This window comes from Panthera onca, chromosome B2 (genome assembly GCF_046562875.1).
Source record: "Panthera onca isolate mPanOnc1 chromosome B2, mPanOnc1 haplotype 2, whole genome shotgun sequence".
NCBI classification, from domain to species: Eukaryota; Metazoa; Chordata; class Mammalia; order Carnivora; family Felidae; genus Panthera; species Panthera onca.
The window spans coordinates 45331134-45598592 of record NC_138343.1 but is presented as its reverse complement, the minus strand read 5'-3'; the positions used below and the strand labels follow the sequence as shown (position 1 = coordinate 45598592).

The window sequence follows — 267459 nt, the reverse complement described above, 5'->3', positions numbered from 1 at the left end:
TATTTTCAGATGCCAGCTCTGTGTCTAATTAGTGCCATAATTTTGGGAAATTTATTTTACTTTTCTGAGCTTCAATTTGGTATTGAATAAAACTAAGGTATTGGATGTCTGACATTCCCTCCAGTTCTAAAAAAGGGGGAAAAAATCTATTATTCTAAGCCACAAAGGGTTTTTTGGAGTTTATACACAGAAACATTTTTATTTCTATGTTTCCTTTTCTAGCAAAAGAAGGATACTTTTTTTATCTCTCATCTTCCTACTCCCTTGAAGTTAATTAAACTCAGCAAAGCATTTATTATGTTTAGCCAAATGTTTTCAGTGTCTGGAGTACTGCTTTGACAATTACATGATAAAATACATTGTTACCGTAATTTTAAAAGGAGGGCCCCTTCTTTCTACCAGGTTTATCAGAGTAAGTGTGCAGTGGGTATTTCAAAAGCAAGATTTCCAAAAACAGAGAGGAATTCGGATTAAGCGATGAATCACGGGAATCTACCCTCAAAACCAATAGCATACCGTATACGCTATGTTAGCCAACTTGACAACATATTCTATTAAAAATAAAAAGAAACAGAGTTTCTACTTAAATATTCCACTGACTAGCTAGTCTGTATGAGCTTGTGCAATGACCTCAATTATCACCTCTCATTATCCCCATCCATGAGTTATGACTCAATTTCCTCTCTTCCCAGCAGCCTTCCTTTAAAGATCAAATGAAATATTTATTTAGTTAATCTTAAGTAGTGTTTATTTTTAAACAGTATGGAATCGTGTTTAAAATAGTGTTATTTATGGAGCGCCTGGGTGGCGCAGTCGGTTAAGCGTCCGACTTCAGCCAGGTCACGATCTCGCGGTCCGTGAGTTCGCGCCCCGCGTCAGACTCTGGGCTGATGGCTCGGAGCCTGGAGCCTGTTTCCGATTCTGTGTCTCCCTCTCTCTCTGCCCCTCCCCCGTTCATGCTCTGTCTCTCTCTGTCCCAAAAATAAATAAAAAACGTTGAAAAAAAAAATAATGTTATTTATAAAGCAAATAGTGTGCCACCCAAACCTGTAAATGGTATTCACTTTGTGAGCGCACTATTTGAGATGTTTTATAAACGTCGACTCCTTTAATTTTCAAAACAACCTGGTGCATTGGGCTATTATGAGCCACAATTTATAAATGAAAAAACTGAAACCCAGAAAGGTTCAGTAACTTACCCAGACTTTACCAGCTTATGAGTGGGTGAACCAGGATTGTAACACGATCGATCTAGGTCTGGACTCTGTCCTGGTAATACCTGTGTTACGCTGTTTCTCGTTTCGAAAACTCTGAAAGTTTACAAGGTATGTCAGGGGTATGCATAAGCCCTAGGCTTTTTGTTTTGTTTTGTTTTTTAGAATATTTGAGAAACAAAAATCAAGTAATTAAACTGATAAATTCTGTAAAGCCTTCCTTGGATGTTAAAATACTCACAAGTATCGGAGCACCTGGGTGGCTCAGCAGGCCAAGGGTCTGACTCTTGATTTGGGCTCAGATCATGATCTCATGGTTCATGAGTTTGAGCCCCGCTTTGGGCTCCATGCTGACAGTGCAGAGCCTGCTTGGGATTTTCTCTCTCTGCCTCTCCCCGACTCACTCTCTCTCTCTTTCTAAATAAATAAATAAATAAATAAACACACAAACAAACCTTAAAAAAATAATCACAAATATTTTTAGAGAATAAGACAAAATTCACCAAATTTTTATGTGAAAGCACAAAATTTCAAAGAATTTTCAACTGTAAAGCAGACAGCTATATCCTCACTAGGGGCACACATTGATGGATAAAGAGGACAACTCCATGGACAACACATGGTCAGCACCCCACTAAAGAGTCAAACAGTAAGAACTGATCATCATAATGCATTCCTGGGTTGTATCTGGGACTTCTTATGTGCTAACTGCAAGGCAGTGTCATGATTCTCATATATTTTTCCATTTCCTATTACTTTATTTCCTCCCTGATCTTGAATTGCTATAGTGGATGCCTGGGCATCGTATCAAGATCACCAGGACCAACATACCATGTCACAGCCTGATGGATCACAGTTGTGTCCTCAGTGGGAACTACCCTCAGCTGGCTGCAGGGAACTGCCTCACCCAAGTTCATGCTCCATCTCGGACGTATGACTGGCTGATGTGGGAATACAAAAGCTAAACCTTCGTGCTCCAATTTGGATCAACACTGAAAGGCCATCCCAGCTGGAGAGCTAATAGGGGCTAAGGTTTCAGTTATATCCCTTTAGTGGACTAGCTCCTGCCTCTTCTCTGTTCTGTCTTCTCCACTTCCTTAAAAACATCTCCAGAGGGTATTCCCCAAAAATCTTCTGTATGCAACTTCATGTCTCAGAGACTGTTTCCATAGTATTTAGATTAGATTAGATTAGATTAGATTAGATTATTCTGCTCTTGTGGTTTGGACTTGAAGGGTTAGTTGACCAACGTTAAAAAAATTCCAGAGCATTGAAGGTGGAGTTAAATGTTAATGAAATCATCAAGTTTTTAAGTATCAAGGTGGATGATGAAAAGTACTGGGAAATAGATACCAAAGTCAAAGTTATCATCGGACATCAAGATTAGGAACTAAGGACAAATGAGGTAGTCACATCTGGCTATTCCAAAAGGCAAGGATGGTACAATTTACTTCAAGTGGACAATCTCACTGGTACAGGGATTATTTTCAAAGAGTAGGGACAGTCTTATGTTAAACGTATGACTCAGATACTGACAGTTCTGAAGTTAGTAATCAATAATCAATATATACAAATGGACTCAACAACAAAATAACAAAATGACAGTTCAAAGAAGTAAAGGAAAAATTCCTTAGTCAATTATTGAACTTCACTTGACATTGAAGTTTTTACCTTGTTCATTTTTATCTTGTTATTGATCATTTGTTGCCTAAAAATGCCTGATTAGCATGCTTGGCTCCTACAGATTTATCTTTACCCAATTAAAAGAAAAAAAAAACTAAATTAAAAATTTCTGAAAGTTCTTCTTATGTAATAGCAAAATATAAAAGTTATCTCCATGAAAAGTATACAGTACTAAGGAATTACCAGGCTGCAGTGTAAGTGAAATGAAATCATAGAGAGATAAATGAGTAGGGAAGTTGCTTTTGCCTTGAGGGTATTTGTAAATATTGTCACACTTGAATTTTTATTTTGATGGCCAACCAGAGAAAAAGGAACAAAAATCAAAACCGAGGATCCACAGTGATGGAGATTCTAGTAGAACAACTTTTCAAAATAATCTGAAACATAAAAGGGATACATCCTCAAAGTAAAAGTGAGTCTGAACTGAATTGACCTTCACACTGCTGTGTAGGTTATAAGTTCCCCAGCACAGGAGTAGTTTAACCTACCTCAGGCTTTGAACTTGGTGTCAGGTAGCTTTGGACAGACAGAACCTCCAGGCACTTGGGAGGAGTTAACACAGATCTCTGGAGAAAGATACCTTCATGCTGGGCTTCAAGCCCCATGGACCACACACATTCCCAGAGAAGCAAAGGAAGAAATATGAGAACCAGAGAAAACAATCGTCTAAGGAACAGAACTGCAGTCTTCAGGCTTGAGAATCATTTGACAAAGACGAGAAAGCAATGGTGTTTACTGACAAAACTCTGCTTGACAAAACTTCAGTCAGGCTTCTCTGAGCCTTGTTTCTGACTAAGCTTCAGCCTTAGGCCTAATCTTGTCTGTGGCCTGATGAGCCCAGTTTTAGCAAGAATCCTGCTCAGTGTAATGAGAGTCCCACACTTTTGGTATCTGACCCAGTTCCTCATCTCCCACCTTTAGTGGAGAAAGTCTTGAACTGCCTTTAGCAGGAATCTTGTTAGGTCAGCTTAGCAAGAATGTCCCCGCCCTTCATATCTCCTTGGAGTACTCTTCCGTCCATGGACCCCTTCGCTCTGCTTGTTGGCTATAAATCCCCAGCTGTCTTTGCTACATCCAGAGTTAAGACTGATGTCCCTCCCCTGTTGTGGTAGTCTTGAGCAAAGTCTTCCTTACATTTTAACAATTGCAGAGGTGTTTTTTTTTTTTTTCTTTAACATTGTTGTACTTAACAAACTAACAGAAATAGTTTAAGATATCTGCAGTAAATAGGAAAGTATAAGAACTGTCACAATAAATTTGAAAAGATGCTAAAGAGATCCTTGAGAATGACAAATACAAATACAATAACAAAAATCAAAGTCACCATAGTTATTTGATTTACATCCTCTGTTTACCTGAATCTGTGTATAAGGATCAGCAAAACAAATGAAAAATGAGTATAGAAATGAATTTCTATAGAGTGTGTAGAAACGATCACGTTACTTGAACCAAGTGAACTTCAAGAGCTGTCCTGGTTCCTTTTCAAATTCTTATTAGCCATTAGCAGCAGTAATCAGAGAAAACTGAGAGCAGTTTTCTGAGCAACTACAGATTTTCTGAGCAAATCAGAGCAACAACTACAGAATATATCGTTTTTCCACTTAGACATGGCTCGCTTCAAGGGTCTTCAATCCAAAAGGATTTCTCAAAGTGCATGTTTACTCACAATTTACATAAAATTTTCCATTGTGATTGTTTTCTTTTAATCAAGTAAAGATTATGAAAGGAAACTCTTGGTCATCAATACACTTGAAGGAAAAGCACAGGGCACAGGAAGTCAGTGAAAGGAAAGTGACGTCTATTGAGAAAACATTATGAGTCAGAAAAATGTGCTGTATGCACTGTAATTATTTGCCTTTTTATATGGGTAACAATACAATGCACTCATAAAACATATTGTCTCTTTTGTAGCCCTTGCAGCATTTATAGAAATTTAGTTAAGTCTGCACAAGAATAATAAGTACCGTTTATAAGGTGTTTCTGTGTGACTGGCACTACATTGGACTTCTTGGAATACATGGTTTCTTTCATCCCAATAAGGTAGATATCATTAGCTCTGCTAGAAGATAAAAATAACTTAGGCCCAAGACCACACTGCTAGTCAGTGAAAGAGTGAGGATTAAAATTCTGGCCTGTGTGAGTTCAAAGTGCATCCTCATAATCATTATGTTCTATTTCCTTTCATGTTTGGAGAAACCATAGGTACCACACCAGGAAAGGATTAAAAAATGTATTTCGATAATAGTTGTCAGTCATATTTATTAAGTAGTACACTATTTCTATACATGGTCTCAATTTTTTAAAAAGAAAAATTTGTAATTAATTAATAGTTGACCAACTGATTTCATTTTATCAAATTGCATTCACCAGTTTAGATAAGTTTATGGATGCCTGATTCTTTAATAAACATTGTTGCCTCACAAATATTCCATATTAGAAAGATAATACTGCCCTCATCAGTCTAAGGGTACTTATTTTTACAAAAATTTAATATTTTTACAAAAATTATTTACAAAAATTTTACAAAAATAATTTTACAAAAAATATTTTACAAAAATATTTTTACAAAAATTTAGTAAGTTGAACTTGCACCTATTAATTTGGAAATCTGAAGAGAGACTACAATTGCCATCTTTGTTTTCGTACTTCATCACCTACCATTATCCCATTTCAGACTGAGGCCCAAACAGAGAGATATCTAAAAAAGTGCACTTGGGACAGGTCCTGAGAAATTAGGAAGATGGTGATCTCTTTTCCCCTTTGCCTCTTATTTACAGAATGAAATGAAGTGAGAAAATTTTAATTTTAAATTTAAGTTTTAAATGTAAAAAATTGTGACTGCTCTAGAAAAACACTTATGAACAGTCCTCATCTGAAAACACGTTAATAAAATTAATTTAGAAGTCAAGGATTTGAGGGGCATCTGGGTGGCTTAGTCTGGTAAGCATCGGTCTTTTGATTTTGGCTCAGGTCATGATCTCACAGTTCATGAGATCGAGCCCCACGTTGGGCTCTGTGCTGACAGCATTGAGCCTGCTTGGGATTCTCTCTCTCCCTCTCTGTGTCCTTCCTCCTCCTCTTCCTCCTCCCTCTCTCTCTCTCTTTCACAAAAAAAATTAATAAACATTTAAAAAAAAAAAAAAAGGAGTCAGGGATTTGGATCTCTGAGCATACTTCTCCATATAAGTGAAATGGTTAATTTATGTTGAACTTTCTAGAATGGCAGCCTTCAATGTATGTGTATCTAACTCAGTGCTGTGGAATTTTGAGGCATGAAGTCTCCATTACCATGCTGGAGTGGAAATGGTATTGCCCGTTTTAGGCATAAATCAGCTCCCTGGCATGGTTGGTATCGTAAAGACTCTTAGTTGTTGACAAATGAGGGATCAGCACTGGGAAGGACCAAGCAGACTAATGGAAGGAGTGTTTGAAGAGGTTTGAAGGGTTGTCAAGAATGTTCAGAACTGAGACTAGCCAATTCCCAAGTTCAAAATCATCCAACTACCATGTCTATGGAAAGATACCCTAACCCTGGTGTATAGTCAGAACTCAAAAAGATGCTAAATGCCACAAAGAATAGGCAACATTTCAGAGATTATTCTGAAGGGCAGTTGCTTCGGAAGTAGTGGGAGGCTACTTTCTGGGAGGAAGGAGTCCTCCACTTTGGTTCAGCCTCTTCTGCTCATAAAAGCCAGGACCTCACTGAACTAGCCTTATCTCCCTTCTTGATGTGAGTTCCTGAGGGGAGACTGTGCTGATGGGACTGGGGTTGGCATTATCCTGTTGACAGAAGAAAAGAATCTGTGAGCTGGATGAAGGGCCTCATAACAGCTGTCCCTGTACCTCTCATGACTTGCTTCTCACTGTCTATGTCAAATGGCTATAACAGAAGCCACCGTAGCTTTTTGTTTACTAACTTCTCTCTCCCTTCAGCAACAATGTTCACACGTGAGCTTACAGTCTGAATTAGAAAGATGAGACGAGAAAGGCATTGCTTCACAATATGTACCTTTCATTCATTCATTCAGTCAGTCATTCTCCCTCAACACAAACTTGATCTCCTTGATAATTAAAGATGCCACGAGATATAAACACATCAAACTCGCATTCCATCATTTAAGTTTACATAATCATATGAATGACAGGATATACACCAAAATAATTAAATTTCAGTTAAAGGTGATAAGTAGCTCTTATGGGCTAAATTTATCCCTCTAAACTCCGTATGTTGAAGCCCTAACCCCCATTCCCTTCTGAAGTGACTACGTTTGAAGACAGGGTCATTAAAGAGGTAAAATGAGGTATTGGGTCAGGGGAGCTAATTAATTATGACTGGTATCCTTATAAGAAAAGGTGATTAGGACACAGACATGCCCAGAAAGAAGTCCATGTAAAGACAGAAGAAAATGGCCACCTACAAGGCAAGAGGGAAGCCTTAAGAAAAAAACAATTCTACTGCCACCTTGGTCTTGAACTAATAGCTTCCAGAAATGCCAGGAAATAAACTTCTGTTAAGCTATTCATTCTGTTGTGATTTCATTATGACAGCCCCAGTAAACTAACACAGTGTCTCTGCACAAATTAGATATTGATAGAATTAAAGAAAATAAAATATCACTACACACACACACACACACACACACACACACAAAGGAATTGCATTTAAGTGAATCTTCATAATATGTCTCTTATTTTGAAACATTGGAACATGGTTCACCTCCTTAAACCTTTCTTCTTCAGAGCGTTCTTATCACATTTATAAATCCTTTTATTACACTAGAATATAATCTTTTCGGGTCTGAAAACTGAATATCATTTAACGGGCTGATGTTCACTTTATATCTTCTCTCATGTATTGAGTTTCAGTTCCCCCAACACCATTTCTTTGTATCTTTGTGTTAAAGAAAACAAAAGAAATAATAGTTGAGTGAGTGTGTCGTTTCTGTCAGGTTAGTAAAAGTGTGCACCTTCCCTAAACAGTTCCTTCTCTTGTTCAGCTTGTTCCTGTCTGTTCTTAGCAAAAACATATTTATTTTGTATTGTCTTGAGGGTTTTGTTCCGCATAGATCTCAAGCCAGTCTGGGCTTTGGGCTATCCTGACCACATTGCTGCAGACCTACCTACTCTGTTTTAGGACTTCCATCCCCACTCCCAGGTTAGTGATCCTGGTGACCTCTCTGGGCCAGCTCCTCCTGGTTTTTACATGTTTATTAATTTTTGTTAATGTTTATTTATCTTTGAGAGACAGAGAAAGAGCACAAGCTGGGGAGGAGCAGAGAGAGAGAGAGAGAGAGAGAGAGGGAGACACAGAATGCGAACCAGGCTTCAGGCTCTGAGCTATCAGCACAGAGCCAGATGCAGGGCTTGAACTCACGAACCTGGGAGATCGTGACCTGAGCCAAAGTCAGCACTTAACCCACTGAGCCACCCAGGCACCCTTATGTCTTCTTTTAAATGCTTATATCAGACAGCTCTGTGTGTAGTCAAACTGTTCTCTTTTCTGTTTCTCTTCCATACAACTATCAAAATTTTATCAAAATTTCATTCTAGAAGATCCCATCATTCTTTTGTATCAAATGTTATTTAAATATGCTTCCATAATTAGAAAACTAACGTAGGCTCGCTGTAAAACGATTTTTCAATAATACAGTGGTTTAGAGGGAAAAAAAAAAAAAGATAAATTTCCCCTGTGCCCATACCAGTTCCCATTACATACCCAGAGGTAGCTGTCATTCCTACTTTGATGTTTCAATATCATTTTCTAGATATTAATTGGGAAAGCCATGGAGACGACATGACTGCTTATTACCTGCAAGCTGACCAGGGGAACTGGAGACTCCTCAAGCCCCAGTCCTTGGAACACACATTCCACCCACCATCCTCACAGTGGGAGCTGTTGCAAGAACACAGCCTTGAGAGTAAGGTGTTCTTGAGGCCACCTAGATTGAACCCAGGTAAGGCCTTTGTATAACCTGTTGAGATTCAGGCTGGCGACTGTAGAGATCCAATCACCTTGCAGCTACTCAAGAAAAGCGTTGGACATAAGTTCCCTTGCTTATTGAATCTGTCGTCTTCCAATCTAGAGTCGCCTGTCTGCCTTTTTCTTCAGCCTCTCTTCGCCCTTCAGGTTTAGGGACCAGTCTTGAATATAGGAGGGGGAAACTCCTGAGGTTTTGAGCTGACAGCATTTAAGTATGGATGTTTAAGCACCAAAAAGGTGTTAGGATGTTATGGTCTGTTCTTTGATCATTCCTTTATAAACCGAAGTGCCATAACAATTCAAAAACTTACAGTACGTGATGCTATTGCGCTATATCATGCATTATGCTTGGTGATAGTGTCACAAATGACCGGTAGGTGTTGCCAGGGAATCCTTGCTCTCTGTGACACAGACACGGGGTATGGAACATAAGGAAGGGGTAGCATTATCGTCCCAGCATTATTGCTGGAATGGCATATGTTGTCTGGGATTCATAGTCATGTATATATTTAGACAGTTAAAGCTCTTTTTAAACCACTGAGTTGTCCAAGTGTGTATTATATATTCAAATCTTTCTTCTATTATAGTGCACTATGGATTTGAAATATCTAAATGTTGAAAATAGCATTAAACCAAAACATGGCAAATCTTGACTGTGGATAAATGATACCTATATGGGTATCTTTGTTTGGCCTTTTTAAATCTAACATTTTCACTGTGGAATTGTTTTCACGTCAGTACATTTAGTTCTCCCTCACACTATTTAATAGCTGCATGATATTGCTTAGCTTGTATATCAGTTGTGGTCTGAACAGGAAATAGGCAGAGGCCAGCAAGGGAACCAGTAAGGGACAGTAATGCACCCAGCTGTTAGCAACAGAAGAAAGTAGTTACTACCTTGAGGCTGAAGAAACAGGAAGAGAATTTTCCTTGTTACTGGAACCTAGTGAGAGCTGTAACTATGGGTGGGAGGTGGGTAGAATGGAGTGGGGTTTCTTTTTCCAGACTTAACCACTGGGAGGTCTGGCCATAGTTAGAGGGATGAAATCACTACTAACCACAGTATGGCAGAGAAGAAATACCCTTTCACTCTCCCCAGTGCTGTTGTGCCTCCGTGGGCTGCTGCAAACTAAAAGCCACAGGGTAAGGGAACCCCGAGTCAGCTTCCTAGGAATCAGAGCAGGGCAGAAAATGGATATAGAGGGGCAATCACAGCAAAAGAGCATTGTATGTATGTGAGTCATTTTTTTTTAAAGTTTATTTATTTTGAGTGAGAGAACACAAGTGGGGAGGAGCAGAGAGGGAGAGAGAGAATTCCAAGCAGGATCCACCTGTCAGTACAGAGCCTGATCCAGGGCTCTCCATCTCAAGAACCGTGAGATCACGCATGAACTGAGCAGAAATCAAAACTAGGAGGCTCAACCCACTGAGCCACCCAGGTGCCCCAAGAGTCATTTTAAATATATTGACTGAGGATCTGCTACGTGTCATATACTGTTCTAGGCCCAGGGAAACACAGTAATGAGTGAAACAGACAAACATGCTGCTTTCAAAGAGCTTATAATTCTAGGGTGGGAGGACAATGTAACTAACACATATCTGGTGCTTCTCAGGTGCCAGACATTGTTCCAAGTGCTTTATGTATATCGCCTCATTAAATAAATCAATAGCATAAACTTGTTCACCGCTCTTTAATGATGGAACATTATAGGTTGTGTCCAATTTTTCCTTCCTTTTTTTTCTTTTTTGCCATTCCCAACAATACCAAAACAAATTTTTTTGAGCATGCATCTTCGTGCACGTAGATAAGAAATTCTGTGGAAGAGATACCTAGACATAAAACTGCTGAGTCAAAGGAGAGGCGTTTTTTTGTTTTTGTTTTTGTTTTTTTTTTTAACTTAATAGATTCAGTCAAATAATTCTCCAGAAAATGGCACCAATTCACATGCTCACCAACAAGAGTGCCAGGTTCCCCCTTGGAAAATCTCACTATTACCTCATTCCTTTTCCCCAATCATCCAAGCTGGAAATGGCACACCATTGTTATTTTAATATGTGGTCCCCTGATTACCTGTGACACTGAGCATGTCTTTCTAGATTTACTAGCAATTACTATGAATTGTCATGAATTATTTGCCATAATTGGATTGATTGCTTTTTTCTTTTTAATTGTTAACATTTTAAAAATATACTAAGGCTGGGACTCCCTGGGTGGGGCAGTCAGTTAAGCGTTAGACTCCAGCTCAGGTCATGATCTCACAGGTTGTAGGTTCGAGTCCCATGATGGGCTCTGTGCTGACAGCTCAGAGCCTGGAGCCTGCGTTGGATTCTGTGTCTCCCTCTCCCTCTCCCCCACTCGCACTCGGTCTCTCACTCTCTCAAACATAAATAAACAGTAAAAAAAAATTTTTTAAATATACGAAGGCTAATAATCTTTTATATAAGTTTTTTTTTTCTTTTATAAATGCTTTCTTCCAGGGTCGTGCTTGTCTTTTTGCACTTTATTTAAGGTATCTTGCATTCTACAGTACATGTTCATGTTTACTGAGTTACATTTCTCAATCTTTTCTTTCATGGGCTTTGAGCTTATAGCATATTGGGAGGCCCTTTGCTGTCTGAGGGAAATAAAGACATTTTTTTTTTCCTGTGAATTTCTAAATATAGATATTTGACTTCTATGGAGTTTCTTTGAGTATATGATGAGTGATAGAATTATAACATTAATCTTTCTCATATGGGTATCCAATTGTTATACATTATTTACTAAGCAGCAAGTGTTTCCCCAATTATTTGAAATACCATTTCTATTATAAACATAATTCCTTAATGGCAAATCATATTTGCAGTTCTGAAATAAACAGACTTGATTAGGTTATATTAGTTTTTTAATACAATAAATGACTTAATTTGCTGCTTTAAAAAATTGTAGTTATGTTCATATGTGAGTCTGAACTATTTTTAGGCTTGTGTGATAGTCTTGCATTACTAGATTAATGCTATAGTAGCCTGGTGATAAGTAAGACAGCTTTAATCTTTCTCTCTACTTTGAAAACAGCTTAAATAACAGGAATTATAGACAATTCTTAAGTATCTGATAGGATGATTTGATTGAATGCACAAGGTAGACAGATGTCATTTAAAGCAGTGCTATTTTAGATAGTTTTTCTTTTTTCTGTTTTTTTGTTTTTTTTTTTTTTTTGGTTGGTATCTTGAGGTATTTTGTTAGTTCTTCAGTCATTTTTTTGTCACTCATAGTTTCCTAGAAAATGATTAATTCAATTAGACTTTCCAATATGTTGCTATAAATGTGCACATAGTGTTTTATTTTTCACTTCCTCGACATCTGTGCTTCTATCCTGTTTCTTTTCCCTAACATTGATTTTTAGTAAATTCTTTTTCCTGTTAAACTGACTTGCTAGACTTTGTAATATTTTGTTAACCTTTTTAGAATTTACTTTGGAATCACATATCCTTTTAAAAAAATTATCTGTATTAGGAAGCCTGGCTTTATCATTGTTTATTCCATCTCACTATGCTTTTCTTCAAATTGTTTTCTAACATCTCATACTAAAGGCTTAATAAACTTTTTATTTCATTTTTCTAATAAATGCACTTAAGGCTGTAACTGTTCCTCTGAGAGCCAATTGAGAAGGAGAGAGAGTCAGGGAATAAGTTGTTATTCAAATACTTTTCATCTCGTCTTACTTCAGAAGTTATTAAAATGGAAGTTGGGGCTGACACTTGTGAATACTAGAACCTGCTAGAAACTGCATCTCAAGGTTAGGCGGCAGACCCACAGTACAGAATTTTCAAGGGAAGTATACATGAAACTTTGGACAGCTCTCCAGTTCCACCCACACATCTAGGATATAACGTGTCAAGATTTGAATTTAGAGAAAACTGTTGAGGAACATTCCTCTAGACTGGACCCCCCTCTGAGTCACAGCCCCTCTTCTCCCACAGGAAACAATAGTGGGGAGTATGCTACTCCCCAGCCTCCACCACTGGAAGGGGGATTGGAGGTGGCTACTCAGAGTGTAACCTGTGGACCCTGAAGTCTGAGGGCAAAAGCGGTACATTGGGGTCTGAGTCAAGTTGGAGAAGCTTGAATACAACATACTGGCTAAAGTGACCTCTGTGGGAGCAAAACAGTGATTTGAAGTTTGGTAGGAAACTGCTCTTCCAAAGTCTTGGGGAAAAGGCTTGCAGTTCCATGAACCAGACAACATGGCCTACCTGAGGTTTGTCATCCACCCATCCCAGTTAATTAGAGGCATCAGTTAGCCAGGAAGAGAGAAGGAGTAGAAGAAACAGGGGAGGAAAAAAGCCAACCAGCTTCCTTTGCTTAGATGTTTGCCCGCAGTAGCTCCCGGCATGAAGAGCGGGATATGCCTTACATCAAGATTAGAGTTTTTAATGATGGGCTGGGACTGAGCACTTTAATGGCTGAATTGAGACTGTGTTTGACAAAATAAACAGGAACTATTTTTTTTTTTTTTTTAGGGTAAATGATGTAGCTACCCAGTTAACCAGAGCCAGGAAAAAGGAAAAAATAGGCTCACTGAAGAAACGCAAAAGGACGTGAGATGCAAAATAGAGTCCCTTTATGACAGCATCCCATGAGTCATGTTTGTTCACATTGTGGTTGCACTGCCTGATCTGATGATTTTTGAGAGGAAGTGTTAACATCTCCTATTTTGGTTACTTTTTTATGTACTAGTCCTTACATGTTCCCTCCGGTTTACTTTGCATATCTTAAACTTATATGACTAGAAAACCAAAGATCCCTGATGGTTGTAAGTTCTTAAAATACACCTTGTATCATAATAAAATATTCCTCTTTATCCAAAATAAATCTTCACATTAAGTTCTGGTTTTTTTCTTGTATTAATATCGTCACAGCAGTTTTTAAAATAAGTCTTTCCTTGGTATTTTTTTTTTCATTCTGCATTTTAAAAGTTGGTGTCATTTTGTTTGGGGTGTGTTTCTTGAAAACAATATTTAAGCAATGTTGTTTGCCCGGTCTATTTGCTTTTATTCTGGGCTTCTTTGGTTTTTTTTTGTTTTTTTTTTTACCCAACCCAATGATCTCTGTCTCATGGGAAAATATAAGCCTTCATATCTACTTTGATTCCTTTTGATGTATTTTTATTTATTCATTTCAGTATAATGAAATTTAAACAGGGTTGTTAATTTACCATGTGAACTTATGACGTCAGTTGTTCTTTTCCTGAGCTTCTGGTCAGGATTCTCTATTCCAAGTGATATATACATGCTTCAAACTAATATAAGAAGGTACATGTGTGTTTATGTATAGGTTGAAACCAGCAAAACAGAACAGCAAAAGGGAAGATGACCTCAGTGTTAACAGAATATCAAGGCTTCATCAGCATCAGGTAATCGCTCCACATTCTTATTAGCAAGCTCACGTCCTCTCTTTGTTGGCATCTTTCAGCCTTTTCTTCCATTTTGCTCCTACTTGAACAGTGATAACTTTGTCTCATAGTCTTGTAACTCAGTCTGGAGAGGGGAAAAAAAGAATCCTTTCCATCTTGTCCTCAAGATGCAGGAAGGGATTCAGATTGACATAGTTTTGATCATGTGCCTGCAGTCAGACCAATGATGTTTCTTGAGATTTGGGTCAAGGTGACTGGAGATTCTGAGATTCCATTAATAGAAGGAAGGGGAAAGAATTGCTATGCAAAGACAGACATCCTATTGCCATCAGGCTCCGCTCTTTTGGGGTCAGTCTAATTTTCTCTAGGAGTTTAGACATTTTACAATCTATATTCATTATCTTAGTGACTTACATTATTATTTAATACATATTTTAATTAATGTTTATATTTATATCTATTTCTTTTTCCAGTATCTCTATCCAAGTTTTAAATGCAACAGAATGTTAAACATGATTTCACATTCCCTCTTCCACCTGTCATGTTGATATCATGGGAGGATTAAAAGTCCCAGATTGTTTCCAACTTTAAAAAGCCATGTTACAGTAATTATTTAGCTTAACTATGCTCTTCCTGGCCCATTTATCCTTAATAATAGTAATTTTGTCTGCATTTACCTTGATGTTGAAAATTCCAAACCCAGCAGGTGGTGTTGAACTCCACTAATATGGCCACTAAAAGAAATTGATCATGGGACATCTCCAATGAGGTTATTAGTAGAAAATCCACTTCTGCAGACACTTGTTTGCATACTAACATGCACTTAACACTCTGGAGTACATTAAATCTGCATATAAGCAAATTATATTCTAAGTTCTGGAGCAGAATGCCCACTTCAGAAAGCTCTACTCACAGCATAGCCAAAGAGCAAATGTTCAAGCTAGCTGCTGCCCTAAAAGAATTATAACATAGATTCCAAAGAGTCAGAAAATCACATTATATACTTAAAACAATTTTGTTTTTATTGTGGTGATATATACATGACATAAATTTACCATTTCCACCTTTTTTAAGTATACAATTCAGTGGCATTAGTTATATTCACAATGTTATGCAACCATCATGCCATTTATTTCCAAAACTTTTCCTCACCCCAAACAGAGACTCTAACCATTAAGCAATAATTTCCCATTCCCTTCTCCCACAATCCCTGGTATCTTCTATTCTGCTCTATGAATTTAATTTGCCTCTTCTAGATATTTTATATATGTGCAATCACACAATATTTGTCATTTTGTATCTGGCTTTTTTTATATATTCCCATGTAATATATTGTTTCCAAGATTCATCCAAGTTGTAGTATGTTTAAGAACATGTTTCCTTTTTATGGCTGAATAATATTACATTATACACATATATCATATTTTGTTGACCATTCATCTGTCGATGGGGAGTTGAATTTTCCCACCTTTTGGCTATTGTGAGTAACTCTCCTATGAACATGAATGTACAGGTATATTTGAGTCCCTGTGTTTAATTTTTTAGGGTATATACCTAAAAGGGGAATTGATGGGTCATACGAGTAAATCAATATTTAGTTTTTTGAGGAATAAACTTTTAATAAAACCAAATGATGTTTACAGTTACAGAACCTTATAGAATTCTTTTTCAAAAAAAAAAATTTTTAATGTTTATTTATTTTTGAGAGACGGAGCACAAGCAGGAGAGGGGCAGAGAGAGAGGGAGGCGGAATCCAAAGCGAGCTCCAGGCTCTGAGCTGTCAGCAGAGAGCCCAAGGCAGGACTCAAACCCAAGACCCATGAGATCATGACCTGAGCCAAAGTCGGACCCTTAATTGATTGAACCACCCAGGCGCCTCAAGAATTCTTAAACATATTCAGAATATAGGGGGCATCCTGCTGGCTCAGTCATAAGAACATGTGACTCTTGATCTTGAGGTTGTAAGCTTGAGCCCCATGTTGAGTAGTGGAGATTACTTAGATAAATGAACTTAAAAAATTTCAGAATATGGAATATATATGACCAATTAAAAGGATGTGGGAGGAGAGATTCAAATAAATATTAGAAGAGGATTTATCCAGATTGATTCTTAAAATATTTAATAGCCCAGGGGCGCCTGGGTGGCTCAGTCGGATAAGCGTCTGACTTTGGCTCAGGTCATGATCTCATGGTTTGTGGGTTCAAGCTCCGTGTCAGGCTCTGCGCTGACAGCTCAGAGCCTGGATCCTGTTTCAGATTCTGTGTCTCCCTCTCTCTGCCCCTTCCCCACTCACACTCTATCTGTCTCTCTCAAAAATAAACATTAAAAAAATTTTAAAAAAATTTTTAATAGCCTAAAGAGCTATGATAACATACTATCATGTTTCACAATGTATTCATTTTCTTTATCAATAAAATACATCAAGTATAAGAAAAAACATGATAGTGCCTTAATCAGAAGAGTGTAACAAGCAGGAACAATTTGCAGAGATGCATTACATAACATCAGAGTATAATAGAGGTGCGCTGTGCCTAGAGTAATAAATCCCCAAACAAAGCGAAGAAACTAAACTAAAAGGATGCACTTGAAAACCTCATATAATACAGTAATATTGACTAATAAAATAATACTAACACAATAGTGTTTAGTGGAATAAAAGGTTTTTTTTTTTAATTTTTTTTAAATGTTTATTTATTTTGAGGAGGGAGGGGGCAGAGTGAGAGGGGAACAGAGGATCCGAAGCAGGCTCCCCTCTGACAGCCGAGAGCCCTATGAACTGTGAGGTCATGACCTGAGCTAAAGTCGGATATTCAACCAACTGAGTTACCTAGGCACCCCAAGAAAAGTTTTAAAGGAAACAACTAGACTTCTTTTTTTTTTTTTAATTTGTTTTTATTTTTGAGAGAGAGAGAGAGACAGAGCATGAGAAGGGGGGAGGCAGAAAGAGGGAGACACAGAATCTAAAGCAGGGTCCAGGTTCTGAGCTGTCAACACAGAGCTTGAGGTCGGACTTGAACCCACAACCAGTGAGATCATGACCTGAGCTGAAGTCAGACGCTTAACTGACTGAGTCACCCAGGCGCCCCAGAAACAAATAGACTTCTATCAAGACAAAAATGGGTTAGAAACACATCTAGAAGAAGATGTAATGACATATTGAATTTAAGTGGTGGGCTATAATGTATCAGCCTTAATAAGACAAAGTGTGTAAAAATGCAAATATAAGACAAGCCTTACCCAGTGAAAGAGATGGGAACTCAACTTCAGACCCAATTCTAGAGGCAATCATCTCATTGAAGCCTTCATCCTATGCCATCAAAGCTCAGCACATCTTGTAAACTGTAAGGTATACTTGAGACACTTTGTACATCTAAGATCCTATGACGCTACGCTATTAACTTTAACTACAAAATTGTTTCATTTAGCAAGACGATGCATTAAGATTAAGGAAAAAGCATGATAGTGCCATTCACCAACCACTAAGTCAGCTTTACCTTAGGAATTTAGAATCTAGGCCTTTTGGGCAGTTTCAGACAATTTCCCAAATGAACCCCTAACCGTAAGTCATCACTGGAGAATATCTGCTCAGAATATGTGTTATTTCATCACTGAAAAACAAACAAAAATACAAAAAAACAAAAACAAAAATAAACAAAAAAAACAACAACAAAACCCCCCAAAACCACCACCACCACCACCACCAAACCTCATTGGAGTTAACACAGATCACCGATCAAAAATGTCATTTAAGGGGCGCCTGGGTGGCTCAGTCAGTTGAGCATCTGATTTCAGCTCAGGTCATGATCTCACCATTCATGAGTTCGAGTCCCCCCTTGGGTTCTATGCTGGCAGCTCGGAGCCTGGAGCCTGCTTCAGATTGTGTCTCCCTCTCTCTCTGCCCCTCCCCTGCTCACACTCTGCCTCTCTCTGTCTCTCAAAAATAAACATTAAAACAAATGTCATTTAAATATAACATCAGTGAACAGTAAAACCCCAGTATAGAGAAATTAGCTTGTGTTGTAGGTATTATTATATCTACCTATATATTGGTATTCACTACATATGAAATGTTTTGTTGTTTTTTTTTTTTTCTGAAGAGTGAACTCTTTTTTTAAATGTTTATTTATTTCGAGAGAGAGATAGACCATGAGCGGGAGAGGGACAGAGGATCTGAAGTGGGCTCTGCTCTGATAGCAGAGCTCCTGATACAATGCGTGGCTGGAATTCACGAACCAGTGAGATCATGACCTTAGTCAAAGTCGGACGCTTAACCAACTGAGCCACCCAGGCGCCCAGGAGTAAATCCTTTTGTATTCATCATTTCTGTGATTGTTGAAACATCTCTCATGATAGATATCAGTAAAACCATACTATCCTAGGACTTTAGAAGATGAAAGAATCTTGAAGTTCCTTTGTCTGCATTTTACCATCAAGGAGAATAAAGCTCAGAGACACCAAGGGATTTACCTCAGACATCCAGTGAGGTAGTGATAGAAGTGGCTCAGAGATTCTGGAACTCAGGGATTCTGTCCCAAACCTCATGTCATAATTGTTTTTCCTTTTTTTGTGAATCCACAAATGCATCAGTTGAATTATAGCGAAGAAAACATGGCTGAAAGTAAGGGGTTCGCTCTTGGGTCCTGGGATAACTGGTAGAGACTGTTCTTGCTATTTGTTTTCTACATTTCCACTGCCATAGTTTTCCTTTTTAGCTGAACTTATTCTCATATGTGTCTCATGTTTGTGTAGCTGTGTAGTTGGTGTCCCGTACCCAAGACATGGAGCAGAAGAGGAGAAAACAAGGTGGGGTTACCTCCATGACACAGGAAGTACAAACAGTCCTGATGCCAAGTTCCAGAAGAGTAGAGATTCCAGGTGTGTCCGGAAGGCCTGCTTCTGTTGGAGGCCCCTTACCACATGCCCAGCCTGATGCACAAGGCTCCCCCTGATGCAGGAAGCAGGTGCCCCCTTAAGGAATGGAACAGTGCCAACTGGCGACCATGGTCAGGACTCCTACAGTTTGAGAAGCCCTCTCCAAGTGTGCATTAGAAATCTGGATCAGGTCTGCATCAACCATGCCAACCTTCTTACTGCCAGGAAGGAAGCAGCTTCTCAAATGAAAAGAAGATAAAGAAGCTACTTTATCATACCAATTTCAGACAAAAAATAGCTGAAATGCTACTTAATGTGAAGCAAATTGCTGTAGAGGTACAGAGCTTGGTCTCATTTTAAGGAATCTTAAGTACTCTAGGTACTTAAGTCTTCAAAAAGAACATGAGATCCAAATATGCTTTTCATGGAGCATCTGAAATGATTTCATTTTTCTGGTGTAATGCTAACTTCACTTTCAACCTTTGGTTATATTTTAGAGTAATTCTTATTTCCATCATTTGAATGTTCTTACTCTCAAAGCCACTCAGATAGAATAAGGACAGGTCTAGAGTTTCTCCAAACTGAGAAAGGATTTGTGTCGAAAAGGGTTGTGTCACCGTCTTTGTGCAAGCACCAGGTGGCAATAGATAGCATCGGACATAAGTGTAATTTGGCCAAGGGAAGCATCAATTTCATCATCATGAAACTCCAGTTACTTCACCTTACTATTTACGCTGCACCTTTTTTTTCCTTTGAAGCAAAGCAACTCTTTTGTTTGCTATTTTGTACCTTGCATCAAAATTTCATTCCTTCTTGCTGCGATAGTTTTACAGTGTGAAACCGTGACTTTCTTTTTTTTAAGTTTATTTATTTATTTTGAGAGAGAGCAGGGGAGGGGTGGAGAGAGGGAGAAAGAGAATCCCAAGCAGGCTCTGAGCTGTCAGTGCAGAGCCATACGCGGAGCTCTATCCCACACACCATGAGCTCATGACCTGAGCTGAAACCAAGAGTCGGACATTTACCTGACTGAGCCACCCAGGTGCCCTGAGGCCGTGGGATACTTGATACTTGAAGATGTCCTCAGTGTGTGTTTGCTCCTGGTCTTTTCCCCATGTCTGTGAACTCCAGTTTGGGTGAGGGTAGCTGGCAGCCTTAAAAAAGAAATACAGGTCATGGTCACAGAGGCCCTAAGACCTGGCTGGTCTGGTGTACAGATCACAGGCAGGTTACTGACCAATGACTTAAATTGTTAACATAGCTCCTTCTCTGCTCGCCACTACCTTCTCCTTCTGAAATTTATATTGAGTTAGCTACCTGCCCCTTCTCCTCCTGTTTCAGAACTGGGCCAGACTCACCCTATTCACATATACCTAGAAAGATGAACTGTTACTATTTGCAAATGAACTATACTTACCTTCTGTGTTTATGATCTTTGATCTTTCCTTTTCCCAGCGAACCTAAACTGGATCATATACTTGTGTTTACTCTTATATTAGCTTCCTATTAAGGGCCTATCTTCCCGTCTTTATAGTAAGGGCTAATTTATAAGCCTTTAGAGGGCAGGAGCTCTGAACTACTTATCTTCCTATGCTCTAAGGTGCTAGACACAGAGTAAGTGCTCAGAGAAAACTTGCTCAATTAACAATTCAGAGACCCAAGGTGGACTTCTTAAAAGTGGGTTGAATGATACCTTGGGCTATTTATTACTGTATTATTGGCTTTTTCATTAGGGATTTACTAATTGCAAAGGAATGATCATAATATTTAGAGTTTCCTATATTTAAGTTTAAATTCCAAATTGATCATTTATGGTATGATTTAAACTTCCTGGGTATTGGTTTCCTTGTCTTATCTTTCAAATGAGATAACGATGCCTCTTTTACAAGATTTTTATAGGGATTAAATTTACATAAAACTGTTAATCATCATATTTGGCACATATATTAATTTCTCTATCCTAACAAGAAAATGTAATTATTTCCATCTTTAGCATGGAAACCTTTTGGATTTTGTCAGTGATTCAGATCTTACAAGTAGTCAAACACATTTGCAAAACTATATAGCTAATGGAACATCTGAAATTACAAAATATGGTGGTTTGCAAACTTTCATAGCTGTGGGATGCTTTGTTCAAGCAAAACCCATCCAGGTGATCCAAAACTAAACACTAGTTAGCTCAGATATTGAAGCAAAGCTGGATAGTTGGGTCCCATCTGTTCTCCTCTCCCTTTTCTCCATTTCAGTGTGCGTCAACAAAGGAAATCCCTGAATCTCTAGATTATTCAAATGCATTTTTAAAATCTAATAAAGGGTCCAGCTCCCTCATCTTGTACATGAAAAGAATCAGTGACATCCTATTACGCTTTCAAAGTCACACAGCTCACTAAGGTCGGAGCTGTGGCAAGAGCTAGATTTCCCGATTTTCAGTGTGGTGCTTTATTCCACTCACCATAGGGCTATACACGTATTCAGTATAAACAGGAAAATTGGTCCCATATTGATCTGCCAGTCCCAACAAGTCCAGATAACAAGAACAACAAAAACATCTAATTTTTACTGAGGGTTTCCTATAAGTCACACTATGCTAAGTATTTTAGAATCCCTGTTTCACCTGACCATTGTAACAACCCTGTAACTTGAATATTATTATTCTCATTTGACAATGGAGAAATTGTGCATTAGAGAAGTCCAATAATTTGCTTAAAGTTACCCAGCAAGAATTGCTCACGATGTGGGCTAAATTCAGTCCTTCCGACCACCAAAGTCCACACTGAAACAGCAACACTGTCATTAGGAAACTGAGAAAATAGATATAAATATTGTTTCCATAAGTAATGTTGGAAACTTTCAAGGCCAAGCAAAGAACTGACTTCAGTAAGAGTACCATTCATCCAGTTTTCTACTGCATACAATTGAAAAAGATCTATTAATTATTTTGCTTTGCTTTAATAAGCCATTTTCTCGGTTACAATGTCATTAATACCATTCCTTTTTTAACTGTGCTTGCATTTCTTCAGCACACTTACATTTTACAAGTCCTTATTTCCCAAGAGAAAACTAAATTTAGTCAATATTTTCCTAAGAAAACAGTCTTTGATTTATGGGAAGTCACTACTATCAAACCTTTAAATTAAAAAACAAAGAAATATAATAATCACTTAACTAGTTGTTAAGAATGAATCTAGATTTATACTGCAAAAGCATCTTAATAGGAAATAAAATTGTGGACAGTTTTGTTACACTCATGTGTCAATTTTTATTTATATAACTCCAAAAGTATCCATAGAAAAAGTCAAATATTTAATCAATAAATTGTTTTTTCACTGATTTTTTAGCATTTTCACTTACTTATTTTTTACCTGTCTAATGCATAATATATTTATGCTACTTTTATATTGGTTACATATTCTCATGCCTAGAAACTCAACTGGTTCCCTTTGGTCTAAATTCTCTACATTTTCCAAGGTAGCACAGAAAGCCCATCTCAATATTGCTCTCCACTGTCCTCAGATTCACCATTCAACAGCCTTTCACACTTGCCCTGTCCTCCAAGAAAATTGAATTTCAAAGACATCTTCTGAGTCCTACGTCCCCTTATGTCTGTATGCTTTTGCACATGCTTCTTCATTGAATCTTTATTCGCTAAACTATTTCTTCAAGACCAACTGAGATGTTACTTGCTCGACCCTCAGATATTTAGATCCTTCCTCCTCGGTACCTCTCCTGTATTTGGTTCACAACATAATTATAAAATTCAGAGTGTCTTACACTTGATTTGCATCTCTATCTATCATCTATCGGGAGGAGAAAATACAGGCATCTAGAGAAAAAGAAACCTATCCTATTTATCTTTGTATCCCTATAGGCTTGCACAGTACCAACAAAAATATTCTAAATATTTCTAAACAATTTCATCTTTTTTATGTCTGTGAAGTATGGCATAGATATTTTAATTTCCATTTTGCACGTCATAAAATGAGATTAAGTTCCAAAATCCAGAGTAAGTCAGAGCCATAGCTGGCATCAGAGAACAGGCATCTTGAAAACAGGTCCTGGGCCTTCCTGCTCTACAAATGAATTGCAAAAATACTCTATTTTTATAGAGATATAAAAGGCATATTTCCTTTTTAAAAAAATCACTAGTAATTTCCCCCGTTCCACAGGAAGAAGAGATATTGTCAGATAGGCATATGGTCTTAGGTGCTATCCAAGGAAAGTTTTGCCAAATTACTATATATTCTGGGTGCAAATAGATCTCCTGTCATTCCTATTATCTCTTTTTTTTAACTACTTTATTGAGGCATAAGTGGCATACAAGAGACTGCACATGTATAAAGTGTACAATTTGATAAGCTTTGACACACACACATTCCTGTTAAACTATACACCAAGACACTGAACATACACATCCATAACAACCAAAAGTTTCATTATGTGCCTTTATAATGTAGCCTACCCTGCCCTCATCCCCAAGAAATCCCAAGCATATCCATTTTCTGTTCTTAGAGTTTGCTCTTTCTAGAGTTCTACAAAAATTAAATCATAAAGTCTGTACTCTTTCATGGTGGGGGAGGGGCGGTTTGGCTTCTTTCACTCAATATAGTTATTTTGAGACTCATCTATGCTGTTATGCATATCAGTAAAAATCCCTAAAGTCACTCTTTGCTCTAACTTGCTATGATTTCAAGGTGGGGAATACCACATTTATCTTAAAATATTACATCATGTACTCAGATTTATCATATTACCTTAATTCTCATTTTCTTAGACCATCAATCAGATCTCTTCAATTGTATTATCCTTTGAGATACACATTTCTAGATTCAATCATATCTCCTGGAAAAGACAGCTTTAAAAAAGTAGTCCTAAGAATTTAGACAGGTAAAATCATTTTATGGTTTGGGCAAATCCATATGTCTTCTAATGTTCTGTCAATGCTGTTCTTAGTTGATTGTATTACACAACATTAAGTGGGACCTTTGCAACCTTCCTGTCTTCTACTTAATCTCAGTATTTGTCCATTTTCTCTGTAACATAACCCTATTTCCTTCTTCATTTTATCCATCCATCCAGCAGTAAAATTTCCCCCAATGCTCCAAATAAGTTCACTCAAGTGGAACTTTCTCATTGTCACTAGTCATGATTTGTATCTTCATTTGCTTGCATTATTTTCCACAAATGAGTCCTTTGGCTCTACCATCATACTGCCATTCATCCCTGGGACTCTCTTCTACTTGTTTTTGTCTTTCAGGAAAGAAGAAAAATGATGCTTCTAGTAAAATAGATTCCTTTTTATCTGGAATGCCCTTTCCTACCAATCTCATTTTTACCTACCATTTTTTTCTCTAGTTTCACTTTGAATTCTTTCCCCAGTCTTCCCAAAGCCATCCATCTCAAATCCATATATTTTCCCTGTGCTTCCATAGCACTTCATTTGCACCACTATCATGCGTTTAGTGTCATTAACTTTGGGGTAGGCATGAGTATACATAAGATATATTCCTGCTGTCTGTGAACTCTCTATCACAGCCCTCTATCAAAGCTCTCTATGACAGCTTTGAATCCTTGAAAATGCCCTGCACCCATGGGATAAATATTATCTCAATAGCTTTTGTGTCATTTTCCCTTCTCTGAAAAGGTGCAAAGCGTTCTGCAGTTATCTTGTTGATCAGTAGGTCTGTTTCTGGATCAATTTCTTTATTCTCCATCCTAACCCCTTCATCCTTTAAAGTGGCAGATGATTAATATGTGGAGGGGGGAGAGGGGTGACAAAGGAGTAAGAAGTGTTTGGCTCTCTCTAGGATTAAAGACAGGAGAAGAGGTTGTCAGATTTGATAGAGAGTCATTTTTAGCAGTTTTTCCTATTCTGTACCATCAAATTAAATGAGTAACGATAACATTGTTTCTTCTGCTCACTAATATACTACTTTAAATCATCACTCGTTAATGGGGCGCCTGGGTGGTTCAGTCAGTTAAGCATCCAACTCTTGACTTCGGCTCAGGTCATGATCCCACTGGTTCATGGAATCGAGCCCCATGTCAGGCTCTGTACTGAGCATGGAGCCTGCTTGGGATTCTCTCTCTTCCTCTGTCCCTCTCCCCCCACTTGTTCCCTCTCTTTCTCAAAATAAATATATAAACATTAAAAACAAATAAAAATAAATAAGCATCATTCATTACTGACACATCATTTTATTAACCCATCTCTATCCACTTGTCCAACCCTTAGGGCTACCTTTCAAAAGATCGAGTGAATTTCCTCCCAAGGCTAGTAAATAAAAATTTGAAGTTTACTGTATACAATAATTAAAAATGCATTCTATGGCTTGGGGTTTATCCACCTAACTGTCTTGTATCCACATTTTTAAAAAAAGAGAACCGCTTGGGTAAGTCACTTCACCTTTTGGGATTTCAATTTTTTCACCTGAAAAATGAAGTGATTTGAAGTGAATGATCTCTGAAGTTCTTTATCTCCAAGTCTGCATCAATCTGTGACTCTATAACGTGTGCCTTGCAGGAATTCTATAAGAATAAATGTTTGTGAAATAATTTAAGACTCAAGGATGAAAGGTTTTATGATAGTGCCAGGACTATTTTTATTAAATGAAGCAAGCCAGAGAAGTCTGTTGCACCTGGGGATAGCTGCTTTCAGTGTCCCCAGCACTGCCTGGGCCCAACACATCTCAGAAAGGGGAAAAGAGAGCATGAATCCCACTAACAGAGCCAGAAATCATGGTGAGTGGATAGTACGTATAGTCCCAAAATTCAAACAAGGAAGCGGAAACCAGGCACACAAACACCAGTACTTACAGAAAAGAGTCCATGAAAGGATCTCACCTTGGTGGCCCCATTAAAGCCCATTCACATGCCAGGAAAGAAGATTGGTGCCGTCTCTTGGCACCTGCCTGCACAGTGTATCTGCACTGACTTCCCCTTCACACTGAACCTTTCCTTGCCTGACTCCTTATCAAAGCAAACCTATTTGATGACCTCATTTTAGTCATCCAAGTAACTGAAGTGATTACTGAACCATTGAGTTAGAATTCAAGACAACTTTAAATTATTCATTTTTTTCCATATTTCTCAGACCAATAAAGTAAGCCTCAGAGCAGCCAGTGGACTCTCAAAAATCACAAATTATGTGTAGTTATACCAGGGCTGAGTAGTAGACCTATGACTCATAACCAATGATGCTTTCATCACAGCTTATTATCTTATAAATTAATTCTAGTCTCCATGCTAACTGATGGAGAAGTAATGAATTCCCTGGCTGCACGTTGACAAAGGCTTCAATGCTTTACTCCAAAAGATTAAAAGAAGTGGATAATCTAGCACTTGGCAAGGTCAATGGCACAGATATTGTACACCAATATGGAAGAGCTGGTATGAGCTCCACACCATCTACAGAAGAGAGAAGAACCGTTGTCACTAGACTTAGCCCATCAGTGGATTACTACTTTAATTCCCCTCTAGGTCATTCTCCATATATGCGGAATGGCAAGATTAGAATTAAAATCATCAAACTTAGAGAGAGTCAATTTTGTTCACCGTAGATAGAACATCAGGAATTTTAGGACAGGAGACATGTATGGGATATATTGGAGTTAGCTGTCTGGTGAGATATTATTTAGGTCTTTATTTAGTGTGTGAACTGGTAACACAGTGATGTTAAAATATAATTTCTGGGGTGCCTGGATGGCTCAGTCAGTTGGGCGTCTGACTTTGGCTCAGGTCATGATCTCACTGCTTGTGAGTTCTGGCCGCACATCAGGCTCTGTGCTGACAGCTCAGAGCCTGCAACCTGCTTCAGATTCTGTGTCTCCCTCTCTCTGCCTCCCACCCCCACTCCCTCCCTCTCTCTCAAAAATAAATAAACATTAAAACAAGTTTTTTAAAGAAAATATAATTTCTGCTTCGGTAGGCTGCAGTGTGGGCCTCAGGTAACGCTGATGCTGCGAGTCTAAGGATCTCATGTAATGGTGTTCCACAATACCCCTCATGCATCAGAATCACCTGCAGAGCTTGGTTAAACACAGATTCCAGGGCCCTGCCCCAGAATCGCTGCAGAGATTCGGATTCAGTCCATCTGGGGTGGAGCCTGAGAATTTGCACATCTAACAATCTCCCAGGTAATGCTTAGCTGACTGATTGAGGTCCATACTTTGAGCACCACTGCTCTATACTCTGAAATATGTCTTGCAGAGTTTCATTTTTATTATGGACATCACCAGATGTTGAATAATGCAAAAAATAATAATGCTTTTGTTTTAGGTGAAGGAGAGTAAAAAAGCTCCCAAAATTCTAAAAGATTAAATCAAGTAATTAAAATGTACTAAAATATAAAGATTCTGTTTATCCACATTTTCTCTCATCTCAGTTGTCCTAAATGATGATAATTTTGCCCAGATTTATCTTGCTGTTGGATACAGTCAACCCAAAAGGATATGGCCAACTTTCCTAATACAGGCACTATCAGAAATTGCTTACTGCACAATTCTCAAGAAAATTTTAATAGAAAAAGTGGTTATGCTGGACACTTGTTTATATAATGAGTGTGCAACTGAATATTTGGTGTGAATTAAAGCTGTGGAAAATTGACTATATTTAAATACTCTGGGAGAATGCTCTTTTAAAGGATGGCTGAACACACTATTATGACCACTTCTGTCAAGAATAAGGCAATCAAAGCCAAGGCTGAAGCGGGACAGTTGAAGAATATTACACAGGAGTTCTTTTAACAGTTCAAACATTTACAGATTCCAGTTAGGTACCAATGCCCATTCTGTGTTATGATTTATTGTCTGCATTATTGAGTGGCCAGCCCCATGTGCAGACAGATGATGAGAGATAGGGATTCTGCAGCCCCTGGCAACCTGATTTTCTCATGAAATAGTTATTTTTTCCCTTTCTGAGATTTTTTTCTTTTTTTGCATCCTAGTGCAGAAAAATCATAGGCTTTCACATCAGGCAAATCTCAGGTCAAATCCTCACATAGTTAATTCTTACAGGATGACCTCTCTGAGCCTGCTGCAAAATGGCACTAAAAATACTTGCTTGCCAGGATTGCTATGATGATTAAAGACAATGTAAGGTAAGTAGCCTTTGAAGACAGCAGCTATTTTCTATGAAGGAACAATATTTTCATAAGCTTCCCTGGGAATGACTTTCCCTCCAATCAAATATTCGATGATCATGCAAAGATGACTCTTGTTAATTTATAAATATCGATACAAAAGATAGCAATGGGTATTAACTATAAGATTTATGTATATTTCTGAATGCATACTTACCTAATATCATTCATAAGTAAGTTTGCAATTTCTAACTTTTTACCTATTTTAACTTTAAACAGACAATAATTAAAAAAAACATAATTATTTTTTATAATAACAGTAAAGGTTCTGGATATTTACTAAGTCAAAGTTTAATATGCTACAAGGTATTAAATAGACTAAAATTTGTGAAATAACTCGGAGAAACTATAGAAAAATAGTGATGAAACATTAAAGGATATACAAAATTGACTCTTCAACCTAAACAACTTCTGTATCAAAGAAGGCAGATGGACGATATTAAAAAAAGAGAGAGAACAGATAAAAATGAAAAGAGAAGTAAAGTAATCTTGTGGTAGTGCAGGATGTGAACAAGTAATAAGCTATAATCAACACGGGAAGCATAAGATGGAATACATATGAGACAAAAATTGTAATTTATACATTGGGAATAAGAATTACTAATGCAATTGATAAATGCATTGAATGCTGTCAGGATGAAAAGATTTTTCTCAACCTGCTAACTTAGAGATATCTACTCTATTTGCAGATGAAGGAAATTCAAATTTGAGAACAAAAAAATTACAAAATTTCACACAAAAGCACAATTCAACAAGGGGGTTATGACAATGAGTGCCAAAATTAAACCAATAATCTGTATGTTCATTCTCACTGAATTCCAATCATATCTTACATAAATACGATTATTAGTTGTCTTTACAACGATTAAATACATTAAAATGTGTTGACATTTTGTTACAAATCATTACAATCTGTTAAAACAATAAGTTCTACTTGGGTATAGATAGTAGCGATTCTTCTTTGTTTTTTGGAGACCAACTGATCCACCACTTAATTAGTAAAAATAACTTTCCAGAGTTTCAGAGTCTAATATTATGGACAGCATTAAACAAACAATATTTAGAGCATCCTTAAAAACCATGTCTGTCCCAGAATAAGTACATTGTGAATTGTTCTGCTTTCATTATCATTTAGTTAATATTAGTCTTCTGGAAATTTCCACCTTATCTGGCCTTGCTACTATTGATCTCATCCCATTACAGCATCAGTACAGCTCTGTCTTCAACATGGGTAAACTTGCATCGGAGTGATAGCTGCCCATGTTTTCTTAAAGACAGATATTTGGGTAAAGCCTATGTATTTGGAGTAAAGACAGGTACTTTTGACTTTGTGAAACACATACATTTCCACTACACTAATACCATAGAGTGTTTTAGTCTCTCAAACACTTAATGATATTCTTACAGGATATGTTGGACTCCACTGGATTTTTGATTACAGCTTTGAAATAATAAGTCATCTTCAACAACTCATATTCACATTCATACAATCATCCAGACTTATGAGTATTCATTACATGCATCAATTCTGTTTGATCCATTGCATGGTCATCTTTAACACAATTGAATGATACTCATTAAACAGAGGCCAAAAAGTCAATTGCTTTTATGAAGAAAGGAAGCATTGTAAACTATAAATCACTTACCCATTATAGAACTTGGGGTTTTCATAAAATAGATTTTCTTAAATCAAATCGACATATTTGTTGAGCAGCTAAACTATGATAAATGAGGCAAATCAATCAATATTGACTGGAGAGACCCAACCTTCCAACTGGGGGACATGGAAATGCTATCGATGGAGACCTTCGAAAAATATAAAAAATATTGTTTCATGTTTTATCAGATCAACCAAACACTGAATTCTTCCCTGTGAAATTTCTTATGAGATGACAAGGCATTCAGGATCCTGAGTTTTCTCTTGATAGTCTTGTAACCTAATATGCCCTATTCTGATTTTGAAACACACATAATTATTGTACTCTCAATTTATTGCAGCCCACTGGGTTACGTATTGTAAAATAGCATTTATATTTTAACCAAGGCGTTGCATCCTTATGTTCTGTATATTATATACTTTATCTGAGATTTAACTTCATAAAAGGCTACCATATAACAGTTCCATTGACAGTAGAAATACATACACATTATAACTGACAGTTGTCTTAGATGCTTAACTCATTAATAATTGAGCTGAAGGAAATGATAGGTCACACAACAGCAGGCTAATTCTTTTTAGATAGTTGTGACTTTTTCATTTCCCTTATCCCCTTTCTCTTTAGAATCATTATATGGGATTTGAAGCAAGGTAGATCTGGATTTGAATCCAGGCTCTGCCATCTAGTGGCTATGAGACCTTAAGTAAGTAATGTATCTTCTTGGAGCCTCAGTTTACTCTAGAAATGTATAACAATGAAAACTGCCCACCTAGGACTTCTGTGAGGGTTAAGTAAAACAGTATATTCAAAGGTCCTGGCTCTTAGTAGGGGTCCTGGTAAATGTTACTTATTATGATTAACATCATTCATAAGCACAGTGTTACATCACTACATGAGGGCAGGTGTAGAGGGGAACAGGGAGGGCCGTAGAAGCAGGTGAGTAAGTGACGGAAGTAGAATTGACAGCAATTGCCATGTGTCCCATTCCAATGATTTAAATACTAGGCTGTTCATTTGTAAGGAGACTTGCCCTGAGAAAAAAGTGAACATGGCTTTTCCTTTCTCCTCTAAAGTCCCCATTCTTCCCTGCTATTTCCTACTGACGTAAACCATGAAAAGAAAGAGATGGTGAATATTTAGTGGTTTCAGTTTATCTGAAAATTTTGATCTTTTTATTAAAAGATATCCTTCTAGTACAGGAGTCTGCAAACTCCAGCCCAAAGGTCCAATCCAGACTTCTATCTGTTGTTATACAGATTATGAGCTAAGAATGAGTTATTCCTTTTTCGACTGTGGAAGTAAAATCAAAAGAAAAGCAGTCATTTATGGTGTGTGAAAATTCTATGAAACTTAAATGTTAGTGACCCTAATTACAGTTATTAGAACATGGGCACACAGTCATTTACACATTGCCTGTGGCTGTCATGTGCCAACAGGAGAGTTGAGTAGCTGTGATACAGACCATATGCTGCCTGCTCACTGCTTTGCACAGCTGCTTGGTTCACTATAAATCACAATTATTATTCTACAACATTTCTGGTGTTATGCACATTGCTGTACTATAACATTTGTTTTATTATGATTATATACGATATAAAAAAATAAGAGAAGAAAAAACTAGACTTTGAATAATTCAGTCTTTTTTTTTAGGGGGGGAGGGGCAGAGAGCAAGAGAGAGAGAGAGAGAGAGAAAGAGAATCTGAAGCAGGATCCACACTCAGCACAGAACTGGATGCAGGACTTGATCTCATAACCTTGAGATCATGACCTAAGCCGAAATCAAGAGTCAGACACTTAACTGACTGAGCCACCAGGCGCCCCTGAATAATTAACTCAGTCTTAAGGTACAGTAAAGGGATTAATTTGGTATCAAATTAGATGGCAAAATATTTTTGTATTAAGCAGTAACACTATAACAATACTAATAAATGTTGATATTTCTAGATCATGCACTTATCACATCTCCCATGATGGGAAAGCAATAATCAGAAAAAAGAAAAGTTTAAAATATCTCATTACAACAGAAGTTCTTCACAAAAATTAAAAAAAAAAAAACAAAAAGGCTGCAATTAAATATTTGAGCAGCTCATTTATTAGCCAATCAAGAGAACACACTTACCAATGTTGACTTATCATATGAAGAAATGTAGCCAGAGAAAGTAGTTAACATTGTCAACTATTTGCCAAGAACAGCTGCTCAAAGAATTGAAAACACGGGAAGCAAATAGTCAATTAAAAACAAGGTACATTATCTCAAGTGGTTTTCCTTGGCTCTTGATTAGTCCAAAGATACTGACAATACTAGTTGGTTATTGCTTATTAGTGAAGTCAGTGATGAGTCTGAAGTGACTGAAAAATTACCCATGTAAATAATCTGTGTAGAGCAAATGCAGATGAGAATATTTTCAAACACAGTGAGTAAACACTCATTTGCAACAACCTGAAGTGGAATCTGCTAAGATGTGTTATAACTGATGGTGGCAAAAATATGCACGGGGCAGAAAAAGGGTCTCCCCCCCGCTCAACCCTGCAAATTCACAAAGCTTGTAAAGATGTAAGGTGTTTCAAGCCTATGGTTATTTATTATATTATTCATCTACTGGTCCTTTGCAGAAAGTATTTGACTCTGTTACTGAACAAGGAGTGTCAACAGTGAACTTTTTTCACTCTTGTGGATTTAACCATTGTTGCCTAGATGGTTTTGAACTTAGGACTAGTAATTTAATTTTTTTTTTTTTTTCTGAGTGAGAAGAACTACTCTCAACCACTATTATCAAATATTGAGCAGCTTTGACATTAGCTTTTGTTGTGGACTTGATAATGTTCCTTAATGAACAGGCAGAGTGCTTACATTTGAAATGTGTACTTCAGCGGAGTTATTTCCACAACACTGATGTTGTTTGAATCACAAGTAATATCAAAGTGCTTTAGAAGACCTGTGCTGTCATAAGTTAAAACAATAAGCTAGATCTTTTTATACAAATTGGTGGTGGGCTAAACCACAGTTCTGAGCTAAAAGTAAGCTTACAACAGCATTTTTCTTACCTTCATGAATGTGCAAAGGAAATGCATGTATTTTATAATCCAATGAATGGTGCAAATGAGGAGCTTCTATAGAACCTTCAATTGGACATGATTTCTCTGCAATGTAATGATGTAAAGCAAATATCAAGACGAGAATCTAATAGAATCAATCAATTCCTTCTAAGAGATTAACTATATGCGCTAAAATAACGTGGTTGTGGATGGTCATCAGTATCAGTTCCTCTCTTTGGGAAAAGGCATTTCATAGAGGAAATATACACAAAATCTCATTACAGATCAACATTAACAGGTGGACATGTGCAATCAGTTTTGATGATTGAGAACACTAAATCTGAAACCCCAAATGTCCACAACTTAGTGACTTAAAATAATACTCACTTATTGTCTCACAGCTTTATAAGCTACAGCTTTATAAGTCAGATTTGCAGCTGCAAATCTCACAGGCCAAAATCAAGGTGTCAACAAAGCTATGTTCCTTTCTGGAAACTCTGGGAGTGATTCCACTTCTAAGCTCATTTAGATTGTTGGTCAATCGCAGTTCCTATTCTGACTTTAGCCTAAAGCATTCTCTCTGCTTTTAAGAGCTCATTTAAGGGGTGTCTGGGTGGCTCAGTCAGTTGAGAATTGGACTCTTAGCATTGGACTCTTGACTTAGCTCAGGTCATGATCTCAGGATCTCATGGTTCATGAGTTTGAGCCCTGTGCTGGGCTCCACACTGACCATATGGAACCTTCTTGGGATTCTCTGTCTCTGCTTTCTGCCTCTCTCTCTCTCTCTCCTTTCTCAAAAATAAGTAAATAAACTTAAAAAACAAAAGAGCTCATTTAATTAGAATAGGCCCACCTGGATAAGCTAAGCCATTATCCCTATATTAACACCCATAAGCTCAATTATATCTGCAACTTCCCTTTTGCTATACAGCATAGTTAAAGGACACAAGGGTTAGGGTGTGGACATATTTGTAGGGTCATTCTTTATTTTGCCTACCATATCCAATTGAGCAAAATGTTATTACCCAAAAAAAAAATTCATTCTTTTCATTAGTAGCTTCATGTTATATAAATTGTATATTATTCTTATCATTAATTTTGAATTCTGTTAATTAAAAATGTATGGAAATGTATATTCCTCTCTTGTTATACAAAAACCTGACTAATATTCTCAATTTTGCCTTTTGGCCCATAAGCCTAAAATGTTTACTTTCTGGCCCATTACAGAAAAATTTGCTGATTTATGTTATGGAAGAAAAATAGGTTGGTGCAGACTTTCTGGACAGAAGTTTAACAAAATGTTTCAGAAACTAAAATGAAAAAGAACAAACAAAACAAATTAAAATAAAAACCGTGCCAGGAATTATATTACCAGAAACTTTTTCGAGGAAACAGTGTATGTGTGCACTCAAATTTAGCAATAGTTTTTGCTTATTCAGCATCATTTACAAAGGCTTTTTTGTAGTCAGGCCAAGTATGTACCAATGGGGGATGGTTAAATGAATTGAGTAAATCCATTTAGCACTAAAATTATATTATAATTAATGTAAATGGTAGCTATTTTTATTGCCATTGATTATATACATTTTAATATTTTTAATAACATATATTTATTTTAAAGATCTCTTTAAACTATAATTAAAAGTTGTTTTATGAAACAAATTGACTTAATTTTGTGGGACCATTAAAGAAGCAATAAAAAGAGACTTTGGTCTAATGTGGGTAATCCTGAAATAGAGCTCTATAAATATCATTTAGAGATACGGAGAAATATTCAAGAAGAAATGATGGGGGTCGTCCCTCAGGAGTGAGCCTGGGAGCAGGAAGAGGTAGGGCAGGGATTTTTGCTTTTCATCATAAGGTCTATGCACCATTTGATTTCGCTTTGATAAAAGTGAAAAAATATGGAATTTGCATGTGTATGTGTGTGTGTGGTTTATTTTTTAAAAGAAATATATGCTGGAGGCTGTCTTGTCATCAGGGAAGCACTATACCCCACAAAACAAGAAATGGCTGAGAAATTGAGAGTAGAGCTGGTTGCTAAGTTTGATCCCTCTGACCAAACAGGCCAGAGTTTAAATGAATGAAATGTAAATTGAATGAAATCTCAAAAGACCTGAAAACAGTATTTTGTAGGCCATGTTTTTCCTTTTTTTTTTTTTTAACGTAATTTAATTTTTTAAGTTACTTTAGAGAGAGAGACAGAGAGGTGGGAGTAGAGGGGCAGAGGGAGAGACAAAGAAGAGAGGAGAGAGAGAATCTCAAGCAAGCTCCACGCTCAGTGTGGAGCCTGACACAGGCCTCGATCCCAACCCCCTGGGATCATGACCTGAGCCAAAATCAAGAGTCAGACACTCAACCAACTGAGCCACCCAGCCCCCCCATGTTTTTCCTTTTGCGTCTCATGTTCTAATGTCTTCCTTCTACATTCATTTCCTGAAGAGAAGGCCTTTGAATTTTGCTGGTTATAGAAAGACCTCCCTTCCCACCAAGAGAAGGGAAATCATTAAGCAAAGGCCTTTTTTCTCCGGGGGCAAAGCTGACATAGGCAGTGGAATATTTTCCCTGGATACACGAATAGGCAAAGTAAGAAAAGTCAATACATAATGTTTCATAACAAGGAAATATCCAAGATACGCTAAGAACACAGAAAGACAGAGCAGTCCAAATAGCAGAATCAAGAGAGGCTTTCAAGTAGGTAGGACTGCTTTCAAATTCCAGTAATTCCTAATCCTCTGAATCTCAGTTCTAATATCAGTAATACTGAGTAAAGGATATCTATGTCATAGGATTCCTTAGTAATTAAATGAAATAATGAATATAAAATAACAAGCATAATATTTAGCTTATGATAAACATTCAACAAAGCTAAGTTTCTCTGCCTAGTGTTGTAAATTTCTCCCCCCAAACTGTATCCTTTTTAGTGTCTAGAATCATATGAATAATATCTAAGCATATCTGTATATACTTAGGTACAGCTTTTAAATATATGCAAATTAACTTAAGTTAATTATCTCTGTTTTACTTTCAAGTAATTATGTACCTCCTTTCACTTTAGCTATTTTGAAAGCAGGAAGCACATCTAATAAATCTTGTGTAACACTCCATACAATATGCATCCTGCTTCTATTAATGTATTCCACTTAATCCCCACAATAGCCTGCAAGGTGTGAGCTTTTCTTATCCCATCTTATCCCTATACAGATGAGAAGGCTAAAGTGTACAGTGCTTAAATAAGTTGGCCAAGCTAATGCCATTCACAGGTGACAGAGTAGGGATCTGAGGGACTTGAATGGATGTATCTGTGTCCAGAGTCCAGATAATCTGTTATGCTATATCGCCATCACCCAGAAATATTATTGTCATTGCTCTCATGCTTATCTTTGTAAATGCACTCAGGAGGTACACTCTGTTTTTAGCCTACATATCCACGTTGACTCTATCACCGCATCATTTCTATTTTCACTTACGGGTAACTCACGAATATTTTCATTTTCTACCATCCCCGTCCATAGTACCCTGGTCCAGGCTGCTCTTGTCATGGCTCAAACAACTGTTTCAGCCTCCTGAAGGATCACTCAGTCTTCACTCTTACACCTTCCAGCTCATTCTCTACACTGCAGTATGGCTATATTCTAAAACCCAATCTGTTCTTATAGCACTTTGGTTAACTCCCCATTGCTCTGAGGAAAGTGCTCCAACTCTCTAACTCCCCCTACAGTATAAGCTCCATGAAAGTAGCAGCCCTGTACAGCTTGCCTAGGAGGGCTTTGCACATTTTGGTGATTCAAGAAGTCTTTGATTAGTTAGCGTGTTGAAGGAAACTGGTTTCCAGGCTTCCTTATATTCATGCACCTGTTCATTCTATCAGCTCATCTTTTGCCATTCCTGCCCTTGAATATACACTCCAGCTCTAATAAACTTTTTGTTTAGGTCCTGAAAATCATCAAAAAGACAATCAGTGATCAGAAACACACAGCACTGAGAATGAGCAAGACCTACTCCAAGGTGCAGACAATCTGATAATCCCAGGAGAGCTGAGGCTGACAACAGGGCAGCCAGAAGGGCCAAAGAGATGCTTCGGAACAACCACCACAAAGGGCAATGGATATAAGGCAAAAGGGAGCATAGACCCATGTCACCAACCACAAGGACTAAACCTAAGGCTCAAAAGTAATTTGTTATATCTTATCCTTAGTGACAGTTATATTTCTCCTTTCTTCCTTAGTTTTTTTTTGTTGTTGTTTTGTTTTTGTTTTTTTATACTTCTATCACACTAGGAGAGCCATTCGAGGATGAATTAAGTGCCTATTATGCTATTGTATGTTTATTATACGTTAGTTATCCTGCTAGAAACTGAAGGTACAAGACCTGAGGGTAATAGGCATCGTCCTCACGAAGACTGCAGGCTATGTAGGAGGAAGATAGAGATTAGTTCAATACAACAGGATAAAGATTTCCCTAAGTTTCACAGCTGCTCAGCAAAGGGGGGGCACTGTGCCAAAGACAAAGGCCCACAGAAAGGGTTCATCACAATTTCTGTAAATGCCTATTGATTTCGCCTATGTCAACAAGATAACAAAATCTCCAGATGGTTAGTCTACACGTTTTCTGGAGATGTGTTGTTTACATACAAATGTGAATGGTCATAGGAAGCTTTCTTATTTTTTCCATTTAATATTAACTCATTTTGTTTACACTGATGTTCCTGGCTAAAAGGCTGAAAATTTCCCAAAGGTCACAGTGAAATTCCTCACCTCGTTTTACAGACTGAAGACCAAATTTTTGAATGTCAAGCACCCTTATAAATAGTCTGAGTTTGTCTGTTGTCTAATAGCATTTCACTTACATTTTTTCTGAAGAAATCTGTTTTCCTCAGCAAGAAAACTCTATTGGGAATTAAGTAATAGGCAGGTGCTACATCAGGGGTCAGGCCCTCCCTTTTTTCTCCCCTCAATGGTGACACCATTTTGGGTGGGGTGAGAGGGAGTCCTTATACAGGGCAGGGGTTATAATCACAGGAGCGAAGCAACTCGGTCTTTCATATTGTGATTCCATATTGGCTGCAAACCCACCCAAATCTTTTCAGCCATACGCAGCTTTGGATATGCAGAATGTGAAGTTACTCAGAAATCACAGTTGCAACTATTGGGAGCAGTGGTGTACCGGGTGTGGGGAGAAGGCAGGGTGGTGGGAGCACTCCACCTAATGTGTAGGCAGTAATGTCATTGGCCGTAGAAACCTTAAAGAAATGATAAAACTGAATAAAATCTGGTCTCTTCTTTTACTATCCCCATGCATTGTCATTTTAACAATGCCAGTCCTATAATCCTCCTCCAAGCTGGGTTAGACCATTCTTTATGTGACCCTTCTGCCTCCCCACAAAGTCCTCTTCTCCATACTTACATCTCTCTTTCTCCCTGACCCTAAGGGGGCAAGGGCTACCGTTACCAGAGCTGAGGAGTGTTGTTCTCTTCTTTTGCTGTTTGTAATGGTATCAGTGTTGGTGTCTGATGACGTAGCAACGAATGTGGAGTTCTAACACGGGGCGACATCCCTAATGCTTTCCCGTTCGAGTATCTCTTCTACGGTGAATCTGACGCTCACTTCCACTCAACGATTGGCTTCATAAAATTCTTTTTTTTTTTCTTTTCCAGCATCCAATGGGAGAACTGTCTTGTCAGGAAACAGGATGTGCAATTTCATGGTCAGGCCTGAACTTAATGAGCAACTCATCCTTTAGGCGCAGATTCTCCGCGGTTGCAGGAACACCACTAAAATCCCGGATCGGTAACCAAACACTGAATTTGATGATGAGGACGTGCGTTTTGGAAAACGTGCAACTTCAAAATAAACAATTTGAGAGAATTATACTACTGAGTTCATCCAGAAGAGAGAGATGTTTTTCAGAGTAATTTCAAGAAGGCCTTGCTAGGGACATTTTGGGAAAAAAAAAAATACTACTGGGAGGAAGGGAAGAAGGGAAGACCTACAGGAAGGAAGGAGAGAAGGCAAAAAAATGGAGGAAATCCTTTGGTTTATTGTAGGGCCAACTGATAGACCTGTATTACACTCGGATTTCAGAAAAAAATTAAAAGATGATTTCAAGGGGCACCTGGGTGGCTCAGTCGGTTAAGCATCTGACTTCAGCTCAGGCCATGATCTCCCAGTTCATGAGTTCCAGCCCTGCGTCGGGCTCTGTTCTGACAGCCCGGAGCCCAGAGCCCGCTTCGGATTGTTTCCCTCTCTTTCTGCCCCTTCCCCACTCATGCTGTGTCTCTCTTAAAAATAAATACACATTAAACAAAAAATTTTAAGATGATTTTAAGAAAAAAGTGTGATTTACTTCTTCCCAAATTAGAAAATCTTTATTTTAATCGTTGAAAGCAGAATGTATACAAAGCAGCATGTCGTCTTAGTGCATCGTCCGATAAACGTCAGCACTTAACTGCATTTTGGCAGGCAGTCTTTCGTTTTCCGTCCAGCTATTCCCCTGTGACCACAATATTCTGAGTATTTTTCCAGCCTCTCTATCTTTCTCCAGACCAACACCAAAGCTCGCGTTCTCCTGTGTGCTGGACCAGTCCCCACCCTCAGTGACTCTCTGTTTGATATTGTGCAAAGAGTAAACAGGAAAGAAAGCAAGGCTGACACTTGAACAGGGAATGACGTGTTAAAAGGTGGCAGACCTCACAAAGGAACCCCGTGGAAGCAACTTCCGGAAGATGACGGAATCCCAGCAGAAGGGCAAGGCGGCGATCACCTACTTCAATTTTATTACTTTGTATCAGTTTACCCATGTAAATCTAAGGCCTACGGACACTGAAATGATTTCACCAAAGTGATACAGTGGTGAAGCAAGAGGAGAACCTGACTAAAGATTAAGACAAAAGCGATTGCTTCAAATCTTCTCCAAAACTTACTCTTAAATTCCACCATAGGAAAATACCAATTCTGGCAATAATTCAGTACTGATGATTTATTTATAAATGGTATACTGGTGGATGTCTACACTGCTTTGTTCCTCTTTTGAGTACATAGTGTGGCTATTTTACAATGGGAATGAAAATGGTGTTTATTTTCGGTGGTAAGCATGCAGGGTGCAATGAGAGGACAGTGGCACTGAACCTCTAAGCCACATTTGATGCACAATCTTATATATGATGAATTTTAGGTTATCAAGTAATGCAAAGCCTATCTAAACTTCCTATAACTGTTTTTAATGTTTGTTTATTTTGAGAGAGAAAGAGACGGGGGTTGGGAGCGGCGGAGAGAGAAGGCGAGAGAGAGAATCCCAAGCAGGCTCCACGCTGTCAGCCCAGAGCTCAATGCGGGGCTCGATCCCATGAACCCTGAGATCATGACCTGAGCCAAAATCAAGAGTTGGATGCTTAACCAACTGAGCCACCCAGATGCCCCTCCCATAACTTTTATTAAGTCAAGATGTTTGATTACACTCCTCAGTCATTACCAGTCAGTCATCTCCTACTCATACAGAAACAGGGATCAGAGATAGTGGATTCCCCCCCAAAAATAATACTCACATATTTGTACCCTATTGAAATAAAGGTAATTTTTAAAATATCAAATATCTCACGGGTGCCCGGGTGGCTCAGTCCATTAAGCATCCGACTTTGGCTCAGGTCATGATCTCATGGTTTGTGGGTTTGAGCCCCGTGTTGGGGTCTGTGCTGACAGCTTGGAGCCTGGAGCTACTTCAGATTCTGGGTCTCACTCTCTCTCTGCCGCTCCCCTGCTCTCCCTCAAAAATAAATAAACATCAAAACAATTTATATATATATATTTATTTATTTATATATAATGTGTATACATATATATGTGTGTGTGTGTGTGTGTGTGTGTGTGTGTGTGTGTGTAGCAAGGGGAACCTGGGTGGCTCAGTGGGTTAAGCATCCAACTTCAGCTCAGGTCACGATCTTACAGTTGGTAAGTTTGAGCCTTGCATTGGACTCTGCGCTGACAGCTTGGAGACTGGAGCCTGCTTCAGATTCTGTGTCTCCCTCTCTCTCTGCCCCTCCCTTGTTTGTGCTCTGTCTCTGTCTTTCAAAAATAAATAAACATTAAAAAAATTTTTTTAAATATCAAATACCTTTGGACTTCCCCTGTGCAGTATTATAAAGCTTTTAACATAAATGGATTAAAAACCAGAAAAGCAATTCCTTTGTCAGATTATGAGTTTGTTTTCCATCCAGAAAGTATGGTCTCCAGAAAGTAATTTGCTCCAGCAGAAAAACTCAACACGCAAGGTTAATGTCAGCTACCCAACATCCAAACATTCCTGTCATCACATTATGCTTCTTCCTAAGGAAACTTTTGTTTAAGACGAAACAAAACAAAACAAAACAAAACAAACTGACAAAGTAAACCCCACATAAACTCCCACACGACAATGTTCTCTGAGAAGAGGCTGGCCCCATTCCCAGCCCCATAGTGAGTCCAGATTGGTCTAAGCCAATTACTGCATTACTGATCCTCTTGCCAGTGATTGATTCAGACACGGGCCTGAGAAATGCGACTTATGAGGAAATCTGTTGGGGGTCTTCTGGAAAAGGTTTCTTCCCTCTTAGAAGAGATGCACAGGAAGAGGCAGCTTCCTTCTTCCCCAGGATCTTGTTTTGCCTGGTTGTGTGGCCTGTGACCAAACACAAGCACAACGCTCATGCTCTGGGGATGAGCAAAATAGAATGAGGAAGAGGACTTAGGTTCTTAACGACACCCTTGAACCTCGAAATTAACAAGCTCTATAACTGTCATGCTTCTGGATACTGTGTTATGTTAGTGCTAGGATGTCCTTGGAACCACAGTAGAGGGGACGGCCATCTTGTCAGCACAACCCAACGAAAAGCCCCTAGTAGCTGCCAGAACGAATTGGAGGTCAACCAATCACCGAGCCACAGCACGACCTGACGCGAAAAAGGCCCACCCGGACCTAAACCCGGAACTGCTGCAGCTTAAAAACCCCACCCCACCACACCTGGGGGCGACTTCCCTGACTCCTCTCTCTCTCTCTCTCTCTCTCTCCCTGAGTCACGGAACCTCGCCCGAGACCTTAGTTCCCAATAAAGCCTTTGACTGCTAAAATTTTTTAGCCTCTGACTCCTATCTTTACCCTGCCTTACGCCCGACCCTAACATTTGGTTTGCATGCATGTTGGTAGTTCCAGTTGGGGTCGGCCACCGTGACAGCATCTGCCCCTACAGGCATAGTGGGGTCGGTCATGTGGGTTTGGTCTGCATGTTCCCTGGCTGCGGCCTGGATGCGCTCCCTCTCCTCAGGGGTGAGGGTAGAGGTGAGGATTACCTGGATGTCATGCCATGTGAGACTGTAGGCTTGGGCAAGGTATTGGAATTCCTTAATGTATTGGGTGGGGTCAGCCGAGAATGACCCTAGCCGCTTTTCAATGGCGGATAAGTCTTGGAGGGAGAAGGGGACGTGAACTGGGAACCAGGCCTTCAGGCCCTGCCACCTCGCGGAAAGGTAAGATGGCCGCTGGGGTCTGTTCGCTGGGCGGGGCCTGAGCACGAGTTCGGGATGATATGGGAGGCGAGGGCGGGACGGCTGGGGGTTGGGAGTACGGAGGGGGACGAGGGCTGGTGGGCGGCGTGGCTAGATCCTCAAAGGGGGTCGGATATCAGGGAAGTTGGTGAGGTGGGGTCGCGCGGGGGGGGGGGGGGGGGGTTGTGGGCGGGCAAGGAGCACGCCTGCAGAGGGGCAGGAGGAACATAGGGGTGGGGCAAGACCTGAGGTCCCAAAAGGCCATGACGTAGGGTATTTCTCCCCATTTTCCCCGCCGAGGGCAGAAAGTGTCCAGATAGGTTAAGATTTGGTATTGTAAAGACCCCTCGGGTGGCCATTGAGAATCATTACCTAATTTGTACTGAGGCCAGACTACAGTGCGAAGGCGGATGAGCCGGTTACGACGAAGTTCGCCTTGTAAGCCCAGGAGCTGGAAGGTTTTTTTTTTAATCTTTTTAAACTTTTTTTTTTTCAATATATGAAATTTATTGTCAAATTGGTTTCCATACAACACCCAGTGCTCATCCCAAAAGGTGCCCTCCTCAATACCCATCACCCACCCTCCCCTCCCTCCCACCCCCCATCAACCCTCAGTATGTTCTCAGTTTTCAACAGTCTCTTATGCTTTGGCCAGGAGCCGGAAGTTTTTAACAGACGTTGGAGGGGGGTAAGAGATCCAGGCGGTTTAGACTGGTTACTCCCCATTGGCGTGGCAGGGCGAGGTGTCCCTCGCGCTGCAATAAGGGGCCTTGCGGCGTGCGGAGGAAAGGAGACTGACTTTCGAGAAGTCTCTCGTGGGTGTCAGCCGTAGTTGGAGGAGGGAAGGAAGGGTCTGTCCTACTTACCGGCTCCTGTAGGCGCTTGAGAGTAGGGTGTTGGCCTCTGGCTTGGCGAGGAGGGAGCTCAGCCAAGGGAGGCGAGCTACTACCTCCCTCCTGGGTTTTGGCACCAAATGTTAGGGTCAGGCGTAAGGCAGGGTAAAGATACGAGTCAGAGGCTAAAAAATTTTAGCAGTCAAAGGCTTTATTTGGGAACTAAGGTCTCGGGCGAGGTTCCGTGACTCAGGGAGAGAGAGAGAGAGGAAGGAGTCAGGGAAGTCGCCCCCAGGTGTGGTGGGGTGGGGTTTTTAAGCTGCAGCGGTTCCGGGTTTAGGTCCGGGTGGGCCTTTTTCGAGTCAGGTCGTGCTGTGGCTCGGTGATTGGTTGACCTCTGATTCCTTCTGGCAGCTACAGGGGCTTTTCGTTGGGTTGTGCTGGCGATGGCCGTCCCCTCTACTGTGGTTCCAAGGACATCCTAACAGTTAGATAAGAAATGCCCTTATTCTTTAAACCAGTTGCTGGAAACATCCAAAATGATAAAGACCAACATTGCCTCTAAAACTGTATCTCTCAGACGTGCCCTTCCTGGACACGACAGGCCTAAGAGGTCAGACTCCTTAAAGCCACCACAGAAGAAGCTCAAAGAGCATTTTCCCAAAACCAACAATGCTCAAGTTGCCTGTGGGACAGAGAAGGAGATCTGCGTGAAACTGCATTATTCAGCCTCTCTTGCGACTAAATTCTAATCTAAGGATGTAAGAGGAAATAACGTATGCCATTCCAGACTGAGCCGTAAACGCCTCCCCAGCGGGCTCCTCCGGGCTCTTTTCCCATGTTTAGCTGACTGGCCAGGAAATGGCCTCCCTTGGGAATGCCCTTGGAAGCCAGGAGTCGAAGATGGACGAATGACTTGTGGAACTGAGGTCTACCTTTTCTTGCTAAAACGGGAATACCCATAATGGACTGTTCACCTCGAACAAGATATAAACTTGTACTGTTTCACACCGCTAAAATTTAGAGGCTTATTTGTTACAATCACTAGTATTATTTATAGCACTAGTTAATTCGACAGAGTTACAGGGCTTTGGTGAATGTTGCTGTGAATGAAGTGACAAGAGGGTAAAGAACATAATCCAAGTTCATAGATCAGGAAACAGGATCAGAGACCGAGGTGTCTCGCTCAAAACACCCAGGAAGTAACGTGAGGGGCCGGCCTAGAACTCAGCTATTCTGGGTCCAAATTCATTTTCTTCTGGTGTCCTAACCCACAAAAGGCCAAGTGGATAAATGCCAACCTGGTTCCAAGTCTTGAAAACTGATATTGACCAACACACATCAGAAACGACAAATCCTATATGAACAAACCAGTACAGATACTTGTGTTGTAACTGATTGGCCTCTAAATGCACCACTTTCAGATTTATTTTAAGCTTTATTTTCAATCAGGTTTACTAGAATTATCATGCGATTGATATCCACTAATATTCTAGTGCAAATTAATATCCTGTAGGTTAATCTGGAATATTGCTAACATTCCCCTTCTTTTGAGCATATGCTTTATCTTTCTAATCAACCCATAATAGTATTTGCCCTTAGCTTCTTACAGTATCAAAATTAAGAAGCCATGATTTTCTTCTTTACTTCAATTTTTTTCCAAAAAAAAATGTTTTTATTATTGAAAAATCATTTAAAGATCAGCCACTGAGCCAATTTGTCACCGTTGAAGTGACAGGTAAGGAGGTTACAGGTAAGCATAGGAAAGAGGCTTCAATGACCCATGTGGCAATAGATTAGAGTTGGAGACATATATAAACCCATGTTTAGCTTAATCTAGATACAAAGAGCTAAATAAAGAACTATTTATAGATATACACATGCACAGATTAGTATACAGACAGTCCCCAATTTACAATGGCTCGACAGACAATTTTTCAACTTTATGTTGTTGCGCATTCAGTAGAAACCATACTCTGAATTTCGCAAGCCATATGCAGTAGGATAATCTCTCCTGATGCTAGGCAGCGACACTAAGCCACAGATTCCAGGTCACCATGCAGTCAGGAAGGTAAACAACCCATACGCCTTCAGCCATTCTGTTTTTCACTTTCAATATCATATTCAATAACTTACATGAGATATTCAACACTTTACTGTAAAATAGGCTTTATGTTAAACGGTTTTGCCCAACTGCGGGCCAATGTTAAGTGCTCTGAACACGTTTAAGGTAGGCTAGACTTAGCTATGGTTTTGGTAGTTTAGGTGTTTTAAATGCATTTTGAACTTGCAATATTTTCAACTTACCATGGATTTTTTAGGACATCACCCCACTGTCAGCTGAGGAAGATCTGCACACCCATGTATTTCCTTGTTGTCGGTGGCAAAGGTTTAGAAGTGATGACACCCCAACAGCAAGCAGCACACTTAGCACCCAGATCTTTGTTTCTAATACCATTGTCTAATAAACAAACCAGGGCTTCTCGAGAAATGGCTGATACTCAGACAGAAAAGATACAAGACAAGCCTGGAATATCTTTTAGTGCTGGAAAATACAGAATACTTTTTTTTTTTTAAGGACCCAATAATAATGAGATATGTCAAAGGGAGACAGACGACCCAGTGGGCAAAGTGGAACCAATCTGAGCAACAAAGGAGACAAAGTATTGAATTCTAATCCAAGCACAAGAGAAATATTTATAAATACCCCTAAATCCATGCTGATATAAAAGCATTAAATGAATGGAATGGAATAGAATAGAATAGAATAGAATAGAATAGAATAGAATAGAATAGATAGAATAGAATAGAATAGAAGAATAGAAATCTCATACAGAAGCAAGGGCTGGGTGGAGAACCATCAGGGATATTATAGAAGCTATTGGCCTGGGGGTAGGGGGTGGGGTGCTGCAAACAGACTGCTCTTCAAGGTCAATTTCAATTTTAAAGGCTGGAATTTTTTCTTTTATCTTCTATATAACACCACCTTTAAACTGTTGCCCTTAATTAACCATTGCCCCTGTTTCTGAGCTGCCTGCAGTCTCTCTGGTCTTCTAACTGAAAAACTGATTCCACTAGGAAAAATAAAACTCATCTATTAAGAGGATGAGATTTTTCAGCTTTTTTGTATGTACACATGGGCATATCTCAAGTATCTGATGAAGAGTGGGTCATTTTACTATGATTAAGAAAGTGTGAATGAATCATGTTTTGAATCCCCATTTCCTCTATGAAGTCAGTGCAAAAAGAACAGAAACTTTGGAAAGCAGGTCTCCAGTTCACAACCAAATTTAGAACTTGTCTTCAAGGGTTCTTCACATTCTTTCCAGAACACTGGGCCTTGTGAAAGGCCCAATCAGCAAAAAAATAAAATACACACATCCACTTACTAATAGTAAAGTTTTTGAAGTTGATGGGATCTGCACATGAGAGTTTCTCATCTTTACAGGGTTAGGTAGTCAGGGAGGAATTGTACCTGGTGGGAGTTTTCTCTCCTCTGTGGTGAAGGAGACTCACTGTTTTACATATTAAACGACTCCAGTGTATTTCCTCCTAGCCCTGTCACCCTCTTTATTGAGGCAAAACCTGTGTGATGGGTGTCCCAAAATGTTTGTTTCTGTAATTCCACTCACAAGAGAAAACTAGATAGCCTCTGGGTCTACTTCATATCAGAATAAATCTGATGGAAGGGAAAATGGGGAAAGGGAACTGAAACCAGAAACTAAGAACTTTTTGTCCTAAACTTCAAAAGTACAGGAAGTGAACGTAATATTTTATGGGAAACTACACACTGCCTGTGGATCTTCACTACCAACCCGCGACACACACAAACACACACACCAAGCCACAGGCGACTGCTATTGGCAAATGCCTCCTCTCCAATCACCAGATCAAGGAAGGGATCTCTAGAGCCCCAACGCACCACCCACAAATGGGGTCTCTGGCAGCCCTCGGCTGCAGCCTACTAGTCTGGAATGACGGCGGGAAGGTGTTGCAAGGAAATCCCTTGCATGCTTTGTGGTATGTTAAAAATGCAGCATCATCCTCTCCGCTCTCTTTTTCCTTCGGCAGGAAAGCAGATTTCGAGGGCACAGGGAAACTGGAGGGGCAAAACGGCTGCTGGCCTCCAGGAGCCCTCGAGCTCCCTCCCTCCACACACCCCCCCTCCCCCGTACACCCCCTCTCCCCCCCGCAGGCTCTAATTGCCTTTGCTCCAATGGGCCAGCAGCACCTTCACCAGTTTCCTCTTCCATTCACTCCAGCCAGGAGGGAAGAGGGAAAACAAAACTCTAAAAATAACTGCCAGCATCTTAAAAAAAAAAGCTTAGCTGCCCCCCCCACTTCGCTCCCTCCCTTCTAGTCTCTCTCCTCCCCGCCCCCCTCCGCCCCTTTTGGGGCACATGTCTGCTTCTTACAACACCGAGGCACATGGTTCCAGTTAGGCACCGAACCCCATCAGGACGGAGAGGAAATCCACATCTGTGGGACGCTCCGCACGGAACCACCTCCAGCGAGGGAGGCCGGGGGACTGCAGCACCGAGATGAAGGGCTAGACCGAGGGAACGCTGCTCATGCGGTGAGAGGGGCGCGGGAGGCGGCGAGGGCGCGGGGAGGCCGGGGAGGGGTGGGCCCCGCGGTGCCCCCGCAGCGCGCTGTCGATATTTGCCCGCCTTGCTGCAACTTGCTGCAGTGTTTGAAAGAGTAGTAGGAGCGCATGGAGGTGGGGCCGGGGAAAGACCAGGCGGAGTGGTTGGGGGTGAGCGCGGAGGGGTGGGGACGCGGCGGTGCTGGGGAGGGGAGCTGGCCCGGAGGGGGGTGGGATGGGGGAGCGGGGGGGGGGGTGGCCCGGCGCTTACACATGTCACATGTGCTTTTTAAGACGGCCGGGAGCGCCTGCGAGCTGGATCTGGTGGAGGATGCTGCGGCAGGTGCTTCGCAGAGGGCTCCAGTCGTGCTGCCACAGGCTGGGCTTGTGCGTGAGCCGGCACCCGGTCTTTTTCCTCACCGTGCCCGCAGTCCTGACCATCACCTTCGGCCTCAGCGCGCTCAACCGCTTCCAGCCCGAGGGCGACCTGGAGCGCCTGGTCGCTCCCAGCCACAGCCTGGCCAAGATCGAGCGCAGCCTGGCCAGCAGCCTTTTCCCCCTGGACCAGTCCAAAAGCCAGCTCTATTCGGACTTACACACCCCTGGGAGGTATGGCAGGGTGATCCTCCTCTCCCCACCCGGGGACAATATTTTGCTCCAGGCTGAGGGGATCCTGCAGACCCACCGAGCCGTGCTGGAAATGAAGGTGAACCACAAGGGCTATAATTATACTTTTTCCCATCTGTGTGTGTTGAAAAATCAGGATAAGAAATGCGTGCTGGATGATATTATTTCAGTGCTAGAGGATCTCAGGCAGGCTGCCGTCTCCAATAAGACAACAGCCAGGGTGCAAGTGAGGTATCCCAGCACTAAATTAAAGGTACGCTCCTCCTGCATGCTTCTGCCAATTAAAGAGGCAGCACTTCATTTCTTGCCCTAAACAAGCAAAGAAAATGCAGAGGTCTCATCCTTAAGACTCAGAAGCTAATGCTTCTTTCATTTTGGGGGGGAGGGGGAAAGATGGGCAACTGAGTGAAGAAAACAGGCGATGAATGAATGGTACGACTAGATATTAAGAAATTCAAAGCCAAACAAAACAAATGCCAAAAAAATGAAAAAAAAATGGAAAAAAAAAAGTTGTTTCTGAGACCCTGCAATTACATCTTTGTTCAGGGTTAATAAATCAGTGAATGGAAGGGGGAGGGGGAATCCTAAACAATTTGGGGGATTTCTTTTCATTATGGGGCTCGATGTATTTCTTATTACTGATTACACATCCACCTGGTGCCATGTTCACCTATTTACGTCTTCAGCCTGGTTTGATTTTGACATGTAGAGATTTTGTGTTTTGGTGCCTTGTGAGTGTGTGTCTGGAAGCAGTGGATATGAATGTAGTAGGGATTTCAGGAATTATGTGTAAGTGTGTTAGCATAGCAGAAGAAACAGAGACGTTCTATGTGTACAAATGGGGATGTGCAGGTAACAGATGTTCCTGTAGACTGAGTCCTGTTACCCTCCTTTCCCGTCACAATATCCAAACCAAACCAAGATGATAGCCCAAAAGCAAAGAAAAAAGAGAAAAATTCCACAGTCAGCAGAAGTTGCAAAAAAAAAAAAAAAGATTATTTCAGCATTAAACACATTATGCTGTTTGAACTCTCGATTCAAATTTTGTTGCTCAAATGAGATTTCTAAACTCATCCTACACTGTCAGGATTGAGCTGCTGCAGGCAATGAGGCATGCAGTCTCCAGGTGACTGAAGTTTCAGGGACAAATGTGACTTCCAAAAGAGTCACTGCACCATTTGTATGCTCGACCCTGTGTGTGCTCAGAACCTGCACAACGGAGAACTCCCGGGACAGGTATTTCCCAAGAAGGAGGAATTTTCTTTCTTCTAACGTGTATAAGGCTATGTGTGTGCTACCATGGAGATAATGGAATAGGAGGGACCTCGTTTGGGTAAATGGATGGCCGAATATCATTAATATTTCTCTTTATGTATTTGAGATAGTCAGCATCTATACACGATTTAAAAATAACTTTCTGGGGTTATTTTAGATACAAAGGCTCTTTATTGTGCATTGAAGGAGAGTTTTGTGCACTTAGAAACTAGGGATTCCTCAGGAAACCTCATAACCTGCCTCCTTTTAACACGTTGTCCTTGTTTAAATGCATCCAGAGGCTGACAGGGTTTCAGCTTTACAAAGCTGAGCAGTCCCTTGGGGTTTACTGAAACTAGACAGATGATTCATCAGCTTGAAATCTAGGTAAGGAAGGGCTTGCCTGCTTCACACTTATCGAAGGAAGCATGATGAATATATGTGGTTGGGCAGCATGCTTTTTGTTACCCGAATCCTTTGCCATCAACATTATCACTTGCTACAGGAAAGGATGCAGTGGAGGGAGAGGTGATCTTCTAGCCTAATCTTTTAACTGAGTTCTTACCTATGCCGGACATCTGGTGTAAAGAGCCATTTGAAACTGTGTCATATTTAAGTTTCAATTTGCTTTCCCTGTGGAGGCAAGTTTGCAGATTATTAACGTGACTTATTAATTGGGTCCCTTATTTCCTTTATTCAGCAGTACTCTCCAGGTGTAAGAGCGTTGGCCAATCAGCCACTGTGAATATTTTGTTTATCCGCCAAAATCATTATGACATTTACAGTATAAACCCCTGAGGTCTTTAATTCACTCATTTAATATTTAGCTGTGCTCCTGTGATTTGCTAGGGGCTCTTGTAGGCACATGAGACAGAATTTGGGGTCAGAAAAACAAGGTTCTTATTTCTCACAGGGCTTACAAGTAGTGTATGTCAGTATCCTCACCGAGAGTTGCCTGTGAGCAGGGATTCTGCAATCTTTGGGTTCCTCACTGAGCCAACACCATACTAGGCCTATCATTGGTGCTCCATCTAAACTTTTTGGCTGATTGACTGGTGGATCTACATCTTGGTAGGAGTCAGTGTATAATCATGAAAGAATGGAATAATTGATTCCATTGAATCCAATAATTGATTACACAAAGGCCAGTGTAATAGTATTAATAGAATTATTTTATTAACCATACAAAGAACAGGAAAATTACACCTTGGCTCTATAAACTGTAAAGCCCTATTCTGCTCCATTCTAATGTCAACGCTTCCACACATGTGCTGGCTTGACTCTCACTGCATGGCATCAGTGGGAGTTGTAGAAGATAATGTTTGGGAAAATGCATCCTTTGAGTGTCTTCTGAGAGCAGTGGGCCCTCTCAAGCATCTGGATGCAATCTCACACATGCTAATGTAATATAAAATATAATTTGTGGAGTACCATGGAGAGCTCGAATCCTATCAAAGGGTCTCCAAGGATGTCTAGGTTAAGAGCTCCTTGTCACAGAGCAAAATGAGATGGCCTCTTGTTTTGATTACATGTTATTTGGAGATGATTTTGATTCACATGTGGCAGTGGTTCTCAAGAAGTGTCCCTGGGATGTTGATGCATGGTAAAGTTTGAGAACTTCTGGTGTATGAGATTTGAGGGGAAATTTTGTACTTACGTTTATGGCCCTCTAATTCATTTTGCTTTCCTCTGTCATACTTGGGTCACCTCTCTTCCCAACTCAATATGGAAAATTTTCATGGTGGAAGATGCCATTGTTAGGCAGGGAAGCAGGAGTTGTGGGAAAATGCAAAATAAATAGCACTGGCTGGACAACGTGAGCAGGGATTGGCAATCTCTTGACACAGAAGAAGCAGCAGGTCAGTTCTCAGAGATAGTCTGAAGATGTAGAAACACCGATTGACAGAAAGAAGCGACCAGAAACAGTTCTGACCGTTGGAAGGACATCTTCCAAATATCACGAAGACACCCAAGTAGTCCTGAGCACAGAAGGGTTTAGAACTTCTGATAAACACGATTATCTTGCCAAGGTGATCCAGAGAAGCAGAGACATGGAAAGTTGGCTGGTAACAGAGTCTCAGATAAAGCTGGTATGAAAAAAGCAGGAGTCAGCTTAGAATACTATAGAAGAAATGAAACATACACATTTTCAAAAACTGTGTGGAAAAGGTGCCCAAATCTGCAATTCCTACACCTGCATGATAGGAACTCTATAAGGGTGTCTCTAATTAAAATCTTTATATTATTATATCCATTATCATACTCCAGATGAGGCACAAAGTCATGTCTTATATTCCTTCTATGCTATTTATGTTCCCCCCAACCTAATTCAGTTCTTTATAGATAGTATTCACATCATTGATTAGTCTGTTGATTAATTTGTACATTTGTACTGTAATATCACAAAATTATCATCACTTTTCATACCTCTGTGGCATAATTTTATTTTTAAAGGTAGTCTCTACATTCTCCAGATTTCTATAAAGTGTTTTTGGCCCCAATAGTTTAGAGCCTTTTTTTCCCCACCTAGTAAACTACATATTGTATAAGTTAATACAATGTGGCTAGACTGAATTTCTAAGTTAAATACATAACATATTGATGAACCCAGTCTCTTGAATAAAATGAATCAGGTGCTCAAAATCCTTAAGCAAGGACCACTCTGGACTCCAAGATCTTTACTCTGGCCACAGTAAAATGCACAAGTAAAAAGAAGAAGCAGGCAAATGGGGTCCATAGCAAATGGTGAGAAAGAAATGAAGCAGATTTGATTCCCCTGCAGCCTGTCCTTCCCACTAAATTTCATTAATCCCACACCTATGAATAGATGTTGAACTGAAGTGTATGTGCTTCAATATACCATATTTAAGAACAGGAGCAAAGAAAGATCTTCCTGTTTCTTAATAAAGAACAGCACTTCTGTGGGGACATTTCCAGGTTTGGAAGATATTGCCATTGATTATTTCATTCCAGACTCAATGGAAGGGCAACCTAAGCCAACATGGAAAGTGAGGACCAACATTATTTTAGAGATTTCCAAGAAAGTTTGGTTCTTCCAGACCTCTTTCCCTAATTTATTCTAAAATCTTGTAAGACATCCATGTCAGGATCTTCTCTCAGGATATTTTGATTCAAGCTTACCTTCCTGATTCTGTCTCTTGATGGGGGAAAACATTGCTACCTTACTGAATGTTCAGATTTATTGTGCTTTATACATAGCATATTATTGTTACAAGTTTGTGAGTCAGGGGAGTATTTTTATTCTCATTTTATAGGTAAGGAAGCTAATGACCAGGTTAAATGACTTGTACAAGGTCCCTGAGATAGTACACGTTGGAGCTGGGATTTGAATCCAGGTGTCCGTACTGAATTCTTAATCACAATACTACATTAGGTCCCATCACGCTCTGCGCCATTCTTTGTAACAACAGGCCTTTGTACTAAGAAAAATCTCGTGCCATAATTCCCAAGTCATCTCAGATCTGCATTAAAAGACCACTACTGATCTTTCACAGTTGTCCGCTGGCTCACTCAGATCCACTAGTTCATAAGATGGGGAAAGGAAGCTTCACTTCTCTTATTCATCCATAAGGGAGTGAAACTTCCAGTCTGGGCAAACCCCTACTGTATGCTGACTGAGGAACCTGCTGCAAATTGTTTAGCAAATGCCTCACTGGCCAGTGATTTCATCTTTAATATCATTTCACATCAACTCAAAACAAACCATGGCGAGGCCCCATGATCAACTGCAGGTGGGAAACCTACAGTGTGGTCTTCAGTTTTCAGACAGGGTATTTTGTCCCAGACAAGCTTGGGTGTTTTTGTCTTAAATTGGCATCAGGAAAAATAATTGATGATATAGGTTGGGATAAGACAATGGGGAGTAAATTGGGAAATGTTCAGGAGCTCTAAGTTCTAAGCCCAGTTCTTTAAAGATCAGTTGTGTGTTAATGGACAAATCCCATCACCAATCTGGACTTCAAGTTCTAGCATTCTGATGTAACGTTCCACTAGGTAGTAGATGACTATCATTACGGTGGATTTGGGAATATATTCTAGAATATTTTTCCTGTGGAATAAAGTAGATGTGTTTGGTTAGATCTGAACTATGCTGTTCAATAATGGTCATCACGGTTTCCTAATGAAGTTATTGTATATATATTTCCTAGCCACCGAGTCAGGATAAGTTGGTTTATTAAATTTTTCTGACTGGTTTAAAAACTGTTCCTTGTACACGGGGCACCTGGGTGGCTTAGTCAAGGTTGAGCGTCAGACAGTTGATCTCAGCTCAGGTTGTGATGTTACGGTTGGGGAGTTCGAGCCCCATATGGGCACTGTCAGTGCAGAGCCTGCTTGGGATTGTCTCTCTGTCTCTCTCTGCCCCTTGCCTGTTTGCAGTCTCTCTCTCTCTCTCAACAATAAATAAACTTAAAAAATAAAATAAAATATGGGGTGCCTGGGTGGCTCAGTCAGTTAAGCACCAGACTTTGGCTCAGGTCATGATCTCATGGTTCGTAGGTTTGAGCCCCATGTTGGGCTCTGTGTCGAGCTCAGAGCCTGCAGCCTGCTTCAAATTCTGTGTCTCCCTCTCTCTGTCCCTTTCCCACTCATGCTCTGTCTCTCTTTCTCTCTCTCTCTCTCTCAAAGACAAATAAACATTAAAAAATAAAATAAAATAAAACTGTTCCTCCATACAAAGAAGGCAAAGAGAGACCAAAGAAAGAAGCAGGCCACCCTAGATTGGTAGGTGTCAAGGTTTAATGAGCAAGAGAACTTCTATATGAGGCTTTTCCTGGGCAGCCACAAGATGAGTAGATCTCTATACCTGCCTGTGAGAATCTTAAAAGTCTGTATAGAAGCCTGTGTTCAGTTACATACACCGTCCAGATGGTCTCAACAACACATTGCTTTCTCAGGGCTGCATCCTTGAAAACATCTCTCACTGTGAGAATAATGGACAGTATGTATATTGCAAGGCCAGGGGAAGAGGTCAGGAGCCTCTGATTACCCAGGTCAAGCTTATGGGTCAATCAGAGGTCATGTCCTCTTAATGACCTCCTCCAACACTGAGCATCCAAATGGGCAAAAGGCTTGCTTGATGGGGGAGCTATCTCCTTCTCCTTGGCTTCAACAAAGACCTATTTTTAACTAAAGTAAATAATTTTCATAATTTTATTTATACTCTCTTCATGTTTGAAATTCAAGGATTAAGGGATGGTTTAAAAAAAAAAAAAGGAACAGAAATGGATCTCTCCATTCTTCTTTTCTTACTCTCAGTTGATCTGCTGGTGTTTCCCTCAGTGGTGCAGGACCACCAAGAGCTTGGGGTAAGGGTGGAGAAAAGAAGTCAAAGAGACACAACATGGTGGGAGTGCAGGAAGAACTAAGGCCACTCCCCCCTCCAAAAGAAACCACTCCTTTGCCTCTCATGCCACTTTAAGCAATGATAAGCTCTAACAGTTATTTTCTCAGCCTTTTCTATTATAGACATTATTTAACTGAAACAAGCTATTATATTTTGCATTTCAAAATACATTGTGTTTGGAGAATATTTTCCATTTTAACCCAATAGCTGTTACATCATTATTGGACCACATTGCTTTTAATTCAATTTTAGAGTGATCAGCATATGTTCAAGCCTATTCTAGATACTTCCAAGCACTTCTGTATGTGCTTGGTATAAATATTTTTTAAAAAGGAGTCTGGAAATTCCTAGACTCTAGATTTGTGTAAGACAGCTCTAGATTGAACAGCAAGCCTGTTTCTTCCCTGAGTCAAACAGATCACCTTGGGGCCCCCTCCCCAGGGTGGAATCCTGGGAGTAACTCATTTCTCCGGATTGTTTCTGCCCCTGTGCTGGTCGATAGGGTTACATTTATCCCAGCCCTGGCACGCGGAAACGTTTAGGCAATGCTTCTGGTTAAAAAGGGTGCCAAGTTGCATTGTAAATAACAAAATCAATTTCATTTTGTTTTCTAAGACCTTGTTCCCTAAAGTGTTACATATGGACAGGCAGCATCAGTATCACCTGGGACATTATTAGAAATGCAAATTCCCGCATCTCACCTGACAGGAGTCTGCATTTTAACAAAGCCCCTAGGTGATTCATGCATTTGAGCATTTGAAAAGCTCAGGTCTAAGACACAAGGTGGACCTCCGGATTCCTCATTCATGGCTGAGCTTGAAGTAACGTGTCAATTCAGACCAAGAACACCCTAAGAAAATTGAGTTGAGCCTATAGCCATATCATTCAGGCACGTGATAGAGATGTTGAGGAAATGCCTGGAGAATTAGCAAGCAGCTCTTCCGCATGGAGAAACCCTCGTCCGTATCAGCTGTCGTTGGGAACTGTCACCTGGTTAAGCTTAAAGCTGATTACTGTCGTTCAATATTTTCCAAAAATGTTGAAATTAAATCTAACCATCTCTTTAAGAAAAAAACATCAGCAGCATTTTTCTCAAGGCCCTTTGAGTTTTTTTCTTCACGAGAGTGACAACATTAAGGCCTAGTTAGCCTAATTATGTTAATATAATATGAGAACACAAGGTATAGGAACTATCCATAGGAGCAAGAGTATTTGGGAAAATGAGACACGAAATTACAGTGGGGCGTATTTTTAAAGTGACGTTGCAATCCGTGCTTTTCTCACGATTATTATGGCAGAGCCATTCACTGAAATCAAGGCTTATTCTCTGTCATTCAGAGAAACTCGGGACCTCTGAAAGGTACCTGATGAGCAGCACTCAGAATGAATGGACTCTGTTTAGTTATAGGATTTGTGTTAGAACAGCCAATGTTTTCCCTCCAGAGCTACCCTGCCAATACGGGGAGGGCTCACGTGGGCCACTCTGACTTTCCTCTGCTGCCTCAAAGGCTGAAGGCAGAGTACTTACTGGCTCTGGATTCTGGAAAGTGGTTGTACATACACAGGGTTCTCATAGCCTCAGGAGGTCCTGAATGTTTCTGGCAGGTGGAGGCTTGCCTGGATGGATCAGGTTCAGCCTCAAAGTTTACACTTCTTTTGAATGTTCAAGTCTGTTCTTTCACCTCACCAGGTTTCTTAATTACCTGGAGGGAGAGTGTATTCTTTTTTTTTTTTAAAGTTTATTTATTTATTTTGAGAGAGACAGCACGAGCAGGGAGCAGGGGAGAGGCAGAGAGAGAGAGAGAGAGAGAGAGAGAGAGAGAGAATCCCAAGCAGGCTCCACACTGTCAGAGCAGAGCCAGATGCAGGGCTCCAACTCACAAACTGTGAGATCATGACGTGAGCCAAAACAAAGAACTGGACGCTTAACCAACTGAGCCACTCGGGCGCCCCCAAGAGTATTCAGTTCTGATTGGCACTATAGTCCATGCTAATGTGGGGAAGGTGCACATTTGATTTGAAAGTCATTCCTGTGCACACTCATCTAGGTAACGGATCGTGTTGACTCTGTGCCAGGCTCCATCTTGGTCCCTGGCAATTCCATGAGGTACAAAACAGATGTGCATTTGCCCTCTAGGTGCTTAAGCCTGGCAAAAAAGGCAAAAATCACACGAATTCATATCTACAGATTATCATGGAAGAAAAAATGGCACTGTGAGAGTGGAATACCAAGTCTTGGGGTGTTGGATACTGCTGCCTTCTGAGGAGGTGACTATGAGCTGAGATCTAAGGGGTGAGGAGGTTAACGTGCATGGCTTGGATGGTAGACACAAGAGAACAAAGGGGACGACAGGCACCTTAAAAGCGTTGGATAAGAGCCACCGCGGTGGAAGGTACGGCGACGATGGGAAGGGACATTGTAAGAGTTTCTTGAGCATTGATGTAACACAAGTCAGATCCAGGTCTATGGATCTAGATTATCTGGGTGTAGATCTTTGCTCTGCCCCATTAGTTGTATGACTTTGTACAAATGTTGTAACCTCTTCAGAACTCAGCTCCCTCCTCATAGTCCCTACCTCATAGCACTGAGTAGACTAAATGAGTTCATGATACCTAAAAGCAGTGCTTCTCAAGCTCTAATTGTTACCTCAAGCTCTAAATGTTACCTGGGGATATTTTCAAAAATACAGATTCAGTTCCAGGAGGTCTGGTGTGGATGAAAGTCTGCATTTCTAGCAAGTGATGCCGATGCCACTGATCCATGAACCCCACTGTGAGCAGGAGCCATATACGGCATTAGAACAGCACCAGGTTCATTGTAAATTCTTAACAGCTGCTAGGGGCTTAACTCCATGAGCACTGATACTCTGCCCTTAGCCAGATTAGGTGAAAAGCCCTTTTTGTTTCAACCCTCAAAGCTGAAAATCTTTCTGTCATATGGTCGTCATCCTTATTTCCTTAGTAAGTGCAGTGTGAGGGATACAGATCCCTCTGTTTTTTGCACTAAAGACCTTAAGCTGCCTCCAGGGTTATCATTCTGACCTCTCTTTGCTAAGGATAGTAAAGAGCAGATAAGGAAAATGTGGGACCTTGGTTCTCTGTGTTCACTGGGTTTGGAAATATCTCAGAGGTTACATTTTTGTGATGTTCTTAGCAGAGCTAGCCTTGACCACTTTCTCCCTGCTAGGTGTTTGTGACATTCTGGTTCTCCTTCTGTGTCTCTGATGGTTCTCTGCTTCTTACTGGCTCCCTCTTCTTACTGTTCCCATTTTTATAATGGCCCCCCATAAAACACTCTTTTTCGTTGTCTTTTCTCTCCATATTCTCATTCAAGCCCAATATCTATTTTCTTCCACTGTCTATGACTGTTGAATAGCACCTCTATGCTGCCATTTACTCAGGCTCAGAATCTCAGTCCCCTGTAATTAACTCTTTCTCCCTCTCCCCCCAACCAGCCAAGACATATACATAGTAATAGCTAATTAACTGTTAGGTCCTGATCATTCCACCCCAGAAGTTCTGCTAGCATGGTCCTTGGACCAACGGCACCCACACCACCTAGGAACTTGTTCAAGATGCGAATTCTCAGACCTCATTCCAGATCTGCCGTAACTCTGGCAATGGTGCCCAACAAGCCCTTTGGTGACTCTGATTCCTACGGAAGTGAGAGAACTCCTGCTCTGCAATAGTGGTGTTCGGTCTTGGCTGAGTGTTGGAATCACGAGGGGAGATTTGACAATACTGATGTGGGGGTCTCATCTCCAGAGATTTTGATTTAATTAGTCTCGAAGTGGCATGGGCATTGGGAATTTAAAAAAAAAAAAAAAAAAACCAACCAAAAAACCCACAAAAACAAAACAAAACAAAACAAAACTCTGCTGATTAAAATGATTATCAAGTTTTCAGACCAAGGTCTCTTTCAAATTTCTGTTTTTCCTTTTCTTTCTCCTGTCCCTCCCTTGGGACTTCATTACTCCTTACCTACTTTATTTATGTGATAAACTAATCTCTCTCCTATAATTTCTCACACTTGGAATGTAGCCTGTGTAACAGGACTATAAGCATCTCTTGATTATATTTTTCTTCTAACCAAATCTTGCAAGCGCTTCCCATTGCCTGGAGAAGAAATTACAAACTCCTGACCACGGCCATGGAGAACTTTCCTTGTCCAGGGCACCAACTTTCCTTATAGTTTCCAGTTGCTGTACATCATACGGTGTCACCAAACCAAAGTAAGCCAACCCTGAACTTTCCTGTCTTCTTACCTCCACTCATACTGTTACATTTGCTTGGAATTTCTTTCACGCTGTCAAATTCGCACACATTTCTTAAAAGCTGAAGCCCCAAAGCCACTTTTTCCACAGAGCTTCCCTAAGTGCTTCCAAAGGCAGGAAACACTTCCACGCACGTTAGAGGTACTTTGAAGGCAGTTCCCGTAATCACAGTCTAAGTTTTATTATTTGTTGAAAGTCTTTGATGAAATAAAACTGTATGTGCCTCATGAACCAAGAGAGCTGGTAGCCTTCATTACGTAAATTGACTTGTCTGGGAGGAGCTAGCCAATAAGGAGGACTGTGGGACAAGCCATTGGGGGAATGTCTAAGAGAACAGGGAAAAAAAAGCCCGCCACAGTGAGTCTGACATTCTAAGGCTGTCTAAACCCCAAAGATAGATGGCCACAGAAAGACACTGAAAGCTGTTCCTGTGAGTGGTCTTAAGATGGCACAAGCAATGTTGGGCTAAAGAGACAAAAGGCTGGGATGCCTGGGTGGCTCGGTTGGTTAAGTGTCCAACTTCAGATCAGGTCATGATCTCGTGGTTCATGGGTTTGAGCCCCACGTGGAGCTCTGCACTGATGGAGCAGAGCCTGACTGGGATTCTCTCTTTCCCTCTCTCTCTGCCCTCCCTCACTCATGCTTTCTCTCTCTCTCAAAGTAAATCAGTCTCATAAATGAACTTAAAAATAATAAAGAGACAAAAGGCCATCGGAAGAGGAAAAGAGAGCCATTTTCCCCACCTGTATATAGCACACATGTGACTTTAGCTCACGAGAGACTGCAGGAGGCATGGTATGGCTTGAGCACAAGGTAGGGCTGTCAGATTTAGCAAGTAAAAATACGAGGCACCAAGTTAAGTTTGAATTTTGGATAAACAAAGGATAATTTTTTTAGTAGAAATGCATCCTATATATTGCATTCTTTACTTATCTGAAATTCAGATTTAACTGGGTGCCACGTATTTTATGTGGCAACCTAGCAGTAAGAGAATTCACAGAATCACATCTGAAGACCACAGCACCAACTTCAGAGAGTCTGGACCAGTGCCAGTGCTAGCTCACGTTAATGGCAATCAACCAGGGGACTGGAGAGGAAGACCATGGAAAGTGTTTTGGGAAATAATAAAGAGAGCAGAAAGACTCCCAGAAATGTAAGGGTAAAAGTTTTCAGGGGCCAGAGTTCCCATCTTAAAGTGAAGATACAAGCAAGTGAAATTTAAGCTCTTTGTACTACAACCTTATTTGTATATTCCGTCCATAGGAAACCCAAGTCACACTTACTGTTTTAATAGTTCCAAGTGTTTATTTGGTAGTGAAATGAAAATTGAATGAGAAAAAGAAACTTATCCAAAGAGTCTACAAGCTAAAGATTCCATTCAGCAGTCTTTTGTTTTATATTTTAAGATAAAAAATACTTATGCACAAGAAAAAATTTTAATGAAAGAAAATAGATGATGGATGTAAATTAGTGAAAATCTGTTGCATGGGAATATTAGCAAACCAAAATATGAACTCCTAGACAGGATAGGTTACCCTTTCATGTATGAAATGTTGCATTAGAAACCGAGATGAAGCATGTTATTAAACATGCGTATAACAGCACAAAGGAGTATATGTGCTATTTAGAATCTGTCTTATTCTCCTTCAAGACTATAAGACTTTTAAGGGCAGGGATCATATCTGATTCACACTTCTAGCTTAAAAGAAATGTGAGAAAATTCTAGCTTTTCATTTCTCTCTTCCCAGGAACCAGATCTTCCTGCACAGTGCAGTTTGTGGGATAATCTCTTTAGGGCAAATTCCTGGGGGGAGGAGGCAGAGCCTGAGTAATGGAGCATGAGGACAGGGATGGTGGGGCACCAGTAAGTGTCCCCAGAGACAGACACGCGCCCTGCTGGAGCTCCCAGGGCCCTGGGAAGCCCAGGGTCTGAACTAGTTTAATGACCCCTTTTCATAGATAGAGCATATCTCTCTAAGGGAATGGCACATAAAACTGGTTATTAGCAACTTAACGTTTATTATCATCTCATTCTTTCCAGCCATTTTTTACCTTGGGGATTATTTTTAAGGAACTGGATCCTTTCTAGGCTGAGAAACTTTAGACTTTTTTTTTTTTATTAACTAATCACATCAGTATGTTACTAATCACATCTTAACTTACTAAACAATATCCAAGTTTATATTTCTAGTTAACTTCTCTCAAAAAGTTTTTTTTAATAAAAAAAAATTTCTTAATGTTTATTTATTTTTTGAGAGGGACAATGTGAGGAGGGAAGGGGCAGAGAGAGAGGGAAACACAGAATCCAAAACAGACTCCAGACTCAACATGGGGCTTGAACCCACGAACTGTGAGATCATGACCTGAGCAAAGTCTGACACTCAACTGACTGATCCACCCAGGTGCCCCTCAAAAAGTTGTTTATTAATTTGATGTTATCCTCCTTGACTTTTTCATGATAGAAGAATATTTCGTTAATTGATAACTAAACTGATAAGAGATTCTCACTTTTCATCTTTCCCTCAACTTAGTATCCAGAAAACTTACTGATGATGTTAAACATATAAGCATGGACAATCCAGTCCATTTAACCTAAAGTAACAAATGTTTTTATTGAGGTGGGAGGTAGGGGTCTTATTGATTGAGTCCCTCTTTTAAAATTTTTAAATAACGGTGAAGAGGGTAATAAAAAAAGAAACTGACAAACCTTTGAATCCGATCTTGTCATTGACTAGCTCTATGACTCAGACATGCTACTTAATGTCTTTGTCCTTCAATTTTTCTGTTAAAAATTGTATTATTAATATCCTATCTATAGATTTTCAAAATTTCTGGCACCTGGTAGTTTCTTAATAAATTATAGGTATTTTTAAATATGAATCAACATTATAACAACACCAAGGAAAGATTAGGAAACCAAGTGAAAAATCTCTCACAATCCCACTCACCAATTCTATACACAATTTATTTCTAGTCTTTAACTATAAAATACACAGTTGTCATATATGGTATATGTCTTTTTTGATTCTATTTATTTTCATTTTTTCACAAGCATTTTCATAATTATAATTTTATCGGTTGTTCAAAAGTCTGGCAAGTGACTGCGACATAATTTACTTAATTGTTCATTTATTGTTACCTTTAGAGTGCTTCTGGGGCAGAGTTTTTGGAACTGATTTTTACTATCTTTAATAGGCTTAAGGAAGAAAGCAAAATATTCTGGCTTGTCAATAGAAGCTATAGGAAAAGAGCATTTTCTTCCATGATTTAAGATGTCTCTTTTGTAAGTATATGCACTTACGAAAACAAGATACAAATATAGGTCAACAAGTTCCAGGGGAGGAGGTGTCCCAAGAAAAACCCTGGATGAAAATTAGAAGGACCTGATTTATTTGTAGACCAACTCCAAAATGCTGTGAATTACTTTGTTAAGGACCACATCCAAGATTAAGCTTCTAAGAGTACCTTGTGGCTTATCCTATTATGAAGTAATTGTTACAGCTTTTCACTTGCTATAGCTCAGTGATTCTCCAAAGAAACAATTCAGGAACTTTCCAATTTTATGGTGCCATGGGCCCCTCCCCAGACCACTGAATTTGAATCTCTGGGGAAAGGGCCCAAGCATTGGTATTTTCGAAGTCTTTGTATGAATGAATGCAGGGATAACCAAATTGAGAAACACTGAGGGACCTTAGACCAGAAGATCCCACCATCCTATCCAGCAATTTTGCAACGGATGAGAGGATAAGGGGCAAATGCTATTTCTCCTGAGCCTCAGCCTCTGAGGTCCCAAAGGAGAGAGCATTTGCCTTGACAGCAACAATCACATCACTTCCCCACCAGGTAAATTACCTCCATGGGAGCTCTTTAGCTAAATAAACAACTTCATCCTCTCCTATAATTCCTTAACCTGGTATTGACTGGCCAGAAGTATGATGTCTTAATCAATTTGTTATATTCCAAAGATGTCTTGGATTACTCGTCATTGGGAAAATATATCCCTGGACACTTCAAAAGGCACGCATTTCTGTAAGGAGATTAATAAAGAAAACCTGGAGGCACGTGAAAAATATTGTTATGGTGATACAGCCAAAGGTAATAAATCTTGACAGCTCAAAGAAGTATAATACCAGGACTTGAAATAGACCTTCACCTTTATTAAGTTGTTATTAACTCCTTAATTTTCACCAAGATAACCTAAATACCTTCATATCCTGAGGTGGTCACGCTTTGCTACTGTGCAACCAATTCATTAATGCTATCCATCGTTAGTCCGTCCTTTTGATAAGTGCAGAGAAGAAAGTAAAGGATACGTGTTGAATGAATGAAACATCAAGTGACTTCGTGATCTTTTTAATTGTCACATATTGAGTATTAAAAACATGATATTAAGGAATTTCAAAATATTCCCAGTCTTAGCTTGCCAAACTTTACTTAATCTTTAGCTAAATACACCCCATGTCTTGTATCTTTTCACCTGTGAAAATAATATTATGCTTCCTTTTGAGACTTCTAATTCATTCATAAACAGATCCTGGCTTCCCCAGATCAGTGTGGCAAATCAATTCAGATTAAAAGAGTATTAACACCATGTCTAATTAAAGGAAAAGTACGTTCATTAAAGTGCAATGAATATTTAAAGTAGTTCCAACTACATAGGAGCCGGAACAATTTAAGTGCCCTTCTTGGGTCAGTAGAGAGCTTTTCCATTAGCATCCTAGCAGATTCACAAATCATATCCTCCCTCACTTATTGTGTTTAAATGGCAATTATAAATCACCTGATAGAATGAGTTAAAAGGATGTCTTCCTAGTCCACATGAATGATAGGATGTGTGCCACTGGCCACTGAAAACTCGTAATTATGTATCACAAAAAGGAAGTTATCCCATTTGGTATCCCACTCTCTTATGTTTTGCAGGGGTGTATAAGATAGGGATTTGGTTCCTCTTTTATTTACTGTTCTAAATACTATTCAGTAGTTGTGCCTTGTGCCCCTTAAAGGGGTCTAACATAAGTATCATTATTTTGTGCATAAATGTTCATAAGCCTTCATTAAGAGAAATTTTGGCAGGTTATCTAATCTACAAGTATCAGAAAGCCTTGTTTATACATTCTTTCAGTAACCTATTCGCTACTTAATGTCTCTCTTGAAGAAAATTATTCCTCACATCGATTTAGAATAGGTGTTTCTATTTGTTCTTTCTTCAGTGAAGGAGAACCCTGGTCATTATAATGTATTTTTTGGAACCATCTTCTACTTGCGACCTTGGAAATGGTCATTATATTCTGTTGGTCTTTTCCTCTCTGGCTCCATAATCTCTTATTGTAAACCTCATTCTTTACCTCACAGCCTTTTGCTTTCAGCAGGCTTTTAAGTCTGGGAAATTGACGTGTGTCCTGGGTCTTAAACACATGTGTTGCATTCTTCATAAAGATACGCAAGCATCTTCCATGCTCCAAACTCCCTACTCTGTGTATCTGCCTTATCCCAATGAATAGCCTTTCTCAATAGAGATATATTCCATGCTTACGTTGATTCAGACACGGCGCTAGCCTGGGGAGTTACAGAGATAAGTACAGATCCTCTTTTCCAGAAACCTAGTCTAGTGAAGAAGGAAAACAACTAAATGGGAAGCAATCAGTAAAGTGTGGTAACTTGAATCTTAAAGGTGAGTCCAAAATGATTCAGAGCTTTGAATAAGCCAGTATTGGTGCTATATCAGATTCAGCCTCGTCAGGGGTTCTATTAAAAAAAAAAAAATTACTCTTCGCTGGTGGGAGAAGTCTTTCAGAGATGCTTATTTCACTTGGTAATAAATGTTTTCTTTTCAAAATGTATTCATTAAAATCGAGGTCAATGGGAAGCTGCTCTCTATAAGCAAGGAAATATTTTGCTACGATCAGTTACTCTGAAGGTTATGAAGTCAGCATAAAATCCCAATAATGTTATAGACTTAAAAAATGAATACCAAGCAGGAAAATTTTATGGGTATGGACCAAGAAATATCAAGATGAAAAAGCATGAGGGTTATTAATCATCCACAAGACCTGGCCAGAAGATTGTTGGATAGTGGAACTTTCCATGACCCCAAAAATCATCCCACCCTGAGGTCTTTCCTCCCTGATGTATAGTAATGGTTAAGATAATCATGAGATTATTTAACCAGCAAAAATGAAGCATGGACACAAGTACAAGGCATCTTTCATAAATCGTAATGCAACGGCCACTAAGATGTTGAAATTGTGAAGCAACCACAGCTAAAATGCTGAGCATTTTTACTGATTACAAAGAATAAAGGGTTAATTCCTACTTTCGTTTTGAGTAATATCTGGTTTAACAAATGTCGCCAACTTAGTGACCACTTGGGTGGTAAATCAGCATTTTTGTTCCCATTAAACAAATTAGTCACTTTTATATCTAAGAAAAGGTCACATTAAATCTTTTCAGAACAGAATGGGTAAACATAATCTTCAAAAGATATCTCACATTTTGACTGATTGAAAGATGCTCAGTGTATGCTTCTGAGAGTTACAGTGTATATAGAAATTGCAGGATGCCAAAAATCCTTGTTGAGAAACATAAAATAGAAATGGGCCTTTTTCTTTTCTCATAAGGATTCTTTGTATTAGTAAAGTGAAGTGCAGCATTAAATAATTACCCAGTGATGGGGTGCCTGGGTGGCTCAGTCGGTTGAGTGTCTGACTTTGGCTCAGGTCATGATCTTGCAGTCTGTGAGTTCGAGCCCCTCATCGGGCTCTGTGCTGACTGACAGCTCGGAGCCTGAAGGCTGCTTCGGACTCTGTGTCTCCCTCTCTCTCTGCTTCTCCCCTCCTCACACTCTGTCTCTCTCTCAAAATAATAAATACATTTAAAAAAAATTACCCAGTGAATTCAGTCTTCACGAATAGAAAAACCAGTGAGTTGTATCTGACTGTCCTAGAGCAACACTTTGATTTTGCTTTATTTAATTCAGTAATTAATTCAGTAATTTAATTCAATAATTATTTCTTGGTTTTGATTGTTGTTCTTTGTTTTAATTTGGAGACAGTAAGACTGCGCGTCAAGAAGTCTCTTTCATCACTGGAGAACTGAATTCTTTGGAGGCAAGGATAGCCCAGGGCGTATCTGATGTAGATCCACGGGAGCAGTTCTACCAAACAGGGTGTTGTGCACTGACATAGACTGAGTAATTGTCAAAGTCCAGTAAGACTTGGATTGGAGCCAGTATTCTTACCGCAGTACCTACATTCTTACTTCTAAACCATTGACTACACATTGACCACACAGGTTCTTCAGTCTTTAGTTTGGTTGTAGATAATATTTCTAAAGTTATTCCTGATGGTTTTCATGGGAAACTCAAGATTAAAAGTGGAAAAGGTTTCACTGTATCATCAAATTCACCCTCACCCAGAACTAATAAAAGTATATTCCCTACAGCATTTTTTTCCAAAGCAATTTAGGCAGTTTTATTAAGTTCAATTTATGTGCACCTCACTTAATTGATCGAATTTCTGCCACTTTTCTTGGAATACTCCTCTAAAGCCCTAATAAACCTGACTAATATCATGACACTTCTCTATTAGAAAACTATTTCTCTTTATTATGATATTACATTATTCCTTTTTCTATTAACATAGAATGACCCTAAATAATTCTTCTTTTTCTAATAAGTCATGCTGATGCCTAGTTTTTATGAAGACCAGAAATCAAAGTCCATATCCTGGCATTGTGGAATAGGAACCATTGAAAATAGAAATATATTTGATGTAACTTTAAAATGATCTCTTCCTGCCCCAATTTAGACTGGGGAAAACTGGCAATCAGAGTCCTTCTACTTTTATTTAATAACTACCACTCTGAGGGGCCTCAGAATATGTGAAGAGATTGAATATTGATTATCATCTAATGTTTATTTATGTATTTTGAGAGACAGAGAGAGAACCATTGGGGGAGGAGTAGAGAGAGGAGGTCAGAGGCTCTGAAGCAGGCTCTGGGCTGACAGCAGCAATCCCTATGTATGGATCGAACTCCTGAATACGTGAGATCATGACCTGAGCCCAAGTTGGACGCTTAACCAAGCCACCCAGTGGCTCATATAATGAATAAAGAATTCTATCATCATATAATAAATAAAGGGTTATGGAATTCTCACTGTGTGCAAGCTGGTAATAGATTGTGTGTTTCTGATGCAGCAGAAACACTATCCCTTGCCAGTAAGGAATTTACAGTTTAGTTGACTTGGTTGGATAAGGTCACAACACAGTTGTCTTGTCATGTACATACAGTAAATACATGAGGCAGTAAATGCCCAATGAGGTAGGCAGACACTACTTGCTATAGAAAGGAGTTCAAGGAATAGTGGATCACCTTTGTCTTTCCCTCAGGCTTTTGGGATGAAGTGGGATTTAAATTAATTCCTAAAACAAAGATTGGAATCAACTGGAGAACTTCAGGGAGAGTCCCTGGGAAGAGAGCCCTCTTCCCTGAAGAGGAACCCATCTTGAGAGCACACCCAACAGGGTGGCAAACCATTTTTATTCTCATTAAACAAATGGAAAGAATTATTTTATTTCCTAGAACTGGCCCAGGTAGGCTGATTAAAATCATTTGAGAGAACTCAAAACATGTCTAAATTCTCTAGGTCAGCCTTTCTTAAGCTTTGGCACTCTTGACATTTTGGGCCTAATAGTTCTTAGTTGGGAGGGGCTGCTCTGTGCATTATAAAATGTTTAACAGTATCTCTGGTCCCCACCCACTAGACTTAGTAGTGTCTTCCTCTTCGCCCCCATTGTGACAACCAAAAACAAACGTGTCCAGATGTTGCTGAATGCCCCCTGGGGTACAAAATTTCGAGAACAATTTTGAGAACCACTGCCCTGGTTCTAAGAACATTGAGGGAAAGAGTTCTCTCATACTCTTGTCTCCTTCTGTGTAACACCGACCATCAAGAGAATTGTCTTTGTCCCTAACCTAAATCCCTCCTATTGCATGTTATAAATCCCCTTCTTTAGTGGCCTCAGAGTTGTGCCTTCATGTCAGGAGCATTCTGTCCCCTTGGCAAGATGCTAGGCTATATAATCCCTAGAGAATTTCTAGGTGCTCTGGGAAAACCGCTAAGAAATGCTCACTAATATCTCTTCTCCACTTAGGAAAAAAACTCTCTCGTCTTGTTCACTTGTCCAAACTGTAGTCCTATTTAGATTAGAAACCTATTTCAATTGTAAATCCCTCTGGTGGGGGAAGCTCAGCTTTAGGAGAGAACACAGCTGGTGCTTCCTGGATGTTAAATAATTCATCTTCCTCATTTTGGAGAGTCAGAAACAGCCAAGCTGAGATGCTAAATCCTCAAGGTAATATTGCAAAACCTAGTCCCTGGCACGAAAGAGGGAAAAGGCCTACTAAATCACAGCAGCCATCCTCCACAGCTTTAAGAAAAGCTGTAGAGACAATGCTATTTGCTAACCTGATTTTTCCCCATTTTGGTAACACAGGAAAGATAGGTTGCCCCGAGAGAATTTTATGAAATGCGGTTAGGAAAAATCAGCCTTTCTACATTTTATATAGTCATGCCTGTGTCACTCAGGCATATAGCTCATTTTTCAAGTGCGGTATTTTGACCCTCCTAGAAAATATGTCCCCCAGAAGTCAAAAGGTAATCGTGGAACAGGAGAGTCACCTGCTCAGTTGCAGTTTGTAGACAATAGATGACATTCAAACAACTGCTTGACGTTAAAGATTCCTCATTAATGGTTCTATTCTCACGCTTGGCTATTGATTGCATCATCTATTTCAGTCCAAACTGTCCTAGTACGCGTCCTAAGCTCATCTTGGATCTTCTCGTTGCTTTCCTTATTTTTTTTTAATAGTACACAACGCTTTTTTAATGTTTATTTATTTTTGAGAGAGAAAAAGAACGTGGGCAGGAGAGGAGCGGGGGGGGCGGGACACAATCTGAAACAGGCTCCAGGCTCTGAGCTGTCAGCACTGAACCCAACGTGGGGCTCCGACTTGGGAACGGTGAGACCATGACCTGAGCTGAGGTCGGACGCTTAACCGACGGAGCCACCCAGGCGCCCCCATATTATACTTTCAAAACTGCACTAAGTCCTCCAGAATGCACAGCCTGTGCAACAGTGTCCCACAGTAGTACCAGCACTTTTTCAGGTAACTAGTAATCTAGTAAACTAGTGCTTTTATTTCTGTGTCCTGAAAGAGGTAACATTCTTACCAGAAAACCTGTTTTACATCTTAAAGCGACGATCTTTTTCTTCATATGTGACAGGGTCCGTATGTGGGCTACTACACCTGTATGCTCCACTCAACCAAATGTCTTGATTATGAGACTCTAATGAGAATTTATAATGCTCAGCGATTGCCGAAACTTTTATGTTTTAATCTATGCTGCTTGAGTGGTTGACTGCATGCAGTATAAGCAATCAAAGCTACCAACCTCCAGATTTTTCCATTGGTCAGCGTCGGTAGTTTTGTATTAGTTTCACTGAGAGTCAATACAGACAAAGGTAAAAGGCAATAGATGTCTGTGTGCAACCATTGCAGTTATCCAGACAATACAAATTTCTAAAATGATCACTTGGTTCTGTATCCAGGGGGATTTTGTCAGGGTACGTAGATAGACAAAAATTGAACTTTCCAACTGGAAATTGGCCAGCTGTGATTTGTAACAGCTACATTCTTTTGAAAAGGACGTTGTGGTCATTAGAACAGGGGAGATGGGAAGAGAGGGTGAATTCTATTAAACGAGATCTCACTTTGGGTTCATTTGTTAAAGTCTTTCCTCATCTCATAAGAACAAAGGGGAAAAAGCCATTTGGGTGTTTGGACCCAGGGGCCAAACAGCCCAATAATTATGCTCTGACTGAATCCAAGACATCTCAAGCAATATTCAGCTTATGACAGTGGTGCCGGAAGATCCTTTATGAGCATCCACGCTATTTTTCCCTTCCTGATGTTTTCTAAAGAAGTAAGGAATATAACCTGAACTACTCTAGCTTCCTAATAGCACAGCTTGCTTTAAGGTACCCTAAAAAGGAGCAGTTAATTCAAACAAGCTCCATTCTATTATTTTTCAAGGATGTCTTCCTTGGGAAACCTCATTTTATGGGCATTTTATTTGATTTGAAAATTGACAACTTGCATCATAAATCAGATGCTATGCTGCATGATAAGATATATATTATTAAACAAGTGATAGGACATTTTAAAAGTCAGAACAATTGAGACAGCAGTCCCAGTATCATATCAGTGAGTTTAGAGGTACACAGTGGAAAGAAAGGGGAAGTTGCCAGAGGCATTTAAAATAAGGATCCCTAGGAAGGCCTGGGTAGCTCAGTCAGTTAAGTGTCTGACTTTGGATTTCAGCTCAGGTCATGATCAAGCCCCACATTGGGCTCCACACTGACAGCACGGGAGTCTGCCTAGGATTCTCTCTCTACCTCTGTCTCTCTCTGCCCCTTCCCTGCACGTGCCCGGGCTTTCTGTCTCTCAAAATAAATAAGTAAACTTTAAAAAATTAAAAATTAAATAGGGATCCCTAAAGATAATATCATTAACCCAGTTAAAGTACTAGTTTATAACTAATATTGAGGGGTAGAAAATAATCAACCCATCTTATCAATTAAATGTATATTGGCCTAATTTAAAATGAAATCATGGTGCCAGGAATACAACTAACACTTTTAATCTGCCTGGATTCCATTCAAAAGAGACTGGGAAAGTTTCCTCAAAACTCTTTACGGGAATAGGGCTTTCTATCAGAGCTACTTGCATCTGAAATTCTTCTATTTCTGTAAAGGAGCAGCTCCAATTGGAATGAGTGAGATAAATATATATAAATGTAGGTGAATATCTGGGAATGAATGACCCAATAATAAGGGATGAAAAGGCCCTCATAATGAGGGGAAAGATTTGGAAATTAGCTAAAGTAAGTTAGTTCAGAGACGGCAAGTTTTAGAATTATGTTCTGATTTGTTCTCCCAAGTAACTTCTATTTACTTGTTCCCCGGTATTTCTTAATCTGTCAATGTGAGTATTTGCTCTTTAATTTTCCATTTTCCCTACCTGTCTGAATGGTCTGGTTCAAACAAATTCTGAAGTAGCCAGACTGGCTCCGGCACAGCTATACCAAGACATGCCAAGAGACTGCTAAGGATACAGCAGATGTTTCTACATAGACTCTGAACACCTTGTTCGGATTTTGTTTAGTCATTCATTCATTCAACGTACATTTTAGGGAGACAGTCCTATATATCAAAACCTGTGCTGAACTCTGGAGAAACAAAGGCACATTATACTGAATCCCTGCCCTCCAAGCTGCAGAAATCAGTGGGCAAAAGCCCCATCTCTGGCATCAGACAGATCTAGGATGCCATCCTGGCCTTGTCACTTACTAGCTGTGTGATATTGGATACATGACGTTATCTCTCTAAGCCCTGGCTTCTTCAGTTTAAAGTGGGGATGATAACTGTAGGTCATTGGAAGGATTGAAATGAGAAACAAGTTTTCAGTAACTATACCAAAATAAGCAAGGGGTAAATCCTAGTGTTTATGCTTTAAAGAGAAGGAACATATTTTTGAAAATGAACACAATTAGGGGTGCCTGGGTGGCTCAGTCAGTTGAGCGTCTGACTTCGACTCAGGTCATGATCTCACAGCTCTGTGAGTTCGAGCCCCCTGTCGGGCTCTGTGCTGGCGGCTCGGAGCCTGGAGCCTGCTTTGGATTCTGTGTCTCCCTCTCTCCCTGCCCCTAACCCACTTGCATTCTGTCTCTGTCTCTCTCAAAAATAAATAAACATTAAAAATTAACACAATTAAATTGTAGGGGTCTCTAAAGTGGGGGCACCAAAGGTCTCTTATCATCTCAAGAACAAAAAGAATGACAAGGAACCATCCTGCATGGTGAAACCATTGCTGGAATAATGAAAACCTGCAAGTTTAAAAATATTACCACTATTACAAATATTTTTAAGTGAGATCAAGGAATTGCTCTCCTTTCTGCTGAGTTAGAAGAGGGAACAGAATTAAATGATAGTAAATGATTAGGCTTCCGGAAAATTTCAAATTCTAAAGGTTGTTAGTAAAATTTATCACCCCAAAGAAGTATTTTTAGAAGTATGACATGCAGCTTTCTTCCCTGGATGATTTGGATGCAGAGCTGACTGGAGCCAGGGGTGTGAAATCTTTAGGATATTGATGTGGGAATGATATGCAGAGTTGACAACGTGTAATAAACTATCATGGCAGAGATGGAAAGGTGGTAGTAAAAGGTCAGGAGAAGTTGGTAGCAGTTATATATATATTTTTAATAAGGAATGGGGTCTGTTCTGTAATTGTGGAATTGCACAGTCTTTTGACTATAATATAAATTCTGTTTGCAAATTCTGCCTAGAATTGCAGCCTCCAAATCTTATGGTGCTATTGCGTTGAAACTTGACAGCATTTCAGTTAATCAAATGCTATTTGACAGAATTTTGAGGACTTTGTCATTTGGAAAGCGTGTGGAAAATATTTGGAAATTTAAACCTGAAACTTCCTGAGTTTGTATTCCAAATTCAGAAGTCACTTGTTTGGATAAAAAAAAAAAAAAAAATTCTAAGCACTGTAAAACATGGAAGGAAATAAAATTGGAACATACAGATATCTGATATGCACGTTCTAGACCAAGTGCCAGTAAACTTTTCTGTGAAATGGCAGACAGTGCATCCACAGATGAGTACCAATAAAACTTTATTTACAAAAGCAAGCAAGGGCCAGATTTGGGTGGTGGGCTTTAGTTTGCCAACCCTTAGTTTAGTATTCTGCAGTCATATTTTCAAAATAATAATGTTTTTCTCCTTTTGAGTATCAGACACTCCCACATCAAATTTAGGTTACTTATCTGTGTTTGTGTTCAGTCTTCAGAATACAACATCAAACATTTTAAAAATGCAACATCTAGAACTGCACTTAGACTGGGAAGACTCAAGTCTTCCTAGACAAATGAATTGCAGATTTGTACCAACTTGCATTCAGTTTAGAAAGGATCTGGGCACTGAAAGATGAAAAGATAGCCCCCGAAGAGATGAGGGTATGTGTGTGGTGTGTTAAAACTCTGTGGCAGTTGGGGTGCCTGGGTGGCTCAGTTGGTTAAGCGGCCGACTTCGGCTCAGGTCATGATCTCGCGGTCCGTGAGTTCGAGCCCCGCGTCGGGCTCTGTGCTGACAGCTCAGAGCCTGGAGCCTGTTTCGGATTCTGTGTCTCCCTCTCTCTGACCCTTCCCCGTTCATGCTCTGTCTCTCTCTGTCTCAAAAATAAATAAACGTTAAAAAAATAAATAAATAAAATAAAAAAAAAAAAAACTCTGCGGCAGCAAGGAGAAAAAATGTCGTATTTTTCGTCTTCCACATCCAAAATTGCTCCCTTCATGAAAATGCCTCAGGGTGCAAGCACAAAAATTAAGATATTAATGAAAATACATAAAACAGCAGCATTAAACTCCCCTTCAGAGAGCCCTCATAAAATAGGACTAATACTGGACCCTGCCATCAGGCTCAATTGGGGAAAATGAGATTCCCCCTTCGTATTCCTTTCCCTCTTCTCCCCCTCAAGCCCCTGAGTTCTGCATTCTCATTCTCTGACATTGGAGGCAATTTCACTTTAGATCTGAGCTCCAGGGTCTAAGCCTAAGAACTCTGTCCTTCTGTCCCCCTCCCCTGGTTAAAGAGCATCTCTTCTTTTAATCTGAAAGCACTGGATATAACAGTTACAGTGCATCTGAGAAGCTGTATACCCTCGAGGAGGCAGACAGCCTCACTTTTATAAGTACTTGGCATCTGGAGGCACGTTTTTCATTTGTGAATATTGTTATGAGCTCGGCACCTATTTTGGGTGGCATTTCTTAGAGACATTTTACATAGTGAGAATAGCAAACACAGGCATGTATGTGAATTTAAGGGGTGGTAACACTTTGGATTTGAGATCCTATCCATGGCATACATTATAAAGCATGCTTTACAGCAAATCTGTGCTAGCAGTGAACACTCTAAATACTTAAACGAAGAGTGAAGAAATGCACAGAAGATGCATGTATGTTCGAGGCAAAGCTTTGAGACTAAGATGAAAACGATGAGGAAATGTAATCTTGACATTCCCAGTACGAGTCTTCTGGTTTTGGACATCAGGAAATGCTGCCTCTCAGCATGAAAAGGATTATTAAATACTAAGGGAGGGAATGAATAACAATCCCCTAGCAATTTCCTGAGGTGTGTGCCTCAGATTGGCGTCTGGACATTACTAATACTGTTACAGATACTGAAAAGAACAGCTTGGATCAGAAAATTATGATTGTTAGAAAAGCCACTCTGGGAAGGCTTGGGATTGATATGGAAATTTATTGAAATGAAAAAAAAAAACTTTAAAGACAAAAAGTGCTTGTGGCATATTTATGTATGTGAGAGATTATGTGCCTGCCTCCCCAGTAGTGAATGCCTTTAACATGGGTTTGCTTATGCCTTCAGGCTTTTTTATAAGTGTGCTTGTGTTTCAACAATTTGTCCCAACTATATTTGTTCCCTCATATTTTCAACTTACTCACTAATACCATCCCTCAGTTCAGTACACAGTAACAGAAACTCAACAAGTATGTTTGATACATTAGGTAAGGAACGCCACTGACATTCCTCAGAAATCAGAGTAGACAACCATTTGGCAGTCTTTCTTTCTGGCCACTATTCCTCAGAGAAAAATTAAGCAAATGAGAAAATACAGACAACTGTTTGTGGTGCTGGATTTTATTGGCAGTTGTTTCTGATTAATTACTTTATTGATTGATGTAATATTTATTAAGTTTCCACAGTGTCAGATGTCTGCCTCGTGTTCTGACAAAGGCAAGACATGGAAACTGTGAAATTGAACTGCAGGGTAGAAAAATAAGAGAGGAAGAAACTGCAATGCAGTGGCCTGGGTAAGTTGCCTGAAAGAGAGGTCCAGCAAACAGCTTCCAGAAAAGCAAGATGAGGTCAGTGATTTGGTTAGTAAGGCCAGCTTGTTCATTCTAGCCAGTCTCCATTTCTCAATCCAGGGTGTTAAACTGCCATTCCCATCACACCTTTCAGCCCCTTTAGAGGGTTTGTTTTATAGGGAGCCGGGGCCAGCTAGCCCAGACCTGGGTTGGAATTTATCTTTCCATTGTATTGAATTGCATTTGCATTAGCCATCCTCATTTAAATATCAAATAACTAAGATTCCTAGAAGTAAGTGATTTCTCCAAGGACACAAAGCTGAAAAAGAGTGAACTAATTTTTCTGGCTCCGGGTTCCTGGTGTTTGTCTTTCTGAACGCTGCCCAGTTAGAGGCTATGTGGAACCATCTTTACTCCCGTTTGGGAAACTCCTGTTGATGGGCTTGGATTCGAGTTTAAAACTGGTCTACATGGGTGGTGGTAGTAGGAGTGACAGATTTTCTTTTTCTTTTCTTGGAGTTAATCCATGAGAAAAGAACAAAGTGCTTCTACCAAACACATCACTGGCCTCTTGTTAATATCCCCACCATTCATAGAGTGTGAACCTCAACAGAGACCAGTTTGTTTGGTTCCTACAGTTACGACCTTGCACAGCAATCTGTCAGTGTTTCCGTGCATGTCTTAAACTATACCAGTCAGCAAAAGTATTTTTAGAGTTGCCTTTTTTCCCCAACAATCCAAACACTGACATGTTTTACTGGTTACAAAAATATTCACAAATAATTTCAAATGGCTTTTGAAAAGTTCAAAGAAACAGAAGAAAAGAAGAAAATAAAGGTATGTTAGTAGTTGTGAATGAATGGTTGCTAAAGCTTAAACTTCAAATTCAGATCAGTTTCCTGGATGCTGAAAGCTACAGCTTAAGTTTAAAAAAAAATTTTTTTAATGCTTATTTATTTTTGACAGAGAGAGAGAGAGACAGAGCATGAGTGGGGGAGGGGCAGAGAGAGAGAGAGAGAGAGAGAGAGAGAGAGAGAGGGAAACACAGAATCTGAAGCAGGCTCCAGGCTCTGAGCTGTCAGCACAGAGCCCGACGTGGGGCTTGAACTCACAGACTGCAAGATCATGATCTGAGCCGGACACTCAATCAACTGAGCCACCCAGGCACCCCTGAAAGCTACAACTTAAAAAAGCATGACCTTCACAACAGGAATGATGTGGTTTTACCAGTTTTTTGTAGTACTGGGTCTTAAAGCATTGATATACTGGACAGGAATTCCAGTGACAATTTTGGCAACCGCAGGGGGAAATTCTGTGTAGCTGTGGCTATCAGCAACCTGTGATGAAAATTGAGAGCACAACAATGAAACATTTTAATGTTGAAAGTTCTGTGAGATGGCTAAACCAAAAGGGCCAGGGTATGTAGATCTGTTGTGTTCTAACCGGTAGCAAAGAGAGATTTTAACAAATTCGACAGTCGGTGGGTGGCCTGCCCATTATGCAGTCTCCACCAAGTGTTACTTTATTTAGCTAAGCATTTGGTAAGAGTTGGATTCCAGAGTGTTTGAAGTTGCATGCTTTGATAGGGAACTGAAGACCTGATGTCCTATATTACAAAGTATGGGAGGGTGAACACTTTTGGAAACCAGAGGAGGGCTGATATCCCAGTCTGAAAAGGGATAGTCTGACTAAATTATCAATGGGAAGAGAGGCTCCTGGATGACTCCATCAGTTGAGGGTCCGACTTTGGCTCAGGTCATGACCGCAAGCACCGTATCAGGCTCTCTGCTGTCAGCACAGAGTACCTTCGGATCTTCTGTCCCCCTGTCTCTCTGCCCCTGCCCCCCCCCAATAAATAAACATTAAAAAAAAATAACCTATCATCTGGAAAAGACTTGCTTCCTCTTAGTCTACAGACGTACCTCATTTTATCGTGCTATGCTTTATTGTGTGTACTTCACACACAATAAAAAGATACTTCATTCTTCTAGAAATTACCGTTTCTGGCAACCTGTTGAGCAAGTCTGTCGGCACCATTTTTCCAACAGCATTTGCTCCCTTTCTATCTCTGGGTCACATTTTGGTAATTCTTGCAATATTTCAAACTTTCTCATTATTATCGTATTTGTTATGGTGATCTGTGACCAGGGATTACCGCTCGTTGAAAGGTCAGATGATGGTTAGCATTTTTTAACAATAATATAGTTTTAATTAAGGTATGTATGTTTTTTTCAGACGTAACACTATAGCACATTTAATAGATCACAGAAGGGTGTTAACGTAACTTTTATTGCACCGGGAACCCAAAATGTTCATGTGACTTGCTGTATTGTGATATTCGCTTTATTGCAGTGGTCTGGAACCAAATCCACAATATCTCTGAGGTATGCCTTTACTCACTGAATTGAACTTGTCACTGCTAAGCTCCCTAAGAACCAGTTTTTAAAACAAAGTGCATCTCACTGTTACCCAACAAAACTAGTCATTTACATGTAATGAGTTGACATTTGGATTTTAGTTAAAAAATGATATTCATAAGGGATACCTGCCATAATCAACACCATGGATTTTTGTATATATATTAAAGATGCAGTTTTCCAGATATTTAAAAATAATGGTACCTCTCATCCATGCTTCACCAAAATGAGATTTTGCTTCTTCCTAGGAGCAGCAGTGAAGCAGTATGGTGGGGCACTGTAAGTTAGAAGATTGGATTAGAATCTTGACTCCGTCTCTTATGAGATGAGTTGCTTTGGGCAGGCCACTTGACTTCTCTCTGTAAAATGTGAATAAGAATTATATCCATTCTAGGGGCACCTGGGTGGTTCAGTTGGTTAAGTGCCTGACTTTGGCTAAGGTCACAATCTCACAGTTCATGGATTCTTGCCCCGCGTTGAGCTCTGTGCTGACGGCTCAGAGCCTGGAGCCTGCTTCGGATTCTGTGTCTCCCTCTCTCTCTCTGCCCTTCCCCCTCCCCTCTCTCTCAAAAATAAATAAACATTTTTAAAAAATTAAAAAAAGAATTATATCCATTCTGAGGCACCTGGGTGGCTCAGTAGGTTAAGCATCTAAGTTTGGCTCAGGTCATGATCTCGCAGCTTGTGAGTTGGAGCCCCATGTCAGGCTCTGTGCTGACAGCTCGGAGCCTGGAGCCTGCTTTGGATTCTGTGTCTCCTTCTCTCTCTGCCTCTCCCCTGCTCCTGCTTGCACTCTCTGTCTCTCTGAAAAACAAATAAACATTAAAAAAAATTATATCCATTTCAAGGAGTGGTGGAGGAAATTAAAGAATAGGAAAGCACCTGCAAACTCATCTGGCATATACTACAAATAATAAATAGACTTTGTGTTTTTTTTCTTCCTTATTCTAGACCCACTCTTTTCCAAAATATAGAGTTATTCAGAAAACAGTCATTTTTCATAATTTAGAACCATCCTGTTGGCCCTCCAATTTATACCTGATTGTTACAACTTGCTCTTTAATGAGAACGACAAAGGAAGGCACACTTGATATTTTTCCAAACACAAAAGACCGACTCCCGCTATGAGTGCCACTGAAAGAGGGAGGAAAGGAATTGCCTGTGGACCGTGGTGGCAATACTTTCTGCTACTCCATGTGTTATAAGGACAAAGTTAGGATGAGTACTTCTCAGGGATCCATTATGGCATCTTCAGAGCAAATGAAAATAGAATTATTGTAAATAAAAATGGAAGGAAGCAAATTAAAAGGTAAGGAAAGTGTGGGAAAAGAGGGAAATCAGTCTGCTGTGATTGATAGGCCATCCTGATCACTCTGTGAGTGGCGTGGTCTCAGTTGTATGAGACTGACTCATGCATGCTCCTAAATTAAGAATTAGGGTCATTAGCGTCATTAAATTTTTGGACTGGTAAGGACCTTAAAGATTGCCTATTCTCTTGCTACTCAAAGTAATATCCACTAACCCACAATATCATCATCCCTGGAGCACGTTAGACATGCAGAATTTCAGAGACCGTCAGACTGACTGATTCAGGATCTGTGTTTCCAGAAGATTCCCAGGGCACTATTAATGTACACAAAAGTCTGAGAAACAACAGCCAGGTTCTGTAGCCATCCCATTTTCATGCAAGCTTCGAAACTGATATGCACATCTTATATTGTCATCTGAGTCCCTGATAAAAAGTGTTCGTGGAAGCAATGAACAAGGTTGAAGACAGAACTCTTCAATATGCCTGTGAAAAAAATCCTCTCAAGCCTCATCTGATATAGTGGCTAAATCAGCATCTTGTTCAGTAATACAAATTCATGTAATTATTAACTATCGTCATCCAAAACGTTTTCCCCATCTTTTTTGCAGTAGTATCATGAGAGACATTTTAATGGTGTAATATACATACAGAAGAATATATAAGAGATACGTGTAGTTTAAAGCACAATTATCAAGCAAACACCGTGTAAACATCACCAGGGTTAAAACATAAATCACTGCCAGCAGCTCCGCGTTCCTGTGGCAGCTACTTGCAGCCATATCCCCTTACCTTGACTACTACTAGCTGCTAAAGGAATGCCTTCTATGATAACCTCTTTCCCTTGTTTTCCTTTATAGTTTTTCCACCTAAGCATACATTTCTAAATAATAGGATTGTTTCACCTGTTTTTGAGCGTTATGTAAATGGAATTCTATAATGGAATTCTATGGTGGTGTTCCATGCTAATATCACTCAACCTTACATTTGGGTGATTTATCCATGTTGATTTGTTTAGTTTTGATTAGTTCCTTTTCATCGCTGTCATAGAATTTCATTGAGCACTAATTTCACTATTCTAATACTCACAAGCATTTGTGTTGTTTGCTCTTTAGGGCCATTGTAGGCAATACCACAGTTAATATTTGTGTACATGTCTCCCAGGGCATGTATGCGAAATTTGTCAAGGCTGCCTCACCAGGAGAGGAATCCCAGAGGCGTGGAGTCTTTGCATCTTCAACTTTCCTTAATCATGCCTGAAGTCTTGCAGTTTACAAGTGATTCTAGGAAGTTACATTTTGAAAGAATAGGTAAGAGTCCCGACACTGCCTGTAAGGGACTTTTTCAGTGGCTGCTTTGATAGAGTCCCGGTGCAGTAGGTCCTCTGCAATTCCCTGATACATCTACCTGTGATTCTGTTTAACAACAAAAACAAAAACAAACAAACAAAAACAGCTCAAACCAGCATCTCGTTATCCCTACCCCTTATCTTAATTGCTCATCCACCAGTACCTGAAATATCAGGCCTCAAATCAACATTGATCTTTATAGAAGCGTGTCAGAAATTCGCCTATCCTTTTGTCAACCCAAATTCCGTTTGCCCACTGCCAAGCTTCTGATCCCTCTCTGTTCACTGTGGCTGCGTCAACATCGCTGTTGGCAGCTCCGGGTCTCCTTCTCATGTCCTGGAACAGTGGGTGGTAATTAACCCAAACAATTTAGAGGCATCATTCAACAATGTTTTTAATCATCTTTTATTCCTTCCTTAGCTTCAGTTCCTTTTTCCCTGTATTCTTCCCTCCCCTTCATTCTCCTGGAAAGAGAACACAGAAACTAAACAGTGGCTTTATTCTTCATTTTTTTTTTTTCTTTTTGGTCAGCCACCAAGAGCTACATTACTAGCCCAAAGCAGAGGACCTCTTTCTTCTCTTATCTTCTCAGTCCAAACAAAGAAAAACGAAACAAGTCAAATATTAACACCAAACAAAGAGAACTTTTTTTCTTACCTTTAGCATTTGGTGCCTTATTTTAAGTTTAGCCTTCTGAACACTATTCTCATAGATCCATGATGTTCTTTTTTTTTTTTTTTAATGCTTATTTATTTTTGAGAGAGAGAGAATGAGGGAGGGGCAGAGAGAGAGGGAGACACAGAATCTGAAGCTGGCTCTAGGCTCTAAGCTGTCAGCACAGACAGCTGGGCTTGAACTCACGAACCACAAGATCATGACCTGAGCTGAAGTCCGATGCTTAACCGACTGAGTCACCCAAGCACCCCCATGATGTTCTTTTAAATTGTCTCCTTATTTACATTTTTGGACATTTCCTTATAAAAGGTAACCTAACTGGAGAACATTCTATGCCACCTCATTTTCTGTAGGTTCTCCCCTTTCCTTCCTCAGTGCAGTGATTTCTATTTGCATAGCCTGCATGATATATTTAAGCCTTTTCCAACCTTTGAGCTTTCTTTTTCTGTTATGGAGTTGCATGTCATAGCTTCTGTCAACTTTTTCTTTGAAACTCTTGAAGTCTCCTTTCTGAAGTTCACAGTGCATGTCTGACTAAGCCCAAGCTTGATCAGAATGAGATTTAAGAAAAAAAAGAAAAAAAGACACAAATTTGTGCTCACTTCCTCTGTGATAAAAAGGACCCTTGGCTTCTAGAATGTGTGTACCTCTACATTTCTTCAGTGTGACAGGTTTTCCTTAAGTGCTTTCCTACTTCTTCACCTTCGTACTTTCTCATTTTCTCCTGGGTGCCAGTGAGCCTCAGTCTGTCTTATAATCATATCATAACCTCTTCTCATTAAATGTTAATCTCTCTTGATCCCCTTCTTTTAGCCACCCTCTGCTGACATGCACATACTTAATTTCTTGGGAACAACCACAACCAAAATATGAAACTTCTTGCCGTGTTTCTGGTGTGAAATTTGACTCATTGCCAATGAGCTGACCTTGAAGCTCAGGAGAAGGACGTTCTTGGCAGTGGTTCTCAAGGTTGAGCATGCGTTGGACTCACCCAAGGGCTTATTAAAACACACATTGCTGAGCCCTACCTACTCCCTGGGTTTTTGATTCTGACAGTTTGGAATTCTATAAAGTTTTCAGGTGGTGTTGATGCTGCTGGTTCAGAGAACACGCTTTGAAAACCATTGTAATGGAGTGAAGTATTAGATTCTCCTGAAGGGATTGGTTTTCCTAATCCAGAACAACCCAACTTGTCCTCATACTTGGTTATTTATTAGAAATGGTAGAGTTTGAGCTGTTTGTGTGGAGTCACGGGTTACCATCTTCCAAGTAAGTGTGTCAAGGGTATGTTATGTGTATGAGGAAAAATCATGATATTTCAATGTATTTCTCTGCAAAATGAAGAGGTTGCTAGTCATTTACTATGCAGACGATAAGGGGAAAAAATGATTCAAAGAAGAAAAGTAAAGAAAAAGCAGTTACATTTTGCATTTGATACATATTTTAGGGTACAAGAATAGTACAGCATCGGGAAGAAGTGGTTTGACTCTTCGAAAAATATGTCCTCCCCTTTTCTGGGTGGGGTTGGGGGAAGGTGGACACAAAGTGCACAACAACTGTTCTAGAAAGGAAGGTACTTTGCTGCTTCTGATAAGGTAGCTCACTGCCCGGATACCTTTAACTACATCTTACTATTACTCAGTTCTTTGTGATGTGATTATTACTCAGTTCTTCTAATCACTGGTTGGAGCGTGAGATGAATCAGTGAAAAGTAAGAGTTTCATTGACTGCAAAGGGAGTTTATTCTGATAAGAGGTGGTGCCGACAGTAATGATGGCTTGAGTGATGGATCTGCTGACCGATCTGGAAAAGTGCACAGTGCGCCAATGCTCCGAAGGGAAAGAAGCAGCAAAGGAGTGGAGAGCATTCGGTCCGAGGACCCCCTTTCTCCCACCCCAGCACTCTCCCTGTTACACTTTTCAAGTATGTTTCAAAATTTCAAACCTCCATTCAAATATTAACGACAATGTAATTGTCTGAAATCACAAAATATAAAAAAAAATGTAATGCTTTCCCACCCTCAGCTTTGTCCTATGAGATGTTAGCCAAAGGTTTCCTGAGTAATCTTCATTTTTTCCAAGGAGCTTAAAAAAATTCCCATCAGTCAACCGCTGATCTTTACGTTCAGGCTTTAATTCTAATCCCTTTTGGTGAAAGCCGGAGCCCAAGGCCCCACCTTATCAGGTTCTGCTTTCACAACCACGAGTGGTCTCCTAGAAATGACTGTCTGTCCTTCTGCATCTCTCTTTATCCAGAGGTGCCTTCATTGAGGTCTAAATCTGCCTGCTTAACACTTGCCATTTCAGGTCATATGAACCTGTGGGGGTTTTGTTTTGTTTTTTTCTAGAATAACAATGACTATTTTAGCTGTCTGTCACACAAAAGAAATCCCACAACTAATTTTAGTCAAAAGTATACAGTTTGCTTAAGCTGTCTCTTTTTCTCCAACATTCAGGATCCCAGAGTTTTCTGTAAAATGTAATGCCCCCCTCCCTGGGGCCCAGAGTTCCTCAAGGCGTGCCTCATATTTGACTCTTCAGAACCTACTTACTTAATGAGTCTGTCTCTCAGGCCTTTGCTTTCTGCTTTCCAAGGTAACAGATTGCTGTTCTGGGCTGACCTGTGAGTGAGAAAGAAATAGAATCCACACTAATCATTCCCATTCGGAATTAATATTCTTAAAGGTGATTTCTGGGGAATGTTGCCCAACCCACAATATGTTGTCTAGCACACAATAACAGCACCTCATGGTAAAAATCTCCAGCCCAAATAAGAGGTAAAAGCAAAGCTATGGGAATCAATGGAAACGACATTTGAGAGAAGGCAGAAATCGCGTCCATACACTTGGTGCTCGTCCAGCTACCATTTTGCCACAAAGAGAAAATTACGAATTACCTGGATCCCATCCATCTGCCTGCTCCTTTTATGTGTTGCTCTTCTCTACTGTGGTAAGCCAGCATTACAAGTGTCCGCACGTCTGGAGGAAGAGTTTCCAGAAAGCATAGTATTTTTTAAAGGCTTCCCTGCACCGCCGGGCACTGAGAAAGACCATGCACACGGCAGGGGTGTTGCTTACCACGTGAGCTCCACTAACTCTACAGATGAAAAGTGAAGTCCTGTACCACTTGATCGGGAGGTGCGGGCAGGGCAGTGCTCCTTGAGATGTTTTTTGCTCAAGTTGGATGGAGGCCGATCACCGATGGGAGAAGAGAGACTGTGGTACAGGACTTCTAAGTTACAAAGCCACTTAGTTTTCTTTATAGTCACAGATAGAAGAGGGTGCCAGGCTTTAAACAGTAACAGAAAGGATGGAAAGAGTATGAAGCATCACATTTTTTTCCAGAGGCCCGGGAGCTTCTCACTCCCAGCTTCTGGCGATCTCCACAAACATACAGTAGCACCCCCCTCCTGCCCCACTTTCCATCCCTGGTTTCACTTTCTGAGGCTTCCGTGTCCCGTAGTCATCCAGTCTGGAAGCAGATGATCCTCCTGAGGAATCCTCAGAAGGTCAGTAGCAGCCTCACACTCTGTCACAACGCCTACATCACTTCCCTCACTTCATCTCATCACGTGGGCATGTTATCATCTCACCTCATCACTAGAAGGGGGAGTGCGGTACCTGAAGATATTTTGAGGGAGAAAGCACATTCACATAACTTTTATCACAGTACATGTTGTAAATGTTCTATTTAATTATTAGTTATTGTTGTTACTCTTTTACTATGCCTAATTTATAAATTAAACTTTATCACAGGTATGTATGCATAGGAAAAAACATAGTGCATATAGGGCTCAGTGCTATGCACAATTTCAGGTATCCACTGGGGGGGTCTCAGAGTGTATCCCCCGTGGATAAGGGGGGCACTGCTGTAAATGTAACAGATTCCCCTAATTATAGCATTCTAGATCCACGCAGTTTCCAGCAAATAGGACTTCCCATAATACTGGTAGGAGGTTTAGCTACATACATAACCTCTGGGAAATGATTAACTATATTGCTTAGAAGCCCATTTCAAACTCTGGAATTTCGTATGTAAATTAGATCATTTGGTTTCTTTATGTACTCATAACCCTGTCCATTTCTATTCAGAAAAGATACACAATTCAAAGAGAAAAAAACTGAGCTGATAAGACACACTCCACTCTTTGTTCAATAGATTTTTGAGAAGATACTCTATCACAGGCAATTGCAAAACAAAACAAAAATATCAAACACTTTATTCTGCTTTCAGGGAGTTTCCAGTAAAGAGGAAGGGGGAAAAAATAATCAAAATACTACATAGTGATTAAAAATGTTATTTGACTGATCCAGAAAATACCATAAGACTCCAGAGGAGTTTTCTTCCAGTTTAAGGTTCTTTAAAATTTTTATGTAAGTTGGAACTTTTTATTTACCAAATATATAAGACTCTCTTGAAAATAAGTTGACATGTCTCAGACAGTTCTGAAGTTTCCTCAGAAATACTGTGGCTTTAATGATCATATTGATCCAACTTGAAAACCTGACCATGTTATTTCTTTATTATAAGCAGCAAATGTATTAAGTTGTTATTCTTAATGCAATGTGCTATTGCTTTATAAATAGGAGGTCATTTCATTATTTCTTTATTGTTTAATTTAACTTGTGTCTATTCAAGGTGTTGCTATGCCTTATTGTTAAAATTTTGAACCCCGCTCCTCCTCCAACATGCCCCCCACACACGAGCGCGTGCACCTATTTCCTTGCTGAATCTATACTACTGAGTCAGGTGACTTTGATGATCAAGCTCCCCTTTACAAATAATTCTTAGCATATTAAATGACCTGGTCTAACACAACTCTTCATGACTGGTTCTGTCTTCACAGATGCCTAGCTGTGAAACAGGAAATGTGTGAGGTCACCTCTAAAGATTTTCTTTATATTGAACCCAGTAGAGGAGAATGTGTGTGTGTGTGTGTGTGTGTGTGTGTGTGTGTGTGTGTGTGTTTGTACTCACTTCTTTTAACTATGCCTTTTCTTTTTAATGTCTGAGATAAATTTTCTGGAATCTGTCATTACTATATGCTGAGCACATGGTGCAAAGAAGTCACTCCTTCTGTAGAGAATAACCAAGTCAAGGACAGAGGGGTACATCATTATAATGAAATGCAAATTTCTCATTAAAAGGCAAATCCTTCATCTCAAAAGGTTGAACAGGATGCAACTTCACTTGACTGGCGGGAATTTCCTATTAAAGCACTGAGAAAATATTCCAACTGAAGACTATTCTTTGGATCTGAACCGCTTTCATTTCAATGAATTGGAACATTTGAGTGTATTGTAAGCTCACGTCCTACAAAAATTTATTCTGAGATAATTAAACAATTGTCAGCAAATGGGTTGCCATCCATGATGACTCTTCCTTTCTTTAATATATTTTCCCTATCAGGGCTGGTGAAATGTTTCATCAACATATGTAAGACTCTACAAAATGGGTTGCTATTTTTCTGCATTAGTTGCCTTTTAATGAATTTTCCTGATCTTATTTTCCTTATTCCTCTGCATTCTTACCACTGCTTCTTGTATGCTCACATTATTCACTCTCTGGACAAGTGTGGCCTTATATCAAGCTTCTAAATTTGTATACCAGTGAAGTATTCATCTCTAGCCTTTGCGTTAAGCAATTTCTTTCTTTGTAAGTATCTCCAACTTGATGTTTTCCAGGTACTTAAAACTCAAAATTATCGGGCTCCATTCCAGTTCCCCTAATCCCACACAAACGTAGTCTTTAGGTTGGTGAGTGCCCCTGATGTACACCGGGCTCTTAAGCCACACTCTACGGTTATCATTTCCTTCTTCCATTTTTCCTTCGTTACTCACATGCAGTCAGTCACCCAGTTCTATCCATTGTACTGCTTAAATACCCTTTTACTGAAATACCATTTTCTCTTCTCTCCATTGCCCCTTGTTCATTTTAAGGATTCTTCATCTCTCACCTGAATATATATTGGAACCTACTCATCAGTCACCCTGTTGTAAAATCCCAATGCACACACACATATGCACACGTGCATTTCAGACCAGTCTCCATATTGCTATCAGAGGGAACCTCTAACTTGTATCTCATCAGGTCCCTTCTTGTTTTAAGGATTTTTTAATGGCAACTCTTCCAGATTCCTTCAGATGGTACACAAGACCCTTTTGATTTCTCTGTTGCGTTTATCCTTCTTTTCTGTTCTGGATGAGAAATAGCAAACATCATTGCTTAAACTGCTGTGGGAGGAAAACAAACACACAAACAAACAACAACCTGCTGCTGGAGGGAGTGGTGGGCCTCATTGCCTTCCACACCAAGAAGAATCCTTCATTATCCAAATTGGGTAGCTCAGTGCTGATTGTCATTCCTTTCCTTTAGACACTTGCTCAGTATTTCCTTGTAAATAGCTCCAATGTAGTCCAGACAGCTGCCAGCCCCAATTCTGAGGGAGTGTTGTTTTCGGTTTGTGTGTTATTATTGGGTTTTTTTTTTAACAGTGCATTGACATAGCAATATGCATTTGAAAAGTCTCCCCTAAATACCTGCTTATGTAACTGATTGCAGTGGCTTCAAATAGCCCTGATCTTTCAGTCAAAGCAGACACCCACTTACCAAGTTAATTGTGCTTCCACAAAGTACCTCTATGTAAATGAAGGATGTTAGGCTGTTTTCTTTACATAAGCTGTGTAAAAAAGAGAGCCTCTCACCTTATTCATAAGGAAGGTGTGATATAGTCGCCTCAAATTCTCTGACTACTTGCAAAATTATAGGGAATTAACCTGTGTTTTAGTAAGGTAGAGTGATGGTGAATGTTCTTTAGGACAAGGAACCAGCGGTTTGTATTTTTGTGCCTGGAAAATAGTTTCACTTGTAGCAGGTGCCCTAAAACACTAGTTTGTTGGGTGCGTTAAGTTAGAAGCCATGTCTATGTGGGTCCTTTTTGTGTTTACATTTCTCGTTCTGTCTGTGTTTTTTCCTTCTTTTCACTTTAATATAATCAAGTTATTTGAATAAAGATATCTGCTATCAGTGAGGAAGATGAGATGCATTGGGTTTATATTAATACCGTAATAGACACAGGGCTCTTGGCATTCTTGAATAGACGTCAGTGATGCCTGTGATATGTTAAAGAATACCGGAAAGAACGAGTAGGGTAGTATCTACAGAAAGCATGAAATGTTGTAGTGAAACAAACATATTAAAATCAAAGTGTGCTGCAAATTCTTTTGATGAAATTATATTCCTTTGGGAATCCAGTAGGGTGATAAGATACTGGGTCAGCAAACACAATATGAAACAATGTGAATGTGGAATCACCTCATCTGCCTTTTGCATGCTGCCATTTTATGTATGAAATGTACATAAAGGTGATAAAATAGAGAGGCTATGACAGGTTCCTTCATGGTTTCACCAGGTGCTCTTTGTTACAGAAGGACAGTTCAGTGAGCGCACCCCCACCCCCCCAGCCGTATTGTAGAATCAGGAGGTTTGGTTCTTGCTTCCATCATCCCATCGTAGTCCTGGCTGCACAGAGTGCCACAAAGCTGCAGGGTCTCTTTCTACAATGGAATTTGTCACATCTAGAAGCCCACCTGTTTGGTGCCAGGAATAAAAGCAGATGGCAGTGCTGACATGCAGGCCTGACTAAATTCCTGTACCCAATGAACACTGGGATGCCCGCTGCGGAGGAGAGTAAATTTCATGAGCTCAGTTTCCCAGTGAATTTGGTCTGATATTGAATTGTTTTCCAAAATAGAAAAAGCCAATGTTTAGGTGGTCATATGGAGTATATTAAGGGGAAATCAAACCAACCATTTTAGGTTTCCCCTAAAAGTACCAGATGCAGAGGTGCTTGGATGGTTCAGTCGATTAAGACTCTTGATTTTGGCTCAGGTCGTGAGCTCACGGTTTGTGGGATTGAGCCCTGTGTCGGGCTCCACACTGACAACATGGAGCCTGCTTGGGATTCTCGCTCTCTCCCTCTCTCTCTGCCCCTCCCCTACTCATTCTCTCTCTCTCTCAAAATAAATAAACTTAAAAAAATATTTAAAAAATACAAGATGCAGTCTGTCTCCTGAATCTGCGTTAAGCTGGGACCAAGCTCTAAGTCATATAGAGAGTGGACCCTCAGGACTAGAACAGATACTTAGGAACTTTTGTTCCTCCCTTTAGTTAAATATACCCTAATTAGGGAGCCCTGGATACTTCCTGTACTTGTAGTATAGGCTAAGGGTAGATGGGATGTTTTTGCTGCCAAGGGCCATGCTGTTTTTATTTCTTTTTTTTTTTTTAATTTTTTTAACGTTTATTTATTTTTGAGACAGAGAGAGACAGAGAGAGACAGAGCATGAACGGGGGAGGGTCAGAGAGAAAGGGAGACACAGAATTGGAAGCAGGCTCCAGGCTCTAAGCCATCAGCCCAGAGCCCGACGCAGGGCTCGAACTCACGGACCGCACGCGAGATCGTGACCTGAGCTGAAGTCGGTCGCTTAACCGACTGAGCCACCCAGGCGCCCCTGTTTTTATTTCATTTTAATATCACTGAATCACTCAACCGTCATTTTGTAGTTAGATAATAACTCTTGATAGAGCCTTTACAAAATAACAAATGGGGTGCCATCCCTCTTCAAATACCATCAAACTTATTTCTCATAATAATACTTATGAGCTAAACAGCCCCCTTTCATAACTAACAAAAGAGGCTCAGAGAATCTAAGTAACTTTCCAAAACTCACAGTGATCTTAAGTAGCCAAATCAGCACTCAACCCCAAGTTCTCCAAACTGTAAAAACAAACTACTAATGTCAGACATGTGGCGTGTGATACCTCCGGAATATGTTGTAGGTCTGAAGAATGGGGAAGAGATCTCAGTTTATTTCTTAACACCTTGTAAGGATAGGGTTCGAGAGAATTCTCTATGCTGAAGTGTTATGCTTTGGAAAGAAAGATAGTGATTTGCTGAAGAAAAAATATATCGATTGTCCAATTATGCGAAATGGGGCTGCTGAAACTTGGCACTATTTGGAAAATTCAGCATAAATTGAAACCAACCTGAAACAGGAGCACAATTTTGATGAGAAGCATTGTCTCCAAACTTCATGATATAGAGCTAGGAGATATTAGAACTGACACGGCCAAGAGGGATGTTTATGTGTGGCTGGAAGAAGCAGCAATCATGTTTATGTAGTGGAGGCAATCAAACTCCCAGAGGCTAGAATGTGGGTTGACCCCTTAAAATTGGCCTAATTTTGAATGGTAAATTTACAGTGATGATTACTTTCATTACAATGAAACTGTCTGCCTTAGTATTTTCCCCTACTGCATAAAAACCCCTATTGCATAAAAAGTAATTCAATTGCCAAAACATTTTGGTATAATCCATCATATATGCTTTTAGTCACTGTGATTGACTACCACCTAACTTATTAAGGTCACCATATGTCCCAAACCAAAAATAAGAATATGGTATCAAATAATGAATATATTAATTGAAAAGCATCACATGAGTATAAAATGACACATGGGGGCACCTGGGTGGCTCAGTTGGTTAAGCTTCTGATTTCAGCTCAGGTCATGATCTCACAGCTTGTGAGTTCCAGGCCTGCACTGGACTCTGTGCTCACAGCTCTTAACCTGGAGCCTGCTTGGGATTCTGGGTCTTCCTCTCTCTCTGCCCCTCCCCCACTTGTGCTCTGTCTCTCTCTCAAAAATAAATAAACATTAAAAAAATATTTAAATAAAAACACATATATTTGAATGCTGCATGACTTTGTCTGATTCAGATAATAAAATAACATGAAATTTTACCTTCCTTACTAAAGCTAAAGTCTATACAGTCATTATGCATAACTTAATGTGCTTCTGACTTATTTCCTCACTTACTTTAAGTGGGTTACTTCTTTCCTATATCAGGCAAGTATTTGTATGTAGATATTTTTATTTTTTGATATTAGACTTAAACAAAGACAACTAGAAAAGCAGTTCTTTCTCTTTCAAGCAACACAAGCAGAAAATTATTTTCGAAGTCTTCAAAGATTTTTGGATAATCTTTTGCAAAAAGCACACACTTCGCTTTTGGATTAATTTTTTACTCAGGTATCTTAAAAGTGCACCTCCTAAAGGTGTCCAGATGCTCCTTTGACGGATATCCAAGAATATAGAGTTTAAAACAAAGATCAGCCCATGCACTTGAGAAAAATATGTCACATCAACCCAGAAAATGTTAACGCCCTTGCAAAGGTGAGCCATTACACCCTCATCTCCTATGCTGAGAGAAGGAATATTTAACTCCCACATGGAGCTGTGAGATAGGAGAGTCCTTGCTTTCTTAGCTTTATCAAAAGGCTTTCAATTATTTTAATATCTTTGAGGTTGGATACCTTGGTAGTAGTAAAGAACAATTTCATGGATCTCATTAGAATGTGTATCACACATGATACTTTCAAAGCATGTCTGTCCTTTGGGGATTAAAAAGGAAAGGTAATTTAGTGAAGATAAAATGGACTTAAGCAAGCATTGTATTCTTTATCTAGCATTTTACTGACATAGTTCAATAATTATCCTTCACTGTGGCTTCTAGGTAGTTGTCTTTCAAATACAGGAAGGACAATGACGGGAGCGGGAGGGGGAGGAAAACTGAAAGAAAGGGTTCAGAGGGGAGGAGAGAGAGGGAAAAAAGCAGAAGAAGCAGGAGAAGTAGAAGAGAAAGGAAATGGAGCAAGGAAGAGGTGGGGAGGTTGTTCATATAAGACAATGAGAGATCAAGATCTGATTTATCTTCGGTAGACACGCAAGGGTGTTACTTTTGTTTTATCAAAGGACACAGCTAACCTCACCCACACAACTGCAAATAAAGGCTACTTTTTCCGTTTCACATTCTTTCACAATATGTCAATTCCTCTACCTTTCCTTGAAATACGTGGCCCAAGTTCATTTCCTTTAGCTTGAGAAATGTTTCACCTTCATTTTCTATCTTCTCTAAATCTGGAAGGCTAGTCAGAGCAATGGTAAAAGGCAACATGTATGACTCATCAGTAGAGGCCCCTTTGAATGAAAATTTTATACAATCTTGGAAAACAAAGAAAAATAGAAATTAGAAGAAATTAGAAAAATGGAGTTCATAAATGGCAGTGCTATCTCCACATTGCATAAATCAACAGCATATTTCCCGGAAGTTTTGACCAACCTCATAGTCTAGACCTCTGTGGTTACAATGGTCTAGATATTTCAAGAAAGAAGGAAAGTTTCTGCTGAGAGTGATGTTTTATGGACAGCAAACCCTGTACATAATGGGTCAATTAATTTGGCTTCTGTTTTCAGATTAAAAAATGCATGGGAAGGAATGATACAAAGACAAAAATTAAAAAGAACCTCATGAGGGTCAGTTTGGAACTCAAGTTCAAAGGAAGAAAAGTGACATTAAGCCACCAAGGTTCTCATGATCTTTTCTTTGCCAAGAAAATACCACAGCACCAGTGCAAGGTCAGATCAGCTTGAGAGTTTGAGTGTTAGCTGTTGCAGGGAGTATGGCCAGAGTCACAGAAGATGAGTCCTCAAAGTGCAGTGAAGTGAAGGTCCTCGTAGTCGAGTGGGAATGAGGCCCTGACTCCAGAATGAAGCTTCTTTTATTAGGATAATTGCTAAAGACTACATGCATAAACTCAGCTAAGCAAGTGTGTTATTCAATCTAATGGTTTAGCTTTTCAAGGTTGAATTTTGAGTTAATTGGTTTCTATAACACTAGGAAGGGTCAGGTGTGAAGGAGGATCCAGCCCTGGACAATGTTAATGGCTCTAGGCGTTCCTTATGACCCGCGCGTTGTTCAGCGGTGTAAACACGTCCTAAGGCCTTGCACCTTCTCCAGCCCTTCCCTTTGGAAGTCTTCTCCTTTGATCCTTCTCTCCTGCATCTCCAACAGTTAGCACTATACCCTACCCTAGAAGCCAGGAATCTGTTGTTATTTAACTATAACTTTAAGTAGACCACTGTTGTTCATTATATTTCAGTGGGCAAAACCACAGTCCTTCAGGGAGAAGAATGAACCATCATAACTTAAGTTGACTTAGAAGCCACAAGGCAGATTGCTTAAGACTTGAGCCCGGAAATAAATTGCTTCTTGGCCCTCCCTCCTCTTCCACTGCTTGTCTAAGTGAAGTGTGATCAGAAATCAAACCTAATTTATCCTTCCCATTCCTAACTACCCTTTATACAGTTCCCTTAACATACTTATTTTTTATCATTTTTGTTGATGAGTCCATAGTTTTTCAAATATATATATATATATATATATATATATATATATATATAATAGCCCAACTAACCAAGAAAGCAGATGTGATCTATAATTTCATACCAAATAAGAGCCAATGTGTAAGTTTTGATGATTTCCTTTGAATATTTTTACATGCGTATTTATTTTTACATGGTTGAGATCATGCTGTATGTATATAATTTTGCAGCCCTCAGCAGTTATCTGCATTCCTCAGCAATGTCTTCTGAGTTCCAATTTTCTCTGCTGCTTTATTTTCTCACCATCTTATAGGCTTTGTTTCTATAACAAAAGTACAAACTCTTCCAAGGAAGAGACTTTTTTCTTTCTGTGTATTTGTCCTTATCTTGTTTTCTATGCACACACTAGCAATTTGCCTTCCCAGACACTCAGTGCATATATTGTTTGAATTTGTGAGATTTATGGGAACCATTAGAAGTAAATCACTGTTAGCAACTCCTGCACCTCTAGGAAGGAAGGTTTTCTCCAAGAAGTTCTAGCACTCAGGAAGACATGGTTCTTTGGAAAAAACCCAGGTGTGGGGAAAACTTATTTTCCAGAATAGTGTGAATTCCATAAAATTTTTTTAAAAAATAATGTTCATACAATCATGTAGGTCTTGGCTTAAATAAAGCTGTGAGGAAGGCAAGAAAACAATCCCATGCTCCCTTTCTAGTGTCTGTCTCCATCCCAAGGCACACCTAAGGCTGATTTTTCACACTGCTGTCAAAGACAGCTTTTGAATAAAGCAAATCTCCATACTCACTACCAGTACTCATTTCTGCATCGCCCTCCCCACCCCCACTGTAAATTCCAGTCATTCTCCAAGTCCCTGGAACACAACATGCATATTCTCCTTTCGAGGCCTTTGCATATGCTGTTCCCTCTGCCTGGAAGATCCTCCTTCCTCATGTCCACCCCATCTTCATCTGGACAATTGTTACTCATGCTTCAGGGCTCAGCTAAGATGCACCCCTTTTCAGAAAGTCTTCTTAGTCCCTGCTAGGCTAGACAATTGCTTTTCAGTGCTTCCTTAATACCTATATATTTTTAAATGCCTTTCTGCTCATTTGTATCCCCCTCCCACTCCACCCCAAAGGCTTTCTGAAGAGAGGAACTGTCGCAGTTCACCATTCTAACCTCAACATCTGGCTGACACAGAGCAGGTGTTCACTGAATGTGTCTTCAATGAATGAATGACTCTACCCTTCTTGACTGTTTCCCTGCGTGTGTCATGTCCTCGAGCACACCAAGACTTCACCACACTGCTGCCCCAGGTAGTTACCTGCAATACCTCTGCCTTTGACCCTTCCTCTTTCCCATTTCTGTGAGGACCTTTGGAGCTCTACTCTGCCTCAGTAGGTTGTTAGTCTGTAGGTTGTTCGTCTGATCAACTTTTCCACTCAGAGGTGCTAATGACTCGGATGTCATCCTCCTGATACAGCATGTGACTGTAAACTAGAATGTTTGGGGGAGAGAGTTTCCCCCAAAAGAAAGGCAAGAGTAGGACTTTCAATCCTTCTCCTGAAGGGGGCATTGCACTTGAGGCCTTTGTGCATTCCACAAACGTTCCCCTGTGACTGATGGCCAGCTTCCTTTATGGAGAATTGCATCAAAGCTAAATGTCCTTTGATATGGAACACTTGCCCGTGAGTGGTTATACTGATGCCTTTGTGAGAGACTCACTGAAAATAGTCCTATTGCTTTCAAATGAAATTTTTGGGATAGGGTCACTAAGATGAATTACAGAAAAAACAAAAAGTTCTTTGTTATATGCCTCACATTTAATGTACATGTTAACTCTACTTCCATACTTTTAAAATAAATTTGTGTACAGATTTTGCATCAGTAAAGGAGAAATTAAATGTATTTATCCAATTTTGTGATAAGTAAACAAATAACTGAAGACAGGGTACTCATGACATGGAGAGCTGAAGAGAAAATGAATTTTACTGAATAAGAAATCAATTCATCTAGGCTACTGAGAGATGATTTACATCTAGGTAAAATCGGGCAAACTCTTGATGTTTTTCCATTGGAGAAGCATTCTCTCTGGAAACTACTCCAAGAGAGAAAAGCTACTGGGTCCAGATTTTAAAGAAGATAAAAAGCTTCTTGTTTCTATGGAAATGAACATGGGTCATCTTGTGTTTCTTCTTCCTTCTTATTTCTTTTTCCCTTAGGGTAGATTTTTCTAGCCTACTTCGGAGTGTCTAATGACTTCACCAGAGATGAATCATTAAATACGGAGCTAATGAAACCTTTAGAAATAATATAAGCCAAGCCTTTTATTTTTGAGATGGAGTTGCTATCCCGAGAAGTCATGCCCTGTCACCTTGCCGTATAGTAGCAGAACTGGAACTTGGAGTCAGACACTTGGATTCTGGGCCCTGTGTTCTCTCATCACATTACAGATATTTGCTGGGAAATGTAGAATAATATTAGATGTCTCAGTGAATAAACAGCATCATTCAAACATTTAATGTATGACATATTAATAAGAATAATATCCAACACTTTCTGAGTACTATTCTAAATGCTTTATATACATTAGCACACTTGATCCTCACAATGCCTTATGATTCTTATTTTTTTTAAATGTTTATTCAGTTTTGAGAGACAGAGAGAGAGTGTGAGCGGGGGAGGGGCAGAGAGCGAGGGGAGACACAGAATCCGAAGCAGGCTCCAGGCTCTGAACTATCAGCACAGAGCCCAACGTGGGGCTCGAACCCATGAACCATGAGATCATGACCTAAGCTGAAGTCGGCCACCCAATGGACTGAGCCACACAGGTACCCCAACGTTTCTTACTTTAACCAGTAACAAAACTGACATCCAGACAGCTCCACACCTTGTCCATGTTGACACTGGTTCTCTAAGCAAGACGGTTGGATTCTCGAGTCTGTACATAACTGCTGTATTATACTTCCTTTCATTCAAATATATTCTTAAACTATTCAAACATAGGTGCAGCTGTGTTAGGAACATGCCTGACGGAGTCAGAAAGAGGAATAAGTGATTGGCTGTGCCACTTAGTAGAACCTTATTCCTTCCTCTTGCTACGAGCCTGTGTCCTCTTTGGTGAGTTGAGGCTACTCCAACAAAGCACTTTCTCATAAAATGACCTAGGATAATGCAAAGCAAGTTCTTAAGTCATAAAACTGAGTCTGCCACGTGTGTTAAAAAGTGATATGCTAGAGTGTATTCTTAAACTTCTATTCCGGTAGGCTAAAGTTCATATTTCATTTCAACAATACAAACCTTATTTTTTTAACTTTGCTATTTGAAAAAAAAAAATACACACTTGCACTACCCTAGCTTAGTAATATGACATAAGAAATTTAATTTGTTCTTTATTAGGGCATTTCAATGTTTTAAAGTCATTTTCAAAATGACTATATGTTAGTTAACATATTATGAATGACTATATGACTATATGACAAAATGACTATATGACTATATGTTAGTTAACATATTAATAACTATATGTTAGTTAACATATAGTGTAGTAATGGTTTCAGGAGTAGCATTTTGATTCTTTTTTCTTTAAATACCTTATAGGAACCTTCTTTTTCATTATTTGCTTGTTTCTACTAAATATGAAACTCTGGTGAGGAAATCCAAGATAGCTGAGGATTTCATTTAATGGCAGTTTATTCTACAATATTTGATATTGAGAATAAAACAAAGAGACATAAGTTCAGAAATAAATAGGAGGGAAATCTTATTTAAACAAACAAGCAAACAAAATAACAACAAACCTTACCATTTTGTTAGAAATATCACTGCCTTGTTGAACATCTGACTCTTGGTTTCGGCTCAGGTCATGATCCTAGGGTCATGGGATTGAGACCCGTGTTCGGCTCCGCACTGAGTAGGAAACCTGCTTGAGTTTCTCTCTCTCCTTCTGCCCCTCCCCTGCTCTCTAAAATTAAAAATTAAAAAAGGGGGGCTCCTGGGTGGCTCAGTCGGTTAAGCGTCCGACTTCGGCTCAGGTCATCATCTCGCGGTCCGTGGGTTCAAGCCCCACGTTGGGCTCTGTGCTGACAGCTCAGAGCCTGGAGCCTGTTTCAGATTCTGTGTCTCCCTCTTTCTCTGATCCTCCCCTGTTCATGCTCTCTCTCTCTCTCTGTCTCAAAAATAAATAAACGTTAAAAAAATTTTTTTAATAAAAATTAAAATTAAAAAAGAAGAAATATCGCTGTCTTCTATACACGGGAAGATTTTCTTTTCAGCAATACGAGACAACTGATAATCTAAAAGTTTCCAATATCCTTGCAGTGTCTACTTCATCAAAAATCAGTGAAATCTGAAATGCAATTGTCTTGGACAGAGGTCTGCAGCTAAATTATCTTGCAATCCCAGAAAGTATCTTGATGTCAACCTAGCACATACATTGAGCAGATATGACACTTACTCCCTTATAATTTCAAAGCATCACTGAGTAATTTTTTTTCTCTGTCCAATAGTTTGTGACATTAATGTCTCTTTCCTCTCCTATCTCTTGAAGAATTTATTCTTTGATCTTGTCTCTGAGAGTCTTAATTGCCTTTTCCACTGTAGAGCTTTGGATTGGGTGGTAATTTTTAAAAGCTACTAAGTAGTTACTGTAAACTGAATAAGACCTAAAGAATTCAAGATATTTTTTTTTCTTCTTCTGACATTACTGCTCCTGGAGAGAGAATATGATGAGATGCTTTGTGGCTGTGAGGTAGCATCATGACCTGTAAATGCACTGATTCACCTTGGAACAATTTACCTACCACAGACTGCCTGGGCTGACTTTTTTTTTTTTTTTTTTTTTTTTTTTTTTTCCATGCTGCATCAACAACCTGAAATACCGCAGGGACTTCCTAATGGAACTCTTTCCTTTAAAGTCACCCTTACTGCCTAAATCATCTCCCATGGTACAGTGAGAAAGCACTCCAAAAAGTAAAGTGTGCGGTTCCCTGCTTAAAACTCACAGTGGTTTCTTACTGCAGAACAGTTAACTCCGGCTCCCTAATAAGGCTTTCCTGGCTCTTAAATTTAAAAGACCTTGCTTTGCTCTCTAGCCTCAGACCTCATCTTTTCCTTCAGTTCCTTGAACACTTTGGCTGTCCTTTGCCCCCAGACCTGCATGCAAATCCTTTTTTTAAGTACTCACTAAGTCCCCCTGCCAGTAGACTATCTTACTCTACATGTTTGGTGTGCAATGAAAATAGAGGAGGAAACATATTTTAGGGAAATGTTACAGTAGAGTAAGGAGATTGGAAAAAAAGGTAAAATTTATGGGTTTTTTTCCTGTACCAGCCTCCAATTTCTATATACACCTTTCTTCATCCGAGACCCGATTGTCCTCAGACACTTTGAGCTGTCTCTTGCTTTTCCTGTTCTTAATAAAATAGTGTCTATAACAATAATGCATGGGGGCACCTGGGTGGCTCAGTCAGTTGAGCATCTGACTTCAGCTCAGGTCATGACCCCATGGTTTGGGAGTTCAAGCCCCGCGTCAGGCTCTGCGCTGACAGCTCAGAGCCCGGAACCTGCTTCGGATTCTGTCTCCTTCTCTCTCTGCCCCTCCCCCACTCGTGATCTGTCTCTCTTCTTCTCTCAAAGATAAAAACAAACATTAAAAAAAATAACGTATGATTAGTTTTATACACCTCAGGGTGAACTGAGTTAAATATTATGGGATGTTCTTTATATACCAGGCTGTGTTCTAAACCCCGGGAAATTGTCAGTGAGCAAGATAGGAAAGGTGTCAGCTCTCAGCGAACACACATGCTAGTTGAAGGAACATTTGAATGGTTCAATAAGATCACTTCAGACAGAAATCCTTTGTAGGGAGAAGACAAAATAGGAGCATATCATAAAGCGAGGGCTGGGAAGGAAGTGTCTAGTTTAGAGCATGCGGTTCAAATGTTCTCTTTAAAGGTAAGACCTCCGTGAAGAAGTAGCCCTGGCCATAGAAGAGTAGAGGAAGGCATTCCAGGCAGAGGGCATGGCAGGTGCAAAGGCCATGTGGTGAAAGTTGGGGTGTTGAAGGAATAGGAAGGAAGACAGGAAAGCTGGAATAGAATTCATGGGGAGAAGAGTGGTGGGGGACAAGGTCTGAGGCTCAGCCAGCGGTGGGACATGCAGAGCCTTGCAGACCTGGTAAGGAATTCTCATTTCTTCCCAGTGCAAGTGGAAGCACGTAGAAGATTATAAGTGCATAAGTGGTGTCATCTCATTTAGAGTTGTGCACATGGGCTCTGGCTTCGATGTGCAGAAACGGACAAGCAGAAGTGGGCACAAGAAGAGCAGAAGTGGGCACAAGGATGTGGAGTTAGGAACTTCAGTTCACCTCCTGTTAGTGATGTCTGTTCAATTCAGCGAAACACTGAAACAGGAGAGCATTGAAAGTGATGTGTTACCATTTTGTCATGTTTTTAAGGTTTATCTTCGGGCCGACAAATGTGATTTCTGTACTTAAAGGAATCTTAGAATTTGCGTAAGAGGTTTTGTTGGAAAAGGAGGAAGTTGAATCAACATGCATGTAAGCAATTAAGCATCAGACTTTGGCTCAGGTCACAATCTCGCAGTCCGTGAGCTCAAGCCCCGTGTTGGGCTCTGTGCTGACAGCTCAGAGCCTGGAGCCTGCTTCAGATTCTGGGTCTCCCTCTCTCTCTGCCCCTCCCCCACTCATGCTTTATCTCTCTCTCTCTCTCTCAAAAATAAATAAACATTAAAAAAAAAGAACAGTTAGTGGGGACTAGGAACCAAAGTGGCCTCCCTGAAGTCAGCCCCACAGGATTCTAGAAAGTTCTGGATTTGAAATCAGAAGAATTGCATTGGAACCCTGGGTTCATCACTTTGACTAACAGGTCTGCCTTCTCTGAGCCTCTACATTTGCTCACCTGTTAAACACAAATGTCCTACCTGGTGATTGGTAAGATTTTGTTATGCTATAAAAATAATTAATTCATGGCTCTATTATAATGATATCATTTCTGGCCTTCACATCTGACTTTATAGGTAGTATTTTCATAGGATAATAGAGCTGAAAATTATCTTCAACATTATGTAAACATTTACTCCTATATTCATATCTGCTCATTTAGAGATGAGAAAATGGAAACCTACAAGGGGAAATGAACCAGCCAAGGGTTTCTTAGCCAGTTAGCCTGAGACCTGTGCTGCAGGCCAGGTCACAGGACTCCTGATTAGGTGTTCTTGGCACTAACCCCCCCTGACTGCTTACAGGTCCAGGGAAGTTCTGCCCAGAGGATAATTACAATACATGTTTTATTCATTCTCTATTTCTCCTACCAATGAACTGTTAAAGTTGGGAAACTGACAAACTCTTCTACCATCCCTTACAAAACAGTAGAATTTTGCCTTACAAAAATATGCTCAGTATAGTTCTGAGAAACATTGGGATGATTTCTCAAGATCATATAGGATGACTGGGCCAATGGCTTGTACAAAATGTGAACCTTTCAGCACAGCTTTCTGTTCAAGGACGTCTAAAGACTTTGTTTATTTTGTTCTGGTGCATGGAGTAGAACAAATTAAGAGAGAAAAATTCATTCTATTAGTTACATCCATTTAAATATAATGGGATGAAAGCGTATCTCTTATGAGGTAATTTTTGTAAGAAATGGCAATTAGACAACTTCAAAAGGGGGGTGAGCAGTTAGCCAAACTCAATAAAGATCAGTTGTTTAAAAATCTGTGTTTTGCCTTCTGTAGACTTTTGACTTTTGTCCAGGCACATTATCAGTGCCCTCTTTGATCCACTATAATCTCCAAATGAGGCCTGAGGGACGCATAAATCTTTGTTCTGCTGTTAAAGATCCCTGAGAAATCTTTTTGATGACAAGAATGAGTAAAGACAGATGGAACGCACATTCTTAAGTGAATAAATATAGCTTTTAAAATACTTTCTCTTTCAAATAATCAAAAGCACATGTCAACATCACAGGCAGGATTTCAAAGAAGTAGAAACCAGGGTGGAACTAAAAATTATACCAAGCTTAAACCAAAAATAAACAAGCCTAATTGAGAGCAAGAGTGGAAATTCTTTAAAGAGTGGAAACCATATTCCAGTCTCTCAGTGCTGGGACAAGATGCCCACTCCTTCTTTGAAGCTTTCCTACTGTTTCACTTGCAGCTCATCAGACAAGCCCACAAGGTTTCAAAAAGAGAGAGTGGGGAAACTCCAGCTGGAATTTCAGGTTTTTCATATATATATATGGGATATATATATATATATATATATATATATATATATATGGAAAAAGATGGAAAGTTTACAAAGATACAAAGATGCCTTGGAAGGGGGAGACTTTCCAAGCAAAGGAAGGAAAAAAAAACCTCAAATCAAATTCTTATTTAGAAATAAATTGTTCATTTAGAGTTGGTCAGGTTGTATTAAGCAGAAAAAATTGCTTTTACTTAACGTATAGGGGCAAATGGGTATGTGAAATGACTATGAAATTTCCTCCTCACAAATCTTAATGATACCACTAACAACATTTGTACTTGCTGTAAATTTTTCAAAATTTTTTGTGCCCGCAACACACTTTCAAGTATGATAGTTACTTTAGTGCATGTTAAAAATACAAATAGGAACAAGTACCTCAGATACAGAGTCTGACTAAATGAGTCCATAATAACTGGTTACAGGTGTCTATTTGAGGGTAGAGTGCGCTGCAATTCTGTGATAACAACCACGGTTAGCAGATTGTTTGGGTTTGTTGCCCTTCTGCACTACCTTTCTAGAAAGAATTGTTTCCTGCTCTGCTTCTATGCTTTTATATCCTTGTGAGATAAATATCTTGCTTGACGTAGCAAATGCAGATTCTCCTCATGGCACTAAGTACCTTTGTGCCTGCATTTCACGTGGTACCTGCAGCACATTTTCAATGACATGTTCCATCTTGTGACCTGCTATTGGGCTCAGTATTGCATCTGACCACCATTGCCACTGAAGTAAATGACAGTTGTGGCAAAAAGAAAATATCCAAATTGATTTAAATTTGGTGATGGCCATCAGGGATTTCTTTCTGAGTGTTAAGGCACACCGGTTGATAATTACTGCTCTGAATTAAACAACTGCATATCTGGGGTTCATCGTGGCTCAGTGGGTTAAGCATCTGACTCTTGATCTTGGCTCAGGTCTTGATCTCATGGTTCATGAGTTTGAGCCCCGTATCAGGCTCCACACAGACAGTGCTGAGCCTGCTTGGGATCCTCTCTGTCTCCCTCTTTCTCTGCCCCCATCTCAAAACAAAATAAATAAACTTAAAATAATAAGTAAATAAACAACTCAGTATCTACCTTACTTGTACCTTAAAGAGGAGTGATCACTTCTCTTATAAATATCCTAGTCCTATGACCTTGTCTGCTCTACTTCATGTGAAATTCTAAAATCACAATGACTTTTGACAAGCCCACCTGAAATCTTATCAGTTTCATCGGGGGGGGGGGGGAGGGGTTGTCCACTGTGTTCTATGGAGAAAAGGTCAACCTATGACTGAGGCAGGTGATTGGAGGGAACATCATGATGAGTGAGCAGGCGCTCACCTCATATTTAGAAAACATTTCAACACTCTTGTGTTAATTGTAAAAACAAAACAAATAGTATCTTCTATGTGGTGTGCAGTACACCGTTGCACCCCCAGGATCCCCAGAGTATAGATGTTTGTAATGTTCATGTGTGTTTGTGTGTGTTGGTGTAGGTGTGTGTGTTAACCCTGAAAAGCTTAGTGTATATTTACTAAATGGATTATTCTTCCAATTTTTGAAATGTTAACTCATGCCATGCTTCATGAAACTGAAGCTGAAAACTTTTGGCTGAAACTGAATCGTAAGACTTGATCCTGCATAAAGGAGTTATAATAGACTGCTACAGACAGAAATGATGGGAACGGGGGTAGGGACGGGATGGATCATTTCCCTATGCATGTGGCGAGTCTTGCATAGCTTCGTAATTCTCTTTGCATCTTTCTAATCCTGATCATCTTGCATGGGATTCCATGACACTCCAAAAGGTTAAATATAAAATCCTCACATGCCACTCCACCCACATCAGCTCCACGATTGCAAGAGCCATCCTCTGCCTTCATTGTGTTCCTTCACTTAGAGTAACAATCTGTTGTCTGGAATGTGCATCCCTCTGGTAACTGTAGTCTCTCCTTTTTCTGTTTTCAAGGATGGGAGGAACAGTTTTATTGGACACCAACTGGGCGGGGTAGTGGAAGTGCCAAACAGCAAGGACCAGCGGGTCAAGTCAGCCAGAGCCATTCAAATCACCTACTACCTCCAGACCTATGGTTCTGCCACCCAAGACCTCATAGGGGAGAAGTGGGAGAATGAGTTCTGTAAGCTTATGAGGAAGCTCCAGGAGGAGCACCAGGACTTCCAGCTCTACTCTTTAGCATCCTTTAGCCTCTGGAGAGACTTTCATAAGACCAGCATCCTGGCCAGAAGCAAGGTCCTGGTGAGCCTTGTGCTGATCCTGACCACAGCCACCCTCTCCAGCTCCATGAAGGACTGTTTGCGCAGCAAGCCCTTCCTGGGCCTCCTGGGGGTGCTCACGGTGTGCATCTCCATCATCACGGCAGCAGGGATCTTCTTCATCACCGATGGAAAGTACAACTCCACCCTGCTTGGAATTCCATTCTTCGCCATGGGTAACTATCCATCCTTGTGGTAATCGGATTCTTACCGATATGGGGCAAGGTAGTATATTTCTTGAATTCTCAGGCAGAAATCCGTTTTAATTTTGCACTGATGCGTCTGTGTGATTATGTAAAATCTTACTTGGGGTGGTGTCCGTTTCACCTTACTGGGCCTTTTGGAAATTTTAGGCTGACCAAGTCATCTTCCCATTTATGTTGGGGAATTGAGTGCTGTCAGGTATTTTTAAATTATACAATATTGGAATTCTCTACTCTGCTTCTTCAAAAATGATAGGCCAGGGATAATGGAGTACGGAGCTAAGGAAACCCAACACTTAGTCTGAACAAACTTTCGTGGTTCGTATTCATGGACATCTTCAAGTTGATGATGGTGAAGAGTGAATAGCGTAGGGTGAAAATTCAAAGAACCACTGACATGTTCTAATCTGAAAAACTCCTTCATTAATCTTGGCTTATTAATTCATTTCAAAAATTTTCCAGAAATTATACTCATTTACTTACCTCCATATTAGCTAAACCTTCCTGCTGCTGCTTAAAGGTGTCTCCCCCAATTTCTTACATCTCTGGTAAAAATAATTAATGAGCATCTTCACTCAGGATTATTCCTTTTTATAACTTTTCTCCTAGGCATACATAAATGTCTAGAAAATGCTTTATGAGTGTGTGTGTGGGATGTGTGTGTGTGTGTGTGTGTGTGTGTGTGTGTGTTCTCACAAAAAAGATCAAGTCTGGGAAGAAATGTGAGTGATGGCTCAGCAACAAGACTGATGGAATGCATCAGAAAAGCCATGATAATGGTGATATCTGTGGTACTACAAAAGAGTTCTGTCAGATATGATATAATTCCCCACATGCAGTGATTTGGAGGTTGAGCTGTAATAATGGCCTCTACGAGGTGAACTGACATGAACAGGAGAGTCTTGAGCTGTAAAGTAAATGTTAAAATCAGCTATGAATTACAATTTTATTACTAAATAAAAAACCCCACAGGTATGTGGCCAAAAAGTCTTCCAGGTAATGCAGACCCTTTTTGTTTTCACTTTAACAAACATTTTTGAGAATACCGCAAAACAGATTTATAGTGTAGGTACTGGGGTCAAACTTCTTTATCTGGAAACCCAAGTTCGTTGTGACCCCTAGTGAGTCAGTTCATCTCAGGAAGCCTCAGGTTACTCTCATATAAAATAAGGGTAATAATCGTATCACTTTCAAATAATTGTTGTTTGAATGGAGTAGAATACACCTAAAGCTTAGAACATACAGCAAATGCTTTGTAAATCTTATCAAGCTTTAAGTGAGCTGGATTAAATGATCAATAGGAAACAGCCCTTAGATTCCAGAAATTGAAAGTCATCCTGGATTTTGCATATCATCTTTAAATGCATGTTCATCTTGTTAACAAAAGTTTTTTTTTCTTTTTCCCAAAGAACTATATTAAAATTTGTTTGTACCAGTGATAAGGATGAGCCTAGATTTGAGCCATTTAATACTTGTTTTTTGAGCTCAGTCTCTTGACTTGAAATAACAATATAAAATTCATAAGGAACATTCAGCATGATTCACAAATGCAGCATGGCTCATTCAAAATGACAAATCAGATACCTAAAACTGTGGCAATCTAAGTAGGTAATGGAAAGATTTATCAGGAAAATTATATGTTATATAGAATTCTATATTCAATACAAATAAGGAGAAAAATTGTCTCCAGTGGTGTTGAATTGTAGTATCAATTCTACAAAATCAAAGTGGGGTTTTCATTCCTTAAGGAAATAATAACATGTAAAGCCATAGCACTGAAGCAAATGCCCAGATCCTGAAACACATACTTTTCACACTTTTTTTTCCCTCTCTCTGTGTTATTTAAGATCATAAGTCAACTCTGGACAGTGTAGGTGCAGACTCTAAGAAGCCTGGTGAATGGTTACTCTTCAGGATTCATAGAATTCAGTCCTTAAAATGTTCTGAAATAAACTTTTTTGGTATGTTCTGAAAACATAACTATAATAAACCTACCAATAAATACTTATTTCAGATATCTTTTCCATCAAGAAGGAGTTTGTTGGTTGTGCTTTGTTCTGTTTGTAAAATGATCCATAATGATAAAGATACCAAGATCAAGAACTAGCGAAATGAAAGGAATATCCTACAGGGCTAGGAAATCTGGGCTTTCATTCTAGTTTTTCCACTAACTTTGTATGTTTGATTTAACTTTGTCCCAGTTCTTCATATATTAAATGAAGGGTTTGGGCTTTTCAATCTCAAATTTTGAAGATCCTACAATATTATTCATTTCATTTTCTTTCTTTTTTAAAGTTATTTATTTATTTTGAGAGAGAGAGAGAGAGAGCAGGGGAAGGACAGAGAAAGGGAGAGAGAGAGAATCCCAAGCAGACTCTGCACTGTCAGCACAGAGCCCAATGTGGGGCTCAAACTACCAACTGCAAGATCATGACCTGAGCCAAAATCAAGAGTCACTCAACAGACTGAGCCACCCAGGCACCCCTATTTATTTCATTTTCTACTGAAGCTAGATCATTCCTTTAATCATTCCTTTCTAATGTCATGTAAGGTATGCGTTATCCTCCAACCTCTAATCTCCATTCTCCTTTGTTGACTTCTAGTGTGTGTGTGTGTGTGTGTGTGTGTGTGTGTGTGCATATGAAAGGGGGGTGGGGAGAGGCTTTAGATAGAAAAACCACAACCTTGCATTCAGAGCACAACTCCATGAAGGTGATGAGGTGGAATGTGCTATTGAGCATCAGTAAATTCAGTTTGGCAGATCTATATCTTCTAGGGGTACACATGGCATTGGTTGAAAGTAGTCCTTTGATTGATTACATTGTATACGGTATCCAAACTGCATAATATGAAGTTAGTTGGGTGTAAGGCAGAGAAGCCCAACTCTTCTGGCAAACTTTTATGCCTATTCCTATCTTCCCACAAGGATTTATCTGAGGTAGTGAATATTCACTCCGCTGTGCCTCAAGATTCAAACCTTTTGTGTTCATTAAAACTTATCCCTGAAGCTGAATATGTCACTTATGATGTTCTGCTCTTCAGCTGTCTTGTTTCTGACCACGTATCTTCCTTCTAGACTGCACCTGCCTTGTTCTTTTTTCTGATCATTCATCCACTTAATATCCCTGGTGCCATTTAAGAGGCACATGTACTGTACTTTTATATCCTGCCATTTTTTTTTTTGACAGAGAGAGCACGAGCAAGGGAGAGGGGCAGAGAGGAGAGAGAGAGAGAGAGAGAGAGAGAGAGAGAGAGAGAGAGAGAATCTTAAGCAGGATCCGTGTTCTACATGGAGCCCAACAGGGGGCTCGGTCCCATGACCCTGAGATCATGACTTGAGTCAAAATCAAGAGTCAGTCTCTCAACTGACTGAGCTAGAGCTACCCAAGCACCCCCTCCTGCATTTTTTAAACCTGTACCAATTTTTATATTTTGTCTGTAAGTGAATTCGTGTCTCTCAAATTGTATGTTCCAGATTTAGGTTTATAAAAGATGATCATAGGCATATGTATGACCTCTGGAATGACCTATTATGACTAAAATGACCCTATTTAACTCCAGCTTAACATCTTTTCTCTATGCAAACATAAAGCAATAAGAATGTCACTAATTTAATTTATAACTCATTGTCAGCCTTTTTTTTTTTTTTTACTTCATTTGCTTTGTGTGAATGTGTTTCCTCTTTCTGGAAGGAGAAATATGGGCTAATATTGCATACAGGTACCAACCTGGCTCCTTGCTGATCTTCTGTGGATAATTGCCAAAGACATTAGTAGCCTTGCTTCACTGTTATTTTTGTGATCTATCCTGAATTCGTTTTATATGCCAGGAGTCTTACTTTAGTCATTTGTGATTTTGACAAGAGCTGCTTTGTGGCAGTGCTGAGACTAATTTAAAGTTCAATAGAGCTTAAAAAATAGGTAGTGAAGATAGTGAGTAAAGATGATGGACACATGTACCTGACTTGTTTTGTTCAGGGGAAGCCAGCATTTCCATCTACAAGACTTCATTCATCATCTAAAACTCCATGCTCAAAATTCCATGTTCATGAGCTCCATGTTCATTTGTTTATTAATTGATTCAAATATCTACTGAGCACCTACTATGTTCCAGGTATTTTTGCATTCTAGAATAAAAGACACTGAACAGAACTGATCAAGTTGTTGCCCACATGGATCTTACATTGTTGGCCTGCAAAGGGGACGCATCTGACAATAAACAAATAAGATAAGTGCTATAAAGTACAAAAATAAAGCAGGATAAGGGATAAAGAGCATAAGTGGTAAGAGAAAAGACTTTCTAAAAAAAAACAAAAAGAAAGAAATTGAAGTAGAGAGCTAAATGAAGTAAAGCAGTATCCATGTGGCAACCTGAGAAGAGCGTCTCTGACAAAGCCAATTATAAATGCAGTCTTTTAGATGGACTTCTCTTGGTAAAGTTGAGGAACAGCAAGAAAGGGAGTGTGGCTGGAACAGAGTGGACAACTGTCTGAGTATTATGAGATGGAGTTAGGAAAATGGTAAAGAGCCAGATCATGTAGGGCACTGAGAATACTTTAGATGGAAAGCTATCTGAAGCATTTGAGACATTAGAGTATGACCTGACTTACGTTCTAAAGGCATCTTTGGCTACAGTGTGAAAATTAGTCTGCAGTGGATCGAGAATGGTTATAGGGAGACTGTGTAAGAGGTTATCACAAAAATTTATGGGATATAATGGTGGTGACTTGAAATACCATGAGAACAGGGAAAGTGCTAAAAAGGGATTCGACTCAGGATGTATATTTGAAAATAGAATTGACAAGATTTGCTGCAGGATTGGATGTGGTATGTAAGAAAAAGAAGAGTCAAGGATGACCCCAATCTTTGAGGACTGAATAATTAATAGAAAGCATTTACTATTTATTGTCATAGGGAGATTATGGAAGGAATCAGTGGTAGAGGAAAACTTTAGGAATTTACTCTTCTATCTGGTAAGTTAGATATACCTATGAAGCATCCAAGTGGGAAAAATGTGGGCTAAGACAGTATGTAGATCAGGTTCAGAAGTAAAATCAGTAAGTTGGAGCTGGAAATATAAATTTTGGATTTATCATGGCATAGCTGATAATAAAAGCCATGAGATCTGACAAGATCAACTGGAAAGATAAATATAGATAGAAAATAGAAGTTTAAGATCTGAGCCATGAAGCTTTCCAATGCTTAGAGATTGGGAAAATGAAGATGATTTAGAAAAATGACATTAAGAAGGATCAGGCAGTGAGATGGCAGGAGAATCAAAAGATAATAGTGTCCCAGCAGCCAAGTAAAGAAGGAGTTTCCTGAAAAAGCTAGACATCAACTGTTTCAAAAGCTGCTGAGAAGTTGTGTCCAATGAGAACTGAGACTTGATCATTTGACTTAGCAATTTGAAGGTCAGTGGTGACTTTGACAAGAATTGCTTTGGAGGCATGCTGCGAGTAACAAAGAGGTTGAGTAGAGCTTGGAGCATAAGAAGCGAAGACAGTGAGTAATGATAATTTTTCCAAGGAGTGTTACATCACAGAGAAACAATGATTGTACGCTAATTGGGATGCGCAGTACAGAAAGCTTCATAGTAAAGCAAAGATAGGAAGAAATTGCAGAAGCAATGTCATTGAGTAGGAGAGATGGGCCTGGATTCAGAACACAACTAGAGTCATGGGCTTTATATAAGAGCACAGACAGCTCATCTCCGGTTAAGAAAAGAGAAAGCAAAATATACGGACAGATCCAGATAGATTGGTACATGTGGGGGTGGGAGTGTGTGGAAATTCTCTTCTGTGGCTTCAACTTTGTCAGTAAAATATGAAGCAAGTTATCAGCTGAGAATAAATTTGGGAGAGGAGGTGTTGATTTGAGGAAAGTGAAGAGATTTTGAAAGAGTGGCTTTAGAAATTGGAGAATAAATTAAAGGAAAAAAAGCTAGGTGAACAGCTAAGAAGCACAAGGAACCACTTGAAGTTCGCGTTTATGGATTTAGAAAAGAAATCAATTGGCATTGTTGCTGAGTCAGTGCCCCACCTCCAGCCATATATAGCTGCTTGGGGGAGGGGTTGAGTAGGCAATGACATGAATTTAATTGGAAAAAACCTTACAGGGGGAAAAAAAAAAAGAAAGTTTATAGTGTATGCAGAAGAATGACTATAATGACAGATCATGAAAATTTTACTAGTTGGGGTCAGCTAAACCATGTTGCAATAACAAATAATGCCTTAAATCTAGTTGGATTAACACAACAAAGATTGGTTTCTTGCTCATACTACAGTTTAGTGTGGGTCAGGAAGCTTTCTTTGGGAACTCTTTCTCCAGCAGAAATTCAGGGGCCGAGGATGCCTCTGCCATGCAACATCTTGTCTTCTCAGAGTTTGTGGTCCCAGCTGTGTACACAGAAAAGAGAATAGTTAGGGAAACCACACCAACTTATAACTACCTTGCACGTGAATTGATAGTTATTTCTCATCATATTCTATTGGCCAGAACTAGACACATGGCCATAAGTTAGCTAAAGGAAGTACAGGAAATGTAGGAGAGTAAATGGATTATTTAATGAATTATTAACTGTCTGTCTCATATAAACTAAGTCAAACAATAAGGGCAATGAGGATTTACTTTCCATCATCATCATAGCAAAAAACTGATAGGGTCAAAATACTAGGATTTTTTGTGAGGTCAGAAAACTGTTTGAGGTTGGAGTCTATTCTGGTTATCGATTGCTGTATAACAAATACCACAAGACTTCGTAGTACAAAACAACCATTTTATTATGCTCATGGGTTTTGTGGGTCAGTAATTTAGAAAGGGTACAGTGAGGTCAATTTCTCCCATCTCTACAATGTCTAGAGCCTCGGCTCAGGGTCACTTGAATGTCCAAGGGCTCGGACTGCTGGGGCTAAAACAACCACTTCTAAGATGCTTTCTTTGCTCACATGGCTGGTACCAAGTTTGGGATTTCTGAAGGAGCCCCTCAGCCTAGAATTTTGAAGATGGCCTCTAAACGTGTCCTCTCCAGCATGGTGTTCTCAAGGTAGTCAGGTTTCTAATCTGGTGACTCGGGCTCCAAGAAAAAAGTATTGCAAGAGAGCAAGGCAAAACTGCAGGGCTGACCTGGTCACAGAAGTTGCGTAGCATCACATCAGCCATATCCTGTTGACTGCATGCCATTCAGAAAAGCTAGCTCAGGTTCAAGAGGACGGCAGTGGGACTGTACCACTTCAGAGAGTGGCAGAGAGTTGAGAGAGAGGTGGAGTCACATTGCAGAAGAACAGGTGGAATGGGAGCGACCGTTCTGGCCATCTTTGGAAACAGAGATTTGCCACGCAATCATAATGGGAGTGAGCTGGAAAAGAAAGAGATGGATTGTAGAGATGCATGGTATCAAGGTCTTGAGAAGAGATTATTACTAATGAAAATGACCATGATTTGATCATTTTGAGCTGGGAGACAAATGTAGGATTGAAGACATTATGAGTTCAAAGGACCTGAGTATAGAAGGGATTTTCTCTGTGGAATCTGAAGTCATGACAAATTATGACAAGAGTTGTGATGGCCACTGACACATTGAGTCCTATGTTAAATCTTTAGCAAATGAGAGAGACTGATCCTGAGGTTTGTAAATGAATAATAATTTTTTTAAAAAAAGGAATAATTTGCATACTACATGGCCTACCTTCAAAAGAGTAAGTGTTTTTAAGGAAGACGAACAACATCTTTGACTTCCCATGAGGTAGAGGATATCACCTATAAAACTTTCAGGTCCGATAACACAAGAGGAATAGGAGAACAAAGAGGCCTCCAATGGAGACAGCCAGGAAAGCAGTGTCCTCGGGGGATGGCCAGGTTTCGTTAGAGCAAGAAGCTAAAGGTTATATTTGGGGAAGAGATTCTGGAGGTAGGGAATCTTAGTGATGACAGGACTGAGTTCCAGAGGGGAGGGGGAAGGTGGGAAAGATAAGAAGATGGTCAGATAGGGAGTTATACAGAACTGTATAGGAATGACAGTTCCCAGACCTGGGAATCGTGGGCCTCTGTGATTGCTCTGTGAGGGGAAGGGTATGACTCGATTGCCGTACCAATGGTCCCACTGGGCAAAGTCGTTCTGTTACATTGTAGGTCAGATCATATCACTCACCTGCTCAAAATCCTATACTAGCTTCCCATCTAAGCCAAATTCAATGGATACAAATATTCAGTGATTTCCAAAGTCCCGACAAGACTGACATCTGTTGTCCCTCTGGCCTCAGGTTCAGCCTGTCTCTCTCTCTATACCTGGAAAGCTCTTCCTCAGATACCTGCAGACTTGTTTCCTTACCTCCTGCAGCTTTTAATGCAAATGTCACCTTCTTAGTGGGGACTCCCCTGGCCACTCTATCCCAAACCACAAGCACCCTCACCTTCTGGTCTCCCTCTCTGCTTCAGTTTTTTCCTTAGAGCTCATCATATGTACTATACAATACAATTTACCTTTGGACTTGTTCATTTTCTATCTCCCAGCAATGGAATATAAGCCCCGAAAGAACGTAAATTTTCATTGTTCCATTCCCATTGTTTTCTAGTACTTCAAACAATACTTGGCCTGGAATAGGCTATAAAAATTAATGTGGAATTAATGAATGAATGGTCTCTCAGTGTTTCTCAAATGAGTTATGCTCTATTCGAGTCACTAGGTCAGTTTAATGTATCATGATCCACATTTATGTTTCACTTAAGGAGAAGGAAAGAAAATAGAAAGAAATAGGAAATATCAGAAGGTATTGCACATAGTAAAGTATTACTGTATCAATACTTTAGTTTCAGTATAATACCTATGTGTATAACAGATCCCAGTGGAAGATGTTTTTCATAATGTGGGCCCCAGTCAAAATTTTTAGAAAAACACTCTAGAAACTTTGTTGGGCTAATGTCTTAAACAGATCATGGTGATAAGTGAGGATTTATTGATGGGGAGGCCACTGGGAGAACTCATCAGAAACATATGTAGCTGCTTCTCTTGGTTAGTTCTGCTGGAGGCAGGATCAGTACTTTGGAAGGGGAGGGTTTTGCCAGGCATTTAAGGTGTTACTTCCTGGGCACTGCTGTTTCCCTAGACCAGAAATAGCACAGTGTTTAGCACGTAATGGGCCCTCTAAGACTTGAGAGTTGGCTAAAGTTTTTTAATGATTATGTTATGGTTTTGGAAATATTTCTCAGTAAGTTGCTTTTGCCACAGGACCTGTTTTACATGGGATCAGTAAGCCATTGAAAGCCTCCCCAAAGTAACTCATTGCTGGGAGAAACAGGGCCTATTATTATGACATCAAGAATGTTCAGTTGGAGCTCTTTCCCAGCCATATTAATTGCAGCCACCCTGCTTTTGGTAAGAAACTGTTACTTCCTTTGGGAAAGGGTTGGCCGATGATGTAAAAATATCCCCTTGTTTATGGCTTGGGATCAGAAGATTTGGGAGTCCAGTTTAGTCCCACCTCTTATGGGCCTCCCCTGTTTTCTCTTTCATACTGTGAGGAAGTTGGACTGATTTGTCTTTAACATCCCTTCCACCTTTATTCTTTAATCAGTGAAGCTTTTATTTGACACTTAGGCTGTATGGCATGTTATTTTCTGGGTTTGGGGTTCACTGGGGGCTAGACTGGGTCTACTTGGCATCTTTTCTAATGTCTACTCCAAAGTGCCCATAGCAGGCATTTTGCAAACATTGACTTATCGATGACTCTTGTGGCCGTTAACGTTCATAGAGGAAGAAAAGTCTGAACTCTTGGCTGTTTTTAGTTTGGGTATCTTAATGTCCCTATTTTTCTTCTGTTTTTCTTTAGTTCTGATTTTCTTATATTGATGTCTGTTCTTTTGTAGCTTTGAGAGTGATTTCCTGAGACGTAAGTTTCTAATAAGTTGAAACATCGTCTCACTAGCTGGTTTTTGCAGACCTTTTAAAGGAGGCGGGAAGGGAACAGATATTTGGCATAACAAGTTAGAAGTTGAATTTTATGCCAAGCATTTCAGGTAGCATGTACTTTTTATTGTATAGCACTGTCCAACATTAGTAGTAATTATATCCTGACTCCTTAAGATTCTACATTTTCTTTGGAATCCACCTCCATATTGCACTTTTTACTGCAAACAAGCTTCCTCCAGTGATAGTTGGAGGTTTGGAATGAGGAAGAGTACTATTATATAACACAATTTTACTCAGGGTGGAAGCATATGGACTCATTTTGGTGATACTGTTTATCTCAAGGGTAGCTGATGCTAGTTTAGACATTTAAAATGGAAAGATTTGTAAATATACCTCATGCTGCTTAATCCACTCTGCTCTTGCTTTTTACCTCTTGAATCAGGTAGCAATCAGTCTTGAGTAATTAAGCAGCTAGGGAATTGTGAAAGATAAATTTATTCAGCACATGGTAGAACTATTACTATGTCAGGTACTATCGCTTCTCCAGCATGGACTTCCAAAGCCTTCCTCAAATGCATCTCTATCACAAGCAATCTGAACGATCCTCATTAACTGAAGTTGACTTAACTGTCATGTCAAAACATTCCAAGAAAAAAAATATCCCTAGTGCCTGAAAGCTGTGGTTACCGACCAGATTGGGATTTTCTGCAGTGCTGTTTCAGGGTAAATGCTGCAATTTAACTCGAAACTTGAATGGTGGAAATGCATTAAGGCTTATGCCATTACTTTTCTGAGGAAAAACAAAGCCCTATCCAGGAAAAAGAAAATCATTTAAAAACTGGACACTTACCTTCTGGATTCAATTCTTTTCCAAGCCAGTATTTTCATACCCAGGCATCTAACAAAAAAATACAATTAGCAGAGAAGGATGAGATAATTCCTGTATTGATTTGAGGATGCTAGTGGTGACCTTTGGCTTCTAAGAATTGAAGAATCCCTATGCATTGATTCCCACCTGCCTTCCTGGAACACTATGGTTTATGTATGCATCCAATATATGTGTCATAGTGGCTGATTTCTTTTGTAATGACAGAGCAATGCCTTCACCCAGACCAAGGCAAAACTGTTATTTGAGCTTCATCTTCTAGATCCTACTGTGTACCTTTAGAGAAATTATAATGCTGAGTTTGAATTTAATATGAAGAAGATGCTGCCATTTTTTTCTAGTGCTTCCTGACTTGGCCTAAATCAAATAAGACTATGTCCTGGCCAGTGATATTTCCAGTAATTGTTTACATCCTAAATTAAATATTTTTTAAAGTTTATTTCTTTATTTTGAGTTAGACAGATAGAGAGAGTGAGTGGGGGAGAGGGAGAGAGAGAATCCCAAGCAGGCTCCATACTATCAGGACAGAGCCCAACGTGGGGTTCTATCCTACCAACCGTGAGATCATGACCTGAGCAGAAATCAAGAGTGAGACACTTAACCAACTGAGCCACCTAGATGCCTCCATCCTAAATTAAATATTGTATTTAATAATATAAATCAGTAAAGTATTAGTTAAGAAAATTTACTAATGGTATTTGAGAACACATAATAAAAAGCATGGAGTATAACCATAATAGTCAATGATATACACCAAAAAAAGGAGACAATTTTGTCAGAAAGAAGTGGGTATAAGAATAGGTTTTTCAGCCTTAAAAAAGAAAAACTACTATTTATCTTACCAGCAATGGATAGGCTTATTCAGGAATAAAAGAGAATTGTAATCCTGGACAAACAACCTATGGCAAAACCATAGACAAATCCTGGAAACAAAGGAAAGGTATGCTCCTGAAGGAGAAAATTGTAAGTTGGTAAGGCTGTTATAAGCTACACTCCATTGGAGTAAACTAGGAGTTGAAAGCATGGTGACTTTTCATTGGCTTAGCTATGGCAGAGGGGCAGATAAGGAAAGCATTTCTTTCTTTAGCTGGGATAGTAAAGTTGTGTCCACGTGCATAGTCAAGTCCACTTCTTCCTCTTGGGTCTGCAATTGACTAAGAATAGCAAGGTTTGAGAGCTCTCCTCGCGGAAACCTTCCGACTCCATTTTAGTGGGGTTTCCCATTACTAATTTTCACAAGTTAAGCTACTTTTTAGCAGGGGTGGAGGGGGGGGAAGGAGATGGGAGAAACACATTAGATGGCTCATTTCACTGAATGAAAACCAGTGGAGATCACCTATACGCACACAAAGAAAGACTACTAAAGGCACCTAATTTGTAGATTTTTGGGAGTGACTGTGATGACTATAATAAGGACTCATTATAACACTCAACAATAAATTAATGGATTCACTCTATAACTCTGTCCCCTTTCCCTTCCTTTCCACTGTGTTGGTCAAGGGTCAGGGCAACTTCATATACTTGACTGTGTTGGCACAATGTTTCAGAAATAATAAGTGCTCAATAATTATTTCTTGAATGAATGACTTTAATTCCTAGCTCACAGCAAAGATAAAGCTTAATTGTTTTAGAAATGGATATCTATGTATGAAATTCCATGTGTTGTTTTAAAATTCTGGGAATAATGATCTTTAAACAAAGCCATTGAAAATGGTTATGTAATGAAGGGGTTTTGGATCTCCAAATATAAGAGTTTAGTCTAAATGTTTTATTATTTGTTTGGGTGCTTCATGCAACCTAAAAATATCCCCATGGCCATTTTATCATAAAGATGACTTCCTTATTTTCCCAGAGATACGTGGGCACCTGTTTCTACTAAATAAGGAAATAAAGTCACCAGAACGATTCTCAAGTATGTTTTGAAGCCAAGATCAAAACCTGTATTACTTAAATTTTTTTCTCCCAGATTCCTTGACCCTGTTGTCTGTTCTCAAACTGAGCCCCAAGGACTCCTTGGGAGGCATTAGGACTATGGGCCTTGGAAAGAATTGAGCCAGCAGAATTTCTGGCTGTTCCTCTCTGTTTCTGCCCATGAATTTCACTCTGGTATTTTTTACATGACAAGTTACCATAAAGATTTAGTTTGTGGAAAAATTCCTGTGGATCAAAAAACAAACCAACAAATGTTTGAAAACTGCCAGTTCTCTACCATTCTCCTCCTTCATAACATAATGGAAGGCAGAAACTGAACTTGAGATGAACTAAATTTATTTTACAGCCTGGGTGGCTGTGCTTTGATCAACTGTTATATCTACATGCTTGCTGTAGTTATTTTATTGAAATATTTCTAGAAGTGTGATTTCAACTTAAGACTTTAACATTCGCTCCTGTAGACAAGTTAACCTATTTTTAAGATACAGAAAATCCAAAGGGATGGAGGCAATGAGGTTTCATGGTTGCCAGAGGAAACTGAGCAAGACTGCAAAGAGACTCCAAAGGGTAGAATTATTTGTAATTTCACTGTATCCTAGGGTTAGGTTAGACTGTCTGTCTTACAGGTCAAAAAATTGTATCGTAAAGGCACAGTGGCAAACTAGACTCTCAAAGAAAGGATCCCATTTACTAAGTTGGAAAGAGATAATGGCCAACAGCTCTGTTCTGGTAACCTTTCCAAAAAATGGTCTAGTATACCACATAACAAGGCTTTCTTAAGATATATGAAAAAGACCAATTATTACTCAAAAGGCTTTGTGATGAGCATAAATGAAAAAACAATGATATCTGATGAATTTGAATGCTGCCAAATTGCCCACTCTGTCCTTCCAGATTTGGTGTCTTTCTTGCCTGAAAAGTTTTATGTACACAATACAGATTCATTGTTAGATGTTATCATTCTATGCTGGCTATCTCCTTTGGTTGATAAGCTTTATCTATACAATGACTCCATATCACTGACTATGTTAATAAATGCACTAAGTCAATAGTGTTTCTCTTGGGACTAGAAGACATTCTTTCTCCTTAGATTATTTATTGATCAAATGAGTTTAATCCTCAGACAGTCCCCATCTTTTTATGTTTTCCAAGTATTTGAGGTTCATCCCTTCTGTTTCCACTGGGAACTTTCTATGATATTTTTCTTTTTGGTTGTGTTATTTATTCCAGTCTGTTTATCCCTTTGCCCATTCTGCTAGTTCTTCCTAATCTTATCCTGAAAGATGAAAACCCTAAATCAGTAGCACATTATGTGAGAATTCCTTTATTCTTTCATCCTACTCAAACACCATTACCAACATACCATCTACTTGCATAGCTTAGCACTGCTGTGTTTCTAGAGCAGTCTGGCCAAGGGAGAGATGTCTGTCAAAGGAAGTCCATGGGCTTCGTCTCTATGAACTTCCAATTCCAATCTCTTCATATTGTTTTCTCTGACCAAAATGAAACTGTTATATATCAAAACACACAAGGCCATTTCCTGTCTCATGATGTTCCTTTCTCCAGAAATTTCTTTCTATATCTCCCTTGTTCTGAATTTCAAACCTTTAATGTTTGCTGCTCTATGGCATTTTTTACTGACTTCCAAACCCAAGAATGACTGGTTTTCTTTTTTGCCTTCTCTGTGCCCTTGTTTACATGCTTGTCTTCAATTCTATACTAGACTGCAAAGCCTTCATTAGAAAAGTTTCAACTTCAGGATGCCTGGGTGGCTCAGTTAAATGTCTGACTCTTGATTTTGGCTCAAGTCATGGTCTCATGGTTCACAAGTTTGCGCCCCTCATCGGGCTCTGTGCTAATGGTGCAGAGCCTGCTTGGGATTCTCTTTTCTCTCTCCCTCTCTCTTTCTCTGCCCCTACCACGTGTGCATGCACACATGTTCTCTCTCTCTCTCTCTCTCTCTCTCTCTCTCTCTCTCTCTTAAAGTAAATAAATGAACTTTAAAAAAGAGAGAAAGGATCTGGGGCGCCTGGGTGGCTCAGTCGTGTAAGCGTCCGTCTTCAGCTCAGGTCATGATCTCGTGGCTCGTGGGTTCGAGCCCCATGTCGGTCTGTGTGCTGACAGCTCAGAGCCTGCTTTGGAGTCTGTGTCTCCCTCTCTCTCTCTGCCCCTCCCCCACTTCTGCTCTGTCTCTATCTCTCTCAAAAATAAATAAACATTAAAAAAAAATTTTTTTTAAAGAAAAGATCAACTTACTGTTTTTATCTTCAGCGACTAGTAATGGGCCTGCCACAATATAGGAAGTAATTTAAAATTATTTTTGGACTGACTCAGTGAAGGCCAGCTCTGCCTTATTGGCCCCCTGTATATAACTGGCCACCCTGGGTTCCTCACATAGCACTTGTGCTGGTTACTTTCTGTTTTCCCTCCCTATCATCACCAACACATTTTCTTCTCTATCCTTCTCTTCTTTGATCTTTGTTCTAGAAGGCTAATTTTTGTAGATTGCTCCACCACGGCTCCCTTGGCACCTTGCTTTGTGTTGAGTTTGGCCAGTAAGAGGCATCACCAGGAGATAGTAGGGCAGAAAGAGAAAGAGGTCAAGGTCTTTCTTTCCTTCTTCCTTCTCTGCTTTGACAGTATTTCTCTGACAACTTCATCCTCCGACAGGCAGCCACTCCATATCTACAACTGTTACTAGCCCCCGGTAGTACAATTTCCTCCCTTTATTCCTTTAGGCTTAAAAGTAATAACAACTTCCTGCTCGTGATCGTCTCTAGATACCTCAACATCCCTGGTTTTTGGCTCTGCCCATAGGTTTGTAAGTAAGTCTCTATTAAGGTTTTTGTATTTATACTGTCTAAGGGATTGCTATGTCCTTCCGAGCTTCTCCGCCTCTTGCTAGATATCATACAGCCATCCAGTATCTTGCTGGATCTGAAGTCCTGCCCTGAAGTCCATCTGCTTCCCTTAATTTGCTGGATAATTCTTGCCAACAAATCGTCTTCTTCAAGGGTACTGGATTTTACTCTCTACCAACCAATTCCTGACCATCAGTGGATCTAGGAGAAGTCTGCGTTGCCCATCTGAACTTGGTTATCATTAGATAGCTAGATATCTGCCATATTTGGCCATTTTGGACATCTTAACCTCACAATTTCCTTTGGACAGTGAGTGTGCATTGTATCTCCATTTAAATGCCAGTCTTGTGTCACGATTCATTTCTCCTACTTTTGTAATTCTTGTACTTTGCTTTCTCCAACAAGTTGAAGTCTTGAGGCATACGAGTTTCCCATGCAGATTTATTTTTATATCTTTCATGGCTATTTTGATATGTCTCTTTTAAGAAAGACCCTAAAGAAGAATTTTCAAACATACATGTTTTTACCTTGGTAAAACTTGGGGCTGGCATTAATAGAGGCTTTGCCCTCTATGAAGCAAGAATGAGAAATTATTTCATTGGAGAGTTCCATATCACTGTGATCATTTTTAGGTCATGGTGGCTATTTTCTTCCTTGTACCTAGTCTAAGCTAAAAGTAGCTTGATATAGAATTGTTGCCTTATAGTCAGATTTTCCAAATATATATAAAAAGAGGCTTCCTGTCCTTGTTTTGTGCCATGGTGCTTGTGCTTTTGCAACTGAAAATAGCATTGGCGCTCATTCCTGGCACATTACACTGCAAGCTTCTATCTAATTTGCTGTCCATACTCATCCTAAAGTCCTTTTCAGTATTGCTGCTTTCCAAGTATTTCCTTCTCATTGAGCATCTATGTCTCATTTTCCACAAAGCTATTCATTTTCCATTTTCAAGGTTGATACACATCCTTCTACCAACCTCTCTTCTCTCTAGAGACGTTACTTAATATTCCTGAGTGGTAACTTTTTTTTTATTCATTTTTCCTTATTGCAAAAACAATGCATATTATAGGAAAAGAGAAAGAAAGTGTACAACCACCATCCAGAGATAACTGATAAAAACTTCAACTATACCTTTGACTATATCTCTGTGTCTATAGGTAGATAAATATGTAGATTTATAAAACAAAACATCTCTCTATATATTGTCATGCAGCCTGCTTTTCTTCTTCCTCTTCTTCTTTATTCATTTAAGTAATCTGTATACCCAGCGTAGGGCTCAAACTCATGATCCTGAGATCAAGAGTCACATGCTCTTCTGACTGAGCCAGCCAGGTGCCCTGCAGTCTGCTTTTTCATTTAATAAATCAGGAATTTCCATATATGGAGAAATTATATAAACCTGTATATGTACTGTTTTTTCTAACAGTTATATGTTAACACTGGTGTGATTACTGCTCAGATTAAAAACTAGCATTCCAAAAGCCTCTTGAGTTTCTCTTTTTAATCACTCGTACCCCACCTTATAACCATTATCCTGACTTTTAAGGTAATGAGCTCTTAGCTTTTCTTTTTGGTTTCACCTGTGTTACAATGTGCATACAAATATATATTATTGTATATTCTTGGTGAACCAGATATTTTATCAGTATGAGCTGATTTTCCATCCCTAGAAATGGTTTTTGCTTTAAAGCCTATTTTCTGATATTAAGATAGCTCATCAGAATCTTTTGCTCATATTTGTTACATATGTTTTTCTATTCTTTCAGTATCAACATTTCTGTTTTTTTCAGACTTCCTCATGTGTCTTGTAAATTGCATATAGTTAAATGTGGATATTCTTCAGCTTAACGGTTTTTGTCCTTTAGCTGGAGAACTTAGTCCCTTCAGTCAATTTCAGAAATTTTCAGGTTTAAATCTACCATTTTATTTGTGTTTTATATTTGTCCCATATGGCCCATATATTTCTACCCATATATATATATATATATATATATATATATATATATTTGCTCCCTTTTTGACCACCTTTTGGAATGAATTAATATATTTTATTACTTCATTTCATTCCGCTTGCCACTTTGAAAGTTAAATGTATGCTTCTAATATTGTGATTCCTCTAAAATTATAGTATAGTCATACTTCATTTACCAAAATGTAAAATTTATCAATGGCTTCATTTGTCTTCCTTATATAAAAAAGGAGATCACATGAACACTATTGAGACCCCTCCTAACTTACATGTTATTGCTGTCCAGCACTTTAATTTTGATGCTATTATGTAAACTCACTGGACATTATCATTTTTTCTTTATATAGTTCATGGTCTTTTACTTTTATCCACATACTTACCTGCTATTTTATTATTATTGTTTCTTCTTGCATCTTAATTTTTTTTAATCTGAAATCCCTTTCTTCTTTCTAACAGAAATTGCTTAATGCATTGAGAGATGTTCTATTGGTAGAAAAACTCTCTCAGTTTTTTGTTTTCCCCCTCATATTTGAAAGTTATTTTTGCTGGGTATGAAGTTATTGCATTACACTGAAAATGATGATTCTCCATCATCTTTATTCCATTGTTTTTTTTCCCCTCACTGCTTTTAAGATTTTGTTGTCTTTGGTTTTCTGCAGTTTCACTCGGATATGTCAATATGTGGCTTTCTTTGTATTTATCTCACTGACAATTTACTGAACCTCATGATTTCATGGATTACTGTCTTTTATAGATTCTGAAAACCTGTCAGCCTTTATCTATTTAAATACTATTTTTATTTTATTCTTTTTTCTTTCTCTTGAACTCCACAAACATATGTTATAATTGGCATGTCCCTCACCTTCCTTTTTGTATTTTCCCTTTGTCTCTCTGTGCTACATTCTAAATATTGTCCTCTGTTTGATAAGACAGTTTACTAATGTTCCCTTTTGCTGAATGCTTGGTCTGAATGTTTGTGTCCCTGCTAATTCATATATTGACATCTTAACCCCCACAGTAATGGTCAATGTTACCATTATTACCAGGGGTAGGAGGCAGGGTCCTCATGGTTGCTATTAGTTCCCTTATCACAGACACCTCAGAGAACTTATTCATCCCCTCTATCATGTGAGGAACACAATGAAAAGGGGCCACCTGTGAACCAGGAAGTGGTTCTCACCAGACACCCAATGTGCCAGTGCCATGATCTTGGACTTCCCCACCTCCGGAGCTATAAGAAATAAATGTTTGTGGCTTATAAGCCATCCAGCTTATGGTATTTTTTGTGATAGTGGCCTCAGTGGACTAAAACACTGCACCTAAGCTATTTCTAAGATACCCATTAATTTTTTTAATGTTTAGTATTAGATTTTTTTAAATGTCTAAAAGTTCGATTTAATTCTTTTTTGAGTCTCCTATTGTCTACAGCTGTTTACTGTTATCTGAATATACTTTCAAGACCATATACATTTTAACACAGGAAGCATAATCTAAACTTTTTATAAACATTCTATTATCTGAGGTCTCTATCCCTCTTCTGCTGTCTGTTATTTGTACAGGTCTTAAATCAATCACCTTGTTTTCTTGTGTGCCTAGTTGTATGAGTGTGTGGTAGGCAAGATTCTTGAAAAAAAAAATCATGGGTGTTTTCAGATTCCTATGATGGTATTCTTTCTTCTAAAAGGTCTCTGTGGTTATTTGTCTCTGTCTGGCACCTGAGGACACTAGTAATTGGAAACCATCTCAAATGTAATTCATAGCCTAACGTTCCCTGCTCTACCCAGACTATGATGTCCAGTCTGTAAATGTACACAAAGACACATCCATTAAACACACCATTTTTTTTAAGGTTTATTTATTTATTTTGAGAGAGAGAGAGAGAGAGAGAGAGAATCCCAAATGAATCCCAAAGGTTTCGTGCTGTCACTGCAAAGCCCAACAACTTGGTGCTCAATACCACAAACTGAGATCATGACCTCAGCCAAAATCAAGAGTCAGAAGCTTAACCGACTGAGCCACCCAGGTGCCCATACACACAACTTTTAAGATACTTTTTCCCTTTTATTTTTTCTTCTGCTGTGCTCAGCACAGATAAAGGCTTCTCTAAAATGTTCTGTGACTTGAACTGAGAGGTGGGGGTTAGTTCTGGTGTATCACTGCTCTGAATCTGTGGCCTCTGAGGTCCCAGCTTGAGGTGAAGAAGGTGTCTCAATAAGACATCTCACCTTTCCTAGCCCATGGAGCAGACCTCTGTCTCCTCTCATCCTTTCAGGCTGCTGACTTGAAGCCCAAGGGTGCAGTACTGTAAAAAAAAAATATTAATAATAATTAAATAAAACCCTCAAGGAAGAAATGGAATCCCTATGAATTTCTGCTTATTACTTTAGGTTCAGTATGGCCCCCAAAATTTGTCCTTAAGGTTCTCCATTATATTTGTGGCTGTTCATTGATTTTTCAGATGAAGAGCTTTATTTTTTATCCATTATTTTCTAATTTTCAGCTAGTAGGTTAATCTGAATAACCATCCTGTAAAATGAGGAATCAGAAGCAGCTGCTGTAGCACATTTAATTCCTGGATATTATTCTGGGCAGTATTTAAGCCATCATCATTTGAATATTTGCTTGATACGTATGTGTTGTATATTTAATATTCATATTAACTACCTTCTGATCCAGATTTGCTTCTCACATAATTTCTTAGGTAGCAATTTGCTTATTATCTTAAATTTCCAATTCAATAGATAATATTTAAATACAAACGTTTTCTAACTTTCTTTTACTACAGACCAATTACTACTTTTGCTTGGAAACATTGGCATTTCCTTCTGAAAGGGAAGTGTTTACAACTATGAGGACTTTAATTTGAATGTAGAAGCAAAATTCTTCAGAATACAAGGTGCGATAGAACGATTTATCCAGGTGCCTGGGTGGCTTAGTCACTTAAGCATCCAACTCTTGATTTTGGCTCAGGTCATAATCTCATGGTTCATGGGATAGAGCCCCACGTCAGGCTCTGTGCTGATAGCTCAGAGTTTGCTTGGGATTCTGCCTTTCTCCCTCTCTCTTCTCTCTCTCTCAAAATAAATAAATAAATAAATAAATAAATAAATAAATAAATAAACAAACTTAAGAAAAAAAGGCTTTATCCAGAGTGTGAAACCACCACATTTCCAGTATAAAGTATGAACTTAAACCAATGATTTTCCTTTGCAAGGACTTATTCTTATGCAGAATGTTGAGAGGATACTAACCACTGTATTACTAAACTATTTTGGTGATCTTAGCCTACAACTGGATATCCATTATGAAAGGAAACAAATAATGTTTATGGCGCTTAGAGCTTACAGTTCCAAAATATCATTCCTTGGAGTACTCTGGGTTCTAATTTGATTAGACCAGGTTGAGAGAAAATGGGATCGAATGATCTGAGAATGGTAGGGTATAAAGAAATTCTTGGAAATCAGGTGAAGACAGTTAAGAGCAGCACATATAAATCCTTTTACCAGAGACTCTGAACTCAAATGCCTCATAGAAAGCCTGCTTACACTTGGTATGTGCAGTAGATATAGGAAAGTAGAGAATGCTGAGGATTTGTCATTATAGGATATATACACTGCCAAAAAGCATTGAAATTTAGTGTTGAAAAATGCATTACCCATGTAAGACACTTCTGCAAGCCAAATTGCATGGTCAGGGAGCCAGGAAAATGAACAAAAGGGATCGAATAATAATTAAACTGTATTCAGCACCTTAGAATGTCCCCATGATAGTAATTTACAGGTTTAATGTACTTAAATCCTCCCGATAACCCATTAAAGGAACTTTTTTTTTATAGATCAAAACACTGAGAGAGAGTTTTAATAACTGGCCAAAGGTCGTATCGGCTAATATGTGAAGGTGCTACAGCATAAACACAGGAACTCTGGCTCACCAAAGCTCTCCACTAAGCATATTGACTCTCCGTGTCTTTGTGGGTAGCTAACTATCAGACTGATTGAGTTCTGTAAACAAAATTAATACTGTCTACTAGATTCTCTCAAAACGCCGACATCCGTGCCATCAGAGAAAAGGAAAAATATATGTAATATTAAATGATTTTAATACATTAATTATATACACATACACACATTCAATTACCCAGTTCAATATAGACTGAAATTTATACCATGATGCATGGCTGATTTGGCCTCTATTCAGAAATACTTTGGATACTGAAAAACCAAACAAGCCAAAAAAGCAAACAACATTTGAAAAAGAAAAAACTCACTTCAGTATAAAATAATGTCATCACAGGGTTTTTTGGCAATATAGACACCATGCATATTACTAAAAATATCAATGTATTTGAATGAAAATCTTTGAAATGTTAGGCTTTCTATGTCTTAAGTGAACAGTGAAAAATAGAGCACAGCAATAAAAAGTTATCTGAATATGGATATACAACATAAATAGCAATTGAATCAGCATGACTCTTATTTAATTAAAACTAGTTTTTTCACCCTCCATTAAATGAAGGATTTCTTCTAAGATGAGAAAGTTGAATGGGAATAATTATATCATAAATTATTCTTCCTCTACTTTTACATATTTCTAACTTTATAATGCTAAAAATATTTTGACTAAATAAGTGGCTTTCACACAGTGCCTTGTTATCTATGCATACGCTTTGTTACTGCTAATCATTTTATTACTATCCAAAAATATTAGACCATTCTAGCTAGTTATTCCACTCAGTTCCATATGTCCTGATGTCCGTCCTTGTACCATTTATAGGTTTTTAAAATGTTCTTTGTTTCGTGCCATGTGCCCTTTTGCAATTTTTACTTAAGGCATAAAGAGCCTATCCTATCAGCATGAGAATTCTTTTAACTATATCAGTTTGAAGAAGCACTAAAAATAGGAGCATACGTAAAGAAGGCAGTAGTCAATAAGAAGGTTCTGAGAATAATTCCAAAGAATCATATGAAAAGATACATTATGCTTTACGAATAAAACTCAGTTCTCATAAATAAATGAAAATGTATTGAAATGGCCAAACTTTGTTTGAAATTCCATATTATACATTTACAATATATAATTCCCATATCATACATTATACATTGCAAAGAACTGAGTTAACCCTATACTCATATTAAAGTCATAGGGAAAAGCTACCATAAGAGAAGATACGAAAATTTGCCTTTAGTCACAAGCTTAAAGAAAATCCTGATTTATAAATTATGTAATTGTTTTCCCTACATTTGAAATTTCTCCAACTTAAGTTATATTGCACATTTATTTTATTTTAGATCATGGGTGCAATTCTGACAAATTACCTGTGTCCTAAGCTATACACTAAATCCTATTTGTGGTATTTAATCATACACAACATGATCGCATATATTATAATATTAATATGAAATCATACTAACATTTTCCTTTTTTTTAAGTTTTTATTTTTTATTTATTTTGAAAGAGAGATCGAGAGTGAGCAGGGGAAGGGCAGAGAGAGAGGGAGACAGAATCCCAAGCAGGCTCCACGCCACCAGCACAGAACCTGACACTGGGCTCAAACTCACAAATTGTGAGATCATGACCTGAGCCAAGATCAAGAGTCCGACACTTAACCAGCTGAGCCACCCAAGCGCCCCTATTTTCCTTTTGGATGCATAATCATTGGCAAATAGCTTGTGAAACCGTACTCATATATGTACTTTCTTCGAGTATTTATTGTTCTGCGCTGAACCTTTATATGAAATAGACTTTCCTATCTGAAAGAATTATGTTTAATATAAAGTTACCCTTAAATAAATATATCTAATATTTAATTTCATATACAGAAAAGCAGGAATCCTTGAATTTTTGCAGCCATCATTAATGATGAAATCAATCGTAATTATCAATGTCTAAATATATTTATTGAGAAACATTACTCATGCAAATATGTTTCCAATAACGCATTTATTGACAATTTATAGCACTATTCTTGAATGTCAAAGCTAAATGGAGATGCATGACCAGGATAGAGGATGCGGAGGATTCTGTCAGGGTGATTCTCAGATGGCCATCCCAAACGGAAACTTGAAGGCAAACCCACCTCCCTTTGGCTACCGTCCCCTCAGAATTCAGCAATAGCTGCTCCAGACAGAATCACCTGCGTGCCATAACTAGAGAGACACCAGCACACAAAATGAAGGAGGAAAGAGTATAAGCAAACTGAAGATTATAAAAGTTTGCCCAAAGAGAAATTTATCCCAGAAAATGGAGAAACCTCAAAACATTCTCCATAGAAGATACAAACACCATGACTTTTCTAGGGATTACAAAAATGTGGAAAATAGACACAAAAGAAAACAGAAAAACTGAAGAGGCAGCAAAAAGAGGAAAAATAAACTGGCAGAGCTCAGGGGAAAATAATTGAAGGAAATAAATCAAACCATTTTCAGAGAGATGGGCTACTTTGAAAGCAACAAAATATAAAATATAAAAGAATGAAAACACATTTAGAAACATAGAGCACAGACTTGAATAAATCATACAAAAGGAAATAAAAAAACAAAAATAGGAAAGTAATTAGAGAGAGGATGATTGAAATGGAGACAAAAGCATCAACATAATGATAAGCTGTGATTGAGGAAAAATAGAGGAATATGGAACAGAAATAAAATATTCATAATTACCCCAATTGTCCTTCAGGCATTAAGAACAAAGATAGATGATCTCCTGTGTGTAATAGCTCAGGGAATATAGCACATACGTCCCCTCGAAAAAAGAAGCTCTTTTATAAAATGTCATTTTAAAAAAGGAATCAAAATAAAAACTCGGAAAGGAGAAACCATGATAAAGCTACTTAAATATAGAACAAAATTACCAATTCTGAGAATTACAGACATAGAATAGAATGAAACTATTATAAATCTTAAAAATGTAAAAAAAAAAGTATAATAGCAAAATTGGGGAGCAGGAAAGAATTATGTGTACCTCTTGTCTTTCATAGTGGGCAATACATAGACAGTGCTTACTGTTGAAACATGAAATTAAAAAAAAATAGTGACCTAATACTTTCATTTCCATAATTTTTATCATTTTTACTTAGAAGGTTATCTACAAACTTTATAGGCATAAACAGAATTCCATATGAAGTTTAGTAATTTATTTTTTTATTTTTTTTTAATGTTTATTTATTTTGAGAAAAAGAGAGAGAGAGAGCAAGTGGGGAAGGAACAGATAGGTAGAGACAGAATCCCAAGCAGGCTCCACACTGCCAGCACAGAGCCCAACACAGGGCTCAGTCTCATGAACCATGAGATCATGACCTGAGTCAAAATCAAAAGTGGGACACTTAACCAACTGAGCCACCCAGGCACCCCTGAAGTTTAGTAATTTATTTTGAGGAACTTATTTAAAGAAAACAATATGAGGACATTGCACTCAGTTACCAAAATAATTCAGTAATTGTCATTGATATGAGACAAGTGTATGTAAAACATGTTTAAATAATCCTTTATATAATCAAATCTCATTTCTTTGAAAATTCACTGAAGAATAGAGGGTATTTTTAAATTTTATGCAAGATGAGCAGTTATGAAAAAATGAGGGTTAAAACTTTTTAAGTGGGATTAAGAATACAGAGAAATAAGAAAGGAATATGAAGTTTTGAATGTAGCTATCCAAATATACCATGCAATGGATTTTTCCGTGATAAATAAAAATTGTAGCATTCCAACATAGGAATATAAAAATGTAGTTCTGTGGTCTAAGGATCATGGGTTTACCCTTATTCTATATAAGTACTGTAGGAAATCATCTTCCTTCATGTTTTAATTTTTTATACATAAAAATAGAATTATTTACCTTTCATGGTTTAACATGCATGTGATTTGTAAAGATATTGTGTGGAAACACTTTGGATTTTGTGCATGGAATATGTTGAATATAAGCAGATACACTAATTGGTCTGGTCCTAAAAGAATCAGGTGTATTGATGTGTCCAAGTTGAAGAATGATAAAGATACAGTGTATTTTAAAAGTCAGTATAAACAAGAATATTGTCAAGTTTCTCAGGATCCACATAAGAGTGAAACCATATGGTATCTGTCTTTCTCTGTATGGCTTATTTCACTTAGCATCACACTCTCCAGTTCCATCCACCCATGGGGGAGGGGAAGGAAAAAAAAAAAAAAAGAGGTTAGAGTGGGAGAGAGACAAAGCATAAGAGACTGTTAAAAACTGAGAACAAACTGAGCGTTGATGAGGGATGGGAGGGAGGGGAGGGTGGGTGATGGGTATTGAGGAGGGCACCTTTTGGGATGAGCACTGGGTGTTGTATGGAAACCAATTTGACAATAAATTTCATATATTAAAAAAAATAATAAAAAATAAAATAAAATCAGTTCCTAAATTTCCTGTCAGATAATTCTACAACCTGAAAAAAAAAAAAAGACTATTGTCTTTAAATATAATATTACTTCCTGGAAGAGAGCAGATTTAATAAGTAAAATTCCATTTATTCTTTTCAAAAATACAGCCATGAGAATTATATAAATGGTAGTGATTGATTTTATAAACTTATAGGAAATATGAACTTAGAAGATTTTAGATTTCTATAGTGCTTTACTTAAAGATAACTCTTTTCTCCAATATGTCTATATATCTATAGATATCCATAGATAGATATTTCACTCTATATTTCTAAATCTGTGCAGATACACACACATACACACACATACAGATTTAGAAATACAGAGTGAAGTTCTTGAATATCTAACATACTTTGCTTACTAGGCAATAAAAACCCTGCACATTTCTGTCATTAAGAGCTTACTTTTTGCTACCTTTTTATTATGAACATTTGAAAACATACCAAAAAAGTGAAAGAACTATACCTACCACCTAGATTTTATAATTGATCTTTACCACACTTCTTTATCACATAGCTATTCACCTATCTATCCATCCTCTATCTATATCAACCATCTTATTTTTGGTGCATTTTATACTTCATCCCTAAAGGGTGCATGTCATTTACTAGAGTTCAGTGTTGTTTACAGTTTATTGTTTCTGTTGAGATAAAATTTATATACAATAAATGCACAAATCTTAGTTATATTATTCATTAACTTTTGAGAAAAAATTAACCCCAACATTTTATCTCCCCAGCAAACTCCCTCATACCCCTTCCCATAATCCTTACCCCCACACTTAGCCCTCAGATATAACAACTAGTCAAATTATATCTCAGCATTTATTTGTTTTGCCTTTTCCAGAACCTCATGGAAATAGACTCATATAGTCATTTTTGGTAGAAGGCTTCTTTTACTGGGTGATAATGTTTTTGACTACCATCTATATAAGAGTTTATATTTTGATGTTAATAAGCTCAATGTTAATATTTGTGATAAGAATGTAAGCATGAATAGAATATTGTGGTTATTTCTAAGTGCATTAGAATATTGATACAGCCACAACAACAACAAATAGATGAGCCTGTGTACTTCCTAAAGTACACCTTTAGGTGTAACACCTCCCACACTTGAAGAAACATGGAAAAATCCAGTATTGAATCCTGACTTTATTGTCCCATTGTTCTTGCTGGATGAGTTACCTAACGTTACTTGGCCCTAGTTAGCTTAGCCATCATTGTGATAATAATGTGTATAACAGTGTGATAATTATTGTGTGGGATAAATGAGAAATCGTATGTAAAGTGTTTAACATAATACCTGAAAAATAGGAAGGATTAAATAACTGGTAGCTATTATTACCATGATTAGAAATCTGTCAATCATGAATACGAATCAGTAATCATAATGAATGTTAACATTTATTTAGCCTTTATGTGCCACTGTTCTAAATGAATTAACTGATTTAATACTCAAACTATGAAGTAGACACTATTGTGATCCTCATATTTATACGATAGAATTGCAATATAGAGAGTGTAAGTTACTTTCCCAGAAGACATACTAAGTGATAAGGCAAAGTTGACACTCAAGCAGAAAGCTCTTGACCACCAAGTCATAGTGCTTCTTGGCAGTTTACTGGTGCTCTGTAGAGGACAGGTATGGGGGGTGGTAGTAGAGAAAGAACTGTGAGTAGCAGTAGGAGTAGCAGTGGTAGAATTTTATTAGCAGAAACGGAAAGGAATATAAGGGCACCAAGCCTCCAACCGAATTAGTAAAGGAGGGTCTACAAAACGCAAAAAAACTCAAAAGAAAAAAAAAACAAGAAGGAAAGGAGGAGGTGGGGTGAGGAGAGAGAGGAGAGGTAGAGAAAGAGAAGGAAGAGGAAGAGGAGGAAGAGGGATGAGGCAGCAATGAGGCCAACTTTAATCATTTCTTAATTTTCCTGTTACTAGTTCTATCAGTAAATTCATTACGTAAAGGAAGGTGTAGTTTTGGAAGTTCCCCAGGTCACATGACACGGTTCTCAATGTGGAGGGCCAAAGCAGTTTTCCCCTCATAGGCTTCATCATGTTACTTGAGGGGGCATGGAAGTTCTAAAATTATTAGCCATTAGCCAAAGGATACTTACTTTGTTAACTTTACTTTTTCTTCTCCTTCAATATAAGGGTGTTTTTTTCTGGTTACAGAAATAAAATATGCTACTCATAGAAAAACTTCAAAGTATGCAATGAAGCAGAATTGAAAAGATGTCATTCTCATTATCATAATCATATTGTTCAAAGATAATGCTGTAAAATTCTATAAATATATGTTTTTGTTATCGGATGCATAACAAATTACCCCAAGACTTACCAGCTTAAAAGAGCAACAATTATTATCAATAGTTTATGAGCATCAGGAACCTGGATACGGCTTATCTGGATCTTCCCCTTTATGTTCTTTTATAAGGTTGCAGTTAGCTTTTAACCTTCCAAACTCATTCAGTGGTTGATGGTAGGATCCAGTTCTTCAAGACTGTTGGGTTGAGGGTCTCAGCTCCTCACTAGCTGCTGGCTAGACTGTTCTCACTGCCTTGTCTCATAGAATTCTTCAGAATAACAGTACTTCACGGAACCCCACAAAAGAGGCTACGAGCAAGATGGGAGTCATAGCCTTTTGTAATTATAGAATTGGAACTCCATCACTTTTGCTTTATTCTATGTATTAAAAGTAAGTCACTACATTTACGCTCAAAGGTGACATATTACAAAAGAGTGTGACTAGCAGGAGGTGGGGATTATTGGAAGTCATCTTAAAAGTCTACCTACCACAGTAGATATACTCAGATCTTAACAGAACCGATACCAGACTGTAAAACTTGTTTTTCTAGCCCGTTTTATCATCAATATATTGTGAATATCTTTCAACGTAACCAAATGCTTTAAGTTAGTTAAAATATGGCTGTGTGGTAATACTGTCAGCACCTATTTTTTTAGAGATTATGAACATAGAGTCTGGAAATGGGTTACTTGGGGTGGAATCTTGGCATCACCATTTAATATCTGTGAGGGCTTGGACAGTTACTTAACATCTTTACAACTTAGTTTCTTCATTGGTAAAATGGAGCTAATAATAATACCTTCCTCATGGAGTTGAGAACAGTGCCCGGCACATAGTAAGCCCTCAGTGAATGTTATTATCGTGGTCAGCATTATTTTCGCTATGATTTCAATTAATAAAATGCTACTGTGGCCATCACTGGGCATGCATTTTTATTCACCTCTCTAACTGTTTCCTTATGATAAATTCCTAAACATGAAATTGCCAGGTCAAAAGATACATGTGCTTTTAATAACATTGTCAAATTACTTTTCAACAAGATTATGTTAATCGTCAGCATTACAGTGTCTGTTTCCTCAAACTCTCATCGATTGTGGATAATTTCATCTTTATGATGATAAGATGAAAAGCAAGAAATGCTATTATATTTTTATTTTATTTGTATATCCTTATCAATAAGGCTGAGCCTTTTTCCTTTTTTTTTAAATTAAGGTATAATTGACATATGATATTATAGGTTAGGTGCACAACATAATGATGTGATATTTGTACATATTGTACAATGATCACCACAATAATTGTAGTTAGCACCCATCACCACATGTAGTTCTAGAGTTTTTGGTATGTGTGATGAGAGCTTTTAAGATTTACTTTCTTAGCAACTTTCAAGTATGCCTTACAGTGTTATTAACTGTAGTCACCATGCTGTACATTATATCCCCGTGACTTATTTATTTTGCAAGTGGAATTTTGTACCTTTTGACCACCTTCACCTATTTCACCTATCCCCCGCCCCCACTCCCTGCCTCTGGCAACCACCAATCTCTTCTGTGTATCTATGAACTCATGGGTTTTGTTTTGTTTTGTTTTGTTTTTAGAGTCCACATAAAAGAGAAGTCATATTGTATTTGTCTTTCTCTGTCTGACTTATTTACTTAGCATAATGCCTTCAAGGTCCATCAATGTTTTGAAAAATGACAAAATTTCAGTCTTTTTTACAGCTGAATAATAGTCCATTGTGTGTGTGTGTGTGTGTGTGTGTGTGTGACGCCATATTTTCTTTAGCTGTTCATCCGTTTGTTGATGGACATGTAGGTGTTTCCACATCTTGACTGTTGTAAGTAAATAATGCTGCAATGAACATGGAGAATGCAGATGCGTTTTCAAGTCAGTGTTTTTATTTTCTTTGGATAAATACCCAGAAGTAGAATTGTTAGATCAGAGGCTGAACTTTTTTAATCTCCTCATTGGTAATATAAATTTCTTCTTCTGTGAATTACAGTTCATACTTTTCCCATTTTTAAATGGGGTATATTATTTGAATTATTAATTTGTAGCTATCTACTTTTACAATGTAAATGCCTCTAGAGGTATCGATGCAGTGAGGGTTTGGCAAACTTTCAGCCAGAAAGAATTCACTTCCCATATGGGAGCAGGGAGCTGAGAAGTCCCTGAGGAAGTCATCACTTTTTCTCTGGGAAGGTGGAATTGTGTTTTTAACCCCACTCTTGAAAGGTAGCCAAGAAAGCATTCATTCCCTAATGAACCATACCTAATAAGATCTTTTTTTTTTTCAAGGCCTTGGGGGCTCCAGCAATAAGCTGAGTGAGGTGTATCAAATGGGATAGCAGTTTCAGGAAGTACTTTATCCCAGTGAGGAACATAAGAAATTGGAGAGTGGCATGGCCTGTAAAAATCCCAAAATGGTATTTTCTACCTGGAAGGACAGGACAGATAAGGCATCCGAGAGCTGAAATGATGACTGAAAGGGGGCAGATGTGAGATCAGAGAATAGAGGAGTAGAAGGCTTGTTTGGGGATCAGTCTCAAAAATATGACCCATACCCTCTACCATCCATCTTGTGTACAAATGGCCCAGGATGTCTCTGTAAAGTTGAAGAAGCGTATGGTACGCTGTGGACTTTCCAAGAGCAGGAGTATTCTTGTTTATCTTTGTATGCAGAATGCTAAGTAAGCACCATGCCAAATTTATAATAGGTACCTGAGAAATATTACTAGTTTAACTAAGGAATGAACAGTTAAGAAAAGGCCTAGATAGGTACAACAGTGATAAATGGACACGTAGAGGAAGGGAGACAGGGAGAGTCTCTGCTCCCCCCTCCATGACTGGTGGGGGAGCAGAGTAATCAAGATGAATCTCACAGAGTGAAAAAGATACACCAAAGGCAAGGCAAGATTAGGAACTGGCAAGCTGTCATAAAAACAGGGAAATCAGTGGAAACCAAGAAGGTTGGGAATAATATAAAATACTAGCATAAAGCAACAAAGAGATATCTTATTATTAGGGTAAACACCTACCTCAGCTAAAAAATGGGTCACAAATGTTAGAATGTATACCAAGAAGCATTTTCCAAGTGGATTAGTCGTGAATTTGTTTATTCAATAACACTACACTGATAATCGGATATGCTACTTACTCAGTGTAAGAAGGTTAACAAGGTACATCCTATAACTTCAAGAAGCAAATAATTACCACAGAGTACAAAAGCCATGATGTAATTAAGAGAGAATTTTATTTTATTTTTTTTCAATATATGAAATTTATTGTCAAATTGGTTTCCATACAACACCCAGTGCTCATCCCAACAGGTGCCCTCCTCAATACCCATCACCCACCCTTCCCTCCCTCCCACCCCCCATCAACCCTCAGTTTGTTCTGTTTTTCAGAGTATCTTATGCTTTGGCAAGAGAGAATTTTAAAGGAGTTTCAGCGGGGAAGCGTAACCCAACCTTGGGGTGATGAAGCTTCCAAGAAGAGTTGAGACAAATAAGGATAGTTGTGATGATGGACCAGGCAGAATGCACAGCTGAGCTGAGGGAGGAGAGTTGAGGAGTAAATTCCTGAAAGCAGCAGCAGAAAGCACCAAAATAATGGAGTGAGAGAGAGCTCGAAGCACTCTGGAAACCTTGTGTATTTCAGTGTGAAGACAGCCCGGAATTGGAAATGGAAGTGGGTACAAAATTGATTCGATTTTAAGACATTTCAAGCACCAATCATATTTTTAGTGGCATGACCCCAAGTAACTACATTCTTGAATGTTATTTTAGAATTGATTTGGGTACAGTGAGACATAAAAGTCAAATGTCAGCCGGAGCATATTTAGAATTTTGCTGGAATATCTGTGTGCAGGCACAGAAATAGAAGTTCCATGAGGACCCAGAATCAACTTTGTTGATTGATACTGGGGATATTGAATCCCCAGTATCTAGAATGGTGTGTAGCAGATAAATTCTTGTTGGAGAAAAATGAATGAATGAATGATGCTGCCGCGGCTTGATTATAAAATTGTGGTTTAGTACAAAGTGTTCTAAATCCCAGACTGATTTCTGGATGCTGGTTGTACATTTATTGGCCAACTTCCCTGCTCACCAGTAATTTGTGGTCAGCAAATAAAAGTCAATGTTAATATTAGCCTGCATAAAATATAATTAGAAAGGAAAATACGCAAGAAATGAAAACACTACGCCTTCCAAAATTAAATATTTTCTTAGGTTATTGCACTGTTCTCAACTAGGGGCAGTTTTGCCCCCAAGGGATAGTCAGCAATGTCTTATTTCTTATTGTTACAGAAAGAAGGCTACTGACATCTGATGGGTAGCAGCAGAGATGCTGATAAACACTACATTGCACAGGATGGTCCCCACGACAAAGAAATGTCCAACCAAAATGTTACTAGTGATAAGGTTGAGAAATCCTGGATTTAGGGAATTAGGGTCTCTGTTTATTTGGCATAGATCAGCAAAACATGGTTTTATCTTTAAACCCTTAGAACTCTTTTAGCTCCCAAAGTGTACGTTTTTATTACAATGAATGTATTGGGCCCCATGGTAGAACAAAATACAGTAGGAAACATTGAGGAGAAAGTGGAGTTTGGCTCCTGAACAGAGGATACAGAGAAGGGTTAGCCATTTGCCTGCTGCTAAAAAATGAGATGAAATGTTGGAGCCAACTTCTTTCTTGTTTTCTTTCCAGAATGGAGACTGGGAAAAATTAACAAGTAGACAATGGTCATCTGTGGCATTTCTCCTAACTTACCTCTTGTCATGATTGGAACTACTTCTCTTCTACCCTCTACTTCTCTGTCTTCTCGTTGTGTGTTATCACCTCACCCATAAAAGGTCCCATTACTTATACTGTTCCCTGTGTCTCCCCACTCTTCCAAAACTGCCCTTCTCTTGGTACCCTGTTCTTAGCAATTTGAGAGAACTCCACATCAGGGTTAACAGCTGACAATAGTTTTGATGTTACTACTTGTTAACTATATTTTCATTTTAAAAAGAAAGATGTCAGTGTTTAACCCAAAGCTTTTGATAATGGTGAGATTTCAAGCAGTGATGTGTTAGAGATCTTCAAAGCATGACTTTAACTTGGCCTTTGTTCTTGAGGAATAAATGTGTGTGTAAACTCACTCTATAACCCAAAGAATCTCTAACCAAGTTCAGTCTTCATCCTTGGCTACAGTACTGACTGTAGTGATTAATCACTGATAGTGATTCAAGTACTAGAACATTTCTACACTCGCAGATATAAAACTGCTGCCCTAAGCCTCCTGAATGCTCACCAACATCTCCAGTTGTCCAGCCCCCCTGCAGACCCTTTTCTGTCTCCCCACAATCCAGCAACTGCAGGATTAATACCTTCCCCAGTAGATGCTTTCCAACTCCAGCAGCTTCTGCTCTGATTGGCTTAGCCCAACTGCCTCCCTCCCTCATTCCTACATGTTTGCATACTGTCTTGATTGTGTCACCAGCTACAACTATTGTTAGGTTGTTCTTACTGTCATCCTTGGTGGAGGTGGTGCCTATCTTCTTAATTCCAACCAGTAAAAGTAGGCAAAAAAACTTCCTTTCCTTGATATTTGGGTACTTCTTTAATGTTTCGAGAAAAACAGAAACCTCAGATAAAGCCACAACTTCATCTTTCACAATATTGTTCTCCAGGATCCAGGAAAAATCCATGGCAAAAATAGGACTGCCCCATTTGTGTCCATTTCAAATGTAAAAGATGCAGAGGATTATAAATAAAAAGTATAAATATAAAGTAAGCACAGTTGTATGACTCAGAGGGATAAAAAGGATAATATAATGATGTTTACATGGAGAAAAAAAGTTAGTAAATGAGAAGAGCAACATGAGACAAGTGGTTTAATTATAAGGGTGCTAAAATCATATAATGAGAGATTATAATACAGAAGCATAATAAAAATGCGTGACATCATTCAACTTTTCAGCACTAAAATTCATTAAAAGAGATCCCTTAAATTTCAAAACTAAGGTGACTTAGTACTGACATCATTATTATTTTTTTCAAAAATCCAATCAATACAAAAAGCACAAAGCAAAGAGTAAAAAATAACTCCAAGCTTCACTACTCAGAACAGTCATCATTAACAATTGGTAAACTTTGCTTGGTCTAGATAGTGCTAATGCAATTATGCAGACATAAGGATGGGTGGGTGGATGGATGGATGGATGATGAAATACACGGATATATTAAAAAACAAAATGAGATTATGCTGTATTTTATTACTAATGATTATATTTTATTAACTTTAAATTTTTAAAAAGGGAAAGAATTTCTGGAGCTGAAATTTTGGTGCACTTTATACAAAGTTCAAAAAGCTAAAGAGATACCCATTTCTAGAATTTCTGTCAATCAGAGAAAAAGATTATGCAAAACATTAGGAATTAAAGTTTGTTAAATATTTGTTTCCTGGATAAGCTGGGTGGGTAGGTCAGTTAAGCGTCCAGCTTCTGCTCAGGTCATGATCTCACGGTTCGTGGGTTCAAGCCCTGCTCCGCGCTCTATGCTGACAGCTCAGAGGCTGGAGTCTTCTTCGGATTCTGTGTCTCCCTCTCTCTCTGCTCCTACCCCACTCGCGCCTTGACTCTCTCTCTCAAAAATCAACATTAAAAAAAAAACACATTTAAATATTTGTTTCCCCTTTTTTAGCCACCCTTATTTCTTCCCCTAGTGAAACACTTCTAAATAAATAAACATATTTTATTTCCTTTATGGCTCCCTCTTTCCCATCTCCTGACCTTTGTTAGTTATTGTATAGTTTTTTTGTCATACGACCCTTATGCTCCCATCTAGTTAGTTTCATTTCTACATTTAAATGGAGTCCAGGCCTTTTTCACTGAATACATACACAATTATTCTGCTGTTTAATGATTGATTTAACAATTGTGCTTTGTCTACTGACTTCCTATTATAGAATGTGAGAATTTACCCGCTTATACCACCTCAGCCATACATACTTCCCTCCCCATATCCTCTCATTATGGCTGTAGAGTCATTTTTATTAAATTAATGGTCAGTGCTGGAGCCATGATTACATTTCTTACCTGTTCATTTTTTTCCCCTAAAGGTAGTAATTGCTTTGTTTTTCTATGTTAATATTGCTAATTCTTTCCAAATTTAGTATGATTTCCAACATGTCAAAATTCTTTAATTGGTTGGGTCCATTTTTCCCTCCTAGACATGTTGCTTCTAGAGCCTTCTATTCTCCTGAGCCAGCCAACTGACCACTCTCTAAGTTTGCTGTACTGTTGTCACCCTTAGGGCTTCCCATGGATTTGATCCCAAGGATCCCCTACCTTCATGTCCTATGATGGGGCCCTTCTTCCCAAATCTTGTGTCTTCTTTACATGGAGTACATTCTCAGTAAGCGACCTTTGGAAAGAAATTTCTGAGATCTTGTATATCTGATAATATCTTTATTCCAACCTTATACCTTAATGGTTTGGCTGAGCTTTACTTAGAAACTTCGTTCTGAAATTTGAAGGCATTTTCCCATTGTCTTCTATGTTCCACAGTGTGGCCGCTGCAGTTACCAGATGCTGTTCTGATTCCCCAGGCTTTATATGTAACTTTTTTTCACCTCTCTGAACAAGCCCTACTGTTTTAAAACTTCAAGTTCCAAATTGGTGCAGCTATTTTTTGTGTGCATGTTGGCTACACAGTGGATCATCTCAATTTGGATGACCTCCGCATATAACTCTTCCGGAGGTTTTTTGTGGTTGTTGTTGTTGTTTTTAATTTTAGCAATCATACGTTCATTTCCAAAGAACTCTTTCTTTTTTTTCCCGTTGCTCCTTTGTCTTTAACATCGTTTCTTGTTTCATGAATTCAGTCTCTTTCCTTAACCTTCTGAAGACATCATTTATAATTTTTGAAGTTTCTTCTGCTCTCTTCAGTATCACACATCTCGGGGTTTTGGAGTTTTTTTGTTTGGTTGGTTTTTTTTGTTGTTTTTTTGGTTTGTTTGTTTTGTTTTTTTCTCCTGTTTGTTTCAGTTTCTGTATTCCTTCTTCATGATCCTCCTTAGATATCTTGTGATCTCTTCTATGTGAGATTCTTAAAAAAAAGCATGTTGGAAGTTCACTGTGCATGCTGGAGTAGAGCTAAATGGCGTGCTTCATGGTGGACTGATCTGTTGGTACCCAAGCATTCAAGAGCAGTGGTTCCCAAATCTGAGTTTGGGAGTCAAACTGAGTGTCTCAGAATCATCTAGAGGGCTTGTTAAAACACTAATTGCTAGGCACCACCCTCAGATTTTTTGATTCTGTAGGTAGAGCTTGATAATTTGCATTTGTAAAAAATTTGGAGGTAACATTCCATATCTCCATTGTACCTAGTGTCTTGCAAGTTACAGTCCCTCTAATAATTTCATCAGAAAGTAAAGCTCATCCTACTTAAGGGTCTTGCTGTACCTTGTAAAGATTTCAACCAGACTTCATCTTTTCAACCCAACCAATTCCTGCCTTCTGAGGTACTCATTGCCTCCAATTATTGAATCTTTCTAAGGTTTCTGCAGCCAAAATCTTTATTGGCATCCTTCTGTTCAGGCACACAGGTTTCATCTTTCCCCATGCTTAGTTAATTACCATTCTGCCACTTGCTTTTCATTGTCCCCACTTGCTAACACTTTATCTGTTATTGACCCTATTCCAAAAATTTTTATAGAGTGTATACCTGTTTAAAACACCTATGTCATTTAAAGGGGCTTCAGGAGGGAGTAAATATAAGTGCATGCATTCAGTCTACTTTGTTTTATTAGAAATCTCTGTTTCCTTCTTTATCTTCCCCCCTCCCTCACCTAGTGGCTTACTGAGGCTAGAATAATGGACATAATGGACAAAGTCATAGACAATGGACACAGCCATAGGCAGACGACTTCTCTTTTATGGGAATAGTTCTCTCACCTCCCATGACACATTCATGCTTAGATTGTGTTCTTACCTTTAGGGACTAAGGTGACCTACTGAAGTTTTTGAAAGGAGGTGTGTGTCAACTTTATCAGCTCATTTATTTTGGTCTATACTTGACAATGATAGTTTATCATTTGAATTGTGGATATGTTCTTGTTCCACTGAGGATAATTTTTTTATGATTTATATTTTCTGTTAATATTGGTAGATGTCAAAGAAGAATATTGGATTAGAAAATTGCATTATGTTACCTGCAATTGAAATTCTCATTTCTGAGTTCTGAGAATTTTAAATAACCTAACTTTTTTTTTTCTTTTTTTTTTTTTAACCTGAACTTTAATGTATCCTAGCTTGAGGTAAAATGAAAAGTACCCACTAGACAACTTTTCAAGCTCTGTGAAGAAGCTCCTTTAAATAGCTATGCAATTTTACTTATTTTCTTACTTTATTGTTAAAAATGTAATTCTGGAAAAAAATTAATCTAAACTGTTTAATGTATAATTTTAATACTTAAATTTACTAATTCTTGAGTTTAAATAGAATTTTCCAACTTTGCATAGAAAGATATTTATGATAGGTAGTGAGTGTAAATTTTTACTAATCTTTTAAAGGATCAACCCATAATAATATAACAGATACATTTTTCAGAATTTCTGGTGTAATACCTGATAGTATTAGATGCTCAAAGATATTATCTGCACCGATGAGTGCAAAATGGATCCCATCAAGTACATTCATACTTGTCAGATTTCAGGCCCTGTTTTTGGTTCTGCACCATAAGCAGGTCACTAGCAGAAGTATTCAAGAGGAAAAAGCAAGTATGTGAAAACAAAACAGGCTCCCTTTGTACTCTTGAGATTCTGAAGTTTAGGGGCTAAACAGATGATCAGAAGGCCTAGTTTCTTTTATTTTGTCTAAATTCAATGAGTTGCCCCGTCTTAGTTTCCCTCAAGATCCAGTGAAGTTTTATAAAGCAAAGAGTCTTACCCTAGAGTTGAAACCATGAGAGATTAATAGCTGTGAATTGTTAAGAAGTTTATCTGACATATCAGACACTGTTTTTGCCTTTTTTACTGATAGAAATTTTGCAAGATAATCAGCAAAGGAAATCTAACAAAGAAATAAATGAAATCACTAGGGAGTTAGGACAGGACGAGTTTCTTGGGTACTTTAATATAACATATATCCTCCCAAACTTTCTCCTGCTTCTCCTCTGTCTCGGGGTTTTCTTTATAATAGATTCCCTGATTCGTCTTTAGAGTCTAGCTTGTATGTAGAGAAGAGTTTTTTCTTCCTTTGGGTTTCCGGGACATCTTTTTCCATCCACCCTCCTGCCTTCTCAAACATATCAATAAGGTCGAGACCATCTTTGTATGGTACCAAAGCTGCTGTATGAGAAGTAGTGGAAGGTGCAGGAGAGCACGTACTTCACTGGCCTACAGGGTGGAGGACAAGTTATTCACAGATACGACCAACGGAATCTTTTACCTTTCATTGTGTACCCAGAGACAGACATTTCTCATTACTAAGTTCGAGATGCTGAAAAGTCCTTAAAGCAAGAAGCAGCATTATCACTTACATGACACATACTTATATTTCCTTCACTTTTTATTTCCCCAAACGTACTTACTTCAGGATGGGAACTTCTTAAACATTTTTTTAACATTTATTTATTTTTGAGACACAGAACATGAGTGGAGAGGGGCAGAGAGACGGAGACAGAGACAGAATCCGAAGCAGCCTCCAGGCCCTGAGCTGTCAGCACAGAGCCCGACACGAGGCTTGAACTCCAGAACCACGAGATCATGACCTGAGCCGAAGTCAGGCTCTCAACCGACTGAGCCACCCAGGCACCTCAGGGATGGGAACTTCTTAGCACAGTATTGAGTTACCCACACCAAAACTTCATGAAATCATAGGTTTTACTTTTTAAGCGTTATGACTGGCATCCACACTATGATTTACAGAGGGCAGGCTCCTAGTAAATATTAGTCCCTTTCCTTTGAATTTCTTTAATAATTAATCAAGATTATTACTCTTCCATGAAAGCAGGGGACTCACTCTCTCTGTAATATGTTAAGTTAATCAGAGACCTTTTTAGGGAGAGTAATATGGAAATACTTCTTTCTCTTGATCCCTTAAGGGATACAAAGCTGCTTTTAAGATTTCAAGAACAATGGAGCTATGAATTGCAACTTCCAGCCTGCACACCTACAAGTGATACCATACCTTTGCAACTGGTTTTCACGAAAAGTTATCTATCTTCACATATATTCGAATGAGTTTTAATTAAAAATCAACCTACTTTAACACATACTCAAGGCATTCAACTTTACTTATTGAAGCACTCAGACTGAAGAGAAATTACATCGAGGGACATGTTGTATTTAAAAATATTGTTTCATTTAGTATCCCATCAAAAAGCCACAAAATAGTGAGAGGGATAATGCATAGATGGACAGTCATGAAGGCCAGGTATTTTTCAACAAATGACAGGCCGGGGCTCCATTGGAACCAGAAATGTGTGATGACAGTTACCGATATTATGCTGTCATACTCCAGAAGCTAGTTCGATTCCAAAAAAAGAGCCACTCTCATGTGCTATTTTTAAAGCTACACAATAGTCTCCAGCACGGTCATGGAATACTTACCTGGTAACTGTTTGATTCTTTCAGTGTCGCATGAAAGTTTTGTTAGGTGAGACCACAGCAATGTTAATCCAGAGATCGTCTCCCACCGCTGAGACAAGACTCTTCTGTGCACTCTACTCAGTGCCTCACGAATAAGAGGTTTTCTAGTCTGGCTGGTCATATCAGGCACTATTCTAGTCCTTCTGTGAGCACCAGATCCTGTTTCCACTCTTACCTTTGAATGATTCTTTCCTTAACCCACATGTGTAGATCAGTATTACCCTGAATTCTTGAGGGGGGCCTTTAGGCGATCTGCAGCATTTCTTGTCATGAAGCTTGATTTCCTCTCCAGTATTCTGTTCTGCAGACTCTAGCCACCTTGGATTTCCCACACTTTCAACTCCATCTCAACTCGGAGTCCACTGGGTGGTGCCCAGGTTCCGCCTCTCTGCGCCGTCGCCTAGGAACTCTCAAAGCGGGAAGCTAGAAGCAAGAGTGGGGCTCATCTCATTTGTTTCCCATCTCTCAGGTCTTACTGTCTTTAACTGTCTGTTGTCCAGTGCCTTGCAAGCCATTGTTTCTTATCATTTGTCCAGTTGTTTTGACTGTTTCCAGTGGGGTAGGAGATGGTAAGTCTGGTCCCTGTGCCTCTATCTTGGCCAGAGGGAGAAGTCTAAACTTCTGGGATTTTTAAATTAATTTGTTCCCATGAAGCAATCCAGTGTATTCTGAGTAATTCATATGCATTATCTCAAAATTAGGCCATGAACAAAGTATCTGTTTATTTAAAACAAAAATAAGGGGCGCCAGGGTGGCTCAGTTGGTTGAGCGGCCGACTTCGGCTCAGGTCACGATCTCACGGTCCGTGAGTTCGAGCCCCGCGTTGGGCTCTGCGCTGACAGCTCAGAGCCTGGAGCCTGCTTCAGATTCTGTGTCTCCCTCTCTCTGATCCCCTCCCCCGTTCATGCTCTGTCTCTCCTTGTCTCAAAAATAAATAAACGTTAAAAAAATTTTTTTTAATAAAAAAATAAAACAAAAATAAAATACACAGTATTTAAGCCATCTTTGACTTTTGAACAACATGGTGGTTAGAAACAACTTAGCCTTTCTTGTTACAGAAAGACATTAGGGTATTCTATTAGTAGTTAGAGAGAGGACTGTCTTAAATAACGAGAGCTCTATGTAATACACTTTTGAAAAATAACATGGATTTGGCTCTCTACAGTCCCTTTACCATGAAAATATATGAATCTAGTCTTACATTTGAATGGTAGAAAGACACTTACAGTATTTCTTGGGTTAGAAGAGGTGGGGTGGGAACATAGACTAACTAATTCAGGTTAAACTTTTTAAGAGATGCACCATATGCTACCTGGTCTGAAAATTCATAACAGGAATAGAACACACAGATTTAGCAATAGTATTTCTTCATGGTCTTACAAATAATGGAAATTTTACCTGCAATAACAGATGTAGCTTAAGTAATAAGTCTCAAAATGGGATTTGAGAATTCATGTCCTATGCAGTCAATGTCAGTTTTTCTTGAATGAACCTATGCTTACTTTTACTCTTAACCAGCGAATTCTTTGAATTTCGTCTTCTCTTTTGTGTTTAAAAATCATTTCGTATATTATAGGCAATCTAGAAAAAGCATTAATATTCTCACTACCCTAAGGTAATCACTTTTCAAATGTTTTTATTGTCTTCCAATCCTTATCTGTGTGTGTGTGTGTGTGTGTGTGTGCACAATTTAAACCAAAGAGTATATAACATAGTGGTCAAAAACTTGGATTTTACACTACATTCTCTGGCTTCAAATCCTTGCCCTGTCACTGCCTAGCGCTTTGATCCTGGATAAGTTATTTATATCTCTGTGCCTCATCTGGATAATGTAGAGAATATTACTTCATGAGGATGTTTTGAAGTTCTAATGAATCATATTTATAAAATACTTAAAACAGAGGCTGCCACAGAATAAGCACTCACTTAATTTAAGCCATTGTTGTATAGATACTTAGATATTTCTATAGATTCTTCATAATTACCTATTTGATGGTCACATTCTGTGATCTTAAAGGCTTGTAGCTTACTGAATGAATTCCAAATTTTTATTCAAGTTACTTCTAAATGCCCACTGGGTTGTGGATAATGCTACAAAGAAATCTTCATATATGTATCTCTGATTTTGTTGAATTATGTATCAGAGTGGGGTTATTGTATAAAAGGGTGTGTATATTATGCTGTTTTCCAAAAGGGCTATACCAATATATAACTGGTTTCTTGGATTATGAATTCTTTTAAAGAAAGAATTGGCAACAGTAGGTTGCAAATCACTCCAAAATCTTAAGTTATTGAATACTTACATGCTAGATTGGTAAGCTTTTCTCTACTCATGTATAATAATGTCTCTCTTGGGGGAGTCAGGTTGGCTCAGTCAGTTAAGTGTCTGACTCTTGATTTCAGCTCAGGTTATGATCTCACGGTCCATGAGTCTGAGCACCGCCTTGGGCTCCGTGCTGATAGCACGGAACCTACTTGAGATCCTCTCTCTCTCCCCCTCTCTCACAGCCCCTCCCGGCATGTGCTCTCTCTCTCTTTCTCTATTTCTCAAAATAAATAAATAAATAAACTTTAAAAATAAAAAAAATAACATCTCTCCTGATGAAGAGAACATATCCCAATGCTACATTATTCATCTAGAAATAACGTGGTTGGGAGTAGAAGTAACAAAAAAACAAAAAAAAAAAAAAAGAGGAACAAGATGTGTGCTCAGAGGTCAAGAACTAGTCTATAATGAAACTACATATTATAAAAAAGTCTTTATAATATAATTTAAAATTTCCCCTCAAACAGAAGCATGCTTCATAAATTATTTAAACAGAGTCCAATTTAGGTAAAAGGCGTGTGAGAATGAGGATCGTTCTAAAACTGTAGGAGTGACAAGGTTCTGGAAAATCATGTAGGACCAGAAATACTGCTGTTGCCATATTTGAATATCTACCACAGTACTACTTTAATGTTACTACTAATGCCACAAAATACTAGTAATGCCATAGATTAAAACTACCACACCAAGGGGCTCCTGGGTGTCTCAGTTGGTGAAATATCCAACTCTTCATTGGATATTGATCTTGATTGGTCATGATCTCACAGTTTGTGGGGATGGAGCACCATGTTGGGCACTGCACTGGGAGCACAGAGCCTGCTTGGGATTCTGTCTCTCCCTCTCTCTCTCTCTCCACCCCTCCCCTACTTGCACTTGTACATGTGCACACCTGTGATCTCTCTTTCGAAAATAAATGAACAGGGGCGCCTGGGTGGCTCAGTCGGTTGAGCGTCTGACTTCGGCTCAGGTAAATCTAACAGCTTGTGAGTTCGAGCCCCGCGTTGGGCTCTGTGCTGACAGCTCAGAGCCTGGAGCCTGCTTCGGATTCTGTCTCCCTCTCTCTCTCTCTCTCTCTCTGCCCCTCCCCCGCTCATGTTCTGTCTCTCTCTCTCTCTCTGTCAAAAATAAACATTAAAAAAATTTTTAAATAAATAAATAGACATTAAAATTAAAAAAAAAAAAGCTACAACCCCAATACTAATACCGCAATACTTAACACATACTTCTGGTGATAACTGAGTCTACTTCCGGGTTTTCATGGCCATCTCTTTCACTGGACACAGGTTCCCTGAGAGTAGGATTTGTATCTTAGTTATATTTTATTTTAAAACCGAGCACAAAGCTTAGGGCAGAATAGGCAATTAATACATGTTTGTTGTATTAACAGCAATAATTCACGTGTGAATCATTACACCTAAAAGAACCAGGATAATATGATATATTGAAAGAGTAGAATACGCCACCCTAAAATGTGCCACTTTGGCACGTGGATTATTTTGGGCTGAGGGCCATTGTAATTCATTACTAAGCTTCTAATGACTAGCTATCCTTCACTAGCAAAGTGGAAAGGATTGTGTCATACATAATAGAAAACATTTAGCGGTTTAGAGAAAGTAGAATTATTTTTAAAGATTGAATTAGGATGGAAAGTTTTTCCTACAGGAAATGACGGAGGGCGGGGGAGAATTGCACATTTAGAAGATACTATGATGTTTAGCTCCTGCTCCTGCAATCCATTTTGGCAGACAGCATTCAAAACTGAAGGAAGTTTCCAATGTAGACCAGCTCGTGTTTTATGTAATGTTATCATTGAAGCAGTCAGTGTTTTCCTGGGAAATTATTTCATTGTCTTTATTTACATCAATACATCATCCCGATATTTTTTTCTTAATGGAATATTTGTACATGCAAAGCACCATAGACAAGATATACTTGGCCTCATTCTACTTCTCCATTAATACACTTAATGTGCTTTATGTTTTACACTCTGGCTCCAGTTTTTCAATGACTACCCTCATTTCAGTGTAATATCACTTAATGTGATACATTTTTTGTTTATCCTAGAATCTCTCCTGTAGGGATATCTCAGATCATTTAACCCAATGATTTGGGGGGAGGGGGGATGTATAGTGCAGAAGTGATTTTACTTCCATGCTAAATAAGATCCTAAAGGTTACAGGATCACTTCTTGATTAAAATCTTTTCCAAACTGAGAAATAAATCACTGCACTAGCATGCAGGTAGTGCATGGTTTTTCCCACAAAGCAGAATTCTTAACCTTTTAAAAATGTCATGGAGCCCCTGGGTGACTCAGGCAGTTAAGCATCCGACTTCGGTTCAGGTCATGATCTCATGATCCATGGGTTTGAGCCCCACATCGGCTCCGTGCTGACAGCTCAGAGCCTGGAGCCTGCTTCAGATTCTGTGTGTGTGTGTCTCTCTCTCTCTCTCTGCCCCTCCCCCACTCACTCTGTCTGTCTCTCTCTCTCTCAAAAATAAATAAACATTAAAGATAAATGAATTAATAAAAATAAATAAAAATACCTAACCATTGGAAATGCTCATGAAAGATAACGATCTCATCCTCAGAGGAAAAACTAACAAATACATGCACATAATCATAATATGTCTATATACAAATGCCAAACCTGTCACAGACTCCTAGGACAGCATTCATTATCCAGAAGTGAGGGGTACACTCTTTGGTTCTGGAGGATATGAGTTATCATTGACTTTGTCATTATCATCCTTGGCCTCATCACCACCGTCATTATAGGGTATTTCTAAAGTAGTTCAAAATTTTCAAAGTGCATGAATCTATATTGTTTGATTTTCAAGACCAATTTTATGTTTGTATGTGTGTGTGTGTGTGTGTGTGTGTGTGTGTGTTTAGCAAACATTCACTGACTACTTTGTGCCAGACACTCTTTTAGAAGCTAAGAATAAAAATTAAAATCTGCCCTGGAGGAGCTCATATCTTTTGGTGTTGACAGACTGACAACAAATAATTATAGAGTAATTGGAGTACCAAGCCAGGAGAGCAATATAGATAAGTAAATGCTGCAGGAGCACAACCCAGGAAACAACGAATTCCTTCTTGGGGGAACTCCATCACTAACGCTTACATTCCAGCAGAGATGGAATATCAATATTTTGTCAATAAACTCAAATTATCCCTACCACTATCACTACCCATTTCATTGTCCCCTATTCTCGAAGATGCATTTCTGTCCATTTCTTTCTAATATTTTTCTAACACATGCACAAACCCTGGCCCCTTAAGCATCTTCTCCCATACTTAACAAACAAGATTAAAAATCTGCTATATGGGGCACCAGGGTGGCTCAGTAGGTTAAGCGTCTGACTTTTGGTTTAGGCTCAGGTTATGATCTCATGGTTCTTGATATTGAGCCCTGTGTTGGGCTCTGTGACAGCGCAGAGCCTGCTTGGGATTCTCTCTCCCTCTCTCTGCCCCTCTGCTGCTTGTACACTCACTCTCTCTCTCGCTCTCTCTCTCAAAATAAACATTAAAAAAAAATCTTTTGCTATAGCATAATCAGAGAATAAATGTGGCTTTGTCCTTATACTAAAGTTTTCTTGGACATGCAGTATATCTTCTCATCTATAAATTTTGGGAACTTTAATCATTGGTATACCATCTTTCTAAGTTATATAACATCTCTGTCCCGTTTTGTTTTGTTTTGTTTTTCCTTTTCTGACTCGGGCAACGTTTTAAAGATCAGTGTAATATATTTACACACGAATTAATCAGTTTTTATTTTGTGTCCATCATTGTCCACACTTGTCTCCTTAACACCCTTCTAGTCTCCTTTTTCTGCAAGACTGATATCTGGTTAACTTTTTCCCGGCAGACTGGTATCCGGTTAAATATTCTTCCAGGATGCAAACAAAGATCTTCTTAGGAAGACGGAAGTATCATTTTAGAACTGAAAGAAATGGAAAAAATCTCCATGTCTAGCTTTCTAGTTCTGGGCACGGCTTATCCTCAACAAATAATTACTGAGTGCAGCACTGGCTACATAATTTGCAGAGCTCAGTACCAAATAAAAATCTGGGCCTCCTTATTTAAAACTTAAGAATTTCAAAATGACAAGAGCAAAGCATTAACCCAAATAAGGCTCTTCTCTGCATGAGGCCCAGTGTGATTATGCTGGCAACAGTCCCATGAGGATGGCCTTGTCTTGTTTTTTTTTAAAACTCTAGTTAGTTAACATACAAAGCAATATTGGTTTCAAGAGTAGAATTCAGTGATTCATCAGTTACATTCAATACCCGGTGCTCATCACAACAAGTGCCCTCCTAAATGTCTTAACATATGTCATGTGCAAGGCAGTTAAGTGTCCAGACTACCAAAAAAATTAGGAAGAGATCAGGGCCTTACAGAGGAAGCAGACAAGTAAACAGACAATTGCATTAATAATAATTTAGAATAAATCAATCTGGACAGCACAGCCTCACAGTCAATAGAATCACTATTCTGGCATCTAAAAAGCACCAAAGAGCAATTTAAATGTCTACTGAAGTCACTCACTAAAGTGATAAAAAAAATTACATAGAGAAAGTTAGGAATTTCATCTGTTTTATTTTCTTTTCACTGTTCCAACTGGAGAACCCTGACTGAATATGTGTGTCCTCCCCAAAATTCTTATGCTCAGAACCCACCATGCTGGCACCCTGGAGGCTCGAACCTCCAGCCTCCAGAACCGCATTCTGCAGTCAAATGGTACGTCGTTACAACAGCCTAAACAGAATAAGACACTGCCCTAAACGCTTTTAATCTCCTAAAATCTCAGAACTCATCAAAACAGTACCTCAAAACTCATCCACACTGATCTTTTTCTCTCCCCTCTTTACATTTTTTGGGGTCTTTTTTTTTTTTCCTGAAAAGGGGCTAGCTCTTGGCCCTACAAATGAAAATCAATCTATCTCTCGCTGACTTTCCCAGGTAACCCTCCCCTCTGACTCCTTACTCCAAATGCAGCTCACATAAAAAGTTTCCAGGAGGTGGTCAGGGTAACACAGGAACCTCCTTAGAAGATAGAAAAAGGAGTGGGGGAGAGAAGGCTGGTACACACACAGCTGCAATGATATATTTTTGCCCTATGATGATATATTAATGAATATTGGGTAAATCGCCTAGCTAGTAGCCAGCACTGGTCATACAGCCTTCAATTTTGTGGGCCTGGCTCTGAGAATGATAAACACACAAAGTCATAGTCTCCTAGGATGATAGCAAATCCTACCTAGAATCCAGAAGCCACATATCCTGGTGCCTCTTTGGGTCTAGGAGTGATAAAGGCTTCTCACATATAAGCCTTGCAGTAATGAGCTGTTATTAGTAGACTCGGTGGTTTCCCTACATCCTGCTCCCACTTATTTCTGGAAAGGATCTTTAAGTTTCAAAGGACAAGAGGAATTAAATACAAATGTGGGCAAAGGGGATCATGCTACATTATCTCCCATTTAGAAAGAAATTCCCCTTCACCCCTATCCCCCTGCAGGGGCCACTGTTATATTCTTTTGCTCCCGTGCATAGCAAAATTCCTTGCAGGTTTCTCTTTTGAATTCATTCCAGACAGGTCTCTGTTCCCATCACTCCACAAACATTGACAAGGTCACCAATGAACTCCATCTTGTCAAATCCACTCTGTTGACACATTGACCTTTCCCTTCTTCATTTGCTCCAAGGATCCAGTCTCTTGGGATGTTTTCCTAACAAAGCTACCATTTCTCATTCTCTTTTTATGGTTTTTCTTCATCTTTCCACCTTCAAAAAGTCTATCTTTTTATTATCTACCCACTCCGTAGGTGGCCTCATCTATACCTACGGCTTTAAATATCATCTATATGCTGACATTCCCACATTTATAGCTCTGTTCTTTATCTGTCTATTCCTTCATCAACCCTCTAGCTGTCATTTCTCAATGGACATTCCATTTAGATGTCTAATAAGCATCACAGCATTCACTTCCCCAAAATCAGAATCTTTTTTTTTTTCCTCCTTGTAAACCTGCTTCTCTTCACCTCTTTGCCTTGGCCAAAAATGTAAGAGTCCTTTTGGAACCCACTAGCCTCACTCTTCTCATCCAATCTCTATATAGGCTCGGTCATTCTTACCGTCTCGATGTACCTGAATCTGACACTTCCTATCTCCACTGCTTCACACTACTGGGGCTGTCACAGTCACTGCTCACTTGAGTCCTTGTAATGTCCTCCATCTGCTGTTCTGCCTTTTGCTCTCTCCCAGCTTCTATTCTTTACATGAGAGGCAGGGTTATCTTCAAGATGTAATTCAGATCATGCATCCTCCTTGCTTCCAACCCTCCGGAAGTTGCCAAGAAAAACAATCCAAGTTCTATACTGCACGTAAAGAAAGAGACAGGAAAGAGGAAAGAGACAGTATATTCAGATTGGGGTTTTGGGGGGAGAGTTTGATAAAGAAACTGTTTTCAATAGTAGGAGCAGAATGTGGGGAAATCACAGCTAATAGATCATTACCCCAGGCTAGTAACTAGAGACTGTTATTTCTGGCCCTTGCAAATGACTAGCAAGGGCCTGGTATCTGCACCCTTGGGTTTGGAGTTTACTTTCTTTGATGGTACTTATCAGAATTGTAATAAAACAAAGTTTCAGGTATTTGCTTGGAGTTTATCTCTCCCAAATAGACTTTAAGCTTCCTAATACCAGGGATAGTGGGAACATGTCCGTTGTTCCACACTGTATCCCCAGGCCTAGCTCCGCCTGGCAGAGAGTAGTCACTCAAAAATACATCGATTTAAAATATTTATGGATGGATGAAAGAGTGAACTACAGCAAGCTCCTGGGGCCTAAGGTCTCTGGTCTAACGTTCTATTACAGAGACAAGGAGCAGAGATCCCGGAGAATCTGGCTCCTGTAGACACATGCACAGTCATTGCCTGGAGAGAAGCTGTTCTTATCAAGCCCAGGTGGGTCCTGCTGAGCTCCAGGCAGTTGCGACTGAAGGATGACACCCCCGTGATTTTTCTTTTATCTTCTTTGCACTTTATCCAGTCTTAGACCCTTTCTGATTTGGGAACCCTTTTTTTTACCCCCTCCCACTTGTCTCCAACCCAAGCGGCATTTTCTCCAATGAGTATTGTCTTCTGTCTTTAGAATGTTTGAAAGCAAAAAAAAAAAAAAATTAAACTCTAGAGAGTGCTTCATTAATCATTCCTCACATTCCTTGTTCTAACAGCAGGCGTGTGATCTGCCTTCTGAGTATGTCTAGTCACTCTAAGGTCCCCAAAACAGATTTCTCCATCAAAGCTCTAGGAAAATTGGCATCAGATCTGCAGAATCAGCCCTTTGCTCGTTTCCAAATAATTTCCTTCTTTTTTTTTCCCCAGAAATATGGCAGCTTGGATGTTCAGGAAAACTTTACTTAGCACCAACACCTACAAAATATTAAATAAAACATTTTGTAAGAATCTTTTTTAGAGTGAAGCTGCCCTGACATTAAAGTAATGAAAAGAATCAGAGGTTACAAATGACAAGGAAGCACAAATCCATTGATGTAACTGTGCCTTAAAGCCAGTGTTTGCCCGGAAGGGAGCTAGTGAACCCCATAGCCTAAAGCTTGGGTTTCAGTGGGTCATGCCTGACAAGACAGGAAGGAAAGCCTGGCACCTGAGAGGAGTAGGAGACAGAAATGGGATCTCACACATACACCAGACCCTCAAAGGGTGACATCTTTTTTTTGGTTGAACTGGTAAAAACTCATAATAAGGTAACAATATTCTGGAATTTATAAAAGATTCCATTTCTCAGTCAAAAAATCCTAAAGATCTTAAGCAGTATAAATAAGAAAATATCCATACCATAGCACATTATGTTGAAGTTACAAAACTTTAAAGACAAAGAGAAGGTTTTATTTTATTTTATTTTTTTCAAAGAGAAAATTTTAGGGGCATCTGGGTGGCTCGGTTGGTTGAGGGTCCGACTTCAGCCCAGGTCATGATCTCATGATTTGTGGGTTCGAGCTCTGCGTTGGACTTTGCACTGACAGCATGGAGACTGCTTGGGATTCTTTCTCCTTCTCTCTCTGCCCCTCCCCTGCTTGTGCTCTCTCTTTCTCAAAAATAAATAAACATTAAAAAAAAAGTGAGAGAGAAGATTTTAAAATCAAAAAAGCAACCAGAGAGCAAAAGAACACATAGTGGAATGAAATTTAAACTGGCAATTCAACGACTATAAAAGTAGAACATAATTATCTTTAATGTGCTAAAAAAAAATAGCAAATAATATGGAATTTGATGTCCAGCAAACAGCATCTCTTACAAATAAGTGTAAAATAATGACTTCTCAGACCAAAAACAAACACATGAACACAAAAAGAATCAAAACTTACTGAATTTAGCTAAAAAATAATTAACGCTCAAGAAACAGCTAATTTTGTAATTCAAGAAGAAAGTAAATGATCCCAAAAAGAAGATGCAAGATACACAAAGAAATGTGAAAACAGAAAATATCAACTTTATGGTAAATTGTATATAAAATGGTAATAATATCTAATAATAAATTTTATTCATGCTAGTAATTTTTTTTTATTTTTTTAACGTTTATTCATTTTTGAGAGACAGTGAGAGATGACACAGTGTAAGCAGGGGAGGGTCAGAGAGAGAAAGGGAGACACAGAATCCGACGGAGGATCCACGCTCTCAGCTCTCAGCGCAGAGCCCAGTGCGGGACTTGAACTCATGAACCATGAGATCATTACCTGAGCCGAAGTCGGACGCCTAACCTACTGAGCCACCCAGGTGCCCCTGTGCTAGTAATATTTTAAAGGAAATGATTACTTTCTCTGGGAAGAGGCCAGGAGAGGGGAAGGATGCATAAAGTTATCGGGACAGAGCTGAATAACTGGACAAAATTAGTATATACGTGGGGAGTGACATTACCAATATAAAATGTTTTTGAATTGTTTGGTGGAAAGATAAAGATATTAATAAATTTCAGGCTTTTTTGGTTTTTTTTTACAGAAATTAACATCTAAAGGATTCGTTAAAAGTAAAGAAATAGAATAGAGGAAAAATTAGGAAAGGGTATTTGTAATATATTTCTTAGGCTGGGTGGGGTGTACAGGAGGGTTAGTTTTATTTTATTTGCCTCTTTAAAAAGAACAAATAGGTTATACATGCCAGTAACATTTTAAAAGAAAATTGTACTTCTCAAATTGGATGACTGAACCTTAACCTGTCGTGGGAGGGATGGATTCACAGAATGAATAAGATGAATTATTAGAACATTCATTTTACTTAAAGATGTTTAAAACTCTTTAGCATACTCCAGCTAATCAGTCTTGTACCCAACAATTATAGCAAGGCATTGCTCCCCAGTTTCCTTGGGAGACATGTTCTTCTCTGTCTTTTGCCCATTTCATATCACTGCCTTGCAGAAGTAAATGGATTCTGTCACCTCTAGATTTGTCACTTTGTTTTTATTACCTGCTCAGCATTTACCGGTACCGATGATTCCTGCTGGATCTGTGACCCTGCATTCATCCACATTCTCAAATGGCTCCTAGGACAATTACCTTCTTTGGATTTTGAGCAGATGTAAACAGGCAAGGTCGGAAGTCAGACTGTGAAGAGAGGGAAGGGAAGGAGCAGGGAGGAGCTGGAAGTTTCCCACTTCTGGCCTGAGGTGACCCGCCAGGGAGGACTCTGATACCTTAGTGTCGGCCACGTCAGATGTGTCAGGCACATTCTTGTAGGATTCTACATTCCCCTGCACGCACTTGTACATCATATCGTATTATAATTGCTGAATGCCTCTCTTCACCCACTAAGCCATAGGCACCATGAAGCAAGGAGCAAGTTTGCCTCACTGTCCACTGCATTTCCTGCACGGAGCTCAGTGTTTGACAGACTCTTCAATAAACGTTTCTTTAGTGGATGAATGGACAACAGATACGTTCCCGAGTTTCATTTGCAAGCATACATATAATCGCAGCAGCCTAAAGAAGTACTTGAGGGCTAGTCCCCTTTTCCTTCCCTCTCCCTCTCTTTTCCTCTCAGAACGTACTTGTTAGTTCAATGTGAGTCTTCCAGAAGCCTTCTAAATATAGATTTGTTCAGCTCATTCTCAGGCCAGAAGCCCACATCAAAGCTTTAACTATGTGTCTTCATGGATCATTAAGATTAGGTCATTTGAGGAAATAATTGTTGCCATCAGGCTGATTTTTCTTAATTTCTTTTGTCTTCTATTCCTCAAGGGCTCTCTTTTACATCATCTTCACCTGTTAGAATCTAATGCATGTCAGAGATGGATCGAGGGTCCTGCCGAGTTATTTTCATTGACGTTTTCTGAGAGGTCTCTGAATAATGTGTTATTGATTAGGGGTTGTCCTTATTTTTGCGAAGTAAAATTTGGAAGATTGGAATTTTTAATGGTGCAGTTACAGTTAGGTTTGTATCTGTCCTTAATTGATTTCCATAAACCATTGTGCTGTGTGTTTGCTCCAGCTGCAACGCTAGGTTTAATTTTAGCCTGTGCAGTTATTATTATAGAAATATAGAGCTCTGGGATGTTGGAGATGGAAAGCTCTTTTGAGACAATCTAGTCCTACTGTCTCGTTTTATCTGTTGCTTCCTAGCTCTGCCGTTCCCTTTCTGAACAGATATGTACAAAAGCAGAAACTGTTTCTGACGACTGACTTTTTTCCAGAGGTGGAGATTAACCGTCCAACATCAAAAACTTTTTTTATTACAAAACTTTGTTGGAGGAGTTTATAGAAAATATTTACTAGGAACAAAAAATAGAAATTTATTAGAGAAATCTTTAAGATATCTATGATTCTAAAAATTTGACAAGATAAGGTGGAAGGGACTTCGTAGCCAGAGAGAGTGGTATTCAGACACCTGATCTGTAACTGTAATGTCTAAACCAGGGGAAGGCAAAGTTCTTTTCTAAAGGGTCAGTTTGTAAATATTTTAGGTTTTGCAAATCCTCTCTTTAGCAAAGACTTAGCTCTGTCTTTGTAACTGTAGATACACATCAACGAATGAGCTTGGCTATGTTCCAATAAAACTTAATTTACAAAAACAAGCAGCGGACTGGATTTGGCCTAAAGCCTGTACTTTTCAGACCCCTGATAAACTGTCATTTTCCAGGTTGCATGAGCTTGAGAAGCTTACTTAAATTTAGACATTATAATTGACAGTTACTTGATAATTAATACATTTAACCGCCACATTCCCTTTTCACCTCCGGATTGTGATTTCCTCCAGATTCCAAGCTGCATATCCCCAAGGCCTAGCACAGTGCTAAACCACAGTAGGTATTTATTCAGCGTTGGGTGAATGAATGAAATGAAATGAAATGAAATGAATGAACGAACGAATGAGGGTATGCTCAGGACAAGTATAGAAAATCACAAAAATAAAGACGTTTGTGGATAATCGTCAAAGAATAAAAAAAGAAATCTACAGGACTTTATAAACTATACATTAAGCATACATAGCACCGTATGTGTTTAAATGCGTAAATCTCGGATCAGCATTTCTAGGTATTTTTAAATTTTAAAATACATGAGGTCTTTGCAATCCTTAATCTGTGATGGATAGGATTCGGGAATGAGACACGTCCTAAAGACTCGTCTTGATAAATTACTGAAATCTGCATTCAGCTGGATCGAAATGGATTAAGTGGATCAATTCTCATGAAACTATATAAAAAAAGGTTAATTCATAAACCAGTTCCAAACAGCTATTGCAGCCTCCAGGATTGCCACAGAATGCTTTCATTCTATGTTAAAATGAATACCTGGAAAAATATTTTTCAGCTTATCTGACATATTCTTACTGCATTTCTCAACGGATTCCTGAGACACTAAGGAACTAGAGGGAAAATTTTTACACCTGAGAGAAAAAACAAGACAGAGATTATTTTTTCCTCTCTCTCCCCCGGGTGACATCTGCCAGTAACAAAAAGTATGTCTCACTTTGCAAAACTGAGTAATGAATGCAAGGGAAAGCATTGAAGGGCAAACACTGGTTTGCTGGAAAATAAGGATCCCTGCTTGTTTTTTGAAACCAGATTTTCCCCAACTGGAGCTTCCAAATTTAATTCTGTATCTAACTCTGTAGGTAATGGTTAGGGCAACCTTGGCCACCTTTGCCAGCTGTTACAAGAGGAACAGAGAAAGATCATCTTGACCCTGCAACTTACATTTTCTGTCCTTGAAGCTGTTTTGTCATTTTTTTAATTTTTAAAAATGTTTATTTATTTTGAGAGAGAGAGAGAGAGCAAGAGAGCACGCACACAGGGGAGGGGCAGAGAGAGAGAGAGAGAGAGAGAGAGAGAGAATCCCAGGCAGGCTCCATGCTGTCAGCACAGAGCCCGACGCAGGGCTCGAACCCATGAACCGTGAGATCATGACTTGAACCGAAATCAAGAGTTGAACGCTTAACCAACGGAGCTAGCCAGGCTCCCCTGTTTTGTTATTTTTCTTAATTGTGTTGTATTTTATTATTCTCCATTCTCACTGCAATCCCAGAGGATTTATGAAGGGTAACTGCCACATATGCATGGAGAGAAGAATTATTTTTCTTTAAATGTATCAACCCAAGAGCTCTCTCCCGTTTTCAAGAGTTATTCTGAGAGGCTCTAAACTTATGCCAGTCACAGAGCCATTGTCTAGGACACATTTGCAGCTGCTCAGCTGGAATCCCTTTGGATTCTCTGCTGTTTTGAACATTTTTGAGGGAAGCAATGCTTCATCTTTTGAGAGTGTGTTTGATTTTGTATAAACAGTCCTAAATCATTCAGAGCTAAACCACATGAACAAGGCGAATGGCCAGGTTGCATAATACAATTTTTCATCCAACGCTGAGATGAATGGTCAGGGAGAAATGCAGGAGCTTGGGCGCTTCCTGCACCAGGCAGAAGAATGGACCAGGGTCAGAATCACAGTTTTCTTTCTTTTTTTTTTTTTTTTTTTTTTTAATGTTTATTTATTTTTGGGACAGAGAGAGACAGAGCATGAATGGGGGTGGGGCAGAGAGAGAGGGAGACACAAAATCGGAAGCAGGCTCCAGGCTCTGAGCCATCAGCCCAGAGCCCGACGCGGGGCTCAAACTCACGGACCGCAAGATCGTGACCTGAGCCGAAGTCGGACGCTTAACCGACTGAGCCACCCAGGCGCCCCCAGAATCACAGTTTTCTAATGCGGCTGCTGGACGGGGTGTCGGTACAAGTCCCTAAATGTCCACGTTCCAGGAATATTTTGAGCACTGGAGTTCAAGTCTAACTTCCCAAGGAGACCACTTTTAAGCTAGTTTTTAAATTAACTTTTCCTTTGGCAAAACTCATTTAGTACTAACCATGTGCCGTTCCTTTTCCTCCAGATTTTACAAACATTAATTCACTAAACCACACAAAAACTCTATGGGGTAGGTACTGTCATTAATGGCATTTCACAGATGAGCAAACCGAGGTCCAGCAATTTATTCAAAGTCAAACAGCAAGTGAGCGATAAGTCTGAATTATCTCCCACTCAGGTCAGCTCCCGGTTCCAGAGTATTCAGTGTGTTTCTACGTGGCGTCTGTTTTGCTACTTTATGGCTGTGCTTCCCAGCAGACTAACCCAGGCAGGGTGGATTCCTGTAGGGAACCTCTGTCTCCCAGTCCATCTCCTTGTCTCCATCTGCATGTATCATACAGTTTCCAGCAGGAAAAACGGGTATCTCAAGCCAGAAGAGATCTAATAGAGGGAATCGGGAGCTTCAGAAGAGACCAAGCACACAGAAAGCTTGCAGGAAGTCAGCTTTGCCACATCTGCCCCCACAGTGCACATCTCGCATCTGCCGGAGCCCGTGTGGCTTTGGCTTTTGCCAAAGAACATGAGAATATTTCCTGCTTTTCTTCCACCTTCCAGGTGTCTCGAAAAGGTACATGCTTCTAGAAAACGTGGTGCCCAGGGATACGGCTCTTGCCTTGGATGGGAGAGGTGAGCAGTGGGAGAGTGACACTAGGTTGCCAACAGAAAGGCACACTGGAAGTCAGGGAAGGTTTGTTCCAAAACAATTAACATAATGGCGCACTAGGCAGACCAGATCATAAAAGGTCTGTAAGTTAGATGCAGTGTCACAAAGGAGCAAAACAGACGCCAGTATTTCTTAGCTACCCTGTTGTTGAGCAACAATGGAAGAGGTGCTCTGGGAGATATTAGACTTACAACTGCCTTCCACATTTTAATATTGATTTGGTTACTAGCTTAGGGTGGCGAGTTCCTCCCTCTTGAAATTGGATAGAGACTGATATGAATCCTGAAACTAAGCAGGAGGGAATAAATTGGAGGAAAAGAAAAATGGAAACATGTAAATTGGCTTTTCTCTTCCCTTATGCTCTGTGTGATTCTGCTTTTAAGCCATGTTTTTCAAAGTGCTATTTCTCATATAAATAAGCACAGTAAAGCGGCAAAGGGAAATGCCTGTTTTTACCAGATTTTAAAGAGTGTAGGCGTTAAGGCTTTAAGTATTTATGGTTTTAATTTTAGTCTCAGATGCAGTACGGTGACCTAGAAAGGCTAAGGCTTTATGGTATAAAGTTTGAAAAATATTCAGCCGAATGACTGGGTAACTCCCTTTGGAGATGAAAAAAGTCATGTGTTAAATTCTCTCTCTGTGTCTCCGCTGTCTCTCTCTCTCCTGCCCTCCCTTCCTCCCTCTCTCTCTGAGATTTTATTTTGAAAGTCATCCACTAGGGGAAAAATATACAGGCAATGTGCACCCCAAGCATTGCTGACGGCTAGCTAATACTTCTTTCTAACTACACTGCATGGGGCAAAATGCAGGAAACCCGATATGGACCCTTTAAAATCAATATACAGACTAGTTACAGCTGTCACATTGTCCAGTAAGATTATAAAATGACCTTAAAGACCCAGTTGAAACGTTTCTATGTATTTCCATAGAGTTTGGTTTATGATTTTCTTTGTGATCACATATGAGATCCGAGACAAAAAGGTCACAAAAGAACTGTGGTCACAACCATTCTACACTGAGAGACCTGCACGGCAAATAAAACAATTGCGATTATAATTATAGTTTACATCTGGATAGTGACAGTGCTTTCATGTTATGTCAATGTCCTTTACAACATTTGTACGTCTAAGGAACAGATGTCTAAATCACCTCAAGTTCAATTTGTCATAGAGGGTCAGATTTTAAAATTCCAAATAAGAAGAAGAAAATCATAGGGGCACGTGAGCGGCTCAGTCAGTTAAGCATCCAACTCTTGATTTCGGCTCAAGTCATGATCTCGTGGTTCATGAGTTTGAGTCCCGTGTTGAGCCCCTAGTCATCGCTGCCAGTGTGGTGCCTGCTTGGGATTCTCTCTCTGCTCTCTCTCTGCCCCTCCCCCGCTCATGCGCGTGCGCTCTCTCTCTCTCTCTCTCAAAATAAATAAATAAACATTAAAACAAACAAAAAAAGAAGAAGAAGAAGAAGAAGAAGAAAGAAAGAAAGAAAGAAAGAAATGCATAGAGTGCTGCATCAAACCAGGGGCGAAAGATCAGTTTCAGAGCAAGACTGGGGATTTCAAGAGATCTCATTTCAACAAAGCACATAAGGAAATGAAAAAATGGCAGGAACAATTGTGTTGAGATTAGTGAGTCCCGTGTATCAATCCTGCCCTAACTATCCGAGCATTAATTCACTTAAGCTCCCAACAACCTCAGCAGGTAGTTTCTGATCTTCCCCCTACAAATCTGCTTCCCAGCCACCTTCCCTATCTAAGTCAATGGCAAACTTTAGCATGGAATAACCCATAACAACTCCCCTTGCCCCAGTTTCCCACCCTTCTATTAGAGTGTGTGCGTGTGTGTGTGTGTGTGTGTGTGTGTGTGTATTATATATATGTTTTATATATATAAATATATATTAAATATTATAAATATATATGAGTATATATATTTATCTGGAATCTCATAATTCTCCCCATCATCACCCCACCATTACCCTGGTCCAAGGCGTCATCTTTTGTCTGGTTGCTGCAGTAGCCTCCTGCCTTGTCCTCTCTTTTTCCCTATGAAGTGTCCTCCCCAGCTCACCCTAACTGATGCAGTTAAATATAAATGAGATCAAGTCGCTTCTCTCCTTCAACTGATGCAGGGCGTCGCCTCTCACTTATAATACCTCAACCACTCAGTATGGTCTACACAATCCATCGTATCTCTGACTTTTTTCCTGTGAAAAAAGTCCCGTCCCATACTTGCTCCAACAAAACTCCTGGCTGCCTTTCTACTGTGCTACACACGCTCTTGCCCCAGGGCCGTTGTACTTGCTACTTTTTTCTGCCTGAAATTTCCTGCCCTTACATATTCACATATCTCAATACTCCTCACCTCTCCACTTAAATAGCCCTTTGTCAACGATATGATAAGTCGATATGATAAGTCGACAAGTCTTCCCGTTGAACCACACGGCCCCTCGCACTTTCTACCCTCCTTATCTGCCTTATTGGCTTTGTTTTACTTTATAGGATTTATCATCATCTAACATTATATGCTTTGTAAAGATGTATTTATTGTCTACCTCCCCCACTGGAATATAATACCAATTCCAGAAGAGTGTTTTTCTGTTGCTATATCCCAGCGCCTAACACAGTGTCTGGCACCTAATCAGCCATCTATATATTTGTTGGATAAATGCATAGGTGAAAGAAATCGAGGGCATGGTTAAATGCAAATCAGATATAAGTCAGCTTATTTAAAGCAATAACAACCAAGCCAGGACATGTGACTGCATTGGTTCTGATGAATTTCCCTCAAAATATGTTCACAGTGTTTGGGGCCTCCCTTGATGTGATTTGCTACTTGAGGAAGAGAATATTGAGACAACCTTGGTGGTGATGGAAACGAGAGGTGGCAGAAAGCACAGGGCATGCCAGCTGGTGTTACTCCACTTGAGTTCATACAGACATCTGAACCATAAGAAGTGCCCCACAGCATATTCTCCTTCAAAAACAAAAAAATCCGACATATTAATTCCTTTCCTAATTTATATTCACTCTAAGAACAAACCTCTAAATACAATTTAAAGCCACCAGTGAAGAGCATAGGGATGCTAGACTTCACAGTTGATTTCATAGCTTAATTTATGTATCTAACCTAAGAACAGCCTTCGTCAGGAAGGTTATGAGAACGACATAAAGGAAAATGGCTTTAGTTCAATGACGAGAGACTCCTGAAAAAGCCGTGATTTCTAGCTGTGACTCTGTCACGCAAAAACCACTTACTAGAAATGAAATACTCACTGTAAACAATAGCAAGTAAGCCGTGCGATGATATCCTTTTGAGCTGAATGTACTCTGTTCCACGAACATAGCCTTATTGAATTCTAGGCCTAGGTGGATTGAAATATTTAAAGTCTTAGTTAAATAGCACAGTAACACAATAATTTCAATCGTCTGAAAGAGTTAGAAGTATAGAAATCTTTATTTAAAATTTATCTTCTCAAAATGGATGTAGATTTTACATTGGAATACAGATTATACCCCTCACCAAAAGATGGATATAACAAAATGAAAGTGGGGGACAGAGGAAGTGAGTGAATGAATATATAAATTTGTGTTTTGGAGGGGAGTGATGGAGTGAAAACTGCCACTTAATTTCAGTTCAGTCCCAAATGCTCTATGAAGAAGATGCAGGTTTAGAAAGAGTTGAAGGAAGATATTAAGAAGAATTTTTAAAAGTGAACTGAAAGGGGGCACCTGAGTAGCTCAGTCATTTGAGCATCTGAGTCTTGATTTCACCTCAGAGTATGATCCCAGGGCTGTGGGATCGAGTCCTGCATGGGACTCCGCACTGAGTGTGGAGCCTGCTTATGATTCTCTCTCTCTTTCTCTCTCTCTCTCTCTCTCCCCTTGCCCTTCCCCCAGCCCCTCTAAAATAAAACAAAAAAAAAGGGAACTCAAAGTCATACTGGTCAAGTTTAACTGCTCATATGTGCTTTAACAAACTAAGTCACACATACTAAAATTAAGTTACTAGATTTAGATGTGTAAAATGTTCTGGAAATCCAGCACCATATTAATCTTTCTTTTTTCTTGACATACTATTCAAAAGTTTGTGCATGTAATAGTGTTCAGTGTAATAGTCTTGTGAGGAACTTGGTGACTTGGGTGCATATTTACATATAGTACACATCAACGTTTTAAGTTACAGACAGATGACTATGCTAATCTACAAAGAATTTGTAGTTTTTTTTTTTAGAGAGAGAGAGCACAAGTGGGAGTGGGGGGAGAAAGAGAGAGAGAGAAAGAGAGAGAGAGAGAGAGAGAGAGAATCATAAGCAGGCTCCACTTTCAGCATGGAGCCCAATGTGGGGCTCGAACTCAGGACCATGAGATCATGACCTGAGCCAAAATCAAAAGTCAGATGCTCAACCAACTGAGCCACCCAGGTGACCCTCTACAAAGAATTTTTAAAGACAGCATTCTAACTGTTGAGTATAAAAATTAAATGAGTCATAACGACTTAATTATTTTACATATTTTATGAGTAAGTCATTTTTTTATATTGTGTCGTAATTAAAATAAATCACTAAAAGTTCAGGAAAATAATATAATCATCAGGTAAATTTTTGTTGCTTGAAATGGAGTAAAAAGGAGGTGTCATTATTCTTATAGATAGGGCATTTTCCCCTTATATGTGAGGATCGGCCTCAATAGCTAAGTCATACTGATGACATTCAAAAGGATGAACTAATTAATGTCAACTACTGGGATGCTAAGACTATGATTTTTCAACTCTTGATTGACTTGTGTCTTACTGTCCTGCATAGAAAATTCGAACTCCGTTACCTAAAGGTATATCTGAATCCAGTTCATCTTTAAGGACTCATCAGGAATTTGCAAGCACTTAAAATGTTTGCTGGCTCCTCACTGAGGTATATAGATGGATGGGTAAATATTCATTTTCACTTTGAAACTTCTCCAAACTAAAATTATTTCAGCCAAGCATTGTCTACTGCACAGAATTAGGGACCTTGAAGATCCATTTGTATCTTATAGACTCAGAATTCTTTCCTGAGAACTGTTTGGATTCCTCCATAGGTAGCCCTGCTCATAGTTGAGGGATGGTCTTCCACTTGCCAAGTGTTCAGCTGGGCTCCTGCTCTCTCATTACAGGTGTCAACACAGCCCTCCACTTGGTTGATTATCAGAGCATATGGTTCTCCCTTTAATTCTTCCATATAGAATATATGCAGTCTAGGTTTGTGTCAGAAATTCTGATCTCAAACTCTCACTTTTTTGATCAAAAATGCACTAGTAAGAAACGTTATTTATTGTGTGTGTGTGTGGCTTAAATTGTGGGTAATCTTTCTTCTAGATATTTTCTGGTTTTTTTCCTTTGATTAATAATAGCTTAAACTTTGTACCAGGGTACAATTCTAAGCCCTTCACACCTATCAACTAATTTAATCCTTGGAATAAACCGATGAGGTGGATAATATTATTATTTCCACTCTATGAATGACCACACTGAGCCAGAGGCCTAAATTGTTGGGTGACACATAGCCAGGAAGTGACAAAGTTGAATTTCAAACTCAGGCCATTTTGTCTCCATACTCTCAACTTTTATACTACACCATGCACAGCTGGCCATGCACTTGTACCAGAATGTGTGGGCCCCCCAAAATTATGCCTTTCTCTAGCTTTGCTTTGGCAATGATCCGTCTATTGTACTGAGGACCATCCTAAGAAGTAGCCTTATGATGGGGCACCTGGGTGGGTGAGTCGGTCAAGCCTCCAACTTTGGCTCAGGTCATGATCTCACAGTTTGTGAGTTTGAGCCCCATGTAGGGCTCTGTGCTGACAGCTCAGAGCCTGGAGCCTGCTTCAGATTTTGTGTCTCCCTCTCTCTCTCTGCCCCTCCCCCACTCATGCTCTGTCTCTCTCTGTCTCAAAAATAAATAAAAAATTTTTAAAAAGAATAATAAGAAGAAGTAGCCTTATGAAACTCACCAAGGGACTTATTGAAAAATATTGCTCTGGACATAGTTCACTACACTACACCACACTCCCCCACTCATGCTCTGTCTCTCTCTGTCTCAAAAATAAATAAAAAATTTTTAAAAAGAATAATAAGAAGAAGTAGCCTTATGAAACTCACCAAGGGACTTATTGAAAAATATTGCTCTGGACATAGTTCACTACACCACACCAGGCACCCTTTAGGGAAGAAATTTCTCCCAGCTGTCAGAAACAAGCCAAAAAAAGCTGTGCTTTTATCATATGAATACCATTAATCTCATTCTCATAAATGTGTTTACCCCTTTATTCCAGCCACTGGAAAGCTCCAAACCTAATTTTTTTCTCCACTTCTATCCCTCTTCTTCACCCTCTCAGTACTCTGTGCACTGACCCTACCTATTAGTCGGCCTTATTTTCCTACATCCATCTCCTTTGTTCTATTCTTTGTGCCTCTTTAAATAACTTCAAATGCATTTTTAAGAGCAAGCATGAAAACAAATCATAATACAAACGAACAAATCTTAGTACTGATGGGAATGTTAATTTGTGTGAGAGGGCGTGATTTAGTTGTTCTTTCTGTAAAGATTATGTGCTATTCCAGTGAATGGCTAATGTTATTAATACTTGTGTCTCGTCAAAAAGCATTTTAGGGTCAACAAGCTATAGGTAACGGCTCAATACACTTTTCATCTCCAAGCTCACGGCCACCCAGGATACCCCTTCTTCAGTAGAGGTGTCTAAGAGACTTTAGGCTCGCATTCAGGAGCTGAAAGGAGAAGGGGAAATTTGAGGGTCAAGTTCCATCTGGCTAGGAAATGAATGGGATAGAACAGGGCCCTTTCCAAGATGGTAGAGGTAGGAAGGAGCTCTGGAAAGCAGAGAGACAAAAGAAAAGGATGAAATTCTGGTTTCTGGCTTATAATTAATAATAAACAAAGGAATCCTAGAACAAACCATCCAGTCCGGGCTTTACTGGAGTCAACTGAATTATATAATTTAAGAGAATTGCTTCTCCCAGCACCCCAAATCCCAATATTAGTAATTCATTTGTGTTAAAAAGAAAACGCTCCCTATGAGGAGTGAGAAAGGGCCCCTATTACATGATTCTATCAACTTATGTAATAGTTAGCTTTCCTAAGACCTTGCTTAGCTTTGGCTAAGGGGACCAGAGTTTTGATGGAAAGTGAGAGAACAAGAGGAAAGAGGGGTAATGTTTGGGCATGGGGCACTTCAGTGAAATACCAGGGTAAGTGACAATTCTCTGGGGGAGGATTTGATGCAGGGGGGAAACAGAACGCAATTCTGAACATATTGAACTTTTGGTGCCTTTGGAACATCTAAGTAAAGACACTGTGGTAACCATTTGATAATATGGGTCAGAAGTTCCCAAGAAAGATCTGGAAATAGGTTTAGAGTGGTCAGTAAAATGGCTTTACAGTCAGAGGAGTGAACGCAGCATTGAGGTGTAGAAGTACATCTAGTGAGAAGAGAGAGGAATTTAGAACAGAGCCCTGAGGGTAGGGGGTAGAGAAAAGGCATCCAAAATAGAAGCTAAGATGAATTGGCCAAAAAGAAAGGAGGAAACTGGAAGAGGGGTATAATGGAAGTCCCAACGTGTGCCAGTAGTCACCTGGCTTCACTCTGCCGGGAATTGCAGCACAAGTAATGCTCCAATAGGAATACCGGTAGGACTGTGGCCAGTCAGCTATGGGAGCCATGGACAGAAGAGGTCTTGTCTGAGAGGGAGAAGCCTTCCAGAAAGGGAAACATCAGGAACAAAAGCATGCAAGTAAACTTACTGTGTGGTAAGTTTACAAAAGTAAACGAACAGTTTGCTTTTGTTGGAGAATAAAACGCTAGGGAAAGCAGAAAGTGACGGGTGATTTTATTCACTTAACAAACACATAAGGCTTGGCATGGACCCGGTACTGTTCTAAATGCCTTATACAGATCAGCACTGAATCTTTTCAACAGCCCCTGAAGTAGCTTTGATTATAATCCCTTTACAGATGAGGAAATGGAGATTGGGAAAGGATAGGTCACTTGTGTGGGGTCTCACTGCCAGCAAGGAGCAGAATGGACCTTCACACTCAGTCAGCGTGGCTTCAGAGTTGATGTTCTTAATTGCCACGCCTGGAAGCTTCTGCAACAAACAGGAAGAAAGAGGTATAATGGTAGGCGAGCAAGAGAATGTTTCTTGAAGGAGGGGGATTCTGCGTAGAGGGCTAAATGGGAGTGGTTCCCCTGCTGCATGGACTTTGAGGCCCACTCTTGGATATTTGTGGTATCGTAAAATCACTATGATACTGGCTGCTCTTTCTCTCCCCCAGGAAGCTTGGGATGTAATTTTTTAAGTTTATTTATTTTGAGAGAGAGAGCTGGGAAGGGGCAGAGAGGGAGAGAGAATCCCAAGCAGGCTCCCCCACTGTCAGTGTGGGGACCCCAACACGGTGCTGGAACGCACGAACTACGAGGTCATGACCTGAGCCGAAATCAAGGGTCAGATACTTAACCGACTGAGCCACCCAGGAGGCCCTCGCTATGTCATTGTTATGCTTTTGATGACTTTTATCAGCTTCAGGCCAAAAGAAGAATCTGTACGTTTATTCAAAGAGTATACAGTGCAAGTGAAAATAATCATTTGTTGTTTCTTCATATCCTACTTGGAGAATATGCTTAAAAGCAAATAACATTTTAACAGCAAGGAAAAGATGCATTTCATTGCTCTTCAGTCAAACAGTAATGATTATACAATTACCTGTTTTTTCCCATCTAAAATTACCACCATAAATGCGCTCCTTTATTCATGCATTTAATTCGTAGCCTTTCAGCTGCCATTTGAAACACTTGGCCTGAACTGCTCATCTTCAATGACATGTTTGTCCATTAGAAATGCTTCTCTCTCCAAATATGGAAAAACTCATCAAAGAAAAAGCGCCAAGTGCTTATATGCAACTTTCATTGGACTCTGGTGAAATTTGCACGCATAATGGTAAAAAACAAAAATCTGCCAACTGGCTGGTAATGGTGTGGGGACGCGGGAGGTTCTGACTGGAGTGACACTGGCTGGCAGAACTTTTAGATGCGGATACAGCCCCTTGGTGGTGGTAGACTGGGAGGACTCAACAGGGCACTGTCAGATTTCGCACTCAGGGACCTCAAGAGTTGATTAATGACCCTTCTGGAAGAGGCACTGTCTTATATAAAGTAAGTGTCAAATAAACCAAAATACTCTTCATAAATCATGCGAAGTAAGGATGCTGCCATTTCCAGTAGCCTGACAAAAATCCCATAATGCACATCAGCTGTATGTCTTGCTCAATTGAAGAGAAACAAGGTCTCTCCAGGGTAAAATCATCAGATATTCAAAACTGTCTCTCTCTCTCTCTCTCTCTCTCTCTCTCTCTTTTTTTTAACCCCAGCCTCTTCTTTCTGGCCCCATGCACATTCTTCCTTGATAGAAATTACTAGACTTATGTCCCTTCCCAGTATCCACACCCAGAAGGACCTGGTAACCTGGCATTTACAGACCAACAGACCCAATTAAATTTTTACTAAAATCAATTCACACTACAGTGTTATCTCAGTTTCAATTTAAGTCCCATCAGGAAATCTCTCTCTGTAACTCACACACCTTCTTAAAGGTATTTTTCTAGGTATCAGCAAAGAGATGAAGGTCTTGGGAAGCTAAGGTACAGATATCTCTGAAATCAAAGGAGACCCACTTAAGGCCTCCCACAAAGGAACCTGACAGTTTATGGATGACAAAGGTGGGTGGCTCAGAGGTTACAGTCTATAATCTGCCCAGACATAGAGAAGGACATGGAGTCCTTCCAGGAACCCCATCCAGCCTCCTCCAACTAAGGAATAACTCTGTCTCCAGAATTGCTAAGGACAAAAGAGCCTATCCTTTTTTTAATTAATTTTATTTTTTTGGTTTTTTTTCCCTGCCTTTATTTTTTTTAATTTAAATCCAAGTTCATTACCACATAATGTAATAACAATTTCAGGAGTAGAATTTAGTGATTCATCACTTATGTATAACACCCAGTGCTCATCCCAGCAAGTGCCCTCTTTAATGCCCATCACCCATGTAGCCCATCTCCCCACCCACCAATCCTCCAGCAACCCTCAGTTTGTTCTCTGTATTGAAGAGTTTCTTATGGTTTGCCTCCCTCCCTCCCTCCCTCCCTCTTTTTATCTTATTTTTTCCTTGACTTCCCCTATGTTCATCTATTCTGTTTCTTAAATTCCACATGTGAGTGAAACCAAATGACATTTGTCTTTCTCTGACTGACTTACTTTGCTCAGCATAATACATTCTAGTTCCACCCATGTTGCTGCAAATGGTAAGATTTCATTGTTTTTGATCGCCGAATAATATTCCATTTCATGTGAATACCGCATCTTCTTTATCTATTCATCAGTCGATGGCCGTTTGAGCTCTTTCCATAATTTGGCTGTTGTTGATAGTGCTGCTATAAACATTGGGGTGCATGTGCAAAAGAGCCTACCCTATGCATTGGTCACTTCCTCTGTTAGGACTACAGCCTGCCTTATCCAGTTTTGCGGCCAGCCATGCGTCCTCCTGGAAGTCCTTCTTTTATACAGAAGAAGCTCTTAGGCCTTCCCCCATTGCATCACCCCTGACCCTAATCGGTGCTTCCCTCTGTCAACTTTCCTGGATATATATGCCTTTAATGTTGCGTATTTGACCCATTGTTCTTCATGATTTGAGAACTGAACTCCCTTTGTCTGGTCATAAGAAACACAACCTAATGATACACATGTTTAATATATACTTATTTGGGGGAAGTTTACGGTAAGAAAAAAATGTTCCTACTAGAGTATTTTAGGTATTAGGAGTATTATAATAATACCCTTGTTGTTATATTTATTGAGCACTTGTGTCCAGCTCTGTGGTGGGCCCACGAATAGATAAAAAGGCAATGTTCCCCTCCTTAAGGAACTCCCAGTTTTAAGAGGACACATGACACACATGTAATAAATAATATTGGCTAGTTATCTTCAGTGACATACTCCATTAAAGAGGAAGAAGAGCCTCGTGTCATTATATATGGAAGTGGAAAAAAGAAAAAGTCAAATTACGTCTGCGTTTGCCTGAATTCTCTGAATAGTGCAAACCAGAGCAGTGTGTCCTGAGTTACACAAGTAATTGCTGCTCTCGGTCTTGGAATGTTTCATCAGTGTTAAATAACTGGGATAAAAAGTAATACAGAAATCCATTCTGCAGCCCATGGATAAAGGAATCTTGTAGACTCTCAGGTCTTATTATTTAGGAAATACATTTCAGGGCTCCTGGATGGCTCAGTCGGTTAAACGTCTGACTCTTGATTTCAGCTCCGGTCATGATCTCATGGTTCATGAGTTTGAGCCCTGCATCGAGGTCTACACTGACAGTACAGGGCCTGCTTGGGATTCTCTCCCTCTCCCTCTCTCTCTGCCTCTCTCTCTTTCCCCTCTCTCTCTCTCTCTCAAAATACATAAATAAACTTTAACAAAAAGAAAAGAAATACATTTCATAAGGCTATCGCTGACACAGGTAGCAATTCCTCTGATGGATCTGGGAAAAGAAAACTGCAGACCCTCTGGAAAGGAGTCACCACTCTCGATGCCATTACAAAGCATTCATGATTCGCAGGAAGAGGTCAAAATATCAACATTCATAGAAGTTTGGAATTCCAGCTGTCACGGATGACTTTGAGGAGTTCAAGACTTCAGCAGGCGAAGGAGCTGCAAATGTGGCAGAAATACCAAGAGAACTAGAATCGGAAGTGGAGCCTGAGGCTGGGACTGAAGAGTTGTAAACTCACGATCACCCTTGAACAGTTGAGGAGTTGCTTCTTATAGATGAGTACAGAAAGTGATTTCTTGAAATTTCATTTCTTGCAATGAAGATGCTGTGAAGATAGATGAAACGACAACAAGAGGTTTAAAATATTATATACAGTTAGCTGAGAAAGGAGCAGCAAGGTTTGAAAGCATTGACTCCAATTTTGAAAGTTCTACTGTGGGTCAAATGCTATCAAACAGCATGATATACTACAGATAAATTGTGCACGAAAGAAGAGTCAACTGATGTGGCGAAATTCATTGTTACGTTATTTTGAGAAATTGCCACAGCCGCCCCCACGTTCGGCAACTACCGTCTGGTCAATCAATAGACATCAGCATCAAGCATTGAGGCAAGACCTTCCACCAGCAAAAAGGTGGTGATTCTCTGAAAGCTCAGATGATGGCTAGCGGTTTTTAGCAATCAAGCATTTTTAATTAGGGTACATATTTTTTTTTAGACATAAGGCTGTTGCACACTTAATAGCACAGTGCAAACATAATTTTTATATGTACTGGGAAACCAAATATTTAATGTGACTTGCTTTATTGTGATCCTCACTTTATTTGGATAGTCACTTCATCGCAGTGCAGTGGTCTGGAAACGAATTCACAATGTCTCTGAGGCATGCCTATAATAAGGAAGCAGAAACAGTTCCGGGGTCTTGCTTATGTAATATAAAGTTGCTAATTCACACTAATTCTGAGACAGAACTATCACTTGAAATACACATTTCTATAGAACTCTGTGTACCTTCTACATGAGGGCATACACAGCCCTCATGAATGTTTCCCTTTGGGTTTTCTGTGAAGAAGATCTCCTAAAAATATTTTCTTTACTGTGTACCATGGATCCCTGGGAGTATGTGCCTGGGAATATATAAAAATATGATGATCCAGTAGACACTAATAGCTAGCTAAGGTTTTGTTGCAAGAATTGATGTTGTGGAGAGTGAAAGAACCTTATATGGGGAAAATCTACTTGAAAAATCCACGTCTCTATGACAGTCTTTCTCTGAGATTCCAAACATCTCTGTGCAAAGCAAAATTTTCATCCAATTACCTGGATATGCTTGGAATGGATCCTTGGATTTTTTTAAATATAGTTGAATGTGAAGACGCAAAATATCATTCTATGTCTATAAACCATCTACCTTTTTTTTTTGCCCTTTTAGAGTGTGCCTTTGGACTGACTCCAATGTACTGCTTCACTTCCCACTCTCTTCCTTTACCTCTTGTCCTTCTTTCCCATCCACTTTAGGGAAATCATTAAGAAAGAAAGAAAGAAAGAAAGAAAGAAAGAAAGAAAGAAAGAAATACATGCAGAGAACAAATTGGTGGTGGCCAGAGGGGAAATGGATGGGAGATAGATGAAATAGATGAAGGGGATTAAGAGGTATAAACTTCCAGTGATCAAACAATTATGTGATGGGGATGAAAAGGACAACATAGGGAATATAGTCAATAATGCTGTAATAACTTTGTATGGTGACAGATGGTGGCCACACTTAGCATGGTAAGATTCCATACTATATAGAATTGTTGAATCACTATGCAGTGCTTGAAACGAGTGTAACATTATATGTCAACTGTACTTCAACTGAAGAAAAAAAAGCCCACTATTTTCTGACAGCTGATTTAAGGATGCTGACCCAGTTTCAACTACAGGGCATGGAGGTTGATGGACTAGTCAAAACAAGTTTCTTCCCTAAGACTATGCATAGGAATCTAAGAAGCTGTTGCAAGCTATCGAGCAAAAAGCAGAAGGCGTTACTTTCATTGGGTATGGCTCCCAACTCCTCAATCTGGAAGGAGCAGAGGGCACTCCCATCTGTGTGAAATGAAAAGCGAAAGAGACCAGAAAGAGGCCACAATCAACCACAAATAACTGGTAGTGGGCAGGATTGCCATGGTGGCTTACGTACAGATGTCATACACTCTGAAAGTCCATAAATCATGGGAATCCGAGGGTGAAAGACCCCACCTCTGAGGCAATGATTCAGACCTTTGAGAGCAACCTCAAGTTCCCCTCTGGAAATTCACAATTTCACATCTATGGACATATGTGGCACCAGGGTGTCATAAACTAAACTGCAGTGCTGATTTGTCAGAGTTTACAACCTTTTTACCTACTGCAAGAGAAAAACAGCAAAAGTTATGTTTGCTTCAGAATAGGCAGAAATTCAAAATGCTCGCAAGATTCAGGGAGCAAAAATTACAATGCATCCCTTTGGGCTTATCAGATACTCTTCCCTGTTACGGTTTTATTAAATATAAATATGAGGACTAAATAATAATAACTTGCTACCTGGGTGCAAATGGGTTCTTCATATTCAGTAACCTATCTGAATTTCTTTTTTAAATGGAATACTTTTTTTACTTCTGTTACATTTTCCTGAGTTCAAATCCTTACCTTAGTTCAAATGAGCATTTCCATTTTGATATGTAAATTGTCTTTTATATATGGATTACTTTACTTGCTTTGCCAATTGTTTTCATTTAGTACTGTTTATAAAGAAGATGTTGGGGGGCGCCTGGGTGGCGCAGTCGGTTAAGCGTCCGACTTCAGCCAGGTCACGATCTCGCGGTCCGTGAGTTCGAGCCCCGCGTCAGGCTCTGGGCTGATGGCTCGGAGCCTGGAGCCTGTTTCCGATTCTGTGTCTCCCTCTCTCTCTCTGCCCCTCCCCCATTCATGCTCTGTCTCTCTCTGTCCCAAAAATAAATAAAAAAAAAAAGAAGATGTTGGATATCAAGGTGATCACATAGCACTTGATAGAAATCTACATTAAAATGAATACATGTTAAAATTATGTGTTAGGTACCAATTCATAATCTTAATGAGAGCCTCATTCTAAATGCAGCTCCATTTAGAGCCTTATTATTTTAGAACATCCTTTTTACCCCAAATGTGGCTAGATTCAAATCACATTATTTTTATTTAGAAATTTTCACTGAGAAACAGAGAGCACACAATTTCTTATAATATTTCTCTCAAACACCATTAAAATAAGCTTTGCATATTTGTACAATGCATATTGATTTCTTCATTAAATATTAAAAACACATTTATTGAGTATCAACTGCACCAAGAACTGCCTTAGCCCTGGGGGGACAAAAATGATCAAGACATGGTCTCTGTCCTCAAGAAATGCACAATCAAGTAGAGTAGGCAGAAATGGAAATAGGAATTGCTATGCAATAAAAGCGATGCTATAATGTGATATATAACATTATATAATACAATAGCATATAGTAATACACAGAGCATAGTGCAATAACAAGACAGAAGGGATAGATTCTTGACGATTGGGAGAACAGAGGGAGGTGACATTGTTTCGGGTGAATTCTTAAAAAGGAAGATGTGTGTTAAATGGTAGGCCTGTTATCCACTGCTATAATTTAATCCAAATCGGTGAAGACTAAACAAAATCTAAGTTACTTTAGACTTTTTTTCCTCAATTTAGAAAGACCTTTTGGACTTTGGTGCCCAGTCCTTGGTCTCTGCCTTCAGATCCACTGAAATGAAGCATTTCTTTAGATTTCTTTGTTTCTTTCTCACTGAATTACTTATTTATGGAAATAATTGTCCATGCCAGTTGCAGAAACGATTCCTTGTCCAACTTGGAAGGCATTTTTGCTCATCGGATAAGGAATGCTCTTTCAAAATTACTTGGGTACACTTTTTTTTTACCAGAGGAGTTCTTTAAACTCAGTTACCTAGAAATCTTCAAATATGTGTGTGCTTGGGAAAGGCAAGAAAGATCCCAGAAAAACAGAGCCACTGAACCTCACATGGGCCACAAATTGTTTATATGAAGAATTACAGACAAAGCAAAACAAAACATTAAAGACTTTTTAATCGAACCAGTTTAAGATTTTACTATATGAAAACTGGCTATGAAATCTATACATTTTCACAAAAATCTTTGGATTTTTCATCTCAAAGCATATGAGGTAAATAAGAAAAAAAGTAACAATTGACTTTTAAAGTGGAAAGATCATTTAATTCAGTATTCTCATTTTTGAAATGGAAAATCCAAGGCCTACATTCATAAAATGTACTGGAGAGATGGGCCAGCTAATTGTATACATGGAATTAGACTGCATCTTTGCTCCCAGTAGAATGTTCTTTCTCCTGCTTCTTTTTGTATGAGATCTAGTTCTGGTCCCTACGTCCCAACATCTTTTACCATTTAGGTTAAAAGATTTTTGTCTGCCACTCTTCAATCTTTACCCAAATAATATAGGGCAAAGGGCTCGGGTAAATGTGAGTAGAGTCGCTTGGAGCAAGCTGGAACTCACGGCAATAGCCCCAGCGGTGAATGAGCCCCCCGCTAGTTAAGTATCTTACAGAAAGGCCACAGAGAGACTACTTGGCTTCATGGGGAACTCCTGGCCCCTGGAGTTCTCCATTTTTAATAGGGAAAATATGGGGTAGAGTGTAGACAGTACATAAACACGTTGGGCTGAGGATCCGAGGAGCTGAGCTTAGGTGCCAAGATAGTCCTGGAAGATGATGGCCTCCAACACCTGGAAAGCTTGGGATCCTCGGTCCCCTAAAAAGTTGAATTGGGTGTAGCCTCCCTTCTCGGACACAAAGGGCCCTCTAGTCCTTATGGAGCTCAGTGACAGACAATCTGGAGAGAACTCATTGAACAATGCTACTGGCCTTCCACAGGATAAACTTCAAATGGGTGAAAGACTTTCAAGAATCTCTTAGCTGTATAGATTTTTTTTTCAACGTTTTTTATTTATTTTTGGGACAGAGAGAGACAGAGCATGAACGGGGGAGGGGCAGAGAGAGAGGGAGACACAGAATCGGAAACAGGCTCCAGGCTCCGAGCCATCAGCCCAGAGCCTGACGCGGGGCTCGAACTCACGGACCGCGAGATCGTGACCTGGCTGAAGTCGGACGCTTAACCGACTGTGCCACCCAGGCGCCCATGTATAGATTTTAATGAAGCAACAAGGATAGTTATCATGCTCTGGTTCCAGAAATTACGTGTGGTGGTCCTTTACATGTATAACTTTTAATCCCCACATCTATCTCAAGGCAGATGCCATTTTCTCCACATTACGAATTAGAACACTGAAGTTATTTTCCCAAAGATTATTAGTAATGGAGCTGAAATCCAAATTCACATCTATGTCCTTTCCACTTCACGCTATTGTTGGCATTTAGATAATTATCTTATTTAGCTTTTGAAATGTAATCATACTACCCGAAAATATTAAGCTGAAAATCAGTGCTTTGCAACCTGCAGCGTAGGTTTGCAACCTTCCAGGAGCAGGTTGGAATGCAACTTCTAGTTCAGTAGATCTTGGGTGGGGCCTGAGTCCCTGCATTTCTCACAAGATCCCAAGTCAAGCTCATGCTGTTTCTCCCAGGACCACACTTCGAGCAGAAAAGTATAAAGTGGAGATGCCTGGGTGGCTCTGTTGGTTAAGTGTCCAACTTCGGCTCAGGTCATGACCTCACAATTTGTTGTGAGTTTGAGCCCCGTATCGAACTGTCTGCTGTCAGCACAGAACCCACTTTGGATACTCTGCTCCCTCTCTTTGTGTCCCTCCCCTGCTCACTCTCTCCTCTCTCTCAAAAAAAAAAAAAAAAAATGTATATATGTGTGTGTGTGTGTGTGTGTGTGTGTGTGCATGTGTGTGTGTGTCTTATGGATAGCCTAGTCTAACTCCCTCATTCTCTGAGATTTAAGTTCTAGAAAATTACAGATACTATCAATAAGAAATAAAGAATAGTTGTATCTCATTTTTATCATATAAATAGCAATTTTTAAGCAGGCATATCCTTTTACAATAATACATTTGTATACCATTAAGCTCCTTGAGGAAAAGACTTTATATATTTCATATCTATGTGTATATATCTTTTACACGTATATGTATATGTGTGTGTATATATATATATATATATATATCTTTTATATATGTATATGACAAACTGACAGACTTCATTCTAAAAACTGAAGTTTCCAAGTGTCAAGAGAGACATATGCTCATTGGTCACTCTCAACCTAGAGCACCCACCTTTCCTCCCAACCTCCAGTAGTGACCTTCAGCCCAGCGCCCATCAAGGATCCTACAGTTGCAGTTGCACTGTTGAGGGGAAGATGTCCTTCACATGTCCTTTCATGGCCCAGATGAAGTGAGCCCCAGCACCTTTGAATACAGTGTGGTATTTGGTGGCCACGGGGGTTTACGGAAAGAGGAAGATGAACAGGAGTCACATGTGTGACTCCTGGAAGGCCTTCCATCAGCCCGCAGGCAGAGCCACAGCCTCTGCACAACAGATTGCTCATTAATGCAGATAGCTCCAGTCATCAATCCCCAGGACCTGTTCTTTGCTCAGCTGAAGAACAGTGAAATAAAAGAGGCATGGGAAACGGGGAGCAAGTTGGGAAACCAGCCCTGATAAATTGCCCCTGAGACTGAAAACTAAACAAGCACAGTACTGAGTCCTATGGGAAGGAAAACCTGTGCGAGTTTATTGGAAAGGAGAGAATGACTAAAAGCGAGCCAACAGAGAAAATGCCCGTGAATTCCCCACTTCGCGGACAGTGACACTGGGCCGTGGGCTGAGAGAGATGAGACTGGCAAAAAAATTAAGGAGTTGTCATGTTCTGGCATTCTTTCGGAATGGCAGCGGGTCTAAAAGGGACTTCAAGTCCTCTGGGAAACAAACACTTTGCTCTGATCGCATGAGTTGGTGCCATGTATTAGAGAAGAACTTTTATGGCCAAGAAAACTAAGAATACTATGAAAACGTGCGGCCGATCATACCTATACCTCTGTCTAACTGCGGCTGCAGAGATGAACTATAAAAACAATAGCTTGATAAACATGAAATCAGAAAAAGTAACATATCATAGTTCATTTAACAAGTGAATTCAATTAAATTCCTTCTTTGTCCCCAATATTTTTCTGGGTGCTAGGGAAACAGAAGTAAATCAAACAAAGTTTCCTCCCTCCTGAAGCTTAAACACAGGGGAAGGAGATTACTACTACCAGTAACAAAACATAAACACCACATACTTAATAAAATGTCTGGCTACAGGTACTGTACAAAGAAACAGGTCAAGATGAGAGGAAAGAAACTGATGAGAAGTTCTGTTTTACATGGGGTAGGCAGAGGGGTTTTCTCGAGAAGGTGACCTGTGAGCAGAGATGTGAATTAAATGAGTAAAAGAAAGAAAAACTTAGAGGCAAAGGACTGTGTTTGTGTTCTTTACTTGAAAATATGTTACAATCTGCTCTCAGCTGCTTTGGAATAAAGCCTGGGTGAAAATTCTTTGCAAGTGCATGACCGGGTTCGTGAACCTGTTCTTTCAAAATGCCAGTTACAGAAAGCATGTTATGCATCAGGCACGGTGCTAAGTGGGTCAAGGTCCTATCTCCTGTAATCCTCACAGGTTTACAAGGGAGATGTCATGATTTTCATTTTACAGATGAGGTAACTGAGACCCATGAGGTTAAGACAGCAGCCTGTGGTCCTCAAAAGCAAGTGGCGGGTGAAGATTCGGTCCTCAGTCTGTCCACTTGACGTGACCTCCACACACCCTCCCTCAGTTTGAATGCCTCTGTACCACTGGGTTTCAAAATCATCTTAATCTTCATTTTGCCTATAACCTGAAACAGCCTGTTAGACGTCCTTCTCTTTCTCCCTCCGGCTCAAACTCATTTTGTAATGAGGCTTCTCTCTCTGGTTTTTTTTCCCACATAGTCAGGACTCCATCGTACTGGGCAGGCAATAGGGCAATACTGACCGGGAGTGGCCTGGATCGACCATCTGGCCTTGCAAGTGGAGTGGGGTGCGGCTCAGAAGAACAAGTGACGTTGACCGTGAGATTGAATTTCATGTAGAGATCAGTCAGGGAATAAAGGATTTAGTGGGCAAAATACAGAACCTAGATAGATAGAAATATTTAGGACACTGTCAATAAGAACTCAGAATGTCAGGAAGAGTTCTGACCACCCAGAGATTGGTTTTTGCTCTCCATTTACACTTTATTCGTGGTGCTAGCCTTCAGCCCAGCACTGTGAAGGGTCACTCAGAAATCAGAGGATCTCCAGAGATCACTGCCCTTGGCTGGGGCAGGGGACACATGCTAAGGATACTCTAGTGACTTGGTTCCCGTGAGCTGATTGCCGGGAACCCCTTGAATTTTGCAGTCAAGCACTTATACATTTTCACACTCATTTTTCCATCCAATGAATACAAGTGAAAACAAGGAAAACCTAACAAGGAACTTGCACCTTTTGCAATGGTTTTATAGTCATAGTTGTCTTTATCGTGAAACATAGACCTCAAACTTGACATCATCTATGCCGTCTTCACTTAGGGCAAGAAAAATTATCAGGCGAAGGGCACAGAAACAACACTGTATGGTTATGAAATGTGGAGGAAATAATCCTAGCATGAGTTTCATTAGCCAGCTTGTTTTTGTTTTATGTTGTGTATGGCACAAGTTAAGTTTATATGTGAGGATCTAGAAAAAAACAAGACATAAAAAATACAATAACTTGGGTAAGGACAAGAGATCTTAGGTTATGTTGGTGAAAAGAGTAGTAAAGACAACTAGAACTTCTAATTAAATACAGCATATAATGCACTACTGATTCCCAGAAATTAGGGGGAAGAAGGCCTGTACAGAAAATAAGACTAAAGTACACAGAGGAATCTCTATATCAAATATTTTTATTTCCTCCCTTAAACTTTAAGTTCGAAGAATTTTTTTAAATGCCATTTCTGTGATTAAAATGTTTTCTTAATGGCTGATGGATTAATCCATAAATTTGATTAATTTCCCAGCTAATTTTGTTGGTATCTTTCCCCCTCTATGTCTTTGGCCAGCCCCAGTCCAGAAGACAGCAGCACAAGAAGAAACTGAGAACCGAGACAATAAGAACCAAACAGTACTCAGAAAAACAAAACAAATAACTAGATAGGAAAGCACAGATAATAGGAGCTACCAGAAATGGTGTCAGCAGCAGTCAAGATATATGCAGGTAACAAATGAGTGTCAGTAGGGCTCTCAACTGTAATTAGGAATAAAAGCAAAAAGAACCCTTGTTTAGGCTGGAAAGCCAGTAACAAGAATGGCACTTAACACTAAGTCTAAGGGTGCTCTCAATTTGGGGGACCCTTCTATGGCTTTGCTTCAGAGTCCTATTGTAGATGAGCCGAGCCTGCTAGCAAAGGACTCGCTGGCTGCAAACACGGCCATGAAGTTCATTGCATGAGGGCACCCAGCCAAGGGAGTAAGGAAGGATTGAAACCCAGCCCAGGTTCTGCCTGCCAAACCATATGCTCTGTGTGGGATTGGATCCAGCAGAGGAAGGGGTACCTTTTTCTAATTCCCACAGTCATGAACCAGTGGACTTTTAGCCACCTTGAGGATTGCATCTTGCTAATTCCTACAGGGGGGCCAGTTAGGCTAGTGAAGGTCGTGGGGAAGGAAAGTGGACACATATACCCAGAGTAGGAAAGTGGTGGTAAGGAAGGAGAAGGATGAAGAGGGGTAGAATGGAAAAGAAATGGGGGGAGAAAAGAGTCAGAGGGAAGGGATCAAGTCAAGATACGAAATCTAGCATTTCTGTTTCAATAAGTTTCTTTCATAGTTTCTTGCATTGAAGGGACTTCTCAAGCTAACAGTCTTTTGAAAATGAAGATTGGATTCAGTATCCACATTAGTTAAGATTAAGTTTAGCTGAGTGACAGAAGTCTGTCAAATAGCAACTTAAAAATTGAAATCTACTCTTCTCTCACATAAAAGTTTTGATGCAGGCAGTCCAGGGCTGGCACAGACTGTCATCTGTCCCATCATCTGGAACCCATTTTGCTTCCACGGGGTCAGGTACAGAAGATACCCTTCTTCTCATGACCCAAGACAGAGATTCAGCCATCATATCCATGTTTTAAGCATCAAGATGGAAAAAGTAGGTAAGGAGTGCATGTCACTGCCTCTTAAAGAAATTTCCCAGAAGCTGCTATGCTGTATTTCCACCAATATCCCATTGGCTAGAATTTAGTCATGTGTCTCCTACTAGCTACAAGAGAGGCCAGGAAATGTCTTATTTCAAGCAGCTTAATGCTTTGCTAAAAGCTAGGGGCTTGAAGAGGGGAAAAATTGATATTTGGGTGGGAAAATAGTAGTCTCTAACACAGACCAAAATTTATGCTGGAAAACAAAGTCCAAGGATACGAAAAATTGGCAGAAGAGAATATAACTGGGTAAAAAATAGGAGGGCAAAAGTGTAATGTACTATACTTTAAAGGAATGTAAATTAAAACAGGGAAATGACACTTTCTCCTATCAAATTAACCCTCCAAAAAAGAAATAAAATTGCTAAGTAATTTATAGAGAAGTGCAATAGCTAACAATAATTATCTTGGAACAGTGGAACTACAAATAATTTGTTTTTCAGAAGAGCTTGTCTGAAATTCAGAGCAGTGACAATAATAATCTTTTCTTTAAATGTTAGCTAGACTTTTTTTTAACTCTTCCTCTTCATTTAACTTTTGCAACAGACTATTTTAGTCCTCACCTCAGTGAACCTAAACCGACAATGTGGTAAATGGAATTACACCTCAGTGATCACCTTTTTTCTTTCGTCTTTCTATAATCTCAACAACAATCAGCAGAACCTATTTAGCTGTACTTCAGATGCTCCCAGTCCTCTCGTCCTGTTCTTTTCTTTGACACTTGGGTGGGAGCCATCACTGTCTTAGGAATAGAATTTTAGCTAAAACCTATGTATCTACCCAAGGTCTAATTCTGTGTTAATTTCCTTGTCCAGGCTCACATCTTCCTAATGTTCCTCTCTGACATGATTGTGTGTGTGTGTGAGTGTGTGTGTGTGTGTGTGTGTATCTTTAAAAGTGTTGCGAATCCCAACAGAAGACATTGGTAATGAGTGGGCATGCATGTGAGAAACAACCTATTCGGTGGACAAGTACCGTGAATGCAAATGTTGGTTAAGTCCATATGATCTGTTGGATGATGATTCCAAAATTTATCTTCAGCCTTTCCCTCTCCTCTGGGATATAGACTCATATATCCAACATTTCCAATTCAGTGTCTAATTAGATATCTAAAAATGTATCCTAGCCAAAATAGAATGCTTGATTTCCCCCACCCTGCATACACTTGTCCCCTCCCAATCTCCCCACCCAATGCCCGCAGTTAATGAAATTGTGAGCCACACAACTGCTCAAGTAAAAATCCTAAAGTCATTTCTCATTTTGTTTATATCCTTGTTAGCTCCATTCTATCCATCAGTAAGTCCTGTTTGCTCCACTTTCTAATTATATCCCAAATCCAGTCACTTCACCCTGCCTCCAAGTGGTACCTTTGGTCCAAGCCACTGTCATTTCTTGTTCAGACCACCACAGTAGCTATCTGTGTCAATCAGGTTAGTCTGACTGCTTCAGCAAACAACACCCAAACTTCAGTGACTCACCACAAATAAAAGATTATTTCTAGTAGGGAGACACTGCTCTGTACAGTCATTTGGGGACCATGTTCATTCAAGTGGTGGCTCCACCATCACCAAAGCCCTCTAAGTGCATCATCCAACCACAGACAAGAGATGAGAGAACTCATGGAGATTCACAGAAGTGTTAGGGTTCAGGCCTTAAAGTGGCCTACATCATTTGCACTCGTATGTCATTGGCTAGAAGGCAGTTGCATGGCACCACCTAACTGCAAGGGAGACTGGGTAATGTAGACTTCCTGACTGACCAGGAGGAAAATAAAACATGTTTTGTCACACCTATTTCCTGCTTCTACAACAGTTAGAGCATCTTTTCAAGTGGATTAGAAGTCAGAGCATATCCCTGCCCTGTTCAAAGCTTTCCAATAGCCACCCACTTCGATGACATCAAAACGCAAACTTGTTACCCTGGTTCCAGAATCACTTGTGATCAGATACCTGTATGTCTCTCTGACCTTAGATACTTCAACACTTCCTTCTTTTTACTATTTTCTGATGCCCTCAGCAACTAGAAGGTCCCTCTTAGCTTGGGGCTTTGACACACTGCTGGCCTCCTCCACTAGACCCCTCTTCTTCTGTATATTTAGATATTTAACCACCTCTTACCATTCTGATTTTAGGTTAATTGTCATTTCCTCACAGAGGCTCTCCATCATTAACTCTTTAGAAGTAGCATACCCTCCTGGTATCTAACACCTCACTAATAGATTACTATGTGCCATTTTGTTTATGGCATTTATAATTATGAGATATTACCTTATACATTATTTAATTTATTTATTAGCTGAGGCTCTTCACTCTATCAAGAGCAGGGACCTGGTATCTTTCGTTCACTGGCAAATCCATCATTAGAACAGTGACTGATTTAGGATATGCGTAAAATATCAATTTGTTGAACGAATGAAAGAAAAAATACATATTTCAGTTGGAGATGAGGTTGGGTTCAGCTGCTATACGAGGAACCCAAAATAATGAAGCTTAAATATGATTAGACCTTATTTCTCTCACAAGTAAATAATTCAGGTGTAGCAACTTGCATTTATGCATTTAATAGGCCAGCTTCCCAAAGTCCCAGATCCCTTCTTCCTTGTTAATCTGGTAGTACTAGGGGTTTGTCCTAATCCACGTGGTCCACCATGACTCTGAATTCTAGCCAGCAGGTGGGAACAAATAGGATCCAACTTTTTACATCCAGACTAAGAAGCTGAACACACCGTTTCCTCTTACATTCCATTGCCCCAAACGTAGTGTTGCAATCACACCCCGTTGTAAGAGTAGATGAAAAATGCACACTTAATCTGAGTAGCTATGTGCCAAGATGCAAAACTGGGGTTCTGTTATTATAGAAAAAGGGGAGATGCACTGGAAGAAAACTAAAAATCTCTGCCATAATACTTGAAGTGATTGTTTTTTCCATTTCAAATTTTATGAGAGAAAAAAACTCCACCAAAAAGAACTGAACCTTCAGGAGGGAATGACCTCTACAATATTTGCAACTATTAAATATATTTATAGCTAGCCCAGTACAAAAATTGCGCAAATATTCTAACATTAACTAAAAATCCCTTTTCATCTAATTATTTGTAATATCTTAGCAAAATCAGTGTAGGTCAATCTCTGTCCCAGTTCTGATTCAACTTTTCTGGCATTTGGTTGCCCTGGTTCCCGTGTCTTGCTCACTTCTACATCCCACACAGTGTTATTTCCCTAGGCTGATCTGGATCTTTCTGGTTTAGAACTAATGAACTGCTTATTAAAAACTCTCAATTTCAGGTTGAATCTTTGAAATTCAAAAGCACTGTGTCTTTATTACTACATTGATCCTCCCCCACCCCACCCCTTACCCCCCGGCAATGGTCTTTCCACTGTCTTAGCTACTTCTTTTCCTCCTTGGAGATGCACTAACCTGTCCAAGGTGAAAATTTGAAAGAGTAGCTTTCTGACACAAATGTGAACATTTTTGGGTTTTATTTTTATATTTATTTATTTCGGGGAGAATGCAAGTGGGGGGGGGGCAGAGAGATGGGGACAGAGGATCCAAAGCCAGGTCTGCACCAATAGGCTGACAGCAGCGAGCCTGATGTGGGGCTCAAACTCATGAACCATGAGATTATGACCTGAGCTGAAGTTGATGTTTATCTGAATGAGCCACCCAGGAGCCCCATGTATGAACATTCTTAACTCCAAATGTCTGTGGATGCCATCTGCACCTATTGGCAGAGAGGGTTCCTGGACTTGGTGTGGAAAAGGTAACTCTAGGTTGAGTCCAGGCTAGAAAAAGTATACTGTGGGGACACCTGAGTGGCTCAGTCGGTTGGATGTCCAACTCTAGGTTTTGGCTCAGGTCATGATCCCAGGGTCGTGGGATTGAGTTTGGCATCAGGCTCGTGCTGAGCATGGAGCCTGCTTAAGATTCTCTCTCTCCCCCTGTGTCCCTCTCCCCCACTCATGCTCTCTCTTGTTTTCTCTCTAAAATAAAAAAAATAAAAGTATGCTGTGAAGTTCTTTCCTCCACTCACTTTTTCCTATCTCCCTCTGGTCTAGATCCTGTCCACCACCCCATCCACACCCAGTCACCATTTGTCTTTACTGCAGCAGCAACTTAAAATTTACTCCTTGAGATAAAATTCTGCTCAACTTGATTTTTCTATTTCATGTACATTTTTAATGGTTGCAACTCTATCACCATCTTGTTACTTGGATTTACTTGTTTCTTCCCCGAGAGTGGCTTCAGCATTATTGGAAATTTTCAAGCATTTCTGTCTTCAAAAAAGTTGGATGAGATCCCTGGAGATAAATTTTTCAAACTTCCAATAACTACATTTAAAGGACATGTATTGGGGGCCCCCTGCTGGCTCAGTTAATAGAGCATCTGACTCTTGATCCCAGGGTCATAAGTTCAAGCCCCACATTGGGCATGGAGCCTACTTAAAAATGAATAGAATAGAATAGAATAGAATAGAATAGAATAGATAAAATAAAACATATATGTACTGTATATTCCTTTGGCACTTGGAAGCCTCTGAAACTCTTTTCTCCAGCAAAGGTCTCAATTTTTTTAAGTTTGAGAAAATTTATAACAGAATATATGTAGTAAAATCAAGTGTCTGCTTCAATATTGGTTGATGATCTCAAAGGGTTATAGCATCCTTAAAGAAGGAAGTCTTACAAGAAAACCTTCCAAGCCCAGAACACTGTAGTTTATAGAATTGTGTGTTCTCTCACATCTGCCTACTTGATCATGTGCATTCATCTCTGTTTGTTACAGCCTTTGTTTCACGGGTGCATTTTCCTCAGCTTGGCTTTGTTATTTGGACTATGTAGGTCAATTGTTGATGTATGCAAGCTTAAAACATGACCTTGAGCAATTGAGTTAACTTCTTTGTAGCCTAGGCATTTTGGAAGGGACAACTAATTCTTTTATCCTAACTCTTTGAAAATGTAGTAACTGTTTTGCCCAAAAGTAGTATCATAGAAAAAATTAGAATAAACAATTGTAAAAATATATTCAGTGTTTTAAAAGTAGAGTTGTTCACCATGTGTTATTTTATACTGTAGTTTTAGCTTAGTTGTTTATTCTACAAACAACTGGATTTTATTTAAATTCAATTATTTTTAAATGAGATAATTTCTTCAAATGATACGTGGAGGAATGCCAACCCAGGAGAATACAAATACAAAATGGTTATATTTTTCTCCAATTAGTGATGTCAACTTGAGCCTTAAATTTGGACAGATTTCATGATTTCAGATCAATTTTAGGTATTAAAATTCAGCTTGTTTCACTATAAATCTCTAATTTCCTGTCCCATTAGCTGTCATCTACCAATTGTGGGAAGGGGCGTGGCATACTCTTCTCCTTCTAACTTCTCAGGGTGTGTGTGTGTGTGTGTGTGTGTGTGTGTGTGTGTGTGGTGATGGGGGGTGGGCAAGAAGGTTTAGTGCAGAGATACCTGCTTTTTCTCCCTCTTCCATAATAGGAATGGAGAAGAGGAATTAGGAGGGGCAGATCTTCTTAAGCAATTAATTACCTGTGGGTGGTAGAGTGGAAGACACAAAGCAAGAGCTCTGTGGCTCAAAATGGTCCCACTTGCTGCTGAAGGTACTCACAGTTGTGGGGGTCTCCACACAGATGATGGAGGTGATTTGCTGAGGATCACCTCAAAGAAAGTTGACAGCATCTCCCCTCAGTCTCATGTATGAATAGGTTCCCAGGTAAGCTGTAATCTCCCTTGACCAGTTTATGCATTGGTTGCCTGTGTCCTGCCTCCTCCATTACCCATCCTGCACCTTCCATGGAACTAGAGAAATTGCTAAGGTCTCCACCTACTCAGGGAGCTACAAGAACCCACAGGAAGTTGCCACAACCCTTTACTCCCAAGCCACATTACACTTCAGCCCCATGTCATTTGCTGGTGTCAGCCACTCCAGCAGCCTTCCAGCACTTTCTGGAATTCACAGCCACCAAGCTCTTTGTTCACTCTCACAACTGCAGGACATGCACATGTCACACTCTCCCAAGAAACCTCTCACCATGCACTGGATGAGAGCATGAGAATGGACTTCAGGATTTTCGGCTCTGAAATATTCAAGCTGGTCTGTGTAAAGGATTCCTTTAGAAACCACCAGCCACCACCCCACCCCTAAAAATTCTCCACTTTCTTTCTTCAGCTTAGACACTCAGTTGTCTTCTTTCAGACTTTGTGACTGGTATTGTATGAGTTAGTACAGATATCAGGGTATTTTGTGCCTCTTTGTTCCAGTACAGAGCAATTTGGAGGCAACGGGCAAAGTCCCAATCTTTGTTTCTAACAAACATAGTACTACTGCCTCTTGAACAACATGGGGGTTAGAGGTGCCGACCCCCTGCACAGTTGAAAATCCATGTATAACTTTTGACTCCCCCAGAACTTAGCTACTAAAAGCTTACTATTGACTGAAAGCCTTACCAATAACATAAATAGTTGATGAATGCCTATTTTGTATGTTGCATATATTATATACTATCTACATATAAAGTAAGCTAGAGAAAAGAAAATGTTAGTAAGAAAACCACAAGAAAGAGAAAATACATTTACAGTACTGTATTTATCAAAAAAAAATCCACATATAAGTGGACCGACACAGTTCAAACCCTTGTTGTTTAAGGGTCAACTATAATTATAACGGCCGGGTACTATAATTTTATTATCAGATTCATTACAAATCGAATGTGTTGCAAAGTAGCCTGACTTCCTGTGTGCACCGTTCAGTTTTCACTCTTCTTTTGACTTTAGTTTTTCTATATGTAAAAAGTACCTCCCCTATATCTTCCATGAGTCTACTCTACCAACTCAGAACCCTTTGGAAACTTCCACAAATTTAGTTTAGAAATGATGTAATGATGATGCCACTATGAAAGCTGCTTAGGACTCTCAATGCCAACAGATCATTGTCCTCTGTAAATGGGACAATGTAAATTGTCATCCTCTTGACATGATCTCCATAAAGAATTTTTCTGTGTCGGCATACAATTGAATTCTGACTATGCTTCAAGAATGAGAAATATTACAATATAGACCTAATACACAAATCAACACACTTAGTAATTTTTAAAATGACGACAAAGGACTAGATATGTCATTTTCTTGAATAAATAAGAGCTCAAAGATTTAACATCAGATTTTAAAATCCATATTGACAAGAGTTTTAGAGAGCCTGAGGCAACCCTCTTCATGGTTTTACTTTTTAAGCAGAGAAGTAGTAAAAAGTCTGTGACATTTAATTAGGTTTCTTTCCCATGGAATTACCTGTAGACCTTTTAATATGGATGTTTAATCACTACCTTAGGCAGATAAATTTTATTGCCCCAAATCTGAAGTGAATTCCAATAAAGATTTAAGAAGTTGCTTTGAGGAATTTTGACAAAGTTGATGAGAAGAGAAAGAGAAAAGAACCTCATGATAAATAATGTATCATTTTCATGTTCTCTTTAAACTGCTTGGTGCAGTATTCCTTCTTTTTTTTTCCTTATTTCTTTCTTCTATTGATTTACATGACTGTATTAGTCAGGGTTCGCCAAAGAAACAAAACCAGTATATAGATACAGCTGATCCTTGAATGATTCGGGGTTTAGGGGTGTTGGGGTGCAGACCAAAGGGGTTTCTTCTATTTTTGTCTTTACCAGTCTTGTCCAGAATTTACAACATTTTCCTCATGATGAGTCATGATTTCATCTTATTAAGCACCAGTTCACCATGAAAGTGCAAAACCTTTTCTCTCAATTCTTCTGTTTTATTAAAGAAAAAAAGAAAAAAGTTGTTAAAAAAAAAGAGCAGAGCATTGCTTCAGTTTTTGGAAATGAGAATTGGGACTACAGGTCACCTAGATTGAAAAGAAGCTAAATAGTGTGAAATACTTGTCCTCATTAGAAGAATGAGTAAGATTTTCCTTGGTGGGGAAAGTCATAAGAAACAGTGTCCCAGTGGGGAGCATCATAAAATGAAGTTCACGGAACATATACCACCAGGATCCTCCACTAATAATAAAGTCTACTTGTGCCAAGTAGAAGAAAGGAAACTCATTGAAACAGACAGGAACTGAGTTAATTATCACTTACTGGAGAAACCATTGTTTTGCAAAACTGTGCTTGCTGAGTCTGAGGTTTAGTTCACTACTGGGCAAAGTTACTTGCCCTTCTTTGGAAAATTTACAGAACAGAGACATCCCAAATTATAGCAACTGATGATAAAATATAAGAGTTTAAATATGAAATATGAGTTTAAATATGACTGAAGGTCATGCCCAGAAATTCTTGGTAAGTCACTAAATGTGTGTAACAATTTCTAAATAGACAATAAATGGAATTGCACTTGAGACATTTTGTAATCGTATCACCTCCAGTACAATCTACCTAAATATCTCAAACAGGGGATTTAATACAGAGGATTAGGTACAAAGATCCTAGAAAAACTAGAAGTTCAAAAGCAGAAGGAAGAAACTAGAGGGGCAAAAGGTAGGAAGGCGTGATACCCAGAGATGAGAGGCTGCTATTATTTCTGGGCTGTAGCCACAAGCTTACACTTTGGAGGTAAGTGTTGATCATGGTTGATCCTGGATCTCCCAGAATTTCCACCCTGATCATGGCTGAAACTATTGCCTGAAACCAGCCTGACAGCTGTCATTTCTGTAACCATTATTGTATTGTCACTTCTACTACTGGAAAACAACCACCAGAAACCATAAGAAAGAAGAAAGCCACTTCTCTCCTCTTGCTTTCCATCCTTCCACCAGTGCCTCTGTTTCTATGAGTTCAGGTTTTTTATATTGTATATATAAGAGAGATCATGCACTATTTGTCTTTCTCTCTCTGACTTATCTCACTTAGCATAATACCCTCTAAGTCCACCATGTTGTTGAAAATGGAGGATTTTCTTCTTTTTATGGTTGAATAATGTTCCATTAAATATCCACATCTAGATCTATGCACATACCACATTTACTTTATCCATTCATCCATCAATGGACACTTAGGCTGTTAGCATGGATTGTTCAGTAATAGAATTCTTGCTTGCCTGATTTCTAAGTATTGAATTACCTCAAGGCTCAGTCCAAGGATCTCTGTGATATTTCTCTGTATTTATTCCCCAGATCCCATCTAGTCCTTTGACCATGTATATATTCATTATTCTTAGAATTAATCCTTAGCCTAGTCTTTTCTCCCGAACTTGATGCACATACCCAAATGCCTACCTCGCACTGGACTCAGATGTCTATTAGGTATCTCAAATTTAACATGTCCAAAATCAAACTCAATTTCTGCCCACCCAGGGAACCTCCTCCAGACTTATCATGTGTTTCTCAACTCAGCATCATCATTATGCAAGGCTCAAAACCTTGATGTCCATCTTTCACGACCCCATATCCAATTTATCAGCAAATTTTGTTGGCTTCACCCTCAAAAACACTCTGTATCTGCCATATCTCACCATCTCTACCTCTCTCATCTTAGTCTGAAGTACTACCATATTCTACGTGGACAGATTGCTGCCATGGCCTTCTTATTGGGTCCCCTGCATACACTCTTCCCAGAGTCATCAACTCAGGTTATTCTGTCCAATTATTCTGATCACCTCTATCAGACATTACACAGCCTAAATGATCCGGCCCTTGTTAACTCTCTGACTGACTTTCCTGTAGCTCTCTTCTCCCCCATACCATGCTCTAACAATACTGGTCGTTTTGCTGTTACACCAATATGCCAAGCGTGTTCCCACCTGGAGCCCCAAACAAATGCTATGCCCAGAAAAGTCTCCCCTAAGACATTATCATGGTTTACATCCTCATTCCATCCAAGCCCTTTCCCCAAAGCCACCTTCCCAGAGAGGCCTTTCCTGGTCACTATGTCAAAAACAGCGTCCTCTTCCCTCTTAGTTCCCTTACCAGTTACATTTTATAGTGCTATGTCAGCCAAGGCCCAACATGGGAAAAGGAGCCCACACTAAGTGGTCCAAAAGAAGAACTATAATATAAGGAAGTAGGATCAAAGCTGTTGAAAGAGGCAGCACAAAGATTAGGAAGATCAGACTGCAAGACCCTTAGAGCTGGAGGAAGAAAGTAAGAAGATGGTGTCATCAGAGCCCAAGAGCTGCCCTTGAAAGACGATACAGGGTAAAGGGGAGATACCCCAAGTCACTTACATAGAGAAGAGAAATGGCTTATATAAAAGAGATACAGCCATTGTTTTGCCTAAAACAGAGAAAAGACAGGAGAAATGCCATGGGTTTTCCCTTCCTCTTGCCCTCTACTCTCTTCTCAGAGCTTTCCTCTGCCCAAAGCCAGCTGAGAGCCAGAGGACAAGGGACCCTCAGAAATGTATTTTCTAGAAGGAGGACTGGGAATGGACCCAAGAGCAGTGAACAAGTGACCACCACAAATATTAATCACTACTTGACTTTATTGGTGCATTCAGCTACTTATTGTTGTTGTTAAATGTCTGCCTTTCCCATTAGAACATAAGCTTAATAAGAAGATGTAATTTGTCAGTTTTGTTCTCTGGAACACTGCACTGTGAAAACATACTTATACGTAAGTGGAGGGTGGTTATTTTTAAATCAAAACATTTAGGACATGCCCTTCTATCCAAAGTTTCAATGAAGGTCTTCTCTTTCTTCAAAACCTCTTAATATCTTGAAGCACATGATTATCCCTCACCAAGAGAGAAGACTACATATCTCTTAGCATAAGGGATATTTAGGGAAGGGAGACTAAGGGTTGAGAGAGAAGGCTGTGAATAAAGCCGTACTAGAAAGTAGAAAACGTGTAGAATCACAATGAGTTTGCAGCTCACAAGGGATATCTTATTTTAGAGAGCGAGAATTTCTAGTACAACTAAAAGAATGTAATTTTCACACACATGGAAGAGCAACATGTAGGGAGAGAAAATTGACTTAGACTGGAAAGCTTTTTCTAAAGGGCTTTATCAAGTAAAAAGCTTGATTTAGATTATTTAGGGGGAAGTAGGAAAGAAAATAAACTCTCTGACAAATGAGAAATAAAGCTTTCCTCTTAGGGACATAAATATTCACAAGCAATATGTCCTGCCTCTATGCTCTTGTTGTCCACACTGCAGATGACTGGCACACTCAAGTCTGAACTGCTTACTTCACCGTCCTGTGGAGGGGGTTTTGAGTAACTCCAGAGGGCAGCAGACATCTTGGGTGGGTGAGGCAGGAGGTGAAAGGTATCTCCTCTGCTAGCCCATAATATCATAAAGTGACTAAGTGATAAAGACAAAACCCCAAATATTAGTTAATTAAGCAAAATGACACACTGCCGAAATCTGCAACCAAAAAAGTCTAGAGAAAAAGGAAGTGCTTTGCACAGTCAGTAAAGAGCAATGGTAGGAGTGCCAATATCTTAATTATCCCCCACTCAGGGCTCACTGCGTCTGGTCAGATTTCATGAATATCAATTCGTTATTAATTAACTCCTAAAAGCAGCTAATTTCAAAAGCATTTACTTACATTTTCATAGCAGCTTCTTTCAGAGTGCCCCCAAAACATTGGAGACATAAGCTTAAGATTCAAACCTGGCATTTCCCAGGCCAGGTCAGAGCCGGGAGACTAGGACCTGTATATTAGTCAGGGGTCTCCACAGATACAGAATCAATAATATATACATATATGATTTATGTATATAAATCAGGCTCACACGACTGTGGAGTGTATGTTCACATTCTGCCATCTGCAGGCTGGAAAACCAGGAAACCAGGAAAGCTCTTGTGGTGTAATTCAGTCCAAACCCAAAGGTTCAAGAATTAAGGGACTGATGGGGTAGATGCTGGTCTGAGTTTGAAGATTTGTCTAAGGTCAGGAAAAGTGGAATGTCTTACCTCAAGCAGAGAGACTTATTGGAGGAGCTCATCTAGAGAACATACCCGCTCGTTGACTGGCAAGCAAAATCCAGGCAAATGGAGGCTCTTCACCCCCTCCCCTGTCCTTGGAATGTATGCTTCCATACTAGTAGTCATTTCAAGGACATAACCTTGAGGAAATAAGGTGTTATTGAGATCATCGAAGCTGTTTTTGTGACTGAACTCAGTTAAGACCTCTACATAAACTTTTAAGATTCTGTTGGGGGTGGGTGTAGAGATCTCCTTGTCTTGTGGCCACCCAAGACAAGACACATATGTAAGTTCTCTTACGTCTTATTAAAACTGCCACCTGCCAATCTGGACTGCCTCTTTCTTTGCTCTCTCCTTGACCTCCATGTATGGGGGCCAGTTTGCAAACCAAGATGGCAGGCTTACCCTTCTTCTGCCCTGTTGTTCCGATGGAGCTCTCAGTGGGAACTAATGCCCACACACATTGGCGAAGACAATCTTCTTTACTCAGTCTACCACTTCAAATGCTGATCTCTTCTGAAGACACCCTCACTGACACAGTTAGAAATGATGTTTTTACCAACTCTCTGGGCATCCCTCCACCCAGCCAAGTTGACCTATAATAATGATCACAACCTGTAATATCCTAATGTCATGAATTAGAAGAGGAAGAAGGAAGGAAAAAAGGAGAAAAACTTTGTCCAAGGAAATAAAAAGAAGTTAAAAGCAAGAAAAAATAAAACTGGGAAAAGTAGGAAATGGATTACAGAGGGAAAGCAGATCATGGAGAAAGAAAAAAAAAAGTATTGAGATGTCCGAGCTCCACCCGCCATCGGTTGATGGTAGAGGGGATGGAGTGGCTATGGTTGTTCTTCTTCTGCTGAGGTCTTTAAACACAGTGACTATAAGTGATCCTAAGTGGCAGAATGAGTTTGTCACTGACAGCTCCAGTTGTTATTAATCTATGGATGCCAGGAATGAGACCCCAGCCTCTGTTTTGACTTCTTTGTTTGGTGTTGTGGGTGTTTCTGAGGTGATCATGGAATAGCCCATCCTGAACAAAAAGCTGACATGAATGTTTGATATCAAAAAATCAGGTGTTAGTTGCCTTTGTTTTATTCAGCTTCCAGGCAGGACCTTGTCTCAAATCTAAGCATGTCTTTGATGGAAAGATAAGGAGGTAGTTGACAAATAAATAAAAACCTGCTTAACATAAAAGGCAAAGCACCGTCTTTAAATAAACACAACATGTATCTCTGTCTCCCAACCAAATTCCAAGTACCTGGCCAAAATTTGGAATGTGTGTGTGTGTGTGTGTGTGTGTGTGTGTGTGTGCCCATGCATGCATGCCTGTGTATACATCCTTGCCTGTACAGTGCACTAGACCTCACCCTGACATCTCAGTTACTCTTCTAACCACACTGTCAGGCTCTCAATAGTTTCCTCCATTCAAAGGAAGAAACCCTCAAAACAAAGGAAGCCATTGTCTTCTGGTGCCATTTCCAATAATTTAGTACCAGATGAGCTCTTACAAACCAAGTAGTGCAAAATTCTAGATGCGAAAATCGAAGGTCAAAAAAGTGAAGTGCCTACTTGCATCCCATTGTGGCCAGAAAGAGGTAGGGCAGTCTTTTCCTAAGTCGAGGAGGATGCTGAATCAGATCCTCCTACTGTCGTAGCCATGTCGCCCATGTGGAGAGATGGCGCACCCCTAATATTCCAAGAATCAGGTTCTCTTTTGTGTCCTGGTGTGACACATGTGCTAGGCCTGCAGTGCGGCAAGGCAGCAGACGTGAGAACCCAGCAGGGGTAAACGTTACAGAGTCCAATTACTCATCTACATCTCCACTGTTAACCTCCTGGCCCAATCAGTTAATTGTTGCTCCTTGTTTATTCATGTGTAAAAAGAGGGAATAATATTACCGACTCGCTTCAAAGAGTCTAGAGATGGAATAATGAAGAGTGAGAATGGTGTAGTAATTGAGTTTGAACAGGAAGCGAAATAAATCATTATTAGACAATTGGGGATAACAAAAATATTTGTCATTTGGCTTATAATAACTCTTTTCTTAGCTTTTTTTTTTTAATTGTTATTTATGTTTATTTATTGTTGAGAGAGAGGGAGAGAAAGAGCATGAGCAGGGGAGGGGCAGAGAGAGAGGGAGACACAGAATCCGAAGCAGGCTCCAGGCTCTGAGCTGTCAGCACAGAGCCCAACGCGGGGCTCAAACTCACAAACTGTGAGATCATGACCTGAGCCGAAGTCAGACGCTCAGCTGACTGAGCCACCCAGACGCCCCTCTTCTCTTAGTTTTAAAACCCTGACCTCCAAACCAAAGAATACTGCATTTTAACACTAGACAATATTAATTTTTTTAAGTTTTATTTCTTATTAATAATATTTTGAGCACATGCTTATTGTCCTTAATGTACATATCTAAGGAAATGCCTATTGAATTCCTAGTGGCTTACAGTAGAGTACCATGTGAGCACACGCTTTCAGCCTCCCCATTTGGTAAGCAATACTTACTATTAATCTGCTTCAGATTAATTCAGGGCAGCATTATACTTCTCTGCAATTGATCCATTCACAAGAGTCTATTTATTACTGGGAGCGTGTGGAACAGAATCAGCTTTCTCTCCTGGAAATGTCAGTCAAAGTCCCAGAGGTGCGGGTTGGAATCAGGGCTCTGAGCTCTAGGCAGGAAAAGACAAAATCGCAACTCATGGATCAGATCAAATGAGCAAGAGTTGAAGAGCAGGGGCAAAGCTGAGCATTGGTGGATGGCCATCAGAGAGTCCAGAGCTCACTCAAATAACAGTAAGTGGATTTTTGAAGCATCATGTGATAAGGCTCTGGATCCTAATTATTTTTTTGTTTTTAGCAGAGTTCCTCTTTTGGCTCATCATGCAGGTCCTGGCCTACTTTTGTGGGATGTAGTACCAATGACAACTTATTTGTCACAGCCTATGCAGTGCTATTCCGGTCTGCTTTGTTTGCAGACTGCTCAGAGGCCCATATGAACACTTAGGCAGTATTCTATACTGTATTTCTATCTCAGACCTTTGGAAGTGCTAATTCTAATCAGTTTCATGTTGGGGTTACTAGGGATCTGCCCACAAAACGCAAAGAAATTCTTTCTCCAGCTCCCTCCTCTCCAAAATCCACCCCAACTCTCTTGTAAATTGGTAAGGGGAGGAGAGCAGCTTGGGGTAGGAATCTAGGAGATCAGGTTTCCCCTCAGTCCCTGCTGAGACCAGTGTGGCTGCCAAGGGCTGTTCCCAGGGGGAATTGGAAATCCAGGCTCTCCACTCAATCTCTGCCAGTACCACAGGGGATATGTTCCCTTCCACGATGTTGGAATGTAGTAAGGTGGGCTTTGTCAAAAACATTGCCACCCTGCTGGACCCCCCATTTTCTGGTTCTTTAGCTAGAGGGAGCACACTTTTGGGAGATCTTTATGGTTTGTGTCTTTTGGGACTTTCAAATCCAGCCAGGACTTCTCCAGCAGCTGGCCTGGGATGTATGGGAGGAGAAAAAGAAAGTGTGGGGAACTCATCCCACATTGTTAAAATCCCAAGGTCCCTAATTAGTATGCGCTCCTCATTCCACCTTTCAGAGTCTTCTTATGCTTGTCTGTTGTATTATGTCCAAGGATATTATAATTATACTTAAGAGGAGATATAGCAAGAAATGAGTCTTCTCTATCTTATCCAAGTCCAGTAGTCTCAGTTCAATAACATTACTTGTTATAATCATTAGCAAAACTGATTCTTGCCTGTGGCGGTACTCCTGGGAACCTGAAGTAATGTAAATTAAGACCAAGACCATTTGGCTGGCAGAATCTTAGGAATATTATTGACTCCATGGGCAAGAAAACAGTCTTTGACTGCTAAAAGTTGTCTCAATTCCAAAGACTCTCATCTCTAAAATTCCTTCCCACCGGTTCCACTTGGCCACTAGACACCTGTAACTGCCTCCAGAATTTGGAGTCATGTTTGTTTCAAAGGGTGTTCTACATGGAAAGAACAAAATACAGGCATTGTAATAATGTATGCCATTCAAAGTGGTCCTGCTTTGGAAAACAAAGATGGGAGGCAACACATCAGAATTGAAAGTCTCTGTCTCTTTCTGAGACTGACTTATGATTAATACCAGGTTTCTGCATGAATAATAATATTGTAGATTAATAGATAACAACAGTAAAACCCACCATAATTATCTAAGTGAAGTCCGCAAAAGTCAAGGTCACACTATAATAAAGTTAATGAAATGACAAGGGTGAGCCTACTAGGAGAAATTGCCAATCTTGTATTCAAAATTTGCAAAGTGAGCCACATCACCACAGGGATTTCACCACAGCTACCACTTAATCTAATGCTGATCTCATGTCAGGATTTACACAAAGGGCTTTACCCTCAATGGAAGATTTCATTATTTTCCTTCTATAAATAAGATTCGGAGAAGTTAAGAAATTTGCCCAACATCAAACAGCCTGAATATGGCAGTGTAAAGAAAAAGAATGAGAGAAACTAGTCTCCAAATACTTGGCTTTAGTCAGTATTCTACCTTTCCCTCAAGAACCATAGTCTGAGGCTTAATTCAGGCTGCATGTCCTGGTGAGATTAAAGTTTGTAATATATTCTCTGAGTTGGCTCATCCTGGATGGGTCTGACCCCACAAGTGGAAGTGATTCCAGCTTGGAGGGCGAGGGAAAGAATAGGGCTGGGCAGACTTGGCAGCAGAAAAAGACCCTGGAATATTCTTCATTGTGTGGAATGTCTGTTATGAACTAGCTTACCTGAAACTTCATCACAGCTTACTTTGTATTTTTGAATCACCTAATGTGTATTAAAGTGTGTGCAAGGCATTCTCAGAGGGATAGAACCCCACAACCCTCCTATAGATCCCAGCGGAATCAAACAGCTCTTGGTCGCAGCGTAGGATAAGGTTGTTAGGTCCTCGAATTCTATAAAGTATTTTAACTTAATTTGGCGTATTTGCCTCTTATCCTTGGCTCCCTTTCACACGGTGAGGCCAAACACAACAACTGGCTGTAATCCGAATAAAGGCAGGCAAGCTGTTAGCACAGGGAGAAACACCGTGGTTTGGCAGGCTATCTGATCATGGCATAAGGAAGGTCTGTGGCAAGGACTAGGCTGGCTGGTAGCAACAGAACAATATAGAAGGAGCTGAAATTGGCACATCCAGTCACCGAAATCAGTGTGTTTGGAAACAATGAGTAAGACAGGAGTCCAGAGACATGACTTAAGTCATTCTCTCAAGCCTCAAGACCCAAGTCTCTGTCATGTGTGAGGTACCTAGATACTGTGCTTAGCCCTGGGGATATGGTGGTGACTAAGATTCTTTCACCAATCAAGCCAGTAGAAACTTTCCTTCCCTCAGTCTCCAGTAGTACTCTATCAGGTCGTCATAGAGAATTTAGAATTTATCATAGCCAACTACACAGAACAAGTATCCATATACTTTTCCTAGTCTTCAGAGCTATAGGTTTATTGAAGGCAGAGACGGTCTACCATTTATCTTTGTTCCACCAATATAGAACCAAAAATAATATTTTGTTCATAGTAAAAATATAGTAAATACTTGTTGAATGAAACTGTAGACACCAGCTTCATGTAATCATTATCTCTCTCCTGAGTCACTTGCAAACTAGCTCCTAACTGGTTGCTAGCCTTGAATTCTTGGCCCCTTCAATTCATACTCCTCATGGGGCCAGAGTTCTGCGTATCATGACTATTTTTGCCTGACGTCCTTCAGTGGACTTACAATAAAATCAAAACTCTTCCACATGATCTATGAAGCCTTGTGTTTTCCAACTCATTCTTTATCTGCAGGCACACTCCATGACTCTCTCCTCATTGCTGTCAAAGGTTCAGCCATTTGTGTGTGTGTGTGTATGTGCGCGCGCGCCTGGGGTGTATGTGTTTGTGTGCCTGTCTCTGTGCTTTCTTCCTAGTTCTTTCAATTGTGCAACCCATTTGCCACCTTTGTATATCCTGTTTCTGATATGAAATCCTTCCTCTATTGTTCCCTCCCACTCGTCCTTCTGGTCTCATCTCAAATGGCCTTTCCATTGAACTCTCCTAATATAAAGTATGTCCCTTATCCTTTCCTTCATGGCACTTAGTGCTTTTGTAATTATAGATTTACTTGTGTGTTTATTTATTTGATGTCTCTCCAGCTCATTAAATTTTGTGATTGATAAATGTCATTTTCAAAGAATATGTCTTGAGTGAATGAATGAAGGATATTCTTCATTATCTTTTATTGACCAACTAATCTTATTTTCATACTGCCTCATTACTAAACCCCAGATATGCTTCTCTCCACCTTCTGCAAAGTGCATACACTATACAGAATTGTAATGAAGAGAAACAATGGTTCTTGCCTATGCTGTTTTGCATATCCAGAAGGCAGCTTCACTGCCATAATCCTCCTCCTAGGAGATTCTAAGTCAGAATATGCAAACTTTAGGTAAAAGACCAAATGCTACATATTTTTTACTTTTCTAGCCATTTGGTCTCTGTTGCAACCACTCAACTCTGCTGTTGTAGGGGGATAGCAGCCATAGGCAATGCGTAAATAAATGAGTGTGACTGTGTTCCAATAACATTTATTTCCAAAACAGGAAGCAAACTGATTTGGGCCCTCAGGCTGTAGCTTGCCAACCCCTGTACTAAGTGATCAGAGTCACTCCTTTAGATAACACATCTCTATTGCCTGGATTATTGCAAAAGCCTCCTAACTGGTACCAGGTTTTTTTCACTTGCACCCTTGCCTTCTATTCTTATTCCAGAATCCCAGGTGATCTTGCCAATGGTCCCCCATCCTGCTCCACATAAAAGCCAGTGTTTGCACTGTGATCTGCAAGGCTCTGTCTGTCCCTCACCATGATCTATCTCTCTGAGTTTATCAATAATCAACCCTCCCTTCTTTCGGTCCACTCCAGCCACATTGGCCTTAAGATGTTATCTTTGAACAAGTCAGGCAGGTTCCTGCCTCAGTGCCATTGTACTCAAGGTTTCCTCTGCCTAGAATAGTCTTCTCCTGAAGATAATACAGCCAGGATGTTCACTTCTTTCTGGACATCTTTCAAAAGTCATCTTTATGGTAAGGTTTTTCTTAGACATCCTATCTAAAATCTCCCACCCCACACACCTAACCAACCCCTCTTTTCTCCTTAAGTTTTTCCTGATTCACCAACATATAGCATGTTATATATTTTGCTTATTTATTTTATTTACTATTTGTCTTCTTCACTAGAATATAAACCCCATGAGAACAGGGACTTCCTCTGCCCTGATCACTGCTGTATCCTTAATGCCTGTAATAGTGCTTAGTACATTTTATACACTTAATGAGTATATATTGACTAAAAGAATGAATAAATTAGCAAGCCCTCTTTCCTCATAGGTACTTCTGCGCCGAAGCAAAACACCATCACAAGTAATTTTTTCTTTTCCTGTTGAGTGTGTGTAAGAAAACTTGTCAAATTTTGAGTTGAAAAAGTTTGCATATATTGTGTTCATCTGCGCTCAAATTAAGAATGCTTCATAGTTTCATTTTACCCACTTCCTCTGAAATGTCTGTCTGCACTGCCTGGATGGAACTAGAGGGAGGGAAATTAGGTTGCAAAACTCAAAAAGCAGACGTATTTTTTTTTCAATTAAATGCATGCACAGAAATTGGCTATGGAGAAGTCTTGCTTCAATTCTGTGGGTATTTGTGAATGCTCTGACCAGACCCTTCTCCCATGGATCACAAAAATGTCAGAAAAACTTTTCTTAGAGCTCCAAGAAAAACAATTCATTTCTGTAATTTTAAACAGAAAGCACTATATGAAGTATGTTTCCTTTGTACTTTGGAACAAAGGAAAACATTGAGGTTTTTTGAGATTCAAAAGTGTTTGTGGGTTACTTTTTAGCATATGAAATTGGCTCAAGTTAAGACATATTTGACGATTGCCCCATCAAAAGAGACAAAGAAAGAATAGCATTTGAATTTATTTATATGTGATTAAAAGGAAATCAAAGTAGTTGACATTTTTTTTAATTGGCTGCTCTGTTTGAATGGAAGGGAAAACGATTGCTAATTAATATTCAGGCTGAAATCATGAATGTCTCCCATTTCTTTGTCAGCCAATATGCTCATCATTTTCTGAGTTCTAAAATCATTCCCTTCATTTCAATTTCCCCATGTATTTGTTTCCCTGGGCTCCAATAGTTTCACCTCTAAATGATATTCAGTGCCTTGAACACAGTAGGTAAAAAATAAATACCTGCTTGCCTGGATTAAAGCATCTTGAATTCTTATTTAAGTATTTCTTAAATATATGCCTTCTCTCAATGAGATCGTAAACCCCTCAGAATAAAAAAGGCATCTAAACCTACTTTCCTCTCTAATCACTCAATACCCAGAGCATACAAGTTACGAAATGATGTAGAGAACAAAGGCAAAAGAAATATAGAAGAAAAATTAAACTTCCTAAAAACTTACAGCCCAGTGACAAGTACTTGAGACGGGCAGAGTCACCTTCCTCAAGGAGCTTAGCTGCCTCCATGCTAATGCTTTGCTGGAGGCAAAAGGCAACCTTAGCTTGACTTAGCCCAACCTCCAGGATCCTGAGGATCTGTAAAAAATCCTCCCTTATCTCTGCTCCCCGAGACATATGTTGGACCATCCTCTAAACATATGGCCCACGGGTACACATCTGAAGGGTCTCAAGAATAAGGTTTTACCAGACAGCAGTAAATGACTTTTTCCTAACAACAGCTAGCCCCTCAAGGTCTTGGAAATCTTGTTTTCAAATTTCTTACAGACTTATGCTATCCCTAACCCTATCTCAACTTGAAAGTGTATAATCACAGAGAAAGACAGGCAGATACCATATGTTTTCACTCTTATGTGGATCCTGAGAAACTTAACGGAAGACCATGGGGGAGGGGAAGGGGAAAAAAAAAAAAAAACTTAGAGAGAGAGGGAGGCAAACCATAAGAGACTCTTAACAACTGAGAATAAACTGAGGGTTGATGGGGGGTGGGAGGGAGGGGCAAGTGGGTGATGGACATTGAGGAGAGCACCTGTTAGGATGAGCACTGGGTGTTGTATGGGAACAAATTTGACAATAAATTTCATATTAAAAAATAAAAAATAAAAAAATAATTTTTTAAAAAAGAAAGTGTATAATCAGCCACTCCTCACAACCCCAGTTCCGCTCTTTCTGCCCATGGGTCCTGTCCCCATGCTTTAATAAAACCACCGTTTTGTACCGAAGATGTTACAAGAATTCGTTCTTGACTGTTAGCTCCCAAACCCCAACATTTACCATCACTAACTACTTGTTAACTTGATTTGTTAAAAAGAAACATTAATGTGCAGCAGATATTTAGGGATTAAAGGATAATAATTTTACAGCATTTAACATTGAGCATTTCAGTAAAACCTACTGTCATGAGGAGAGCCAGAAACTGTTAATTCATCAAGAACCAGACAGGTTGTTGGGTTACTGGTTATGTTATTGTTGTTTTTAAAATCTTTAATTCCCCAATGTCTTCAAGTAGTTAAGTCAAAATAAGAGCTAAACTAAGAAAATAACACTTAATCTAACTGTAGTTCCTGACCTGCTCATATTATTGTTATTATTATTATTATTATTATTATTTTAAGTTTATTTATTTTGAGAGAGAGAGAGACCACAGGGGAGGGGCAGAGAGGGGGAGAGAAAGAATCCCAAGCAGGCTCCACGCCTTCAGCACAGAGCCCAACAAGGGGCTCGAACTCACAAACTGTGAGATCATGACTGAGCCCAAACCAAGAGTTGGATGCTTAGCCGACTGAGCCACCCAGGCACTCCTTGTATTATTTTTAAGGCATCAGTGAGTTATCGCCACTGAGTTTACAGGAGTTTAGAAATCCAGTTCTAAGGAAAGACAGGAAGGAAGGAACAAAAGGAAGACAAAAGGAAGGAAAGGTACGAGAGAAGGAAGGAGGTGGGGGGATCCTCTGCTAGGAAGGAGGAAACTAAAGCACAATTTCAAAGATTAAACATGAAGATTCCTCTCATAGAGTCTAAAACATAGGAAACAATATAATGTTAATCACATGTAGAGTGATCTGTGAAATCCTGAGATTTTATTCTCATCTTAGAACCGAGCTATCTGCTTCTTAGAGGGTAAGTCTGCTCCAGGCATTTCTTTCCTCCCTGTGCTTAATTCCACACATCTGCAAACACACCATCTCGATCTCTGTCTCCCACCTGACTTCTCTCGTGGGAAAACCAAATTGGTTTAAATCATGTGGGAGCATTATAAATACTGTTTGGTGATTAGAATAAATTGGTTCAAATCACATAGGTACTTTCCTACGTACTGACTGATGAGGAAGTTCAGATATGCTATAATTTATCAACAAAATGAAGGAGGTTATCCTGGCAAGACATGAGAGGTAGTTTTTGCATTTAAGAAAGTGAAAGGGAAGAGAAGGGTACATTTCCCAAATCATTCTAGGAGGCCAGTATTACCCTGATTCCAAAACCAGATACCAGAAGGAAAGAATAAGAATAATAATAATAATAATAATAAATGCAAAATTTTTCAACAAAATATTAACAAATAAGATCCAACAACATATGGAAAGGATTGTACACCATGACCAAATGGAACTTATCCCATAAATGCAAGGGTGGTTTAACATCTAAAAACCAATTAATGTAAAACATCGTATCAATAGAATAAAAGTCAAAAACTACATGATCATCTCAATACACACAGAAAAGGCATTTGATAAACCCTTTTGTCATAAAAACACTTAACGAATTTAGAAAGAAACGTTCCTTAACATGATGAAAAGCGTTTATGAAAAATCCAAAGCTAACAGCGTATTTAATGGTGAATGCTTTTTCCCTAAGATCAGAAGCAGGGAAGTCTGCTCTCACCAAATCATTTCAATATTGTGCTGAAAGTTACAGGAAGAACAATTAGGCAAGAAAAGGAAATAAAAGTCACTCATATTGAAAGGATGAAGCAAAACTTCTTTATTTGGAGATAAGATGATTTCATCATATAAAATTGTAAAGAATCCACCAAAAAATGTTTGGGACTAATAAATGAGTTAAGCAAGATTGCAGGATACAAGATCAATATATAAAAATCAAATCTATCTCTACATACTGGCAATAAACAATTCAAAAATTAAATTAAGATAACAATGCCATTTATAATAACATTAAAAAGAATAAAATAATTAGGAATTGAAGTGCAAAATTGTACTCTGAAAACTATTCAACACTGTTGAAAACAAACTTTAAAAGACCTACATAAATAGAAAAGCATTCCATGTTCGTAGATCAGGAAAATGACTATAACACAGCAGTAATGAAGACACAGAGGTACTGGCATGAGGACAGACAAATCGATCAGTGGAATAGAATTGAGACTCAAGAGATAATTCTTACATTTGTGGTGGTTTGGCTTTTGACAGAGGTGCCCAGATAATCCAGTGGGACAAGAACAGTCTTTTCAACCAATGATACCAGAACAACTGGATATCCACATGAAAAATCGTGAAGCTGGACTTCTTCCTTACACTATATATAAGTAAAATTTAACTCAAATAGATCAGACATAAATGAAAAGCTAAAGCTATAAATCTCTTAGAAGAAAACATAGGAGTAACTTCTGATGGCCTTGATTAAGCAGTCTTCTTGGAAATGATTTCAAAAGCAACAAAAAGAAGATAAATTGGACTTTCTCAAAATTAAAAGACTTCATGCTTCAAGAGACACCACAAAGAAAGTGAAAAGACAGCTGACAGGATGGGAGAAAATTATTTCCAAATCACATATCTGATCTGACATATATTCAGAATATGAAAAGAACTATTATAACTTAATAATAAAGACAAATAACCCAGTAAAATGTGAGCAAAGAATTTGAATAGATGTTTATCCTAAGAAAATAAACAAATGGCCAAAAAGCATGAAATATGCTTGACATCATTAGTCATTAGAGAAAGGCAGGTCAAAACCACAATGAGCACACATGGATAGCCAAAATAAAAAAAGTCAGACAGTAACAAATAACAAAATAACAAATGTTGATGAGGTTGCAAGAGATTGGAACCATTCATACATTGCTGGTGGAAATGTAAAGTGGTGTCTCTGCTTTGGAAAAGAGTCTGATAATTCCTGACAGGCTAAGTATAGAATTATGACCCAGCAATTCTACTCGTTGGTATACATTCAAGAGAAATGAAAACGTGTGCCCACACTAAAACTGGCACACAAATGTTCATAGCAGCTTGACTCATATTAGCAGATATTCATCAACTGATGAAGAGATAAATAAAATGTGGTGTAGCCATATAGTGGGATGATATTTGGCCATAAAAGGGAATAAAGTACCGATACATGCTACGATATGAATGAAACTTGCAAACGTTATGCTAAGTAAAAGAAGCCAGTTGCAAAAGACTAAATTATTATATGTTTTCATTTACATGAAATAGACAAATCTATAGAGACAGAAAGTGGATTAGTGGTTGCCTAGGACTAGGGGTTTAGGGGGAAAAGATGGGGAATGGAGAGTGACCACTAACTGGTATGGGGTTTCTTTTGGGGTGATGAAAAACTCTAAAATTGATTGTGGTGATGGTTGCTCAACTCTTTAATACACGAAAAATCATTAAATTGTATATTTTAAATGGGTGGATTGTACGAAACATATCTCAATAGGGTTGTTACAAGGAGGGGTTCGCCTTCATTTTTTTTTCCACTTAATTTGGAAACCCCAATAGAAGAACATGCAAAGTTATTTCAGCAAATGTTTGATCCCAGACTAATTTTCTGTACCCAATAGGATGGATTTGAATTCAGAAATCTTTAGTATCTTTACACTTTTATGCCTACATTACATTTATGGAGCATGATAGATTACAATTGTTTCCACAGCCATTTCATAAATAACGTCCTATTTGGTGGCAGTCAGGAAAAGTACTTTAACAAGTTTGTCAAAAATGTTCCCTAAGTACCTATAATGATCATAGTACAGTGAAAGCTCAGGTATTGAGGAGCAAAGAGATGTCAGATATTGCTTCAGGAATTTGGCAAAATATGTAAATTGATAAGAACAACAGAGAAGCAATAAAAAGTATTTATGCATATTACATGGAGGAAACTCTTTGACAATCCCAGGATTTGTGTCATATATAGTATTATATAGCCTTGCTATAAAGGGGGAGAGGCCCTTCTAGACCTGTATTTACTTTGATGTTTTGTCTTAGGATTTAATCTCTTGTCTCTTGTAGGAGCAAAAACTCTTCCACTTATGGATACTCCTAGTCTTCTCCTAAAGAAAAAAAAAAATCTAGGAGGAAATATTTCTGTTTATTCATACAAACCCTTCACTGGATTTTTCTCCAGGGATTTTTCTCTCTTATTGGAGAAATAGGGAGAATCTGATGTCCAATGGCCCCAGTACCAGTAGGGACCAAAAAAGGAAACTTGTTTCTGTTCCCCCTATTTCTTCTCTTCTTTCCTTTCTTCCTTCCCTTGTTTTTGCTTCTCTTTATTTCCCCTCAGCGGCATGCCCTCCTTCCTCTTGCAAGGGATGCATGCCTTCCTGAAGTGACTTTGCTTTTAACTGGAAGGATGTCTACATGGGGTTAAAAGGTAGAAGCCTTCGGTATCCTAAGCAAGCTGATGAATTCATTGCTGTTTCGCTCTGGTCTTTGTGTTTACTCTTTTTTAAACAGCCATTGGAAAGAAATGTGAGTGGTACCATGTGCACATTGAACTGACCTTGAATCTCCAGCATTACTGTTGAGAAGTTCTTCTGCTAAATGTAAAGTTAACCCCATGTTCCCCCCATGCTTCCATTCTTATTCAATGAGGAAAATTCCTTAGACATAATCTATGTTTTACAGATTTGCCTAATTACTGAATAGAGGAAATAGTTGAAAAGCATGGGGTCAGGTCAAATAATGGGAATGATACTCTTTACGGAGATATTTAAAAATTAATATTAGCCAAAAAAGATTCTGTAACTTACCAAAAATTTTAGCTACAGGGTTATGATGGTTTACAATGCAATTTAGGGGCACCTGGGGGCTCAGTTGGTTAAGCATCTGACTCTTGATTTCAGCTCGGGTCATTATCTCATGGTTTGTGAGAACAAGCCTCATATCAGTCTCTGCTCTGACAGCACAGAGCCTGCTTGAGATTCTCTCTCTCTCTCTCTCTCTCTCTCGCTCTTTCTGACCCTCCCCTACTCTTTGAGTCTTCTGCCTCTCTGTCAAAATAAATAAATAAACATCAGAAAAAAAGAACCTATGCTTAATTCGCAATTGTTCTGCATTCAGTCTATGATTCTTAAAAGAAAAACAAATTAAATAAAAATGCAACTTAGAAAATAAAATGCCATTTTGGAAGGATGAAATAACAAATAAGAAAGAAAACTGCAGCCTTGATATGAGTGTTTATGATATACCTACTGTATAACTAATACCAGACTATTAAATGAAAGATATATTCTTTCAGTGATCATGTCATAGGTAATGTGTGGAAATCAGTCATCTCAATCAATCAACCTTCCCCACTGCTGGGTTCCATGCAGTGGAGAATATATACCCAAGGAGCCTAACAAGAGTCAAATTTTCATCCTTATAAATGGAGGGATGGTATTTCCCAAAGTCTCCAAAGAATGGAGACCTTATATTGTACCAGAGTCTAATGTGGGGATCTCTGCCTAACGAATCCTAAATCTAGATTTCCCCTCTCCTTCCTATAAGGAGAATTAGGTCTTTAAGGCACCCCCATTAAGATTTCCTTAGCAGCCATTTGCATGGAAGACTGTGGTTTTCCTCACAAATCCAGTTGCTGTCAGAAGAGGGTACTGGAGACCAATATTAAGAGATGGCCTCCCATTAGAACAACAGGGCCAGGAGTGCTTCCACAAGGAAAGAGAAACTGAGGACAAGCCCTCACCCTCCTTACTCATTCATTAATATAAGTAGTGCAGGGTAGAGAAATAGGGTTCAGCTTATTTCTTCTTTTAGAGGAATAGCAGCCAACCTACTGGTACATTATCATCAGGCTCCAACCATCAGATCAGCTATTCCCAGTACCTGAAGGAATGATTAAAGCATAAAAGGAAGAAATGGAATATACTATTCAGCACTATCCAAATGATATTGGATGGAAGCCACTTATGCATGGGAACATGAAAAGTAGGGAATGACAAAGCTGAGGACAAGTTCTGACCCTCCTTACTCACTTATTAATACAAGTACTCTCTCCAGCGCTATCCAAATTAGAATGGATGGTAGTTACCTCTTCTTGGAAACATGAAGTGTAAGTATCCCTTCCCCAACACACTAGAACACCAGAAATCTTAGAAGATCAGAGGTACCCACTGAGTCCTCAGTTTTTTAATAAATATTTACTAAGTGCCAAGTAGTGCCTTGGGAAATGGTTACATAAGAACCAAAGAACCAAAGAACACAGTCACTGCTCTCGAGATCAGTTTACTCACACTGGGGTGAGAGGCTAAAGATTTAGATTCTGGTCCTGACTACCAAAATCACTTTGTAAATGCTGTATATCATGGATTCTTCAGAAACTCCATTTCCTAATGATTAAATGAAGGGTTCGTGGGATTCATATACAGTGATATTCTTCAGGATCCCCTTTGTGCACATCTGCTCATCAGTGGCTCCTTCCTTTGTACCCAGCCTATTCTGTCAACACATATCTGTTTTAGGAAAGGATATGACAAACTCATTCAGCCAAAAGAATGAAGAACCACTATGTTTACAATGTAAATCTTCCCAGAAGCATTTCTATTTTCATAGAAGACTAACTCCTTAAGTTGAATACAGAAATAATTTCCACTTGTAGATTTGCATGAAGCTTAACTTCCTTTTCCTAGTATAAATCTAAAGTGTCAAGCAACTCCACTGACAAATTAGGCCTGCCATGCTGCATGGTGAGCTAGTATGGAAAATCTGTCTTTTGTAGTTTTGTTTTGTTTTTACATGTATTAGCTATTTGCCGATCTTGTAAACCGATCCAAGAAGCATTCCTAGGATACTCTGCCTCATGAGACAGAAATAGATCTTGCCTTTGAGCACCTCCATAGTTGGTGAAAACAGGCTTTGTACAATATTGACTTGACCACATCTGTTACAAAAATCACCCTTGCCATCAACTTACTAGAATGTCATCACCCACTACAGTACAGAAGATGGAATGCGTGTAATAATTGACAACATGTAGATATCAATCCCTCTGCTGTGTTCCCGAACTGTAATTAAGAGATGATCACAGGACTTACCATCTGCCACTCCCTGTAATGCTTCAGCCTGCTTTTGAACTTCGCATGTTTAGCTACAAAACTTTAACAACACAAGACTCAAAAAATATTCTTTAAGTACTTGCTGCATTTACGACACTGCTAGGTACCAAGGGACAAACAAAAATGAAGACATGGTCCTTGGTTTCAAGGCACTTTTACTGCTACACAGTTCTTCAAATTGATTCCTCTGCAGATGTCATCAGAGGAAGAGTCAAAGTAATGGGATGATTGGCCTGGAGAAGACGGAAGGTTCCATGCTATTGTCTCCAATATTTGAATTATTGGGTATGTGGCAGAATAACTGCCATATGTTCCAAAGTATACAATTAGTAGCAGACTTTGGAAATTTGGGGGTGACTAGCATTGACTCTAAACATGGAGGAACTTTCCAAATTTCAAAAAGTATCTGGACAGGATGTTCACTTGTTGGGTATGTAGAAAGAGTACACTCATCAGGGTAAAGCTAACTGTGCTGTCGTGTAGCACCACAACTTGAATATGGTAGGTCCTTCCTCGATATCTGTTGATTAGTTGATCAATTTCTTTGAGAGCTGTGCTATTTTATTGAAGATTCCCTACCGGCGTTAATAGAGTCTACCCCTTGAGAAATCTCAGAAGGTGTCACAGAGATAATACATTTTGCAAGCTGCTGATATTCTTTCATCAGCTCTTTACGTACTATTTCTGGGCCCTGAATTGTTGTCAGTCAATTATAAGTGAAAATGGTCTGGAAATAAATAATGTGGGCCTGCTTGGGTTTTTTTTTTTTTTTTTTTTTTTTTTTATAAATGCTAGAATAGCCCTAGAGTTTTCATATACCTCAAAGAGCTCAAAACCTTCAGATTATCTCCCTAAACTTTCTAACGGTCACATGGCCAAAACTCAACCTTCCCCAAGAGTCCAGTTAGCTGTTTTATAGTCATAGCAATCTGGGTGAGTTTTCATCTGTTTCTCATGAAGAACAGATGTTCTTCTCATGATTGTTTCTTGATGAATCTTTGCCTAATGGAAATGGGCTGGACAAAGTCCATAGGGATTATCAAGATGGAAAGGAGTAAGATTTATCACAAGAGGCAATAAGTGTTTCCTACAATTTTCATTCACTGAAGCTATGTTTAGTGGCCTGCCGTGTTATCATGACTAACTGTCATTTCTATTGATAACTTCAAGAATGAAACAGCCATGTGCTGTAGTGAACAACGAACACAAAAAGCCTAAGCCCCACACGAGCGCTTACCCATAAGCAAAAAGTGATGCTAATATTTACTGAGTGTTTGATACGTGCCAGGGACTGTGGTAAACATTTTATGTGGGTTACCTTATTTGTTATTATTTGTTATTTGTTATTCTCAGCAACACTGTCAGGCTTACATTCTCTGCTCTGCATCTGAGAAAGCCAACATGGAGAGTACCCATGGAGGTATCCAGTTAGGGAATAACACCACTGAAGTTTGAAGCTGTGCATGAACACAAAAGCCTGTACTCAGGACCCCCTCTGCCAGGCTACTATCCACATGACCCACGGTCCTCTATCCCCTGCCTTTGAGAATTAACACCTAACAAGAAATTGTTATAAGAAGCAGAAAAGATGTAACTCTTATTTATAAATTCATGCTATGACAAAGCCAAGCTAAGCTGTGGACCACTAAAAGTGGAGAAAGTACTAGAAAGTACTAGAAAACTTCCATCTCAGCTGAAAAGGAAGGCTGTATTCATCAGGGATACATTCAAATAATATCAGCTCTGTCATTTATAGGGCCTTCTGCAAATGGTCTCTTTGCTCTCTGGACTGATGGAACTCAGCCATCTGTCCAGCAGCTCTGCTGTGTTCTCCTTCTGGAAATGACTGGGGTTCCCTCTGTGAGTCAGAAACACACAGTGTCTGGAAAGCTCCCTTTCAGCTTCCCTCCTGCTAAATGAGAGCAACTCTATTAGCAACCTTGAATAAGAACACTCACGCAAGGAATGCCACAATCAGTTGAATCTAGTTAACGAAAACCCTTTATTAATCAGTGCTTTTCCACAATTAACTTCTAAGGACAAAAAAAAAGAGGCAAGTTTCAAAATAAAAATCAGAGAAGAGAACTTTTAAACTTTTCTCTAAACCTGGTACACATTCATCCAAACTCCCACACTTCTACAACTACATAATACTCTTCAATAATAGCTAACATTTGTGGGAGCACAAATTGTGTGCCAGATATTTGTACTAAGGGTTCCATGGGTCTATTTTTCCTTTAACATAACAATCCTTTGAAGAAGCTACTGTTATGCTTTTGATTTTAGAGATTGCCAAATCCAGCCATGGATTAATTTGCTCAAGGTCATACATCTAGTTGATGGTAGTGAGGAAGCTCAAACCCACACAGCATGTAATGCTTTAACCAATATGCCATACTGCCTCCTGATTTTTTGTGCATAATAAAATGATGATCCTGTGGAGTATTATTCAATAAATAACAACAGCTAACTCACTGAGTGCTTCCTGTGTGTCAGGCACTGCTGTAAGCAATTATAACTACTATTTCATTTAATCTTCTTATTTGCCCCTTAAAATAGGTGCCATTTTTATCCCCATTTTCTAGACTAGGAAAATGAGACACGTAGAGGTTAAACTAATTGTTTCTCTCCACATCACACATCACACAGTGATAGAGCCAGAACTGGAACCAAAATGTGTTACTCTAGAGTACATCCTTTTAATTGCTACACATACTGTTTTCTTTTCAACTTCCTTCTTTCCTTCCTTCCTTCCTTCCTTCCTTCCCTCCTTTCTTCCTTTAGGACAGAACACGGAAGAGTAATACAAGTCTAATGCATTTTAGAAAGATTTTCTCCAATAAAGTTAATCAACCAATAAAAGTTGAATCAAAAAGGAAGTTCTGGTTGATTAATTTAATGGCTATTCAAATGATCCAATTTCTGGGCTTTCTGGTTAATTGAGTTTCCACTGGCTTTGAGCCATTCTGTTCAGAGAGAAATTCCAACACATGGGATATTTTATTTCATCTTCATTGGTAAAAAAAAAAAAAAAAAAGTCACAAAACACTCAAGGATGCTCCCAGAAAACTTGCCCTTTGAAGCATTACACTTCTTTCAAGAATTCATGCTACTACTTTGAAGATTTCTTTTGAGTGATATTTATTAGGAACTAAAGCTATGCGTAATTTAGGTTTGCTAAGTAAGATTACTTCTATTTCAGACATGTTTCCCAATGATTGAATCAGGCATTTTGAAATCATTCTCCAGATCTTGATGTTACAGAAATCCTAATTTATCACCACTTTTACTCTTTATAGGATAGAAGATCCCCAAAGCTTATAATTAATGAAATAATAAATTCAGACATATGGATGTGATATGGTTTTCAAGTGGGACAAATGGGAGTTATTAAACTTCAGAAAGATGACATTTGACCATATTTTCCTAATGGGAGGCACTCAGGAAATGTCCTCCAAATGAATGAATTAATTCTTCTAACTAATTTTTGTTCTTTAAATATCTTTCGCTCAATAAACACTATATCTTAATTTTCATTCATTCTTACAAGTTCTTGTATTTATTATTTTCTTCCATATGATTCCTTAGTCTAAGTCTTGACTTTTTAAGCATGTGCTTGTGTTTAGTTTCTAAACTGCAAACTCACTTCTTTTAACAATTTTAAGATTTTCAGCCTGACCACTCATTCTTCCATTAATTGCTCTTCTTTGCTTAAAACAATGATTTCTTAGTATCACATGACTGCTTGCTCCTCGCTTTTCCTATTAATATCTGTGTTATCTTCCTCAGAACATCTTCCCATTTATATACCCAACTGGCATTCTTTTTTCACTGAGAACACAACCAAAATATTTCTTCCATCAGGAAGCCATCCCTTGATTTGGAAATTCAAATCCTCCAGGGCTTAACTCTGACTCAGTACTCCTGCTCTAACTCCTAAACTCAAAGAAATCAACTTAAAGTCAACAACAAAAGCTTTAACTTATTTTGTTTTCCAAAAACACCTATTCATAATAATATGTCAATGCCCCCCCAGTCAAGGACCACCAGGAATACTACTATAAATGAAGAAATTTGGATTAACCGACTCATTACATTGAGAAAGAACACATACCATTGGGGACTGTGGAACAATTCAGGAATAAGGTATTAGAATGGACTTATATGATTTTTGCATGTGTTAGGTGATTTGGAAGAGGGTTCAAGACAGCACGGTTGGTCACTATCAAGAAAAGAGGATAATTCTATGATCAGTTATCTTAATAATACTGACACCTAGAAGGCAAGAAGACCAGACTAAAGACCAGGAGATGAAGACTAAACTGTGATTGGCAAAGAAACAGCAATCACTCCTACCATTCTTGACATTAGAAGGTGTTTGGTCCATTTTATGGCGGTTTTTTGTTTTTGTTTTTATGTTTTGCTTATATTCGGTCATAATCATGAGGTGGTCTTGTTTTATCTCAGTCCATCTCAGTCAGACTGGTCTTATCTGATGCAATTCTGCCAGACTGTCTGTGGTCAACGCTAAGCCTAGCTGTGGGTGCCAGACCAGGGCCTGGCAACACCCAAGGCCAACTTGACAGCTGCTTTTCTCTTTCTCAAAAGCAATGTATCTTCATTTCATAGAACTTGAAAGACATGGAAAGCATTGAGAAAAAAACAAATAGCTTGCTTGTAGTCTTTTTTCCCCTGAATGGGAATACCAGAAAGAGGGAGAGGACGAGAAAGCAAGCCATCGTATGCACGCTGGCTCTGCAGGATTGCTTCATCTTCTGGCAGCACTGGAGGCGCCACAGCAAGAAAAGCTGAAAAGAGAGCACTGGGGATCCCCCCCCCAAAAGCCAACTCAGCTGTGGTGGTAAAGATAGCAAAAACCAAGCTGCATTCAGAAGGTGGCATTCCACGGCAAATGATTTGGAATGTTCTTGATGCAAACAACCTGCTGTTGCCAGCACCAAATTTTTCCATTCAATAGAGCACTTACCGTGTGCCAAGTGCATATGTTAACTTATCTGAAACTGATAACAATCCTATGATGTAGCCCCCATTGTTATCTAATTATAGATGAGGAAACTGAAATGTAGAGCGGTTTAAAAAAACAACCTGCCCAAGGTCACAGAGCTAGGAAGAAAGGGTCCTGAGATTTGAACTCAATCAATCTAACTCTGGGGATGTGCTAGTAACCACATTGTCTACCTAGTTTTACCCCCTCTGAGTATTAAAACTTTAGCTGCAATAGTCACCAGGTTTTGAAACAATCCCATTCCCTATCTCTATTGCTATTTCCTTCCCCTTCTTTCTCTCTCTCTCTCATATGTATATTGAGATCTACATATACTCACATGTGTATGTGAGGACACACACACACACACACACACACACACTTATTAGATTCTTTACACTCAACTTTATGTAGAACTACAAAATAAATTAGCAAAAATGATGGAATGCAACTCTGGAGTGAGACTATATGCCCTTTTCTATACATTAGGATATGTATAAAATACACAACAGCTCTGAAAAAACATACAGTAAGAATCTGTTACTAAATTCCATTTTTTTTCTCTTAGGAACCTAATAAAATCCTCTAACCTCCTACTAAGTGCTAAGAGTGGCTGTTCAGATTCCTTCTAATTCCTCTTTTCATTGCAATATGGTGCCTCTTTACCATGCGTTTTAGCCTATTTCCTTCTGTACGGGGATGGGGACATTTCAAGAGAAGTCACTTCCTGGGTAACAGTAATATGAAGCTAGACCCACCCCCATTGCACGACACCATCACAAGTTTCAGGTAAAACAATCAAATATGCCCCTGGCAACAGCAGCTTGCACCTGTTGGGACGAGCACCGGGTGTTGTATGGAAACCAATATGACAATAGATTTCATATTAAAAAAAAAAAGAAAAGAAAAGAAAAAAGAAAATTCCTGTTGAGGGGCACCTGGTTGGGTCAACCTGTTAAGCCTCTGACTCTTGATTTCAGTTCAGGTCATGATCTCCTGGTTTGCCCATTGAAGGCCCACATCAGGATCCAGGCTGGCAGTGCAGAGCCTACTTGGGATTCTCTGTCTCCCTTTCTCTCTGCCCCTCCCCTGCCCACTTTCTATCTCTGTCTCCCAAAATAAATAAATAACTAAACATTTTTTTAAAAAAAGAAAATTCCTGTTAAATAACATCCTACTCTATGTCTTTTAGGCTATATAGGTATCAAAAGGCAAGAGCCCTGGCCATCCTTTGTGTATAGAGCTTGATAATCACCTGTTTATTCTGATGAACATTGATTAAAAGTAGTCAGTCTAAAATACACACTGATCACCACCTCCAGGTGAGAGATTATGAGGATTAGAAAATGTCTAAAAAAAATCCATCTCTTAGGGAGCAGGAATACTTTACAAAATCATTTCTACCCTGCCAAATAACAATTTAGAACAAGCTTTTCAATTTGATATTCCATTTCTCAGACATTTGTAATGCTGAACCAGTCAAATTAATGAATTACATGCTACTGTGCAATTGAACGTCACTGATACCTATCATTGCCTCTGCCATAGAATCACCACCAAGGTAACACTCAAGTGCCCTTCTCAGTAAAATGAGGGAATTTCTATTTCACAGACACTTATGCTAAATATAGAGTTCTTAGTAATAATCACGGCAAGCACACTTAAAAATATATCTTTTTTAATGTTTATCTATCTTTAGAGAGAGGCAGAGACAGAGTGTGAGTTGGGGAGGGACAGAGAGGGAGACACAGTATCCAAAGCAGACTCCAGGCTCTGAGCTGTCAACACAGAGCCCGACGCAGGGCTCGAACTCATGACCTGAGACTGAGTCAGATGCTTAATTGGCTGAGCCACCCAGGCGCCCCTTAAGAATATCTTTAAGACTAGACACAGATCATGGCCAATTCAATTTCACAAACATTTATTGAGCGCCAATTAGTGTCAAATAATTGAAATATAAAAATGGAAAAGACAGTGCCTACCCTAGACAGTGAGGGCCTTACAGACTTACATAAAAAAAACAGGCACACCGATGGATAATTTTATTAGTTGACATTACCATATGTGTTGGAATGCAGAGAGGCTTCTAAGCATGTGAGTTAGGGATGAAGAGGGCAACCAGAAGATATTAGAGATGAGATCATGTTTGAGTGGTATCTTTAAAATATAAGCGGGAACAGCCAACTAAACAGAAGGAACAATGGATGAGTATCCCATATAATGCTGAACAGGTGAATGGTAACTAAAAATGCTGATTCAATATCCAGATTTTGTGGTGGTGGGGGTGGTGGTGGAGTTGTTATTGTTGTTGCTGTTCTGTTGTTGCTGCTGTTAGCTGCTTTACTGGCTCAGTTGGCTGGATTTTATTTTTTTCATTCATTATTTATTCATTTGATTAGTATTGGGAAGTCACCTAGCCTGAGAGCCCAGTAGAAAATCAAAATACGCTTTTCCACCTGAGCTTAAGGGTGATTTCCACAAACACAGTTACTGAAAGCATAGCCAACCAAAGCAGAAGTAAATGAGATTAAAGAAATAAATAAATGAGATTAAAGAAATAAAAAGATTTCTCTGGAGCAGATCATAAGAAGGAATATTATTTTTGCCTTAATTCTTATGTTGCTGAAACCAGAGATATCAAGCTCTCATGACCTGCAGAAGGCTTGACATATTCAAGTATAAAGGGAGGCCCACTAGTACATCTCCTCGAGGCAAATGAAGAGAATTCTAATTCAGCTGATTAGAAAGAATTAGAAGCCCACAGATGGTGCTTATTAAAGTAATATATCAAGAAAAGCCCAGTAGGGAGTACTAATTGAATCAGTTACAATTAGTTCTGATTAGATTTGATCCTTGTTAAAAGTATTTTCTTTGGAATTCTGGTTTGGGGAGAGATTGGGTTTGGGATTGACATGGAAACTGTCAAATTTGTATTGCATTTACTGATGAACAATACTTCCTTGGAAGGAAGTGATTTTAGGCCGAGCCCTGTCACCAGAGTTTTCCTAAGTCACTGTAGGTACAATCACAGTATGGAAATTTACACTGGAATACAAGAGTTTAGAGAAATGTTGTTAAATGTGGGAAGGAATCTGTTCTCAGAGAACATCTGTCTTACTTTAGAAGTCCTGTTTAGTTGTCTGTAAAGTGATTACTTCAGGCTCAAGGGAATTACAACCCATTCTGAATATTGTTCAGCTCATTTATGACTGAAATCAGTTTTGTTTGGTAACAAAAGTGTATGTTCTTAAATTTTAACCATTCAAAATTTTCTCTCTGGCTGACCTACAGTACCATGACCAAAAGAAGAATCCACATAATCTTCATTTTTTTGTCATATTAATCCATTGTAAATAGGAGAAATTGTTAAATTATTGTTAAATAGAGTAATATTCCTAATACTAATCAAACGCCGGTTCAATATCCAGATTTTGTTTTAGCCAGGTGTCATGTAAGTTTCACTTGTTATTGCACAAGGCTTCCCTTTGCTTTCATTTGGAAAGAGGTCTCCAACAACATTGCTGAAGACTTTTGGAGTACTCAATATACACACATACACCCAAATCTTTTATTTCATTGCCCTCCTTGAATTGTCCTCCCGGTTCCAACTCTGTCCAAAGCATTTTTAAGAGTTCTCTGTTTTTTCATGAAACTTTTCCAAGAGAAAGCTTAGTTATCCCAGTCGAGCCGCTTATTATGGTATTGTAATATAGTTTGCAAACATATGCTAATAATTGAAGGAAATCATGATCAAAGTTTGGCAGTCATCTCCTGAAATAGTAAATGCATTGTTCCAGCAATGGCATAAACGGCTATACCAACAAGCTAATATTAAAACCACAACCACCTCCTTTTGATTTACAGGCATTTGTGCCTGAATTCATGTCATTCCATCAGTCTAGACTGCATCATCCTCTATGTGTCAGAAACTTTTGGAGCTTTCCCTGATCCCTCAGAAAGAACCAGGTGTGTTTTCACAGTCCATAGCATTCATCTCCGCTTAGAAAGAATTCCGGTTATTCTTTACAATCCAATTAACGGCTCACGTCTATGTCTCTCACCAGTCAGCAACTCGAATGGAGTGGTTCATAAAGCAGAGGCCTTAGGTGGAGATTAAGGATTTGTGCAGGAATGGGAGAGAAACAACAAACTGTCAGGACTAAGCACCAAAAGGAAATACGATAGAATTAGTTCAGGTCATGGTCCAGTGGGGCAAGCCACACTATCATCATCATCTGTGATGGTAGGTCACTTTCTTTAATTTCAGGTATCTTGTCTGAATTGCAATAGGACCCTTGGTAAGTGTGGAAAACTAGTGAATATACACTTTTAAAAAGCTATGGGAAATAGCTGGGCTTCTTTCAAGTGAGTAGATGTTCAAAAAATGGTTTTAGCCTCAGAATGGAACCCAAAGTCAAAAGTAAGAAACCAAGAGAGAAAATACTGCAGAGGTTTGGAAACAGGCTTCCCACAGTTGACAGGACAACTGGATAGCGACAAGAGTAATCCCAAATTCTAATTTCTCTTTACAGGAGCCCTGTTCTGTTAGATAATTAAGTAGTTACCAATCTGGATGGATGGATGGATAGATAGATGGATGGATGGATGGATGGATGGATGGATGGATGGATAAGTTTAATACATACTTGTATACATACAAAACTGGCAGAAATATGCAAAATTGTTAACAGCAATTATCTGTGTTGCAGGAATATAAAATAACTTTGAACCGTTATTTTTTCCATCTTTCCCAATTTTTTTGATGGAAGTATGTCCTGTTTTTACAATCAGGAAAAGGTGATTAAAATACATATGTGTGTGTGTGTACTTTTTTTTTTTAATTACACCAGTAATTCTCAATTGGGTGCAATTTTGTCCCCCAGTCAGCATTTGGCAATGTCTGGAGACATATTTGGTTCTCACAATTGTGAAGTGTGCTGCTGACATCTAGTTAGTAGAGGTCAGGAAATTCTTCTGAGCATCCTACAGGACAGCTTATAAAATTCATATCTATAATCTCTGTCTCAGAATTACCCAAGTGAAAATGACCTTCTGGTCTGACAGATATTGGAAAATAGTGTGTTTCTTGTTTACCTTTATGTTTTATATATTGACTAGTATAGGTACTCATGTGTAACAAGTCAAAATAAATACATATTGGGTTGAATTGAATGAAAAGTGTATACTTCTGGACACAATATAGATATAAAGATGCATAATAAATCTTAGAATAAGTAATGAAAAGATACATTTTTATGACCCATCTAGAATCAAGAATTGATTTAATTCAATAAGAGATTAGTGGGCATCTTCTGGGCATCTATAACTCTGCCAGATTGTTCTGCGAAGCATAAAATGTATTCCCTGACCTTGAAGAATTTGCACTCTAACCAAAGAAATAGAACATATCCTAGGAAAACCATTTTGTTCCAGAGCAGAACAGCACATGGTTTTGTGCCAAAATGAGTAACTAATTAGTGCAGTAAGACTTTAAGGAACAGAAAAAAAATCAATATGTCTGGAATTGTCAGAGATGAATTCCTGGCAAAGAAGAGAACTGAGCTGACACTTAACAGATTGATGGACAAAACGTCCATATGACCAGCGATAAGGAGAAGGTATTGCAAGACAGAGAAAAAAAAGCATGAATAAAACTAAGAACTTAAGACCGATCATGGGCAGGTTCATGGTGAGAAGAAAGACTACCCTAGCTGAAGCAGGTCATAGATTAGACCAGCAAGGAAATGGCCAGATTATGGTGAGAATCAAATGATTCCTATCCGTAGGAATAGTCTGTAAAATATCCAAACCTATGAATGGGATAAAATGTCCTCTCCAAACAAAGTTTGGAAATTATGTTTTCAGTTTTCACTTTATCACACTTAAAGTGGTTAGTTAACCTAATATAGTTTAGCATCATCTTCCCACACGTACAGACCTTTGTACTATATAAAGCAACAATCTGGCCTACATAGTGTACCTAATATTCACAAAAGTGACCATTAGTAAAGGAAAGCCAAATTTAGCTGTAGCCCCATGTAGCCTTCTCCCCCTTATAACTACAAAGATAGCAAGAGTCCTCATTTCAGAAGAGAAGTGCTCTAATTAAAAGAATTCTTTTAATTACTTCAGCTAATATTCTAATATTATGTTTTTGTCAAGGGAATGAAAGATCCGGTATTCTGTTTTGTCAAGGAGTCTTGCAGAAGATAGAAATGAAGAATTAATGATGTTAAGAAGTATTAGACTTGGGACTCCTGGGTGGCTCAGTCGGTTAAGCATCTGACTTCAGCTCAGGTCGTGATCTTATGGTTCATGGGTTCGAGCCCCACGCCGGGCTCTGTGCTGACAGCTCAGAGCCTAGAGCCCAGAGCCTGGAGCCTGCTTCAGATTCTGTGTCTCCCTCTCTCTCTGCCCCTCCCCTACTCACACTCCGTCTGTCTGTCTCTCTCACTCTCTCTCAAAAATAAACATTTTTAAAAAATTAAAGAATTATTAGACCTAATGCAATGCACATACATGTTGAGCTAGTAATTAAATGTAATAAGTAATAGATCACTGCCTCCAAAACAACAACAACAAAAACTTACCTTATACATAAATGCAATTTGCCTAATCTTTTCTATTTGCTAGGATAAATTTATCTTTTCTGACTGGAGACCCAGAAGAGAGAACTTTGGAGAATCAATAGATTTATATTTAGGATAAGAACAACCCCAATGCAGTAACAATTAATAATTAATCTTAAAAACTCCCAAAAGAGATGAACCAATTTTTTTTAATCAAATTATAATTTGATTATATATATTTAATATATATATAATTGATTATATATAATCAATTTGATATATAATTTGATTATATATATTTAAATATATATATATATATATATATATATATATATATATATATATATATTTAAACCTGTAAATACTAGAGTCAAATTAACTATAAAGCAAGAATTCTTAGCTCCTCATAAAAGAGGTTTAAGTAAATGTTAACTCACCTACAAAGCTTTGTTGGTTAGGAAAAAGTTCAACTGTATATGATAACCTTACTTACAGTGGCTTAGATAAGCAGAGATTGGGTTCTCTTTAAAGATAATTAGAGGGGCGCCTGGGTGGCTCAGTCGGTTGAGCATCCGACTTCAGCTCAAGTCATGATCTCACAGTTTTTGTGTTCAAGCCCCACGTCGGGCTCTGTGCTGATGGCTCAGAGCCTGGAGCCTGCTTTGGATTCTCTCTCTCTCTCTCTCTCTCTCTCTCTCTCTCTCTGCCCCTCCCCAACTAGTGCTCTCTCAAAAATAAATAAATGCAAAAAAATAAAAATAAAGATAATTAGAAACGATGGTAGACCGTGGCTCTTACTGGTGGCTCCATGATACCATTTACGGCAAAGCCTCTGGTTTTCTAATAAGCATCCTTAGGTGACTATCAGTTATATTATCCAGAAATACATCATATGAACCACCTCGAGTTGAAAGGTAGGCTGAGAAATGGTTTTTAATCGTGCCCATTGTAGTCCCAAATAAAAGTAATAAAGAAGGGGAAAATTATGTACGCCAATTAGCAACTCTATCAACAACACAGGATCAGTGGTTATAGTAAGACCTCAGCCATTATGTTTGTTAAAGCATTGCTAAGTGAGTTGCTCCAATATCTAGGTGTCCCACAAAGTCCATTTTCCAAGTTTTCTTGAACTAGGTCATTTTGTGCCTTTAAGCTACATCCTCCTCTAATGGATTTCTTGGAGAAGAGCCCAAGCACAGCTTGTATCCATTCATAGAAAAGGTTTGTGTGTAGTATTGCTTTGCCTACAAGGGCAAGAGTGATGCATGAAGATTTTCTCTCAGTCAGAAAGTTACCAATTGATGCATTGTGGATGGTAATTGACAGAGCTAATTCAGGGAAGTGAAAAAGAGGGAAATTGAAGGTATAGCATAGTCCCTTTGCTTTCCCAGCTGTTTTCTGCTTTGGCTGGTAAGGAAGCAAGTGGTGGTATCTTCAGAGCTCTTAAATGCCTGGGGTGGGTGAAGAAGCAGGCAAGGTGGGGAGCGGAGAGGGTGGTGGCAATTCAATATCGAACAGTATCTGGTACATAGCAGGTGCTCAAGTAATATTTGTGGAATAAAGCTTTTGCTTATTTACGCCTACTAAAGAATGCACAGAAGCTGATTAAAAAGAAGCATTCCACATCCACTTTAAGGAAGTAAATGCTAGTCAGCGTTCATACTGTGTGAATAAAAGCTCTGTGAGGAACCCAAAGGAAATACTTGCTATGATCTCTTGCTCTGAAGGTCTTCCCCTGTCTTTTATGTGACCTGGAGGATTTTTTCAATTCACACTCAATGTTAATTAATCAAATCTATAGGAATTGGTTTCTAAGCCATCTGGCCACCAAGCAGATTATTAAACATTGCAAAATCAATTTTAAGTGATTTTTAAGTGTTGAAAATCATCTTATAATTTCCTAAATCAGCCCATAAGTCAGCTTGAAATGGAGGTTAGGGACTGTCAGTCAATACATCAACTGATCGAGCAGTCAATTGAAGTGGGGCATTTGAAGATGTATGAATAACAGTCCCTGCCATTTACAACTTATGATCCACTTAGGAGACAGCATGTGTCTGGGGCGGGGGCGTGGGGGTGGGAATCACATAATAATGTCAATTATACTTACGACTTGTAAAATTAATAAGACAGACAGTACATGTTTAATTTTATCCAGAACACCAATTAACTTGGACTTCGCTAAAATAGACACCCAGACTAACTATATCCTGTTGCGTAACTCAGATTTTGAGACCCTGATATGAGGATCATAGCATTTTGAAGATTAGAGTATAAAGTGCTGCTTAGCATAGATAGTCTATAAAGAGCTCACTTGAACCATAGGAGGAAATAAAAACAATGATTCTTTCTCTTTTCTAAAAAAAAACTAGGTCATGGAACTAAAGGAGTGTTTGAGCTTCTGTCCGGATGGCGCAGAACAAGAGAGAATTTACCCTTCAAAGACAGGGTTGCAGATGCCTATTCTGATGTGATGGTCACCTATACCATGACCAGCTCCTTGTACTTCATTACCTTTGGCATGGGTGCCAGCCCATTCACAAACATAGAGGCTGTGAAGGTCTTCTGTCAGAACATGTGTGTCTCCATTCTGTTGAACTACTTCTACATTTTCTCATTCTTTGGCTCCTGTCTGGTCTTCGCGGGCCAACTAGAGCAAAACCGCTACCACAGCATCTTTTGCTGTAAGATCCCCTCCGCGGAATACCTGGACCGCAAACCTGTGTGGTTCCAGACAGTGATGAGTGACGGGCATCAACAGACATCCCATCATGAGACGAACCCCTACCAGCACCATTTTATTCAGCACTTCCTACGCGAACATTACAACGAATGGATTACCAATATCTACGTGAAGCCGTTTGTCGTCATCCTCTATCTCATTTATGCCTCCTTCTCCTTCATGGGGTGCTTGCAGATCAGCGACAGGGCCAACATCATCAATCTACTAGCCAGTGATTCTCCGAGTGTTTCCTACGCCATGGTTCAGCAGAAATATTTCAGCAACTACAGCCCGGTGATAGGATTCTACATCTACGAGCCGCTGGAGTACTGGAACAGCAGCGTCCAGGAGGATCTGAGGAGGCTCTGTAGTGGGTTCACTGCAGTGTCCTGGGTGGAGCAGTATTACCAGTTCCTGAAAGTTAGCAACATCAGTGCCAGTAACAAGAGTGACTTTATCAGTGTCCTACAAAGTTCGTTTTTAAAAAAGCCAGAATTCCAGCATTTTCGAAACGATATCATCTTCTCCAAAGCAGGGGATGAAAACAATATTATCGCTTCTCGCTTGTATCTGGTGGCCAGGACTAGCAGAGACAAGCAGAAGGAAGTCATAGAAGTGTTGGAAAAATTGAGGCCCCTGTCCCTGTCAAAGAGCATCCGATTCATCGTGTTCAACCCCTCCTTTGTGTTCACGGATCATTATGGCTTGTCTGTCACGGTGCCTGTTCTGATTGCAGGCTTCGGTGTCCTCCTGGTGTTAATCCTGACTTTTTTCCTAGTGATCCACCCTCTGGGAAACTTCTGGCTCATTCTTAGTGTCACCTCAATTGAGCTGGGCGTTCTGGGCTTAATGACGCTATGGAACGTCGACATGGATTGCATTTCTATCTTGTGCCTTATCTACACTTTAAATTTTGCCATTGACCACTGTGCACCACTGCTTTACACATTTGTACTAGCAACTGAGCACACCCGAACACAATGTATAAAAAGCTCCCTACAAGAGCATGGGACAGCCATTTTGCAAAATGTTACTTCTTTTCTTATTGGGTTGGTCCCCCTCCTATTTGTGCCTTCAAACCTGACCTTCACACTGTTCAAATGCTTGCTGCTCACTGGGGGTTGCACACTTCTGCACTGTTTTGTTATCTTACCCGTGTTCCTAACCTTTTTCCCCCCTTCCAAAAAGCACCACAAGAAAAAGAAACGCGCCAAACGGAAGGAGAGAGAGGAAATTGAATGCATAGAGATTCAAGAGAACCCTGATCATGTCACTACAGTCTGAAGGGTGTAGACAAATGGATTATTTTTCTTTTCCAGTATTGCACAATGATGCAGGGAGAGTAAAGCTCACTCCTCAGCTGCTTGGGCTGGCCAGGGGTAACAAGGAAAGTCAGATCAAGAGTGAATTGTTCATGACACATCAAGGTGTCCACTTCCTGGGGGGAAGAGAGAATCAAAGAAGAGGGAAATGTTCTTTACAACCTTGTTCTCCACTAAAGATAAGTTTGGGGATGTGATCTTAGAGCTCTTCCAAGGAATGGACGAATGAATGAAGCGTTGGAAGGCCAAAAGATCTCACTGCTTTTAAAAATAAAATGCTTAAGAAAGATGGAGAGGAGTAGAAAGGGGGCCTCTAAATAGGGGAAAAGACAGTAAATGTCAAAATTGCCATGGCATTTTTCTTATTTGTGTTTTGAACAGGTTGGTCAAAGGAAACCTATGCACTTGGGAAGTACATATTTAATCCCGTCTAAACCAAAGGACTTCCCAATCCATTTTACGTGTACATATATATGTATATATACCATATATACATATACTTAGATTTGTCTTTAGTGAACATTGATGTTTGTGTAGAAGAAGCTGTCCATTTGCAGATGGGCTGGACTTTCTCTAGAAAGTCAAACCTGCCTTAGCCAAATACAGATACATTGATGGCAACTCAAAACAACTCAAGTGTTTCAGCAGAAAGAGTATTATACAACTGTGTGATAAGCGAAATAAACAGAGATGTCAGTCCATTAGATTCTACATATCATGTCAATCTTGGAGATTCTTTGGATGACTTCAAAAAAAATAAAATCAAAAAGAAAAAAGAAAACATACACACACAAAAGGCATTTAAACCAATTACCACATGGACAAGGGTTAAAATTTCATGTTGGAGCTAAATAGTTGATAAGGCTTTTCATTGAGGTCTAATGGTTCGCTATACTCGGGAAGGCTGGTTTGGCTGCTTTCAGAGAGCTTACCCACTGCAAATGAACATTTTACACATACTGTCCATACATGTATGTATAGGGTACACGTGTGTGTGCGTGTCTGTGTGCGTGTGTGTGAGACCGTTGAGGTATACCATAGGTACAGTGTTCTCATTTTAGATGACGAATATATACTGCCATGGAATATAGATAATTAACATAGGAAAAAGGAGATCTAACTAAGAAATGTCGTAGAACGAAACAGAGTAAATGGATCATCACCACTCATCATGCGCCATCAACTGGTTCTTAGTGTAAGGAAAATATTCTAATCCTATAAAGTCTAGTGTGTTCCTTGCATTAATATTTGGAACATTGACCCAGGCCACGATCACTATAGTAGTGATCACTATAACTACCGCAATATTGTTTTGTAGCTTCTTGCAATATCATTGTTCTTGTTCCCTGGAAAGTGCTCCTCAGCTGGCCCACCCCCTGGGGTGTTCGTAGCTCTCCACGGGTCACGTTCACTGTAACTGCTGCTGAATTCTCTCTCAGAACAAGTACCGAGGTAAATGTTTTCATTGAGTTAACATTTAAAACTGCTCCCCAGCAGATACACTTAGTCTGTTGGGTGCTTACTTGGATTAATGCTGTGCTTCCTGTCACAGAAAATTCCTAGAAAATGCCTTTTCCATGCCAACCAGTAAAATAAATTAATTTTCAGGTAGGACTGAACAAATGTCCAGTGATGATAAAAACATTTAGTAAGCTCTTTTACCTGGAAGAGAGCTACTGTTTCCCACCAACTTCAGTTGTATATTTTAATTGAATTTCAAATATAAAATCTGGAAACAAAAAGGAAAAAAAAAGAAAAGAGAAAAAAAACACCTCTTGGACTCAGTTAAGTTCAAAAAAGAGATACAAACTATTCCATTCTGGTTGCAGTCTGGAAATGAAGTTGATAGATTAATGAAGTAACAAAACAATAAAACAAGTATACTTTTCCAGATAAGGAGTTTACCAGGATATTAAGGGAAAGAAGCACTGTCTCTAAAATGAAAACCATTTAACGAAATTTTATTTTATTACGTGAAGTTTGTTTTGTCCTACCTTGAGGTTACTGAGTTTCTTTCTATTAGAAATGATTCGTGTCTTCTCACTTGTGTTCATGTGGGCACAATAGCAGTAGATCAAGTATGCAAAGTAATTGACATAAACATACACAGCTATTGTTCTCCTATTCTTTGTGAAATTCACGTCACAGATAACCCTAGCCTTTTGCCTCCTGAACAGCTCTGCTGGGATGAACTGGTATTTGATACTAGTAGACCTGTAGACCATGATCTCATATCTGAAGTAGAAGTCTCTGAAGAGTTAGGCTTTGAGGGAAAGGAGGGGGATTCTTCTGCCATAGTTTACTCACCCTTTGTGAATATTTGTTTTACATCCCTTTCAAAAGATGGGAAATAATCAACCGAGACATCCCATTAACTATTACTCCATTGTTTGCCCAAGGTGTACCATTCTCCATTCATTTACCAATTTTTAAAAAGCTTGCCTATTTGGGTCATTTTTTTTTCTTGATTACCTTAGACAATTCCATATTCCATATATGAAGATCGGCAGTCTGATTTCTAAAAAACGAATGAAGCATGCCGGTTGCCAAATGCATGTGAGGACAGTTTGGCATCTATTGCCAAACCACCAGGACAATTCCAATATCCTACCTGCGTCTAGATAGTCTCTATGTGGATGGAGGAAAACAGTTCTTTTTTAGGTTATGTCTTCAAGGATCACAGTGAGTAAAATAAATGTGAATTTCTCATTGCTCAACTGACAAGAAGGGTTGGATTTTGGAGGGTCGTTATCTTTTCCAGGATACCATGGTATTCATTAATGAACTGTAGCAATAATTTATTGAAATGGAATTTCTTGTTCTGGAAGAGTTAATATACCATCCAAAATGCCCTAGCTCAGTCCTAGGAAGTAATTTAAGCCCATAAAGAATCTAACTGAGCATCATCTGACCTCCCAACCTCACTGTGCGACAGATATTTTCAAATATTCCGATTCCTCAATGCCAAGATACATCCTAACATATGAGATCATGATTTGTAGGTAATGCCCAACCTCTGCCTTTTTCAATAGCTTATGTGTAACTCTCAAGTTTTTCTAGTTTACTCCCACTGTTTTTGTCCATTTGTGAAATACTCATGGTGTTCAAATTGGGAACCCATCTACTGCTAAAAGATGACTCATCAACCCTGGAAGAAAAGAACCCGTGGGAAATATGTCATATATGTAGAATATTGTACTTTGCTGAAATATGGTTTTCTCTTAAAACAAGAGATTTTAAAGTTTGTAGAAAGAAAGAAAGAAAGAAAGAAAGAAAGAAAGAAAGAAAGAAAGAAAAGAAAGAAGGAAAGAACACACCTTTTCTGAATTTAAACTGCAATGTGGATTTATTTTCTTCCAACAGATTATAAATTTGAATCAGAAAGTCCTGTAAGAATTCCACTCCCCATGATGGTTAATAAGCTCCAAAGAGGTGCTCACCTAAATTGCAGAAAGAGATTTGGTTAACCTAGACCATGCATAATATTTTAAATGAAAGGTGTGCTTAAATGTCACCCCATGAATTCTTCCAGGGATCGGGAACCTCTCTGACAGGTGTGCATGAATATTCCATGAAAGAATTATTCTTCCCTATGGTTGTATCATGTGAATGTTTCTTTCCCATTTGATTCCTATTTATTTCCAGAGAATTTGGGTTTTACCTTGTGAGTTTAGAAGAATTATGACAAATGAAACTCCTACGAAGCTATAATAGCCATTCTTGAATGTTGAATTCGAGAGGGTGAGAGCTTTGTCCATTTTGTAATTACCCACGCACTTTCCCATAATAATCTTCCAATCCTTCTAGGCTTGTGGTTAGAGCTAGGGATTAACTATTGCCATCAGAATTACATGTATTTTTATAAGTTGACTGTAAATACCATAATTACACTCACATATTTTTATAACCAAATAGTTATGAATGCCTGGCACTATGCATGCATTGTTACTAATAGTACATAGATTTTTACAAACACTATTTTCATGGTTATTGCAACTTTTATTAAAATTCTCATATCAGCTATTCATAAATGCCTTGTAGGTTTTGGTCTCAAGAGCCTAAAGTCCACAGAAGGTTTCATCCCAAGGGGGACAATTTAAAAATTGCCTTCCCTGGGTGTCAATAGCAGCAACCTCTTCTAGAATGTCCTCTGAAAAATCCTAGAGGCTAAATCTGGCTTCCAGGTAAACAACATAGCAGATTCTGTGTTAGTCAGTAATTATTCCAAGTTTAGTTTCTTATGTTTGCTGATCTCACGGTGAACCAGAGAGTACAATACCTTGCGACTGAAATTTAGATCTGTCTCCTGTGAATTGGAGAACTCAATGATTGGCTCAACCTCTTTTTAGAGAGATCTCTCTGTTCTGTTGGTGTTTGCCAAAGGTATTGATAATCTTTTCAAATGTGAGCCTGAAAACTGTCATTTTTTTTTTCAAAGTAATTTAGAAGCACTTTTATTCCCTTTAAAAACAAAACAAAGAAACAAAAAATATGTCTTGCTCCTTCTGTGTTACAAAACAATTTTGTGACAAATTTTATGACATTGACTCAAAACCTATCTATAGCTGAATTTGTATGCCCTTGGAATCTTCCCATCTTGAATCTAAAATAAAACTCAGCATCATCACTGTGGTGCAGGCATTTATACCAACCCTTTTAAGCCATGATCTGCCAATATATTGTATAGGGGAAATGAGCTAGATTTTTTTTTGAATGATTTGTCTTCAAGATCATGACTGCAAATATATTTAGTCAAATGAAAGCAGCAAAATCATAATGACAACAACAAAGATTCTTTGCATCAGGTCCAGCATGGGAGGAACTATATGTAGGTTTGACCGTGGTAAATTGTTTTGAATTGTAAACTAAATGGCCAGGTTTGCCCCACCATGATGTTTTAGTTAGAAAGGAAAGAGGTGGTGTTCTGTGCTTAATGTTTTGTGCAGTTGGCTCAGGCAACATTTGAAATAAGTGTGAAGGAATGTTGGGAAATGAGCCCACATGCTCAGAAATCAAGATGTTGGTAAGTAGGTGTGATAGAAGAGGTGGGGGAAATTCCACATATATTAGAGTTTAGGATAATGCACAGAGAATTGCATCATTCCTCAAAACTACAGACTCTTAACTGCTAGCAAAATTGGTCGTATGCCAATATATTTCACTTGAAGATTGTCTTCTTATTTGTCAAATTCATAACCTGATCTTTGCAAGGAAATTGCTTCTGAATTTCCATGCATGAACCAGAGCCATAGATAGTTTTGTGGGTGAAGAGTGGGGTACTAGGGAGCCTCCTTGAAAAGAAACTTCAAGTAAACCCCCAGGCAAGCATTATTCATTCCTAGAGATGGCTGTTGGCATTCCTTGATTTTGTCCCTCTTTGAGGCATAACAAATAATTTTTTTAATGTTTCCTCTGTACTTAATGAGGTCCTCTCTGTTACTGATAGAGAAGTCACTTGCTTTTCTTATAAAATGGAAAGTTATTCAGAGAGAAATCTATATATGGTAAAAAATCACATAACCAGAATGGTATGGATGACTGGTCTGTAGATAATAATATCTCTTCTGCACCTCCACAGATGCCATCAAAATTAAATGGACTTATATCTTAAACTGAGAACCTCTATAAGGTAGATATTTTTTAATATAAAGTATTTATTACAAAACCATTGCTAATTTTGCACTTTTATAAATTACAGAAAATCACTACTATTTTCCCCCCTTGAAGTTTTAAGAAAGTGTTCACAGGTCATGCTAATTATGAAGTCTTAAAAATCGGAAGGAAACTTTAGAAACAGAGGAGTGAGAATATCTACTGGTTGTGTGTGATTCCTACTCCATGTCACATGTTTATACTTATCTGAACAGGGGGTTTTGGAAGTTATTTGTAACTGGCTTCTGGATTCCCACGTGGCTAATGGTATGGCCAGATAGAGGAACGGTGTGGTCTCCTTTCCATTTCCATAATTGTTAGAGCAACCACATTACCCACAGGGCTCTGTCAAAACAGTGAAGAAATCAGAACTCTAGGAGGAATCAGGAGAGACTGCCATGGATAAAAGACAAGTGGGGTTTATGGCAAGTGTGTTGTTTTCCAGTCTTGTGTAGATTTATTAACTTGGATTTGGGCAGAGGCAGTCTACACTATGTTGTGGGGAGCATTGAAGTCATCTAATGTAAGATGGCCAGTACAGTATCCACCTGGAAACTGGTCTTCCATCATTCTAGTTAGTGGATTTACTGATTATTTGAGCCACAGTGAGAGAGCTAGAAAAAGGCTAAACTCTCATATTCCCCCATACCTTGGTGTAATGTGCAGCATCTATTTTGAGGGAGAATCAGGAAATTCTGGCATCTTTTCTTCTCAAACATAAAAGTGCTAGGTACTGATAAATTAGACCTTAAACTCACCAATGTAAATATCCCAAAGTTTTAGCAGACTTTAATCAACAACTTTATTAGACTTTCACGTTAATTAGACATATTTCTCAGCAATCGACTTTCTTGCTCTTAAACAGGAAATCTATCACAGCTTGAAAAGGGCAGAGATCTCTCCAAGCTACCTCATAAGGGTATTTCAAGATGAAATGGCTTGCAACCTTTGATTAAATGGCAATACATTAAAGCCACAAAGCAATATTATCTCATCTCCCTCACTTTCTAAGTCTAGATGATCTAGATGTAAAGGGAATACCCCCTGGGCAGTCCTCCTTTGCATTCCGGTTAACACGATGTTCATTAATGTGAAATCTCTCAGAGCTGTTCTTTGGTTGTCTCTCTACAGACATCTCCGAACATGAAACTCGGTTCAGAAAGAGAATACCTTGACATTGGCTTTGAGGCAGTGGTCTACCTAGGGAGGTGCACAATCAAATAATCTGTGAGTAACTCAGTAAAAATTCAAGTGCACTTCCTATCAATGGAGGGAAAATTCAATCTGTTTGCTCATTTACCCTAAGCAAATAGAAAGACACAAAGTTACTAGTATTTGGCATTTTACTTAGGTTTTCTTTTCCACTGGATAGGATCACTATCATTTTTGGCTAAATTAGGATTCTGAAACACAGGTCACCTTGGGAAACATGAGAATCAGTGAGAAGAAAACTACTAGGAGGAAAAGATCTTCACCCATGCATAGACAAGTTGCAGAAATGAAAGTAGAAGTTGAGCATTTTATTTCCTTTGCTATCCTAAACCAAAAGCCGAGGTGCTCTCCTGGATAAACAGAATGCTAATTTCTCTAACAAAGAAGAGTAATAAAATGTATGGTGTTATGAGACCCAGTGTCTTATCAGGACAAACCTCATAGCAAACCACCATTTTCAGATGTCTTTCCCTATAAGAACATTCTTTTTTTAATGTTCTATGTCGTATAGTTTCTTAGCACATCTCATTCATGAAAACAGCCTCATAAAATAGTGCAAATACACTATTACACCATTTAAACTCTCTGCTCTGTGATTCTGAACCTTGCACTACAAAACTAAAGCTACTTATTAAGGAACACTTGAAAAAGAGTTTTGAACAAAAATGTCAATATAAAAAAAAATTGCTGAAGTTATATTTTCATCCCAAAATATCTTCAAAGGAGGAAACTGTCAGAGTGCCCACCCATATCAGATCTTACTAACAAGCAAATGTTCTTATATGAGTCCTTCAGAAATTTCCAAATTACCTGAATTTGGTCCATTATCAAAATTTGTCTCTATGCTCTATAAGCAAAAAAAATTATAAACTAGGTTTTTCCTAATATAATAAAAATAGAGAAATAAATTATTTTCCATAGATTTACACATGTAAACATACTTAATTAGTAATTAATCTCATAACATAATCAAGGAATTTATGTTGCTGATAGTTCCTTGTTAATTTCATTATTATTTTCACACTTTGGATACATAGAGGTATAATAATTTTAGTTAAATTTCTCAGGATTATGTTATTTAAAAAATCTGTGATATAAAAAAAAAAAATCTATACTCTAAAGCCTAAAGGTAAAAACCTCAAGAAAAATAACAATAAAGTCTTAGCTGTTTGTAAAAAAATGTCATCTCAGTTATATTTACTGTAATGCCACTAAGCAAAATTATTTACAGTATTTCTGGCTACGCTGACCTTTTATTTTAACAACAACCAAAATCCATGTCCATTAGTTATAATAAGGAACAGTTAGCATATGAAAACAATGATAGGTGATATTTGGTGGTTACCCCTTTGTTCCTAGGGTCAGTTGACTTTGCTAGATTCTTTCTAGATTGCATTCCCAAATGCTGCAAACTAGGATATTGATAGATTCACTGTAGTTTCCTATTAATATTAAATGCCTCACAGAATATCATACTACAAGACTTCTTCATCTAATGTCACTGGGATCTTTGGGCTTCCTATCCTTTAAAGAAAGATTCTTCTAGACTACAATTCAACTTCTTAATCCTAATATCTCATGTCATCACAATGTAACATAACAATGTATACTTCTTTAGTCCATTATAGAATCACAAGTTCCAAAACTTATAAATTTTATCCTTTAAAAATTGATGAATAAATTCATTCAAAAAATACCATGATAATATATATTAGTTATATTTACATGGTTAAGATAGGGCATTCTGAAGCAAAGGCAAAATACCCTGGCATTTCTGAGACTTCTTTTAATCTTTAAATTCACAAATATCTACAACATGTAAATTACTAACGTGTTACTAAAATATTTAGATGGCCCTTTATGACCTCCATGATATTAACTTCATGTCTAACGCATTTTATAATCAGCTCAAAAAAAAATCCTGCCTAAAAATTCTTACCGTTACATTGTATTACTATAAGAACATAAATTGCAAAGGTGCTTGAAGCAATAATTTTCTCATCACGTGAGAGCTAAAGAGATGAAGACAATAATAAATAGACTGGTGGCTCTCGTGCAGTACGCAGGCTCATTCAAAAAGCACATCCCTTATCGTCTATGGATATGATACAATTCCAAGTCTGAGCAAAATTATTCATAAGTTGTCAGCACCACCCCTAAGTCATCGAAACCCAGAATGTTAAATCTTTGAATACCCGAGTTCACTCTGTGTTCTGATAAATAATGTGGTGTAATTACAAGGAATACATAGATAACCAACATTCACAGGATTTAAGTGCACCTGATGCCAAAATTATACTGAAACAATTTCATAATCCACAATACACGTTAGAAACCTGTCATTTCAGAGTCAGCTCATTATTGACATTATTTGCATGAATAAAGAATTCTGTCTGATAACATTTTATTATATATAGTTTTTAAATTTTTTTCAAACAAAAGTGCCCAGAATTTTGAATGGAAATGTTTGAGAACTCCATAGCCATTTTCCTGTCTAAATTTAACATTTTCATCATTAATTTATTTTGTTTCATTCCTTTGTTTAATATGTTCAGTCTTTCTCATTTTAAAATAATTTTTTAGAGTGACTAAAGCATAGTTTTCCTTTAGGTAAGAATGAGCATGCTAGGAAGGGGTGAAATAAGAAAATTTAGCAAGATTCACCTGGACAGGTGAACATATTTACAAGCATGGAAGTCTTGGAAAAGTATTATTCATTGTTTTCAATATGGGCAGCAAGCTGAAACTCCTTACTTGCTTTTAATAATGCCAAGCCAAGGTGCTACCACTTAGACACTCACAAGTACCTATTTAATGAAATAAATTAAGGAATCCTTCTGCCTCTGACTTGTCTGCCTGTGACCCATGCCTGTGAGTTTTTTAACAATCTCAATCAGTGAGACCTATATTGGCTGTTTTTGTGGTTGTTTTGTTTTATTTTATTTTCTGGGATTATTTTTTAAAACCAGTTATTACACAAGAAGAAGGCTCCATATGAAGAATAAAATTCAGCTATGATGAAGCTAACTGTCCTTGCCAATAACTTGGGATGCTAGAACCTGGCACAATACACATCCTGACAAGGAAATAAAAGGCAATGTGATTTGACGTGGAAAAAAAAATAGCAAAGGACAGGGATGCTTTTAAAAAAAGAGATCAGTAAGAAAAAGAAAAAAATGAAAAACTTGAAGAAGAAAATAAACACTGAACTAAACGTTTCTGGTTTGATTTGGTTTTTGTTAGTTTAGTTATTTTGTGTTTTTTTAATGTATTTCTTTTCTTAATATTTATTTTTTTGAGAGAGACAGAGAGACAGAGCATGAGTGGGGAGGGGCAAAAAGAGAGGGAGACACAGAATCTGAAGCAGGCTCCAGGCTCTGAGCTGTCAGCACAGAGCCCCATGCGGGGCTCAAACTGTTGGACCACGAGATCATGACCTGAGCTGAAGTCGGCCACTTAACCAACTGAGCCACCCAGGCTCCCCTATTTTGGTTTTTTCTTTTTAATAATAAACACATTGAAAGAGGTCAAAACAAATGTTGACAAATCTAAATCTCCAAAAGTTTATTGGCGATTAGGCCCTGAAGAAATAGAACCAGAAATTCAGTTGTATTTTAGGAGCAAGCCTTACTGTGGGTAGGTTTCTGGAGCACTCTTAGATTGCTTGAGATTATATGCATTTATTTGGCACATACTTAGGAGCCCCTATATCGGTCTCTGTGCTAGGCTCAGGGAAAAATGCCAATATCCATACCCCTGCCTTTAAGGCACGTATAATCTGTTAAGGAAACTTCTGCCTGGGAAGTTCACGGAAGCCATTATGCAATATCCACATTGATGCTTGGATAAGATTCTAATAGATAAAGACAGTCTGGAAGAATACGGAATTCACAAAAGGACACACAGACTGCAAAGCAAAGTTATGAAGAGTACCACAGATGCATTGCAACCCAGAGGAGAGTGGTCACAGTTGGATATTAGAAAGTAAGGATCACCAGAATTGCATTTGGACTTGGGGGCATGAAGAGACAGCTTGTCCTGAGATATATTCTTGGGTTTGAATGCAGTGAAAGGTTGACACAGTGTAAACACCACAGTCCCCTTTACTGTGTTTCTCCTATTTAAGTCAAGGATCCAAAAATTCAGCATCAACATGCAAATTTCTAATCTTTATTGCTTATAGTATTTGCAAGAGCCAGTTTAGGGCATAAGTTTGATTCTCTTGACAGTGGAACACCATCCATATTCTGTCATAGATACCTGTGGCCACCTGGTCACCTCAGAAACACCCAGTGTCCTTCACTGTGCAAGAGTAAAGGGCTGACATGGACCAGTTGGAATCCAAACCTTCCAGAAAAAACAACTCCAACTAATACACTGAAACTAACCATCTCTGTCAAAATTATTAGTTTTAGTTACGATTCAAATATCTGCCCAGTAGGGTAGGTATTGTTGCCCCTGCTTTATAGATTATTTTACGAAAGAAAACATTATAAACAAGCACTATGTCCCCATGATACAATATATCATCTTTTCATCCTAAATCAGGCATAAAAAAGTGCCTGTACAGAGTCATACAAATACAAATTATATGTGATAAGAACAGCTGCATAGAAGATTTTTCTCTCCCCCCCCCCACCACCCCTTTCTAAATACAAAATTTAAGACCATGCGTTGGTTAACATGCTTAAAACTATTTTTTAAATCATATGCTTAAGATTCACTTCTACTTCAGAGATCACAGTAAAGTGTAATATGTGTACATAGTTTAAAACTATCCAATTTATATACTAGCCTTTTCCTTTTTTTTATAATTAGTGTCTTAATTACAATAATGATTGGTGCTCCCAAAAAACTAGCAAGTGGGATTAGAAGGAAGTTTGGATGGATATATTTTAACTTTTATTTTTTTAAATTAATTTATTTATTTTGAGGAGACAGAGACAGTGTGAGTGGAGGAGGGGCAGAGAGAGAGAGAGAGAGGGAGAGAATCCCAAACAGGCTCCACACTGCCAGCCCAGAACCTGATGCGGGGCTCAAACTCACAAAACCGTGAGGTCACCACCTGAGCAAACCCAAGAGTCAGATGCCTAACCGACTGAGCCACCCAGGCGCCCCAACCTTTAAACCTGAAGTAAGCATTTCCCAATAATGTGGCTTAGAGTAAAGATAAGATTGGACTTGGTCTGGGGAAGCCACATTTTGGAGCTGATTGAAGGTTTCAACTTTTCACAGAGTTGATAGGGACATAAATTTACCAACCAAGTAGCCATAGGAGACTGTGGCCAACGTGCACACTCCAAAAGACATTTTGGGTATTCCTAGGATCAGCAGAGCCATTGGTCCTCAAATTTTCTGCGTATCAGAGTGACCTAGAGATATTTTTTTCTTTATTTCAAAGCCCAGAGAAATTAAATCAGTATCTCTACCAGTGGGACTCAGGTCTCAGTATTTTTGTACATTCCCTCATTGATTTCAGTATACAGCTAAATGTGATAGGCAGTGGCTTAGACCACCAAGTCCACAAATTTAATCCCACAAGTGCTGATAGAGCCCTTACATTGAGTGAAGATATAAAAGTCATAAGACAAAGGTATCTATGGCATCCATAGCTAAAATACGAGCAAGAACTTGTAAAGAATCCCACGAAGAGTATCTAGAAGGTAGAGAGTTTACCTCTAGTAAAGCCAAACCTGGAAGACGTACATTCTATATAAGACAGCACTTCAGGTGGGGTTAAATTTTTGGCCTGAGCATCCCAGGAAGTGTGCACAGCCTAAGCAAAGATATTAAGCAACAGAAGCACAGACCGTGTTCCTGAATCAATGAACTCAATTTAGCTTAAGTGTATGTTTCCCGTAGAGGATTTTCATTTGTACAAGCAGAAGTTTGGCATAGGGACCGTGAATGTCATACTGGACAATTCACATTTGATATGATGGACTTTTGAATGGCTTTTTAAAAGTATTATTAGAGTCAGGATTTAGAAACATTAGTCTGCAATGATACAACCATAAGATAGATTGGAGATGAGAAACTTGGGCCAAAGAAAGTGTTGGGAGGATGATATAGTCCCCAAGGATAAAGGTAATAATGACATGAAGATAAGAAAGGAAGAAATGAATGCAACTAATTCTGTGGAACCGGCATCCATAAAGTAGCCTGGACACCCAGGAACTTTTGAGTTGTCAAAACACCAGCATATGTTACCCTATAATTGAACATGTTAGTGGGTTTGATAGGGTATCACAGTAACCAGTCACTCGTTCTTTGCATGATCTATTCACTCTAATATTCTAATTCATATTTTAATAATCAGGTTGTGTGGTTCTTATATGCAAAATTAGCTGTTGTTACCACCGAATGTCAGGAAATCACTCTTGACGGAATGGTTGATTTGGTTTTCCACATTTTTAGCCTGGGGAAAAAAATGGATTTAATTGGTTCACGTTACTGACATAATGAAAGATGTGTCAAAGAGGAAGAAACAGAAAATTTTAGCAAAATGAACACGTACCCCTGATCTTTTGTGCTTTTCTCTATGTTAGATTGCTGGATATTCAAGTATATGACATTTATCTACATGTATGCATCCGACCTAAGGAACTCATGACAATATTTAGATTAATCTACAGATGAAAACATCAATTTAATTAGCAAACAGTTCTTGAAATTTGTTTATATTTCAGGGAATTTAACATTTCAGGTGACCTATGCATAGAAACATGATCACTGTTCCTCCCATAATTAGAAAGCTGGTCTTCAGTCATCTGCTCAGATAGTTTTGTATAGGCACATATATACACCTCATCATAAAGACAGATGTTGTCATTTTTAACCATCAGCATTGGTTAATGCTGGATATGTATGTAAAATATAATTTTCACAGCATATCCTCATACACAGCACTTGCATAATCCCGTAGCTGGCCTGTCTCTAACTTAGTACTTTTTCCATGGAATAATTGTCCCATCAAACGTTTTGCATTTATAGATGCATGCTTATTAACATTAGCGTGTGTCTATAAGATGACCTGAGATGGTAATTCATCTGAACTCTTTGTATTCTTCCACAGTTTATAGAACTGAAATGCCTAAAGGACCAAGGAGCAAATGGTAGCTTGAGAAAAAGTAAGAACAGTTGGGCCTTGGAGCCCCCATGCCACACAGTGGGATCCCAGAAAAGCTTTACCATCCACCCAGCTTTATGATGTACACTGTGGGTTATGGCTTTTACTAGACAGCTTACTGAAAAACAAACAACAACAACAAACCATAATTACCTATGGACTCATTTACTCATCAAATCTTTCATTTAACACAAATTTTAAATACTCTCCATGTGCCAGGCCCTGAGAACGAATACAAAGAAAAATCCAATCAGCTATTACCCGTCAAGGAATTCAGACAATCCAACTAGAGGCAAGACACCTACGTTTAACTACAACAAAAGTGAAGGGCGTTAACATAGAGTAATTATTCTCAGGCTGAAGGGTACATCAGAATCACGTGGAAGGCATGTTAGACCACTGATTGCTGGGCCCCACCTCCAGAGCTGCTGATTCAGTGGGTCTGGAATGAGGCCTAAACGTTTATGTTTTAAGTTCCCAGGTGATGCTGATGCTACTGGCATATGAAACCACAGTTTCACTTGGAAAATTGCTACAGTAGAAGTCTGTAAACAGCAGTAGGCGTTTGAGAGTAGCTGGATGAAGTCTGCCCAGGGAAGGGGGTGATGATGAGGGGCAGTGCCTTATCTCTAGGCCTGAGAATTTGGATGATTAGAGCGTGCAAAAACATTCCAGCCTGAGGAAACAAAACCCCCCGAATTAGGGCCGTGTTTGTCAAATTTGCCTATTGATAACACTTACCTGGAAAGCTGGTTGAACGCACTAGGGGTTAGGCTTAGGCGTCTATATTTATAACAGGTCCCCCGTGAGGGCCTTGTCGTGAAGAAACTTTAAGAGACATTGAACCAAGTCATAGAGTATGAAAGGCTGTATCATTTTCAGAAAAGTTCTGATGGAGTGTTTTGACTGAAAGGCATAGGTTGCCAGGTAAAATATAGGATATCCATTACGTTGGAATCTCAGGTAAACAATGAACACTTCTTTTTAGCATGAGTATGTCCCATGCAACATTTGAGATATGCTAAAAAGTTTATTATTTACCTGAAATTTAAATATCACTGGGCATTTCATATTTTTATTTCTCAAATCTGTCGACGCTGAGAATGTAAGGTATGTGTCAGGTGGGCAGAATGACTAGAAGGAGTGAGGCTAAAACAATATTATAAAGTATAATATAATAAATTTTATTATAAAGCATATAAATTCTATTTTATAATATTGTTTTTCATGTGGGATGATGCAGATTTAGCACCTAACTGATGAAGCTTAAATTTCAGGGCCCTTTGCTCGAGTGAGTCTTTCCAAGGCCCTGGAACAGTCTCCGGCAGTGTGTTCATATCATCATCGGTTTATATAAAGTTCGTGAAAGTAAGATAATGTTGTATTCCTTTTCTTACAAAGGACTCCAAAATTGTACACACTTCAGGTCCCACAAAATATTGATCTTCCTCTGCATGTGGGACTATCACAAATATCAAGTAAAACAGAATGATGGTGGTAAATATTAACTCCGAGGTAAAATACTAAGTACAATCAAAATCCAGACTATTAGGAGATCTTTTTATTCCTGTCTCTCCAGTAGGAGCTTCTTGAAGTACAAATGGCTTCAATTCTGCCAAATGAAGCCTACCTTTCAAATTACCCTAGATGTTGCAATTAATTTCCCAGTAGGGTAGACAGAAGATTACATTTCCCAAATATATTTGGCTATGGGGCCCTATGTTCATGGAGCACCTTAGAAACTTGTGTTCCATGGAGCAAACTTTGGAAACTATCTTATTAGAGAATAAAAGAAGCAGTATTGATAGGTCTGTATACAAACCAGTTCTTATTTGCTAAATAATATTACTATCTAGATAATTAAGGGATTTATGTCCTCACAGAAGAGTAGAATACTTAAACAAAAATGACTCATCTACATGGTAACTGCATTCAGAGTCTGGGTTTTAGTTAAAACAGTACAGAGTTGATTTTGCCCTTTGGTTTTAGTAGAAACTCAGAGAAGTCAAAGTAAATAAATGGAAACCAAGTTGAAAAAGACCAAAAAGAGTGAAATATGAAGGAAAAACATGACCAAAATGGCCTAGATGAATGGGTTATTTTATTTGTCATCCTTTTGAAAAATGCAATGACATTCTAGTATAAATGGGAAATTTGGGTTGTGAATAAAACACTTGAGAAAGGTTATTTCTTGAGAACTTTATATAAAGTAGGAAAGGGGAAATTTTTCAACCAAAAACAGTGTGTAATGTGTGTTGAAAATGGTTGTAAGCCTTCTTTGTCCTCATTATCACAGCTTTTATACCGTGATGTATGCCAAACCGAAGACACTCAAAAAAAGCCATAATCTAGCAAAATCAACAGTTGACAAACACCAATTTGTTTTAAAAAAAAAAAAAAAGACAGAAAAAAAATTCACCACCACCAGACCCTCAAAAAGCCACGTTGGTCATCCAGGTAGAAGAAGGAATATTGAAACTTATTTTAGAGCTGTACACAAAATGCCTCTAGGGGTCATCAATCTCTTCCCAAATATTCCAATAGTTTTTCTTTATGAGTTATATCAAAACACTTAGAGCACCCAGCTACTTTTAGTAATCAGAGCCCCAACTAAAGGTTGACAATGGTAGAGAATAATTATTGATTGGAAGAAGTTTTTCAGCAACTAGAAATATGGGCAATTAGCTAGGAAATAGGAAAGGAACAGGGCATAAAGAAAATGCTGTATCATTCCTTCACTAATCCATCCCCCAAACATTTATTAAGCACTTACAGTGTGCCAAGTAATGGAACAAGTCCTGTGCTAGGGACAAAGCAATGTTCAAATAATTCAGAAAAACATCTTAATGCCGTATAAAAAGATGGAAGACATTATTTTCTTTAACTGAAAATAGTTACGTTATGAGAATAACTGAAAGTAGAGTTATTAGTTAACCTAATCTAAAAACTGTTCAAAAATTTTGATTAATATAAAGTGCAGTTACTCTATTATTTTTGTGTTTGTTTATTGAAAATAAGTACCAATGCGTGCTAGATATGTTTTGAACTAAATGGTAAGGTAGAAAGGCAAGGACAGGCAATTGATTAGTATTATTAACAACGCAGAAGATAAAACCTTAAGGGAGGAAATCATTTTGCTTGATATTAATACACTAAAACAAGTTAGTGACTACATCTACAAACAAGTGCCAAAACTCATAATTTGACCCACGGGAAGAAACACTGATAAGCAGACCACTCAGACCAGAATTGAGACAGAGTAGGAAAAAAAAAAAAAAAAAAAAGGAAAAAGCATTTTATGAAAGAACATCAGAAAAGAATGTTAATAAGGAGTCATTTCCTGCCATGTTGTCACCACCTCTCACTTTTATTTAGCATGGCAATGACTAAGGCATATTCAAAAGTATGGCTTAAAGGAAGGAGAAATCATGACTAATTTGGGAAAGAAAAAAGAGTCATCTATGGAAGGAAGGATACAATCTTGCTCCTTAACATTGGGTTCCCAAGTGTTTATCCAGTTTAAAATTTAGTTCTGGATGTACTGTAAGATCTCACCCAGGGGGACCGAGATTGATATGTTTCTCTAAAATGACAATTTGAGAGTCATCAAGTGGAATCTTCTCTTCTTGTTTGTTCTATTTAGCATGGAGCACATCAACATTTTTTTCCTTAGTTGGACTATACTGTCTTCCGTAGAGAGCAGATGAACAGTGTGTAAAAGATAATTTCAAGTCTAAAAATCATAAAGACCTTACCGTAAGAGAAATAATTTTTATGAAAGTGTTGTATCACCACTACTCATTCATGACCACTTCTTTTGTTGTTGTTGTTGTTAAGTTTATTTATTTATTTATTTAAAGCATGAGCAGGGGAGGGGCAGAGAGAGAATGAGAGAGAGAGAATCTCAAGCAAGCTCTACACTGGGGGCAGAGTTTGAACCCATGAACCTGTGAGATCATGACCTGAGCTGAAAACCAGAGTCGGACACTTAACCAACTGAGCCACCCAGGTGCCCCCATCCATGACTTCTTCTTAACTAGGTGACCTCAAGCAAATGTTTCAAATAAACTAGTGGCCTAATGGATTTTCACCCTGTAGTTTATGTCTCTGATATATTTATAATTTGCCACTCCACTGATAGCCCTGACTCTGCTAGGTAACAATATGCTGCGAAATTGGATACATAGATTCGGAAAGAAATCTCATGAATGAAGGCAGACATTAAGGGGAATAGATAGTAGTACTATTATAATAAAAAGAAGCCTGCATAGATAGGGCCCCCATTTTCTACAGGGCAGGAAGAAGGAGTGTACAAACATACAGAGATAATCTCTAAAGTAGAATGGGCGATGACATAAGTCATCAGATAAACCAGAAGATAATGTGTATTATCCACTGAATTCTAACCTATAGGTTTGTTTTTGTTTTCATGGCAACATTCCTTGAATTTTTTTGAGTTGTGGATTTTTCTATTTTTTTCTTAATTAACATAATTTCTTTTATTTAATTACCATGAGTCTCAGTATTATGCACTGTAAGGGATGGAGAAAATGTATTACGTAGTTTCTACAATTAAGTTGCTTGGGATCTATTTGAAGACACTAACAGAGGAAACAATCATAAGTGATAAAACACAGAAAATGGGTGATGACAACTTGCATGGTTCATCCTTTAGAGTTAAAAGAATCGGGTATCAGGGGAACCCTGCAGGAAGGAAACACAACTTAAGTCGTGCTTGAAGAATGCACGGGATCTGTTCATGTAAAGCATCCAGCGCTGCACAACCATTACTTCCGGTGGGAGATGTGGGAAAGCGGAAACTGTAGCAAATTTGGTCCCTTGTCTCCTGCTCTCTTACCTCCTCTCCTGCCACAATCACTTTTGTCCTCCTGTACTTGCTGTTCTCACCACCCTGAAGGCTCTTTTCCCCCCACCCTTAGCCATAAGTCTTCTTCATTTTTTTCATGACATTTCTTCTTAATATCAGGTCATTAGAAAGGCCTTCCATAACCAGACTGTAAGCCTCCTACCTTCCTTCCTTCCTTCCATTGCTGTTTGTTTGTTGTCTCTCCTCAGTAGATTGAAAACTCTATGAGGACAGATTTTTTTTTTTTTTCTGTTCTATAAACTACTAAAACTGCATAGTCCAGAATAGTTCCAGGCAAACATTAGGCATTCGATAAATATTTGGAGAAGGAAGGAAAGAAGGGAGGGAAGGAATAAGATCAAAGTGGGGGCCAATTTCAGGAGAATTTTGAAAGCTTCAGATGTTTCGATTGTAAAGCCATTGGATGTATCTCATGGTCTAGTAAGTAATTCAGGGTAGACTTACTTATAAATTGGAAATTTCTTACCTGTGAATGCCTTGCCAGGCAATATTAACATCTAGCCTTTCACTTTTAAAAATATTTATCTATAACTTAAATTTTAACAAAAGCTGTGACGCAACAGAGACTGTCATAGGTTGCCCTTACTTGTTAATGGAATGAACGAACAAACGAATGGATGAAAGAAAGAAGAAGAGAAAGAAAGAAAGAAAGAAAGAAAGAAAGAAAGAAAGAGAGAAAGAAAGAAAGAAAAAAAACAACAAAAGAAGAAAAGAAAGAGGAAGGAAGGGAGGAAGGGAGGAATGGAGGGAGGAAGGGAAAGAAGAGAGAGAAAGAAAGAAGAAATACGGCTCAAATTGTGAAAGACCATCATGGCAACCACAAATTTGAGTGGGAGCACTTGCTCTGCTTTTCTTCTTAGTGAAAAAACTCAAACACACTTCCCCAAGCCATTTTCAGTTGGAATTTTAGGATTACATGAGCACCCAAAGCCAGCCTGGCATAAGCATAAGTAAAATCTATCATCTGATGCTTGGGAACATTTCATTCTTCTCCCAAAATGAATAACTTATTGGTATTCTACCTGCTGTTTCCAAGCTCACATTAATGATTCATCTATTAGTCTCCAAAACAGATGCTCGTAATTAAGTCACAGGTTCTGTAAAATCATTAACTAGTCCTCTAATGGCTGAAAGAATTAAGAAAGTTTGTAGTTTAAGTTAATTCAGGGAGGAATATAGGAAGCATTTTCTGTACAATTGTGATATTCACTATATTGTTTTCCTTTCTGGTAGAAATTTCTCATCTTCTAAATTTTTGTTAGTTTAGAACTTGTTTTAGCTTCTTTAACATCAACAGATTGATTGTGCAATCCCATCCACAGAAATTCTGACTCAGATGGCTTGTTGCTTGTCCAAATTTCTTACTGCATTTTGTTTATGACTTAGTTTATCTTTATTAGAATTGTTCCGAAATAACATAGTTTATTATGTTGGTGAAGCAGCATTGCAGTATTTATGCCAGAAAATGCTTTATTAATTATACCACATAGATTTCAGCATATACAAAGTTTTCTTTAAATTTCATAGATGATAGTTGCTTGGGAGATGTGATAGCTATTTCATTTCCATTAATGTTTCATCTCTGCCTTGTTCTCAGCTGAAATTGCTACTAATATTTTTATCCACTTGAACTTGACATTGAGGTAAGCTGAATATACCTGATTTGATTTCATCTACATCACTTCGTCCTCCATAAGGAAATTATTTTATGGAAGAAGGTGATGAATATTTATCAACTAAAATCAGGTTTTCTTCTTAAGTCTGCCTCCTAATCCAAAATTGGGGGTGCCTGCTACAAAATCAAGTATATTTCTACCTGAGAATACTTCCTCTCCTATAATTTTTGGAGTGTTCATTCAGGGCTCTCACTTGGTATAACTTCTAGCAAAACTCTTTCTAGGGAAGGAATAAGAGACTGCATGGACAGCACTCAAGTTTAAATGTCCATCGACAGTCTGGTTCTGCCTCTCTTTAGCTTACAAGCTAAATGACCTAATATGCTTCAGCAATCTTTGTGTTTGGATTTGAGTAGGAGATGTGAAACAAATGGCATCCTTAAATGTGTTATCCTCGGTCCTCAAGGTACCGATATCAAATTATTTCTAATTACAGTTTGCTACAAAACCTGTATCATTAAATTAGCTTTGAGATGTGTTAGAGTACCAGGTTGTGAAAGAATATTTAATGGCAACTATTAGTGCGTTTAATATCTGTGTGCTCAGCATAGTGCCATCCTTCCTAGAGGATTTACTTCACAACTTTTTCATTGCTATTCCCCAAATGAAACTAAGTCGTTTGTTAACAGTTTACAGCTCTTATGTTCGGACACTGTGGCAGAGACACAGACGCACTTTTCACTGAAACGTGGTTAAAGTGGTTCGATGATGGTATGAAACTGGGTCAGCATTGCAATGCAATATTGAGAAAATTAGAATGCAATAAACAAATGTAGATATTACATGTGACTACTTTCTACCCAGACTCCTCGTTTATTGTTTGGGCACGAGAATTCTCCTATCTTGCCCAAAGGCAATCAGAAGTCCATGTGATGCTGCCTTTGCTCCAGGACAGAAGTTTTAAGAAGCGAGAGATTTTGAAATGATGTCGTATTGCAGGACGCGGGTTAGCCCCCGCGGAACCTACATGTTCAGATGAGACTTTATATTGTCAACGTGCATCTGTTCTTACTGGTCTGGGGAGAAAAAAGATTTACAGTTTACTGTTGATCAAACACCTTTTCCTGTAGACAGAGAAATACACCAGCACATGGTTAGCACCAATCTGGTACAAAACTGTTGAGAGAAAAGAAAAAGTCATTGTTCTGACAGAATATGAAGCAACGCTGATCATATGGAATTTTTTTCAAGTGGGGCAATACTATAATAATATGAAGTCTTGTGTCTAGGTTTTCTCCAAAAGATCATTTTTGCTGGATCCAGAAGACTCAAAAGTTCCCTAAGCAACTTTGATCATAAATTTTGTCATGCTTCAGCTTTTGGCAGTTCTGATTCATTACCAATTATTAATATCATTATTTAAATATGAATATTGTCCCTTCTCATGAAAAAGCTATTACAAACATATATGGATTTATATAAAGGTTGATGACTATATGCTTTTTTATATTAGAAAACCACGTGAAAACAAAATTAATCTGATGAATGCTGTTAATTATTTTAACTTTTTTATTAGGTATAAAATGTTCATAAAATTATTCTCTCTATAACTTACCAAGATTTATCAGCTTGTGTAATTTTTATAATCAGAGGAGTCTGGTTTTCTAATTAAAGTTTTGTCAAAGAAAATGAATTGTGTGGCTCTTTCCTTCCTTGGAGGCATATTATTAAGATGCCAAAAATATTGTCCAGGTTTTCTCTCCTCCTCTATGTGGTATGCAAATGAAACCGTATGCAGCCAACACACCCGGTTTGGGGCTATTTTAAATTTCCATTACAGGGAAAAACAAACCAAAATACTCTTATGCATATCTGAATACCATTAGAAAAAGCTAAAACCAGGAAGTCCATGCAATTCAAAGCTGATCGTCTGGGAGGCCTAACAACATTAATTTACAAGTCACTTTTCCTACCTATTCCCATTTTGGGGAAAGGGCTAACATGTTATCTTAAACATCGTCATCCTCTCCTCAAACAAAGTGGTCAAATCTCTACATTTGTAAGCCTTAGTTATTCCATTCCAAGTCCCAAATGAAGAAATTTGCTGTTATCAGGAACATAATCACTGCATCTCAAATCCCTGCTATTCCAGGAAATAATAAGAGCAACTGTAAGAAAAGACAAGCATGAAATTGCACACATTAGCACTGCCATTGCCAAACTTCCTATGAAACAGATAACTAAAAAGGAAAATACTATCAGATATAGCTTTTAGTTGAAACTTTTCTTCTCCAAGTAGTTTGCCCTACTGACTCACTGGGAACAAATTGTGTGAGATAAATCATAAGAGAAACAGTCAAGAAGACCATCTCCAAAATTATCAACTTCAGGACCAGGTACCATTGTATTTTCACTCCTTTGACTTCTGACCTTGAAAATGTAACCACTTTTAAGAATTCCCCATCAAGATGCAAAAGTCTCTGGAAAAGATGATATTGTAGATCAATAGTGGTAAATCTTAATGGGCTAGTTATTTCTTTATTCATTAGCACCTTAGCAGGGGTTAGCAAAAATGGGAGTTCCTTTTTTTGTTTTTAATATCGGAGGGATGATGTGTTACAGTTCTAAAAGGAGAGCTTAGGGAGAGTTTCATTTCACCCCTCCTCCTTTGCTTACCAAAGTCCAGAACTCCTTTTTTTCTTATGTCATTTAATTGTATTTTCAACACAAGTTATCTGTCTCAAAATAACCAGATCGGCTTAATTATATGCCACAATGGGCTGTGAGGTAGATATTTTAATATAGAAAACACTACTCAAGCTATAAGCCACTATCACCCACCAGAAGCCCAGATCTATTTTTCTGGGCTTCTACCCTCAGTTTATAAGCTCTGGGTCTGTACATCATCCCCGATACACTAAATAACCCATGCATCACCAACAGTGAGCACTTAGGCTAAACTGGGCTTGCTGGTAACCTACTATTCAGGACCAATGGACTTTTTCCTTAGAGAGTTGGTAGCACAGGGGAAAAAAGTAGCCTCTTGGTCGAAAAAGATCTTGGTAACTGCTATTCAGTAAAGTAGCAATTATAGGTTGGTGAAATATAAATCTAGTAATAAAGAGAAAATTAATAAATATGTCAGCCAAATGTCACAAAAGAGCCAAAGAGCCATGAGGGTAGGGGGCTGGGGGCAAAATGGGTGAAAGAGAGTGAGAGATACAGGCTTCCATTTATGGAATGAATAAGCCATGGGGATAAAAGGCACAGTGTGGGGGATAAGCTTAGGAATCCCCCGGGCTTACACCAATTGGTTAACAAGGCATAAAGAAATACAAACTCATAAAATGGTCACACCCAAGTTTGGGTAAAACAGATTGGCACTCCAGGAATAGAGGGGTGCAAAGATACCCAGAGAATAGGGAGGCACAAAGGTGCCAGGATGAGGGAGATGCAAAGGCACCCCAAAATAGGGAGGGGTGCACAGCCCCCAAAAATAGGGAGGGAGAGGCAAAGATGTGAAATAGAAATGGTGCAAAGGTGCTCAATACATAGGACTAACAAGATTAGATGTTCAGGATAGAAGCACCCCAATTTAGTACTATAGCAGAAAACCTGCTTTCACAGGAGAATAGGGCCAGGGTAGGTAAACTGGTGAATTGGACTATGGACCACTGCGCTGCAGGCAAAGCAACCCCGGAGCAGAGAGGATTAACAAAAGAAAAGGTGCCTTGTTAACCCTGAGGTTATTCCCCCTTATCTGTCTCATCCCCTAGGCCGGCAGAGATAAACAGGCACGGCGCCTCCTGTCTGCTGTTAACAACCATCTGCCCATCTGCCCAGCGCCCGGATTTTGTTTTTTGTCGACCCAAACCCCAGGGCTCCTGGGCTCCTGGGCTCAGTCGGTTGAGCATCTGACTTCAGCTCACGTCATGATCTCACCCTATGTCGGGCTCTGTGCTGCCCGCTCAGAGCCTGGAGCCTGGAGCCTCCTTCAGATTCTGTCTCCCTCTCTCTGCCCCTCCCCCACTCGCGCTATGTCTCTCTCTGCCTCTCAAAAATAAAGAAATGTAATATATTGACCCAAACACTGTATATCTTCAAAACCCCCTCTCCCCCCGTCACGTCCCCAAGTTAATGTTCACGGTTTCTTTGTCTCTTTGTGCCCAACACGTTTCTATGCCTTCTGATCTGAATAAATATGGCGCAAGGACCCTTATTCGGGGCTCTTGTCTTTTCCCGGTCTCTCATTTTAATCCTGCATCTGCTCTTTTGCTGGCCAAAAGAGAACTTTAGACTTAGAGTCTCTGACAGCACAGTATAGGGAATATAGTCAGTGGTATTGTAATAGCCTTTTATGGTGACAGATGGTAGCTATACTTGTGAGCACAGCATAATGTATAAACTTGTCAAATCATTATGTTGTATGCCTGAAACTAATACAACGCTGTGTGTCAACTAGACTTCAGTATTAATTACTTAATTAATAATAAAATGGTAGGCTATGAGGACCACACATTGACAGAAATGATCAAAATCAGGATGAAAGAGAAAATGAACATAAAAGCAATTATGCCCCTACAGTCAGACTTGCAGAAAACCTGCAAGATAATATTGCCAATATCGTACTTGCAAATTGCTAGGGCTCTGCACATTCTCATGGTTGCAAGCCTGACTGCATCACCAAGTCAACAGAAATGAATCTTGCTGAAGGGAGGTGTCATCTACAGCCCCTAGAGTCAAGCATCACTTTAAGTCTTCATCATTGATTCAGAACAACTGATAAACCCAACTGCAACTGATAATAAAGCAGTCAGTGCTTTATTATCTTAAGATTCTTTCCTGAATCTCACAAGGGAAGAAAGTCAAGAAATAGAGGCATAAAGATGTTAAGGATTTAACATTAAAGCATTAAAAAACTCAAATGAATTTGATAGAGAAACACACGGGGAAATCTACCAGAAACCTGGGTTGGGAGGTGGGGGGGTCGGCAGAAACATGAAAACAGTAGATAAGCCAACAGAGCTCAACACAGGTATGAGAAAGCAAGTTGAGACTACATGTTTAGTATTTATAAGAAATAAACAGGCCAGGGCTATTTGAGAGGACATGCAGTACGAAATTGAGAGATGCAAATAGTTTTTATATCCCACTGACATGGAAGGTTGGCCATTTTCATTCCCCAAAAAGTTGAGGACCCATTGAAAGGCTCAAGAACAAGAGGAAAGATTGGAAGCAATTAGACGAACACTTACAGAAAGCAGCATCCGTGCCTCAAGAAAAATACAGCAGTGACACACAGTGGTGATGTAAATTAGGAGGAAAATAATAGCCGTGAGCCAGTAAGCCCAAAATACGTCCCGCTTGTTCACTCTCGGGCAGTTCTCGTGGTGCTCGTTGTAGTTACTTGAAAAAGCAACCGATGGCATTTCTAGAGACAGAGAGCGAGTTTCATCTCCGCTGTCATGAGGACCGTGGGAGAAAGAGATTCTATTGGCATCAACCAAGGTTCCTGAACTTTGAGTTGTGGAAGCCTCGCTTCAAAGATCAATGCAAACACCACGTTCATGGCGCAGATGAGCACAGCAGCTCTGAGGCCAGGAACCTGTCACACCTACCACTCTGCTTCCAAGCCCTCAAGCCCCCTGAAAAAATCTGAAAACCATCGGTAGATGAAAACACAGAGAATCCCCTTCATTCTGCCCCGATGTGGTAGAATGACAATGGCAGGCCTTGTCTCAAAAATGAGTGGATTACGTTAATGATATCTGAGGCTCCTTCCCTCTTTGGTCCCTACAGGTATGGTCTCTGCAACTTTGGCAAATGAAAACTATCATATGTTAGTTTAACTCTTTCTGACTGAACTATGCCAAAAAGAGAGACCCTTTTCTCTGGTCATTTGACACTCCACACAAGCCACTCCACACTATTGATTGCCCGACTTCCTACCCACACTTGCCATCCTTTCTGCAAACATCTAGCCTCTGCTCACACACTTTTTATAATGGCCCCCTTGTGAGCCAACACCTTCTATCTTTAGATCGTTGTTAGAAAGCTTCTCTTTACATTGATCTAATATCTATGTCCTCCTTTGGCCCAATCAGAAGAAACCTACCCAATCTTTCACATAACAGATCCTCAACTGTTTGGAGAGATTTTCCTTGCTCCCCTGAGGACTCTTCCCTTCCAGAGAAATAAAATGAAATCACCAGCCCTTTCTAATGCTGCTCAGAGGACATTATTTGCTGGTGTCTCATTATGCTGGTTTGCCTGTTTGAACATGTCCCCGCTCATCAGTGACTGGACACAGAATTCAGCTGCGGTATGACGAACCATTTATTACACAGTAAGAGGGGACATTTATTAGGGGCCATTGATGCAGCCTGACGTTACATTAGCTGTCTCAGCTGCCGCATCGCACTATGAGCACAGGCACGGTACGTTACCACCTGAGCAGAGCCTTAGTGCTTCTCAGCAGCTCTTCAGTTACCTTCATACTGACGAGACTCTGGGAACCCACTCCTCTGTGATTTACTGACAGGAAATGGGGCAGGGAAAGCCCTGGGTAGCCCTGCTACAGTGAGCTCCTAATTTCTTGAGAAGCCAACACTAGCCACAGGAGAGAAGCTATTGCCTGCCAGCTTCCCTGACTCAGATCCTATGTCACGACCTTCAAAGACTGACCTGAGAGCAGTTTCAGGGCCCGCAGCGCTATCAGGAGTGAGTCATTCATTTATTCAGGCAGCCAAAGTTTACTGGACGTCCTCACCCATCCTTCCATGTTCGGGGTGTTAATTCCTGATTTGAACAAACGCTTCATAAGGTCCAGGCTGTAGAAGAAAGCGGGCACTAGGGAAATCTCACCATTTCTAATATACGTTTACAAAATCACAGCACATTCGGCCAATTCTCCGTGAAGCACTACTGAATTATGGGCCCCTTGCCATCTTCTTTGTGGGAATAGTTGTTACATATCATGCCCGCTGCATCTAAAACAGAAAAGGTGGGATCTGAAGTGGGATTTGTTCTGAGATACTGAAGGAGGTCATCTCCTATCTCATATGCGAAAAGCTTCTCATTACAGGCCTTGCCCATGTTGGCCTTCTGATTCTCCCAGACCTCGGAACGTATCCTGACTCTGTAATTTGCAAGTCATGGGATATTTGGCAAGTTGCCTAACCTCTCTGAATTTCTTGCTCCTCACAAATAAAAATAGGTTATTAATAATTATGTGCCTAGAACTCAACATTCTTTTACTTCTTTCTTCCTGTCTGCTGCCTGGAATTTTATTTCTCAGTGAAGCTTAACCAGGTGATGTACATACGTCATTACAGGCTTCATACCCTAAAGACATTCTATTGCGATTTCAGACATTTCCATCAGAGCCCCTCTACGGCTTTCCTGGCCACAGTGGGGCTGTAGGATGTGGAGACATACTACAACCACCAGTAGGCCAGCTTCCAGAACTGCTCCTTTTTCCCCTGGTCCATGGAGTTACCACCCTGAAATGTTCGTCCGCTCTTCCTTCAGCCATTTACACTCGTCAGTCATTAACTGAGCACCTACTTCATGATAGGCTCTGGGATAAGATATGAACACTCTGCCCTAAGTAGCATACATGTTACCAGAGGGAGTCCAACATGCTTTCTTTCCAAAAGCACTAAGAGGAATAATATATATTTGGCTAATGTCTGCACAAAGTATGGAAGAGTACTAAGGGAAAAAAAATGTTCAATTATACCTGCTTGGAGGTGGGCCATGGAAAAGACTTCATAGAAAATGTTTCTGGACTAGACCATATATTCTGAGGAGAGAGACCTGTTTTGTCTCATTTGCTATTCTACTCCCTGGAGCATAGAAGAAGGTTCAGTTACCAAAGGAGATTGAGATATGTGTGTCGCCCTTCCGGGCAACGTTACAAGGAGAGAGAAAGAGAGATTTACAAGAACACGTGGAGTCTGCGACTCTTCTCACAGGGAGAGTCTGGACAATCGTCTGCAGTCAGGATCCAGTTAGGGCAACCCTGGTGTAGCCACTGACACTGATCCCCCTCTCCACCCTACCACCTTGCCCCCTGGCAGAGAGAGAGAGACACCTCCAGAGAAAAAGAGTTGTCTTCGGTGAGCTTGGATTCAAAGGTAAGGAAATCTTGTGGTCTGAGGGAAATTTCCCTCAGGCTACCACAGAATCTAGTGCCATGGCCATCATCTGTCACTCAACGGAAAGCCAAGTATTTCCTGGATGTCAGCTGCCCCCCCCATGTTTCCTTTGTCCCCTCTCAGACCAAGTTTGAAGAAGGACTCACCGCATTTTCCATTCCTCAGAAGATCTACTCGCATCCCAAACATTAATGAGTAACAGGACCGAGGGGAGATCTAGAAAGGGGGGTGGGGACTGTTTGACACTCATACCGTCATAGCCCATAACCCTGTGACGCCCTGAGCAATATTAAAGCTGCTCACCTGGAGGGGTTTTTTTCTCAGCCATTCCCTGAGGGGGTCCCCATCCCAAATCGTGGTCTCCCCTGAGGCCTTTTCAATCTTTTGCTTCTTTGTCATAGAGAGCATTGATGCATCTCTATGCCACGTCCCCCAAACTCGTCTGCTTTCCCTCAAGCACAGACACATGGAGAACGTCCCGGCCATCAGGGACGACCCACCTTGCAGGGCAATTGGACGTTTATAAGTAACTCTCACAAGAAATGTGTGTTTACTTTATCATATGCTGCTGAATAACACTGAAAATTTGCCTCACAGAAGTATTCTTTTTTCAGCATCTCTCACTTCCATATTTCCAATACTTAACCCTCTGCGGCAGTGTGCTATCTAGGAATAGCCTAGATATTAGATGGATGAAGCTTGAAATTTGAAATGCGGGTCTCCCCTACCATATGAGAGTAGAACATTCTATGAAAGCTTTCATAAGCCAAAGTGGCATAAAGCAAAGAAGCAGTTACCATTAATGTATATAGAAAAATTTGTGAGCATTCTCAGACCCCATAAATAACATCTCTGGGGCTTTCCTGATCCCTTAGGACACATCTTGCTCAAGGGTACACAAACTAAATGGAGCTAAAGCACGGATGCTTACAGACACAGTTCTAGGCTGTGATGCCTTGATGCCGAGATGCTGGGTGTGGTTCCCAGGGAAGGAGCTTGGCAGGGCCACTCTCTCTGCTCAGGGTACAGAACAAACGCTGAACAAACAAATGCAGAACAAACCCTGGATGCTATTTTCACTTTTTGCACTTTTTTCTAAAGGCAAACATCCCCTAAGGATTTCTTGCAGACAGTGGGGCAGGTACTATGGTAAATCTTTCATAAAAGCAAAGTGGTGTAAAGAAATGGGAAAAAAAAGCAAAGTGGCATAACACAAACTTTCAAAAAGCGGTCACACTTCTATCTGGATTCATTTCAAATCTTACATCTGCCATTCACCTCTTTGAGTGTAAACTTAGGAGAGATGTTTAATCTCTCATTGTTTCGGTTTCCTAATCTCTTAAAATGGGAATGCAATGCTTCAACAATATATATGGAGAGATTAATATCTACTATTTGTTTATTCACTTGTTCATCAAATATGTTCCCTATATTCATACTGATGGTCATAAGTTGGTTCAAAATAATTGATGTGAAAGTCTTTTTTTAACTTTTATTTAGTTCATTTATTTATTGAGAGAGAGAGAGAGAAAGCACAGTGGTGAGTAGGGGAAGGGCAGAGAGGGAGAGAGAATCCCAAGCAGGTTCCATGCTGTCAGCACAGAGCTCAATGTGGGACTTGATCTCACAAACCATGAGATCATCATAGCCAAAATCAAGGGTCAGATATTTAACTGGCTGAGCCACCCAGGCACCCCCTAATGTGAAAGTCTTAATATAGAGTTTATATTGTAACTGTTGAATAAGCCATTGTCATTATTACTATTTTATTCTTTCTCCTATTCTTGAGAAAGGGCTTATAAAAAATTCCATTACGTGGAAAATTATTCCTGTTGAGCTTTGAACTTGTATGCATTCAATCGATTTTCCTTCTGTCTTTCCTGCTCTGTTCATCCCAGCCTCAACCTTGAGAAAACCAAGTATATTGAACTTCATTACTGCTTGAATTTGTTACCTCTTCTCATAGGTTCAAAGGGTTAGGAGATAACGACTCTTATTTAATACCAACATTCTGCTAATTATCGAACAATTTTTCCTCAGTATCTTGAAGACATAAGCCAAACTCCAAATATCACTGTCTTGTGGAAATATGGGAGTTGAAGCCTCTCATTGATTAAATTACAGATTGTCTGATTTTACTGGCTATCAGTTATCAGGAAATAAAATATGTTATCAATTGTTGTGATGGGTAATAATTTAAGTAATTCCAAAAGTTCAGTTTGAATTTTCCTTTCTTTCAACTTAATCTTTGCATTAAACCTGTCAAGCCAACTCAGATGATGCAGCTGGAGCCAAAAATAAGCTTTCTCCATGGATGCAAGCCCAGATGGTGGATTCTTGAGAAAAAATAAATTATTGTTCTTTAAACCACTACGTTTTGGAGTGGTTGTTATGCAGTAATAAATAACCAGCACGCCATTACATTATAATAATATCTGAGACCATAAAAGGCATAATACCAGTATTTAAAAACACTCTGGAGGCCATCAAGGTAGTGTTTTACTTTTTTTTTTTTTTTTAATGTTTATTTCTGAGACAGAAACAGAGAGAGCATGAGTGAGGGAGGGGCAGAGAGAGAGGGAGACAGAATCCAAAGCAGGCTCCAGGCTCTGAGCTGTCAGCACAGAGACGGACGCGGGGCTCGAACTCACAAACCGTGAGATCGTGACCTGAGCCGAAGTCGGTCGCTCAACGGACTGAGCCACCCAGGCACCCCAGGTAGCCTTTTACTCTTTATAAATGGAATTACTTGGCTCAAAGAAATTAAGTGACTTGCCTATTGTCAAGACAATAGAAGTTACACAATTAGAACATATATAATTCATATTTCCTTTCCATTATTTAGGATCTTTTCATTGACTGTCTCCATTTTTTATATCTCTTCTTATCTTCTGGAACATTTTCCACTTATTTAAATTCTTCTCCTTCCCAAAATACTTCAAGATGTGTTTTGAGTCTAGTTAAACATTTGTGAAAGGGATAATGTTCTTTGTTTATATATTTCGGTTTTCCTTTTTGACCCCTATGATCCATGGTTACCACCTGCTCTGTGTCACCTGTATCAAAGCCAAAACTGACAGAAGTTGTTATCACATAGTTTCAAGTCAATACTTTCTCACCCTCAGGCAAAGCCATGAAGCTTACTGTTCCCAAGAAAGAATTGGGACAAAGGGGAAATACCCTGTCAAAAAGTAGAATCTGGGGAAGCCTGCTCTTTCTAGGCTAGTTGGAGCGTGAAGAGAAGCAAAAGTTAAGGAAGGTCAGGGAAACATGTGTCTCAACTCCTCTTCTTTGTACCGGAATCCCAGTTGGGAAAAGCATTTTATATAGGCTTGGGGAAAACTGAAAGCAAAGGAGTTTTTTCTCTGTTCTACTTTGAAACCTTGGAAGAGCTTGCTGGGAAGGTTGACTCAAAGCCAATATGAGGCACTATCACATGGCAGAGCAGCTCAGGAAAATGACTAGAGAAATAAACCTTGTTCCCCACAGCCTGCCCGGGGCATGTAGAGACAGAGAAGCTGCTGAGGGCCATGAGGATGAGGTAAGGAGACACTGAGAGAGCCAGTGGGCTGATGGAACCTGGAAATTAGGCCCAAATGACATACAGGATTCACTACTTGTAGCAAATGGCCAGGACCACAGCCTTCGGCAGTCGGTATCAGATGGGATGATTTGCACCACAACAATCACCAGTCCAAGAGCCAAACCAGAACGGTTGCTCCCTTGCAAGGATCCAAGAGGATCCAATGACACTGTGTGAATCCAAAGTCCCTTCTCCCACCATATACTCAGAGGCCACACTGCCAGGAAGGAGAGAGAGAAACATCTCAAACCCTGAGCGCTTAACCAAAAGAAACCAAATGATCCCAAAGAGATTATTCAAACGAACACTGATAAGGAGTTATATTTATTTTTTTTTAATTTTTTAAATCTTTTTTAATTTTATTTTTTTTAATTTACATCCAAATTAGCATATAGTGCAACAATGCAATTATGTAGACGGAACTGGAGGGTATTATCCGCAGTGAAATTAGTCAGAGAAAGACAAATATATGACTTCACTTATGAGGACGATAAGGAGTTATATTTAAATTACTAGAGGGGCGCCTGGGTGGCTCAGTGGGTTAAACGTCCGACTTCAGCTCAGGTCACGACCTTGCGGTCCGTGAGTTCGAGCCCCGCGTCGGGCTCTGGGCTCTGGGCTGACGGCTCAGAGCCTGAAGCCTGTTTCGGATTCTGTGTCTCCCTCTCTCTCTGACCCTCCCCCATTCATGCTCTGTCTCTCTCTGTCTCAAAAATAAATAAACGTTAAAAAAAAAAATTTTTTTTTAAATAAATAAATAAATAAATTACTAGACTTTCGACCCCAATAGGCTGTTTTTAATCAGAAAAGACTGACCTGTTGAGTCAACGTGGACTGCTTTGCAGGAAGGCATGAACTCATAAAGAAGATCAGAGACAATAAAAGATGACACTTCAGATTAAACAAGGCATGTTTACCTACCGGTTTATTAATTTTTTCTCACGAACCCTAAAATCAAATAAAGAAGACATTTAAAGTATAAAGAAGCCATATGCCCATAAGGGCAAGTGGGACTAGATAGGCAACAGCCGCAGATAGGAATATCAACAAAATTGGGGAAGCTTAAAACCAGGTGGAAATCTGAGAGCCGATTTAGGAGACAAAAAAGATGGCAAACCAAGACTGGAAGACAGCCAATGAGAAACACAGTGATTTTTGCCACAGAATTCTAGACAGTTTCAGGACTGAAGGAGCAGGTACATGCCAGCTAGTGGTGTGAGCGCCCACACCCAGTCATTCTCTAACAGCCCAGTTCTCCCTTCCCCCAGCCTGCAGTCAGCTGGAGTTGAGACAGTTAAGAATGGAGTGTGCAGGACCCCAGACTGGATTGAGAGGCTTTTTGTCTTATGAGAAAGCCATGGGAGGTGGGAACAGAGAACGGTGGGAACAAGGATAAAAGAAAGAACTATAGGGAAGCCATGAGGACTGGGAAGAGCACAGAAAGGGGGAAGGATGGAGTATTCTTGTGGGACACCCTCCAAAGACCTACCTGACATGGTCCTCTGGTGTGGGGGGGGGGGGGGGGAAAGGGAGTTGGTAGATGTACAGGACACAATCCCTGATTTTGTAGTGCTTCAAGATATTGGCTTGAACCATTTGGTAAAATGATTTCTCAAACTCCTACTGGGTCCAATGCTAGACTGTTTTGCACAGATGGGAGCTGCTCATTAACCCCCAGCTCTGTAACTCTCACACGCTGACCCATCTACTGCAAATTAGTAGGAAAGCAGTAGGAATGGAAAGCAAACACGTCAAGTTTGAGACCTTGAACTTAATTGTTTTGACTACCCCTACTCCAAAAAGTGGTAACAGCTTCCCCTGAAGATCAAAAAAAGTCTCTGATCCAAGAATTACATTAGTAAAATTATTATAGTTTAGTATTCAAAGCAAGCATGGGAGTTGGAATCCCTAAACCTAGGTTTTTTGTTTTTTTTTTTTCAGGGGCGGGGGTGTTGAAAAAGAGATATAGTGTGAGAGTGCAAACAGGGGAGGGGCAGAGGGAGAGAGAGAGAGAGAGAGAGCGAGAGAGAGAGAGAATCTTAAGCAGGCTCCGTGTCCAGCACAGAGCCCAACACAGGGCTCGATCTCACAACCATGAGATCATGACCCAAGCCACGACTTGAGCCAGAATCAAGCAAGAGTCAGGCGCTTAACCAACTGAGCCACCCAGGCACCGCCCCCGCCTTTTCCTCCTAAACCTAGTTTTAATGTCAGTTCTGATATCACCTACTTCATTCATTTCTTCAGTAAATATTTATTTAATGAGTACCTACTATGTGTCAGACACTGTGCCAGACAGTTGGGATGCAGCAATGAAAAAATAAGACAGGTCTCTTCCCTCATCAAGCTTAGATCCAAGGAGGGAGAGAGACATTAAGTGAGGAAATGTATTTCAAAAAAAAAGGAATCATCATAATCCTCCAAACGGAAATGGAGTGGTGCGAGAGAGGAATTTGGAAAGGAACTGGGAAAGTCCTCTCTGTGAAGATAAAAATTGACCTGGCCTCTGAGGAAGTCAGTCACACAAAATATCAGGGAAGAAAGTTACAGCCAAAGAGAATGGCAGGGGCAAAGACTTTGGGGTAGCAATGCCAGCATTGCTGGAGCAAAGGGAGCAGAAGAAAAATGATGTCAGAAATGTTGGAGAAGATACCTTAAGGAGGGGCACCTGGGTGGCTCAGTAGGTTAAGTCTCTGACTCTTGATTTCGGTTCAGGTCATGATCTCATGGTTCGTAGGATCTAGCCCTGTATCGGGCTCTGAGCTGACAGCATGGAGCCTGCTTGGGATTCTCTCTCTCCGTTTCTCTCTCTCTCTCTCTCTCTCCCCCTCCCCTGCTTATGCACACTCTAAATAAATAAATAAATAAATAAATAAATAAATAAATCGTTTTCAAAAAGATACTTTAAGGAGTATGGATATTATTCTAAATACAGTGGAAATCCACCTGACAGTTTTATCTTGATGGTTAACATACTTTTTTTTTCTTAATATTAAATAACTGGGCAAAGCAGGAGTTTCCAGAAAAGGAAAGTGAAAAAAGGATCATTGGTGAGATATGCGTGGAAAGCAAGAGGAGTGAGGTGCCCAAAGGCAAAGCCAAGAGAAGAAAAGGGATTTCTGTTTTGGTGTCATGAAGTTTAAAATCTTGAATGGAATGAAGAGAGAACCATGTTTATTGCAACATCTGGCAATGCGGAAGTCACTGGAAAATATGAAAACATATTTTCATATTTTCATATAGGGAGACAAGGCCATTCAATATCTTTTACTGTGACAAAGAGCAGAGAAAGGAGGTGGTAGCTCAAGGTGGGGTGCAATCTGGGAAGCAGGATATATAAATACCAAGTTTTATGCCGATGGGGAATCTCCAGGAGAAAGGGAGAAGGCGATGATGCCCAAAAAGAGTGAGTACAACTCCAATGCCATGTCATTGAGAAGAAAATAGACACAGAGGCATTTCACACGTTGTAAAGGCGCGGGAACAACTAGGAACATGTGCACAAAAATATGTTAAGTGTAGATCTGGCTCAAAATATAAGGAAATTTCTCTTTGGGTTTATATTTCCTCAGTGAAGAGTGTGCAGAAAAGACAGAAGGAGACATGGAAGTTTGAGGAGAAGAAAGTATGAAGTGGTCATTTTAAAAGGTGGAAACATGAAGACGTGCCAGGGTGGCTCAGTCAGGTTAGCTTCTAACTCTTGATTTCAACTCAGGTCATGATTTCACGGTCGTGAGATTGATCCCCATGTCGATGCTTAGCGTGGAGTCTGCTTGGGATTCTCTCTCTCTCTCTCTCTCTATCTCAAAAAAACAAAACAAAACCGAACAAAACCAAAACAAAGGACTTTAAAAATAAAAAGTGGAAAGTGAATTAGGTGGGTACAAATCTCATCTCACAGCATTGTTGTACAGGAAACGCAACTTCCTATAATCTTCTACAGCAGAACGTAATCTCTGCTCTAGGACCCCACTCCACTAAGTGAGGGGAACTTACTGTTAGTCAGTTCTGATTCTTACTCTTTTCCTAATGCTTACATTTGATTTCTCAGATGGGCTGGGATTTAAATAGTGTACGGGCATAAGGGGTGTGACTCAGTAGTTATGGAAAACATCCTGATATCCACCAAGATTCTTTGTTCCTATTTGAAGTGTTGAGTTCACCCAAATCACTGTAACATTGTCCCTGACCTCTAGCTACAAAGCTGTTTCATGGCCAGATCATCCTTAGCTAACTTTCTCCCACTGTGAAGCATAGGATTATTGTGCTATCATAACTGTTGACAGGACTAGAAGTGGAGATAAAAACCAGGAATTAAAGCCTCCATTGGAAGGGAGGAGAGACAAGGAGTCTCTTGCTAGTAGTCAGCAGCAAGGATAAAAAAGGAGATAGAATATTGAATTCACTCAATTTCAAAGGAAAGGGTCTTTGTTGGGGGGGGGCGGTTGTTGTTTGTTCTGAAGAAGGAAAGAAGAGGCTTGGAAGCAGCAGTCAAGGATACATCTACACCACTTTCTGACCTTGACCTATGATGCGAGAAAGAACTAGAATCTTTGAGACTGCCCTGTTTTCACAGAAAATCCAGGTTGAAGAAAAGGTGAGGATGTGGAGGGAGCATTTTGGGAACCATTTAGACATAAGAGAAATCAGTAAGTCACAGACCAGTGAAGAGAGGAGCCTGGGGCCTTGGGTCAGTTTAGGGGCTGGACAGAGTAGTGGGAGATGAACATCCAGTTGATAGCTGATGACAGAGAAAGCATGGCGACATGACCTCCCCAGACCCCTGAAACTCCCTGAGCCTGAATTACTTCTGTGGAAGTGTAATATGTGTGTGTGTGTGTATTTACACATATAATATATATATACACACACACACACACACACACATATATATGTATTATATAATACACACACACGTATTATATAATACATATATATATACACGTGTGTGTGTGTGTATACGTATTATATAATACGTATATATATATATATACATATATACACAAGTATATATATATTATGTATACATAATATACGTAATATATATATTATTCGTGTGTATAATATATACTCACCCCATATACACACACAGATATGTGTAAATAAAAATACTGGGAAATGTTTACATGATCAAGCCCATGAGGGTGGCAGAGAATCAAATGTGGGCAGCCTAGTCACCTAAATCAAAATCCTGAGTCAAATATTAAAACAAAATAAAATTTCAAATTAAATGACAATGTCCAAGGGCCATGGACCTTCAGAGGGAAGAGCGGGCAAAAACTTTGGAATGTAGTATGTAATGGTTCCTTTGTGAGGTAGAAACTGACCTGGAGCCAGAAAAAAAAGGATTAGTCAAGAGAGAGAGAAGAAAGAACATTCTGAGTACACTAATCTGCAAATTTTTTTTTTATTCTCTTTGCCACTCACTTTTTGAGGACTAATGCTGAACTTTTGGGCCCTCTTACATATGGTTCTTTCCTCTGAATGTCTTGGAATGATGCTCCCTTTTATGAGTTCCACCTTTTCTCTAGATCTAATATGCAGATCTAATTAGTTCAGCACTTCAAAGCCAAAAAGCCTCTTTCTCTGTGCTCTCTTTGAACATCCTAACATCTACCAGGAAAGTTCTTTCTCACACATCATTTTTTCATCCATATCCCCTCTTTTCATTTATTTCTTTTTAGATCTACATTCGCTATTAATGCATTAATAGGGTTTGATGCTGTACTTATTATAGAAGGACATTTAGTTTCAGATTATAAAACAATCAGGGGCTATGAAAGCAGAAGAAAATCTTCAAATATTTCTTTCAAAACTTGAGAGTCGCTTTTCATCTTTCTCTCTTTGTAGCTCGTGATTATATTGGAGTAACTGCCTCCGGTTTAGATCTCACTATGTGTCAGTCCCTGGGTGAAATGTTTTGCCCGTCTCATCTCATCTCAATCTTCACAAACACACCACAAAGTCAACACCACTCTTGCCCTCATTTTTATGGTTAAGAAATTGAGGTTGAGTGGTTAAGTAACTTTCCCAAGATGACACATCTGGGAAAGCAGGGAGCTGAGGCTTGAACCCAGAGCTGATGACACCCAACCCTATTTTCTTAACCATGCTATACTTTTTGAGAATCATGACCAGTTTTGAAAATGTGAGTCCCTGTCTGGCACCCGTGAGTTAAAGTGAATATATGTACATGCTCTTGAAACTACAGGCAGCCAGGATCAATTTTCCAAATCTTCCAGGCTTTGACTAACAGGTCACAACAGGTGACTAGAATGATTGAAGGGTTGGTGGAGGAAAGTTAATGGAGGAGCCACTTGGTCTTTTGAATATATGCCGTGAGGTGTCACTCAAACAACAGCCATCAGGCTGAAAAGCCCGGGCCTCTCTCATAATTTTTCTTAAACATCCTAAAGCCATTTGAAAGGTGGCACCCAAAATAAAATTACAAAAGCCCAGGAAGAACATTTTTGCTCTGCATCTGAGATCATACTTTCCACGGTGTTACTATTTGAGCATCAGGCTCATTCTTATTAGTGGAAAAGAAAGAGAAATCTAGCTCTGCCGGGCCCTGAATCTTCTGGATCTCCTACCTGGCAGGCAATTTTGCTTTCTTAAGCATTTTGATAAGTTAACTTTGCTCTCCTGCCAAAAGGCTTCTGCTGAGAACACCCAGTTATTAGTACAAATCTAAGGAGCTATCACCCTGTCCTATTTTCAATTGAACTTGACCTTGAAGAAACATTAAGTATGACTTGTTTAGCGGGGAGGAGAAGAGAATTGCTTCATTCTCCTGCCTCTGTCAGCGCTTCTTCATCAGAGGAATTTCACACCAAGAACAACCTGTGACATAATGAATTGCTGAAGTGTAAAATCCTCCAGAGGTGCACCTGCTGCTTTACCGTTATGGGGCTAAAGACGTAAGACTGTAAATAGATTTTCATAAGACGTCCCCTGTCAGTTTGCCTAGTGGGATGAACTAATTTCCCCACTGCCGAACCTTTACGTTGGACATAGAAAGAAAAAGAAAATCTTTGCATCTTCTTATAAGGGAAGTAAGTTTGTTATATTCACCTTCAACTTGATCTGCAAATCATATGAAATCCATATTCCTAACGTTTGATAAAAAAAAAACAAGGTGGCAATTATATTCACCACAGATAGTTCCAGTTTTTTTTAACTAATATTTTCCTTTGAGATTTGCCAAACCCTATCAAAACACCCTCTGGCGAGAGCTACATGTTTTTGGTCGTCTTTCAGAATGTCCCACTTGCCACACATCTCAGCCCCACTTCAAGCTCACCTTCTTTTTGCTTCGTCACCAAGGACAACATCTCAGAGTCATTGAGTCTAACGCCATCTTCAGTCAGCATTTCCAGCCAGTCCCTGTTATGTTTTGAAATCTCATACCTATCCTTTCCCCACCCCCCTTTTCAGTGCCATCACCCTTCTCCTGGTGTGGCCCCACGCAGTAACTTTTATACAAGAGAACTCTAGCTCCCCAAACCTTTAGTTCTCAATTACCATCAGGATAAGGGGCCAACACCTCAACATCATTTACAAAGCCCCTGGTCTGGCTGTGGGTTCTGTCCCCAGCTCCATCTCCTAATCCTCCCAGCCCCCAGAATCTGTCCCTGTCTTCCAAAACTCTGAATGCTATTTTTAATTATTTGGATACACAGAGTGGCCAATCATGTATGTTCTCTCTCCCTGGTCCTCTTTCATTCCAGACTCCCACCCCTAGCCTGGTCCATGAAAAAAGGAAACAGGGTTGTCTTCATTTGTTTGTTTGTTTGTTTGTTTTGTTTCGTTTTCCTTTTCATACTTCTATCCTTAGAGCCTGGCTCAATCCCAAATGCAGAGCAGGAACACAAGATACATTTCCTACATAAATAAATGTGTGAATGGACTATATAACTTCATTATCTAATACTTAACTTAAAATGCTATCTCCTGCCAGTTTTCTCTCTCCATCTCTTGGTGTTTGTGATAGGCAGAATAATGGCCCCTTAAGATGTCCATGTGTTAATCTCTGGAATCTATGCATATGTTATGTTACATGGCAAGGGGGAATTAACATTACAGATGGAATTAAGCTTGTGAATCAGCTGGCCTCAAGGAAATTATCCTGGATTATCCACATGGCCCAATATAATCACATGGGGATTAAATAGGGAAGAGGGAGACAAGAAGGTCAGAAAGAGAGAGATGGCATCATGAGAAATATTCAACCACTGACTGCTGGTGTTGAAGATGGAAGACAAGGTCTGAGAGCCAAGGACTGTGGTCAGCACTAGAAGCTGGAAAAGGCAAGAAAGCGGATTGTCTCCTAGCCTCTAGAAAGGAACGCAACTTATGTGACACTGTGATTTTAGCCTGGTGACATCCATTTCAGACTGTCGACCTCTGGAATTCTAAGACAACAAAACTTTGTGTTGTTTGGAGGCGCTGAGTTTGTGGTAATTAGTTACAGCTGCAAGAGAAACCGAATACAGTCTTCTAACAAATTTTCATCTTGCCTTAAGTTTTCATTATGTAGTCATGTTTAGCAATCTCCTTAGTCTGGGGCAATACTTCAAACTGTTTTGTGTGTAGTGTGTGTGTGTGTGTGTGTGTGTGTGTGTGTGTGTGTTGGACTGACACCTTGGAGGTGAATAATAGACATTAGATGCACCCTAGAAGTGCATCTTTCAAAATGCATAAACCAGGCAGTGTTAGAACAGCGTATCAGAAAATGTGTTGGTGACATTTTTTAAAATACATACATCCTCCCCACAAAACTCCCCTCTCTCTCTCACACACACACACGTGTACACACAATAGAGACCTTTGCTCTAGAATCTGTGATGAATGACCACCTAGTCCTGGAACTGAGACAATTTCCTCCTTTCAGAGAAAGGAGCGCACTATAGTTCCCTAGCTTATAAGGATTTTTAGGAATGAAACCCAAAGTCCATTTGGGAGAGGAAACTGCCCTGTGCCCTGGATTGGGTAGGGAGGGGCCCTCAGACACCACTGAGTCCATACAACTCCATCCCAGCCAGTGGAAAATGGGTGGAAGTGATGCATAACACTCCTGGGCATGAGCCGTAACATCTCACCTCCTGAGTTTCCATTCTCACTCCCTCCTTTTGCAATGACCTTGGAGACTGTTGTTGAAGATGGAGATATCAC

The 267459-nt window shown here is 39.2% G+C and overlaps 1 protein-coding gene across 3 annotated transcripts; it reads left to right on the top strand.

Moving 5' to 3' along the window:
* The first annotated feature begins 47553 nt into the window (after positions 1 to 47553).
* On the top strand, positions 47554 to 227868 carry PTCHD4 (patched domain containing 4). Of its 3 annotated transcripts, XM_078446982.2 has the most exons (4): positions 47554 to 47898; positions 48202 to 48613; positions 103577 to 104057; positions 224375 to 227868. In XM_078446982.2, the coding sequence occupies exons 1-4, from the start codon at positions 47894 to 47896 to the stop codon at positions 226006 to 226008; spliced, it is 2532 nt and encodes an 843-aa protein (XP_078303108.1). In that variant the 5' UTR covers positions 47554 to 47893; the 3' UTR covers positions 226009 to 227868. The 3 variants fall into 3 exon arrangements, with proteins under 3 accessions (XP_078303108.1, XP_078303107.1, XP_078303109.1); XM_078446981.2 differs by lacking the exon at positions 47554 to 47898 and having other exon boundaries at positions 48188 to 48613; XM_078446983.1 differs by lacking the exons at positions 47554 to 47898; positions 224375 to 227868 and adding an exon at positions 153191 to 153420 and having other exon boundaries at positions 48188 to 48613.
* Positions 227869 to 267459: the final 39591 nt, after the last annotated feature.

Excerpts from the sequence above, each read along its gene's own strand:
- PTCHD4 (XM_078446981.2), top strand. The coding sequence starts at position 48,188 with ATGTGCTTTTTAAGACGGCCGGGAGCGCCTGCGAGCTGGATCTGGTGG. Across the intron at positions 48,614-103,576 it reads GAGCCGTGCTGGAAATGAAG|GATGGGAGGAACAGTTTTAT; the intron begins GTGAACCACAAG and ends TCTGTTTTCAAG. Across the intron at positions 104,058-224,374 it reads AATTCCATTCTTCGCCATGG|GTCATGGAACTAAAGGAGTG; the intron begins GTAACTATCCAT and ends AAAAAAAACTAG.